This window comes from Sorex fumeus, unplaced genomic scaffold, assembly GCF_029834395.1.
Source record: "Sorex fumeus unplaced genomic scaffold, SorFum_2.1 ptg000026l, whole genome shotgun sequence".
Taxonomy (NCBI): domain Eukaryota; kingdom Metazoa; phylum Chordata; class Mammalia; order Eulipotyphla; family Soricidae; genus Sorex; species Sorex fumeus.
In genome coordinates, this window is record NW_026606083.1 from 7983005 (window position 1) to 8263193 (window position 280189).

Here is a 280189-nt window from a genome sequence, read left to right on the forward strand (position 1 = left end):
AGGAGCTTCTTGTCCAAGGCTGTGAGCAGGTCGAAGGTCATACTCTGTGAAGGTCAGATGTCATGCCTAATGTCGAGCCATGCAGGTTCAAGGTTGCTCTGTAGGTAACTTGCAGCTTGACAGTCACTGAGGTAGGCCAAAGTCCTGCTGTGCTTGGGTCAGAGGTAGGGCTGTGAGCACTGTTCCCGGAGTCTGGCAGCCCATGTCCAGGGGCGGGAGTCCGCTTGTGCATGGCACACACTCCTCTGGCTTTCATTTCAAACGTGGTCGCTGTTCCATGTGCTACAGGGAAGCTCTGGGGAGGCTAGGTGGCTCTCCCCCTCCTCCGAACCCCAGCCGCGCCTATCTGACCCAGGGTGGATGCAGCCAGCCAGCGGTAGCCATGGCGATGCTGTGTTGCCATAACATCCTCCCAAGCCGGCCACGCCAGCCTGCACGGAGATGAGCCTCAGGACCAAGCGTTGGGGGCTTGGCGGGGCTGGGAAGATGCAGGAGGCAGCAGAAGCAGGGGCGGGGGTGGACGTCAGACGATGGCCGCTGGGGGTCCAGGCTTGTGTCCTCCCTGCAGAGGAGCAGGAAGGGTGGGGCCCGCGTGTGAGCTGAGGGGCACAAACGGGGCGTGCATGGAGTCTTATACCCCATCAGGTTCAGTGCGGGGACCCCAGAGTGGGCAGGGGCTGGTCCTGTGACTGAGCCTCCCCCCCACTGGAGCCCTGTCCCGTCTGTGAGCACTTGGGCCCCTGCAGCCCACCCCAAGCCTCCACTCTCGTGTGAGCAGGGCAGAGGTGGGCAGGGGCCTGGCCCAGTCTGGGTTCTCTTCGGGGCACTCCTGGCTGATACTCTGTGCCCGCCAAGGGCTGCTGGTTCAAGGGCAGGGCTGTGGTGCCAGGGGTCCTCCTTGGGGTCCTCAGGGTGGGACGGAGCAGTGGCTCAAGCCCTAGCTCTGGGTCTGCCCTTGCAGCCAGTGGCCTTTAGCAAGAGTTTGACCCAGTTCTGAAGAAACGGAGGCTTTAGGCATTCTCATTCTTCCCAGACATGTACAATGATACCTGAGGATGGACCAAGGCTGACCCCCAGGAGTGCCCGCTGGCTCACAGATGGGCAGAGCTCCTGTTCCAGGCTTCTGATCACAACTGTGGATTTTTAAGGCCTGTTGGAGGTGCAGGGGGAGCGACCCTGCCAGGCTTCATTTCACGGGAGCCAGGAAGGGGATTGGAATCAGGATGGACGTCCAGGGCAGCATGCGAGTCCCGTGGTGTCCCTCAGGGCTGCCCTTCACAGCAGCAAAGTGCCGGCAATATGCTTCTGATCAACGCTCAGGGCAGGAGCTGCTGGAGGGTGCCACGTCCCGGCACCTGAGAATGAGCCAGAAGCCCAGAGACGCAGCCAGGACCGGGCACGCCACAGGGGCATGCAGGCACGAAGCCAGCCTGGTTCCACGAGCAGGGTCCTCACTTGCTCCAATGAGACAGTGGCCACGGGACACTCTCGCATGGACAGTGACCGCCCAGGCCCCAAGCTGCTGGGCTGGCTCAAGAGTGAGTGCCAAGGGGACCATCTGGGGGTGGCGGGTGGACCCGATGCTGTCGTGACCACGTGCTGTGGATGGAATCGGTAGGGCCAAGCCTCGGCCCTGTCGGGGGTCTCAAGAGAGTAAGTGGGAGTGAGGGTCAGGGAGGACGCAAGGGCGCAGCCCCAAGTTAGTGGGGAGAGGCTGGGAGCACTCATCACACTGCACTCTGCCCTCTGCCTCTCGCTGGGTCTCTCAGGGTCTCTGTGCCTCTGTGTCTCTCTGCCTCTCTCTGCCTCTGTGTCTCTCTCTCTGGGTTCTCTGTGTCTCTGTCTCTGACTCTGTCTCTGTCTCTCTGTGACTCTATCTCTCTGGGTCTCTGTCTCCCTGCCTCTCTCTGCCTGTGTCTCTCTATCTCTCCGGGTCTCTGTGTCTGTCTCTGTCTGTGTCTTTCTGTCTATTTGTGTCTCTGTCTCTCTGTGTCTCTGTGTCTCTGCCTCTCTCTGTGTCCCTCTGTTTCTCTCTGTCTCTCTGCGTCTCTCTCTGTCTCTGTGTCTGTCTGTCTCTAAGTCTCTCTGCCTCTCTGTGTCTCTCTGTCTCTGTCTCTGTGTCTTTCTGTTTCTCTGTGTCTCTCTGTCTCTGCCTCTCTGTCTCTCTCTCTCTCTCTCTTTCTGTCTCTATATTTCTGTCTCTGTCCCTCTCTCCCTGTGTATCTCTCTCTCTCTCTCTCTCTCTCTCCCCCCCCCCCCCATTGCTCAGTCCCAATCTTGGCCTTCCTACCTGAAACTCTAGCCGGGGTGGGGCGCAGGGGGACACCATCTTTCCCATGGATTCCCTGAGCTTGCCCGGGGGCCCCAGCACCCTGCAGAGAGTCCCCGCATGCCCATCTCCCGGAGACATCTCTGCTCCAGGAAGGCCCTGCAGACGCCCACAGACGTCAGACTGAAGGGAGTCTGTCCCCCTCCAGCCTCGCACCACTGCTGTTCAACACCGAATCTGTATCATGTTCCATCAGATAAAGCCCCAGAGCCTGGCCTGGGCGTGAGAGGGGGCGTCTTGTTTAGCAGCTGGGACACGGGCAAACTGGCCCACTTCCTCTCCTGATCTGCAGCTCCACTGGACATGGAACCAGTGGTCTTCAGGGTGATGTGCGTCCATGCGCGCGCGCGCGCACACACACACACACACACACGCAGCTCTCACGTCCGTGTGCACTCCATCCCGCCGGCCACTCATAGCAGCCCCTGCAGGAGTGGGCACAGAAGGTACCCACAGAAGGGGGGAAGGAAGGAAAGGAGCAGGAAATGCCTCCTGAGAGGGCAGCAGCTGGGGAATGACAGCACATTGGGGGGTGGGGGCGTTTGCTTTGCATGTGCCAGAACTGGGTTCGATCCCAGCATCCCATAGGGTCCCCCGAGCACCGCAAGAAGTGATTCCTGAGTGCAGGGCCAGGAGGAACCCCTGAGCATCGCAGGTGTGACCCAAAAAGCAAAACATAAATCAAAAAGAAGGGGCAGCTGCAGGCTGGGGATAGGTGTGTGTCTCCTCACACATGCCCGCACACAGGCATGCCGGCCGCCAGCCACTGTGGCCCTGGCACCAGTGTGCAAAGCCCTCTGACACGGCTTCCGCCTTGCTTCCCTTCTCTGGGCCCCAACTGAAGGTGCCGGGAGTCTGGGACCACTCCTGGCGGTGCTCTGGAGACTGCTGGGTGCCGGGGAGTGGACCCAGGTCACCCCAAGTGAGGTCTGCATCTCGTCATCCAGCTCTCGAGCCCCTCTTTGGCCAGTTATTAAAACAGTGTCCAAGGGGCAGCCTCTCTCCAAGATGCATCCTCTGCCCTCAGGCCTCTGGAGAGGTGACATCCTCTCTGGAACACTGCCTGCCCCGGTGTATTTCTCGGAATAAGACTCTTGACCCTTACACCTGCAGCCTCTCAGCAACACCCGTCCACCACCTTGGCCGCTCCTAGGGGCTCCACCCCACTTCCATCAGTGCCGGTTTCCTACAGGGGCTCAGCCCTAGGACTGCAGATGGCACCAGGCCTCCTGCTGGGAGCCAGGGCGCCCTCCTGGAGGACAGACATGAAGAAGCCACAGGGTCGAGAGAACACCTTGACTCTACCCAGCCCTGCAGGCACACACGAGCAGATGCAGACCCACGTGGAGACATGTTAGCAGGCTCAGATGCACGTGGGCATACACAAGCAGACACAGGCATGTGGGACCCACACACGTGAGCAGACAGACATGGGCACAAGGCAGCAGACACAGATATGTGTGAGTGCACGTGAGCAGACACAGACACATGTGGGCCACATGAGCAGAAGCAGATATGTGAGTAGGCGCACATAGGTCCCCTTGAGTAGAGGGGCCTTCACTGCCATGGCCCGTGTGGGAACACTACCAGCGTGGCATTGCAGTTTAGATGACGGTTTCGTTTCCTACAGGGACACACCTAGGCGGGACACTGCTGGGCCCAGTTATTTCTGCCCTCAGAGGGTTTCCAGGGCCTTGGGGACAGATCAAGGACTGAACCTCAGGCAAGGGAGGTGTCCTGGCCTTGGGGTGGGGCAGCGGGTCTGCAGAGAGGCAGGTGACCTCGGATCTTCCCTGCCTGCAGACCCAGCTCTCCCTGCCTTGCCCTCTAGTCCTGCTGAGCTGCCCCCCACCGAGTCTATGTGCTAGGTGAGGGGCCAGTGTCCTCTCTGTCCTCTCCAGCCCAGCCACCCCCCTCCCCCGCCCCGGGAAGCTCGGGTTTCCTGGCTGAGGTTTATCGGGGTCATCAGCTGCTCTGAGCAGGCGCCTCCCAGGGCCGCCGACAGACACTTGAATTTCAACCCTTCTCTGCTTGACACCTCGGGGCACGCTGCCCCCCACACACAAAGCACCCCATTCTCCTCCTGCTGCTCCTGCTTTCCAGAACCTGCCAGATGCTGCCCCCCCCCCCCACACACATATCCATCTGTAACCCGAGTTGGGCCCCCACAGTAGGCGCCTGGGCCCCCCTCGCAGTGGGCGCCTGGGCCACCCGCCCAGTGGGAGCTGGAACCAGCCAGGCCCCCTGCCTTGCGCGACCCCCTGCCGGGGCAGGGACAAATGAGGACAGGGGCACTTCCAGGCCTGCCCCCCTCCACCCCAAGAGTGATGGGCTTCAGGTGCCCGGGGCGGGGGCACCTTCGGGGCCTTGCTGGCAGTGGGTCCCAGATCACCAGAACATGCACAGATGGACCCTGGGCCCCGGGAGACGGCCTGGGCCTGAGCTGCACTCCTGGTGCTGGGAGTGGTGTGGGCACATGGGACACGGGCTGGGCTCCCTGAGGTGGGATGGCCTCAGGAAGGGTCCAGAGGGGGCGGGCCTAGGCTCTTGGCTGGGCCACTCGGGCTTCAGCACCCATGGCCCTCCACATGTGGCCCCTAGTGCCCCAGTGCCCCTTCTATGGGCTTCTACAGGCTTCTACGGCCTTCCTGCACCCACAGCCCTCCACGGCCCTCCACAAAATTCCTGCACCCATGGCCGCAGCATCTCACCTGGCAGGACTCAAGTCCTGATGGAGTCTGACGCGTGCCAGGTACCTAGCCTCAGTTGTGTGATCCTGATCAGGGAGATGGGGGGCACCTGTGGGGGGTGCAGGTGATCCTCATCAGACAGAAAGCAAAGGGCAGAGGCAGCTCTTCCCCAGGGACCCCTTCCCGGCCCTTAGCTGTGAGATGTGATTCTGGGATTTTGTGTAGAACTCAGTTAAAATTCCTTTAATTTGAGGGGGGGGGGCAGTGTAAACACACAGTGAGTCGGCCAGAGAGGCTCAGAAATGAAGCAGCAGTGAGACACGGGCCTTTGAGGGGACAAGACCCCACTGTCCCCAGGGGTGGGAGTGGCCCCGGCTTAAGCAGGTCAGGCCAGGCCAGGGGCTAGGTGCCAGGGGTCCCTGGAGCCACATGGGTGCGTGGTGCTGAGAGGGGCTGGCACATGCTTTCCCGGGGCTTCTGAGTACCTCGCCAGCCCTGGCCTGGGAGAGGGGCACCTCCCGCCTCTCCCCCGCTCTGCTGCAGCATGGCCAAGCTCGTCGTGTCCAAGCGCCCGAGGGACACACCCCAGCACGGGGCATATGCTGCTGCCCCCATTTCTGAGCATTGGTCAGGTGACGGGGTGCAACCCCCATCTCTCTAGCTGGTGCCCCCCCCCCCGAGCCCACCGAGGTGCCCTGCACCTGCCTGGACAAAGTGACCGCCCAACAAAGCAGGATGTTTCCTGGGATGTGGCTGGCAAGGAAGGAACATGGGGACATGGCACTGGGGGCCGCATGTGCACTATCATGGCCCCACAGTGCACGTGTGCATGCACGCATACGCAGCACACAATCCCCCCCATTGTGTGTATACACGTACACACATGCTGCACACATGCACAGACACGCACGCATCACACACATGTGCACATGCATGCACCACTTGAGTGCACAGATGAACACACGCAAACATGCATGCAAATACGCATGCATGCATCACATGAGTGCACACATGCAAACACGTGTGTGCAAACACATGTGTGCAAACACACGTATCCCTGCTCCTTTTCGGCCACATGTATGTGCTCTGAGTGAGGCTCTTCTGCTCACACTGACGCTCTTACAGTACACAGACGATGACACTGGGCATGGCCCCGCCCGCGAGGTGCCAGCAGGAGAACAGGGGCCGTTTCCCTCAGACACTGGGCTGGCACCTTTTCTCCTGTCCGACCCACATCAGGGTCAGCTTTATTCGAGCAGGTGTAGGGACCGTGGACCGTGGACAGTGGCTGTGCTAAGGGGTCTGCGGGAACCGTGGACAGGCCCACGTGGACCTGCTTCTCCGTCTTCCAGCCAACACCATGCTCGTCTCCCCACCCCAGAGTTGCATGTACAAGCACAGCTGTTGCTTGGAGGAAGCCTCGTGACTGACAGACACTGGGGAAGCACGTGGCCCAGGCACCTGCTGAGCCGACTCACGACTGACTCCGGCACGTCTGTGCACATGCGCACTCCCTGCTGTTTGTCTGTGGCCATCGGGCTGACAGGCCTCCGCTTAATCCCGACATTTTCCTCTTGGATGGAAAACCCAAATACGTGTACAGAAAGATGTGTGCCTTTCAAGGCCAGCTCTTACCAGGTCAGCGGTTCAGGCTGCCTGGCATACTTGGAGGACGGGCATGACCCGGGTTCTCAGCTCATGCTGCTGCTTGGGGATCCCCATTCCCAGGCTCCTCATGGTTCTGGAGGCAGCGAGTGTGTGGAGGGGGCGTGGCATGTGCTGTATGCTGAGAGCTGGGGCCCAGCTGGACATCGACCAGTGTCTGCTGACTGTCCCCCTCTCTTCATCAGGAGCTCCGCCCACATAGCCTGGACCCCTGGGTCAGCGCAGGTGTGTGTGTGGGAGAGGGGCGCAAGAGGGGCACCCTCTCCCTGCCCACCTGCCCTGTCCATCCCTAGTACCTGCAAGGATGGGGCGTCCATGCAGGCTTGGTCATGACTGAGAGGCTGGTGCAGGCCTCAGCAAGTGGTTCCCACAGCAGTGCCCAGAACTCTGTGGGGGCCCCAGGACAGGCCTCTCCCCACACCTCATCGGGAGGGAGCACGGCAGGAAGGTCCCTGGGGGATCTTCTCGGCCTTACATTTTCGGGGGGAGCTGGGGTGGGCGAGTATGAGGACCCTCCCTCTCCTCCTGCAGCTCAGCCCTCAGCCTCAGCCAGACTCAGGGTACCATGCTGCAGATGTGGGGTGATTCCGATGGCATTTGCTGCCTCTGGTGCCCATCTGAGCCCACCTGAGGCCCACCCCTCTCTTCAGTGCTCAGGAGCTTGCTCAGCGCAACACCTGCGGCCATGGGGCTACCGGGTTTTTACTCAAGTCCAGGGCCGGTGCCTGACCTGGGGGCAGGGGTGGAGGCAAGTGTTGGGGCTCAACCAACCAGCTCCGGCAAAACCCTGAAGTCTGCATGGGGTGAGGTGGGGGACCTACGGCAGTAAAGATGCCTCTGGACCAAAGGCGGAAGCAAAGACACCTCCTTTTGGGGCATAAAGCTGCTAAAAAATCCTTTAAAGTTAAACTTCCACACTGATGCTGGAAGTCACTTTATTTTGTTTGGAGGCTGCATCTGGAAGGGCTCAGGGGTTACTCCCTGCTGGGTGCATAAGGGGTCGCTCCTGGAGGTGCTGGGGTGGTGGGGGTCAGGCCTATCATAGCCCCCCACCCAGGCTGTGCTCCAGGCCCCAACATGGAAACATTTTGATGGGGGGAGGAGAATTTGCCTCCAAGGCAGCAGTAACTCGGAATTGGCTCCCTGTAGGGCCTCCCCACACCCCTTGCTGGGACAGATGGACAGTAGATGCTGGCCGATAAGCCGGCTCGGCTGCTGCCCTCGGAGCTCCAGACTCCAGACACTGCACGCAGCTGGGCCAGGGCAGAGGCAGCCGAGGACGGCGTGGGGAATGACCAGGGCTGGCCGCTGCAGGCTAGCCCTTCCCAGGGGACGCAGGAGAGATAAACAATCTTCCCTGTTCCATTTCTCCTCCTTCCACCCCTGGAAGCCTGCTGGGGACGCCGTCCACCACAGCCGGGACAGGAAGGACTCCCAGGGGCAGGGGAGGGGGCTCCCAACCATGCTTCCTCTGCTGAGGGCCTCTAGCTGCTGTGCATGTCCTGACTGTGGCCTCAACTCAAGAAGCCAATCTGAGGGCGAGGGGCTGGGCAGGAGGAGGAGGCGGCGCTTGTCCTGGGGAACATGGGGATCCACAGTCAGGATCCTGGCCCAGGGGGCGACACTCACTGACTTAGGAAGTGACCTTGGCTCTGACCCTTGACCTGGGGCCACCCAGCCCCTCCCCCACTCACACAGACGCAGCTGGGACTGGCCGTGGGAAGGTTCTAAGTAAGCGCCGAGAACACGGGCTGGGTTGAGCCGGGCCCTCCCCACACCCACCCATCCCCGCCTGCTGAGCCGGGTGCACTCCAGGCAGACTGAGGCCCCACGGCGCCAAGCGGCTGGGAAGCAGAGTGGGCAGGGCCCGTCTGTCCTTGAAAAGCACACAGCTGGCACCAACTTGGAGGACATCAGTGTCCTTGAAGCCCACCAGAACCACACGTGTGTCTGTACGTGAATTTTGTATTTTCCACCACATTCTGAGCATTGGCATGTCCCCTCAGCAGGGAACGTGACCTCCCTGCAGAGGCCAGGGCTGGGCAGGGGGTCCCAGGGCAGCCCCCACACGTGGGAACATGCAGCACCATCCATGTCCTTGGACAGCGAGGGGAGGAGGGGCAGGAGGCAGAGGCCCAGCAGGTACACGGGGGCCCACCCCCTCCACCTTCCTGCACCTGTTTCCCTGGGGAGGGGTGAGGCTTGGTGGTGCGTCTGAGGTTGTGCCCAGTGATGCGTGGGTGGGGGGACCTGGAAGGGCCACCTCTGGTCCCTGCCTGAGGTTCTATCAGACGAGGTCACACTGCTGACTTCACAGGGCTGCCCATCCCGGCCCATGGCCCTCTGCGCCTCCCGTCCCCCCATCCCCGGTGAGGAGGCGCTAATGTCCGTGTGCCCGGGATGGGCCCGGGACAAAGGCTGTGTCCACGTCAAAGGGGTGCGCGGCCAGATAGTCCTGGTACGCCCCATCCAGCAGTTGGGCCGCACTGCGGGCAAACCAGCAGTCAACCTGCTCCTCCCCATTGTAGATCTTCCTCTGCTTCCAGAACACTGGGGCGCTGTGTCCTCGGACTGTGAGCTTGGCTGCTGGGAGTGGAGGGTCCCCAGGGTGCTGGGGGGGCTCTGTAGGCTGTGGTGTGAGATTGGCGTCCTGGCCCAGGAACTGGCCTGAGGACAGAGAAAGCATTAGGCCAGGCCCTAGGCAGGGACCTCATGCATGGGTCCCCTCACACCCCCAACCCCTCTGGGCATCAGGGACCAGGAAAGGCACATGTGTGGCCTGGGAGGGGCCCATGGCCTAGGTGGCAGCTGGGTGTCCACTCGCCACAGCACCTAGTGGCTGGGGGATGCTCTGTCCACACGCTTCCACGTCCACTGCCCAATCACCCTGAGGCAGCCATGGGGTGGATGAACAGAGCTGGGCCAGGACTCTTCACTGTGGTCCCTCCTGTTTTCTTGACTCTCCCACCAGACTCCCCCCCAGGTCATGCACGTGCATACTCAGGCCCGATGTCTGGGGGTGGGGAGGGGTCAGCGGGGAGGAGTGCCCACCTAGGAGCCCGTGGCAGTGCCCTGAGAGGCCAGTGCTGTTGGCAATGTAGAAGCCCAGGTGGTCTCGCTGGAAGGGCGCTGGGTTCTTGTAGAGGTGGATGAGGATGACGAAGGCCACAGTGCCCTGGATGGTGACTGTGACATTGGCCCTGGCCGCCACGGCCACCTGCAGCCCCCAGCGGCTCACCACGGTGCTCTGGTTGCAGGGGAGGACCAGCCTGTCCTCGCCGTCCACGATGACGCGATGGGGCGAGATCTCCAGGTACGACCTCCGGGGCTTGTTGGCCAGGATGGTGAGCGTGCGGAAGTACGTGCGCTGCTTCTTGTGGCCGCCGGGAGGCGCGGGCGCCCCGATCAGCTCCCCGTTCACAGTCACACCTGGAAGGCAGGAGTGCAGTGCTCAGACAGGGCTGTGTCCATCCAAGACCATCAAAGGGCATTTCCTTCTTCCTCACCCTGATCTCTGCATCTGCAACTCCAGGGACCTCAACCCCAGATGGAGGCCACATGCCATCTGCCACGGGAGCAAATGAGTAAGTAGATGCGTGAGTGAATGTGCAGGGGATGCAAGAGTGTGAGGTGTGGGTGAGTGCAAGGAGAGGGGCAAGCATGAATGCATGAAAGGATGCACGAGTGAGTGCATGAATGAGTGCATGAGAGCATGAATAAATGCATGGGTGGGTATGTGAATGAATGCGTGAGTGCACAAGTGCAGGAATGAGTGCATGGGTGATTGTGTGGCTGACTTCATGGGTGAGTCTGTGATTGAGTGCATGGATGAATGTGTGGATGAGTGTGCGGTTGAGTGCATGCGCGTGTACACAGTGAATACATGAGTGGACATGGGCGGATGTGTGAGTGGGTGAATATGTGAGTGAGTGAACACATGGATAATGCACGCGTGGGTGCATGAGCACGTGGGTGATGCAGGAACAGACACACGAGAGGCTGAATGTGTGCATGAGTGAATACACGGGTGAACGCAGGTGGATGTATGAGTGGACACATGGGTGGACACGTGACAGTGTGTGAGTGGGCCAGGAGGGGACACTCAGCAGAGTGCATTTTCCCCTCTCTGACCAGTGTCCTGGGGCTAGGGGAGGACAATGGGTTTGGGATCGCTCAGTGGCTAAATGGCCTTGTCACAGGTTCGAGTCTGTAGCTCCTCCTGAGCACTGCCTGCAGGTGCTGAGCTCAGCCCTGAGAGCTCCACTGTGTAGGGGCACCAGTACCTCTGCAGTACGAGGCCCCCAGAGCGTGTCCTGTGTGTGAGCACAGCCACAGACACCGGAGAATGAATGAGCTGCGGACACAAACGAGGGCAGCCACAGACACGGAGACCACGAGTGAGTGAAACCATGGACATGGAGACCACAAGCAAGTGAAGCTATGAACACGGAGACCATGAGCGAGTGAAGCCACGAACAAGGAGACCATGAGCGAGTGAAGCCATGGACACAGAGACCACGAGTGAGCACAGCCACAGACACGGAGACCATGAGCAAGTGCAGCCAGGGACATGGAGAGCACGGGTGAGTAAAGTCACAGACATGGAGACCACGAATGAGCACAGCCACAGACATGGAGACCACGAGTGAGTGAAGCCACAGACTCTGTGGCCTTGTGCTTACCGGAGTGCGTGTGGTCGGACACCAGCCTCAGGATGTCCCCGGGCCGCCCATCGATGTTGAAGCACACAGCGAGCTTGTTGCGGGGGAAGTCCACCACAAAGTGGGGGTCTCCGTCCGCTGCAGCAGAACCAGCAGCAGTGAGGGGTGTCCTCCCCTCAGCCCGGCCCCGTGGTGGAGGCACCCATCTCCTGGGCTGGACCTGACAGATCTGCATCTTCCCGCCGCCTCTGGTGCCAACAAGCAGGGACCCAGCCCCTCCCCTCCGGCCCCCCTCTCAAAGCCCCCCTCCACACCCACCGCCTTCTTTACCTGAGGTTTTAGAGATCTTAATTCTGGGGTCAGATGCCTTCTGGGGTGCAGGTTCTAGAAAGGAAAAGCGAGAGAGTAAAGAGAAGCTGGTGGAGAGGCTACTGAGGTGCGGGCAGCATGGACAGAGGGCGGTGCTTGTGTTCTGTGGAGCTGGCTGGCGGCCACAGGACCTCTCAGGCATGTAGGGTTTCCCGCCTTCTGGGTACCACATAGGGGACCCCTGCCTTGGTTAGGAGGCGGTTCTGGGGTTGGGCTCAGGCTTCACTCAGGTTCAACCCTGGCACATGGTCTCCGGGCATAACCAGGAGTGACCCCTGAACACCGAGCTGGGAACAGCCCTTGAGCATCACCAGGTATGGCCCCCCCTAAAAGGTGAGTGGGTCTGAGGGAGGGGGAAGTGGGGCTGTTCAGTGGGAACCAAATTCCAGGTCTGTGGGGTAGAATCATGATGGTCCCTCCACTCCATGAATGGGCCTCCAGCTCCCAAGCTTCTGGAGCACAGGATGGTTAAGGCTTAGCCTTCAGCCCGTGCCCAGGTCTGAAAGGGGCTTTAACCCTCAGAGCCCCACGTGTGTGGCTTCCTGTGAGAACGTCATCAAGCCGCAAAGCCAAGGTGCACAAGGACCGAGCGGCCCCAAAACGATCCTTTCTGTCGGCAAAATGAGCATCTTTGGGGACCCAGCGCGTGGCCCAGTGGGGAAGGCACTGGCTTTGCATGCAGCGGGTCTCTGTTCAATCCTCAGCACCCTGTAAGATCCCCTGGGTGAGTCCTGAGTGCAGAGCCAGGAGTAAGCCCTGAGCACCGCCAGGGGTGGCCTGTTAACAATGCCAAAAACTCCCACGCCCACATCCAGGCCCTACATGGGAGGGCAGGGAGCCACACCTGAGTCCCGACCTGGGGCATATCGGGGACAGGGACCATCTCTGCATCTCCACTGCCCCCCAACCCCGGGCCCTGGAGCTGCAGGCCCCAGTGGGCACGAGGCACTGCTGCAGGGGGTAGGGGGCTCACGGGTGTGCACACCCTCGCTGGAGTCTGTACCTCGAGGGGGGCTGGAGCCATGCAGGGCCTGTACCACGGTCTCGGGACCCTCTACGGCAGCTGTGCCGGCCCCCGGCTCAGCCCGGGCGCTGAGAGGCTTCAGCCTCAAGGTGGTGACGGGCGAGAGGAAGTGGAGGTCCACAGCCAGCGCCTGGGCCGCGAGCCTCAGCCGCTCCCGCTCCTGTGCATCCCGGCTGTGCAGCCACGCGCGCAGCAGCTCCTGCACCGACAGGTAGCCCCAGAGGCGCTGTAGTGGGTTGGGGGCCCCCAGGCGGCCCTCACGCCCTGGCCCGGGCTCCACAGCCACGTCCGTCTTTAGGACAACAAACTTGTGGCTGTTGCTGGCCGTGACCTCCACGTGCAGCGGCCCCTCCCGCCCGCTGGCCAGCCTGCCAGCCACCACGATCTCGGAGCCATTGAAGTAGTTGGGGAACAAGGTTCTGGTGGCCTGCTCCACGGCGCCGGGTGGGTAGTCAATGCGGATGTCGGAGAGCAGGGGGGTTCGGATCTCGTCATAGAACCTGGACATGAGGTGGAAGGGAAGAAGGGGATCAGGGCCCCACCCCATGCCGGGCGCAGCTGAACCTTTGTGGACGGAGGTGTGTGGCTTGGTTGCCACCGGGGATGGGGAGCTCACTTCCTCACAGGGCTTCCTCCCTCTTTTCTTTCATTTTATTGGGGGGCGTCTCCTGAGCACCCGTTGGGTCTGGGGTGACTCTGGGATAGCTGGGCTGTGGGTGAGTGCAGGGGCCCAAGGAGGTGGTCCCGCTCAGCCCTGCGGCGCTGGGGCCTCCTGGAAGCCACAAGCCCTCCCCCGGCCCAGGAGGACGGTTGGGACAGGGAGGCCCCGCACCCGATGAGCTGTGCGCCTGCATCCTCCTCCTCCAGCACGCGCCGCGTGAGGCCACAGTTCTGCAGGGACAGCTGCTCCAGCAGTGCGAAGTCCACGTCGCTGCCGATGCCAATGGTGAAGATGCAGACACGGCCACGCGCTGCCTCCCGCGTATGATTCAGGATCCTGGGCGTGTGGGTCTCACCCACCGTGGGCTTCCCGTCCGTCAGGAAGACGACAAGGGACACGCTGCGGTCCTCGATGGCGTTGTGGGCCACATAGGTGGTGAGGAGCTCGATGGCCCGCTGCAGGGCGCCATGGATGTCCGTGCCTGCGGGCAGCACCATCACGCCACAGGGGCTGGGGAACCTCTAGCAGGGCGGCCCCTGCGCCACGTTCCGGCTGCCACCCTCCAGTGCAGAGCCCTGAGGCACTGAGCAGTGCCCGAGATCACAGCACCTTGGGTACTGGGAGGAGCCCCCAGTACCAGCCCCCAGGTACTGGTGGGAGCTGGCCTTGAGAGTGTCCAGAAGAAACAGCACAGGGCGGAGGACGCTGACCGTGCATGCAACTCACCCAGGCTCCACCTCACTCACCTCCCCCACCCCCAACCCATCCCATCCCTCCCCACCCCCCCAATTCCCCACCACTGGCTCTCCATCCTCCATCCCTCAGCTCTATATCTCTCCATCCCTCCATCCCCCACCTCTGCATTCCCCATCTCTGCATCCCCCATCTCTCCATTCCTCATCTCTCATCTATCCTCCTCCACCCTCCATACCTCCATCCCTCCATTTCTCCATCCCTCTATCTCTCTATCTCTCCATCTCTCCAGCACCATCTCTCCACTCCCATCGCTCCATCCCTCCATCTCTCCATCCCCCATCCCTCCATCCCTCTGTCTCCCATCTCCCCATTCTCCTCATCCCCCTTCCCCATCTCCCCATCTTCTCTGTTCCTCAGAACTCACCACCGCTGGGGGTCATGTGGTGGATGTAGACTTTGCCGTCTCGGACACTGTCGGGAGTGACGGGGACCAGGTGATCCTTCCACACTTTGACGCGGTTTGAGAAGCCGATGATGTTGAACCGGTCCTGCGGTCGGAGGTCGTGCAGGATGGTGAAGAGGGCGTCCTTGGTCTGGGCAGACACAGAGCACAGCAGTCACCTCCGTGGGCATGGAGGTGATCACCTGCTGTGCAAAGAGCTTGGGCAACGGTCGCCGAGTTGCAGACAACAGCAGAACACGTTCCGAGGCATCTGTGACTCAGAGGGCGTCCTACCCCCAGAGCTCTGCTCAGCTGCCCGCGCTCTCCAGAATCTTCTTCCGGTGCCCGTCTATGTTTTCCCAGACACGCTCCCACCTCCATCAAGCACGTCTGTTCCTGAAGAGAACCTCCTCTGCCTCCTTGGTCAGCACTACCCTCTGCCCCGGAGCCCTGTCCTCAGTGCCAGGAGACAAGGGAGGTCCCCCGAACACATCTGGGGTGGGGACGTGGCTCCCACACTCACCCCAGGGTCCCAGCAGGCAGGTGCCAGCCCCCATGTCACAGGGAAACCAGAGAATCCACATGCCTAGAACAGGGGACTGTTCTAGGCAGACCTAGCTATCGCCCAGAGATGAGGGGACAGCAACTACCCCAGAGCCCACTGTTGGGGACCACCACCCAAACCCACACATCAGAACGAAGTGGGAGTTTCAGGGCTGGAGCCATAGCACAGTTGGGAGAGCGCTTGCCTTGCATGCAGCCAGCCTGGGTTCGATTCCTAGCATCCCATATGCCCCCCCCCCCCCCCACGAGCACTGCCAGGAGTAATTCCTGAGTGCAGAACCAGGAGTAACCCCTGAGGATTGCCCAAAAAGAAAAAAAAATAAAAAGCAGGAGTTGCCCACACCCTCAGCTCTGGCATGGGTCCCCGCAAGAGGGACTGAGTGTCTCAAACAGCCGCATGGAGTTTGTTCTCTCCACGGACATCACCTTCACTTCCTTCCTTGGACAATGCTGGGCACATCCTGACAGCAGCCAGAAGTCAGGGTGCTACAGCTGCTTCCAGATGAGGGCTGTCAGGAGTGGGGTTCAGCCCACAGAAGATGCAGAGACCTCCCCCCAACACACACACACAAACACCCTCAGAGGCAGAGCGTAGGCACGGGGGTCCCAACGTTCCCCAGACACATCCCATGTGACCCAGATACTCAGGCCCACGAGGCAAGAGCACTGGGCTGGCCAGCAGGACGCCGGGGGCCACCTCCTGGTTCTGGACTGTGGAGCAGAGAGTTGGAAAATATTCCCTCTGAAAACAACGTCTTAGAAGTTCACGCCAACTGGGCCTGAGGGTTTGCGTCCAGGAATCGGCCGCAGTGGGCTGTGCTCCAAACTCCTCTGAGCCCAGGCTGGGGGCAGCAGGCATGGCAGAGCGGGGCTCCTGGAGCCACTGGCTGCCCTGGCGAGGGATGGGGACTGCCCGCTCCCTCCTCCTCTCCCCTGCAGAGCGGAGTCCCCACAGACTGCAGGTTCTCCAGGCCCCCCGAAAGGCGGGCGGGCATGCTGTGGAGCCTGCAGCTAGGAAACACTTCCCGAAGGGGAGAGAACAGCACAGAACCTGGCCCCGGGGAAAATCTGGCCAGGGGCCAGTGACCCGCCCAAGCCACCCCCGGCTTCCCGCAGCTGTTGTCAAACCCAGCCCTGTCCGCGCCAACCCAGCACAGAAGGCGTTTTGTGCCCGATCCCTGCCTGGGTATGGGCCTCACACTCAGTGAGTCCATGACGTCATAGGAAAAGATGCAAGGCACAGCGTCGCAGAAGAAACCCAGGGAGACCGCCGTCTGTGCGCCTGTTTCTGCAGCCCATGTGCCACTCTCTCCTCAGGGGTGACCGGGGCCGGAGAGGCAGACAGGGGTGAAGGTGCTGTTCTCGCACATGGCCAACCCTAGTATGATCCCTTACATCATATCGGGTCCCCGGAGCCGAGAGTGAGCCCTAAGCATAGAGTCAGGAGTAAGCCCTGAGCAATGCTGTTGTGCCCCAAGCCCACCGCTAAAACAAAACAAACAAACAAACAAAAAATAACCAAAATAAAATAAAGGGTTACCAAGCAGTGCCCCCGTCTCTTACACAGGCCTCCCGGGCCTTCTGATGAACAAAGCAGAAGTCATACAGGACACAGGGAATAAGGGACCCAACCACGGCGCCTAGAGCCACAAGTTCACCTGTGGCAGTTTAGTAAACCGAACAACTTCGTAGAAGCTAAACATCAACTTGCAATTTCACCCAGAAGCAGGTGTAGAAAGCACTGTCTCTGACCTTTACATTTCTAGAAAGAGTTGATTCTGCATTGAGTAAAATCACAAGGCTCCTTTGAAGACATTCCTATGAAAGGATCCACCTTTTATTTCCTTTGAACTTCTGTTTGAATTCCAACTCTGCAATGCTTTCTGAGGCCCTGCCAGGCTGACCCCCCGCCTCCTGCCTCTGGTGCCTCACCTCCATACATATTTGCAAGAAAAAAATAAAACTCCTCTTTCGTAAAAGCTAGGACCTAAGTCCCAGTACACTGCAGGACGGGATCTTCCAAACAAGGATGGAGAGAGGAAATTAGGCTGCCCTCTGACCGAGCTGGGCAGGGCCGCCTCTATAATGTGACAGCCGGAAGCTCAGTGCCTACGGGTCTGGGTGGCATCCAGCGCCCTCTGGGTCTGTGGCATTCTGACTGAGGGCGCCTGAGGGTGAACTCACACCCGGCTATGTCACAATGTGTTTCTCGTGTTTGAGAAATGCCTAACAATGCCCTTCTGCAACTTTTCCTAAGAAGCTTTTTGCACTAAGAGTCTTTGACTGTCCAGCCCGTGCTGGACGCAGGACTAGCTCCAGCCTGCAAGTGTCGTTTCTAAAATTTCTCACAGAAGGGCAGTCCTTGTTGGTGTTACACCGGTCTCTCTGCCCCAGTGCACGTGGGTCTGTGGCAGGGAGGGCCGACAATTCAGAGGCGACACAACCAAGACCAGGTCTGCGGTCCTGTCCCTGGTCCACAGCTCTCCCAGCTTGCAAATGCTTGAGTGTGTGTATGTATGTGTGTGTGTGTGCATGCATGTATTAGTATATGTGTGTATGTGTATATGTATGTGCGTGTATGTGTGTGTATGTGTGTATATATGTGTATGTGCGTATGTGTGTATATGGTGTAAGTGTGTATGTGTATGTGTGTATGTGTATGTGTGTGTGTGTGGGGGGGGGGGTCCCGTGGCAGGCTGCATTGGGAAGCCCTCCCATCAGCCCCTGGGTGAGGAGTCTGCTCAGAACACCTGGCCGGAATCCCATCCAGCCTCGCCATCCCTCTTGCCTGCCACCCAGACAGCAGCCTGAGGGCACTCCCCAGAGTTTTACCTCTATACAACCACAATAGCATGAAGAAACAGCGCAAATCTCCACTATGAGGAGAGGACGAAGAAAAGAGTCCCGAATTCTCAACAGGGATTACCCACAACTACGATCTCTCCGATAAAGAATTCCGAGATGAAATGCTGAAAATGTTCAAGGAACTACTCAAAGAATCAATGGAGCAGACATCCAGGAAATTAAAGGAAGCAATGAAAGAAACAGTGAAACGGATAGTTAAGAAAATTCAGAACACCTGGCTGGGAACCTGGGGGAGAGGGGGCGTCCTGCTGACAGGGAAACAGGCCAGGCTGCCTCTTTGCAGACGTCTCTCAGCTCGTCTCTCTGTCCTCGCACACTGCCAGTGGCCTCACCCCACCAGCCGCACTGGAACATCTCCTCCACAGGTGAGCGAGCGGCCACACAGCAGATGCTGGCCTTGCGGGTTTATATTTGCAGAGAGAACTGCAGGGCCAGCAGGGTGAGGGGAGCGTGCGTGCCCAGACTCACTTGCCGGAGCTTGGTCCCCACCATGGACGCGCTGCTGTCCAGCACAAACACGATGTTCTTGGGCAAGGGCGGCAGGTCCTTGGGAGCAAAGTAGTGGACGAAGTAGCCGTCGAGGACCTGGGGGAGGAGAAGGTGATGGGGAGCCCGGCCCCAGGGTTGACGCACAGCAGTAGATGGTCCAACTCAGATGCCAGCACCAGAGGAGCACTGTCCCGAGCTTACTTAACTGTAAACTTAAATCTGAATAAGAGCCACATCATCCCTGCAAGAGAGCGCCACTATTGAAAGCACTTTGCTCTGTGTCCAGGAGTCCTGATGAACAGCCCCTCATAGTCCCTTGAGCAGAGAGCAGCTCCTGACCATCCCTAGGTGTGGCCCCCAAACAAAACAATTGGTAACTAAGTCAACTGTCACATTCACAAAATGCTGTGGATTTTGTCACCTCCCCCTCCTGCCCCCCTCCCCTCACGCTTCCAGCCCTTGTCCCTCTGCCTTCCTCCCAAGCTTCACCTGCTGTCTTACAAGCTGAGAGGTCAGGATCAAGCATCCAGTGTGGAGGTGCTGTCACACATCTTCCTATTCACAGCCCATCTCTGCCAGAACCGAACCCCAGGACCCAAGAGCCACGGATCACTTGCTCTTCATTAAAACTGAAGATAAACTCACATTCTAACCAAGTCTAAGCCCCCATGGGGGAAATTATGTTATGGATTTCATTTGCTCTCCTGCCTACTGAAGTAGGAAGTAAGACACTCTCAGCCTCCATAGGCCCACCAGCCTCCTGGACACAGAGTCCAGTTCAAACAAAATGTCCTAAGGACCCCCAAATCTCTCTTCCTTGGGTGAGCACTGGAATTCCTAATTTTGAGTTAAAATGGAAAGGAATTCCTTTTGGTTAGCGAAAAGGATCAAGCAATGGGCAGAAAACAGCTAGTATGAACCCTGTTACCTGGATATTCCTGTAGCATGAGCCCCGTTACCTGAGCATTCTCATAGCATGAACCCTGTTACCTGGGCATTCCCGTAGCATGAACCCTGTTACCTGGCCATTCCCGTAGCGTGACAGCATGAACCCCATTACCTGGGCATTCCCGTAGCATGAACCCCGTTACCTGGATGTCCCCAATGTTTTCTTCCCGGTTGACATCGTAGCGAACAATGAAATCTCCCAGGATTCCATTCTGGGCAATCTTGGCCTGTTGAACCACACTCGGCTTAAACACAACTTTGGCAAACGTTTCATTCTGGCTGATGACTGTCGAAGGAGGTGGCCCGGAATCCACTGCAAGAAGAAGCGCATCAGCCTGAGACTTGGTGTAGACTTCTCTGAGCAGAGCCCCAGGCCTGTGGGGTGTGACCATAACTCAGCCACGGGGCTGACCTTCAGAGGAACATGCAAACCTGGTCACTGGCACTACATCACCACAGGAGAGACCCGCTGTTAGAGTCACCTCACAGACTTTACGCGTCTTCTCTGAATTCATTAGACATAATTATTAATCTTATTTTCTGTCATGGGGAGCTTGCCAGGCTCTGCCGTGCAGGCGAGATACTCTCGGTAGCTTGCCGGGCTCTCCGAGAGGGGTGGAGGACTCGAACTCGGGTCAGACACAGTAACAACAAAGTCTCCAATGGAGACGTTACTGGGCCCGCTCGAGCAAATCGATGATCAATGGGAGGGCCTTTACCTTTAGTTTTATTTTTCTGTAGCTATATATGTAATCATTAATCACTGTCAGTCACTGTCACTGTCCTCCCATTGTTCATCGATTTGCTCGAGTGGGCCCAGTAACGATTCCATTGTGACAACTGTTACTGTGTTTGGCATATCGAATTTGTCACAGGTAGCTTGCCAGGCTTTGCTGTGCGGGCAAGATACTCGTGATAGCTTGCCGGGCTCTCCAAGAGAGGCGGAGGAATCGAACTCGGGTCAGCCATGTTGGATGCTTGCAAGGCAAACGCCCTACCCACTATGCTATCACTCCAACCCTGTAATCATTAAAATTCTGTGTAATAGTTCTATTAACTTGGGGTGTTCTGGACCACTCCAGCACTAGGGGGCTAGTCCTGGTCCTGTGCTTGGGAGCAGCCCCGGGAGGAGCTGCCGTATCTAACACCCATACTCCAGCAACTGAATAACCCCCAACCCTACTGGGAATGCTAGACAGACAAGAGTAGAACAGTAAAATAAAGCCCCCAGGCCCATGGTCTGGGTGGGTCATGCCAGCACTGCACCATGGCCAGCACTGCACCAACCTTACATCACTGTGTTTGCATCTTGTTATTTTTCATATTTTATTCATAAATATTTTAAAATAAGTCTCTTAATCTTTTAGTATGACCACCAACTATTATCATAAATTAATGTCGACAGCTTATTGTCACATGACCAGTTTGCATTTTCGTTGCCCATATTGCTCAGAGGATATCTGGAAATGGTCAGTTTGTCCATCCAAACTTCCACATCACTTCTGTTTTAATCCCATTTTATCTACAACTGAATTTATGTCCTCCCTCTATCCCCACTTTCTTCTAATGCTGTGCGTGTGCCTGTATGTGTGTGTATGTCTGTGTGTGCATGTGTGCAGGTCTGTGTATGCGTGCATGGGGGGGGGGTGATATTCCCAGGAATTGTCTCTTTCTGGGCTTCATAAACAGCCTTTCTTTCTTTCTTTCTCTCTTTTTTTTTCTTTTTGGGCCACACCAGCAATGCTCAGGGGTTCCTCCTGGCTCTGCACTCACTCCTGGCAGTGCTTGGGGAACCTTCTGGGGTACTGGGGATCATGTGCAAGGCAAATGCCCTCCCCAGTGTGCAATAGCTCTGGCTCCTCAGCTACTTTTTTTGTTTGGGGCTCAGGTACTCCAGGGTCTAGTTCCAGCTATAATGGGGCCAGTGGTCAGTGTAAGCCCAAGGCTGCGGCTTCTCAGGCCCAGGGGGCCACCCCACACAGTGCTCACTCATGAAGAGCAGGGAAGTTCAATGGAGAATTCTTCACCACCAGCCCTGCGGAGACTTTTCCCCCAGATATTACTGAGTCAAAGCCAGAAAGGCATCTGAATACTTCTTTAAATCTATTTAAGTCGACCCCCTGACATGCTGACCAGCAGTTTCCCATCTTCAATTAGCAAACTAAGAAAGGAAACGAGATATACACTGGCCAAAGCAATTAACACTTCAGAATAAACTTCCTTCTGTGAAGGGTTTCATTCAACATTTCATTCAAAGTCGGCCTGGACATTTTCTTCAGTGAGGCACAAAGAGGAGATCTCAGGGTAGTTTTTAGGCCACAGACAGAAGTGGTCCCGCTGTTACCTACACTTAGCAAAGATAGTGGTTCTAGAAGTTTCCGGAGGGACGGCAAGCAGAAAAGTCCATCTTGTGGAAGACAGCTGGATGAAAGAAAGCATGCATGTAGTGTAGGGTCTCATCTGAGCACGGAGGGGAGGGGACCTCCGTGGTACTTCACCAAACTGCACTGACAAGGCCACACTCTTGTCCATCATGCTTGATGATGTCATTGAGTCAGCAGGAAGGGAGAGGCCAGACATAAGATGGTCCTTGCAAACAAAGGGGACTCTGTGTTCTGAGCTAGGCCCGCACAGCCGACAACTTGGAAAGCTCCAGGAGAGCAAGAAAGCTGCACGCTGGCCACAGTCACAAGAGCTCAGGTGATAAATGAGTGAGCGCACAGGCTCTGCATCCCATCACCACGTGTCTGGACAGGTCACTGGGTCTGGGTTTATTCACACACAAACTGGACTACTGGTCTACCCGCTCGCACTGGGGAGGGGCTGAGGTGATGCTGTGGGCTTAGCATCACTGCACACAGGAGGCAGTCGGGCTGGCGAAGGTCATTATCAACCCAAGCACACACCAAAGGAAGGGCCAGAGAGTGAAAAAGAACAACGACGAGAAAAGCAAAAATGACGTGTGAGGCTTGGGGCATGCCAGGACGAAGGAGTACTTGAGGGCTCTTCACAGCCCGGATGGACCGTGGCATTCTGTGGAAAAGTGTCAGCCATGAGCATAAATCTCGGGCTGGACAGCAGAGCAACTTATCCGTGGCCACTGACGTCCGAATGAGCTTCCCCCGGGTGGGAACTGCTGGGCAGAGAGGCCGGAAATCCTAAGCTGCTAACGCAGGCGCCTGTGTCAGAAGGGTCTCGCTGTGCTGGGGACCCACATCCCCCTGATGGAGACCCTCATTTTCAGAAGCTGAAGCCCATTGGGAGCTGGTGACCAGAACGGCTGCTCCCTGACTGGGGGCATCATGGTGCTCAGGGTCCTGCAGCCCTCAGCTGCCCTCCAGAGGACCCCTCCGTCAGCGGGCATTAGGGGAGCCGCACAGCTGAGGGTCCAGAGGAGCACCTTGCTCCAGAGCTGCCCTGTCCGGGTCCTCATGCCCATGCGGTGCAATGCCCATGCCCATGAGTGCACAAAGGGCCCCTGGGACCGAGTGTCTGGAACTTGCCCGAAGTGCAAATTCTTGATCTCCATCATCAGCCCCTCCGGCAACAGAGCCCAGATCTTTAGACCTGAACCAGCGTTCTAAAGGATTCTGGCTCCTCCATGGGGACCCAGTAAGAGGCCTCTGTGATGCGAGGGCTCCCCCTGGACTTCACCCTCAAGCTCTCCCTTCCAGACCATCCATCTCCCTTCCAGATGGCATTCCAGACCATCAACCCAACTCTCTGCATTCAAATCTCTCTTCCTGAAATGCTCTTCCTAGCTTTCTAAGTGACGGCCTTTTGCATGCATGAAAGCGCTGGGATAACCAAGTCTAATTTCCCTCATCACAATGCAGGCTCTCTGACATGCAGCGCGAGAGGGAGAGAATATCATTGTTTAGGGTTCCTAGTGTCCTTCGCCTTCGCCGGTTCATGATGAAAATTCATGAGCGGCCTCTAAATGGGCTTCTTTTACTCTCCCGCTGGGGACGTGGCCTCCAGACTAGAAGCTTCTGATCTGCTGGGCCGACGCCCGCCCAGCCAACCACCATTCACTGTGGCCCAGAGAGTTTTCCACTATCCATCCAACCCGCCCTCAAGAAATAGTTGCCGGGAGATGCCCAGAATCCTCTCTCTAGATCAAGTCCTCCATTATAGGAGGGGAAAATGACTGTACGGCTCATGCAGGCCACCCACAGCTGCTGACCTCAGCCCTCCAGCAGATGAACTAGCTCGCCCTTGGGGACAGAGGCTGGGGGGCACCCGGCAGAGCCCACCACGCAGAGAGGCTGTTGGTGGGCAGTACCGGAATGTGCTGACCGCATGGGAGAAACGGTCAGCAACAGGCCCACACCAGCAGACTCAGGCCTCACTCCCTCCTGAGACCCCCGCCAGCCCTCAGAGGCTTGATGTCCTCTGCAGGCCCCTGCTACAGCACACGAAGGCAATGGCGCTTCTGAGCAGGCCCCGGTGCCCCCAAGGGTCTGGCCACCACCCCACGTGACCCCAGTCTCAGCCCCCCCCAACCCCCCCCCCCCCCCCCCCGCAGACATGCTCTTGCCCCTGGAAGCCGCCGCAGCATCCACCCAGCCCGCAGGTCTGCGACTATCTCTGCATGTCCATCTGTCTGTCTGCCCGTCCATCCGTCTGTCCTGTTGGCCCACGGGAAATCCACTCCATGTAACGAGGTGGAATACGGGTGCAAGCACAGAGCAAGACTGAGAGGCCGCGGGGCACAAAGCAGAGGCCGTGAGGGTCAGCCTCCCGGGCACGGCCCTCCAGAAGCTGGGCCACATCTGCTTTATCTGGGCTGGGGGGCAACTTGTGGGAAACAGTGCTTGTGCTCAATCTCTCCAAGCACAGTGCTTCAGACCCCCGACCTCAGTGAAGACCACGGCCCAGGCTGGGATGCAGAGAACCCAGCAGAGGGACTGGGAAAAAAGGGAAGGGCTTGGGTGCTGCCTCACAAGCGGCGGACCCCAGCTGGATTCCCGGTCCCTGACCCCCACCCCCAGCACCGCCCGGGGTGACTCCTGAGCACAGAGCAGGGGGTGGCCCCCAGTACTTCCTGGCATGGCCCAAACCCACCCCAGCACACGTAGAGAAGACACGCCTGATCAAAGGAGTGTGGGAACAGAGATGTGTGCGTCCAGAACAGCCTACCGAGTATAATGGAGGGGGAAGGAGGAATCACATAGTGGGAGGGCACTTGCCTTGCACAACGGCCGACCCAGGTTTGATCCCTGCATTCCACAGGGTACCTTGAGCACCGCCAGGAGCGATTTCTGAGTACAGAGCCAAGAATAACCCCTGAGTATTCCCAGGTATGGCCCCAAAAACAAGCCAAAAAAAGTATAATGATGTTAGTAACTATCCGAGAACCTCCTGAAAATCACAGAGACTTGCGTGAAAATGCTCCCTGCTTGTTTATTTTCAAAGGAGAGGTCTGAGGCGTTCCCCAGACGCCGCCAGGAAGGCCGTGTAAGTGTGTGTGTATGTGTGTGTGTGTGTGTGTGTGTGTGTGTGTGTGTGTGACCACTGGGAAATGTCTGGCCAGGCTGTCTCTGGTGACTCACAGGCTGAAACCCCTCCGGTCCCACCACCGGGACAAAGGAAGCCACTTTCTGACGCACAGCCTAAAGGTGAGAGGTGAAAAGTCAGAGAGCAGAAGCCCCTAGCTCTGGTGGTGTTCCTGTTATGTTTCCCCATAGGCTTGGGGCTGGCTGGTAGCACTTAGCACCTGTGAGGCCCCGGTGGGAATTTCCCCCACAGACCCTGGAGCGCTTCCCCTTCTAGCCCCCCAGGGGAGAGGGGTGCATCCAGCAGAGGTAAAAACACTGTGATTAGCCAAGACAGAAGGCAAGCGACCCTGGGAGGAGGGGTTCTCCTCAGGAAGGGGACCCCATTATTAATGCTCTTGTTTTCCCATCCTGGATCTGAGCCAGCCATACCCAGCGCCTGTCCTGCTGGTGCAGTGCTGGGGCGCCCAGCGAGTACGCACATCCTTCAGCCATGACAGTTTGAAGTGTAGGTGGAGAGCCAGACAGGAAAACGGGCTCAGAGCCAACCCAGTCCAGTCCCAGGTACCACAATGGGTCCCCTGAGTACCACCAGGAGAGAATTTGGAGCACAGAGATGGGAGTCAGCCCTGAGTACCATCAATGTGGCTCAATTCTACACCCTACCCAAAGGGGGGGGGCGGGAGAAATCAAACTTAAGTAGAGTTTGCCCAGACTTCTCCTTCTCCTCCTCCTCCTTCTTTTTTTTTTTTTTTGCTATTTTTGGGCCATACTTGGTGATGCTCAGGGGTTACTCCTGGCTCTGCACTCAGGAATTACTCCTGGTGGTGCTCAGGGGACCATATGGGATGCCAGGGATAGAACCAGATTGGCCACATGTAAGGCAAATGCCCTCCCCACCATACTATTGCTCCAGCCCCTTGCCAGGATTTCTTAGCAAAATAGCTTCTTTCATGAGCTGCTCTTTCTGAAATGCCACAGGCTGAGCCCCTCCTTCCACATTTGAGACTTCCTGTGGGGGGTTTGGCCAAAGTGCCACTGCCTCCCAGGCATGAGAGGCAGGGGACCCCAAAGCAGGCGCCACCCTCCCCAAATTACTCTGTCCAAAGAAGATACTGGGAGCAGCCAACAGAAGGAATGTTCTGGAACCAAGAACAGCCAAGGGTGAGAGTGAGAACCCCATGGGGTCTCCAAGCCCAGGGGCCACAGCTGCTTGTGCAGAAACCCATGTGCCATGGACTCAACCTTGCGAAGAGCTTTCCCCTAGGACACCCCCAAATGGGCAGTGGTGGGTGGCCAGTGGTACAGGGACCGTGGAGAAACATAATGCTGTGGGGAAGCTGGCGGCTCCATAACTCCCGGGACGGAGAGCAGAACTAGATCCACGCCCCAGTGTCTGGCCGACAAGAGGGGAGGGGCCCCTTTGGCTTGTCCCCTTCCCGGTGGGTGGACACCAGGCCAGAGAGCTCCCTCTGCCCTGCAGGGTTGAGCTTCAGTCCCAGGCCAGACCATGGTGCCCAATGGAACAAGCAGCTCTTCAGAGGTCCACCTGCAAGATGCAGCCTAGAGGCTCCCCCTGCCCACCGCCTGCCCCCTTCACAGAGAACAAAATCCCCCCATGTCCTCCCCCCCCCGAAATCTATTTCCTTACTCAAACCTACAAGCAGCAGAAAGTGCCACCACTATGGGCTGTAGACCCTCAGTGCTGGTGGTGCCATCAGTTTTGGGAAACACTCAGGTTCTTTGACAGAATTGAAGGGCCCAGTGGTGGGGGGACATCTGGGAAGAGCTGTCGGCTAGAATTTCTGTCTGGGATAAGAGAACAAGCTGAGAGGTTGGTGGGCCAACTGGTCAACCCCACAGGCGGCAGCCTTACCCACAGTCGGATGGCCCATTGGCTGTCATGTCTTTACTGGCAAACTCCTAAAGGGTCTGGGGCCACTGGTGGGGCCTCAGTTCCAGGGTGGAGTGAGGACAGAGCACACCGGTCAGTGCTCAGCATGGAGACAATGCCATACGGCAAGCCCCCAGCGGGCTAAAGGACAGAGCTGTCCACTTAGTATTTCCTCTGGAAGGATGCTGGGAAGGACCATCCCCCTGCCTTCAGCCCCAGCTGCAGGAAGACCCAGAAATTCCCGTCACCTGCCAAAAGTGGATGCTAGGAAAAGGGCATCTCCCTGGGACAGTCCCCAGACTCCGTGGCTGCCCCCCAAAGTCAAGTGGGAGAGAGAAGCCCACCTGCTCAGGTGGCCTGAGACCCCTGCTCTTACACCTGGCCTCAGGGACTGTGACAGACTGGCCTGACCTGGGTTCTCACATACACATTCAAAACAAAGCCAAGCCTGGAGCCAAGTGACTCAGGACTCAGGAACGCAGCGGACACGGCTGGGAATCCTCACCCCAGTTTCCCGGCGAGCGGACAGAGGCCAAGCAGGGCCAGGCCTTCCAGCTGCGGGGACACAGGCTCAAGGACAAACACAGAGCTGCTGGCACGGGACCGGGGCCAGGCGCAACGCCGTGACCATGCAGCCTCCAGCATGGCTACAGGCTGTGGACAGCCCCGACAGAGAGGGGGATTTCCCAGGCGGCAGGTCTGTCTGGGCAGCGGGACAGACACACCAACGCTGGAATGGACTCCCTGCCTTCCAGGGCCTCTGACACTCAGCCTGGGCCCCAGGCAAAGGGAGAGATCCGCTTTACAGACTGTGTTCCAGCCCCCTCAGCCATCGGAATCCCCACCACGATGTGGAAACAAGCCAGTGAAACACACGGGCATGCACACACTGCGGGATTCTCAACACGGACAGTGCGTGGGGGACCGGTCACTCCACAGCAGGCAGTCCTTGAGATAACTGGGAAACAGCCAGCAGAGAACTCGACTCCACGGACAGCTGGGTGGGACACGGACGAAGCAGAGAAAACAGAAGACTCCAGGCCACGGGTCAGCCCAGAGCACCACTGGGCTTCACGTCACTGAGTGTGTCTTGAAATCGAGTTCTTTATCATTAATTATACTTATCTGTGTACATGCCCACTCTATGCCCACACACGGTGCACTGACGAACTCTCGGGCAAAAAGGGGTCTCAAGTGGCCACAGTTTGAGAAGTCCTGCTTCTGGACATCGCACTCTGAGGGCCTCGGGCTGGGGGGCCGCGGTCCTCAGGAGCACCAGGCTCGGCAACGGGAGGGGGTTCCTCACGGCTGCTGGGGGTCCCCAGCGGCTCTCTGCAGAAGCTGCGGGAGGGAGTCTGGGCTGATGAAGGCCCTGGGGGGCTTCCTGAGGAGACGCCATGGAGGGAGCAAGCCCCAGGTGGGGGTCTAACTGGTCCTTCCCTGGTCCAGGAAGAGGGCAGAGTGGACACAGCGGACAGTGCGGGGCACAGAGGCAGGGGGCGGGCAACTGCCGGAATGCACCCACGGGTTTGAGGAGCCGGGAGCCCCTCTCCTGCAGCAGGGGCTGCTCCTTCAGCCCCACCCTTACCTCCCCCCAACCCCCCCGCTGCGGGGCTGGACATGGGGAAGCAGAGAGAGGCAGGAGAGTTTCTTTCCCACCACGGTGAGTCACGCCCCATGGCCTGTTTCCAGGGGGAGATGTGGACGCGCATATTTTTAACTGGGATCAAAAGCCAGCGTGGGCTCCAGGCCCCCAGGGATCAAAGGAATCCGCTGATTTCCCTCCAGGGAGGTTCCTGGAGGTCACAGGACATGGTCAGCACCCCAGATCCTCCTAGGACCAGGGGCTCCTGGCCTGGCTGGCGCCCAGGGACCTCCTGGGACCTCCTTAAGCCACAGCTGGTGGGGCTGATCTCTGGCATCTGCAGGGGGTGGGTCAATGGGTGCCCAGGGCCAGGGTGGGGCGGGGGGCGGGGGGTACCGCCAGGGAGTCCAAGAAATCTCTGGTCCCTTCAGGGTGGCAGAAATGTTCTAAAGTGGAATTTTGATCAGTTGCACAAAACATAAATACACTACCAAAAAAAATTGCGTTAAATGAGTCCGTCTTCCATTCGGCCAAATAAACTTCAATAGGATTTCTTTTTTTTTTTTTTTAAACAAAGGATCAACGAGGGGGTAAACTGTAAAAATCACAGTCAAAACTGTTTGGGTAGAAGCAAGAACATCATTTCTCAAAGCTACAAATAAGCATGCTAAAAGCACTCGGGTATTTTCGGTTCCTTATGAAACTGGCCCAGGAATCCAGCTCTCCCTGGGTGTGGCAGGGGGTGGCGTCAGCCTTTTCTCGGGTCACTGCAGGCAGCTGTCCAGCAGCAGAGGGACTGGTGCAGAGTGACCAGGCCAAGGGCAGGTGCCCTACTCCTGGCTTGGCTGATGTCATTTTGCTTCCAGGCTCCAGGGAGCTCACCAGAAACAGAAATCTGCCACAGGGCTGCAGAAAGAGGGCAACACTTGCCTTGCGAGCTGTGGACCCTGGTCTGACCACCACGTTCGAGTAGGGCCCCCCAAGTCCTTCCAGGAGTGATCCCCGAACATGGGGACATCGGCCAAACCCCATGTTCCCATGTTTTCTTCTCCAATAAAACCCCAGAATTGTAGAAAGGGAATTAATTCTGGCGGTGAAGGTTTTAGAGAGAATGAGAGGGTTGGGAGTGTCCATCACCCCAAACCCAGGCGGAGGGAGAGCTTTCATCTTCTGCCTTCAGACAATCTCAGTGTTGGTCCAAAGAGCCTGAATTTCCATCAGAGCTGACATCCTGAAGTATAGGGGCTTGCACTTCGTGGTCCTGAGCCCCCAAGGGAGGCAGCTGAGTGAACCGCACAGATAGCAGAGCCCCCCCTTTCCAAGTGGAGACTGCCCTAACCTGGCCAGAAGCCACCCAGATGCTGCACCCACAGCAGCGAGTAAACTGAGGCAGATGTGGGGCTAAGCTCTTTTTTTCAGCTTCCTATATCACGAGGGAGAGACCCACGAAACCCACCCTGCCAATGCCATGCTCTCCTGTGGCAAAAGTGAATGGGAATCTGCTCGCTCTGTCCCACTCACTGCGCCTCGGCTGCCCTTGGCTCCTGAATTCAGGTGAGGGACAGCCTGGGGGGAGGCGCAGGCGGGGTCCTCACTGCTCCCAGCCTCCTTCCTTATCAGGATCTGCAGCTCCAGAACAGCCCCGGGGCCCAGAGACCGGCTTAGAGAGATTCCAGAGCTCTGATTTCTTACCCCAGCCAGATCTCTCCTGGAATGCTCTGGCTGGAGGCCAGACGCACAGCGCCAGCTCACAGAGCGGCAAACGGGCCAGCCGTCGGGGTTCTGCGGGAAACTCCCGGTCTTGGGCAAACACATGCATGCCCATGCTGAGGACAGAACGAAGCTGAGGTGGGGGCCGCTGCCCCCGGTTCCAGAAGATTCTTTCTCTGTGGCACCTCCATGCTCAGGGAGGCTGCTCTCTGATCTCCAGCAATGAACGAGCTTGGAGAACGATTTTTCTCGAGAGAAAACAAGAGTTCCCAAGAGATCAATGGCATGGCAACACTCCTCTGCGGGTCAGCCAAGCCCTGAATCTATGCACAGTAAAGAGCTCCCCCTGCCTCGCCTTGGGACTCACCACCCACCCACGTCCCCTCAAAACATCTCAGTCCAGAGAGCATCCGGGAGCTTCCGCACTCCCTTCCCCTGCCCATAACTCGCTCTGCCGCCCCCCACGACAGCCACGCATGAAACAATGCGAGCTCAGAGGCACTGCTGCTTTCCTAATTTGCAGACAACTAGCCACCAACCCTTCCCGAGGCGTGAGGCGTGACCTTGAAGGCAACACGCCAGAAGGAAGAACAGCAGGGACAGAATAAGGAAACATCCAGATGCATTTAAGAGTGCGGTCCTATGGAGCTGGAATAATAGCACAGTAGGTAGGGTGTTTGCCTTGCACGCGGCCGACCTGGGTTCGATTCCCAGAATCTCATATGGTCCCCTGAGCACCACCAGGAATGATTCCTGAGTACAGAGCCAGGAGTGACCCCTGAACATTGCCAGGTGTGACCGACCCCCCCCAAAAAAAGAGAGAGAGCGGCCCTATATTTGTTCGGACATGTTGAATGTGAAGAAGGGGTACAGGTGACAGAGAGGCACGAGGACCCCAGGGAGCAGGGAGCGTGGGATATCCAGGCTCCGGGACCCAGGCAAAGGGGGTTTGCTCATCATCTGGCTGAGCGGGAACACTAACTGCCCAGCACCTCACACCCCTGGACTTTGCTGCTTCTGGATCCAAGGTCAGACTCATCATTGGGCCACGTCAGCAGGGGGTGCAGACCCGAGTCCACACAGAAGCAACCCTGGCCTGCGAGAGACCAGGGGACCCTAGGGGACCTAGGGGACCTGCCAGGTGCCACCCTCGACAATCCGCCGTCTGTGACCACTGTCAGGCTATGGGAATTTCCAGCCTGACCTGTAGGCCCCTGGGTCACACCAACAAGACCCGGGAGCATCTCCATAAATGAGTTTTTACTTCTGCCCTCATGATGCATGACGCGGTTCTCCGACTACCGCCTGACACCGCACTCCACCTTTTGGAGATCAGCCTCCCGCTGCCCCAATTCCCAGAAGGTGCCATGACCACCCCCCCCAACCCCCCTCCCCGGCCCCACTCACTGTCCGTTCGCCCGCTGCCCTTCTGCCGGCTGTTTTGGAGCCCCAGCACCTCCAGCGCCACAAGGCCCGACTGTTCCAGAACGTTCACCTCCACCGTAAGCCGCCCCACTAGCTGCTGAGGCCGCACGCTGACCACGTGCTGGTACTTCCCCAGCCGCCGCTGCAGGAGCTCCTCGTAGCTGAGCTGCAGTGACACCTGGTCCTTGCTGGGCACCACCACGGACACTCGGAATGACTCGGTTCCCTTCTCCCTGGAGGAAGAGAGAAGAGAGACCGGGTGGGTGGGCGCGTGCGCCAGGGGGAGTCCCTTGGGCTGGTGATGCTCGCCAAGAGAGAGGCCGGGCATCCTAGGGATGGACTCTGGCAATGGGGAGAAGTGACCGAGCTAGAGGTGGCGTGAAGACCTGAGCACTCCCGGGAGTCGAGTCCTTTCCATCAGGACCCTGGGACGGGCTGAGCACGCAGGGCATCTCTAGGGCCTCAGGGAGACCCGGGGGGGGGGGGGGGGTGTCCTACAGAGCAACGGGGGAAGGAGCACCCATCCAGAGGGCGTCAGGCGGGGGGGGGCTCAGATGGGCGTGAGGAGGGTGGGGGACTACCACAGGGAGCAGGGAGAGGGGGCTGAGGTGTATGGGTCCGTGACATCGAGGGTGGACAGCGGGAGAGAGCACGAGGATTAACCAAGACCCACTGAGGGCACCCAGATCCACTGTGGTCAATTTCGAGATGGAAGGCAGAGAAAATAGGCAGAGGGAGGACGTCAGGCAACGTCCAGCACCATCACAGTCCTGGATGTAGGACAGCAGAGCATGTGTCTCCAAGAGTGGACGCTGCTGCAGCTCTTCTCCACACACTCATACCCTCACCAGGGAGTCAGGGAGTCTGCCTGCCACCGCCCACTCTCAGAAAGCCACTGCAGAGTATCCGGCAGCAAAGAGAAGGCCAGAGTCATGAGAGAGGAAGGTTCGGACTATAAAGAAGGTGTGGGCTCAGCCCTGGGAACACAGTGTCTCGGTGGGAACATCGTGCAGAGCCATGGAAGCGTCCCACTCTCCACAGGGACCACATGTCGGCCAGGATAGCTTTAATGACTCCTACCATGGCCTGTCATCAGTAGCTGTAGAAATGAGCACCCCATTGTCACCCGTTCAAGTGGGATCTGAGTCCCACGAAACGCAACAAGGACAAGAATCAGTGTTTACCTGGCAAGAAGTAAGCAGGACAACCACACCCTCCAGTGGGAACAGAATTTATATATCGTGATGCAACTAAACAAAGGCATGGCTTCAATGTGAACAAATTATGAAAGATTAGGAAAATAAAATCCAGGGGTAAAAAAAATCTATAAAGACTACTTGGGACCCACCAAGAAGCCCAATAAAATAATATTTTAGCCACCTATCGGTATAGGGTGTGATGTACCCCAGGTTCTTCACAACCAAAGACATGAGGGTCGGACAGGCTCAGGGGAGTGGCAAGTGGTGCTATGGATAGTGTTGGCCAGGCTGTGGACAGTACCTCCATCAGCCTTTCCTGAGAAGTCAACGAGGATCCGATGTCCTTAGAAATGAATCATTAGAATAAAGGTAGGCTTCTGCACCTCACAATTTTATACCTGAAGCATTATGATGTGACCCACCACCTGGCCCCTTGGCGCCGTGTAATCCCATCAGCGGCCAAGACTCAGAGACTATAATCCAGATCCCGGAACCGCGCGGCCGCATTTGCGGCCGCGCGACATCTTATCAGAACTTTTTTTTATGACATCTTATTGTCTCATTCCTATTTTGGACAAACTTGCAGGCTATCGAATGTAGCCTGCCCTCAGGGCAGAGTCTGGCAAACTCCCCGTGGCGTACCAAATATGCCAAATACCAGTAACAATGATGGGTCTCATTCTCCTAAATAGCCTTGAATATAATCTCAGGGCTAGGATGAAAGAGACGTTACTGGGGCCTGCTCGAGGCAATCGACTAATAACATTATGATGTAGGATTGGGGGGGGGCTTGGTTATTTTTTTGTATCAAATGAACCCACAGGGGCTGGACCCACAGGGGCTGGAGAAATCTTTTTTATTATTATTTTATTGAATCACCGTGAGAAAGTTACAAGCTTTCATGTTTGAGTTACAATCACACAATGATCAAACTTAGAGTGAGCAAGGCACTTGTCTTGCACATAGCGACCTGAGTTCAATCCCCAGCACTTCAGAGGGTCCCATGAGCACCACCAAGAATGATCCCTGTCACAAAATCAGTGATGGTTGGAGGGATCGCTCGGGATGGGAGATGTGTGCTGAAAGTAGATAAAAGACCAAATGTGATGGTCTCTCATTATCTGTATTGCAAACCTTAATGCCCAAAAGTAGAGAGAGTAGAGAGAGAGTAAGAAAGAAAGTGTGTCTGCCATAGAGGCAGGGGGAGGGATGGAATGGGGAGATACTAGGGATATATGTGGTGGAGAATGTGCACTGGTGGAGGGAGAGGTGTTTGATCATTGTATGACTGAAACTCAAACATGAAAGTTTTGTAACTGTATCTCACGGTGATTAAATTAAAAAAAAAAAGAAAAAAGAGTGATCCCTGAGCACAGAGCCCAGAGTAAGCCCTGAGCATAGCTAGAGGTGGTGCCCCCCCCCAATAAAAACCTAAGAAACAGGCAAAAACTAAAGTAAACCCACAGTTCACACCTTCCAAAGACAAATGTTCTACCCTCATTAATAGGATATCAAAAGCAAAGTTCCTAAGGGTCTATGCTTTTAGAGAATGAGTTTTCTCAAAACTACATAGTTTCAGGAAGAACCAAACCAGGGCACATTCGGGCATCCTCTCTGGACTTTCCCCCAAATAGGCTAGGGGAGAAGGAAAGAGAATCAATGTATCCTCTGCGCAGGCAAATGCAGGAGTCTGCAAAGTCAACACTATTTGTTGTTCTTCTGGGGTTAGAGTCATTTATAAGGGAAACAATGTAATATTATTACAGTTTTGTTACTAATTGACAGTGCAAAGGCTTATAGTTAGGTAAGAAAAGATGACAGCTGCAAATAGAAGCAGGAAGCTAGGTTGAAGTAACAGGAAGAAATATTATCATTTCAGACTGCTGGGCTAATCTGAGGTGATGCAACACGGCTTCGAATGGTAGGAAAAGAAGAAGATAAAAATCCAGAACACAGAAGGATAGTGGAAGTATTGCGAATATGCTGAATTCTCGGCACAGTGGAGAATCACCAGAGAAGACATTCTTAGAAAGCAGGGCTCTCGCTATTTAAAAAGAAAACTATGAAAATAATAACAGAAATATTTCAAGTGAAGCTTCTGGGGCATAAGGCCAGAAGAATGGGAAGGGCAAGGCTTATTTTTTTTTATCATAAACCCCTGTCTATTATATCCTTAACCCGAAACACAATTACATTTTGTCATAATAAAAATAGAATGGAGATAAACACTCGGGGAAAGCACATAAAATGGGTGCGAGGCAGCAGAAAGAACAGGACGCTTTGGTGAGGGGGTCTGCAGATGCTTCATTGACCTGCACTTACCCATTATCTTCTGTGGTTTTGTTCCTTTTCTCTTTGACCTCTGCATCACTTTTCTTCCCTTTCTCTTTAATTTCTCCCTGATACACCTTGTTTCCAAGGAGCCTGAAACACAAGGGGCAGGTGTGTCTCCAGTCTTCTGCACAGGGACAAAGGCAAGCATAGGGTCATAACAACTCCAGAAAACTCTGCAGGGGTTCCTGGCTGGGGCCAACGGACACATTCCAGCCCGGGTTCCCCTGTGGCAAGAGACCGCCCAGGGGAAGGAGAGGGGCAGTGCAGCCAGCAGGGGCTCTCCGGACCTCCCTCAAACCCACCCACCCACCTGCCACTCTGCATCACTTTGCTTCTCTTTCAGAAAAAGAAACACATTCTATCGTAACCAAGGTCATTCAGATCCCAGCTAACAGCTGACCCCTCTGACCCAGCCCTTTCAACTGAACAACCCCCTCTCCTTCCTGCTTGCCAGCCGCCCTGAGCTAAGCTGCCCCGTCTCCTTGGTGGACACATTTGTTCGCTCACTGTTTCTCGGCAGTGGAGTTACTGGGGCAGAGGGACACTGTCGTTTTCCTTGATGCATCCCTGTCACCTGCAAGATCCAGGGATGACCTACATGGTGAAGTTGGTGATGAAGGCAGTGGCAGGGATCTGCATCTGGAAGTTCATCTCCTGGTCCTCGGATGCCCTATTGAGGACTTTGCAGATGACCGTGGTGAAGGCATAGCGGGAAATGATGGTCGACTTGACGGAGAAGTCGGTCATCAAGGGCTTGGCCTTCTGTTGGGATCCAAACACAGGATGATCTCAGGAGGGGCTGCTCAGCCATGGGGAGAGTATGTGTGTCAGGAGGAGGGGTTCAGGGGTGTGTGTGTGTGTGTGTGTGTGTGTGTGTGTGCGCGCGCGCGCATGCACGTGTAGGAGGAGTTTGGGGTGTGTGTGCGTGTGTGCGTGTATGCGTGTGTGTGCGTGTATGCATGTGTGTGTGTGGAGTTCGGGGGTGTGTATATGGAGGACATGTTTGGGGAGAGGGATTTCTTGTGTGTGTGTGTGTGTGTGTGTGTGTGTGTGTGTGTATATATAGAAGGAGGAGTTCTAGGGTGTGTGTATATGTGTATGAAGGACATGTTCATGGAGGGGAGTTTTGGGATGTGTGTGTGTGTGTGTGTGTGTGTGTGTGTGTGTGTGTGTGTGTGTAGAGGCACTCTTTTTTCCCCCAAGAGACAGAATCCACCTCTGGTTTCAGACCCTTTGACCTGTGGCTCTTTTCTCCCCTTCATTTGTTCTCATTTGTTCTCCCCCATTTTCAGACCCTTCCTAGTTGAATAGGCAGCCCGTGATCCAGAGTAAAACTTCCAACGTTAGCAAGGGAATATGGGTAAAGTTCATCAGGCCTCTATGTGGCCAAGATCACGTAATAAGCCTTAGTACTTTAGAAGCAGCAGTCATTGCTACAAACAGCTCCTGCTGCACGGAGCACTGGGCCAACTACAACATCGGAACACGCCGAAAGAAACCCTGCTTGCCAGTAAACGCCAGCGTCCGCTCCGGAACTAGTCCATGTGGACCACCATCACCTGTTTGTAAAGTCAGGATCAATGCTGAGCTGCAGAAAGGATGGGGAGATGGAAACCCAAGAGTGGAGAGTCCCCAGGGTGCCCGTGGAGCCACTGGCCAGCACTGGCCAGTGTTTCTCCAGCCAATGACAACTGGGAGCAGAAGCTGAGGGCATCTGGGGACGCGAGTGAGAAAACCAGTGCCTGGGGTTACTCCTTTCGCTCCTGGCTATGGACAGAGGGGATGTGGTGCCAACGCTCGCCCCCAACACACACACACACACACACACACACACACACACACACACACATACACACACACGTTGGCATTTGGAGGGGGCCTCTGGGAAACGCTCAGGGTTAGATGAGTCATGAGGATGGGATTCTATGTAGGGATTCAGACCTGCTCCCACCCAAGCTTGTTTACCCCAAGAAAAGGTCATGTGAGCAAGAAGGTGGATGTGGCCCCCATGAAGAGACCCCTCACCAGAAAATCGCACTGAGACTTTATCCCCTCCACGTCCCAGTGCAGAGGAAATCCCTGCGCCATTAGCCTTCTTATCCAGAGCAACGGGGATTGTGGGGTGGATGTCCCTGACCCTGGTTCCATCCCAGGCATTACCTGGTTCCCCACACAGACATGGAGGAGCTCATGAGCACTACCAGGCATTGCCCCAAGGTCTTCCAGTAAGGGCATTTGTCACCAACATTCCAGGGTGACAAAGGCCTAATCTCCTTACAGTCTCAGACATGTGTGAAGCTGACAGACAGGCAGGGAAGGACAGACTGTCCAGGCCGGCATCCCAGGATATGAGCCTGCAGCTCTCAGGACTGATCTCTGGTCAGCGCCCTTCATCAGTGAGCCCTGAGCGCATGGTGAGTCCAACCCTGATCTACTTTCCAGTCTCTTTCCAGCCCTCGGCCGGCTCTTGAAGGAGAACATGGCATGCTGCCATTGAGACAGGCAGCTCCGGGACAGACACGGTGACCCCACAGGGCCTGGGCTGCAGGGAGCAGCCTCGGCCCACGACCGGGGCCAACAGAAGGACGTGAACGAGATGCAGGGAGCTCAGGGCCAGGCCTAGACCCAAAGGGTGAGGAGGAGCGGGAGCGGCTTAGGGGAAGCCGAGGGCCTTTAGCTTTCCCCGGGGCCGGCAGGGGAGGACCCACAGGGAGTCAGGGATAAGACCGAGGCGGGAAGCATCTTGGATGGGACTAGGGAATGTCCCGCTCATGGGCAACCGGGGGTGAGCAGGGCAGGAGCTGCTTCTCTGGCACAGTGCCCACACCCGGGCAGCCAGCCCGTCAGAAGGGAGAGTTTTGGAGTTTGACCCAGCAGAATTGCCTCAGCAGGGCGACTGCATGAGAGAAGCACACTACAGAGTGCAGCGCGGCCCTCAGTCCGTCCTTCACCAGAGGAAGTGCCCAGCGAAGCCTGTTACCTCAGCTCCCAGGGTCCAAGGCCTAAGGCAAAGTTCTAACTGGGAAATGGGGTCCTGGATTTCAGGAAATCACTCCTGAGTTCAGAAACAATCTTTATGAACTTTTGGGTCTTTTTAGAACAAAATCTCTCTCTCTCTCTCTCTCTCTCTCTCTCTCTCTCTCTCTCTCTCTCTCTCTCTCTCTCTCCCCCCTCCATCCCTTCATGCAAAAGCAGGTTGGACTAAAAAGAGATTCCAGATATAGCTGAATCAAATGCTTTGGTTAAAATAATCTCATTACATAAGGCACTTGCATCACACGTGGCTGACCCGGGTTGAATTTGCAGCATCCCATATGGTCCCCAAAGAACCCCCTGGAGCAAACCCTGAGCATTTCTGGGTGTCGCCCAACAAGCAAACAAAAAATGTTGAACAAGTTTCAGTGAAGACAATGAGGGTGAGCTGGGGACAATAATGTTAATGATCTTTTTAGTTTGTTTGTTTTTTGTGAAGCAAGGGAGTTATTTAAGAAAGATGTGAGGGTAGAGAAAGGGCAGTGTGTGTTGGAGAGAGAACACGGGCTTCTCCAGTGTAGAAAGAAGCCAGCAGAGACACAGAGACAAGCCAGGGAGATCTGTGTTTGAGGGAGAACATGGCTTGCTGGGAGACGGTGGTAGTGACCAGCAGCACAGCCCACGGGACTCGCTTTCCCATGAAAGCTTCCTCACCCTTCTAAGGGCTTTCCAGTCCTGTGCGGCTCTGCCTCCCGGTGACTCAATTCTATGACTCATCCCCAAGGCTGTTTCCTAAAGAGGGCGAGACCATTCCCTGGAAGTACTGGAATATCTGGGGGCGGGAGGGCTAGTAATTTTGGGTGTAAGTAGGGATGTTCCTTCTATTCATTCCCTTAAATAAGGTAGATTTTTCCAGGGCGCTCTTAGTTCCAGAGTAACTAAGCCAAATAAGTTTGGGGACTCTGGTCTACACCACTGGTAGCCGAGCTAGGGCACACTGTTTTGTCAATAGCTTTATCATAATATCACAGTTTTGTCAATAAAGTTTTATTGAAACTGCTTCACCTTCATTCATTTACATACTGCCAAAAGCATTTGGGCTTCTGTGACAAAGAAACCAATCGGCAGAAACGGTTCCCCTCTGCTCCTGTGGGGAACTGCCAACCCCCGCTCCTCTGCTCCCTGACTGTCACCCATGCACGTCACTCCTGGAAGGTGTGTCTGAGGGAGCAGTCCCACACGGCTGAGCATCAGGCATTGTGCTTGGGGTTACTCCCAGCACAGTGCTTAGGGGTGCTTCTGGAGGTGCTTGGGGACCCACCCCGAGCTGGGGACTGATCCCGGACCTCCTGAAAGCCATGTACAGGCCTTTGACCCTCCACCCCAGCCTTCCCACACATGCTCACTGGACTTACACACACTCTTGCAGCTGGTCAGGTTGAAGAGTCAGTGTTAGGAGCCCGGGCGAAGGACCCAAACCACTCTCTCCTCTCAAGGCACAAAGCCCAGCTGCTCGGGCCCACAGGACTGTGGCAGGAAGGCACCTGACCCTTTGCCTGGCCTCGTGACCACTTCCCAGTGGCCCTGCTGCCCCCACCCCAGCATCTCCATGACACACAGCGGGTGTCACTGGGCCGTTCGCTCATGTCTGCCCTCAATCCTCTTAGCTCAAAGAGCTTCCGCCTGACCCCATCTCCAAGGCGGCATCTACATTCTCCCAGAGTAGGAAGCAACTGAGTGTCCACCAGCAAGCGGTCACACAGAGTGTGGGGCACTGGAGCACAGACGCTACTGAGCCTTCAAGGGACTGTAATGTGACACACGTGGACAGATGCCCCCAGAGGGCATCTGACAGATGCCTGAGAGGACAAGCACGGCCTGGTGTGGGCAACACACACTCCTGGCCATCATCAGACCCTTCCCAGGGTGCTCCTGGCCATCAGGGACATTCCTGACCATCAGGCCCAGGGAAACTCCTGGCCATCAGACCCTTTCCAGGGACAGGCCACAGAGCCAGGCATCCCTTTCCAGGGCAGGGGAAGAGGGTCCAAGGCACAAAGGTGCCACGAAGGGTGGTTTCAGCTTTGCAGGACGAAGCCCTGCAGCCGGATGGGAGCGCAGCCCAGCCACAAGTGTGCATGGAAGGTGGGTCAGCGGCCAGTGTGGGGTCTGGGCTCAGAGGTCTCGCATGCAGGTGCGAGGTTGGGGGGGGGGGGGTGAGTCTAAGCCCTGGCCTCTGCCATGCAGGGTCCAGGCCCAGTGCCAGGGCAGAGGGTGGCATCAGGGTCCAGAACCCTCACATGAGCAAGGAAAGGAGAACTGGAACCTCGACTGTGTGCAGGGTCAAGGCCAGCTCCATGTCCCAGAGTCAGCCATGTGCAGGCACCGCCCCCCCCAGCCCCTGCAGCGCCCTTGTCCTCAGAGGGACCCTGGATACCCCACAGCGCCCCCCAGAGGCTCCTCCAGAAAGAACCCCTGAGCCCCACCCAGTCCCCACTCCAGAGGGAACCCCACGCTACTGCTTCGAGCCAGGGTCTGGGGGAAGGTTCTTTGCCAGCAGTTCCTGCCCTCATTCGGGAACCCCAGGCAGCTGAGTCTGCGCCTCTCTTGTCTGGACGCCCCCTCCCCCGAAACTGCAGCACCCCATCTTCCTGTCAGTCACTTGCACCACCTCCGCCTAGGGGGGCTCCCTCTCCCTCCTCCCTCCTCACCCAGCCCCACTTGCCGCTTTTCAAAAGCTCTCAGCATAAACTCAAAAACACACTTATGGAATTTTCTGAATCTTGAACTATTAAAAAAAATACATGTCCCTAAGAGGCCAATGGTAACAAACCAGTCCCCACTCACTCTTCCGCTGCCATATTTCACCGGGACCACACCCGGCCGTTATGGGACAGCGTCACTCACAACCCACTGGGCTGTGTGCCTGCTGGCACTGTCCCTGACACAGGGGGATCCTCCCAGCAGAGCTCAGGGGCCAAGCAGTGCCGGGAGCGAACCCAGGGCCTCGCACGAGACAGGAAGGCATTTCTCACTTGGGGGATGGTCCCAGGACCCCTATATCTATCTATTTATTATTGGCTAGAAGTCCTTCCAGAAGAGGCAGAGAGAGAGAGGGAGAGAGAGAGAGAGAGAGAGAGAGAGAGAGAGAGAGAGAGAGAGAGAGATGAAGAGATGGGGGGAGGGAGAGACACACAAAAACAGAGAGGGAGAGAGGGAGGGAGAGTCAGAAAGAGAGAGGGAGAGAGGGAGAGAGAGAGAGAGAGAAAGAGAGGGAGAGAGGGAGAGAGGGAGGAAGGAAGGGGGAGAGAGAGAGAAAGAGAGAGAGAGAGATCAGGGAAGTCCCTCAGGGAAAAGTTTCCCAACTGGGTGGACAGAAGACGCTGAGGGGCTGGAGCAGGGACAGCGGGGTGGGCACTGTCTTGCCTGCGGCCACCAAGGTTCAACCCCCATCACCCTATCTGTTCCCAAGTCCTACCAGCAGCAATCCCTGAGCACAGCTGGGTGAGCCCCCAAAACAAAAGTAAACCAGTAGAGGACGCTGGAGTCCCCAGGGACAGGCTGCAGCACTGCCCGGGGTGAGCTGGGCCCGAGGGGCTGACGCAGACACCCCTGCACACAGGCCGAGGCCGGGCACCCGTCCCAGGGGCCCTTCAGGGCCGGGGCTGGAATCCCCGACACACACTCCGCTGGCAGGGCCCTTCCCTGGGGGTGCCAAGAGGGGGCGAGAATCTCCTCCCAGTGACTTCATCCCCTCTTGCCTTTTCCTAGAGTCTACACAGACACAGGCGGAAAATCCACCAGAGGCAGCTCGTGGCTAACCCCGGGGGCCTGGGGAGCCCTGGGGAGTGTGAGCAAGATGGGGGGCTCCCTGAACACGTGTCCCTGTGCGCCCTGAGACTGCCTTGGACCCAGCCCCTGGCCTGGAATGGGGGCTCAGCACCCCCCTCAGCTAGTGCCCAGGATTTGCCCCCAGGGAGACAGCTCCGCCCTTCTGCAGCCCTGGGGAACCTCCGGCTCTGAGCTCCCCATGGCTGGGACCCTGCCACCCTCAGCCATGCACACACACACACACACACACACACACACACACACACACACATACACACACACAAAGAAGATTCTGGCAGGTATAGGATGGGTACACAGAGCTTCTTTTTGCTTGTGTGTTTTGATTTTTGGGCCTCCCTTGGCTGTGCTCAGGGCTTACTCCTGGCTCAGGGTTATTCCAGGCTCTGTGCTCAGAGTCACTCCTGGCTCTGTGTTCAGGGCTCACTCCTGGCTCTGTTCTCAGGGCTCACTCCCGGCTCTGTGCTCAGGGTCACTCCTGGCTCTGTGCTCAGGGTCACTCCCAGATCTGTGCTCAGGACTCACTCCTGACTCTGTGCTCAGGGATCACTCCTGGATCTGTGCTCAGGGCTCACTCCCGACTCAGTGCTCAGGGCTCATTCCTGGCTCTGTGCTCTGGGATTACTCCAGGCTCTGTACTCAGGGCTCACTCCTGCCTCTGTGCTCAGGGCTCACTCCTGGCTCTGTGCTCAGGCCTCCACGGCTCCAGCTTCTCATTTCTGTAGTTTTCCCTCCCTTTGTTTTGGGGGTCTTGGTTCTCAGGGGACTATGCAGTGCTGGGGATGAAGCCTTTGAGACTCTCCCATGTTCTTTGCGGGTCACTCTGACAGTACAGACTAACTCCTCACTCTGTTCTCAGGGGGCGATAAGGGGGTGTCAGGGATCATGCCCAGGTTAGCTGTGTGCCAGGCATGTGCCCTACCTACTGTACCATCACTCCGTCGCCGCCCCCCCCCCCTGCCCTGGCAGTTTATCTCACAGTATGTGGGGGGGTTATCACAAATACATGCACGAGTGTCCTACCATGCTCATCCAGGCACCAGCTGCGTAAATAAAGCTCAGCCCAAGAAATGAGTAACAAACAAACCTGAAAGTCGGACACAGAAATGAGTAGCGATTCCTATTGCGATCTGAGAAATGACAGAAGACAGAAACGGCCCACAACAAGACATCAAGAAAAGTCTTTTGACTGCGGATGAAAACTCAGGGGTGAAAAAGAAAGGTAAGTTGAGTCATCACCCAGACACTTTCGCTTTTCTTTCAGGAGCTGCAAAGCTCCTGAGTAGGTGTTGATGGAGATGGGGAGGGCCCTCAAGGAGCTGGGGCCCCCACGGGATGGGGTGCAGGGCACTCTGATCCCTAGGAGCAGTGGATGGAACACAGAACAATGGAGGCTGCGGAAGCAACACCCCCAGGCCCGAAAGCAACACCCCCAGGTCCAAGGCTGCAGAGAAGAGGCCAGACTCAGCAACAACAACACATCCAGCTAGACTGACACCAATGACGATGCCCATGGCTAGTGGGAAAGGAATTCACACAGAAGTGCTAGAAGGAATCGTGGGGGCAGAGAGGCAGTACAGGGAAGGGATCTGCCTTGTGTGGGCAACCCGCTCCAATCCCTAGTACTGCATATGGTCTCTGAGCACCACTAGGAATGACCTCTGAGCACAGAGCCAGGAGTAAGCCCTGAGCACAGGGGGCTATGATCCAAAAGAGGAATCAGACATAATCATCATAGAATACTTGTAAACATGAAGAATGCATGCATACTTGGGTCTGGAAATCTTCCTGCTGAAAATGTAGGCCAGACTGACCCAAATTTGATCCCTGGTGCCCCATATGGTCCCCTGAGTCCTGCCAGGAGTGATCCCTGGGAGCAGAACCAGGAATAAGCCCCGAGCATCACCGGGTGTGGTCCAAAGGAAACAAACAAAAAAAGAAAATCTAGGTCATGGAATTAAAAGCACTCAGATGATAGAATGAATGGAAAGTTCTTTGCAGTTCTGATTCTAGTGGGAGAAACAAACACGTCTGGACAAATGCAATTATCGTCCAGATGGGAGAGCTACTGTGAGGGGTTGGGTGTGGGGGGGCATGATGCGCATTTGGGGAATCTGCCCACCCTAAACACAGAGTGAGTAACCCTGAGAGTGGTCCCCAGCCTGGGCACTACTTGTCACCCCCAAAGAAGACGCTTTCACTGCTAGAACAGGTGTGGAAAACCCTTTTCTGCCAAGGCCCATTTGGGCACTTAGAAGGGGCCACGCAGGAGTCTCCCACTATGCATGAGGGCCGTGTCACAGGGTTTCACAGGCACTCCATGGCCACAGCTGGACATTTCTCATGTCTGCCCCAGAGGAATGGATAAAGCTAGAGAGGGACGGATAAAGCCAGGTTGGGTGAGGTGTTATTAAATGCAAATCAGACGCAGGAAGAGACGCAGGATGGAGAAGGCAGCTGATCAGTTAGAGGAAGGCCACAGAGGGATTCTGACCTCCTTCACCTTCCAGCCAGTGGAGGTCGGGGGCAAGCACCCCATCCCGCCCAACTTCCACTTCCCAGCAGGAAAATGCCTCCAGGGCACGTTGCCCGGGGCTACTGAGTTAGAGGAGAAACACTTAGAACAATGCCTGGCATCTAGTAAGTACTCAGCGAATCTCAGGAATCAAGAGACCATCTCCTAGTCTGAGAACACTGACCAGAACACACATCAAGTGTGTGCACTGTGACTCTGCTTCCTCTGCCCTGTTACTCCTCCCAGTGGTACATGTCAGCCTCTTTGATATCACCAAAACCCTTGGGTTGTGTTTCCGATCACAGCATGCCAAGAGCTCAGACTCTGAGAAAGATACCATCTCTTGTCTGTTTCAGGGTTTGTACTCTAAATGCCCAAGCAGTGCTAGGCAAATGAATGGATAGATGGAGAGATGATGGATGAATGTATGGATGGAGAGATGATGAATGAATGGGTAAATGGAGAGATGATGAATGGATGGATGGATGGAGAGATGATCAATGGATGGAGAGATGGAGAGATGATGGATGGATGGATGGATGGATGGATGGATGGGTGGGTAGAGAGATGATGGATGAGTGGATGGATGGAGAACAGATGAACGGCTAATGGATGGATGGGTGGATAATGGGTGGGTGGATAGATGAGTAGATGGGAGGGTGGATGAGTAAGTGGATTGAGGGGTGGATGGATAGATGATAAGTGGATGAGTAGATAATTATACTTAAATGTAAGATGAATGGACTGATAGATTGGGTGGGTGGATGGGAGAATGGAATGGATGGATGAATGGTGGGTCGGTTGGTGGATGGAGAGAGGGAGAGATGAATGCTTGGATGGATAGATGGTGGATGATGGAGAGAGGAATGGATAGATGATGGATGGATAGTAGGATGGATGGGAAGAGGGATGGATGATGGATGAATGATGGGTGGATGAAGGCTGGATAGTGGGTGGACAGGTATGTGTGCATATCTGGCTTGAGACTGCCCTGTGAGTTCCTGCTATTCCTGCACACTTTTTAGCAAAGGCACCAGCTCTGTGTGAGGCAGGATCTCTCCAAGGATGTGGGGTGTGGGAAGCTTAAAAGGATCAAGGGAGAAAGAGGCAAGACAAAAGTACCGAGTGGAAGGACAATAAAGGTAGTAAGTGTGATGACAAGTGAGAAGAAATCTAGAACTGACACAAACACGGTCCTCAGACAACTGCTTCCCCCCCCCCCCCCCCCCCGGGGACAGGAGCCAGAAGCCTGGGCCCCACACAGATATATCCCAACACATGGCCTAGGGCATGCGGAGAGCCCTCGGGTCCCTGAATACTCAAGTTCCCATCCGGAACACAGTCCAGCAGTGATCATTCTTGCTCTGATCAGCCCCAGTGGATTTTGGTGACTTTATCACCAAACGTCACAACAAAGCCTGCAGGTCTGGGATGAGAACATCACACAAAATAAAGGGGCTTTTCTTATTTAAGCAAGCCTGGGTTCAGTCCTTCTAGAATTGGGCTTGTTTCATGCTGGATTCCTTCAGTCCACAATTCGGCTCATGGAGGAGACACAGCCCCAGACACAGGAGGACCTGATGCACAGAGATGCCTGGGTTGTACGTACCAGTCTCTGCAGCAGCCGGGCTTGCCGCGGGACCCTGAGTCCAGCCTGTAAGAAGAGCAGAATAAAGAAATTACAATGGGGAAATCATCCTCAAACCTGTTGTTGGGCAGAGCAGTGGGTCATTAAATCAATTCAGATCCACGGGGGGGGGGAAGCTGAAAAAAGAAGTAAAGGGCAGTTCTGGCCTTTCATCGGGGAGCACACCCATCGGGGAGCACGTCTATCTGGGAGCACATCTATTGGGGAGCACATCTATCAAAGAGCACTTCCACCAAGGAGCACTTCCATCAGGGAGCACATCTATTGGGGAGCACTTTCATCGGGGAGCATTTCCATCTGGTTGCTTCCTCGCTCAAAGGAGAATTCGAGAATTCACTGGGAGATTCAGCTGACAGCTGAGCTCTGGAGATCAGGCTCCTGCTCATCTGCTTTCCTGCTTGCTCTCCTCTGTGCATGCTGGGGTGTGTAGACTCTCACCTGACAATGCTTAGGGGCTACACCCAGCACAGTGCTTGGGGGGCTCCCAGCAGAATGCATGGGACCAGGAAGCATGGGACCGTGGGCCTCCTATGTGCAAAGCCTACGCTCAGGCCTGGCCCTCCCTTGTGTCCCTGGAGCCTCACGTGTGTCCCTCCATGCACTCTGGGAGCTTGGGCAACTGACGGGAGCAGAGCCCGAGCAGAACCTGCGGCCGCTGCATTTTCTTCTTGCCTTCAAATCAAACTCTGTGCTCATGTCCTTGCAGTGCGTGACCTCTCCCCAGTGGGGCCTATTGACTCATCTGGAAACTCCAGGAACTCTGGGATGCAAAGGAGAACTTAGCCTGAGCTTCCTTCTGGCCCACGTGTGTATCCTGGACCCTGGCTGTCCCTCCTGACTGTGGGGCTGGCAGGTGAGATGCCGTCTTCAAAAAAGGGCATATTAATAACCAAGCATATCCTCTTGACTCATGAAAAAGTCCTGGCCAGTTGTTGAATTTGACCCAGGGCAAACTGTTGTTTACAGGAAAGGGTGTTAATTACTAGCAACTAATTTTCTCTTGAGCTTAATTTGACAAAGCAGTTAAAAAACTTAAGAGATAGCATGCCCGGTAAGGCCCTTGCACATGGCAAATCTGAATCTGATAATGCGGCATCACACATGGTCCCCACCCTGAGCCCACCTGGAGTGAGCCCTGAGCACAGAGCCAGGAGTCAGCCCTGAGCATAGAGCCAGGAGTGAGCACAGAGCCAGGAGTGAGCCCTGAGCACAGACCCAGGAGTGAGCCCTGAGCACAGAGTTGGGAGTGAGCCCTGAGCACTGCCAGATGCAACCCAACCCCCAACTACACCAAAAAAGAAAGAGAGAAAGGAAGAAAGAAAAAGAAAGAAAGGAAGGAAGGAAGGAAGGAAAGAAGGAAGGAAGGGAGGGAGGGAGGGAGGAAGGAAGCCCTTGCACATCACTGCTAGACTTCATGCAAAACTTTTTCAATATCTCTATGAGGCATAATTTACAAACACAAGCTATTTGGGGGTTTTGAGCCATGCCCGGGGGTGCTCAGGGATCAGTCCTGGTGGGCTCAGGGGACCCTCTGCACTGTGGGGCTCCAGCCCGCATTGGCCCACGCAGGCAAGCGCCTTCCTGCATGTCCTAGGCCACATAGTCTCCTTCACAGGGCATGGCCAGACCCCACCCAGATCCACAGCCCTGGATGCGGCCCCAAACCCAAAATAATCAGTCGCCACTAATGGGAAACAGTTTAAAAATATTCTTGAACACCGTCCTCCCTCTTCCCCGAAGTCCCCAAACCAACATGCCAGTGACAGGACAATCCCCAGCACTCGGGCCGAGGAAGCAAAGGAACCTTCTGGGGTTTGGCCAGCCGTGAGGACCAGCGGACAGGGGCGCTGTTCCTTCCCTTGCACTTTGCCCCATCCCCACTGACTTCTGAGGGTGTCAGACCCCCCAGACTCTCCATCTGGGGTGCAGTAGGGGGCGCGGGCCGCTGTCACACTTCCCTCTCAAGTCTCCACTTTGTAAAGTCCAGGAGACGCTGGCGCCGGGTTCCCAGATGCTTATCTGCCTCCCAGGGGGGCTTCCCTGGCCACGCTTCAGTCCAGCATTCCCTCGGAGTGACCCTGAGAGGGCCAGGCAGTGAGTCCTGAGTGCCCCGGAATTCCCGCTCCCATTGTTCCCGGCTTTCCTGCCAGTCGGGGGTTGCCTTGGGGGGAGCCGAGCTGCGTCAAGGGCCAGTGCGGGATCCACAGGACCAACTTGAGTGGCCCCCGGCAGGGCTCCAAATGTCCAGCCTCAGCGTTTCTGGAGTGTAGAAGCCCCTGCTCTACCCCTGAGGATCCCAGAATCGGGTCCCAGGTTGGAAAGAAACCAGAGGGGTGGCTGTAGGGGAGCAGGGAGCTGGGGGCGGCAGAGACAGGCTCTGTCCCAGAGACCCTTCTGTCACCCCTCCCTGGGAGGCCAGTGACAGCGGCTGCCCATGGCCCTGGCCTCAGCAGCGGGGGCTGTATTTGTGTATTTGTCCCACAGGCTCGGGTCAGGGTGGGGTCCTCACGGGAAGGGGAGACTCACAGAGCCCAGGAGCATGCTCCTGGAGTCCCCAGGCCTGACAAGGGGCATGAAGGTGAATGTCCAGAGGGTCAGAATTCCGGGCAGTGCCAACGCCCCACAACTCAAGGGAGACAAAAGACAGAAAGTGAGAATGCCCCGGGGAATCCACCCACAGGCCACTGTCGGGGTCCCTCGCTGAGAGAAGCTCACTCACCCCCACCCCACCCCCCTCATCCTGGGGCCCAGAACCCAGAGGGTTCTAGGGTTCTAGCAGCTGCCCCAACTTCTGTGCTGGCCGGAACCCTAGACCCACAGATCAGGGAGGTGAGGGAAAAGGACCCCAAAAGTGAGACAGGACCCAAGACCCCTGAGGTGTCTCTGGCGGGGTCACATCCACCCAGGCGGGGGGCAGCTTTCGGAAGGTGCTTGTTGGGATGGTCTTACCCCAGCCCACACACAAGTTCTCTTCCCTGGGGTCCAGCTTGATATTTGCATTTGGAACCCAGACAGGGGTGCACCCCTAGAAAAGGAAGAAGAAAACACATCTGGGGGCTCGAATTCCAAGCATTGTGGAGGTGGCTTGTTTTGGGGGAGTCTCCCAGCCACTGCTCGCTCAGGGGGTCTGCCCGGTGCCTGGACCATGCGCAGGTGGTACTAGGGGGACTCAGGTGGGGCATAAGGCGCCCCTCCCACTGCCTCCCTGCTGGGGCGCCCTAAAGGCAGTCCTGCTTGCTGAGACCAAGCCCCTCCTTTATCATGCTGGGAAACAGGCACCAGGCGAAGGCTCAGAACAGACAGGCCGGGCCCGCCCCTCTGCACAGGCTGTCCTGTCCAGCTGGAGTCCAGGCACCCCGCCACATAGAACTCTAACGCCAGCCCAGGACCCCCGCCCTTCCCCCCTCCCACTGGTTAGGAGTAACCCCGAGGGGCTGCGGTCCCTCCTCCCATGCAGGGAAAGGGGGTCACACCCAAGCGCCCGGGTGGGTGGATGGAGCTATGAGCAGTCCAGAGACATTGCTGCCTGGGAAGAGACAGAGGAAGAGAGGGAGAGAGGAGAAAGTGGGGGAGGGGAGAGAGAGGGAGAGAGAGAAAGGAGAGAGAGGAGAGAGAGAGGGAGAGAGAAGGGGGGAGAAAGAGGGAGAGAGAGGGAGATAGAGGAGAGAGGGAGGGTGAGAAGAGATAGGGAGGGAGAAGAGAGGGAGAGAGAGGGAGGGAGAGGGAGAGAGGGAGAGAGGAGAGAGGGAGAGAGAGGAAAGAGAATAGAGAGGAGAGACAGAGGAGAGAGGGGAGAGGAGACAGGAGAGAGAGAGGGAGGGAGAGGGAGAGAGAGGGAGAGAGACAGGGAGAGAGAGAGGGAGGGAGAGGGAGAGAGAGGAGAGGGAGAGAGAGAGGGAGAGAGAGGAGTGAGGGGAGAGCGAGGGAGAGAAAGGAAAGAGAGGAGAGAGGAGAGACAGGGAGAGGGGGAGAGAGAGAGAGGGAAGAGGAGACAGGAGAGAGGGAGGGAGGGAGGGGGAGAAAGAAGAGAGGGAGGGAGGAGAGAGAAAGCAAGGAGAGAGAGGAGAAAGGAGAGAAGAAAGAGGGAGAAAGAGGAAAGAGGACAGAGGAGAGACAGAGGAGAGTGGGGAGGGGGGAGAGGAGACAGGAGAGAAAGAAGGAGAGAGAGAAGGAGTGAGAGGAGAGAGGAGAGAAGAGAGAGGGGGAGAGAGAGAAGAGAGGGAGAGAGAAGGAGAGAAGGGGGAGAGAGAGAGGAGAGGAGAGAGAAGAGAGAAAGGAAAGGGAGAGAAGAGAGAGAGAAGAGAGAGGGAGAGAGAGGAGAGCAGAAAGGAGAGAGGGGGAGAGAGAGGAGAAAGAGAGGAGAAAGGAGAGAGAGGAGAAAGGAAGAGTCAAAGAGACAGACAGACAGACAGACAGACAGACGACTGCATTCCCCCAGTGATTTCGGAGCCCCACAGCTCTGGATTTAGGGCACTTGGGGCTATTTCTCAGCTCCTAATTTTGTGCCAGAGGCTCCTAATCCAAGTCAGTAAACAGCCGGGCGCTGGCATCATGGCTCTGGGTGGAGCCCAGGCATGCCCAGAGGGCACGGCCCCTCCCTGGCACCTCTCAGCCCCTTGTAAAGTCGGCAGCAGCTGGAGACTTTCCCAAGGCAGGAACGAGGGGAGCACTCTTGCGCCCTTGCCCGAACCCGCCGCGCTGGTCCTCTACACGGCCGGGGAACAAAGAGGGCAAGCCGGGCAGTTGGTGATGTGTCACCTGGCCAGGGCTGGCCCACCAACGGTGTCTGTGCACCTGCCACCAGGCGTTCATCAGTTCCGACTTGTCTGTGGCTCCCTTCAGCACTCTGCCTCACCAAGATGCGAGACGTTCTTTTTTTAAGGGCTCCTAACCCACCCTGGCACTCGAGGGCGGGGGGGCCGAGAAGCTTTCTACGTGGGGAGGAAGGGCAGGCTGGGAGGGCTCCTTCGGGCTCCCCACCAGGGTGCCCCTGATTCCTACTCCCTGCAGCCTCCTGGGACTCAGTGATGGTTCTTGGGGTTCCGCTCACTCAGAGTTGCACGAGTTAATAACCGAAATACCACCTTGTCTTTTCAGGGGATGGGCAGTGCTCAGGGGACCCTATGGGGTCCCAGGGACTTGAACCCGGTTCGGTCATGTACAAGGCAGGCGCCCTGCCCGCTGTGCTCTGGCTCCAGCGCGCACCCACTTGTCTCCAGTCGGGGAAACGGTGCCCCTGGAAGGTCCTAGAGCAGAGACCTGTAGAGTTTGTGTGGGCCCTGCCCTTCCCGGGACTCTTGTGAAGCCGCGTGCACCATGGACGGCGGTGACCCACCACGGCCCGCTCAGACCAGGCCCTGGAACCCAAGGGGTTAACAAGCTTCCAAGCGTGTTGTGCAGTGGGCGATGGAAAGTCACCGGTCACTACAGGAGGCTGGGTTGGAGGGGTCACTGGCAGAGTTCCGGGGAAGGGCGAGTGGGAATCGCGGGATGAGCTGATGGTCAGAGGAATCTGGCATTTCCACGGAGGAGGACATGGCCTCTAAGCCGTGACTGGGCTCACGCTGGCACCAGCTATGCGCGCGGCTACTCAGGCTTTCCAAGAGGGTGGTCTGACCCACAGTGCACCGACAACAGATCCTGTGCCCAGGGCAGAGGTCCCCAAACGGGCTCAGAGTTGTGGGGGCTCATCAGTGGGAGAGATGAGGGCTTGGGGCGTCTCAGAGTCTGCGCTGTTAATCCAATGGCACACACTCACACATACACACCCACACACATTGTACACACACACTCTCACCATACACAGTCACTCATCCCCACACATACACCCTCATACATAATCCATACACTCACACACACACTTACATATACACTTACACTCACCTATACCCATACAATATACTCATATGCACTCACACACTCACATACACTCAGACACATACACTATTACACTTACATTCACACATACACTTACACTCACACATATTCAAACACAATCACCATTACAGATACACTCACATACACTGGCACATACCCATTCCTCACATATGCTCTCTCATACACACATATGCTCTCACTCACACACACATTCACACGCATAAACTCATACTCATATATGCTCTCTCACACACTCACACACTCACACATATACACTCGCACACACACACATTCAGACACTCACATACGCCCACACTCTCACACACACATTCAGACACTCTCAAACACAAGCACACATTCAGACACTCTCACATACGCGCACACTCACACACGCATACATTCAGACACTCACATACATGTCCACACTCTCACACACTCACCACACGCACACAGACACTCTCACACACACACACATTCAGACACTCACATACACGCCCACACTCTCACACACTCTCAGATAGCCGGAGCAGATGTGAAGCTGCCCGTTGTGGACATGGGCACGTTGGTGCTGCTCTGGGTTCTGTCACCTCAGGGGCGGCACCGAGCTCTGGGTGAAGTCAAGGGTCCGAGTGGTTGCTCCCAGCAGGACCCTGCGGAGTTCCATGCCACCCCCTAGAACTGCACCCCCACCCCGCACAATCAGAACCTTTGTTCTCTTCTTCCCACACCCCCTGCCCTGCACCCGGCCAGCCTCAGCACTCTGCCCCACATTCCTTCCCTTGGCACTTGCGCTGGCCCAACCCAGCAGGAGCTGGCAGGACGTACCCGCGGGCAGCACCTGAGCACAGAGCCAGGAGTAGTCTGGACACCCCTGGGTGTGGCCCCCAAACAAAACAAGTACCAAAAGTAAGGGTTTCTCCAGCAGGGGCTATGGGAGTGGGAGGTGCAGACGGAGTGCGGGACACAACAGTAGGCGAGGCCCGGAGAGGCCACCTTCCTGGACCCTAAGGGCCCCCCCTCCAATCACCACCCCCTTTTGTTTTCCTTCAAACTGGTGCCTCCTGGGAACCCCTCAACCCCCTCCAAAAAGTGCTTTTCTCCCAGGTGCAGGGCGGCCGCGCGCGGCCTGGGAACAGTGGACAGTGTGACTGTCAGCAGCTCTGCAGGTGTCCGCGGCTGTCCCGAACCCCGTGCAGCGTCCCCGCAGGGATGGACCCCCCGACCCGCGAGGCCCTCTTCAGGGGATCCGGGCACTTTCCCGGGACTCGACGGCCCGCGTGCAACGGGGGGCGCGGAGAGGAGCCGTCGCGGGAGCGCCTGGGACTCGCCGGAGCGGGTGTCCCCACCCGGGCCCCAGCCGGACCCGAGCCCGCCGCTGCCCTGCAGCCCCGCGGCCCCGCAGCCCACTCACTTGCTCCTCAGCGCCGCCCCAGTTCCGCGCCTCTTCCAGCGACCCCGCGCCGAGCGGTAGCGCCAAACACAGCGCGAGCAGCAACAGCATGGCGAGACGAGCAAGGGGCGCTGGGCACCGGCGGACACGCTCACGGCCACAGCACTACGGGCTGCTCACCGCGCCAGCAGCTCCGCTGCCTGCTGCACGCACGGTCCGCCGCCCCGGCCACGCCCCGGCCACGCCCTCCCGCCCCGACCCCGGCCCGGACCAAGTTCAGCCTCCCCGACCTCCGCCTCGGCCACGCCCCGGCCACACACCCCCAGCCCCAGTCCCGACCAAGCTCCGCCGTCCCAGCTCCGCCCCGGCCACACCTCCAGCCACGCCCTTCCCTCCCTGTCCTGGGCCAAGCGCCACCGCCCCAAACTCCGCCCTGGAATCGCCCCTGCCACGCCCTCTCCCACTGGCCCTAGCCCAGACCAAGCTGTGCCGCCCCAAGCTCCGCCCCGGCCACGCCCCGGTCTCACCCTGAACTAGCCACGCCCCTAGACCCAGCCACGCCCCAAAATAGCCACGCCCCTAGAAACCAAACCCCGCCTTCTCGAGCCCTCAGGGCTCCCGCTCCAGCCCCACCGCGCCCTCAGCACAAGCCCCGCCTCCCTCCTCCTCCCCCAGAGCCAGGCCCACCTCTCTGGCCCCCTTCCTTCCACCAAGTCTGAGGCCTGCTCACTCACCCCTTCTCCCTGCACCCACCCTCCTCCCAGATTCCGCGCTTCCCCCCCCCCCCCCCCCCCCGCAGAACCTCAGACTGGCCACCTGGTCGGTGACACCCCTCAGGACCTACCTGTCCCCCCTCAAGTCTGCTGGTCACCCCAGCTCGCCCAGTCCCCAGCTTGCTCAGCTCATCCCAGGGACCCTCCTAGTCTCCCACCCCAAGAGGCTCCAGCAGACTTTACCCTGTTGGCCCCCTCCAGCTGCCCTTCCAACCAGCTGGAGAGAGGGCTGAGCCCCGGGCACTAGACCAGACTCCTTCTCTTCTTTTTTCACCCCCCCACACACCTGCAGCCCCCTCCTGCAGGGCACAGCTTGCTTCCTTGAGGACACCCCAGGTTCTTGTGCCAGGAGACCAGAAAAGAGGAGGATGCAATTGTCACAGGGAGAAGTGTCTAATTGCTTGGTGGGTAGCCACTGGGTGAGTGTCTCTGCACATCTAAGTGACAGCCTGTTGGTGACAGTGCCAACCTGCGGGAAGGAGAAATGCATCCACCCCCCACCCACACTCCAGTGTCAGCAGAACGCCATCTTTTCATCTGGTCGCTTGTTTACTTCATCTTCCCAAAGATGAACACCCCAAAGGCAAATCTTATGTCTTACTAACAGCTGCACTCCAATAGATGAGATGAATTTTAACAGTGAGAGGTTGGCGGCACCTGAGAACTGGACCATGGTGGGCATTTCCACAAACCGCCCCACATTCTCCTGTGGAATATTATACAGCCAGAATCATCTTCAGGGACATGGAAGATGTTTATTGTGTAATTGAAAAGAAAACCCAGATTATTTGAACGTAGAAAAAAATCTTTGTGATGATATAAAAAGTAAATATAGGGAGGAACAAAATAATTAGTTATTATGAGTTAAATGAGTTAAAAGTATGCAATTGTGACACTCTTTAAAATGTTTTATATACTGTGGTTGCAATGCTATTTGTTCAAGAAAATATTAGGGAAGGCAAAGACACCCAGATAACAGACATCCCGCCACTGGGCAATCAATCAAAGGAGCATCATCATCGTTATTAGAGTTACTGAGCCCATAGCCTGCCACTGTTAGCTGAAACATCAGGACAAGCAGCGGTCCCAGGACCGTGGATAATGATACCGCTGATGCGGTAATATAATGAGGTAATATAATATAATATAATGAGGAGCGATGAAGTAGGCCAGAGGAACTTAATTTTCAGTTGTGTTCCAATGGAAACAGGGATGTGAGCGAATGGAGCTCACCCCGGCAGAGGTGGAAACATTCCATCCCCGAACTTCGGCTGGCACCACCCTCACTTTTAAGGATAGTTCCAGATCTTCAGGAATCAAAGTTTCCCAATTCCCTCCGAAGAGAAAGTAGCTATTTATGAAAGTTGGATTTGGGGGCCGGAGTGACAAGACAGTGGGTTGGGCACTTGCCTTGCATCTGGCCAACATGGGTTCAATCCCTGGCATTCCATATGGTCCCCAAGTCCCACCCAGAGTGATCCCTGAGCGCGGAGTCAGGAGTTCTGGTGTGATACAAAAATAAAACATACAAAAAAAAAGTTGGATTTGGACAAAGCCAGTTATTGAAAGGGGGAAAGGGTGGGAACAATGGCTGTTAACTCTGATTCCCCCGCAGAACCTTTCCTGCCCTCGGCCTCTCCTGCTCTGTCTGTCTGGGAGCTGTTTGAGTCACACCCAGGGTGCTCTGGGCTTTCTCCTGGCTCTGCGCTCAGGAATCTCTGGCAGGACCCGGGAACCGAATGTGTTGCCAGGGGTTGAACCTGGCTGGCGTGTGCCAGGCAGGTACCCTTCCCGCTGTCCCATCTCTCCAGCCCAACTCTATTTGTCACCTGGTAACTGCCCTCTCCCCAAAGCCATAGTGACCAGCTCCTGCTGAGGTGAGAAGAGAAAGGAAAGTGGGGTTTCCCTGCTGCCCTCAAGGCTCTCTGGCTTTGCTCCTGGCGCTGCTGCTGGGCCCATCCCTGTTATCGTTTCTCTGACTGAGCCTGAACTTGCCCTCAGAAGAGCTTCTTTCACAATCCCTACCACTATGCTATTTGGCTAATCAGAGGGTGTCTGAGGACTCAGCAGACAGGAGGCCCGGGGCAGGGGGTCCTAGACCGGGCGGTGGGACCTGAGGGCTGAGCCGTAGTCTGATTTCACCTTGGCCACCACCTCTCGCCTTGCGTGTCCCAGAATTCCACTGCAGAATGTCGCCACATTCAAGGGTCGCATCTGGAAGCAGGCTCCTGTTGACAAGCATTTTCATGACTTTATAGCAATGGTCAGAGAGATATCACACTTGTCTTACATGCAGCCAACCCAGGTTCAATCCCCGGGACCCTTTATGTTCCCTCCAAGCCCCACCAGGAGTGATCCCTAAGCACAGAGCCAGAGGAAGTCACCTCTGAGTGTGGTCCCCAAGCCAATACCAGCAAACAAACAAACAAAAAAAATCGAATGGTCTTTGTATGCACCTGCACGTGTGTGCATGTGTGCATATGTGTGTGCACATGTATGCGTTGTGTTTGTGTGTGGGTGCCTTGGAGCTGACAGTGCTCATGGGATGCTCCCAGCTCTGTGCTCAGGGGACCACACAGTGCTGGGATGAAACCTGGCTCCCACGTGCAGAGCTCATGCTCAGCCCATTGGACTCTCCAGCCCCGCTGCTCTTCACTGCCCAGGTGAATCAGGCCAGAGAAACAGAGCGAGGCTATGGCGCCAGCCTGCTATAGCAGAGGTTGCCTCAGAACCACATGGCCCCCAAGCGTGCTGGGAACAGCCCCTGAGCACCATCAGGTTTGGCCCAACCAACACCCCCCAAAACAACCACCAAAATCCCAGGTGGGCGTAATCAAAATAAGACCGAAAGTTTTCACAGAAAGTCAGCCAATGAGCCTCAAAAGTTTGGTGAAAAGAGTCACTCCTCCTCCACTGTCACACACATGGAACATCATCTTGGTACCCACAGGAGCACAAAAGCCAGAGTCAAGCCAGTCCTCACGCCGGTGCTCAAGGCTGCAGTTTGAGGGCAGTGCCAGGATGGACAAGGAAGCGGCGTCAGGCCCCACCGTGCTGGGGGCGAGGCCTGGGCACCAGGTGCAGCTGCCCTGCCAGCCTGCCCTGCTCTGCTTCCCCCTCTTGGTTCCTGGCCATGGACACTTGGTTCCTGGTTCCAGCCTCCGCAGAGAAAGATGGGAGAACAGACACCCGTTCCTGACAAGCCATAACCTGAGTTTACTTTTTAAAAGAAATCCAATCGATGCAGTATAAACAGGCGACCCATTCGAGGAGTAGTGAACACCCCACTGCACGCCAAGGACCCACTCCAGACAGGCACGTCCCCGTTACGGCTCAGGTCAGTACCTAAGCCCTTCCACTGCTTCTCCCACCCCCCCTCAGCCTTGTCTAGACCCCGGTGCTGTGGCCTCGTGTCTCTGGGCCCCTCCCACTGAGAAGCCCCAGTACCCAACTGGTGAGCCCCTTCCTGTTCCAAAGATCAGCTCCAGCTGGGCTCCTCGGCTCAGCACTCCTGTGAAAGGAATTCCCTTCTGCCTCCTGCACACCCGCATGGCCCTGCTAGGCACACGGCCACTCGCCTTGCACGCGGACACCCACCTTGCACATAGCCACCCACCTTGTACATGGCCACCCACCTTGCACACAGCTACTCACCTTGCACACGACCACCCACCTTGCACATGGTCACTTACTTTGCACACGGCCACTCACCTTACACATGGCCACCTACCTTGCACACAGCCACCCACCTTGCATATGGCCACCTACTTTGCACACAGCAAAGGTCAGTCTTCCTGCATTTGCGTCCCATCCAAGCCCCGTGTGCAACCTCTGTAAGGCAGAGACCAGGTCCTATGTGGCGCCTGACACTTCCCTTCCCTCCCCGTTTCCCAGGTGGCGTCTGGGAGGCTTGAGAGGGACTCTTCCGTCGTCCTCAGGAGGGGCGTTACTGTGCCCATTTACAGAGCAGCTAAGTAGCCCTCCCAAAGTATGCCCTGCCACCCTGGAGCTGCCTTGCACCAGCCCTGTTCAGGCAGGTAAGTCCTGTGTCCACACACCCTTCCAGCCACCCCCTGGGCCCTTGGCTTCCTGGTGTCCTGCAGGCGGGCACTTTCTGCCCCCTAGTGGGCAGTGCGGGCTCTACAAGGCACAGACCTGGCCCGGACCCCCACTCCAGGCAGCCTCCTTTGGCCTCCAAGCAGGGGTCACCTCCTCCCCCTGCACTTGCACACTGGCCAGCTTCCCGGTCCTTCACTCATGCTCTGTCATCTTTCCTTTTTTTTTCATTTTAATTTCTGGTTTTTATTTTTTATATTGTTTTCACTTGTTTCATTAACAACAGTGGCCAGAGGCACCCTAGGGCCACCGTCTCCCCTTCCTCCCTGCCTCCCTCCCTCCCTCCCTCCCTCTCTACCTTCCTTCCTCCCTTCTTCCCTCCCTCCCCCCATCCCCACCACCACCATGATTTGGAATCAGTGTGCATTATTCCAGAGCACGTGTTCTTCCTTCCCTCTCTTGTTCGAAAGTCATCCGGAGAGACAGAGGTAGTCCTGGTTTCTTTGCTTTAGGAAGGAACCTCGGTTTTGTGTCTAGGCTGCTTCCCTTCCTCAGGCCCAGCAGGAAGCCACGGTGTTGAGAAGACCCCCTCCCCCCTCCCTCCGTCTCTCCCTCTCTCTCTCCCCCTCTCTCTCCCTCTCTCTCTTCCTCTCTCTTTCTCTCCTTCTCTCTCTCTGTCCTCTCTTCTGTCTCTCTGTCTCTATCTCCCCCTCCTTCTCTCTCTCTCCCTCTCTCTGTCTCTCTTTGTCTCTCTGTCTCTCCTTCTCTCTCCCTCTCTCTCTGTCTCTCCCTCTTTCTCTCTCCTTCTCTCTCTCCCTCTCCCTCCTTTTCTCTCTCTCCTTTTCTCTCTCTGTATCTCTCTTCTGTCTCTCTGTCTCTCTCTGACTCTATCTCCCTCTCTCTTCCTGACTCTCCCTCTCCCTCTCTCTTTGTCTCTCTCTCTCACTCTCCCTCTCCCTTTCTCTCTCTGTCTCTCTCTCTCTCACTCTCCCTCTCTCTCCCTCTCCCTCTCTCTGTCTCTCTGTCTCTCTGTCTCTCTCTCTCTCTCTCTCTCTCCCTCTCTCTCTCTCAGGCTGCTCTGCCTTCAGTAGGCATGGTATGATGGTGTGGCAAGTTCCCTGAGGCATTGCCTAAGGGGATTACCAGCCCTTCCACAGCCCAGACTCCCAGCAGGCCAGGACATTAAGCAGATGCCCCCCAGCTCACACTGGGCTCTGAGTTCCTGGCACATGGGCTGTACCGGCCGGGAAGCCCCCGCCCACCCCATGGCCTGGCCAGCAGCACCCTCCCAGCTGACACAGTATGTCCTGGGAGCCGCAACTGCCGGAGAAGCGCCCATGTGCTCGCTTACCTCCTCAGGTCCCAGCGGGGGGGGGGGGGGGCACCAGAGGGGCCCCTCTGTGCCTGGAGAACCCCCAGTGGCAGGAAAGGGGGATCCAGCCTAGAGTGAGCCTGGGTGAGGGAGCGGCCTGGCCGAGTTGGCTGCTAGGGAGATAACATTCTTCCCCAGGGTCCACTCGATAAACTGTCTCCATCAGTGAAACTCGGGAAGGGCGCCCTGCTAATCTCACGGAGGAGAGCGTGATAATGAGGCACCCAAGTCGGGGGGGGGGGGGGGGACTCAGAGCCATCAGAGCCATCGCCTCTTCCAAGAGGCAGTGAGCCGCAGGCTCCCCGTCAATCCCTGCTCACGCGCCCTCAGCCCATGTCACTGTATGAGAAAGACAACAGGCAATTTAGGATGAAAACAAGCTCCCTAAGCTCAGGCCTCTCCCACCTGAGCAATTTCTTTCCAGAAACCCATGGTTTCCTGCAGAAGGAAAGTGCTCGTGCTCCCTTGTTCCGGGTCTCCCTGTTCTCGGCCGCGCTGGGACCATTGCACTTTCGAAAAAGCTGAAAGCCACACTGATCCTGAGTGCTCCCCTGAGCCTGGAGCTGGCCTTAGATTTACAGCAAACATCAGCGAGGGTGCAAGCAGCCGGGGCCATGGGATGAAGGGTTTGGATGAGAGAGAGAGAGAGAGAGAGAGAGAGAGAGAGAGAGAGAGAGAGACTGCTAGGCTTGGGCCCAGCTCCACTGTGCTCCCCAGTGGGGAGTCCTCCCCACATGCTTGTGATGCAGTTTCCTTATTCTTTCTGTTTTCTGTAGGGCCTGAGAGAATATCCAGGCCCTTCTTCGATTCCCTCTTTTGTGGGGTGTCAGGCATTGAACCCCATGCCTCAGCAAGCCCCGTGGAGACCTTGAATTTTTCTAGCCCTCTGTGTCCTCCCGGACCCAACTTCCTCCAGCCCTGGGGAATGTCGCCTCCTGCCAGGGACGGCTAGGCTGGGAAGCTCTTCCCCCCACTGTCTGCAACCCAGGGAGTTGCTCTGGTCTGAATTCTTCCAGCTTTGTTTTGTGACTTTAGGTCCAGAATTTATTTTCTACCAACCTTTCAGAAAAGACCCGGGTCTTCACTCCGGGGTGGTCCCGCCAGCTCTCTCAGCCCCGTCTTGGCGGGGAGGACTAGACTCAGCCTCAACAAGGTGCCAGGCAGTGTCCAGCTCCCCTGGTTGTTTTGTGTGTGTGTGTGTGTGTGTGTGTGTGTGTGTGTGTGTGTGTGTGTTTGGTTTGGGGCCATACCTGGCATCAGTGTTCAGGGTTGACTCCTGCTTCTGTGCTCAGGGATCACTCCTGGCGGTTCTTGGGGGACCCTGTGTGGTACTGGGGACCGAACCTGGGTGGGTCAGCTGCATGCGAGGCAAACGCCTTCACCCCTGTGTGCTCTCCCACCCTCACTTGATTCTTCATGAATTCAAAAAGGGGAAGCTGGACACTGCCACCACACTTGGCTCCGGGAAGTAGGGGTGACACAGGTCAGGAGGATCCCTTCCCATAACACCTAGTTCTCTTGTCCACTCTGCTGACTGGGGCAGCCCAGAGCACAGGTGCAGACTGATCACGCCACTTCCCTAGAGATTGTGGGCCCAGTGCCCTGGTCGAGTCCCAAGTTCCCAGGAGCCCAAGCACCAGGGCAGGTGGCGAGAGGGCGCCCCCATCTCTTTCCTGCCTCCCCGCCGCTTCAGAATCAGAAGATCTCGTTGGCAGAAAGTGTCCCCTAGCCCCTCCCACTCTGCTCCCATTTTTCAGGCCTCCAGGGGAGGAGGCAGGTCAGGAGAGGCCCCTCCCGGAGGCTGCAGGGAAAGCTGCAAGAGCAGAGAAGTCGGAACGCGGGGCCATCCCGTGGGCACTCGCGGGATCCGGCGGGGCTGTTTGAGTAACCGCCAGTGGCCTGTCCACCCCCACAGCCCCGGCCTCCACAGCTGCAGAGCAAATATTTGTCCCGTTTCCGAACAAAGTTTGAGCGCTCCGCTCCCTGGCCTTCCTCTTTAAAGCCAGCTGACCCCGCATGCCGTGTGATCAAGGAGGGACTCACTCCGTGACATGGACGTGCTCGCATGCCTTCTCCTCTGGGGCCTCCTATCCCAAGCACTTGCCTCTGAGACCCCCCGCGACGAGCTTCCTGATGTAAGTACCCACTGGACCCCCCCCCCCCCACCCCACTGCTAGGTTCTCCAACATCAGCCTGGGCCTCCGGGACTCAGGATGGTGGGATTGGGGGAGGGAGGCAGGGCCTTTGGGGTCTGACTCTGCATCTGTGACCAGAGGCGTCCACTGCTAGAGTCGGGCCTGATGCTCTCCTGGCAGGGGCGGGAGCCACGTGAAGATGAATTGCATGGAGCTGAGGCCGTGTCTGTGTCCTCTCACGACTGGGCACGGACACCCGGACAGTTGTGGCTCTCACCTGCAAGGCTGTAATGAGAATTAAGACAAGCATGCTGTACCAAGCCAAGCAAGCAGCAGAGTTGGTGACGAGCTCGGAGGGAGGTGGGTGGATCCCACCATTCTCCCCCCTCCGTGGGGTATGGAGACCCCTAAACAGCCCCACTCAGTGGGCGGCAGGAGCTGGCCAAAGAGGGGGGGTCCTGTAAGGAAAGTCTTAGAGTGAGTCCTTTGAAAGTCATTCAACAGCTCTTCTAGGGGGCTGGGGATATGGCCCAGGGCTGAGCGGGGCCTGGCTTGCGGGGGTCTCACTTCAACACCCAGTATTGTCTGATGCCTCGGGCACCAGCCCCGAGCACTGAGCCTCCGGCCTGGAGAACTGGGGACCACGGAAGCGGTTCTGGGATTCCCTGAGCACTGCGTGGGAGACTCCAAATACTCCTGGCGGTGGAGTTGGCAGCAGGCGAAGATACTGCGCAGTGTCCTTGGGAATGCCCGCCATCCTGGGTGTCCTCTGTCCAAACACAGAAGGTGCAGGAGAGCTGAGGGCCAAGAGGAAGGGCAAGTGCAAGCTCGGTGGGTGGGAGCTAGGCTCAGTCTCCTGCATGACCTCTCCCTCTAGCTCCCCCACCCACAGCAGACCAGAAGCCAGAGTCCCAAAGCAGATGCGGGAATGAGACAGAAGGATTTGGCGGTCCCTTAGCTCTCCCCACGCCTTTGCGCTCAGGAACAAATACCCTTAACTCTTGTAAGTTCGCAGAGTATGGAGAGCCGGAAGAGCTGGCCCCTGGCGGCTTCCGTTTTGTGGCAGAGAAGCAGAGACAGCAGGTACGGAGCCTCTGGAGGGCAGGAGGGGGAGGGGACAGGTCTGAGCTCCAAGCAGGGCCCTGGCACAGGCTGACTCTGGAGAGATGCCGCCCTGCCTGACATCCAAGGGAGGCTTTGTTATGGCCAACCAGGGTGCCCTCAGTCTTTGTCTGGTAACCTGGGGTGAGGGGGAGGGACTCGGCCATAGCACTGAGTCTTCTGGCTTGTCCCTGCAGTGTGACCGGAGGAAGGGGAACCCTGAGTGACCAGGTTGGCCGCTGCTCCCCCTGCCGGCTGTCCGTGCCCAGGCTTTGGGTGCCCTGGTACAATCAGAACCCATGGGAGGGTCCAGTGTGTCCACGCCCGGCCACAAGAGAACTGTCCTGAGAACCGCCGGTCAGGCATCAAGGAGAGGGTAACCATTGACTCTGGGTGTCCCTAATACCCCTCCAAAGCCCTCCACCCAATGTGGCAAACTGGCTAGTCCCTGGGCCCATGTCGACAAGCCACAGGGCCGTGACTGTTTCCCCGGCACAGCCCACTGGACATGAGACCCCAGCTGCACGCTCTGTGCCAGGGAGGAGCTGGTGCTGAGGGTCCCGCGGGGACCAGGTAGGACATAGAGGGGGTCTAGAAGCTTCTATCCACATTGAGCAGGGAGAAGAGGTGGGCCAACCCAGGGTGCAGAGGCAGAGGGCCTGGCCAGAACCATGGGGTGAACTGAGCCCCAAATAACCACTCAACTAAAGCAAAGAGCAAGCGAGGTGCCATGCAGCATCCATCTGGTTCATTGTCTAAGGTGTCAAGTGCTAGAAATATTGCTTCTGGGGCCAAGAAGGCACTTGGCTTTCACACAGCTGGCTGACACCCCAGCCCCACCAGGAGAGGTCCCTCCCCATAGCAAGACATTCACAAAGTCTTTTTTTAAATAAAGGAAATATCTGTTTCAACATTGCATCCAAGAATGGTATGCGGGCTGCTGCCCAGTGCCAGGAAACATGCTGGTGGGAATAAACTCCCAGGGTGCTGGGTAACTGCACGGTGCCTACCTGGTAGGCACCAGGTAACTGCATGGCGCCCGCGTGGTGGGTGCCAGGTAACTGCATGGCGCCCACATGGTGGGTACCAGGTAACTGCATGACACCCTGCGTGGATCACACCGGGGTGGCAGGCACATGTCTGGGTGGGAGAAGGCCATGTTTGCTGTGCGGCTAATAAGTACCCGGGTGGTGCCTTCTTTCCCTTACAGAGAAGCGTTTCTGGGGAGCCTGAGGAGGCGGAGGTGAGTTGACTTTGAGTCCGTTCCCACAAAGCCTGAATGATTTCCCGTTACCCATTACCCAGCGATCAATCCCTGCTCCCATCTCCAGCGCTGAGCGCATTTGACCCGTTTGCGAAACAGCCCCTCGTTGCCCAACTCTGAAGTGTCTGAGCGGCATCAAAGAGGTGCCGGGCAAGGCCTCGCTCCCTGCTCACAAGGCCAACAGCACTGCATTCAGCAGCCCTCGACGTCTTTCTTTCTTTCTTTTTTAAACTGAATCACTGTCAGATACACAGGGACAAAGTTGTTCATGATTGGACTCAGTCATAACAGTATTCCAAAACCCATTGCTCCACCAGTGCACATTTTCCAGCACCAGAGCCCCCAGGTTCCTTCCTGCCACCCCCCTCCCCAGACTGCCTCTATGGCACTGCTCTCTGTCTCTGTCTCTCCTCTTTCTGTCTCTCTGTCTCTGTTGCTGTCTCTGACTATCGCTGTCTCTCTCTGACTCTGACTTTGTCGCTATCTCACTCTGTCTCTCTGTCTCTTTCTGTCTCCCTGTTTCTCTGTTTCTGTCTCTGTTGCTGTCTCTCGTTCTCTGTCACTATCTCTGTCTTCTATCACTATCTCTGTCTCTCTGTCTCTGTCTCTGTCACTGTCTCTGTCTCTCTCTGTTTCTCTGTTTCTGTCTCTTCTGTCTTTGTCTCTGTTGCCGTCTCACTGTCTCTCTCTCTCTTCCTTTTACGGCACTGTGCCTTGCAGTGCAGGCACTGATAGGTCACCCTGTATTTCCCTCTCCTTCCTCTCGGCACCCAGTTCTTGCCCCGCGTGATCATCTCCATCTTGCTGGCACTGTTGTCCCTTCTCTGTCCTGCTGCCCCCGCCCCGTGACAAGCCCCCATATGGCCCGTTCTCCTGGCCTCCTTTCTGCTGTCCTTGGGCCTTGGCCTCCTGCTATCCCGGGGCGTTAATACAGGCTAATCGCTGGGGTTCAAAACCCCACCCCAGAGGGCCTGACTGACAGCAGCTGCAGGCACGGGGCACTGGCCTCAGAGTACTGGAGGCCCCTGGAGTCCGCAGTGCTCCAGTGCCCGCTCTGCGGCTGTGTTTGCACACTTGGCTCGAAGCACAGGGACCCACTGGACTGTCCCCTCTTCCTGCTCCTTCCAGAGGGTGGGGCCCTGTAGACCCTTGGCCCCTCCCCCCGCTCCCTCCACAATGCTCACTGAGCTACTCGGGTGGGGAGGGGCTGGGGGGTAAGTGGGAAGAGGACAGAAGGCTCCTGGGGTCCTGGGACACTGTCCTCCCACCACCTCCCTATCTTCGGGAGCCCGCGGGCCCCTCTATCCCCTCACTGTGACCCTGGATTCACGTTATCACATGATTGCAGTTTCTGTGCCTGTGTCACTGGAGAGAGAGAACAGGGAGAAGGCGGCTGCCTGGGACAGTACCAACATATAGTCCCACCAAGAAGCCCTGTGAGGAGTAACCCTGAGCACAGAGCCAGGAGTCAGCCCTGAGCACAGAGCCCGAGTGACCCTGAGCACAGAGGTCATAGTGACCCTGAGCAGAGCCAGGAGTGACCCTGAGCACAGAGCCTGGAGTCAGCCCTGAGCACAGAGCCCGGAGTGACCCTGAGCACTGCCACTGTGGCCTCCAAACAAAAGTAAAGACACCAAAGCATGGAAGTCAACTCTATTGTCACCATTTCCCTCAATGACGACTTTGGCTTTTTTGCCTTTTGGGTCACACCTGACGATACTCAGGGGTTAATTGCTCCTGGCTCTGCACTCAGGAATCACTCCTGGTGGTGCTCAGGGGACCATATAGGATGCTGGGGATCCAACCTGGGTCAGTCACATGCAAGGCAAATGCTCTCCCCACTGTCCTATCGCGCTGACTCCAAAATTATGATTTTTTTAATGTTATATTTTGGTTGTTGTTTATTGGTTTGGTTGAGGCTACTCCCAGTGGTGCCCAGGGCTTACTTCTGGCTCTGTGCTCAGGGGCCACTCCTGGCAGGACTTGGGGGGCTTACGGGGTGCTGGAGGTGGAACTGGGGTCTGCCTCACCCAGGCAGGCGCCATCTCGCTGTCATGGTTTTGACGAGCGCTGTCAATGTATACCTTTACCACCTTCGGCCTTCTGTCCCTCTGCTGCTGTCCCTGCCTCCCTGACCGCCCCGTCTGTGGTGTGCCGAGGGCCTCAGAGCCATGCTTGGAGCCCTGCACTGTTGGCATCCGACTTGGCCTTGGGCATGGGGTGTGGGTGGGGATGCGAGCAGCTGTGCTTTCTCGTCCCTCCCAGGACGACGCTGACCCGCTCACGCTCTATAGCTACAAAGTGCAGTCCACCATCACGTCCCGGGTGGCACACACGGTCATCGAGGCCCGGCTGGTGAACAACGGCCCGCAGCCACAGGACGCCACATTTGAGGTGCAGATCCCCAGGGGCGCTTTCCTCTCCAACTTCTCCATGTGAGTGCCGAGGGCAGACCCTGGGACGGGGAGGGGGGCACTCTCCTCGCGGACCACCGCCTGGCTACTCCCCCTTGCCACTTCCTTCCCCAAACATCATGTGCACAGTCTTGGGGTCCATCCCTGTGCCCCATCTTCCTTCCCCCAGTACCATCATGTGAGGCCCCAGCGACCCCCACCATTGCCAGCTCAAGCACCCTGGGGAGTGACTCCCATAAACTAGGTTCTAGTCGTCTTTTCTAAAGAGCCGAAGGACAGAGGAGGGAAACTCTCGAGAACTGGAATCAGACAGCACGCCTGACAGTTCCAGCGATGGCCACTTCTCGGGTCCATCTTCATCTCTTTGGGCGATTGTGTGTAACACGTGCCTGGCTGTGTCTGGAGCGTGTGATGTGTGCTCTGCTCCCAGCCCTGGGACCCCAAAACTGAGCTATTCATTGTCACACCCAGTGGTGCTCGGGCTGTTCCCAGATCTGGGAATGGACCTTGGAGCACCCAACCTATGAGCCTTCAGCTCCGCCCACTGGGCTCTCTTCCTGCTCTCAGATCTTTGTTTTCACACCAAATAACCAGAATTTACTCTAGGGTTACTGTTATTATTTTTCTCATCATTCTTTTCATAATTTCCCTTCCCTAAGAAATCTGAGGGGATGAAACTGGAATTGTGAGGTAGGCATTCCTTTTGGTCTCTCTCTATTCAGAGGGAAATTATAAGACCAGAGAAGACAGCCAGTTACATCACTGCAATTTACTGAATTTAATAGCCAGTAAAAAATGTCTGGGGCCAGGAAGATGGCTCAGTGGTAAGCACACGTCTTCCTGGGTTCAGTCCCCAGCGCTGAAAATAAACGTCTTCTTGACTTTGTAGAGAAGTGATTTCCTTTAGACGTAAAGACATCTGGTAAACCAGAGATGCAGGAACTACCTCTAGTAAGCACCGATGCAAACAGAGTCCTGCTTCTATCCCTCTGCACCGCACCCGCAGCTGCCGATGAAACATGGGTGACTCTTCTGGCCCCTGGGTGGAGCAAATGCTTGAGGCCCGTTCAGGACACCCCTGGACTGATCTCTGGGGGGCCATGCTGAGCCTGCTCCTGGGACCACCTGAGCCCTTGTCACCTCTTCTAGGACTGTGGACGGCGTGACCTTCACCAGTTCTGTCAAGGAGAAGACAGTGGCCCGCGCCCTCTACTCACAGGCCAGGGCAAAGGGCAAAACTGCCGGCTTGGTGAGGTGAGAGCGGGGAGATGAGGGCATGCGGTCCTCACAGCCCCCAACCAGCCCCTCCCGTCCCACAAACCAGCCTCCAGCAGTCAGACGGCAGAGGCAAGGCAGATGGTGGTGGCTAGCTGGAATTTTATTGCCAAAAGCCTCTCCGTGTGGCAGGAGTGGTCACTGTGCTGGGTGACCGCATTCCGGAAATGGTCCCCACTGGTCTGGAAGGGCAGCTGGGGTGGCTGGAGATACTGGTGCAGTGGGCCCCAAACTTTTTTTTCCTTTTTGGGTCACACTGGCGATGCTCAGGTGTTAATCCTGGCTCTGCACTCAGGAATTACTCCTGGCGGTGATTGGAGAACTATGGTGCTTGGTGCGATGGGATGCTGGGAATCAAAACTGGGTCAGTCGCCTGTGCAAGGCAAACCCTCTACCCGCTCTGCTATTGCTCCAGCCCAGGTGGGCCCCAAATTCATCAACCAGGCAGAAACATCGAGCTGGCATTGGGTTTTGCTTTTTGGGTTTGGGGCCATGCCTGACTTTGCTCAGGGCTTGCTCCTGACTCTGCACTCAGGAGTCACTCCTGGCAGTGCTCGGGGACCGTCTGAGGAATGGGGGGTGGAACCTGGTCAGCTGCGTGTCAGCAGGGCCATGCCCACTGTGTCACCTTAGTTGTTTGCTTTAGTGACTCCCTTGGCCTCCTGCCGTGGGGTGGGGTTGGAGGGGTCTTTCCAGCACCGGCTCTGTGGCTCAAGTCCTGCTGCCTGTAAGCCCCCCACCCCTGAAAGAGGAAACTCCAAGACCTGCCACTCTCCCCCAGGTCATGACAGGGGCTGCTGGTCAATCAACCATCTCTGTCCCTTCGTTCCTGCCTGTGTCCCCGATCTGGCCTTTAGCCCACCTGCACCCACTCATGTTCATCCCAAGAGAGCAGCCTCAGAGCAACACCCCGACCAGTGCAGTCGGGCTTGTGTCGGGGATGGACAAGGAGTGGGGAGCACTGAGGCAGGGAGCAACGGGGGCTTTCCAGCTTTCCAGGCACTGATGGAAACCATCAGCAGCCAGGCTGACACCGCTTCTGCATCCCAGAATGGGGATGGGCCAGACACCCCTCTGCTTGCTGGCCCTGACTTCACTCTCAAACAGCACCTCATGTTCCTTTGCACGCTCAGGGCCCCTCACTGGGGAAGCAGCCGTGTGCCCCCTGCCCCACATACACACACTGGCTGGGAAGGCTGCAGATACAAGGGCAGTCTGACAGAGCCGCGGCCTCCCCGCAACTAGTGACTTCCAGGAGAGGAGGCTGGGGCGGGCTGGGGCTCCTGTCACTCAGGGCGGGCTGGGGATCGCATCAGCTCCAGGCCGGGCCATCTAAGCTCTAAGTTCAGGCGGCCCATGTTCTGGGCCTCCTCCCATGTCCTGGGCCTCCTCCCTCTCTCCTGCCTCCCCCATTCTTGCCTGGACTCGAGGGCAGGGCAGCTCATGCACCCTGCAGAGCTGTGGGGTCAGAAGTGGCAGCGTCCTCCTGGCACAGACGGGACCTGCGGTCGAAAGCTCGTTGGCAATGACAGAAAACTCAGTCAGCGAAAGGCGCCAGGGAGGGGCTGAAATGATAGCGCAGCGGGCACGGCATTTGCCTTGCATGCGACTGACTTGGGTTCGATCCCCAGCACCCCATATGGTCCCCCGAGCACCACCAGGAGTAATTCCTGAGTGCAGAACCAGGAGTCACCCCTGTGTATTGCCAGATGTGACCCAAAAAGCAAAAAAAAAAATAGGTTCCGGGAGGCGGCTGGCCACTGGCCGTGGACTCCCCTCCCACAATGCCACTGCTGTGTTTCTTGGGGACAGCAGGGCCTGTGTGACTTTCTTGGGGGGGGGGGGGTGTGCCATTTGCCTCAGTTCTGGGTCTCCTGGTCCCCGTGGGAGCAGGCAATGACCTCCCCGGGGCGGCCTGTCCCCAGGAGCCGGGCACTGGACATGGAGCACTTCAACACAGAGGTGACACTCGGACCCGGGGCCAAGGTGCAGTTTGAGCTTCAGTACCAGGAGGTGAAGTGGAGGAAGCTCAGCAACTACGAGCACCGGCTCCACCTGCAGCCCGGCCGGCTGGCCAAGCACATGCAGGTAGGCAGCAAGGGCTGTGGACGCGCGTGCCCGTGGGCTCACCTGCCCTCATTCAGGCAGTCAGTGCCTGCAGTGCCCCTGGATGTAGTGGCCAGGCCGCTTCCTGGCTCACCGAGGCCTGCCTGGCTGCCGGGGGTCGGCCTGTGAGCGAGTGGTTCCAAAGCCCCCAGATCCTGGAGCAGCGGCAGGGCAAGCCCGAGCTGAGGGTGCCGGGTGCGGCCGAGCCAAGCCATATCCTCCAGCTCTGCAGTCTCGGCCTGTGTTCTCAGGGTGTCCTGGGCGCCCAGTTCCCCCTACCCCTCAGATGTTGTTTGCCATTGAACAGGGGTATGAGACCTCCTCTCCACCAGCTCCCCGCACCCACAAAGGCCCTTTCCCGAATCAGTCAGTGTCAGTTCCTGGGAGTCCTGGAGGGGCTTCACCTGCCCCCACACGGACCCTGCGGCCGGCAACAGGAGCTGATCACAGCAGTGACGGCGGTCTTCCTTGTAGCCACCACGCCTCGGCCAGCAGCCCCTCAGGGCGGGACCCAGGACATTTGTGACCTCCCTTCCCCCGCCGTCTCTCCTCAGCCCTGGAGACTCTGTCTCTAGGACATCACAGAGACCCTGCAGAGAGAGTCAGGGGCCAGAGAGGGGTCGCAGCCGGCCCGGCCCTGCCCAGGAGAATAGTGTGGCAGGATGCAGATGATTTGAGTGGCGATGGCAGAGCTTCCATGCCACCAGCCGAGCTCCTCAGGCACTCAGAATCACTTCTGCAGCCCGTCAGTGGTCTCTGTTTGCTACATGACACCCCTGAGAACTTTCTGGGGCACTGGGACCAATACCAGGAGAGATTGTGCATGGCCATAGGGTGCAGGCTCAGCCCTGGCATGGGTAGCCTGGGTCCCTGGCATGGGTATGGCATGGGGCATGGCCCAAATTCTTTTTAAATCTTTAATTAAAAAATGAAATATTTGAGTCTAAGTCTGCCAGTATATAAAGCTGTGTGCAATGCTTCCAATTCAAGAAGTTGAACTTAGATCCTTGGTTATGATTATTTTTTTTTAGTCTTCCTAATTAAGAAAAAAGTTTTTTTCTGGTTTTCTGTTTGTTTTGTTTGGCATCCACCCCTCCAAAAAAAAAAATAGGGGATCTTCTATTTCTAAAATTTTTATTCTTCTCTGATTTTTTTTTCTTTTTGGGTCACACCTGGTGATGCTCAGGGGTTACTCCTGGCTCTAAGCACAGGAATTACTGCTGGTGATGCTTGGGGGATGATATAGCATGTTGGAGAGAGAAGCTGAGTCGGCCACATGCAGGGCAAATGCCCTCCCCACTGGGCTATTGCTCCGCCCTCTTTCCTGGATTTTATGTGTTCTCTGGGATCTCTTATTTGAGAAATGCACTGACTTCCAGAGAGGGTCATTCGCCAGAGAGAAGTCACAAGCATGCAATATCACAGGCTTCCTTCCATTTTGACACCATTGATAGCCACCAGATCGAGTGAGTCCCCTTCCCGCCCCCTGGCTGGTGGATTGGATCTGGGGAAATGTGGGGAGACCCCGGGAGGAGGTGACTGGCCAGGCTGAGCCTCTGCTGCCCCACAGGTAGATGTGTGGATCATCGAGCCTCAGGGCATCCAGTTTCTCCATGTTCCTGACACGTTCGACGGACATTTCGCAGGCATCCCCGTCATCTCCAAGGGCCAGCAGAAGGTACTGTGCATACGGGTGCGGTAGAAACGGGCACCCCCTCTTCTTGCCCACCCCAGACTCTGACGCTCCTGCCCCTCCCAGGCACACGTGGCCTTCAGGCCCACTGTGGCCCAGCAGAGGAAGTGCCCGAGCTGCGCAGAGACGGCCGTGGACGGGGAGCTGGTGGTGGTGTACGACGTGAGCAGAGAGGAGAAGGCCGGCGAGCTGCAGGTGTGGGAGGAGCACCCGGGCCTGCTTTTCCAGGCATCCTGAGAGGACAGTGAGGGGTGGGAGCGTGAGGGAGGCTGAGGGAGTACAGAGATGTGTGACTGAGGCGGTGGTAGTGTGAGTTAGGCTAAGGGAATGTAGGTGTGTGTGTGTGTGACTGAAGGTGTGGGAGTGTGAGGGAGGGAGGTGAGGAAGTGTAGTGGTGTGTGACTGGGGGTGGGAGTGTGAAGGATGCTGAGGGAGTGTAGGGGTGCATGACTGGAGGGTGGGAATGTGAGGGAGGTGAGGGAGTGTAGGGGTGCATGACTGGGGGGTGGGAGTGTGAGGGAGTCTGAGGGAGTGTAGGGGTGCATGAGGGAGTGTAGGGGTGTGTGACTGGGGGGTGGGAGTGTGAAGGAGGCTGAGGGAGGGTAGGGGTGTGTGACTGGAGGGTGGGAATGTGAGGGAGGTGAGGGAGTGTAGGGGTGAGTGACTGAGGTTGTAGGAGTGTGAGGGAGGTGAGGGAGTGTAGGGGTGCATGAGGGAGTGTAGGGGTGTGTGACTGGGGGGTGGGAGTGTGAAGGAGGCTGAGGGAGTGTAGGGGTGTGTGACTGAGGGGACAGTAGTGTGAGGAGTGTAGGGGTGAGTGACTGAGGGAACAGGAGCATGAGGGAGGCTGAGGAAGTGTAGGGGTGAGGGCAGCACTATTAGGCTGGAGGGTGAGGGGCACAGTTGCGAGGTGCTTGATGGTCCCCCTCCCCCCTCTCCTCTGCTTTCCCGGCCCCTTCCCAGGGTGCAGCCCTCAGAGAGTTTACTCACAACACGGTCTGCTTTTCAGGTCTTTAACGGCTATTTTGTGCACTTTTTTGCCCCGGAAAACATGGACCCCATTCCCAAGAACATCCTGTTTGTCATCGATGTTAGTGGCTCCATGTGGGGCATCAAAATGAAGCAAGTGAGTGCCTGCTTATCCCTCCCCACAGCGCCCCCTTCGCCACATGGGCCCCAGACCTGTGGCCCCAGACAGGGGCCCGGACCCTGGAGGACATGGACATCCTGGCCACTCGGACAGGCTGGTGGTTGGCTTGAGTCCTGCTGGGGAACTAAGCGGGAGATAAATAGTAAGGACTGTGGACTGTGGAGATGCGGGCAGGGAGTCAGGGTAGAGGGCCACGGGCAAGCACAGGGGTCAGCAGCTAGAAGTGGGGAGAAGAGGAGGGACCGTGCGATGAGGGGAGCACGGAGAGTGACTAAGGACAGAGGACCTGGGTTAGAGCCACAGCACAGCGGGGAGGGTGCCTGCCTGCACGTGGCCAACCCAGGTTGGATTCCGGCACTCCTGAGGGTTCCCTGAGCCCACCCGGAGTCATCCCTGAGCACAGAGCCAGGAGGAATCCCCAAGAACCGCCAGGTGTGGCCCCCCAACCAAACCGAACAGAGCAGGAGGAAGCCAGGCAGGGGAGGGCTCAGCTCACAGGCACTCAGGGTACAGCGGCGACAAGGAGGGACCGCGGGGAACAGCAAGGGGCAGACGGTGCAGAGAGCACAGGGCACCTCTGGTCTGGGAGCCTGGGCCAGGGCAGGTGCTGCCCGGGAGGTGGGACCAGCCACTGACCATGGGGGTCACAGGAGGCCGGCAGGAAGGGCAGCGGAGGCAGCTGGGGGCCCTCGGCCCTTCCCTTCCCTTCCGCCCAGACGGTGGAGGCCATGAAGACCATCCTGGACGATCTCCGTGCCGAGGACCGCTTCTCCGTGGTCGACTTTAACCACAATATCCGGACCTGGAGGAGCGACCTGGTCCCGGCCACCAAGATGCAGGTGGCAGATGCCAAGAAGTACATTGAGAAGATCCAGCCCAGTGGGGGTGAGCAGGTGGAACTTGAAGCTCAGGGAGCTTTCCCCGGGCGCCAGCCCCCGAACCTCAGCCCACAGCAAGGAGCATCCCCCTGAGCCCGGCACACCCACTTTCCGGGGAGGGCGGTCTTCATGGCTCTGCTGTACCTGCCAAGGTCTTAGGGGATGCCCAGGCTGGCATGAGTCCCTTAGGGGCTGAATCGTCCCCCAGGGACAATTTACCACCAAGGGCAGGTCTCCTCCACCCAGAGCCCTGCCCGAGAGTCCTGAGACGGGACAGTTCTCCCCTTGCCCTGCACCAGCCTCTCGCCCACACCAGCGACCCTGGGCCCTGGGAGATTGTCACCGGACCCCACGACCCCCTCTACAGGCACGAACATCAACGAGGCGCTGCTGCGAGCCATCTTCATCCTCAGCGAGGCCAGTAGCCTGGGGCTGCTGGAGCCCAGCTCTGTCTCGCTCATCATCCTGGTCTCAGACGGCGACCCCACTGTCGGTCAGTAGGCCCTTCCCTCTGCCCCCACCCAAACCCCCAGGCCTCTATTAGGTCTTTCTCACCCAACTAGGCTGTCCCCTAAGAGTTTTCGTGATGGCTCCGAGTGTCTTGGTTCTCTTGGCCCCCTATTTGAGGGCTCTGAGTGAGCAGAGAGGTCTGGTGGGGGGGGGGACGCCAGCTCAGCACGGACCCTCGACCCCTTCAGCAGAGGAGAGGGACAGGGAAGCTGATGGTGCGGGTGGCGTTGATGCTGTGGGTGCTGCAGAGCCCAGGGCCTCGCGGGCAGTGCCCCTGCTCCCTGCATCCCTCCCACCTCTCGTTGGGGCGGGAGGAGCCCCCACCCCCACATGGTGCTGCAGCATCTCCGGTGCAGGAGGCTCCCCTGGAAGGAGTCACACAGCCTCAAGCCTCCCACGGGCCCCTGGCACCAAGTATCCCAAACCCACCCAGCTGCCACACCCTCCCTGCTTCCCGGAAGCCCTGGCACCTATCCTTAGGAGTCCCCGTAAAAGCGAGTGGTCAGGGTTGCTGGTCAGTCTAGCCTGTCTCCCCCCACCCCACCCCCATGCCCACTCCTGAGCCTCCAAGACAAGCCTGAGATGGGGCAGCCCTTGTTCTGTCTGCTGTGGTGTCAGTGCCAGCCGCAGCCAGAGTCAGGCTAAGATTCCACATCAGGTGGGTCCGGAGTTGGTGCAGGGCCATGGCTCCGGGGTCAGCCCCCACCCCCACATGGTGCTGCAGCATCTCCGGTGCAGGAGGCCCCCCTGGAAGGAGTCACACAGCCTCAAGCCTCCCATGGGCCCAGAGTCACCAGGAGGCACCCAGGATCCACAGCACCATTCGGGAGGACTCCCTTACCCCGACACACACGCACGCACGCACGCACACACACACACACACATGCACACAAACACATACACACACATACACACATATACACACATACATATATATGCATATACATATACACACAACATAGACACACGTACAGATGCACACACACAAATACACACATACACATATACACATATACACACATATATACACACATACACACATACACACAGATGCACACACATGCACACATATACATACATACACACATACATGCACACACGCACACACACATACATACACAGAAGGAAAGGAAGTGCACCAGATGCTGCCCTGAGGGTCGCCCTGGGCCTGCAGTCTCTCAGGGTGTCCCCGCTACACAGGAGGTGACAGGCAGGCCTGTGCCGCGCCTGCCACTGGTCCCTTCCACATGTCCTGTCTCGGCCCTGGCCTCTCTGCCTGAGACCCCCACTTAGCCAGCACCGCCTGGGGTCTGAGCTGATTGCATGTGAACACTGCAGGGTCTCCTGTTCCTTAGTGCCCCGTGGTTTGAAAGTGCCCGAATCCCACAGTTACAGTGTGATGCGGCTCCTTGAATGCTTCCACTTGGGAGCTGGACGGAGACTTGGCACTTCTGCTCTTGGAGTCCCTGCCCTGAGCCCTGGCACTGCCCCCGCAAGCATCCCAACCCCCAACAAGCATCCCCAATAAAGGGAGCTGGAGGCTGACTGCAGGCCACGCTGTGTTATTGCCCACGCTGCACTCCTGTGGGTGCCCTCGTGAAAACGTCCCGCTTGCTGGCCGGTGGTGCCCTCACCGCGGACACATTTGCAGTCGCCCCCGGGCTCACTGAACCCACCTCAGCCTCCTTCCTCTCCCAGGCGAACTCAAGCTGTCCAAGATTCAGAGGAATGTGAAGCAGAACATCCCGGACAACGTCTCTCTGTTCAGCCTGGGCATCGGGTTTGACGTGGACTATGACTTCCTGAAGCGACTCTCCAACGAGAACCGCGGCATCGCCCAGCGGATCTATGGGAACCAGGAAACAGCATCGCAGCTCAAGGTGCCACCTCATCCCTGTTGTCCCCAACTCCCACCCCCTCCCACGGTCAGGTCCCCACCATCCCATATGGTCCCCCAAGCCCCAGCAGTGATCCCCGAGCACAGAGTGAGGATCAAGCCCCAAGTACCACAGGGTGCAGCCCAAACCCAAAATAAAGAAATAAATCTGACCACGCTTACAAGACTCCGTGAGTCCATATCTCAGGGCATGAGAACTTCTTCCCGTCCCAAGGTCTCCACAGGTCTGCTCTGATCATTGGGCGGCCAATCTGCTAAGCAATGGAGTCTTTGCAGAGAGAAACGTCATATATCCATAACACGGGAGGGAAAGGAATGACCTCTCACTTTTCTGATTTTATTCTATGATTCCTAGAAATTCTACAACCAGGTCTCTACCCCCTTGCTCCGGAACGTCCAGTTCAACTACCCACAGACGGCAGTGACTGATGTCACACAAAACAGCTTCCATAACTATTTCAGTGGTTCGGAGATCGTTGTGGCGGGGAAATTCGATCCAAACAAACTGGAGCAAATCCAAAGCTTTGTCACCGCCACTTCGGTAACTTCTGCTTTTGTGCTTGTTCTAAAAACACCCATTGGTTCCCCCAACACAGTCTTGTGCTTTGCGTTCTGAGAGGCTTGGAAGTTGGCAAAAGTGTTTGGAGAAGATGAGGTGTCAGCTCCCTGGACCTGGAATTGTCCCAGGCCTTTGTTTTCTCAGCCCAGGCTCCAAGGGCTCTGCCTTCTGCCTCCCGGGGGTCCTCGGTGCATCTTTTGCGTTCCCTCCCCCTGGCCCCAAGCCTCTCCCAGGAGCCGCAGGTGTGCAGGTTAATCCACCATGCTGCTTCTTGCCTGGGTTCTCCCACAGGCTAACACGGACTTGGTCCTGGAGACCCTGGGCCAGATGGAGGACCTGGAAGACTTTCTCTCCAAAGACAAGCACGCAGACCCTGACTTCACCAAGAAATTGTGGGCCTACCTGACCATCAACCAGCTGCTGGCCGAGCGGTGAGGCACAGGGCCCATGCTAGAGGGTCCTGAGCATGGAGCAAAGATGCAAGAAGCTAGGAAGGTCCCAGATACTACGGGCTTGGCACCTTCCTGCTGTGGCTCCTGGCCGGGTACTCCGTGTCCTTTCATGAGCTGGGACACACAGAGAACGCACTGTGTGCACGGTCTAGTGACTGTCACACGTGACGTCCAGGCAGCGGCCCCTTCCATCAGGCTCACCTGCTCCTCTCATCTCTGAAGGAGCTCCTGCCCCCAGCTGGGGGGTCCCTCCCGGCTTGAGGCATGGGCTCTGGCTGCTCCCTCTGTCATGGGCCACATCACTCCCTCCCCGTGTGCTGTGCTGCCGGCCATTCCCCATCCACTTGCGTTGGCTCCTGCAAACTGCTCAGGTCGTGCAAAGGGTGGGGGGCTGCTGCGGCGAGGCCCTCTGGGCAGTGTCTGGCCCTGGCGCCCAGCAGACCTGCGTCAAGAGCCCGTTTCTAAACCGAGGAAGGGGTCCTCGGACCCCGCATCTGGATCGCTCAGGGGGAGAAGGGATTGGAGAGGAGAAACCCATGGCTCCCTCCACAGATCTGGTCACAGGATGAAGCTGGCACCGGCCACAGGCTTAAGGCCATAGACCCCCCCCCCCCCACTTTCCTGAAACACCCCCGAGTTTGCATTTGACCCCAAAGACACAGGGAAATAGGAAGGCCCCAGACTCTGTGGGCCTTGGCACCTCTTGGCCTGTGGCTCTGAGTGCAGGGGTGGAGCCGGCAGTGGACAAGGCTGTCCAGGCTGTGACTGGAGAGAGAGTACAGGGGTGAGGTGCTGGCTGTGCAAAGTCCCTGACTTGGCTTGACTCCTGCACTGCAGTGCCCCCCATCACCGCCAGGGGTCACTCCTGAGCACAGGGACAGGGACAGCCCTTGAACACCCCTGGGTGTAATCAAAACTCTCTCCCTTCCCCCAGATAGTACAAAGGTTACCTTCTGCTGTGAAAGTTGAACATTAATTCTTTTTAAAATCCCGGTCAACACACCTATGGTCACTGGCAGGCCTGGAGATCAGGGCTACTGACGTCTGGGGTGCCTGAGGGGACGCAGGGCGTCCGTCCATCCTTGGAAGGCCCCACGCCAGGTGTGACCCTAATGGCCACCGTGGGCCTGGGGCTGATGTATGAAGCAGGTTTAAGCTGAGGGCACTGATAAAGGGTGTGGGGGTGAGGAGTGAGCAGTTCTCCACCTGCTGCCCAGTTTCGCCACGAACCTAAACAGTCTCTACTGAAAACACATGGTTTTGGCTAGAACGGGCGGTGCCCTGGAGAGGGTTCGTCCGCTGGGCCGCTGCCACCGTGTCCCTCCCGCACACAGGAGCCTGGCCCCAACGGCCGCCGCCAAGAGGGCCATCACCAGGCAGGCCCTGCAGATGTCACTGGAGCACCACATCGTGACCCCGCTGACTGCGCTGGTGATGGAGAGTGAGGCGGGGGATGAGCGCATGCTGGCTGACTCCCCGCCGCAGGACCCATCCTGCTGCTCAGGTACGGGACACCCACACGTGCTCGACCTGCACTCCTCACCCCTTCTATCTTGCCTCATAGCTCCTCGCAGTTAAGCATTCAGGGTCCTGGAAACCTAATGCACGGTCCAGGGCATCCACTTAGAAGCACAGCCAGGGCCAAGACAGTGCAGTGGGGAGGGTGCTTGCCTGGTTCACGGCTGACCTGAGCTCTGCCCCTGGCCAGGAGTGAGCCCTGAGCTCAGAGCTAAGTCCTAAGCACCTGCGTCCAAGCATGGCCCAACACCCCACCACCACCACCACCACCACCACCAAGTTAATTAATTTAAATCTCTATAAGCAAGCAAATGGCCATTTGAGGAAAAGGTGGCTAAGTGAACTTTTTCATGTAGTTACCGATATAACATATTAATAGAGGGACAGGAAAGATTCAGCATCAATTTTAAGGGAGACTATCATGGGCATAAGTCCTGGTTAGCCTGCAGGTAGAGAGAAGCAGGTAAGATGCAAAGAAATTAGAGCCGTGATTCTCTCTCTCTCTCTCTCTCTCTCTCTCTCTCTCTCTCTCTCTCTCTCTCTCTCTCTCTCTCTCTCTCTCTTTCTCTCTCTCTCTCTGTTTCTCTTTCTTCTCTTGCTCTCTCTCTGTCTCTGTTGGTCTGTCTCTCTCTCTCTCTCTGTGCCTTTCTCTTCTTGCTCTTTCTGTCTGTCTTTCCATCTGTCTCTCTCCCAGGTGCCCTGTATTATGGCAGCAAAGTTGCCCCCGGCTCCATCCCATCCTGGGCCAGCCCATCACCGACGCCGATGGTCCCAATGCCCGTGAAAAGTGCTCCTGTGGTCGAGATGACTCCTCCCCATGTGATGCGAGGTAAAGGGCTGAGGAGACCCTCACGTCCAGGCTCCATGGGTCATATGGGCAGGTAGCAGCACCCCAGAAGGGCCGACTTCATATGATGGGCATGTTGGCTCCTGAGCATTCCTGTAAGCTGACTTTCTCTTCCTTGAGGGGGGAATCCTTCGAGGAGCTCACCTCTTCTCATTCTTGAGGCTCTCATCTGCCTGAGAACCCACCTCCAAGATTCCTCATGGCAGCCAAGATTCCTTAAATCAACTTGGGAGATGCGGGAGGTGCTGGGAGAAGGGGAGAGAGGAGGACAACAGTCTGTAACACTCTGTTCCCAACTGTGGGAAGTGAATTTTCTGGAATGTGCTGGAAAGTTCTGGAATGTTCCTCAAATGCAAGGGGCACTGGCCTGTGAGTGGAAAGAGATTTCTCCTTGGAGTGCCCACATGGCTGGGGTGGAGTTTCTGGGCATCATCTCCTTCACCTGGAGGTGTGGGGGATCTTTGTGGAGGGCAGGGGTCAGAGCCACACTATGCTTAGGAGCTCTGAGGAGTGTCGTTAGCAGCGTAGCAAATATTTGTTCTGGTTTAATGAAAAGAGTGTGTGTGTGTGTGTGTGTGTGTGTGTGTGTGTGTGTAAGCTTCTTCATGTCTTCGATTTTGTTTTCAATCTTTGTTGTGCATTTTCCAGTGGAAAATGACCCACACTTCATCATTTACCTTCCAAAAAGCCAGAAGAACATTTGTTTCAATATTGACTCAGAACCTGGAAAGATCCTCAGCCTGGTGTCGGATCCAGAATCAGGTAAACCCGAGCAGCAGCGCCTGGACTCAGAGGCAGCAGCCTCCAGGCCCCCGCCCCAGTCAGTGTTCAGGCTAAGGGAGATGCTGCCCTTCAGAGCTGGTACCCTGCACCCCACAGTGCCTCCCTGGGGAATGCCCCCTTCAAGCCACTCTGATTCCAACCAGGCCAAAGCACACTGAGAGCACGGGAAGGATAAAGGGAAAGAAATGTAAATGCTAGACACGACAATCACAGCAGTTAGACACTTACTTGGATTTATTTTGAGGTGGGAGGTGCTCAAGGGGCCTCCCTGGTGACTTTGGCCAGCCAAGCTTTCTGTTCCCCGGCAGGTCGAGGGAGTAATGGTGCTTCTTGGGCAGAGCAGCTTTGCCGGGAGCCTGGGTCATGCCGGAGTTGCTGGGGGCTGGGGGGTGGGGCATGCTGGGCAGTGCCCAGGACTCTTTGCAGGCCCATGTTTCCGACATTTAAATTGATGGTGCGTACACATGCCCTCCCACCCACCAAAAACAGACAGAAGAGAGAAAGTGTCTGTGTTTTGTGTCTGCAGGGATTTCTGTCAATGGCCAGCTGGTGGGGGCCAAGAGACGCGAGAGGGAGAAGCTGAGCACCTATTTCGGGAAGCTGGGCTTCTACTTCCGGCACGAAGACACGAGGCTGGAGGTCAGCACGGAGGCCATCACCCTGAGCCGGGGCCCACGGACCAGCGTCCTGTCCTGGTCTGATACGGCACACATCAGCTTCCAGAGGCAAGTGCCACTGCCCGTTGTGCACCTGCCCTCTTCCACTGCCCATGGCCACCTGCTCAGCCCAGCCGGTAGCTGACAGGAAAGGACACCCCTGCTGTGTCCGCCCAGAAAGAGTCACAGGCCAGAGACGAACACGGGGCTGAGGATGGCGTTGCCTGGGGCAGGCCTGGAAATCAGCCCCGGTGCACCTTCTCCCCCAGCATCCTGGGACTGACCCCTGAACTCAGGGCTGGGGGCAGCTCCTGAGCACCAGCGGGTGTGGCCCTAAGTGGCAATAATGCAATGATGTCAAGTGCAGGCCCTGAAAAGGCTCAGGGAGGCAGTACAGCGGGTGGGCACTGCCTTGAATAGAGTAGGCTTGCCTCTCGCATCCTGTAGGGTCCCCTGGACCCCGCCAGGAGGGATCCTGGCAGAGCCTGAGCATGCCTGAGGGTGGGCCAAAAAGTAGAGGGGAAAATTTGGGATAGACCCACAACAGCTGCTCTGAAAATGACAGAGGGAAGCAGCAGCAGCTCCGGGGCTGCCAGGCAGGCTGGCTCAGTGCCCAGCACCAGCCGGCACATGAAGGTCAGCACATCCCTGACCCGCGCTTGAGGAGGACTCCAGAAGGCCAAGCTCCTTCTGTGACGATGTGAATGGTGACGCCCTGCAGGGTGCTGGTGACTGTGAAGCGGGAGAGCACTGTGACCATCTCGCTGGGCGGGGACATGTCCTTCTCTGTCCTGCTCCACCGCGTCTGGAAGAAGCATCCCATCAATGTTGACTTTCTGGGCATCTATATCCCCCCCACGGACAAGTTTTCACCCAAGGCACATGGACTTCTGGGTAAGCTGACCCAGCACTGCGCAGTGACCCCTCAGACAGAGATTGAGGCTGGAGATTCTGGGGAGCCTGGGACCTGCCTGGGGGAGGGCATGGTGGCACTCAGGACAGGCTGCAGGGAAGCTCCAGGGTCTGCCGGGGATGTGCCGCTAAGATGAGGCCACACAAGCCGGTTGGACTCCTTCCCACCCTGTGGATCTGCTTACATATACACTGATGGGGCTCAGAAACAAAAACACATACACACACACACACACACTCATATTCATATATGCACATTCACATGTATACACACATACACATACACACATACATATAGACATATTCACATGTACACACTCACACACATACACACATACTGTCACTGTCACTGTCCTCCCGTTGTTCATCGATTTGCTCGAGCGGGCCCAGGAACATCTCCTTTGTGAGACTTGTACACAAATATACAGTATGCACTCACACATATATGACAACTCACATACATACACACATTCACATGTGTATACTCACACACATATACACCATACACTCACATACATATACACACATTCACGTGTATATACGCACACACATACACACATACATGCACAAATATACATGTGTACACTCACACACACTCACATACATATACACACATTCACATGTATACACTCACACACATATGCACACATACAGATACTCCCATACATATACACACATTTATATATACTCATACACATATACACACATATATACACAAATATACACATATACACTCACACACTCACATACATACACATACATTCACATGTATACACTCACACACATGTATACACTCACACATATATACACACTCACACATATGCACATATACACACATTTATTCATACTCACACATATACATACACTCACATACACATGTATACACACATACATATACATACAAACACACATCTCTTTGCTGTCTCTTCACATGGGAGTTCTGAGGGAGGAGCAAAGGACACCAGGACAGGGGCCACTCACTGCCCAGGAGCCTGGTGGCAGCCACTGATCAGCAGCTCTGCCCACCAGGCCAGTTCATGCGGGAGCCTGCCATCCGAATCTTCAATGAACGACCCGGGAAGGACCCGGCCAAGCCAGAGGCCAGCATGGAGGTGAAGGGGCACAAGCTGAGTGTCACCAGGTATGTCTCGGGCCCACAGCTGTGGGGGCAATGCCTGTTAGAAGGGACCCGAGCAGCACAGCGAGGGGTATACTAGGGTAGGCGTCAGCTGTGTCACCCCACAGTCCACCAAACAGGCCCAAGGGCACCATAAATCGACAGTGACACTGCAGAAGGGCACGCTCTGCCCTCAGCCTCACTGCTCACACGCCAGAGCTGGGGTGGGGAGCACCACACAGAGTCCGTGCCAGAGAAGGAGCGTCTTCCTTCCTGTGCCAGGCACATCTGCCACAGGACTGTGGGGCGACTCTTACATCAACTGCAGCCCACTTCTATCTCTAACCAAGGACTCAGGAACCCAGCAGTCTCATGGAATTCTCCCTTCCTTCCACACAGTCCCCATCACTTTTTGGTATTTTTCTGTTTGTTTGGGGGCCACACCCAACGATACTCAGGGATTATTCCTGACTCCACACTCAGGAATCACTCCTGAAGTGCTTAGGGCACCATACTGGATGCCACGGATTGAATCCTGGTTGGTGAGCCACCCACCCTCTGTCCCCTCAGTCCCCATCTTTTACAGCCGACTCACCTGTGCCTAATTTGGGACAATTTTAGAGCGTGTGGAGTCATTCTCCAGTTTTCATGAAGCAGCTGAGTTTGTCCTTAAAACACCTTGTTGGGGCTAGAGCCAAAGCACAGAGGGCAGGGCACCTACCTGGCATGCAGCTGGCCTGGGTTCAATCCCCACAATCCCGTATGGTCCCCAAGGCCTGCTAGGGAATAAACCCCGAGCACTGCCAGGTGCGGCCCATGACCCACCCCCCCAAAAAGAAGTGGCTCTTTGCATGCAAATGCCATTGGCTTCCACCAACTTCAGTCACTAAACCACACAGTGATAATGACAAACCGCCACGCCCCAAATGGCCTTGGAGTGAGCACCCCGAGTCACTCACCTGGGGCTGCTTTGTTAGGGACCCCTGGGCTCCCAAGAAGCTCAGAGAAGTGAGGGGGGGTCCTTGCTTCTAGTCATATGGGTCTGAGGTGTGAGGCTAATGGGCACAGTGTTGCTGAACCCTAGAGAACAGGTGAATTGGGGGTCTCACACCCCCAAGGTCTGGGCCAGACTGTGTGTGGGGAAGGGGGGGCCGAGCCCTGACCCGCTGCTTTTCCTGCAGGGGCTGGCAGAAGGACTACCGCACAGACGTGGTGCTGGGCACAGATGTGCCCTGCTGGTTCGTGCACAACAGTGGCAAAGGCTTCATCGATGGCCAGTACAAGGACTACTTCGTGCCTCGTCTCTACAGCTTCCTCCAGAGACCCTGAAAGTCCAGCATACACACAGACGTGATGGACATGTGTCCCCCTCCCCTGCACAGATGCACACCACCATTCTAAGAGCTAATGGGGCCATGCAGGTTCCCCAGCTCCAGAAACATACACACACATACACAAATATACACACATATGCACATACATATACATACTCACACATACACACATATATACACATACATACACTTATTACACATATAACACATACACACTCACAATATACATGCACATATATACTCATATATACACACATATACACACGTATACTAACACATATACACACATTTACACTCATACATAATCACATACAAATATGTACATACATATACACACATTTATGCATACCCACATACACACATACACACATATATACACATGCCCACATGCTCACACACACACACACACACACACACACACACACACACACACACCCCAAATGGCCCAATCCCCGCCCAAATATAATACTACGCTCTGTTGTGCTCTTACTCCAACCTCAAAACACCAACCTCAAAAGTGGCCGCTGGCAAGGGTTTCTTCTAAGAATTTTGACTACGAAACAATTACCTTAGGCACCCGAGCTTACTTTGCGCCTGCATTTTCTATGTTCTGCAGTTCTGAAAATGATGACCACCTTGGAGTCAGGGTTACAAGCAAGATTTGAACGAGTCCTATCCAAAGAAACTAGATTTAAAATAAAAATCACTATTTCAATTGTCAAACTTTGGACAGCTGATATTTTAAAATTCATCGCCAGTAAAAATACTATTAACTGTTCATGTATGTCACAAGACCAAAAATATGTCTCATGTCTATAATTTTTCATTTCAAATGAATTGCTGATTTTTAATTTCAAATGAAGGAACAAAATGAATGGGAATGGTTAGAAGGGAACAATTTCCCCCCTTGATTAGTTCTGGAAAGCCTTATGTGCAGGGATGAAGGAAAACAACTTGACAATTAACCTATATTTTCCTTATTCTTTGGAGTAACTTGCAAGTCACTAGTAATTATTTTTAATTTGACACATGGCAGTGGGTTTCATGAACTCTCAGCTGGGCTATGACAGAGCTAGAAACCTGTTGAGCTAATCTTTAGAATTTGTGTGCCCTATCTTCAAATCTTTCTCTAAGTATCAGTCTAAACAGCTGTCATTAATTTTAAGAAGTACATGTATTATCTTGTCAGATAATAGGCTCTACATTTGAGAAAAACCAGACTATTGACAGAGTTCAGGGTTGTTAAATTATTGAAGTTCGTGTTTTCAAATGATTGAAAATTAAACCAGTTTTGAGTTGAAAAATTGGCGACCGTAAGAAAAAAATACGAAAGAAGTGTGTGGGGGTGTGGGTTCAGGGTTTGGGTTAGAGGCTGAGAGTGAACAGCTTACGCTGCTTGCCTTGCATGGGCTTGACCTGGCCTTCATCCCTGGCACCATGCACGGTCCCCCACAACACCAAGTTTGCTGAGCACAGAGCTAGGAACAAGCCCTGAGCACTGCTGGGGGAGGTCCAAAGTCTTGATGCATATTTAAAATGAACCTGAACCAGGTACTGGTTGTCTTAGTACCTCACAACACCAGGTCTTAGGCGAGGCCGCCCGCAGCAGCTCTTCTGCCCACCTGACCCAGGTCTCATGGTAACGCTCCTCAGCAAGCACCACAACCCCCCTCCTAACTCTGTCTGGCTTTGGAGTCAGACTCTGCAGTGCTGACATGTGACCTGGATGGACCTCCCTTTTGTAAAGCAAGCCCTTGGCCTAGTGGGCTAGCCTCTGCCTGTGCTTCAATTTCCTGTTTTAAATTCCTTTTACAAGACTTTACTGGTAGCATTTTTTAAAATACATTTCCACACTGGCTCTCTATTGGTGTTTTTTCCCCCTTAACTAGCCATAGGGAACAGATTAATCAAGGTGCTTCCTTCTTTTGAAAGAGTAAGATTCCCCTTCCTTTGACAGTATTAGCCGACATTTCTGGGACTCCTTTGGCCAATCTACTGACTCCCAATCAAGGCTGGTCCATGTTCTGACCCTGTGGTCCCAAATGGGAACTGAGGCAGATACTGTTATCAGTATGAGGCCAGGGGATATCGGGGATTTTGATTAGTTGCTCCAAATTCATTTCTCTAAGCTGGGCTTTCACTCCATTTGATCCCTAGTTCACTGACCATCGCCAATCCCCACATGACATACATGTCCGGTCTGTACCCACTTCTCACTCTCCTCTCTCCAGACACAGTGACATTCTGATCCCTTTCTCTGGCGAACCATGCCCAGGTGTGGCCCAAGTCTCAATTCCAGGTGTTTGGCTGCACCAAACTAGAAGATGGAGGGCTAGTGGCTGTCACTGTTGTGAAAAGCCTGGGAACACAGTGACAGTGGCTGAGAAGCTGAGCGCTGGCCTGAGAATGTAGTGACAGAGGCCCAGATGCCGAGTGCTGGCCCTCATTAGTGTCTACTCTGATTCCCACTGCTCGGGAACCAGCTCTGCTCCCATGCTGATAAGCCAACCACACCCTTCCTTTATGTTTTGCAAGGGGGAAACCGGAGGTGGGTTCCCTGTCTTCTGCACCCTAGAATATGATGCTATTCATTGCTTGAGGCAGCAGACCCTGGTGCCAGCCCCTCTGACTGAAAGTGTGACAGAAAGCACAGACCAGCCTGGGTTGTACTGAACACAGCATGAAGAGTGTGGTTCCACAGAACCTTAGACACCAGAGGCCAAAGCACTAGGGTTCCAGAGCCCATGAGTGCAAACAAACACGGCCCTCAGCTGTCAGGGGTTGAGCACTGCTGGCAGGAACAACAGTGGCTTGGTGGGACGGGGGGCTCCAAAGCACAGGGCTCACGGTTCTGTGGAGGGTCAGCTGCAGGGGTGGGCAGGCCGGAAACCTCTGTGCTGGTCTGGGGCGGTGACTCCCTGGGGGCCGCTGTTCTACATGAAAAAGTCCATCGAAGTAGCCGGCAGCCAGTTCATGGGATTCCCTCGGGGAGATGTTCAGGAAAACCTATAGAGCCCAAGGGCAGCGCAGGCAGGGAAGGGGACAGACAGAGAGGGAACCATGGAGCTGTCCGTTCTTAATGGGGACCGGGGCAAGGACACAATCTCAACAGGCTTTTCCACCAAGCACAGTGGCACCAGCCCAGCACAGCTGTACCATCATGCCTCGGCAAGCATCGCTGATGCTTTAGGATTTTAATGTGCTGCTGAAAAATTTTCAAACTTTGGCAAGTTTAGAAAGACCTTCATGTATTTTCAAAATATAAATATTCATTTTCAATACAACTTGACAACGGGAAGTATAAATTTTGAGTATATGGAGAATTCCCTCTAATTTTCTACTCCAAAACGTCTTATGTAAAACTTTACAATAACATTCTTTTAATGAAGATAAAAAAAAATCATCAATATTACAGAACAAAAAAAATAATGAGGACAAAATAACACATCTGGATACTTGTAACATAATTAAGACATTTTGCTAGCTTAGCTAAACAACTATACAGTTTGATTTAAATAAATTCATTTGCTTTATACAGAAGAAACACCCTAACACAGTAGAGTCTAAATGCCTCGGCGAACACCAATTTGATGCTTTAGGATTTTAATGTGTTGTTAACAAATTTTCAAACTTAGGCAAGTTTAGAAATATCTTCATACTGAATTCCTTCAACTCTGCGTCCTTTTAAAGGGCCCTAGAAACGAGAATATTTTAAGAAAAGGTTAAAACATACATGTCTTCAAAGGTAAGAAAAGGATACCACATTTAAGGCTACAAATCCTCCTCTTGCATGCCCTGAAAGTACCCAAGGGGCCAATACTTGGTCTGTGAATTCCGAGCAGAGGCTCTGAACTTATTCCCGGAAACACAATACTCAGCTCCCCTGGAAATGTGCCTTTGGGAAACCAACGATTTGGCCCCCGCACCCCACCCCATCTCCACCCCAACTCTACTGATACTGGGGAGGAGCTCACCTGACATACAGCTGACCTGGCTGGATCCCAGGCACCCCATACGGTCCCCCAAGCCCTAGGAGTGATCCCCGAAACAGAGCCAGGAGTAAGCCCCAAGCACTGCGGGCCAAGACCCAAGTACAAGAAACAAACAACCAAAACCCAGTGAGAAGGCCGGAGCACGCATGGTGTTACCCCAGCCTTTGTGCAGGCACACCTTCACACAGCCCTGACTTCTGCGGCTCCTCCACAAACAAGCCACCTGAGTTATGCCAGGCCGAGAGAGTTCACAATTAGGCGTGAGGGGGAGAGCCAGGATGTCGAGCTGGACATGTCCTATATAGTTTTATGAACTAAAGGGACTAGAGCTGCTGGAGGCAGTCATCTGGCGGGAGGCTGGCAACTATGTGGGCGGGATGATCAGTGCTTCCTCCCGATCTCCCTCTGCTGTACCTGACCTCGGGGCTAGGGCCAAGAGACAATGCCTTCAGGAAGAGCGAGCTCCTGAAGATCCCTGTTCCTCCCGTCACCCTGAGCGTGCATGAAGCAGTCCTCAGAGGCCAGAGACCGGGACTGGGCACCCGCGAGCAGGGGTCCAGGGGTCCCCTACCAGTCTCCAGCCCAGACTGAGCTCAATACGCTTCTTCCACAATCAGAAAGTACACCAGGATCGACAGCATTCAATCCAAAGAACGATCCAGCAAAAAAGCTGTCTGGTGCATTTTGCTATTTGCAGTGGGATCTCACCGTTTCGATGACGATGGTAGCTGAAAACGTCTTCTCATTGATGGATTCCAGAGTGCCTTCATTCCCTCTGTAGCCACCGTTCAAAACCAGGATTCTCTTCCCTACGAAGAGAAAAAACAGTGAGGGCAAAGAAAACGTGTACTTTGTTTTTAATCTTGCTACAGCAAAAGAATAAAAGCCAAATCCTCTGAGAGTTGCCAGCTCTTGAGATCGGCAAGTATCCAGTGCACATGGGGTACACTCTGCGCCCGCTGTACCTGGGGCAGGAATGACGGTTTCCAGGTGCGTCTGGTCCAGTTTCAGCTTGTCTCCGGAGTCCATCATCTTCACCACAGCCGTGTACCGGTCAATAACTTCCTGCCACGAGACCGAACCGTCCAGACAGGAGAGCGGTGAGCAAAGGACAAAAGGACAACAAAGGTCAGCCAGCTGCATGCACAGCTGACAGCCACTAAGAGCCGGGATCCCCAAGGACCAGATGCTGTCTTCCGGTCTCTAAGGCTTTTAGTTGGCTGGCTCTGGTCAGCCCTGGCAGTGCTCGGGAATGGTGCTGAAACCCGGGCTCCCTGCTCTGACCCGGAGAGCATTCAGTTCAAACTCTAGTGAGGGTCCCCTGTGGAAAGCAGACAAGCTGGGGGTCCAAGTAAGATGGAGTGACACAGCGTGAGGGCGGGCTGGACTCATTCCTGGGCGCAGCTGTACGGAACATGCATGCGGCTGGTGCGGAAGGGACACTCGTGGCAAAGAGAGAAGAGGACAGGGGCGGATTTCCAATTTGATTTATCGATTTTTATTTGTTGGTGTGTGGACCACACCCGGTGGGCCCTGCCTGGCTGGGATTGGACCCAGGACCCCTGCAGGCAAACCAGCACTCAGGCCACCACACCCCCTCTCGGCCCAGAGGATGCGACTCCTAGCAACACTACGGGCCTGTGGGAGAGAGGACGGAAGCAGGGACTGCAGGGAGAGGATGAGGCTTCCCCTGTCACCTGACCTGGCCCTGAGGAGCTGAGCCCGGCCTTCCCTCCCTCCAGGGCCACCCACCTGCCCTCACCTTCACAACACCCTTTTTCTTGTGATATTTATCACCAAGCTTTTTGGTCATAATTTTCACGACAATTTCCTAAAAACAAAACAGAAAGAGAACAAGCATAAATCATCTTTTTCATTTTAAGTCAAGTTTACCAAGAATCCCTGTAACATAAATGTACCAGCTCCTTTAAAGAGAGGAAATCTGGGAGTTCTAAGCTTTGTAGTGACCAAGTACTTCCTTAGCAATCTCTTTTTCCCTCTCTTCTTATTCAAAACTGATTAGCAATCAGGGGTTAACGGCTACTTCCACAGCAAAGGATTCCTGCAACCAAGGGCTTTCATCTGGACCTCAGCCAGGTGACTCCACATTGCTCACAGCCAGATCTGCAGCTCCTGGAAGTGGGGAGGGCCAAGGGCCCAGCTCCTCAGGGATTTAGCCTTACTATTCTACAAGCATTCCTTCCTGCCATGCAGCTTTGAAGTTTCAAATCAGATGGGATTTCTCCCGATTGGCCCAGTTAGAAGCACCACTGCTCTGGGCATCTGTCTGACAGGAGGGAAGCCTCCTTTCCACAAACGCACTGAGCCTGCAACTCTCCCATGCTGCTCTGACTGTGAGCAGAAGCCTGAGGCTAATAATGAAAATTAAAAGGCTAACTCAGCTATAGGTCATGAAGAGCCTGCGCCCGTGACTAACTGAGCCATGCAGAAACTATATTAGGGAAATATATAGTTTGTGGAGTTTGAGGGAGGGAGATCTGATGGCAGGAAAACACACTGAGAGGGTTTGAAGATGAGGAGACAGCTCAGGGGGCAGTGTGCAAACTCTGGCAGCCGGAGCCCAGGTCTCCTTCACTGCACTGCATGGTCAGGAGCGACCCCCGCCTAGTCTGACACAGCGGGAGCACTGCCTGCTCTGACACAGCGGTAGTACTTCTAGGCAGACCATTTCAGGGTCTCATGGGGCTCTCACTGCCCCTTGAGCCTGCTCAGGACACCCCCTCAGTCTAGAAGAGGGTGCCTCAATCCCTGCGGCTTGCTGCCATTTCCACTCCAGAGATGCTCAGCAGCGCTGCGTTGAGGCTGAGGCCTGAGCCCCGAGAAACAACGTGATGGACAAACTGACAGCATCACCATCAGGGAGAGCAGGGCTGGAACAACTGCAGGCAGAAAGGGTCAGCTGTTTTGACTTTTCATTTCTCTTAAAACCAATGGCCTTGCAGCCGGACAGAGAGCACAGTGCGTGGACGCTGGCTGGTACATGCCAACCCTGATCTGCTCCCCCCGCACCGCCTCACCTGCCAGGAGCGAGCGCGTAATGGCCAGAGCACCATGAGGTGCAGCTCATGCCCCCCGCACCCACACAGCACCCACGGGTATGTACCGGCTGCAGCCAGTAGTCTGTCCGCGAAGTCCTCTTCTTCTCCTCTTCAATCTGCAGGAGATCCAAGACAACATCAGAAACGGGTCCCTTTATGGTTCTCAATTTCAAATGCCATCTCAGAAAACACACACGTCAGAAGACCCAGGATCAAATACGCAAGTTCTGATAAATACAAGTAAACATTTTTTTTGCAATTAGGTTCTCAATGTAAAAAGAAACTTAGATTATAACAACTATGCAACAAAGCAAGTCACCTGTGGTGGAAAATGAATGACCAGTAGGACCAGGAAATAGAGTTGGTCCACAGCTGGCCAAGAGCTGCTCGGGGCCCAGGCCACCCTGGCCAGTCTCACCCACAGGCACTCGGTTCACGGCAGATACCTGAGGGCATGGCGCTGCTGGGGTCACCTGGGTTTCGGGTGCTGGGATAAAACCTGGGCTGGCCCTCAAAACTGGCATCAATGGGCCCCTACAGTGAGCCTCTCCCAGTCCTGCCAGCCTCCTCAGAGGGACAGAACCCTAACTTCAGCGTGTTTCATTCAAGGCAATAAACTCAGAACCTGGATGGCCGGTCTGGCCAACCTCTCACCCCCAAAACTCCCCCCACCATTGCTCTGGCCTGTGGCTCATTCCCCCTTTGCCAGCCCATCTGCCTCAGTGCTACAGCCAATGGACAGCGCCGTCCCTGTGCTGAGACCCCCGTGCACTCCGGGCTTGCCACTTGTTCATGTGACTACACCGGAACAACTCCTGGCACACGGCTGCTCCCCCTACTGCCCGGGCCAGCACTGGTTGAGGAGCAGCCCCACCTACAGTCACCGAGACAGGCCTGGGACCATCTGCTGCTCCCTCCCAAAGGCAAAGGGGACAAGCCGGCTCTGGCAGTGCCCACCAGACAGCACCAACTTCTCTTCCTTCCCCTCTAGTGTCACCACCACTGATGCCCCTGAACTGAACTCGCTGGCTGCATGCAGCTCCAGGGCACCTTGAGGGGGCACCCCAGTGAGAAACTGGCCCTGCAGGGGGACTCTGCCGGGAACTGGGCTGGGCTCCCTTCCCTGGCACGGGCGCATTCCCTACCTCCATGATTTCGTCGAGCGCGGACTTCTTCTTCTTTTTCTCCTTGGACAGGGCCGAACTCTGGGAAGACTCTTTCCGCTTGACCGGTGCCACAGGCCCGAGAGTGGCCAAGGCGCTTGGCCCCAGAGAGCTGTGAAGGGAAGCCGGGCGTGAGTGGGGCCGTACCCCTTGCCAGTCGGCAGCTTCCCGGACAGGCAGGGCTGAAGCCGCGAGCCCACGCCACCTTCCTCTCGAGTGCTGCTAGTGCCATGCCAGCTAGGGACAGGACAGGCAGGGCCTGACCCTGCTTCCGCCTGGTCCTGGAGCAGCAAAGTGCCCCAGGCCCCAGCTCCCCAGTGGTGACTGGTGGCCGTCAGGGGACCTAATTCCCGGCCCCCTGCCAGGGCTAATCTGGACTTCCGTGAAATCCAGCAGTTACCCTAAACTCCACAGCCCCGCACCAAGCCATAGTCCAGCTGGCTGAGAACAACCAGGAGCGGCCTGTGTCTCCTGAGCACTGGCTGGGGAGCCCCAACACTGCTCACGCGGTCACCTTCTTCCCCTCCTTCCAGGGCTGCCAAGGGGACGTGGGGAGTCAGTCAATGGGCCCCGTTTCACTTAGGGATGAGAAAACCGTTCTGAACAGGATGGAAGGGATAATCATCCCTTCCATACACAGGGCGAGTTCAATTCTACACTTATATGGACAAAAATGGTCAACTTTATTTACATTTCCCAGACACACAAAGAATAAAACAAAACCACATTCCTACCAAGAAACATTCTTGGGGTGGGAAAATCTGGGATGAAGGGAGGGAACGGGCTGCGAGCCATGTGGGGCCTGCACCCACCCGGCAAGGTGCTGCCACCATAGCGTCCACAGTGGGGCAGTGCAGGGCGCCAACAGATGCCACCCATCTTCAGGGAGCCGAGTCAAGTGGCACAGACCCTCTTGTCTCCCCCTCCCACCCACCTGGGAGCTCACCTGGATTTGGAGGTGGTGGCCGCTGAGCTGCAGGCTCCTTTGTTCAAATTGAAGGTGACTGTAAGGAGAGTTGGGTGGTGACTGCAGTGGAGGCCAGGCTGGGCTGGGACCACCCGCTCCTCCCGCCACTGCCTGGGCTCTGTGGAGTAGCCCATGAGCCTGGGACTGGGTGAGCTGATCTGGCCTGTCACTGCTGGGACCTCGGGAAAGGGTCTGGAGCACAGAGGGAGAGGCACCCCAGCACGGGAATTTCCCGTGACACACAATGGGGACAGAGGCTGCTCCGCCCCCACCCCACCTGGCAGGGCTCCAGTTGTGTCAGGGCCTGGTCTTGGTGACAGTAGCACGCCAAAGATTCACTGTCATTGCTTCTCATTCATCAGGGGGAAAAGGTGCCCCCCCATAGAGGGCTGTCCTGCCCCTACCATGGAGCACTCTACTGGCCTTCAGGGTTAAAGCATTCACAGTAGGAAACAGGGAACGGAGGGCTACCTTTTTCTTCATCATTTTCTCGGCTTAACTCCGTAAAAACAGGGACCTCCTTAAACAAACAAACAAAAATAGGGATGTTGCAAGGCAGTTCACAGACCCACAACACTCCTAACTACAAAGTTACTTTCGTTGTAAATATTGTCCTCAGGGTAGTATCCTAAGACTGGAAGTAGATTTTTTGTATCTATCTAGGGCCTCTTACCCATTTTCAGCTGGTTACAAAGTCAACAATGTTAAAGACCAACTTAGAGCTCCACTGCTCACTGCCAGACACTTAGAAACCCCCACCCTCCTCTAAGGAGCAATAATGCCGCATCCTGGGGGATCAGCTTCGCAGTGCCCAGACCACTGGGGGTCCCACCAGGGACAGATGTGGGGTGAGTCACTGGCAAGGCCTGCATCTTATCAGCCCCATTGTCTCTCCCACCCCGTGAGTAGGAAAATGTTAAGGAGGCTCTTGGTGGGCATGAATGCTGTCTGCTACCAGCACCTATAGGTGCTCGCCAGCAAGCAAAGATAGACTTTCCACAGGTAACCCCCTGGAGTTTCACGAAGGAAGGTGAAAGAACTCCATCTTACTTGAAAAACTTCAAAAGCAAACAGGCAAGCAAGACAGCCCGGAAGCAGGGCCAGCTGATGCCACTATGAGTGGTCCTGAGGGTGAGGCTGTGCTTAGACCCGGGGCCGAATCACTCGCTGTCCCCGAGTCGTGGCAGCACCCTGACAGCCCCATGGCTGACAGTTGCCGGCGTGCAGCCCTGCCGAGCGAACTCTCAACCAGGAGCACAGCGGCAGGCAGGCAGGCTGGGCGCGACCCCAGGGGTGACGCTACGCACCTGCTCTTTGCCTTCCAAGCCTCTCCTCACTTGCTCCTCAATGAATTTGGCCGTTTTTTCCTCATCGTCAAGGTCCTGCTTCTTCTTTTTCTCCAGTTCCAGCTGCCTGCGGATGGTTTCTGGGTCCCGGTCTATGTACTGAATGTACCAGCCCTTTGGGGTCTCATCCACCTTGCAGAGCCCTGGCAGACAGACAGACAGACATCACAGAATGCGTGGTTACACGAAAGAGCATGGTAGCAACGCTCCACAGGAAAGTGTATCCACCAGTCCATAACCCGCCCAGCTCTCAGGCAGCCCAGGACTTTTCCATGTTTATAGCAAAAGGGAGGCTTTTGCTCAGGGGAGTGTTTTAACAGAAAAAAATCATTATTCTGACTCGAAACAACCTAAGCTGAAGCAGGACATGTAAGTAAAGGAAACCCATTGATGATTTCTTTCACATGCATCGAAGTACTCAGTACCAGTGAGTGCTCTGTGGCCAAGGGATCACTTTTTGGGGGGGGGGGGGGGTGACAAACTTCCTTGAGTGAAATGGTATGGGGGGAGGAGGGAGGGCCTTCATGAGAAGGGACAGTGACCCTGCTGCTATTGCGGAGTCTGGTAAAGCCAGGCCTGTCCAGTGTGCTCGACTGCGAGTATCCAAGGATGCCTGAGGCTCAGCTTCCCCCTCCTGTAGCCCGGCGCTGGGGGTCCTGACCTTTTCTGCCCAGCCACTTGGTGAAGTCGGTCAGCGTCTCCCACTGTGTGGCATTCATGTGGATGTGCTCGCGGTGGCTGATATACTCGTTGTAGACAATGTTGTTGTGGACACGCTTGGTGCCTGGGGACGAAACAGACCCACATGTGCCGGCGCAGGGCCATGAGCAAGCAGAATCCGGGGAGCGCAGAGTGCCCGCCACTTACCAAAGCGCCTTCGAAGCAGCTCCAGGAAGTCATTTCGGAACTCCCTGTTGAGGAGAAAAGACACCAATGCCATCTCCCACATAGAAATGGCTCCTGGGACTCAGCCCTGGCTGCCTGGATGCCCCCGATATGTGACCATTGTCTTAGCCACCAGGGAAGGGAAGGTTCTGAAAAGCTGGTTTTCAAATGGAAGTCTGCCAGGCTGAGGGGATGGCTTCACATGGCAGACCCTGACCGGGGGCCCATTGTGTCTCCCTAGTACCACTCAGGCCAGACATTCCAGTGGGTGGGCAGCGGATATGGAGACAGCTCGGCTGGATGCGGAGGCCAGGGTGGCTTCTGGAAGGCTCACAGCCTCCTTTCTTTCTTGCAGTTTTGTGAAAACGAGATGAGAAAGAAAACGCCAGCGGCCAGAACAGAAGGCAGGAACACCTCGTGGGGTTAGAGTAAGGTGGCCGCAGCCCTGCCCTCTGCAGCTGCCTCTGCAAACCACAGGTGGAAAGCAGCCCTCCAGGGGTAGTCTAGGGGGCACTCCCAAGGCCCTGAGCCCTCCAGGAGGAGGCTAGGGGGTACTCTCAAGGCCCTGAACACTCCAGGGGGAGTCTAGAGGACACGGAGCCCTTGGCCACCGGGGATGGCAGTGGAGAGGCCCAAGCTGGCTCAGGGAGAGCCTTCAGCAACACAGGGCAGAACTGCCCCAAACAAGAGCACAAAGCTCAGGACAGAGGCTGAGTCAGTCTCGGCGTCCCCCACATAGCAGGGAAGCTACGGGGCCTGCACAGGGGGCGGAAGCCAGGCACCAAGGGGAAGAGGATGCTACACTGAGCTAGTGGCGGCTTCAGGTAGAGAGCAAGGTACAGGGGTCGCCCCAGTCACAGCTGAGCGGAGACCTGGGGGTCGGTGACAGGCAGGCCTGAAGCTACAGTTTCACCGGGCTGGCTCTGTGACAGACTGAAGCGGAAGGAGGGAAAGAGCAATGTTCGCACGAGACCTCTGTCACAGTTTCATACTCTGATACACAGCAAAAGAAGACCAAACTGGACACAGAGGTAATAAAGTTATCAAGCAGGTTAATAAGAAAGAAACAGGGTGCCAACATGTCAGTGATCAAATATCTCTGAAATGTCTGGCTGAATAAAGCTGATGAGATCGACGCAGATTACTTACTCTGAAAAATAATCCATGAACTGCTGAGGATTTTCTGAAGCCAGCAATAGCTGTCTTTGATGCGATTCGGACATGCAGTGACACTTGAAGCCATTCTATGAGAGAAAAGGTAGCAGTCAAAGTCTGTGGGGAGGCAAGTGGCCTCTGGCGCCTTATAAGCTCATGAATGGTATGATCCGGAGACTGACTAACCAATCTCAGAGGTGAGCCACAAGTTGCAAAGCTGCCACCAGACCCCAAAGTCACCATTCAGTTAAAAATTTAAGTCCAGCTCTATCATGCTATTTAAAATTGTAGAATTCCTGGAGCACCTGACATTTCATTCCTAAGCCACTGATGTATCAGGAGCAGCACACCACATTTGATGGGGTGTAAAGTAGATGTCAATCAAAACAATTTTAAATATTAGCATATAATATTTGTGTTGGGTTGGAGTGATAGCACAGCGGGTAGGGAGTTCGCCTTACAAGCGGCCAACATGGCCGACCCGAGTTCGATTCCTCCGCCCCTCTCGGAGAGCCCGGCAAGCTACCGAGAGTATTCGATATGCCAGACACAGTAACAACAAAGTCTCCAATGGAGATGTTACTGGGCCCGCTCGAGCAAATCGACGATCAACGGGAGGGCCTTTACCTTTACCTTTTAATATTTGTGCTAATGTAACAACATGTTAGTAATCTCTTATACAAAAGCTTTTAATGCCTTTAGGGTAAGATACAACAATCTTCATATACTTTTTCTAAGGAAACTTTCCTGGGTCATTTTTAGTGGGTTATTCATAACAAGCAATGCAAAATAAATTATTTAGGATCTGCTTTTGGGGCAGGCTTGAGTGGTGATGGGAAAATTTGAAATAATGGTGATGAGGTGTAACAGTGGTGCAATTAGTGTAGGAAATTGAATGTAATAAATTACTATGAACAACTCAAAAAATAAAAATAAACAGGGGTCCAGCTGACTTAAAAAAAAATCTGTGGTTATGGCCCTATTGATCAAAATGGCCTTAAGAAGTTATTTCAACTGTTCAACTCTTTTAAATGATCACTCGCTGTAAGCACTTTAAGCCGCTTTGCGAGATTAATTCTGCAACTCTGCCAATTGCAGATAAATCCCAGAGGGTGAATGCAGGAATCAGGGTCTTGGGAAACAGATACTCATCAGATATCCCTGGGCTTTACTGGAGGCTCGTCCTAGTGAGCACTGACTTCACACAAACTGTCATGCTGGCTCAGGGACATAAGGTGGCTGGAGTGGACTTCCATTTAGGAAAGCATATTCGCTCGCAAACCCACTGTTAGAGACTGCGAGAACCTGTGACCCATACTAAAGGATATCCCTTTGCAGACGATTGTGAGAAGCAGAGAGGACAGCAGGGGGCACCTGCCGCTGAGGTCACTGGGTCAGCTCATGGGATGCCCTGAACCCCTCCAGGAGGGACCCCTGAGCACGAAGCCCTGAGCAGGCCTGAGCACAACTTGGTGTGGCCCCAAACCAAAATAAAACTAAAGCAAAGTTTTTTCTCTGGTCCCACAAGTATTGGCTGCACCTCTTCCCTCGGAAGCAGGCACAGAGTGAGCCCATCCTTCTGGGGCCACAGCCCTCAGGCCGACTACAGGTCCCTCTCCCTCTGCCTGCTGCCCATACCGGTCCCCTCGGCTCCCCTCACAGTCACTGCCACCCTGAGAGGCCAGGGGCGCGTATCCTTGTCCACCCAATCCCACCAGGCTTTTTCCCCATCTGCTACTGCCGTAAGGAGCACGGGGTCAGTCTCCTAGATGAAACCACTCTCTCTCATAACTGAAAACTGCCCTTCATGATGAAGATCAGAAACGGTGCAAAATGTTACTAGATTCTAGCCCCCGACTGGGTGGCTGAGCAGAGAGGCAATAAACACCGCTTCGGTCCTGCCCCCTCAATTTTCCAGACTCAGAGGCAGGGGCAGGGGGCCCCACAGGCCCCTTCTCCCAAGAATGCCCCTCAGCAGGAGCCGAGCTCCTCCAAGAGCCTTCTTCTGCAAACTGGTCACTGTCGGAATGGAGAGCACAGTAAGCCCACGATAGGGCACCTTTCAGGACACCTGAGCAGCCCATGCGGTGAGAAGAATTCATTTGTACAAAAGAAATGGAAAATTTAAAAAAACATGTTGCAGCTCCTAACAAAACAGTGACATGGGCTGCAGTGACAGTACAGCAGGGAAGACATTTGTCCTGCACAAGGCTGACCAGGGGTTGATCCCTGGAACCCCATATGGTCTCCTAAGACTGGCCTAGAGTGATCCCTGAGTGCAGTGCCAGGAGAAAGCCCTGAGGACTACTGGGCGTGATTCCCCACCCCAAACCCAAACCAAACAACAAAGTACCCAAACAAGGATGCTAAAACTATGCAATAAAGCTGACAGCACCAAGACACATGGGTGTGGGTCAAAGTATCACCCTACAATTTGGTCTTTGAAAAGGGCACAGTGTGAATTCTGACCAGTGACTTCGCTGCCTCCAGCCTCCCTGACCTGGGTGGGCACTAGGGGGCATTTTGGAGGCAACATGAAAGATACTGATTCTGACAGAGGCCCTCCCCAGATATCCACTCTGAACTCACTGTCCAGTGTGTGTGTGTGTGGGTGTGTGTGTGTGTTTGGGGAGGGGTGCTGGGTGGGCCTGCACTACCCACCAGGCCCCTGCAGTATGTGTGTATGGGTTTATGTGTGTATGTGTCCGGGCAGAGAGTAATGGCCCCTGCAGTTTTAACCGCTACTGGCCGGGCCCTTCCATAACCCGAGGGTCCGAGCCTACATACTACACTCAGGGGAGTGGGGGGAGCTTCACGGATGAGTGGCCATTCCCTGCTCCTGGTCACAACGGCTGGCTCTGGGTATCTCCATGTTTCTGGCAGGAGCTGGACCCGCTCCCTGCTCTGCTTGGCAGCAGGGCGCAGTGGGGTGTCCTGGTCCCACGGTGACAGAGGAGCCCATGGCGGCGGGACACGCAGCCAGACAGCCCACGGGCCACCGGGCCCACTGACCCTGTCCCTGCCCCCCCCTCCCCTGCTAGTCACGTCTCCCAGCAGGCACCCGGTCACTATCCCAGGCCGGTCCTCCTCCCGGTGGGAACCTGGGCCAGTCACTACCCAGAGCCAATCACTCCTCCCAAGCAGGCACCCCGGCCGGTCACTGCCCCGGGGCCGGTCACAACTCTCGGCGGGCATCCCAGCCAGTCACTACCCCAGGCCGGTCACTCTTCCCGGCGGGAACCCCGGCCAGTCACAACCCAGGGCCTCCCGGCGGCCACCCCGGCCGGTCACTCCCCCGGGCCGTGCACTCCTCCCGGCGGGCACCCGGCTGGTCACTACTACCCCGGGTCGGTCACTCCTCCCGGCGGGCACCCGCCTGGTCACTACTACCCCGGGTCGGTCACTCCTCCCGGCGGGCACCCGGCCCGCTCACCTCGTCCCGGCACTGCTTCTGGCACATCTGGCAGTACCAGCGTAGCTTCTGCAGCCCCTTGGATTTGATCCTGTTGGCGATGGCCTTTGGGGTCAGGAAATCAGACTTGCCCATCGCGACAGACGCGGCGACAGCCCTGAGGCCTGCTAACCGGAAGCGGAAGTCCGCCGGCGTGGGGGGGCGGGACCGAGGCCGCGGCGGGTCGGAAGGAGGCGGGGCTGCAGGGGGCCGGAAGGCTCGCGAGACTTCCGGGGCGGGCGGGGCCGCGCGACCGCGGGGGGCGGAGCCGCGCCTGCGCGCCGCGGTGCGAGTGTCCGACCTTCAGCAGCACCGCTCCGCCATCATGTTCTCCCGGGCCGGCGTCGCGGGGCTCTCGGCCTGCGCCGTGCAGCCGCAATGGTACGGGCGGGCTGCGGCTGCGGGGAGGCTGCGGGGGGCGGCGGGAGGCGGGCGGCGGGGGGCGGCGGCCGCGCGCGCGGGCTGGCGGGCGGGCGGGGCCCTGGCCGGGGGGTCCCGCGGGGCCCGGCTGGAGCGTGCCAAGGGCCGCGTCTCTCGGGACCTGCCGACGCTGCCCAGCCCTGCCCAGACGCGCGCTCCGGGCCCGGGCGGTGGGTGCTCCGGGGACCTTGGCTCTGCCCTTGGAGCCGCGAGGGGCAGGCGGCTCGCGCCCTCTGGAACCCGAACTCGGTGGCGGTGACCCTGCAAGGTCACGCCTGGCCCCGGGGTCCCCCTGGGAGGGCTTACGGGGACACATCGACGTCCGCCCGGGCTCAGCCCTCCTGCCGGCTGTCTGAAACGCCGATTTCCCGGAAGAAGTAAAAAAAAAAAAGTGCAATTTTTCATTTTCCAGAGGAAATTAAAAATGCTGTTTTTTCCTTTTTAATTTCCTCGGGTAAATTGCGTACTGAATATATTTTTGTTTCCTCCCCCGCTGCAAGGCGTCGGGAGCGGACAGCTGGGAGCCGGCGGCGCCCAGCAGGTCACGGGCCGGGGGTGCTGAGCTCTTGCAGCTCTCGGCTGGGGTCTCGGGGGTCCCGGTGTCCGTGGGAGGCTGTCTGGCTGGGCCGTGCCGGCTAAACGGGGCTGAGGGTGGGAAGGCAGTTCCCTCCTACCCGAATGTGGGGAGTGGGGGGAGCCCCCGAGTGAGTTCTTCAGCCGCGTGGGCCGGGGCCTGCTGCGGGGCGCCTTCCTTGCAGAGTGGCGACCCTTGCCGCCAAGTCGGCAGGCAGGGCCCTCTGGTGCTGTCTGTGCTACCCAAGGAGACTTCCAGAGCCCCGAGAGTTCGCATGCGCCTTGGGTTTCCCAAACGAGGACAAAGGCTTGTATAAAATACTCGGGATAAAAGATCTAAAGCTTGTAAGACTTATTTGAAGGTCCTTCAATGGAAAATTCAGTTTTAAACACCACCTCTGGGTCTCAGGGGCCAAAGCTACAACCTCAGTCTGCAAATAGAGGTCACGGTCCTGACCTTAGTCTCTGGGATGTTGGGGAAGGGGTTGCTCTTGAGATGCCTGGTGGTGGATTTCCAGCAAACCCTGCCAGCTTTGCTGTCACACTGGCAGTCGCGCCCGGGCCTGATGTCTTCTCTGCTCCTCTGCCCTTGGACTTTCCCTCATGGCGTTTATTTTAAAGTCTGTCAAGAGCTGGGCTGTAGAGAGATAAGCAGGTTGCTTTCTGAAACTGAGCTAGTAGGTATTGACTTAGTAGCTGTAAACTTCAGGAGGCTGGAGGGGGCCAGGGAGAGACCCACCACAATGCTGTAGCTGGCCGGCTCCTGTCTGGGTCATAGACCTGGGCAGTGGGTCAGAGTTCAGCCATGGAACTGGGAAAGGGCTCTGGAAATTAGCCTCCACTGAAAATGGGATTTACTCTGGAGACTGGATTGGGACCCGGGAAGGGAGCAGGGCAGGAAGCAGGGTGCTACAGCTGTTGGTGTGCGCTAGTTTCGGACAGGCTTTGACTTGCTATTTACTTTAGAGTTAGACTCTTGGCGTTTTTCTGTCCTCAATTTTCTAAGAGTTTGCTATTCCTGAATTTTTGCATTTTTGTATTAGGTATGGTGATCCACTCTAAAATCCTTTCAAACTGCCTTTGATTTCTTAAGATCAATCATTGACTTAGATCATTGGGGGAGGGGGCATTGTCTGCTTCAGACCCCCTAACAATGATACATAGATACAGTGATCCACAAGTTTTGATTTTCCTCTTTCTGGATATGATACAGTTTCACATTGCAAGGCATGATGTGGATTTTTAGATCATGTAACTGATTTTGACTGGCTTTATCCTCTCCTTTGCAAGCTTAGTAAGTTGCACAAACTGTCCTCAGAAAGGCAAGATGTTATTTTGTACTCAGGTTAAAAATACAGGGGTTGGAGAGATAGAGCAGGGGCAAGACTCTGGCCTTACATGTGACCCACCTGGATTCTATCCCCACACCACCGCAATGGGTGCTCAGTGAGCACTGCTGGTCATAGCTCCCAAACCAAAAATTTCCAGTAAAGCTGTAACATAGACATGGTTAGAGGAGAAAGTTGGGCAGTGAGAGCTACCTGTGACAGATCTTATTCTTCCTGCTGCTCAGCTCCCATGGAGGATGCTGTGGGAACCTCAGGGTCTGTGTGATTGGCTCTGGCTGTGCACTTACGTCAGGTAAATGCAAGCGTCTCCCTGAAAACCCATGATTTTCAAAGGTTACTTTGTCATCTATGCATTAGGAGTTTATTTCAGAATGGAAAAGTTCCTACATTTAAAAAAAAAAAACCCTGGACAAGAATGGGAAGGAGGTAAAGTGGTAGGCTTGATTCCTGTCAGTAACAGGATTGTAGACCAGAGTGCCTCAGAGGAAAAACTCAGAAAGAAAAGTGTCTGCCACTGAGGCAGGCTGGGGGTGCCACGGGAAAACTGGGGAGGTGGTGGAGAGAGATGTGGACATGGGTGGAAGAATGGGTGCTCACACATTGCAAAATGAAAGCAGCATGAAAATCTGGAAATTTGTATATTGCATTGATTTAATAGAAAATCAGGATGTTACTTTCCAAGCACAATTATGAAAAATGTTAATGGCTGGTTGAAGTGGCAGGTAAATCTATTCTGAAACAGCAGGGCTTGCCAATGATTCACAGATTTTGTCTTCTTTAGTCATCCATCCTTTTGTGGTGCTGGGGGCTTGGTCACTGTCACTGTCACTGCCCTCCCATTGTTTGTTCATCGATTTGCTCAAGCGGGCCCAGTAACATTGTGAGACTTGTTTCTGTGTTTGGCATATCGAACACGTCACGGGTCAGTAGTTTGCTGGGCTTTCTGCGAGGGGCGGAGGAATCGAATGGTGGGGCGTGCAAGGCAAATGCCCTACCAGAGATCAAATCCAGCCTGCTCGAGGGGCCCCCCCCCCACACACACACACATACGCACATACTTGCCAAGCCTGTGCTTAAGCCTTTGAGCCATCTCCCTGGCCTTAGCTGATCATTTCATACAACAAATACTAGTACTTTATTTTATCTATGTCTGAGTAATACTAGTGGATTTACAAGTCAAAAGATTTTTAAGTGTAACTTTGGGTTATAACCACTAGGATTCTTTTATGCACGTAGAAAAAAAAGTAACATTGCATAACTTGCATTTTTACAGTTTTCTTTCTTTTTTTTTTTTTAAGTTTGGTTTGGTTTGGGCCCATACTCAGCTGTGTGGAGGGCTTATTCCCCACACTGAACCCATGAGTCAGTCTTGGTGGAACTCGGGGCGGCTCCATATGTGGTGCCAGGGATGGAGCCTGGGTCAGCCACCTGCAAGGTCTGCACCATCCTTGGACCCCAGTAATTATTGTTGTTTTTATAAGTCTAACACTAGAAATATTGGACATACACTACAGAGTTTCTTCCAAATACTGAGTCGCCAGTATTCATTAACACACGGATCTAGTGCAGTGTGTGTTGTGTTAGCATTTTGGAGCCACTGTGCTTATGCTGTTCACTTAGGTATAGGCTTCTCTCCATTGAAGGCTATTGTGTGTCTTGACAGGTGACTCTGCTGGTACAGTAGTTTTCATTGCCCCCTCAATCTTCCAACCACTGGGCTTTTTGCTTCTTGTGTAGTCTCGAATGTCATATAGTTGGAATCATTTTGCCTTTCCAAATTGTCTTTGGAAGTTTAACAGTTTCCTGCCAAGTTTCCCTGTGTCTCGTGGAATTCTGGTGGGAACGTTGAGCGCTCTGTGGTATGTCTACGTACACTGGAGCTGGCTGACGCATTCGTGAGCGAAAGGCATGTTGGTTGTACACGGTCTGTTGCAGCGGTGAGTGAGGCTGCAAGATCTTGGTAGATAGATCAATTGGGTAAATACAGAGAAGCATTATTTTAGGTGTTTCGTTTGTTTTCTGGCCACCTGCTATGCTCAGATTGCACTTCTGGCTCTGTACTCAAGGATTGCTCCTGGCAAGCTTCGGACCGTATAGTGCTGGGGTCAAACCCACATAAGCTCATGCAAGGCAAGCTCCCTACTCACTTAGCCCCGAGATCATTGGTTTCTTTGAGCAGATCTTTGTCATTTTCTCATGTCTTACATATATTTTAATAGTTTTACACATCAATTTTGTGTTTATTAAGATAAAATACTTTAAAAATTGGCCATCTAACCCATTCTAAGTGTAAGCACCCGGCGACAGTGTGTGTGGCAGTGGGGACCCTCTGTTGCTGGGATGGTCTCAGTTTCCTTTGAGCAGCTCCCCAGCTCTCCACAGCACGTTAGAACCAAGAACTGCAGCGCCCCTGAGCACCACGGCAGGAGGAACCTCTGAGCACCCCTGTTGGAAACCCCAGCACATCGCTGGTATGAAGTGCTGCCATTTGCTGGTTCATCTTGGATCCTTACTCAGGAGGGTTTTGGGGGCTTGGGTTTTGTTTTTGCTGATCCCTTGGGATTTTGTAAGTAGACTTTGATAACACCTGTGACTGAAACAGCTTTATTTCTCCCTTCCCAATCTGTTTGCCTTCAGTTACTTTTTCTTCCTGTTTCAGCGAGACTTGGTGCTGTGTGGAGTGGGAGGGGCGGAATGAGGACAGACCTCCTGTCTGGGTACAGTCCTAGGAGCAAAGCGAGTTCTGCAGTGGGAATGCCCTGGTGTTGGGTGCCTGGCTGAGGATGGGCAGCTCTCAGCCTTGTTTACTGAGAGGCTTATCCTCAGTGACAGTTTGAGTCTGCTCCATTCAGTGGGGTTTTCCTTTAACTCGTTACTGTAATGGTGATGCTCTGTCATGTTGATTTATATTGAGTGTATTGTTTTTCAAGTGATGAGCATACTTTACAAAACTGGTATATAGAATTCTTAACTTTTTCTTCTTATAATGCCTTTATCCAGTTTGATATTTGAACGAGGCTTCCTAAACTTTTTCCACTCACAACCCCCTTCCCCAGAGAAATGTTTATGAACCCTGGGTACACAGGAATAGAAATGGATTTACAAGCCAAACATTTACCATTGTTAGTGAATCATAAAAACTTACTTTAAAACAGTCTTTTTAAAAAAACAAAAAGTCACACTACCCACATGTGGTCATGCCCCTGTTTAAGAAGCTAAATGTTAGAGGGCAGGCTCGTGGAGGGGCGCCGGGACTTCATTGATGGTGAGGGTGGCAACAAACACTTAGAAGAGGTATGAATGGTACCCCTAAAACATCACATGGTATTACTAACATGTTATCTCAGTTTTTAAAGAGAAGAAATACTAGCGGAAAAGTTAGAATTGGTTTGTTCATATTTTCAGCTTGTGTGCTAATGGGACATGTGTGAGAGATGGCAGATGTGACCTACAGGGCTTTGTTGCACGAGGGAAACGAGCTTTTCCGAGGAGGCTGCCCCAGGCCTGTCTGGCCTGGGAATGGTGTGGGGAGGTGTGGGTGGGACTGGAGCTGGTGCATGCCCCATGTGCTGATGAGGTGGCTGGCGCCTTGCAACAGGCTCGTTAACTCTGGAAGCTTTGTTTCAATGTAGGGCTGCTTTCCAGAAACTAGTGAGTAGTAATATTTCAAACATGTTTATTTTCAGGATCCAAGTTCGAAATATGGCAACTTTGAAAGATAGTAAGTATTTCATTTCAATATATGAATTAAGAACTAAATTAGGGGGGCTGGAGGTAGAGTAAAGCAGGAAGGGCTTTTTCCTTGCCCATGGCTCACCAGGTTTGGTCTCTAGCACTCCATGTGGTCCCTTTAGCCCTGACCACTGACAGGTTTTGGGCCCCAAACAAGCAAATCAAAAAAAAAAGATCATTTAAAATTCTGCAGTGGAAGTGACTGGTGTCCTGTCTGACTTCCATTACCCTCATTTTAGGTCTCACCTACACTTATAGTAGCTCAGTTCGGACCTGAAACCCTGTGCTGTTATTGGTGGGCCAGGTACTAATATTCTACCCTGCGGTTTCAGAAAAAGAATTGTGTGACTCTACAAATGAGTTCAGGCATAGTATGATTCCTTGATCTTAATGCACTTCCATTTTCCAGTTACCAGGAGACTGAAGTCCATCAAAAACATTCAGAAAATCACCAAGTCCATGAAAATGGTGGCAGCTGCCAAATACGCCCGAGCTGAGAGGGAGCTGAAGCCAGCGCGTGTGTACGGGACAGGGTCTTTGGGTAAGAGCGTTGGTGTGTGCCCTCAGCGTCCGTCCTTCCCCGTTCTGTCCGCAGGGAAGAGCACCTACGGCTAGGAGATGGCCCAGTGATTCAGGTGCTTCCTGTGACCACTGACCAAGGACCACACTCTTTCTTCCACACCCTGTTACTCTTTAGTCTGTTTATGTGAGAAAGGGAGAGTCAGTTTTTTAACCTTCTTGGAAAAAAAGTGTCACGTGTTTGGTTATAATTTACATATAATACATAATACGAATACAGTAATGCAAATAATTGGTTCTATAATCTGATTCCGGGACCAGAGCAATAGTACAGGGGGTGGGGCATTTCCTTTGTACGTAGCTGACCCAGGTTTGATCCCCGGCATCCCATATGGTCCCCCAAGCAACACCAGGAGTAATTCCTGAGTGCAGAGCCAGGAGTGAACCCTGAGCATCACTGGGTGTGACCCCAAAAAAGAATCTGAATACCTCTGAAAGTTTATAGTCACAAAATTATTGTTCTTTGTTAAGAATAAACTGATTAAGATAGCTAATTTGAGTATTTGTAGCAAGATACTGAAAATTCAGGAGAGGGCTGGGGGCTCTGGCCCTGTGGAGAGCCGGTCTAATGTGGGGGTCTGTGGGGGTCTATCCCCAGGACCACAAAAAGGTCTCTTTATTAAGTCAGTGGCTTCTAAGTGCTTTAAACAAAAATCCCTGACTGCTGGATATTAAGTGGCTAATCGTTTGAAGATTTAAAATAGGCATGTTAATCTGCACACTATAAAGCATTAAAAAAAGCCAAAATAACTCCTTGAAGTTTGGAGTTCTTCACTTCTCCTAGGGGTCCTCAGACATTGCTAGTTGGACTCTCCGCTGTATTCAACAATAGCAGGTGTTAGTCAGAGTGAGGCGGCTAGGGTCAGAGTGTCCTCCCTGGGGCAGGCGGCTTTCTGTGCTACAGCAACGAGCTCGGCTCACTAAGGCTGGTGCAGTTTGGGGGCATTGGCACCTACATCCTGGACTGGCCCTGGGCAGTGCTGTGTTCCAGGAGCTGCCAGCCCCCGCCTGCCTTCACCCGAATCTCAGGGCAGCTCCCAGCTAGTCCTTGGATTCCTGTCAGTCATCCCCGTGGGGGCTTTGCTGCTTGACAGAACAGAACCATGAAGTGAAGTTGCTAGTGTAGTAGTCCAAACAAAGTGGCACCCTTGATTGCCAGCTACTTGATTGCCAGCGCTCTTCTGAGAGCTTGGTAGACAGGTCTTAATGCCAACATGTGTTTGCTTCCTGCTTTTCTTGGTTGTTTAACTAAGGCTTAAATTCTTAGCAGTCTGATCATTTGATACATACTTACCTCTGTTATGTGTGTCTTTTTATGTTTTTTTTTTTATTTAGATCAGCTTATCTTTCGTTCAGATAAATTGACCTTAGGAGCCTTTGTCACAGGAGATTGACCTCTTTCTGGCTGTCAGCCTGACTGTAAATTGAGAAGTAGAGAGACACCATCCATCAGGGCCTAATCACACCTGCCCGAAGCGCTCATGTCAGTCAGCCAGGGCCCATCGCTGTGTTTACATGAGCTCCCTGAAAAAACCTTGCTTTTTTTAAAATTTTTAAATTTTTTTATTTTTAAGCTCTCTATGAAAAAGCTGACATCAAAGCCCCTGAGAACAAGAAGAAGCACCTTCTCATTGGTGTGTCCTCGGACCGAGGACTGTGCGGGGCTATTCACTCTTCGGTGGCTAAGCAAATGAAGAATGAGGTGGCCAACCTGACGGCAGCTGGGAAAGAAGTTATGATCGTTGGCATCGGTGACAAAATCAGAGGGATACTTCACAGGTAATTCAGATATTTGGTGGCTTCTTTCCCTGCGGGTGTTGCAAACACAAGTGAATGCAGGTTTCTTTGAGCAGGGTGTCAGCTTACCTATTTTCTACTCTAGGGGTTGCTATTACTTTTCTAGACTATTAGGCTTTATAGATTTATTAGGATTTATAGGCTCTATAGAAATCTATAGCCTATAGATTTCCCCCGTTTCCTCCCTTGCTTTTGCTTCTTTTTCCTAACCAGTGAAGTGAAATCAGCTGTTCCATTTTTAAAATTAAGGAGTCAAAGCCACCTTTGAATTGAACAGCTGATAATCAGGATTGGAAGGAGAGAAGTAAAAGCAAAGAGAAGCAGAAAATAAGAAGGGCTGGTTTCTTGGTCCTTAGCAAGTGCTGCTGGAGTAGTCCCAATAAATGTGGGAAAGACCCAATTCCATGAACAGCTCCTCTCCCTAGTGTCATCCCCGGTGGCAGCACTGTCTTTGCTGCCCATGTGCTTTCGCTGAATCTCCTGTTCAACTGTGGCTTCTCCACCTTACAGGACTCACTCTGACCAGTTTCTAGTGACCTTCAAGGAAGTGGGGAGAAAGCCCCCAACCTTCGGAGATGCATCGGTCATCGCCCTTGAATTACTGAATTCTGGATATGAATTTGATGAAGGGTCTATCATCTTTAATCGATTCAGGCAAGAACCATCTAGAAAGCAAACCTTTGTATTCGTTTATATATGAAGATGTGTAAATATCTGAAGTGGTAAAAACATACTTTTAAATTTGCGTGTATGTTTTTTCTAGATCTGTCATTTCATACAAAACAGAAGAAAAGCCTATCTTTTCGTTTGATACCATTGCAAATGCTGGTAAGTATTTTCGTGGAACAAGTATTTTTCCATGTAGAAAGGAGAGACTTGCACATTCAGGGAAATAGTGTTTGTCAGGACCCTGTTCCACTGGGCCAGCGTTCTGTCCACTCTGCATGCAGCTTCTGGTTTGTCCCCAGATGGTGAACGCCACAGCTGTGAGCTCCAAGCCAGGCATGCAAGCTCTTGCGCCAGTAGCAGCTAAGGAGAGAGGGCACCCCTTTCCCAGCTTCAGACAGACCCCACAGTTCTCGGGTTTCACTGTTGGAATCGGGACTGGACCCTGTTCACCTAAAGCCTGTTCTCTTCATCTGTCAGCCAATTCTGACATGTGCATTTCCTTTCTTGAGAAGCTTCTGGGAAGCTTCTTGAGGCTGAGGCATGTGATATTGTCTCTGACTTTCCTTGTGGTCCTTTAAACATGGGTTTGACCCGTGGTGTCTCTTGCTTTGATGGAATTCGGCATCATGTTCACCTGTTTGACCACTCGCGAATGTATTGAAGCATTGCTAAATTGCACCATAGTTACTAAAATCTTCATTAGTCTTTAATTCTTTTTAAAAAACGAACCATTTTGTTGTTTTGGGGCCACATGTGGTGGCATGATCAGGGATCAGTCCTGGCTCTGATCAGGGGTCACTCCTTGAGGACTTGGGTACCGAGCCTGGGTCAGCCACATACAAGGCAAGGGCTCTCCTGCTGTGCTCTCTCTTCAGCTCCCCCAGTGAGCTGTTTCAAACTTGGATCTGGAAACAAACATCTTTGAAGTGCTACCCAAATTTTTCAAGTGGGTTTCTGAAAACCAGCTGTGTGTAAATGCAAAGCTTTCTGAGTTAAGGAGCATGCATGTTGGAGGAAATCTCCAGCCAGGAGGCAGGCACTTTGGTGTTCACTGCATTTGTTATTCATTTTTCCCTTAATTTCTTCAGTCTCTGTCTCTTGCTTGGTGCACACTGGAGGGCTTTTCAGGTTATGGCATGCTGTTCTTTCAATGGCGTCTTTGCTTTATGAAAGTTCACCTCACATTTCGTCCCAGCATCATATTTTGCTGGGCACATAGCAGAAACCTATTGTGTGTTCCTGTGGGTTCCCTTCCCTTGTGTTCGTGTGACTCCAGGATTCTGACACGCATGTGCCAGTTTGGTTGATTCTATCTCTGTACTATATTTCCTCACGTTTCTTTATTTCAACAGAGAACATGAGTATCTATGACGACATTGATGCTGATGTGCTGCAGAACTACCAGGAATATAATCTGGCCAACATCATCTACTACTCCCTGAAGGAGTCGACCACGAGCGAGCAGAGTGCCAGGATGACGGCCATGGACAACGCTAGCAAGAATGCTTGTACGAATACACAGGGGTTGGGTGGGGGGTTGGGCACAGGACCAGGCACTGAGGATCAGCCTCCTCAGCACAGGCAGGGGTGGGAGAGGGGCCTGAAGGAACGGGGCGAAGTGTTTCCTCAGTAGTCACATTGTTCTTTGTGGAGTCTCATGTCTGTATCACAGAATGCTTGCCTTCCCTGTGTGTGGGAGACCCGGGGCATGGTCTCCAGCAGCATAAGAAGACCATTCCCTGCAGGAGGCGTGGCATGAGTGTCAAATGTTTCGAGTGTGGTGGCTAAATTTGCTTTTGTCTGTAGCGGAGATGATCGACAAGCTCACTCTGACCTTCAACCGCACCCGCCAGGCCGTCATCACCAAGGAGCTGATCGAGATCATCTCGGGCGCTGCTGCTCTGTGAGTCCTGGGGGTGGGTTGTGCCTGTTGTCCCGGACACAAGCTGCTTCAGTAACACCCTTAGGATTTGCAGATGGAGAGAGAGGCCGCTGTCGTTCATTTTCATTCTTGCAGCTGACACTAAGGCAGGCTTCCTTTCCTCTTTCTAGAAATTGGTGTATTGCTGGCTTTCATGCTTCTGAAGAGTTCAGAAAACAGATATCTTGGCATCATTTGGCAAATCTTACAGGCCTGGTTTTGGTCTGAACAGAAATCTATAAATTGATTTGGTGCTGGAGTTACTTTGCATATTCTAATACGTTGCTTTTCTCCAGAAAGTCTCAGGGTTCCCTAGAAACAGTAGTGTCTGTGAAACCAGGTTAAAGAGAATGTGAGTCCTTCACTGAAGCCCCTGATGAAACAGGTACAGACTGCAATGGCAGGCAGTGACATAGGCTAAAGCCTTCACTGACACACATGCTCCATTCATTGAGTCATGGTGCTTTGCCTTAAGAAATTGAGGCTCAGGTGAGAATGATAGTATGGCAGTGCTTGGCCGTGCACGCTGTCACCCCAGGTTCAGTCCCCGACACCCCTTATGGTCCCCTGAGCTCAAGTCAGAAGTAACCCCGTAGCACAGCCAGGTATATCCCCAAAACAAAAAGGCGAAGGGAAGCTCAGAAAAGGAGGCACACCATTAGGTGTGTGGTAAGTGGGTGCATGCTTGAGACTTGGCAAGAGGTCTCACTCCGGAGAAATGAAGCTGGTCCTTACATACCTCTCAGAATGTGAGACCAGTGTCTAGCCTCTGGAGACCCTTCAGTGGGTCACAGAGCACAGAGCAGTGACCAGTGCCTGTGCCACCTGAGTGCGCTGCTGAACTTTGGCTTCGACATGCCTGTCATCTGTGTCAAGTCTGGTCGGGGATCAAGAGACTAGATTGTTGGTCCTCAAACTTTCTTCCTGCTGCTACAATGAGACGGTCTGGGGAAACAGGCTCTGGGGGAGGTTCTGGGGAAGATACCTAGGGCTTGGGTGAAGCAGGGACATTCCTGCAGAAATGAGGCCCATGCTCACGCTGGATTAGGATCGTGGGAAATTGGACTCAGAATGAGCAAGAGCCAGAGAAATGAGAGGGAGACAGAATTATGAAACTGGAATTGAATAGGAATTTTCATGCTCTAGAAGGGAAATCTGGATCCTGTGTAACCCCCAAGCTGGGGATTTTCTGTGACTGACTCGTGCTCGTTGGTTAAAGATTGAGTGCGTTTAGTAATATTTAAGATTTTGAGCAGATTCCTTTGGATATTTCATTAAAAGGAAAAAAAAAGATAGGGCCATGGAAATGGTCAGTGGTCATGGGGTCCCCAAGTACTGCTGGGTGTAACTCTGGTTCTAAAAACCTTGAATTTCAAAAGCATAAATAAACCAGTGTTTGTGATGTTAAGTATTGTCAGTCAAAAAATGTTTGAAATGATGCAGTGTGCTATTTACAAAAAAAGTTTTAAAATATGTTTTTGGTGTTGTCTACTTGCAACTTGCATGAACATGGGTTTATTGCACATGGTTTTATCAAAGCCTCTAACCAGTGTGAACTGAGTAACTTATAATAGTCATAAACCTGTTGTAACAGAATGTTTTGAAACATATTCATACTGCTGCACTCAAGGTAACAAGAAATGGACTAGTGAATCGGAAGATACAAACTTAACTAGCATGATGGCTTCTTAACCACTTGTTCTGTGTTTGTCTTTTTTCTCTAATACAATAACCAGGGATTAATGAAAACCAAGCTGCATCCTCAGACAAGAGGTAAAGTCTGACATTTCACTCACTCTCTCCCAAGCCCCTTCAGAAAAGAAACCTAGCTAGATTGGAAGCAATTTGCAAACACGGAGTGGGTCCTGAGCAGTACTGTCTGGGTGGTGCCAGGGGGTGTGGGATATTTTTTTCTTAATGTATTAAATAATATATGAGAACATCGGCAACAGTTCAAGGTTAAATAAGGATTGTTGAAGATAGAGGTTCTGAGTTCATGCCTGAAGACAGCTGGATTTTCACTCCTCTATCCTTCCCTTCTCTCTGAGCTCCTGGGAAGCATCACTACATGTGCCCACAGATGCAGGTGGACACGATGGCGCAGGCAGTCTTTCTTGCCCATTTGGACCCCACAAAGGGGTCTCAGATCACATTTGGCAGCCACTAGTGCAGTCACCTATTACTCTGCTCAATTAGTTCCCCAGGCTCCATCGCACTAAGCTTTATTATTTGACATCATTATTCCCCCAAATAGCTTGATTTTCACTTGAGTCCTTTGTTTTTCAGGTAAAGGAAGAAAATTCAGCACACTGATTATGGATTGAACATATTGCTGTCCTCTTCAAAAGAAATGTTTGGGCTGTTGAGTTATAAGGACAGCAGATCTTTGTAAATTATCTTACAATAAACGACTTCCAATAAGAAAATCACTGTGCTTTTTAAGAACATGGTCTGCTTTTCATTTGAGATACTATTAAGATTCAGAAATGCTAATGTGCTACTCCAAAAATTTTTTGATGAGCTGTTTATGAAGAGACTCTTGGAGCAAGTCCCACTCAGCCTCTTGGGAGGGTTCTGCTGGAGGGAATGGTGGCTTCCCACTCTCTGGTTGCCTCATCGGACCGCTGGCCACCCCTGCTCTGTGGACCATCAGCTTAGCACTCCAGACACCGAGGGCTTTTGGGAAGTGGCATTTCCACTGTCCTGTGCCCCACAGTCACATCTCCCAGACTGCGTGCTTGGCAGGGCCACCAGCCACTGGCTGACAGTGCCAGGCTCCCTGTTCATTGCAACAGGGATTTTGTGTTTCTGGCACAAACGTTCATTGCCGTCAGAATCCTGCAATATGTGAGATGTCTTCAACTCTCACTTAAATCGCTGTCATTCTTGAACTCTCCATTTTAACTTCAGCTGGTTCTAGGGGTCCCTCTTGGTGCGACAGCTGGGAAGACAGAATGTGGGTCTCGGGGGTGCATATGTGCGTTCCAGCTCTGCTCTGGCATTTTAAAGGCCAATAGAAGAATGTATTTCTAATTCTTAAAGCACTGTATTTACTGCCCTCAGAGAGATGGGTGACCGGTGGTTCAGGGAGCAGTTTGATGCACTTCTGCGGTGGCTGCTAGGGAGAGATGAGCACTGCAGGGGCAAGAGGCAGCGGGACCCACAGGCATAGGGAACAGTGGCCCTCCTGCTTGTACCTGGCCGAGTCCATGCCTTGCATGCAGCCAACCCCCCATTGGATCCCCGTACCATATAGTGTCTGGGCACCTCGGGTGCACGGTACTTTTCTCTACTTCCTGGGGGGCTCCCTGGGCCTAACCAGAAGCAGCAACTGGATGTCGGGTGCTTTTTCTGGTTTGGGGTCACCCCCATTGGTGCTCAGAGTTTCATCCTAGCTGAACACTTGGGAATTGCTCCTGGTGGGCTCTGGTAACCATATGTGATGTAGTGGTTTGAACCCATGGCCTCATGCTAAGCAAGCACTGTTAGTGTTTTGTGTTCTTGTCTCAATGTCTTCACTGCCTTCCACCCCAGTCAGAGGACACATCGCTGGGATCCCTGGAAATCTGTCTCCTTTAAGCAAATAAGTTGAGTCCCTCCACTGCTGGGAGTGACCCCCCCAAGCAAAGCCACCTTGCTCTGTACCTCTTCCCCCTACAGCCCCTCAGCCCTTGGTCATGCAGAATGTTACTGTCCCTAAAGGGTCTTTACAGGAGGTTAAGGTAAGGCAGGGTGTGGTCTGGGCTGAGTCCACTGAGAGCAGAGCTGGGGGTGCAAGTGTGTGTGTGAACATACACATAGATATGAACAAGGAGCAGCCTCCGGGAAGCACACTTGCTGCAGGTCAGTGGCCTCCCGCCCAAGTGCTCATCCACTCTCTTCCTGGACCAGCCAGCCTACTGGCCACATGGAACCCCCACCCTGGGACAGCGGCCACCGGCTTTGATGACAGCACCACAGTCTCTTTCCATTTTTTTTTTTTAACTTCAAAAATCTTGTACATCCATGATGCTGAGTTCTGGAGTGGTCCTCACGGGAGGAACATAGAGTGGTCGTAAGCTCCCAAGTCACTGTTCCCGGACACGTTCGGGGCGGCGCTCTCCCCTCTGCCCTCGCTCTCGGGGGGGGGGGGGGGGTCTCGGGGCTTTTCGTTCAGGGGGCCACAGCCTGCGGTGTGGCGCGCTCAGGGCTCGCCCTGCAAGGACCGTGTCCCAGGCCCGTCCGGGCTTTTCCCGCCTTGGCTGCCTCAGAAGAGCGCCGCGGCGCACTGCAGGCCTGTTTCCTAAGGAAACTTCCTCGGACTTCCTGCGGGGTGAGGAACGAGCGCGGAGGAGGGTTTTGCCTTCCAGTCCGCCCAAAGCGGCCGCCTCACCGGCCCCGTCGCGAGGAGCCGAGCTCGCGCTCGCCGCGTCAAGACAGCCGGAGCGCTGCTTCCGGTCTTCCGCGGGCGCGCGAGTCCAGCCCCGCCGCGTCGCCCGGGGCGGAGCGCTGGCTCGGGCCTATGCTGCCTCAGGCCGACTGAGACCGGAGGAGGCGGGGCCCGGGAGCGCGCGCGGCGTCCCGCGGGGGGCGGGGCTCGGGGGCGGGAGGCGGGGCTCGGGAGCGCGCGCGGAGTCCCGCGGGAGGCCGAGTCGTGCTCGCGCGCTCGGCGCTCGGCTGGCGCTGCCTCAGGCCCGCGGGAGGCGGAGTCGCACTCGGCGCTCGGCTGGCGCTGCCTCAGGCCGGCGGGAGGCGGAGCGAGCCCAAAATGGCGGCTCTCAGGCGGGCGCGCTCGGCGCTGCCGCGGCTCTGAGGGGTCGCCGGGGGCCGCGGCGCCGAGGGCGCGTCTCCCCGCGGGGGCCCTGAGGATGCGGCGGCGGCTGTGCTGAGGCGAGCGGCGGACCCGGCGCGTAGGCCCGGCGCGGCGGCGGGGGCGCCGTCGGAGCGGGATGTGCGAGAGCTACTCGCGGTCGCTGCTGAGGGTCTCGGTGGCGCAGATCTGCCAGGCGCTGGGCTGGGACTCGGTGCAGCTCAGCGCCTGCCACCTCCTCACCGACGTGCTGCAGCGGTACCTGCAGCAGCTGGGCCGCGGCTGCCACCGCTACTCCGAGCTCTGTGAGTACCGGCCGGCCCGGCGCCCCCCGCCCGGCCCCGCGCGACCCTCCCTGGGCCCCGCGCTGCCCGCGCCTCAGCCGCTGTCCGCCCGTGCGCGTCGTCGGCGGGACGGGTCGTGGGTGGGAGTGAGGCCGTGCGAGTGTCCGGACGAGCGAGCCCGTGCCTCGGTGCGTTTGTGAGCGAGTGTTCGCACGGGTGAGTGTCCGGTGAGCTTGTGTGGGAGTGGGAGTGTTTGCCCGAGTGAGCGTGTGAGGGGGGTGTGTGTGCACACCCGTGAGCTTGTGTATGAGTGTGTTTGCCGAATGAGTGTTTGTGAGAGGGTGTGTGTGCACACCAGTAAGCTTGTGTATGAGTGTGTTTGCCCAGTGAGTGAGTGTGTGTGAGGTGGTGTGTGTGCACACCAGTAAGCTTGTGTGTGAGTGTGTTTGCCGAGTGAGTGTGTGTGAGGTGGTGTGTGTGCACACCAGTAAGCTTGTGTATGAGTGTTTGCTGAGTGAGTGTGAGGGGGTGTGTACACCAGTGAGCTTGTGTTTGAGTGTGTTTGCCGAGTGTGTGTAAGGGGGTGTGTGTGCACACCAGTAAGCTTGTGTATGAGTATGTGTGAGGCATTATGCACACTAATGAGCTTGTGTTTGAGTGTGTTTGCACGAGTAGCGTGCATGTGTGTGAATGTGTGCACGGGTGAGCATGAGTGTATGTATGAGTGTATGTGTGTGTAATTGAGCTTGTGTATGAGTGTGTGAATATTTGCATGAGCAAGTGTGTGTGTGCACCAGTTATTTTGTGTGTGTGAGCGTGAATGTGTGCACAAGTGAGCGTGTATGAGTGTGAGTGTGTATCTGTGCACGAGTGAGCTTGTGTGTGATTCATTGTGCATGAGTGAGCATAGGTATGTGTATGAGTGTATGTGAATGTGCATGAATGTGTGCACAAGTGAACATGGGTGTGAGTGTGTATGAGTGTATGCGGGTATGTATGCACTAGTGAGCTTGGGTGTGAATCATTGTGCATAAGTGAACATGGATATGTGTATGCGTGTACGTGAATGTGTGCACAAGTAAGCATGGGTGTATGAGTGTGAGTGTATGTGTGCACGAGTGAGCTTGGGTGTGTGAGTCATTGTGCATGAGTGAACATGGGTATGTGTATGTGAATGTGTGTGAATGTGTACATGAGTGGACTTGCATGTGTGCATGAGTGAGCTTGTGTACGAGTGTGACTGAAGGTGCATGAGTGAGTATGAATGTGTGTGAATGTGTGCACAAGTGAGCTTGTGTGTGTGCGTGCATGAGCTTTTCTGTGTATGTGTGTGAGTGAATGTGTGTGCATAAGTGAGCATGTGTGTGCGCGAAGTGCAAGTGTGTGTGTGTGAAGTGCAAATGTGTGTGTGCGCGCGTGCGCGCGCTTGAGAGTGCAGATGAGTGCATGCATGAATGTCCGTGTGTGCACATGAGTGTGTGTGTACGTGTGTGAGTGTGATTGTGAGCATGCTAGGGAACAGCCATACATTTCAATTTCAAGTCCTGGGTGGGAGAGTTGGTGCAGGGATTACAGCACTAGCCCTGCATGCTGCAGTGTACCTGGGTTTGAAACCCCACCCACGCCCTGGCACCCCATATGCTTCTCCCAGTTCAGAGTCGGGAGTGAGCTCTGAGTTCTTCAGGGTGTAGCTCCAAAACTAGTAATGATAAAAAATTGCAGGTCATTTTTCCTTTTCTCGTTGACTTTGTCCTCGGGCCAGAGAGCACTTCTGACGGGGCTTCGGGAGCCTGTGGGAGCTAGAGCGGGTCAGCTGCGTATAAGGCGAGTGCCCTGGCACTTCAGCCCTTCAGGTCATTCTTCTCGGTAGTCAGCTGGAGGAGGGGCTGTCTGGTGCAAGGGTCTCCTTGCCAGATGCCCTGGACTTATCGAGACCTGGTGCTGTGAGAGTGGTGTGTCCTAGCGTCAAGCTGGCCTTGTCATCGGCATTGGTTAGGCTGGCACCGAGGCCCCATTGTGTGCTGGCTTCTGCTTGCTTTTTCCTCTCACCTGCCGTACTCTGCACCTGCCCTTTCCTGTCCGAGTTCAGCCCCCTGTGTCTGCACGTGCTCTGTGACGGCCGTGTGCCTGAGCACTGCCGGGGCCAAGACAGTCACTTTGCACTGGCTTTCAGTCATTGCCCATATTTGTGTCACCTCTCCCTTCTCCTCAGGAGACAAATGTACTCCGAGTGTTTGTATTCCGTCACCTTGTCCGGGGCCATAGTACTGTCAGCACCCAGGAAATACCGGCTGCATAAATGAATAAACTGATAAATCTCCACCCTACCAGCTCTTTAATCACTTCACTTTCTTTTTCCAACATAGTTTTCCCAAACCAGCCTCCTGTTCTCACTCTGACCAGCCTGGTGACCCTGTGGCCGCTAATGTCCTCTACCAGGAGCCCAGAATTTTGCTTCTTTTCCTCATTCCCACTTTCTGGCCCTTGTGTATTAAGGATTGTGTTTTTGCTACCAAGTTCCCTAAATAAGGATTAGATCATCCCAGACTCCCCCATTACATACTTTTCTGCAGGAATCCAGCAGGGAATTAGGTACAGGCTCTCAGGAGCAGTCTCCATATGACCCTCTTTCCTAACCACCCAATTTCTGTTAGTGAGAATGCACTCATGAGAATGGTACTTATTCTGCAATCTGACGTGGTGGGTTTTTATTGGGGGGGGGGGGGGGGGGTGAGTTGGCTTGGGGGGCGGAGTCTTACAAAAAAACAGGTTACTTTATCCCAGCCAAAAGGAGCGTAAGTCTGAATGAAAGAACTAGAATCGTCTGGGAGAGTAACAGATGGGCTTTTCCAAGACTTGGTGACTTTTATCATCTGTATCACCTGTGTCGCCTGTTGTCCCGTTGTTCATCGTTTTGCTTGAGCAGGTGCCAGTAACCTCTGCATTCATCCCAGACCTGAGATTTTAGCAGCCTGTCCTTACTCATCCTTCCCAACGTTGCTGTATTGGAGGTTCTTTCAGGGTCAGGGGAATGAGGTCTGTTATTGTTACTGATTTTGGCCTATCGAATATGCACAGGGAGCTTGCCAGGCTCTGTCGTGCGGGTGGGATACCCTCAGTAGCTTGCCGGGCTCTCCGAGAGGGACAGAGCCAGTATGTGTCCCAGTGTGGGTTCATATTTTGTTGCACCAATGTTTGGAACCTTGAATGACTCGTGTGGACAATGAGGTTGGGTATAGGATTTGCCTTGCACGCAGCCAACATGGCCGACCCGAGTTCGATTCCTCCGCCCCTCTCGGAGAGCCCGGCAAGCTACCGAGAGTATCTCGCCCCCACGGCAGAGCCTGGCAAGCTCCCCGTGACGTATTCGATATGCCAAACACAGTAACAACAAAGTCTCCAATGGAGACGTTACTGGGCCCGCTCGAGCAAATCGATGATCAACGGGAGGGCCTTTGCCTTTGCCTTTGCCTTTGCCTTAAAATACCACTGGTAGATTGTAGACCCTAGGGCAAATTTCCAGATGCTCAGCAGTGGAATTCCTGGGACCTCAGCTCCTGCCCAGTATGGTCCTCTGGGAAAGAGTAGGTCCTGCTTCAGAATGTGCAGGCTATTGTTTCCAACAGGTTCTGCTTTCAGGCAGTTTCCTGTAGTATCCATTGCTTGCCTCCAAGCTTCGAGGGTCCTTGCTTCCTGGTGACTTTTATGAAAACAAAACAAAACAAAACTAATTATTGTTATACTTATGCCAAACACAGTAACACGTCTCATGATGTAGACGTTACAGGGCTTGCTTGAGCAAATCGATGAACAATGGGAGGACTGTGCTACCGTGCTATTATAAAGATGTTTAAAGATTTTCTCCTGTACTATCCTTATTTTATTTCCTTTTCCATAACAGTGGTGCTCAGAGATCACACCTGGCAGTACTCAGGGGACCATATGTGGTGCCAGAGACCAATACAGGGTCAGCCGCATGCAAGGCAACAACCTTCCTTCTCTACTATCTCTCCAACCCACCTTTTTGTTTGTTTGGGGGCCACCCTGGTGATGCTCAGGGGTTACTCTGTGCTCAGGTATCATTGCTGGCAGTGCTCTGGTGACTGAAGGGGATGCCGGGGATCAAACTTGTGTCAGCTTTGTGCAAGACCCCTCTCCAGCCCTTTTAAATGTTTTTTCCCAGTGCTTTCCTGACTTGAAACTCATTCATACTCTCACTTGCGACTATGCAATGTTTTGTGCTGCTTCTTTCAGTCCATTCTGTCTTTTCGCATTTCTTAACACTGCTTTTGAATTGAGCACTTGGTTAGATATGAGCCACAACAGTACCAAGGCACATTCCCAGGCCAAAGACTGTATACATGGGTGTCAAAATGTACACGACAGCCACCAAGTGGTATTTGTCCCTATGTTAAATTTGTTTTGGGGTGAAAGTAGTAATGTCAGTTTCTGTTCATTCGCCCCACAATGCCTTTGCAGATTTCCCTACAGCGATGGCTTGTCAGAGCACTGGGGCAGGCCCCGGATTCTGTGTTTCCGGGGTGGGAGGGCTAAAAGCACTGAGACTCTTCAGCTGCCATCACGTGCTTGAGGTAGTAAGCACAGGAGCAAGGTGAGGGCTTTGGTTGTGGACGAGAGGAGGGGGGGTGGCGGGTGGGCTTGGGGCCAGGGATCTGTCTCAGAAAAGCTGGGATTTGAGTCAAGCTATGTGGATAGTTGTCTAAAGATGGAGAGCCAGGGCTGGAGCCATGTGTACAGCTGGTAAAACATTTGCCTTGCATGCAGCTGACTCGGGTTTGATCCCTGACACCCCATTCAGTCCCCCAGCACTACTAGGAGTGATCTCTAAGCACAGAGCCAGGAGTAAGCCCTTGAGCACGGCCAGGTGTGGCCCCAAATAAAGAATGTAGTAAAAGTGGAGAGCCTTTCAGAGCTGAGAAAGCTGTCTCAGGTATCTGAATGGAATCAAGACTGAGAAGGCTGAGGCCCAGAGCTGTGTTACTGCGGGGAGGGCTGTATCATATGTGGCCGACCCAGGGTCAATCCTCAGAACCCTATGGTCCCTCTAGTCACACCAGGAGTAACTCCTGAGCATTGCCAGGTATGACCCAAAAAACTGCCTCCCCCTAAAAAAAAAGTGATACTGCAAGAAAGTTGGAAAAACAAAACAAAACAACAACAACAAGAAAAAATTTTTTAATTGATAAAAAATGTTGGCTGTTGTACAGGGCAAGAGATCACAGTGGGTGGAATTGGATCTAGACTGAGGTAGTAGGGAATAGAGAGAAAAAAACACAAAGGAAGTACCAGGTTTAAGGTTGAACTTGCAAATCATAGCAAGAGATCCATCAAAGTGATGATTATGTTACACTGAGAGAATAGTAATGATTTTAGAGGGCAGAGCAATAGTACACTGGGTAGGGTATTGGTCTTACACGCAGCCAACCCTGGTTTGACCCCTACAGCAGGAGTAATTTCTGAGTATAGAGTCAGGAATAAGCCCTGAACATCGCCGGGTGTGGCCCACCCTCCCCCTCATAACATTTTTAATGAAAAGAGTTGAAATGGAATATGAATTTTCTGTCTCTTATACATTCTAGAAATAACCACGATCACTATCATCCTGTTGTTCGTTGATTGCCTCGAGCAGGCACCAGTAACGTCTCCTTCGCCCTAGCCCTGAGATTTTAAAAAGTGCCATATTTAAGGCTCTTTCAAGGTTAGGAGAATGAGACCCATCATTGTTACTGGTATTTGGCATATTGGGTATGCCACGGGGAGTTTGCCAGACTCTGCCGTGTGGGCAGGTTACATTCGGTAGCAGCCAGGTTGTCCAAAGAAATAACCCATACTTGTAAAATATTTCAGTTTGCAGAATTGTTTGGAGTTACAAGTGAGAGTAGCCATCACCCCCTTACTGCGTAAAGTTGGTTGTTTATCCTTCCAGAACCTTCCTAGGTGCATGTGAACAGACATATGTATTGTTTTTGTTGGTCAGTTGGGTTTTGGTTTGGGGGCCACACTTGATGGTATTCCTAGGCTACTCCTGGCTCCATGCTTGGGTTAGTCGCGATGCTGGGAGTGGAACTGGCCTCCTGCATGCAAAGGATGATTGAGCTGGAATTTTCTAGATGTTTCCAAACCTGTGAAGACCAGAAATTCAGCAAAGGGGAGACTCTGAAGAAGCTTCCTTGTGTGAAGGAAATCTCATTCTACCTAGCTGCAATCTCACTCATTGTATCTGACTCAGCCTACCCCATTGGTGTCGTACCTTCCTGTTCTATTTAAACTTTCATGTTAGTTGCCCTCATGATCCAAGACCTTTCTCTAAATTTCTGACATGTCAAAAACTAAGGCATGGTAGAATTAATTCAGCAAGTGTTTATTGAGTGCCAACTATGTGTTAGCCCCTTCTCTAGTTCCCAAGATGTATTTATCATTGATCATTAGAGACAGTATCATGGGTCCTTCCTAAACCCCTCATACAAGTCACTTGTTGAAAAATAATCATAATAGTATTATTGGGCATTTTCTTTTTGTGTCTATTTGTTCTCTACTAGCTGATAATGTGGCTATCTGTGGTGTTCTGGTTGTCAGGTCATGTTTCAGCTGAGCCCTGGAAAGAGAGCACTCTTGTCCTGCATGTGGCTAACCCCTGGCATCATACAGTTCCCTGAGTACCCCACGCAGAAGTGACCACTGAGTACAGAAAACCAGAACTAACCCCTCAGTACTGCGGGGTGGCCTCAAATTGTACCCCACAAGAAATAATTGACTCCATGGGCCAGGGGGATGGCACAAAGCATTTAGCATGGTTTTCATACAGGAGGCCAGGGTTCAATTTCTGGCACCTCATGGTTCCTCGGGCACAAACAGGTAGTAGCCCGTGAGTCCCAGTGAACCCCAGATCAAAATAAATAAGTTAACATGACTTTATGAGTCTTCTTTCTGCTATCTAAATAGTAAGGTGTTCTACTTAAAAACATTCACGTTCTTGGAGCTGGAGAGATAGTACAATGGGTAGGGTGCTTCCTTATAAGTAGCCAACCTGGGTTCGATCCCTGGCACCCCATATGGTCCCCAGAGCACTGCCAGGAGTGATTCCTGAGCTCAGAGCCAGAAATAATCTCTGAACATTGCCAAACCACAAACCAAAACAAACCAAAAAATAAAATCTGTTCACATTCTTTCCCATGATGAGGTTGTAAGTAGACAGTGGTTTGAGTTGGACAGTGAGTGCTTGCTTCTTCAAATTTTTCCTTAATACTTGGGCAAATATCAGTGGGCATCTTGAAAGTAACGCGCTCTGCCTTTGACTGTGTTTCAGATGGCCGGACTGACCCGATTCTGGATGATGTCAGTGAAGCGTTCCAGCTGATGGGGGTCAGCCTCCATGAACTCGAGGACTATATTCACAACCTCGAGCCCGTCACCTTCCCGCACCAGATCCCCTCGTTCCCCGTCAGTAAGAACAATGTGCTGCAGTTCCCTCCGCCCGGAAGCAAGGATGCTGAGGAGAGGAAGGAGTACATCCCTGAGTACCTGCCACCCATCGTGTCTTCCCAGGAAGGTGAGTGGCCTTGGTGTGTGGCTCCCCCTGGGCTGGTGATACTTTGAACTGTCTCTCCCAGCTGAACCCCGTGTGGTCCGCTGCCAGCCTGCACGTTCCCTCAGCGCCGCACAGACTGTCCCATGTTACTCACAGCCTGCAGTGCTGTAGCTCTGTTGCTGGTAGCACCAGGCTGCTGTGTGGTGAGACATTCACCCCCTGGGGAAACTGTCAGTGGGAAGAAAGGAAAGTGGGCCTGAGCGACTTCCAGTAGCAGTGTAATGTGCTGCGTGTGATATGTGTGACAATAAAGAAACTCGACCATCTGAAAACCAAGACAAATGGGGGTGGTTCTTTGCCTCCTGCCTCACTATTTTGTTGTCGCTGTTGTTGTTTGTTTGTTTCTGGTGAAGCAAGATAGTTTTTATTGAAGAAAATTTGCTTTGATGTGAGGGGAGAGAGAGAGCAAGTATGTGTTCAAGGTAGAACACGGGCTCGAAGTCAAGTCTCCTGCCTCACTTAATGTGGTTCAGTGGTGCCAGAAAGAGTGAGTTATCTCCTTGCTTCTGTTGATCTGGGGTGGCGGCCAGTTTGGGCCCACACCTGGCTGCCCTCAGCAATTAGTCCTGGCAGGCTCAGGGAACCAGATGGGGTGTCAGGTTTGGAACCTAAGGCAGGCGTCCTCCCTGACATTCTTGTTTGTATGGAGAGTGGCAGTGTGGATTGTTCATTAGAAAACACCAGCACGGTGGGACGAGGTGTGGCTGCCTGTCATTGTGGAGTGGTTTTTTTCCTGCCTAGCTTCCTGTATAGATCATTCAGACCTACTAAGATTCCAAAGTGACATTAAGTATCCTGGGGACTTCTTGCTGGGTAACAGGAATTTTTTCATGTTAACAAAAGGGAAAGTTTAAAAGAGAAAGAAAGAAATGGGAGAGTAAATAGCTGGCTTCATTTTGAGGGCCGGGAGGGGGCCCGGGGTAAAACCACCTGTGAAATGTGGACTGTCTCCCTTTGGGTGCCCCCAGCCCTCTCTGTAAGATTCTGAAACACGAAGGTTCTTCAGGAAAATGCATATCTTGGTGTGATTGTGACGACAGATACCGAGCCCAGAGCCAACCCTCTCAACTGTGCAGGTGGGCGGTTGGGCACAGCAGTTGTCCTGCCGTCACCTCCTGCATCTCTCGATGCCCACTCCCTGGTAACCCCCACATTCCCCAGGGCTTGGCCACCCGCTCTGCTCCCTGTGACCGGTGGACACGATCCCTCCTGTCCTTGTCTCCTCCTTGTTCTGATGGGCTCTCTCCACTGTGTTTATCTGTGAGGCTCCCCCACCTTGAAGCCTGTATCTGAATTTCCACCCTTGGTGAAGCTGAAGGCTGTGTGCGTGGAAATCACCGCACAGCTCCCCTTCCACCGCCAAGGGATACTTGGGTGCTTCTGATCTTTGCATCCTGAACATGCTGCTACTGGGACCCTGGGTGTGCACAGAGCTGTTGGAGCCCCCATTTTAAGGGGTATGAGGCCAGAGGGGGCATGACTGGACTGTGCAGTAGTTCTGTTGGATTCCCTTCCCTGCATGGATGCCGGTGATCTAGTTCTTTGCGTTTCCTTCCTGTCTGCTCTTCTGGTGTGGAAGCATTTGCATGTGAACCCAGTTGTCTCCTGAACTACCTTTAAGTGGGGTGAGTTTTATAGATCTGCGCCTCACTGTGGCTTCATCTGAGAACCATTGGCCGGAAGTTGCTAAGGAGAGAGAGAGAGAGAGAGAGAGAGAGAGAGAGAGAGAGAGAGAGGAGTAGAGCTCAGTGTGTGTGTGTGTGTGTGTGCGCGCGTGCGCGCTTGCGCAGGCTGGGCAATACTCCGGGTTCGGGTGAGCGGCTGCCCTCAAGCCTGTGCCTCTCTGAACATGGAGTGGAACCTGGAATCCATGCTGGCTTTGTGCTGAAGGCACAACCCGTGATACCGGTTTTTGTACAGATCACGCCATGAGAAAGTGCTCACGAACTGAGTCTAGCACCGATGGCCAGGTCTTCCCTCCAGAAGACGCTGCTTTGTCTTCCTTTCATGGTGTGTTGGTAGCAGCGGGACTGGGAAATCTCTAGGTGACTCAGTCACCCTGGCTTTGCTTGGTAACTGTTTCAAATTCATTTCCCCATATTTGTGCTTCTTTTTATGAAGATGCTGATCCATAATTCCTGAGCCGACAGTGAGCCTCAAAGAGCACGAGAAGGACCAAGTGAAGGGCTTATGCCACATGCTGGGGTGGCCAAGTCACAGCTGAGACTTCCTGTGGGGAGAGTTCAGGGGACCATATGTGGCACTCAGGTTGGCCACTTACAGTGCAAGTGCCCTGCCTGCTGTATGTCTCTCTGGCCCCTGTAAACATTTTATGGTAATCCTTGGATACTTCTTTTGGCGTGTACTTAGCAACTTGCTACTAAACAGATTCTCACTGACTTATGATAGAGACATATGCATAGTTCCTAAGAGTGCAGTGATGGCTGGAGTGAGTGCAGGGGGTAGGACACCTGCCACTGACCATTGCCGTTCTCAGATGGACCCTCTTAAATCATTAACAGTCTGACCTCTTCATTTTCATGGGACAGATTGTTGGAAGCTCCCGGGATTCTGCTTGGCGGTGCAGAGTTGGCATCTGTTCATACGTTGTGAATAACTGATAATTGCAAACACCTGGCCACCAGGTTCTTCATTGCCCTTTGGCTTCCTTATGAGCCACATCGGGGCCAAACCTCGGTCATGAAATATCATGATGAAGTGCCGTTAGGGGCTGGCCCTTTGGTCAGTACTTCAACTTGATTCTCAAAGAAGCATTGGAGAACTGGGGAAGTAATATAGAGGTTAAGGCTCTTGCCTTGCATTAAAGAACAAAAAAACCTTCGAATGTCTTCCCCATAGTCGTTGCTAAGAACTGCATCCTGAGTAGCAGTGGCGAGCAGCAGCTGGCAGTGCACAAAAGGCCCAGGCTTTGCGGAGACTTGAAGGCAGAGCACATGCTTATAGGGCCGTTTCCCCAGCCACCTCACCTAAGCCCGTGCCATCATCTGCAAAACGTGTACTGTGATGCCTGGCACCACACCGGGGTACGAGATACTTTATAGAACCAGCTAAGCACACAGAACACCAGACGGAATATTCTTCTCCTTCCTGCACCTCTCTTGCTCGTCAGGAATTTGCTTTTGCATTGAGGAGGAGGGCGAATCTTTGCTAACACCCATCCTGCATCTGGGAGCTAGGTGGGTGCAGGCTGGGCGGGTGTTACATTGCGGAGCTGAGGGAGCTGGCAGAGACGGGGGTTCTTGCCCAGCTGCTGGTGTTTAAGAATCAGACCAGGGGCTCTTCCAGGCTCTGGGCTCAGGAGTGACCCAGCTGGTACCTGGGGAACCATGTGTGGCATCTGGGGTCCGACTGGGGACGGCCAAACGCAAGGCAAGTGCTTTAACCTCTGTACTATACTCCAGCCTAATTCTGTTAGCTTCACCCTTCCTTTATCCTTGTCACAACCCCCTTCATCCACGTTCCAGGACCCTCTCATCACCAGAAGCACCATTGCTTTCTCTCCTCCCACTGTCTCCCTTCCCCTCCATGACTGGCATTGTCACTGATCTATGGGTGAGTTTTGTTTCTTCTTCCTAGTTCCTCTTCTTGGATTAATGGTATTCCTCATATAAGTGAAAGCATCCTGTGAGCATCTTTTAGTTCCTCACGTACTCAGCGTGAGCTGCTCGAGCTCTGTGGCGCTCACTGCTCCATCAGAGAAGGGTTCAAGTAAATGGGTGACAGTCAGCTGTTGATGGACATCTCGCCTGCTGTGAATAATGCTGCCGGATATAGGTGTACAAATATCTTTTCTAAGTAGTGCTTTTATGACCTGTGAAGAAATGCCTGAGTGGTACTGCTGGAGCATAGGGTGTTTCCAGTTTTTTCTTTTGGGTTTTGGGGTGCCATCTGTGGTGCTCAGAGCTCCCTCCTGCTTCTGTGCTCAGGAATCAGACCTATGCGTGCATGCAGGACCATATAGGGTGCTGGGGATCTGACAGGTGTGGGCCATGTGCATGGCATGCACCTTAACCCCTGTGTTATCTCTCCACCCAGTATTTTTTAGTTTTATGTATTCATTTCTAGTTTGGGGGTTCTACCCAAAAATGCTGGGATATGGGGCTGTTGTTGACTGTGTGGAGATTCTCCTGGTGGTGCTCAGAAATTGTGTGGTACTGACATTGGACCCAGGCCTGCCACCTGCAGGAGATGCACTCAGCGCTTGAGCTCTCTCCTGCAGTCCCGGTGTATTAAGGAGCCCCCAGTTCATACAGTTTGTCCATAGCTTTGCACCCGCTTATCTTCCTATCCCCAGTGCTGCAGGGGTCCTTTCCCTCCACCTTCTGGCCAGCACTAATTGTTTCCAGACTTGTGGATGTAGGCTATTGTCACTGGTGGGAGGTGGACACACACTGCAGTTTACACTTGGATGACCCCAATACCAAGCAATGTTGAACATTTTCCTTGGGTCTGTGGGATATCTGTCTTCTTTGGAGGAGTCTGTTCAGATCTTCAAACCATTTTTTTAAACAATGATTTAATAGACTTTTATCACGTGGGCTGGAGCGATAGCACAGTGGTAGGGCGTTCGCCTTATAAGCGGCCAACATGGCCGACCCGAGTTCGATTCCTCCGCCCCTCTCGGAGAGCCCGGCAAGCTACCGAGAGTATTCGATATGCCAGACACAGTAACAACAAAGTCTCCAATGGAGACGTTACTGGGCCTGCTCGAGCAAATCGACGATCAACGGGAGGGCCTTTACCTTTACCTTTACCTTAATAGTATAGAATTTTATTAATGTCTGTGTTTATACTACTCTTCACTCCCACTGTCAGAATTCCAGCGCCACCGCTTCACCAGAAGAAGCCCATTCCCTGCCTTTCACCCCTCACTCCCCTTTCTCTCCTTTTCCCCTGGTATCCATAATAATTTTCATGATTCTAGATGTTTTCCTGGGTGGATTATTGTTCTGCCCATTTTTTAATTAGGTTGCCTGCTTATTGGGTTGTTGGCCTGCCATTCTTCCTCCTTCCCTCCCTCCCTCCTCTTTTTCCTCCCTCTCAGGCTATCATATGTGGTGCTGGGGATCGAACCCAGGTCATCCTTGTGCAGGGTAAGTGCCCTACCTACTGTACTATCTCTCCAGCCCCTGGAATTGAGTTTTGTGATGTTAAACAGTGGTCAAATTTCATCTTTGCATGTGACTATACAGTTTTCCAGCACCATTTACTAAAGGAGTTTTCTCTTTATTGTGTGGATTGACTCATTTGTTATAGTTTAGATGTCCAGAAATATGTGGGTTTATTGTGGGTTGTCTGTTCTGTTCCACTGATCTGTGCATGTTTTCCTTCCAACTGCACTTCCATTGATCATTGCTTCATAGTCTGGTTTGAGGTCAGGGAGTGCGATGCCTCCATTTATCCTTGCTCTTAGAGTGCCTTTGGCTATTGGGACCCATCTGCTTTCCTATAAAGTTTAGAATTGCTCTATTTCCATGAATGTGTCATTGCTGGGGCTGGAGCGATAGCACAGCGGGTAAGGTGTTTGCCTTGCACACGGCGAACCCAGGTTTGATTCCCAGCATCCCATATAGTCCCCCAAGCACCGCCAGGGATAATTTCTGAGTGCAGAGCCAGGAGTAACCCCTGAACATCTCCAGGCGTAACCCAAAAAAGCAAAAAAAAAAAAGGGGGTTATTGTTTATTTAGCAGTTTGCTTTAGGAAAGAGGGCCTGTTTAATAATGTTTATTTTTCAAGTTGAAGCAATAGTACAGCGGGTAGGGCATTTACCTTACATGCAGCCAACCCAGGTTCGATCTCTGGCATCCCATATGGTCCCCAGACCACCACCAGGAGTGATTCCTGAGCATTGTTGGGTATGACCAAAAAACAAACCAAAAGAAATGTGTATTTTTCTAATCTGTGAGCCTGGGATATCTTTTAATTTCTTTATGTCTTCTATATAAATAATGCTGGGAAGTTTTCAGTGGATAGCTTTTCACCTTCATTAAAGATTTTCTCTTTTGATGCCATAGCGAATGGGATTATTTTCTTAATTTTCATTTTCTTCTAATTCATTCTGATTGAGTTTTGTGTTGCATTTCTCTGTGCTGATTTTTGGGTCTGCCACTTTATTGAGCTCTTTATTTGTAGTTGTTGATATGATTTCTAATACCGTCTGCAAATAGCAGCAATTTAATTTTTTTCCAGTTTGTTGGTGGTAGTTGGTTTGGAGACTATATCTGGCAATGCTCAGGGATTGACCTGGGGCACCCACCTGCACGTATGTGCTCCAGTCTTTGACATCTCTCTCCTATCCTGCTCTGACTCTTATGTCTTTATTCCTGATTGCTCTGACTCCTGAAACTTGGTGCTATTAGTGTCTTTGGGGCCTAGAGAGACAGTACAGTGGGAAGGGTGCATTCCTTGTGCTCAGCCAACCTAAATTTCATCCCCAGCACCCCATATGATCCCTCAAGCCCTTCCAGGAAGGATCCCTGAGCGCAGAGCCAGGAGTAAGACCTGAGTATCAACAGTTGTGCCCCCTCCCCCCACAAAAAAGGATTAGTATCCTTGTCTAGTTTCAGATCTTCATGGAAAAGCTGTCAGGTTTTCATCATTCAGTGTGATCTCAGCTGAAGGTTTGTCATATATGGCCTTTGATATGCAGAGCTACGTTACTTCTATTATCCTTATTGAACACTTTCATCATAAATGGATGTTTGCTCTCCTCAGTCATTTTCAACATCTGTTGATACTTCATGTGATTTTTATATTTTTTGTTGATAGGAGCATGTAGTACACAAATTGATTTGTGTCTCTGGGATGAATTCCACTGGATCATCATGAATGAGTCTCTGTTTCTCTTTCTCTTTCTTCCTCTCTCCCTCACTCTCTTTCTCCCCACACCTGGCTGTGCTTAGGACTTACTCTGGGCTCTGCACTCAGGGATCACTCCTGGTGGAGCTTGGACATAAAGAGTCAAACCCTGGTAGGCTACATACAAGGCAAATGCCTTACCTGCTGTACTATCTCTCCAGCCCGTAAGTGAGTCTTGGGATGTGGTTGGGTACAGTTTTCCAAGATTTCATGGAAGAACTTTGCCTCTACTTTCATTAGAGATAACATGCTGTGGCTTTTCTCTTTTTTGTGTGCTGCCCTTTCTGGCTTGGCAATTCATAATGATACTGGCACGAGAATGAGTCAGGTGTTTCCCTGCCTGAGTTTTCTGAAAAGTTTGAGCAGGATAAGTGTTGGTTCTTTGGAAGCTGTATAGAATTCATCGTTGAAGTTGGCTGTTTCTTAGCTTTTGTTCTGAGAAACACCTCTGATTCCTGTTTGCATTAATGCATTTGTGGTTAGGTTTTTCATCACCCCTTTTTTGGTTGTTGGTTTTGGGGCCACAGCTGGTGCTGCTCAGGGGTTACTCCTGGCTCTGCACTCAGATCATTTTTGGCAGTGCACAGGGGACCGTATGGGGTGCCAGGGATCTGACCCAGGGCCACCACATGCAAGGCATGCGCCTTCCCTGCTGTACTGTCACTCCAGTCATTTCGTTTTGTTTTGGTTTTTGTTTTTTGGATCACACTCAGCATTGCACAGGGGTTGTTACTCCTAGCTCATGCACTCAGGAATTACTCCTGGTGGTGCTCAGGGGACCATATGGGATGCTGGGAATCGAACCTGGGTCAGTCGCGTGCAAGGCAAACGCCCTACCCGCTGTGCTATCGCTCCAGCCCCAATTTTGTTTTTTGGCAGTGCTCAAGGGACCATATGTGATCCCCTACCCACTGTGCTATCTCTTCGGCTCCCCACTTTTCCTTCTTCTTGGAAAGTTGTATGATCCTTTTTTTTTTATTCTGGGTTGCACTGGGAATGAACCCAGGTCTTCCACATGCAAAGCCTTATCTCTTGTCACCAAAAGTTATAGATACTTAAAATTGTCTGTTTCTTTAAAAAGAATATATTCTTTAGGTTGTCTAGTTTTTTGCATTTGAATGTTAATAGTATTTTTTTAATACTTTTGTTGCAAGGCTTATAACTTCTTTCATTTCTTAGATATTTTCAGTCAGAATTTCCTCCTTTTTTTCTTGGTAAGCTGGAGCGATAGCACAGCAGTAGGGCGTTTGCCTTGCGCGCAGCCAGCCTGGCCGAGCCGGGTTCAATTCCTCCGCCCCTCTCAGAGAGCCTGGCAAGCTACCGAGAGTATCTCGCCGACACGGCAAAGCCTGGCAAGCTACCCGTGACATATTCAATATGCCAAACACGGTAACAATACGTCTCAAAATGGAGATGTTACTGGGCCTGCTCTAGCAAATCGATGAACAATGGGAGGACAGTGTTTGTTTTTTGTTTGTTTTCTTGGTGAGACTAGCAAAAATCCTTTCAAAGAATCCTGTCGATCCTTTCAAAGAATAGTTCTTGGTTTCGTTGATCTTAGTTGTTGGTTTTGGTGGTTTGGGGCCATACCTGTTCCTGCCTTTGGGGTTCACGAAGCCTAGGGTATCCTGGGCTCCTTGACAGTTACAAAGGATACGGGTCGGGCATGGATTGGGGGTCCTATGAAATCAGTGATGTTGCTCATGATTAGACTGGGGTTCGAGCTTGGGGAGGGGAGCCCTCCCCACATACACACACATACACACACACACAACACCCGGTAGCCACTGCCTCTGGGGATGGCATAGTGCCTGGCCTGGTATCCTGGAGGGGCTGTGGTCAGGAGCTCCTGCACCGGCCAGGCTTTGGGAAGGCTGTGTGCCCCCTGCTGGTAGGAGGCATATTTGCATCTAGATTTGAGGCCCTGAAGGGCCGAAATTGGACCCCTTTGGACTGGCCTCATCTTCCCCCAAGGGTTCTGTGTTTGTTTTTTTGTATTGTTTTGTTTCGTTTTATTGAATCACCAAGAGAACAGTTACAAAGCCTTCAGGTTTAAGTCTCTGTCATACAATGATCAACTACCCATCCCTTCACCAATGTACATGTTCCACCACCAAGAACCCCAGTATACCCCCCATCCCATCCCTCTCCCTGCCTGTGTGGCAGATGATTTCTGCTTTACTCTCTCTCTACTTTGATTACATTCAATTTTTCGACAGAAGACCCACCATTATTATTTGGAATTTTCCCCCAACAATCAGACCTGCCGAAAAGGCATCATTAGATAATTTGTTTTCTATTGCTGATAGGGCTGGAGCGATAGCGCAGCGGGTAGGGCGTTTGCCTTGCACGGAGCCAACATGGCCAACCCGAGTTCGATTCCTCTGCTCCTCTCGGAGAGCCCGGCAAGCTACCGAGAGTATCTCGCCCGCGCGGCAAAGCCTGGCAAGCTACCTGTGACTTATTGGATATGCCAAACACAGTAACAAGTCTCACAATGTTACTGGGCCTGCTCGAGCAAATCGATGAAAAACAGAAGGACAGTGAAAAGTGAAAGTGAAAAGTATTGCTGATAATGAAGAGCATATGATGATTTTGGGTTTCTGATATTTTAGTAATTAAGTTTGGAGGGATTTCTGTCAAAAGCCACTGGGTTTCAAGATTGGTTTGTGTGCCTCTGGGATCATGGCTGTTCAGGAGCCAGAGGAGCTGTTTGTGAGTGTCAACTCGCGATCTTGTCGGAGTGGAGAGGAGGGCCGGTTCCACCCCCCATCCTGTGAGGCCCCGCATCTCTTATCACTGCAGGCTCGTACTTCTCTGTCCAATAGGCTCTGAAAGATACTGGTCACCATGCCGCCGCCGAGGGGAAAAGGCGGAAGGGACAACTCCCTTTCCCACCTGGGGTGGCACGGAGCCATAGCTTAATTCACAGTCCAGAAGCATTTCTGCCAGAAGCCGCTGGGTTCTGAGATTGGGTTGTGTGCCTTGGGAATCGTGGCCTTTCAGGAGCCAGAGGAGCCATTTGTGGGTGGCAACCTCTGTTTATTCTTGAGGGCTTAAGAAACTTTTTTTAAATACAGGTTTTAGATAACTATCAAAAGTGACCCAGACATACTGAGAAACCCAAAATGTTGCTCAAATGTCTTGAGTAAGTGTAAGGTGGTGGCTCCCCCAGCCGCAGTCCCCCACCCCCAAGAATACGCCTGTGTAGGGCGTGACCCTCCAAGGACAGGCAGCCCAGACTTCCCACCTGCCAGGCATGTGCTCCAGCCCCATGAGCTGGCTTCCTGCCCCATGGATAAACGTTTGAAGCTCCTGGATTCACACAATAATGATCTTGGCGGGGGTGGGGGGGGTGATTGAGAATGGCAGAAAGGCAAAGTGTTTTAGTCGGGCTGGTGGCAGTCTTCCGGAGAGAGATAGCGGGGACCTGATTCTGCCGATGTGGGGCGGGGGGGGGGGGGGGTGTAGGGGCAAAGGACCAGATGTGCAGGATTGAGTTGGCAAGATCTGCCCATGGATAGGGAGCTGGGGTTTCCAGCTTGAAGGACTACACAGTATCTAAACAGATAGATAAATATCTCAGAATCTTCAGCAGACTGGCCTGATCCAGAGCTAACATTTTTTTTTTTCCTTTTGGGTCACACCTGGCAATGCACAGGGATTACTCCTGGCTCTGCACTCAGAAATTACTCCCGGTGGTGCTCGGGGGACCATATGGGATGCTGGGACTTGAACCCGGGTCAGCTGCGTGTAAGGCAAATGCCCTACCCACTGTACTGTTGCTCCAGCTCCAAGAGAGCTAACGTTTTTAACTGTACCTCTTCACGGATTGCAGCAGTACCTGGTCTAACTTTTTATTTATTTAATGGTTTTGCTTTAGGGGCCATACCCAGTGGTACTCAGGGCTTACTCCTGGCTCTGTGCTCAGGGATCACTCTTGATGGGGATTGTGAGACTCTGGGTTTCTGGCGATGGACCCTGTCTGACTCCATACAAAGTAAGCACCCTACCTGCTATCCTGTCATTCCAGCTGAAACAGGTCCAGGTATAGATCTTAATAATCTGGCAAGAATCCAGGCCAGGGGCTGGAGCAATAGCACAGCAGGTAAGGCGTTTGCCTTGCACGCAGCCAACATGGCCCACACAGGTTCGATTCCCAGCATCCCATATGGTCCCCTGAGCACCACCAGGAGCAATTCCTGAGTGCATGAGCCAGGAGAAACCCCTGAGCATCGCCGGGTGTGACCCAAAAAGCAAAAAAAAAAAAAAAAGAATCCGGGCCAGGGAGAGCAGATGCACCTGCTTGCCTCAGACCGGGGACAGGGGACCGTTGGAGAGTATAGCCACAGGACAAGGCCAAGTTTGTGTCGCGCTGTTCTTGTTCTTGGGCTGGAGCGATAGCACAGCGGGTATTCCTCCACCCCTCTCGGAGAGCCCGGCAAACTACCAAGAGTATTCGATATGCCAGACACAGTAACAACAAAGTCTCCAATGGAGACGTTACTGGGCCCGCTCGAGCAAATCGACGATCAACGGGAGGGCCTTTACCTTTACCTTTACCTTATTCTTGTTCTTGCTTAGTGCTAGGCACTGTGCGGAGGTGGAGGTGGTGTATAGGGCTACGTGTAGGGCACTTGAGTCAGTGATCCCAGAGTTTTCTGAAGCTGCTGGGAAGCACCACCTAGTTGTATCACCAGCAGTCAAGTGTATTCATGCAGGGTTTGGGTCATGGGCAGCTTCCGGCAGGGAGGTCATGCTCCGTGTTTAGAGGCTGGCCTTTTGTGGGTGGCCAGGGCTGGTCTTTTCTTCTTGGCTTTCTTTTTCTCTTGCTGTAGTGTGCCTGTTCTTTTCTCCAGCCCTGTTTTCTTGCTGAGCAGCAGCTGTAATCAAATGAGGTGTCGTCCACTAGTCCGAGACTAGTGTCGTTCACAAGTCCAAGAGCTACCCTCCCTCACTAAAGGGTGCAGTGTCTGAGTCTCAGCCCAGCCCCAGGGGTCCTCCCCTTAGGAGCGAGCAGACCCATCTGACCTCTTTGCTTCTCTCTCAGGTGGAAATGTGGATGACGGGTGAGATCGTGTGGGCACACAGTGGCCTCATCCCCACTGAGGGAGCCAGTCTTCCCTCCCCTTCAGAGCTGCCTGCCAGCAGGCGCTGCACGGCCCTGCACCCCATGGTCCCCCAGAGATTGCCAAGTGTGACCCAGTGACCACTTAGTAAGGAGGGAAGAGGTGTGACTGCAGGGCCAGTGCCGTGTGTCTCTCTGACTCTCTGGGCCGTGATCACCTGCAGCGTATGGCAGTCAACCTTTCCATCCCCTGCACCCACAGAAGGATTCTTGCTTTAGGTAGTACTTAGGGCCTTTGACTGTACCAAGGGAAGTGGCGTTGTGCCTTGCTGGTGCACCTGAGGTTGTTATTATTCGTTGTTGGGGCTTCACCTTAATACACAAACTTGGGTCACAGGAAACTCATTATCCCCCCCTCCCCCAGAGTCAAGATGAGTTTAACTGCATAAACCATTAATATCAAAGCATCTTGAAGTTACAAATGTAACATTTAAGTGTTTCCTGCTTGTTAGTAATACTTAATCAGGCAGCTCCTTCCTGCTTGCAGGAGTCTTCCACCCTTTCTGGCGTGTGCGGGCGGGTCACAACTCGGTAGATGGCGCTCTTGCCTTTTCTCTCGCAAATGTTAATGAATGTTCAATTTAATGCCAAAAACGTTTCTCAGAGAGTTCAGGAAAAGCTTGCTAGTGACTCGTCTTAGAGTAGTACTGAAGAGCTCTGTGTGGGCTTTGCTCGAGCAGACATGCTCACGTATTCCCCAAAGTAAACTCCTGTCTTTGGATCAGAATTCCTTTTGACATCTAGCTAAAGCTTTATGTTACTCTTTCTGAAGCTAGATTTTTTTTCAAAATATTTGAAATTATTATTCATTTATCTGATTTTTCTCCAATGTCTTTTAAAGCATTGTCTTTAAAGTCTCATTAGAGGGACCGGAGAAATCACAGGGAGCTGAAGCTCTGACTTGCCTCCCACTGAGCTTGGTTTGCTCCCCACACCACATCCGGTCCCTGAGCACTGCCGGGGTCACTCCTGATCCCCTGATCGCAGAGCTGGTCACAGCCCCTGAGTGCTACCTGGAGCAGACACAAAACAAAAGTCTTGTTAGAATTAAAAATGAACTTTCTCCCCCCCCATTAAAAAAATTTTTTTTCAGTGTACTTTCCTGTTATTTATGAAGAGACTATTTGGTTTGTTGAAATAGCTAATACAATTTCTCTTCTCTTTTTATTCACATTATTTATATTCTGCTTTTTTAACTTAACATTTTTGTTATGTGTTTTCCTTGTTCCTGTGTATTTTATATTTACTGTTTTTAAGGACATACCATAATTTACTTAGCCATTCTCTTAATTTTAGACACTTTAATGTTTTAGAATATTACCAGGTTATATCAAGTATCTGTGCATATTTTTCTTTCATATTATTTCCTGATGATGAATTCCCAGAGTAGGAGTTTTTAGGTCAAAGGTATAAACACATTTATGGCTTTTGACATGTAGTCCACATTGCTTTCCAAAAGAATTGTATCATTTTACGATGCCACAATGAATGTATGATTATACCAATATTCTAGCAGTCTTATTGGAATTGAAATTCAAAGCATTATCTCTTTTTTTCCTTTACTTGCAAACTTAGATTAAACACTTTTTATTAAGCATATTTTTAAGGACGGGGCTCTTTTTTAAAACTCTTTAGTTGAAATTTGGAAGCAAAAATAAAAGTTCCCTCTAGAATCTAGTCACAGTTGGTACAGATGCAGACTTCCAAGTCTTTGTGTGTGGTGCATATACTCATTTTAATGAACTTTAGTTTTATTTAGTTATGTAATGGGGGGGGTGCCAGGCCCACTTGTGCGTAGGGTTACTCCCCAACTCTCCTCCCAGATCACTCTTGATGAGTCTCAGGTGACTGTATGGGGCGCTGAGGATCAAACCCAGGCTAGCTGCGTGCAAAGCAAATGCCTTTCCTGCTGTACAGTCTCTCCAACCCACTTTTATAACTTGTTCTATTTTTATTTATTTATTTATTTTTTGCTATAACTTGTTTTAAATTTAAAATTCTTCGGGGTGATCTAGTACTGACTTGGAATGTGTTCAGGAATTGCGAGTTTGCTTGCACGTTTGTTCCCCGGGAACAACAAAAAGTAATAATGAAAAGACTTAGCACAGTAGTAATGATAGCACAGTAGGTAGGGCTCTTGCAGGTGCTTGGCCCCAGTTTGATCTGTAGCACCTGATATGGTCCCCTGAGCCCTGCCAAGAAAGATCCCTGAGCACTGCTGGATGTGGCTCAGAACAAACAAATACATTGAATTGAGATACAGCCCAGTTGGGCCCCAAGTACCTGTAGGGCGGGTATCCCCAAAGAAATGTAAAGAGACAGCAAAGTATTAGCCTCTGGTGATTATATTGGTTGAGGATGATGAACAAAGTGATCGCGTAAATGAATTTTATGTGCTGTGTCTTCAGGTGACACATCTGAGGTTAGTTTTCCACAAATCAAAATTGACAGCTGAGCGGTATTTCTCAGAACAAATGAGTAGCTAGCCACCTAGCTGCTTACAGAAGGGTTTCCTTAATGCATGGGCACTTCTGGGGCAAGAACACGCTCATTCCCACCTGTGCCTGCAGTAAGCAGACTTTACACGGATACAAAGGCTTTGCTGTGTCTCACTCTTCTTTACAATTCCTGGGGAGGTTGTTTCCACTCTCCTTTTATTCACGCTACATAAATTATTGATACAATGACTTAAAAATACCCGGTTTGGGTAGACAGCCATGGAGGTCTTTCCTGTTCTCCTGAGAGTAGAAGTAAAATCCTTTTGTCAGACTGAGTACTCGCGTCTCGCCCTCCTCTCCTGTGCCACATTCGGGAACAGGAGGAGGCTCTGGGCCTGGGTCTCCCCTTGGCTTCTTCCAGGCCCTGAAGGGAGAGTGAGGGAGACTGGGGGCGCTCAGCAGTGACACCCTTCACCCCCTGGCTTACTTTGGGGCTGCTCTCTGGCTTTAAGGGACCGTGTGTCCTGCTTTGCCCAGACCTCCTGTCACCGGGGTGGGTGTTCTGGCCTGGCTCAGACCCCAGGTGGCTTCGGGGAAGGTGATGGTTCCAGCCACTCTCTGGCGCCAGGCACACTCGATATATGCCTGCCCCTTCGGGTCTTGTCTTGATCTTTCTGCTGGATCTTTGTTTCCCAGAGTGGGCACTACTGCCCCTAGGGCACTGAGACCCACCTAGCAGGGGCTTTCTTTTGGCTTCAGGAGGGTCAGTTTCCAGGAATTTTTCCTGGCCTTTTCAGAGGGCAGATAAGTTTGGAACCCTCTGGCATGATGCTCACAGAACTGTTCCCCCTCTTTCCTCACAGTGTGGCTTTGACCGAAGGGCTTACCCAGCAGTGCCGTGTGGGTGCCGGCCCCGCGTGGATGTCCCCTGGGCAATAGGGTCCCGTTCCTGACTCCCGTCTTTGCTTTTTGGTGGTGGTGGTGTGTAGTTTGGCGGCCACACCTGACGTTGCTCAGGGATCACTCCTGGCACTGCTTTGGGGACCAACCAGATGTGGGACTGAAGCAGATTGGCCGTGTGCCAGGCCACCACCTTCCCCCTGTCCTGACCGATTTTTTCGAGCTCTGCTTTCCCCAGCCCCGGGGAGGCTTTCCCCTTCCTTCTTCCCAGTGTTGCATGCTGCTGTGGCCCCACTTCCCAGCAGGGACTGGGGAAGAGCAGACTGGAGATTTAGTGCAGGCAGGAGATGTGCCAGACTGGGAGCAATGCCGGGGGCTGCCCCGCAGCATCTCCCCCTGCATAGGGCGTAGGGTGGGCTTGTCACAGAACATCCGAGCCAGTCCGTGCCCTAGAGCCACCGAGAGGAGAAATTAAATCGGAGAGCAATAGTGGTATGCAGCTTAAGTTTCAAATGGAGCCAGGCGAGTTTTGAAAGCTGTGATTTCCGATGTGCCTCTAGAAAGGGTTTTCTGTTTCAGGTGAGGAACTGGCATTTAGTCACTCACTTCTGGATTCTGCAATTAGTTGGCCGATGCCTCCAGAAACCCAGTGATTGCTTGGGAGTTTGGGCCAGTCGCTCTCGGACTCAGAGTCGTGTCCCCCCCCCCCCCCCCAAGTACTCATTTCCCCAAGATGTGTCGGGTGGGTGGGAGCTTGGGCGTCCCTCTGCCACTGTGAATGACTTCGGAGAGACGAGACTGGACAGGACCATGGAGACCCGCCCTCAGTGCTATTGGGGCTGAAGAGACATCAAGGCACTTCCTTATGGGGGACGCTGGCTCAGTCCTGGGCACCGCATGTCCATCTGAGATGGGAGTGACTCCAAGCACTGTCAAGAGTAGCCCCTGAGCGCCACCAGGTGTGGCCCCAGAGCAAACAAAATTAGCAGATTTCTTTATGATTTATTGTCATAAATGATCTTTATGTTGTGTCTTATACCTATAGACTGTAGAAAGGGGCTGGGAGTAGAGAAAGCTGTAAGAAGCCCTGCTCAATAAAAAGTTCTTCCAAGGGTCAAGGAAGGATGTAGTTCAGTGATTAGTGCTCAGGCCTCATCTGCCTGAGGTCCTGAGTTGGATCTCTCTCTCTCTCTCTCTCTCTCTCTCTCTCTCTCTCTCTCTCTCTCTCTCTCTCTCACACACACACACACACACACGGAAAAAAAAGCCATCCAAAATAACAAGCCAGAAAAAAATCTGAACATTTTTCAGAAATAAAGCTACAGTTATCATTTTGTTGTTTCACCCATTATCCACATGTAGGTAATTACAGCCGGGTTAGATCAACACTGTCTTCATCAAAACTAGATCCTTCCGGCTCGGAGTGACGGACTCCGAGCTTAGAGAGCAAAGTGCCATTGAGGAACAGCCTCCTGCTCTGTTTCTCGCTACAGAGCCGAGGCCTCCTCCTGCTTTCAAAGCCACTGTGCAGCCTGAGAAAGAAATTCAAAAAACGTGTGCAGCTAAAGACATCAAAACATCATTCACAGTCCCACCACGGAACCAGGAAGCTTCCTCCATGCACGCCTATGTGTGCGCGCGTGTGTGTATGCTTGGTCAGTTTGCTTTTTCCAGAATGAGAGCTCACCAGACACTCGCAGCCATCGCCCTCCCCCATCCTGTCATGAACGTCTCCTTGTACTGTCGTTGTTTCCCACCCCTGTTGCATCCTGGTTCCATCCACCCTGCCTTTATGGAGGTGTGCAGAAAACTATTCACCCATTTCCTTGGTGCAGTGCTTACGTTGTAGGGTTTCCACTGTCCTGCCACATTAGGATTCACGTCCTTGGTCATGTGCTTGGACTTGAATTCCCTCAGTATAGAGCTGCTTCAGGGCTTAACAGGCATCTATCTGAAGGCCTTTGGTACCTGCTCCACAGGGACCTCTGGGATGCGCTGCCCAGCGCCCTGCCATGGCTGCCAGAGCCTCCCGTGCCACCCTTACCTGAGGAGCGGGAGTTGCTTACTTGCTTTCTGCTTTTTGGCTTTTTTGAGGGGTTACCTGGCAGTGCTCAGGGTTTACTCCTGGCTCTGTGCTCAGAAATTACTCCTGGCAGTGATGGGGGACCAGATGGTATCAAACCAGGGGGTTGAACCCGGTTCCGGCTGCATTCAAGGCAAATGCCCCTCCCCACTGTACTCTGGCCCCCAGATTCTTTTTGTGGGTATTGCTAGTCAATTTGCTGGGGACTCTATAAAATTATTCATGATGCAGATCTCATTTTTCTATTGATTTGCATGATAGCATTGGAGATTAAGTGCTGGTGTGAAGTGGGGTCTTTGGAGGAAGGGTTAGGCTGCTGAAAGTCGCTAAGCTGTTCACAGAACTCAGAACTCTCCCCACTTCAAAGTGTTTGCTCCTAACTAGTAGTGGGAACTTTGCGTTCTTTCTGCTTTCTTTCTTTTCTTGCTTTCCTTTGTTGCTTACTTTTTTTCATTTCTGCTTCCTTCTGTTTTCCTTCTGTTTTAAGTCTCTTCTTAAGCCTCTTAACAACTCTCCCCTCCACCCCTGCCACCCGCACTTGACACGCTCGCCCTAAGTTTCCTGCTGGTGCCTGCTTTGTTCTGAAGTGCCGCGGGGTGGGGGTGGGGGGGCATGCACTCCATGGACCATGGAATCAGGCTCATTGCCCTTTTGCAGAGACAAATGCTGTGAGGCAAATGGTTTCCTTTACAGCTGTGAAGTTCTTGCAAGCTTTATTTATTTTCTTGGGTTTTTATTATTTATTTTGTTTGTTTTTGATCATATTCGGCTGTATTCAGGGCTTACTTTTGGGTCTGTGCTCAGGGATCATTTCTGGCAGGCTTGTGGGACCCAATGGGATGCTGGGGATCGAACCTGGGTCAGCATGGGTTTTACAAATGCATTTTCCAAGGACTGGAAAGACAGTGCAGCGTGGAGGGAGTTTACCTTGTATATGGCAGGCCTGGGTTTGGTCCCCAGCATCCCATAGGGTCCCCCACGCCCTGCCAGGAATGATCCCTGAATGCAAAGCTTAGGAGTAAGCCCTGAGAACTGTAGGATGTGGCCCCCAAACAAAAAAGGCAGTTTTTGTAAGTTAGGTGGGTAGAGGCTAGTATCCAGTACAGAAATGATGTTTGTGCCTAAAGACAGCAGTTTTCTTCAGTTCCTGTCAGAAAGGAGAGTTTATTTTTGTCAGAGTTAAAGGGGCAATGTAGGGGTTGGAGAGATAGTACAGTGGTAGGTAGGTCTGTGGGATCTTACAGTGGAAGAGTGACTGGATAGCCGTGGTTTTCCAGCACTGACCGGAAGCCACGATCCACATAAGTCAAAGGTTAAAACCATCCCTTTAAAGCTCAAGGAGCATGGAGACTCTCATTGTGATATGTTACAAACAAGATTGTGGTATTTGGTAACACTTTCTAATGTTAACAAGCTATATATAATAGTGGTAGTTAAGTTTGTTATTGAAATCCAGGTGCTAAATAAGTGTGCTAAATCATCCTGGCAAGGCAAGCGTCCTATGTGCTGGTCTCTCTCTAAATTGTATCAAGAAGCGCTTCAAACAAAAAGTTAGATATGAACTTGAGTTTGACATTTACACAGCTGAATTTCATTACTTCTATCGAAGAAGGGGCAGCAACATTTCCATCTAGTTCTTCCTGACTTGCGTGATGTAGCTTCATTTCCTCTGCAAGGTGCTACACTTGCCAGTAGAGGGCAGTATTGTAACATGGTAGAAGTTTGGTTCTGCATCTCCCTACGTCTTTGGCAATTTGGAAAGTGTTTTTAAAAGCAATGTTCCCTGTGTAATTAAAATCAGTTCCCTGTATAATTAGCAATGGAGCCTTATTTTTTGTGGCAGAGTTTGTGGATGGTGTTATTTATTTTTTGAGTCTGTTCTCTTCTGTAGCTAATGCCAAAACTGTCGCCTATTAAAATAGAGAAAGCTGTATTGCGGTTTATCAGCATGAGGCAATATTGTAGATGGGAATATATAAAATTACAGCATGTTTCATTTAGGTGTTCTGAGCAAATTATTCGATAGGGAATGTTTAAAATTCCCAGTTCCATCTTGAGAAATGGCAAAGTTAATGTACCGTAGTAATACTATCTGTGTTCAGGTGGCCTGAATAATAATGGGGGACGAAGAATCCTTGCAGGGTTTAAAATGTGTCAGCATTAGCCTGCAACTTAGAGGAGACAAGTAGATCATACTTAGCAAATGCTCTGTGTAATTTCTTTTTCATGCTTCTTTGAAATCATACATTAGTGATATAGATATCTTAACTACGAAAACAGTGAATATTAAAAGCCAGTTGAAGTTATACCTCTTAAGGCGGCATAAATGTTCCATAAAGTAACAGTAAATGCACACTCATTGCCGGGCGGCCCTGGCAAATGTTTCAGGAACATGACTGCTTTCTATACTGCCCAGGTAATTCATAAAGTAATAATCTATCTGTGAATCCTCAGATAATCATAAGTAGTTAAAAAAATTTTTTTTCCAAAGCAAGGTATACATTATTAGACATAATAATTGTCAAGAACTTAAATGTTTTTCAAGAATAATTTAATGTATTTGTAGTTTAGGCTTTAATATTTGTAAAAGTGGTGAAGTATTTGAGGATTGAGTAATCTTTTATGGGGGACTATATGGGACACCAGGGATTGAACCCAGGCCTGTGCATGCAATGCAGATGCCCTGCCTACTGTGCTATTGCTCTAGCCCCAAGAATTAGGAATTTTAATGGTTGCACTTTTAATCCTTAATGGTAACCATGTGGAATTAGGAAATTAGCATTTTTGAGAAGGGTTTTGTTGTTTGTTTTTAATTTTGCATAAGACTTTAGTTAAGGGTTTGAACACAGGTTGAAATTTTATTACCTCAAATCAGACCTTGATTTAAAAGCCGGGAAATCAGGAGAGACCATTTAATGTTGATTTGTTTTCAGCAGCAGGAGAGATAATTTTATTGTTGCTCTGAAGACAAAAATGTAGGGCAAAATTTGATGGAGGAGTAAATTGTGGAGAGAAGCCGCTATGTAATTTAAAAAAAAAACTTAGAAATACTTGTAAAGTTTTTATATTTCAGTGAGATTAGGTTCAAACAGGAGCTGAAAATATCAAAGAGCTTGGTGGTTTTCCCTGGGATTCTCCGATGAGACAGATGCCCCCAGCCCTCTCCCTACCTCCCCTCCCCCAAGTGGTAACCCCCTCTGCGAGGGCCCTGGGGTGAGGGGTCTGAAGCTGAGGGACACTGTAGGAGCTGCTGTTTCTTGCTCAAACCTGCAGTATTCAGGTGCTCACCCTCCATAAGCAGAAGCTGGCCTTTCTCACTTCTTACCTTCAGGTGAGCGGAAAGCAAGTTTCTTTTCTGTCCTGTGTTGTGAGAGAATTTCTAGTTTCCTGTGTATATGCAGGTTAATGATAGTCGTGGTCCTCCTCCAGAAAGGCCAATGCAGGATTCTGGCTGGGCTATTTGTATTCAGTAAGGTCAAGATAAGTTTTATCTCTGCAGATAAGTCAAGTGCTTAGGATCCATAGCTAAAATGCCCGGAGAATATTACTGCCCAGCCTTGAATGAATTTTTTAAAACGTGAACCTGTCATAAAAACATGGCTTTTATTATTTTTTTAATCAATTTGTATGGCACTTGGATGTGTAATTAATTTTATTTTTTGTGTGTAATTAATTTTAAAGACACATTTAAGGAAAAGAAACTACAGGTTGGAATAATGTTTTGGGGAAATCCTTAATTGCTGTAGGTTTAAGTTATGCTTATGAGATTTTAGAGACATACATTTTGGGTTTTTTTTTTTAAGGCATTAGAATAAATATTGCAGGTATTTGTAAATCACAAATATAACTTAATGTGTCCTTTTTATCCTGGATTTTCCTACGGAAATAAGATTTCCACTTTCTTGGTTGGGATGGGGGGTGGGAGGGCAGGGGAAGAAGACCTCTTAAATTTATCAAGAGATAATGTGTTTTGTTCTTTCAGAATTTAAAAATAAGGATTTTCATATTATTTCATTTTCTTTTGTGACTTATACTATGAGCATATTAGAAAATATATATGCCAACATTATTTGTTTTGTCTTAAATTTGGGGGGGGGCATGACCACAATAATGGAAGTGCTGATTGAAGTAATTTTCTCTCAGGGTGCAGATTGCATGGGAAAGTTTTCCACAGATGACTTACCTGCAGATATTCCCTAACCTGGGGATATTTTGCATAGATCAACAAAGTCATCAATAACTCTGGAACCAGCAGCCTCTCTGGCTGGGGGCCTGTGTCCCGCTCCCCCGCCCCCTTTCCTGGGCCACGGGGATCCATCCTCACCTACCTCGCAGTTGCTCTTGGGGGAAGAATGAGGCATGTCCACCTCCGGCCGCCCAGGCCCGGCCAGTTGAGGGTTGGGGGCCATGACCGTTGGTCTCGGTGCAGGACACAGGTTAGGATCCTGGGGCTGTAACAAAGGGAGAATCCTGCGCCCTGCCCGGCTGGCAGGGGCAGCCCGGAGAAGGACGTCTCAGGCTGGTGCCGCTGGACCAGAGGAACCCGCTGGCCGGCAGACAGCCGCTCCTTTGAAAAGGCACCAAGTTTGCTGAGTCTGCCGCTGCCCCCTAGGCGCTAATCACTTGGGGGAAGAAAGACAAAGAGAAGCCCTTACCTGCAAACAAAAGAACCCCCGCGGAAGTGAGATCCCCTGCTTCCAGACTGTGGCTGACCCTTCTGGGGGACAGCGGCCGGGCTGCCGGGCTGCAGCCAGCAGCGCCTTGTGAAATACTCCCCTCTCCTCACCCGCGGACTGATTTTACCAATGGAATGATCCAGCCACAACCCGGCGATAGTGATCGCCAAGAATTATTAAACTTGAATGTTTCTGTTTACCAAATCTGTTTTCCCTCCTTTGGATCAGCTGTTCAGTGACAAAGGAGAGCCCCGGTGACCCAGAGAGAAGGGCTTCCTGGACAAGACAAGTTTGCACGGGACTTTGTTTGCTTATCTGAAGTCACAGAATGGAAAATTCGAATAAGGGGGAAATGAGATGGTGTTTAGGGGCAATTCCCTAGAATAGTCGCACTGTGCCTGTGTATTCTTTTAAACTTAAGAAGACAGTTCCCGGAAAGCGGCACTTTTGCAGTCTGTTAAGGGTCTGTACTTCTGTCCGTGGACTTGGTCTTTGAATGCCTGTATTTTATTTAGAATTAAAGGGGCCATGCCTCGGAATTTTTTCAGTCTGTCATTTTCTGAAAGTTTTCTTGTTTGTTTGTTAAGAATCGCTTTTGGAAGGACCACTTATTTGCTGTGGAAATACTGCAGCTAGAGATGAGACCCAAGAGGTAGTTCAGCAGTGAGGCCTACATGCTCCTGACCCGAGTTCCAACTCCAGTAGCCTCTAAGCACCTCCAGGACTGATTCCTGAGTGCAGAGCCAGGAGTGACCCCTGAGCAGGGTGGGTGGGACACTGAAACCAAACAGAACCAAGTGTACCATGTGCCCTGGAGAAAGCAAACAGCACCCGGTGTTTAGGTATGGGGAAGCTGCCCTACCCCCCTCACATGAATTAGGTCACGCTGGATATTATTTTTAATCCATTTATTTTAAACAGAAAGAGGATGCCAACAGTTTCTCTTGGTTATTTGGTCTTGGAAGAGTAGCCAGAATCTCATGTCTTGCTGGGCCTTCCACATTTCTCCTTGACTCTAAATCTCTCTTCCTCCGGGCCCCGCTCAGAAACTCCTGCGCTCTTTCCAGTGAGGGACGCAGGACACGCTCAACCTATCACTGACACTGGGATTTGCTTCCTTTATCGGACAAATCTAAATAAAACTGTCATTCTGATTTTCAAATCTCTCTTTGCACTTCCTCTACCCAAATTGCTCACTTTCCTATCTGCTCACTACTTTTTTTTTTTTTTAGAGATTCCACATTTGACATTTATTTTTTACCCTGTTACTGTCATTTTTTTCAAATTAAAAATAAAATATTTTTGCTTTACAGCTTATTACTTGTCACTCCCCTTTTCTAGTCACAAATCTAGTTAAGTTTGGAATCTTATAGAATACAGGGACAGTGTCAGTGTTAATTAATACTGATTTCATAACTATTTATTTCCAGTTTTGGGGCCACACTTGGCAATGCTCAGAGCTTACTCATGGCTCTGCACTCAGGAATTACTCCAGGCAGTGCTAGCAGGACCCTATGGGATGCTAGGGATCAAACCCAGTTTCCACTGTGTACAGATGCCCTACCCTCTGTAGTATTGCTCTGGCCCCTGGTTTCATAACTTTTAGAAAACACACCTAGATTTGTCAATTTGGCAGTCACTTGTGAATTGAGGTGGTTGCTCAGTTCCCAGCAAGGGTATCAATTCCTAGGAATTTGCATTCTTCCCACACCCTTGGTGATATTTTATATAATGTCTCAGTATTTTAGAAACCTTGAGTAAAATTTAAAGACACAGTACTTAGTTTGGAATTCTCAACAAATGTTTAAATTGTAATTTCTTGCTCAGTTCTGTAAGCACTGTAGCACTGTCATCGATTTGCCCAAACGGGCACCAGTAACGTCTCTATTATGAGAATTGTTACTGTTTTTGGCATATCAAATATGCCACAGGGAGCTTGCCAGGCTCTGCTGTGCGGGCGGGATACTCCCAGTAGCTTGTTGAGCTCTCCGAGAGGGACGGAGGAATCGAACTTGGGTCAGCAAACGCCCTACCTGCTGTGCTGTCCTGCTCGTGCTTGCTTCAGCAGCACATGACACAGGCCCTTGCACTGTTATAAAAGATATATATAAAAGTGATTTTTTTGTTTTAACTTTGTTTTGGGGCCACACCTCACCTCACACCTCAGGGCTTACTTACTCCTGGTTTTGTGCTCAGGGATCACTTTTGTCGAGCTGGGAGGACCATGTGGGTTGCTGGAGATTAAATCTGGGTACCTGCTTGCAAGGCCAAGTGCTCTACCCACTGTACTATTGCTCTGCCCCCTCCATTACAATCAAAGCTGACCAATTTACTGTAAGGTCTGGGTGCTGGATTTCATTACTGTAATCTCAGTGAAGTGAAAAATTTAAACAAATGACATTTTAGGAACCGTTTAATATGTGCATGTTTGGATCTGTTTAAAGTTCTTTTTAAAATAAAATAAATTTTTATTTTTTGAGTTTTTTTTTTTTTGGGCCACATCTGCCTGTGCTCTAGGATTATTCCTGGTTATGCATTTGCGGATCACTATATGTGGGGTTTATGGGACCATCTGGGGTGCTGGGTTTTGAACCTGAGTCGATTGTGTGCATGATAAATTCTCCTACCCCGAATTAGTGTTTTATTTTCTATTTTTTAAAACTTTTTATTTTAAGAGATTTAGCCCTAGGTGTAATTTACCTTCTCTAATACTGTGTGGTAGATCACTAATTGTAAACTTACCTATGAGAGCTTTGTTTTTTTTTTTTTTCGTTTTGTATTTTAATGAAGGCAGTTTTGTATCTCAGTTGGTAATGTGAGTTCACATTTGAATATATACTGTATCCTACGTGGTTTTGAGTCAGAACTACTTCCAGTGTATGTAAGATGAAATAACCATACTTATTTACTCTTATTAAAATGGGCAGCAGCAATGAGAAAATGTTTTATTTAGGAAGTGGTACAGGGTTATTCTAGATGATATTTACAAATTTATTATTTATATTACCCCCAAAGTATATTCCTAAAAGAAAAATGAAGTGCAGCCCCCCCCAAAAAAACCCTACTTTTTGCAGAAATGTGATGCATTAGGAGCTAGGTTATCAGGGTGTTTGCAGGAAACCCCCTTTTCTATTTGTAGGGAGACTGACTTTGTCCATCAGGTGGACCACGAGAACTTGCTTTGCTGGCCTTTGGTATGGCCTGGCTTCAGTTTTGGCATTGTCAGTTTTGGTATTGTCACTTTGTCTGATTTTTCACTAATTTTTATGCATATTTAGATTCAAAATGTTCATTTCCTGGAACTTGGGGGAGTGGACTAGAACCTCATTTAGAAAAGGGTGTCTTTGTGGAACATTTTTGCGGAACATTTTTGCACACGTGAAAGAAAAAACAACCTATTTCCGAACTAATGTGATGGTCATGAGATTTAATATGGCAAGAAGCTGGAGCAATAGTACAGCAGGGAGGGCATTTGCCTTGCATGTGGCCAGCCCCAGGTTCAGTCCTGCATCTCATAGGATCCCCCAAGCACTGGCAGGATTAATTCCTGAGTGCAGAGCCAGGAGTAACCCCTGAGCATCACCAGGTGTAACCCAAAAAGCAAAAAATAAATAATTAATTGACAGCTGATAGGTGGGAGGAAATTGGAGACCTGAGTGACGAGACCACAGGGTTCTGCTCACCCCCCACCCCAGCACACACACACTCCCAGCACCAAATCTCCAGACCCCTCAGCGTACTTTGCCCCGTGTTGTCTCCCTGTGGGAGCAATTCCTTTGCCCACTTCTGTAACTGCAGTCTGCACCTTGGAAGATGCACCTTTCTCCCCTTCCCTCTGAACATGGTTCCCTGATGTGACCTGCATTGTTTTGAATGAGGATTATAGAGTCTAACTCTGAAACCCCGTGGCCTCCTCATCTAAGAATTTACCTGCTGTCTACAACTTTGGTTTAGGAATGTTCTTAGGGACACACTGAGAAGTCATGCACCTCACATCAGGCTTCCCTTAAGAATAACTGTTTCCCTGCCCTGTATGCCAGGTATAGTTTTAGTATTCTTGTTGGTTTGGGGGCCTTGCCCGGAGAGGCTCTGCACCCAGGAGCTATTTCTGGTGGTTTTCAGGGGACTGTATGTGATGCCAGGGATCGAACAGCAGTTGGCCAATAAGCACTCTGCCCATTCTGCTGTTGCTCTGCCCCCAGTGGTGTATTCCTAAAGCTCCAGTTAGGTTTTGGGATCCTCAGTCCCTTATTTTGAAGAGCTACTTTTGAATACTCCACATCAAGAGTGTATTACAATCATGGAATTCTCTTTACAAGGACCATGTGCCATAAAATGGCCTGAGCTAATTAAGTTAGGAAGAAACCAAAGACTCATCTCTCAAACACAAAATGGACAGTGGGGTTAGTCCAAACTCTCGCCATGAAGCATTGACTTAACTACTTTTTCTAAGATCAGATACCTGCAGGTACATGTTAACAGAGTAAGACACCAACAGTTTCTGAAATGTTACTCAAAATGGGGAAAGTAACAAGTGTGCACTTAAATGTAACGAAAAAAATCATCCCAGAGGAAGTGCTTTGGGGTCAGCTTGCTGCAGGATATACTAGAAAGAGCGCATATGAGGGACTCTGAGGTCTGAAGTGGACTCCCGTGAAATCTAGTCACTTCCTCACTCTGGATAGGTCACTTCCCATCTCTGCCCTTGTTTTGGGGGGGGAAATAGACAATGAGTGAAGCAGAAGTAGAAATGATCTCTGGTGACTGTTTATGTTACCATGCTTGGCTTTGAGAGAGGCCGATGCCCCATGCAGGGCTGTGTCATGGGACAGCTTCTGTAGAGACGCAGTCCACAGCCAGATAGAGGGTGACCAGGCCCCTGGGCCCCAAATTCCAAGTCCAGCCAGTTCAGTGGATCTACAAATACATTTTTTTTCAACTTTTTCAGACTCTGGGGAAGCAACTTGGAATGTAAAGGTGTTTTCTCATGCCATTTCTGGAAACTTTCTGTGTAATCTGTAGCAGAGTACAGAGGTCTGTATGTTAGAGAAGCTCCAAGAAGCAGTGACCACAGTGGGCTGGTCAGCAGAAACTTGGTGGACTACCACAGCTCTCCCCTTCCTAGGGTTATTGGGGCCTCAGGCCTTGAGTCAGGCCACTTCATTTCACAGAAGGAAATAATAGCAAAAGTTTAGATAGGACAGAGCTTCAGGGGGCAAGAGAGGGAGGTATTAGGCCATTAATGCCTCTGTTAATAAAGAGAACTCATCAATGGGGTTGGAGCAATAGTATAGCTGGTAGGGCATTTGCTTTGCAAGCAGCTGACCCAGATTTGATTCCTGGCATTCCATATAGTCCCCCAAGCATCACCAGGAGTAATTCTTGAGAGCAGAGCCAGGAGTAGCCCCTGAGTATCGCTGGGTGTGACCCAAAAAAGAAAAAAGCCTCATCACAATGAAATCTCAAGACGGCAAATAGCTTTTGAGTGCATCTAGGGAAGTGCATCGTCACGGTGCCCTGGGGAGGCATATAGGTTTGGGGGATTAAACATGCACAGCAACAGACTGACTGAATGGCAGGAATCAGGCTCAGTAACAACCGCTGGGGACCCGGGAGGGGAGGCCCTGCTGGGGGCATCACTTGATTTTCTTGCCCAGAATCACCCTCAGTAACTCATGCAACACAAGGGCCCAGTCTCTGTTCAGACTCTGAGACCCCTTCTGGCTTGCAGGGACGTTGAAAGGCTCTGCTCGACTCCCTGCCTCGGCGCCAGCGCCTTACCTTTGCTGCCATGTCGTTCGGTTGCTCCTCCCCATGACTGCTTGATCTGCAGTCGGCCTGAATGTCTCTTTCCCTTGGAATACTTCAGGGTGTGTTTTCATTAGAAGCAAGAGTTTTCCATGAGTAGCACAGTGCTGGAGGTCAGGAAATGTTCATGGGTGTGCTTCTATTGTCTAGTGTGCAGACCGTTAAAATCAGACTACTGTTCCAGTGCTCTCCTTGCTATGAAGAGGGAAGAATCCCAGGCTGGCTGGGGTCCCCAGGGGATCACCTGCTGCGTGGTGGGTCAGGCAGAGATTTGTCGGGTGTCCCTAGACTCAGGACTGGGTGCAAGTCTGCCTCGTCTTCATCACCCACAGATTCCGTACACCTGGGCCTTGTGAGGGCTGCCCGATGATCATTTGTCTTTGCACCCCTGTAGGCCTCCCTCCAGCTTCTTAGCCACGGATCCAGCCATACTGTGTGTCTCGGGGCACCCCAGGGGTCCACACTGCCCGGCAGTCTGGGGAGCTCCAGATGAGCCTGCCTGTCACTGTACCAGCGGGTGCTCATGGGCTCTCATTTGCGTCCCTCGTCATCTGGTTGGACTTAAGTTGCCCCAGAGGTGGCCAAAGAGATCCCCTCTAGCCTCTCCCATGTCCTTCCACTTGTCTGGCCTGTGTCTGCTTGTTCTTCCCAGCCCGTGTGCCCCCATCCCCCACCTTTCCCCGCTGTTTTTCAGAGGACTGCGTTTTGATTCCACTTCCTGGCTCCAGCTCTTTGGTGGCTCCGTGCTCCCGTTGCAGGCCCTGCTTTGCGTGCCCCCACTGGCTGGGTACAGCCATCCTGGCCAGGCACAGCCTGCAGAGTCCGAGTCGCTACTCTCCCACATGTGCTCCTTGCGGGGAGCAGTTTCTGTCCTGCGGCTCAGACGGCCCCTTCTGCTCAGAGACTGTTCTGGGGAGCTCGTTGCCAGGCCCCTTCCCCACAGAGTGTCTGGCACCCGCGCCCACGGGTCCTAGTGGAGAGCCTGGGTCCCCTTGGCAGGCTGCGCGGGGGAGGGTTGAGTGCAGAGTGGGGCCCCCAGCACCTGTGCAGGGCCAGAGGAGCCCCGTGTCTGCTCTCCCTGGCCTGCACAGAGCAGCTCCGAGCTGCTGGCCCATTGTCCTGTGAGGAGGAAACCTGCTTCTTGACCTGGGTTCTGTGTCTGCATCTCTGAGGGTGGCCTGTCCATGTGGGGTCTGAAGGTATTCGGAAGACCTGAGGTCATAAAGGTTGCCAGCTAGAGGCTGGGATAGGGAAGGTTTGAGAATGCGGCTGCATGGCAATTAGACAGCACAATGACATTGATTGTTGTGTCCTCAAGCTGCTTGCCTGGTTTCCTCACCAGCCACAGGAGGGTAATGCTCTCGCCATAGAGGCCAACGGCCATGGTACAGCGCTGAGCAGGTCCATGGTCTGGCCTGTTGGTCTCCTGCCGTGCTCTGGCTTCATGCTGACACTCACCTGGCTTGTAGCACCCCAACTTGGTCACCCTTTCTGGCAACTTCCTATCTGTCTTACTGTTTACTGGAATCATCATCTTCCCCCTACACCCCCCCCCCCCCCATCTTGGTTTCTGGGCCACACTTGGCATTGCTCAGGGGTTACTACTGGCTCTGTGCTCAGGCTTTACTTTTGCGGTGCTGAGGATCGAACTCAAGTCTGCCACGTATATGTGAGGCATGCGCCCTTCTTCAGTGCTATCTCTCCAGCCCCCTGCTGGAACATTGTTCAATCCTTTAATGCTATCTTCAGATTTTGTTTTCCGTGTTCGTGAATGGATACAAATATCCTTATACGCAGCAGTGATTGGGAACCATGAATCTCTGTGAAAGGGGTCTCTGAGGACCAAGACGTCCCCCAGGACTTGCCACTTCAGGGGGAACAGTCACTCGAAACCCAGTTTGAAGTTGTCCTTTAAATTACTGCATGAACTTGCTGCGATCCCCAGGTTGAGACAGTTTTCTCTTCAGAGTCAAGTCTCAGGCCAGCTCGCGCTCCCGTGCTCCCTGTGCTTCCCTTTCTCTCTCCACTTCTGATGCTTCTCTGGGAAGGAGGTGGGTGGAAATGCATCCTTGCTGGCCGGTGGTCACTGTGAAGGGAGCAGTCATAGGTGGGGCCGTTGGTGCTGAATCCGAAGCAACACCAAAAGTCCAGAAGGGCGTCTCAGTCAGAGCTAAATGGGGCGATAAAGGGAAGGTTCAGGACTAGAGGGGAAGATACCTGATCGGACCTTTAGCTTATTAAAATTCTTTCTCATTCTAATTGACCATTTAGACAGAACACCGAAGGAAGTTAAGTCATGTTGAAAGAAGGAAGTGTTTTAAATTTGTTTCTCCCGAATCCCTTTATTTGAGCAAAGGTTGGCACAGGGTACTACCGTCACCCGGAAAGCTGGGTATCCGTATGCGTGTGTGTGCCTATGCGTGTGTATGTGTGCATGCGTGTGCATGCATGTGGGTGTGTGAAGTCTGTTAACTGTATGTGTGTAAGCTGTATGTGTGTAAGCTGTCTGTGTGAGGCTGGGTGTGTGTGTGTGTGTGTGAAGCTGGGGTTTGTATGTGTGTGTATGGCTGGGTCTGTATATGGAAGCTGGGTGTTCTGTGTAGCTGGATGTGTGTGCGCATGCATGCGCACATGTGTGTTTGAGGGGCTTTTTGGGTGCTTGAATCTGAATTTTGAAGAGCTTGTCATTCTGGTGGCTTGGCCACTGTTCAGTCTGGCAGTTTATACTTGAAGTTGCAAGTTACTATTATTATTTTGCTTGGGAATGGGCACACTCCCAGCACAGTGCTCAGGGGTCACCTTCTCAAGACCATGTGATATGGGGGTGGGAGCCGGGGCCCCCTGCAGAGCCTGCAGCCAGCCTTGCCAGCAGCCCAGGGTTCCTGACTGGGGATGGGATATGGCCCCCCTGCAGAGCCTGTGGCCAGTCTTTCCAGCGGCCCCAGGTCCCTTAATGCATTTCACTGCTGTCGAGCTGCCATGGTCACAGTAATGTGTTAAGTGCACAGCAGCTCCGTTGGGCAGTGCCAGAAGGATGCAGGTCCATGCACACACGTCATGTGCTTCAGCATTGAGCCCCAGCCCTCGCCCTTTGCTCCCTTTGTGGTGCTTACTCAGTAAGCTTTGTTGTTATGGGGGCGGGGGGGGGGCAACCCAGCAGTGCTCTGTGCTCAGGAGAAACCCTTGGTGGTGCTTGTGGGGCCAGACAGGGTTCCCGAGATGCAAACCAGGTGTCCTGGATCTGAACTATCATGGGCAAGGTGCGAGGCAAGCTCCTTCACCCCTGTATCATCCCTCCCGCCCCGTCAGGAGGAGTCAGAAATGACAGATTTCCCCCCTCTTGGTGCTCTCCTGTTCCCTTGGTTCATGTTGCAGTAAGTGACATAACTACAAAATTACTGTAGTAACATGACGGACACACTGGAGCTTGAGAACAGCACTCTGGGTTCGGCTGGGTTTGGCTCTGCCAGTGCGTGCCATGTTCCCGCCACTCTGGGCTGCTTGGGGAGAGGCGGCTCACGCTCCTCCCAGTCGCCAGGCCCGAGTCTGAGGAGATGGAGGGCAAGGGCGGGCCTGAGAGAAGGCGCAGCTTCTGGGGGCCTCTCCCTCAGTCTGGCTGCTGGTTGACAAGTTCTTCACTGACTTTCTCTCTTCCCCTTTTGAGATAGAGGACTCATTTCATGAGTCATTATTAATTTATCGTCTCCTATAGATTTCTTATTTGTGCCACAAGTTACTTTCAGACAGGACCTGAAGATGTTTACAGGAAAGGATCAACTTTCTGTGCAACTATTTTTTTTTATAATTGCAACCATTTTAAAGACCCTTATAAATTATAATATCCATTTCAGAAGACTTAATTTAAAAACTTCAGTTATTTTTTAACTGTTCGTTTGCTAACCGGTGCAAACTAGCCAGTGTATTGAAAGGCAGGTTGATTTAGATGGCATGGCTTAAATAAAGGAAGCTCTAAAAGTTATTTTCCTAAAAATATCAGAAAGCTTTTAAAATGTTTATTTCCCCCTTTTCTCTTCATCCTCTTCTCATATTTTTGTTAGAGACTTTTTTTTCTTAAGATATTTGATTACAGTATAAGGCAGTTAATTTAAGCATCTGTTTATCACTGTCTGGCTAGACTGAATGTAAAATTTCAATTGAATTACCTCCCTAGAGAGCTTTGAGCTCTTAGGGTAAAACACATCATTTTCTTTCCTATCCCCTGGGATTGTAAGCAGAAAGAATTCATCTAAATAGTTTACATGCATTTGAAAGTGTTGTATCTACTGGACTTGGCTTTGTTGGTGGTGGAACGCTGCCAGTATAAATGGAGGATCTGCTTGGCTTGTTCACACAACATAGCATGTTCTGTGGCGTTGCGATGCTGTGGAAGTTAGAACGGCCAATGATTTTCACTGATAGTTTACAGTTCATGACTTTCATTCAGAGCAACAAATACATTTTCCTCCTTTGAAAATGTTTTATCATTCACTCCTTCATTCGTTATTGAACAGTTGTAGATCATATGCCAGACACAGTAACAACAGTCTCCAATGGAGACGTTACTGGGCCCGCTCGAGCAAATCGACGATCAACGGGAGGGCCTTTACCTTTATACATCAGAGAATTCACAGACCCATTTTCAATACCTATCATGCTCCTCTGCCATGGGCGGGCTTGGGGGTTCTTGGGGGTTCTATGCTCTTGTACCATCTTCTGAGGACATGGACAGGACAGCTGAGCTCAGTCATTAGTGACCAGATTTCAGGCTGGGAAGGCAGAGGGGTGAGCACTGGCAGCTGGGAGCCACAGAATACCTTCCATCAGAGAGTTGGGGCCACCTCTTTGTTCTGCTAGATCAGGTAAAGTACAGGGTCTTCCACTGTCCAGGGTCTGAGAAGGTCATCTCTGCTGCCCATCATGGAATCTGGTGGGCTTCTCTAAGTGGCCGCCACCATCTTCCTTCCAGCAGTTCTGAGCTCAGATTTCTTTGTCACCACTGCCAAGGTAACTCTCACGTAGGGGGTGGCAGAGAGGGGCCTTGGAGCATTTGATCAAGGTAGATAACTGTCTCCTTAAGGACTGTCCCAACGTGCTCGCAGAAGCTTAGGTGGACAGTGAAGGTCGGTCTTGGAGAGCAGAGGAGAAAGTGAGGGGCTGGGGTTGTTGCTTTGAGGTCCTGACTCGACAACAACAGTAACAAACACCTATTTTTCTAAAAGGTATCACTCCTAACGTTTTAGTGCATTCAGGGGAGACCTCGAAGCTCTGTCGTCTGCGCACTGGGTGTTACTTCTGAGAGGCTGTGTTTTAGCATTTGTACCATACAATTCAGATTTTGATTCAAGGTCTGTAATGTAAGTTAGCAAGGTAAAACTTTTCAATCTCATAGGAAGATTTATCACAATTCACATTTTGTGTACCAGATTCATCACTAAAATTATTTTTGAAGTCATTTCATGGTGTTTATAATTTCTTTCAGTATACTTATGGAAACTTTCCCGAGGTTGAGTCTTTTTTTAAGAAAAATCCTAAGCTGATTGTCCCCAATCTAACTTTTAAGTTATGCATTTCTAGTGTTAGTTTGAATATAATTTAAGATTGCTGCCACTGTGAACCTATTTTAAATAGAGATTTATTTGACAGTCACTCAGATTTTCTTAAAGTTACTTGTGATGGAGTTGAATACTATAGCATATAATGTTTTTCCTTACGAGAAAGGGGAAAAAAATGACTAGAAGTAAAACTTGCAACCAGATGAAAAGATTCTTGGAGTGTTTGCAAAGCTAAGCGTAGCCTGTGGCTAGGAGTCAGAAGTCTTTCTTGAATGAAGTTAATTACCCGCGGGGCGCATGTTGGTCACTCTTTAAAATTCTTATAAAAACAAAGAAATTAATTACCCAGTCTACAAACGAGCCCTGCTCTCTCTGGCAAACACTCAATTACCTCAGGAGTGCTTGCTCGCTCATGCTGTTTTTGACCAGCCAACCATTGAAAACTGCTTTCCTTTGAAAGGGGCTGGGGTGGAACCCCTACCGAGTGTCCCTTGGCCGCGGCTGTTCCACTTGACCGTCTGCCATTCCTGGCACTGTGTGTGCAGCGGCTCACTGGATTGGAGCCCCCGTCCGGTGGGCTCTGGGACACTGTCTTTGAGGCAGTGTGTGTGGCACAGACAGACGGCCACCAGGAGCACATGGGAGTTGGCAGAAGAGTCTTAAATCAGTGTTTCCAGAATGTAGTGGGATTCGGGCATTTTCCCCATCAACTAAGACCCATGGCAGTTGCACTGCGTGTTTGCCTAGAGAACAAATCTTCACCTTGTCTTTACCTGACAAACTGCCTTTTCTGTTTGGGAAAATCTATTGCAAATTTGATTTGCACACATACACTTCTGAAGGTTTGAGAGGAGTCATGGCATTTCTCCTCACGTTTCCTCAGAATCAGGATACTACAGCATCCCCCGTGGGGCCAGACAATACTGCGTGGGGTTGGCCATTGCCACACCGTTCTGGAGCAGGCTACTGCATCCCATTTCCCTGGGGTCCTTGGTGGCTTGGTTTTCCAGCCGTTACCTTTTCCATCCTATGAGCTCCACGTGCTTCCCTGTCCCTACCGCAGTGCTGTCAGAGAGCTTAGGCCAGCGTGGACTGTGCTTGTTCCCTCGCGAAGACATTCAGGGGATGAGGTGTCACAGTGCTTCAAAGGCTCCATGGACAGATGTGCCCAGTTTGGCCAGTTCTAATTTGGGGTGATGGTCATTTCGTCAAGATGGTGTCTCAGCTCCTTCCTTCGTTTGGCACCAGGACACACAGGGCCGTTGGTGCAGTTCTGAAGACCCTAGCCCTGGCTGTCATTCTTGCTTTCTTTTCCTCTGCACTGGAAACCTTACATCCTCCCAGTTACTAGACCCGATTTTGGATTCCTTTTGTATTTATTATATTCCTGTTGCTAAATTTTTGTTTCTCTGGCTCTTCAGGTTACCTCTGATTAGACCAGGGAAGCCCCTTCAAGCTCTCCTTTGACACAAGCTCATCATCAGCTCTAAACAACATGTATCTGGGCCAGAGAGCACAGAGGGTAGGGCATGCATCCAGCAGAGGGGCCCAGACACTGCTGGATGTGGCCCCCAACCTTAAATCAGTAAAAAGAAATATGCCTCTCTGTGTTTTCCGGCTCTATCCCGTCCTGTTCCCTCCCCTTCCCTTGGGGACCATCATTGTTGATGTGGGGGTCGCAGTGATGGGGGTCACGCACTCCCCTGGCTGTGCTTGCCCTGGCTCACACGTAAGTCGCACATGTGGCAGTGCTCCCCGAGGACTGCACTGTGTTAGTGCTCATGCTCACCTCTTTGTCGGGGTGAGCTGCTGGTGTGCCCAGGTCACCAGGAATCGGACCCTTGACCCTGTGCTTGCGTGGTCACGGAGCCATTCCTCCAGTCCCCGCTCTAGAGGCTGCTGACGGCAGGCCCTGGACCAGAGGGCTAGAGCTCATGTTCAGCCGAGGGGGACCTGGCTCCATCTCCATCACCACGAGGTCCCCGGAGCACAGAGCCAGAACCACACCCCCGGATCATCACTGGCTGTGGCCCCCAAAGGATGAAAAAGCACATATTTATTTCAGTCAATAAAGGGAAGGCCCTGATTCTAATAGAAGTTTCTCTTGGCCTTCCCTGTGCTGGTTTCATTGGCTATCGGCTGTGTTTGTCAACACCTGAATCTCCAAACTAGCTCAAGTTTTTGAAAATCAGAAGATGGGCTGACAAGCCGTTATCCAGAGCTCAGGACTGTGGCCTGGTGACGTGAGCGTTAGTAGTGGAGCTGCCCCATTCCCATGTCAGAGGGGAAGGGGAATCTGCCCACCCTGTTCCTCCAAGGCCCCAGAGTTGGCAGCCTGGGCCCGCCCACCTGGGAAGATTTGGTGGCATCATGTTCTTTTGGAGGTTAGTGGGGAGTTGGGACCTTCTCTGCCTTCAAGATTGTGTGACTTGTCAATTCTAAGCATGATTTTATTCTAGGGTCAAATTAAAACAATTTTTCAGGACATCAACCTAATTGTTGATCAAAAATTAGAATTGTGAGCCTGGATGTGATTCTCAGTACTCTCTTCTATGTGAAAGGAATTAGGACCTAAGTCAGAGCCCTTTGACCATAATACATGAGCAGGTTCAAGCCAGAAATAGGGCGATTTATTTATTTATCTTCTGGTGTGGGGGCCACACACAGTGGTGCTCAGGACTTCTTCTGACGGGGCCCCGAGTACCGCAGGATATCCCTGGGAATGAACCCACGTCTGCAGTGTTTGAGGCGAGTGCCCTCCCTGCTGCAGGGTCCCTCTGTTGAGTAAGAGCACTGGTTTCAGGGATGTCAGGAGTCTGGGTGCCTGTGGTAGCGGACGCCAACTTCGGCCCAATGGTTGACCCCCGAGCTTTGCTTGTCTGTTACTTGCTGCCCTCACTGGAAGGCAGCGATGTCTTCCACTGTGGTCATTAGGCAACGTGATGACTCAGGTACGTTTGTCGGTGTGTTGGCAGATTATGTTTGAGCAGAAAGACTTATTTTGGAAGTTTAGCTTTCCTCTTTGAGTCTTTCTAAGGTGGTGCTTTGAGATGAAAAAATGTATATTCGTGGAGTTGATGTGATCAGAACTTTTCTTTGAAAAATCCAAATGCTGACAAGGATGGGGAAAGGCTTAAAGAACAAATTGAATAAATGGGTGAGTGGACTCCGGCCTGCTTTGGAATGGTTACCGCTGTCGCTGAGGAAAATAGACCATAGGGGAAATAGTTCACGAAATTATTTGTACACAGAAGTGAACACTTGGGGACACGGGCCGCAGGACTCTGCCCCCAGTCGACACCAAGTGGCCGAATCTCAACTTTCCACAGGTTACTGTGTCCTGCTCGTGTGAGGGATGGACTGGTGCTGGCTGCGAGAATACCTCAGTGGTATTTCCCTGTGTCCTGGAGAGTGAGGATTAGGTGCTTGGGGGGTGGGAAGGATAGGAGAGGGGAGGGGAAAGAGAGGTTGCCCTGCTGGGGAGCCGGCTGGCAGGGAGGGTTGTTGGGGACGGGGGCCTCAGGGTCTCCCTGGGGTGATGTGTGGGCCGAACGTGGGGAGGAGCACTCAGCTCAGTGGTGCCCCGTTTTTGATGGGCTCAAGGCATGCAGTGGGTAGGCAGCATGCTCACTAGCCAGGCGAGGCCAGGGGACAGGGGACTGAGAGGGACTGGTGCAAGTCGCATAGGAGTCTGAGGGACATGAGCATTCCCCGCAGTGGTGTTTTCTCCCCAGGGCCACCCAGGCCTCCTGTCGCCACCAGGAAAGGGGTGACAGGTGGCGTGTCTGTGGCACCCACAGCCACTGTGCCCCCCCACACCCCCCACTCAGGTATTGGTGGTCCTGTGACGCCCCTTCTCCCATGCATGCCTGGTGAATCGGCGATCCCAATCTTTGTTTATAATGTTGAGCTGCTCGTGCTGTTCATTTTGTTCTGAGATATAAATGATAAAATGTATTTCTAGCCGTCTTATCCCAAATAAAGTCATATTGATTTTTGTGTAGCATATAATGAAATAGAAAATAATCTCCCGGCGTCTATTCTGTATTCTTCACCGAAACAATTTCTAAAGAACAAGTCTGCATTTGTACAATATAAATGCCGTGTTTACGTGATATAAACTGACACTTTTAAGGTCAGAATGGAGATAAAAACCATAGTTAATTGTTTTCCTTCTTTAACATAATATGGCTAAAATGGAAAAGCTTTTTGATTTACAGGTAAAACATTTTTTAAATAAAGCTTATCTTCTTACCACATATTTTAAGGAAATCTGGTAGCATTGAAATGAGTGAGGGTAATAATTTTTGTAGCAGTGATTTATACAGTAGCTGAGGAGCTCTTGCTCGTTCCCCCACTGCTTAAACCCTGACCTTGCAGAACCCTCCTGGAATGTGAACATTCTCCTGAACTGGTCGAGGCCAGGCGCCGGTCTGGAGTACATTAATGGGGCTCGGGTGCAGGGATGCGGGGCCCTTCGATTATATTCAGGAGCTCTTTTTGATCAGAAGAGGCCTTAGACATTGTACATTTCTTAATTCCTCCTTGGTTTTCTTAGGAACACACACTATTTCTCTTGGTAATCTAATTAGTAAAAGACATAATTAACTTTCCTTTGAAGTAGAGAATAGTTTTATTTGGTAGTTTTTCTATTCTTTCCACTCTATTTAGTTGCTCAAATATGTGGTGTAGTATTCAAGCCACCCGTTGTAGGTCATCACTCCCTGCCTGTTTCAGTCTCGCTTCTGGGCCAGGGACAGGTCGAAGCACACACTCTCCAGGGGGCTGGTGGGGGGTGGGAGGCAGGTTCTGTCCCCCCATACCGCCTCCTGAACTCTTGCTCCCAGCCACCGACCACCGCCTGGTGTGGCGCAAAACAAACAAACCATGCTTCTTAGTATTCTGTTACTTGCCTAAAACATTTTGTTCACAGCTAAACTAGGGACTATATCAGTTCCCTTTGAAGACCCTTTAGTGACATTGGATGCGTACAGAGCAGTGGTCTTGAAAGTCAGGGCCCCACCTGTGCTTGTGAGACCAGCCTTTAGAAAAGCATCTTCCTTTGACGTTTTTGTATTTAGATACACATGTATTGTGTCTCTTTATATACATGGTAGTAACAATGTAAAAAAAATTTTTTTTATGGAAAGTTACTGTCAAAATTTAAACACTATTACTATAGACACTGTTTCAGGTAAAAATTATATCATTCTTTTTTCAAGTTCACATTTTTAAATCCTTGGTCTTTTTTCTCTATGTGGTTAATATGGGAGTTAGTGGAATATCTTAGAACAAAGTTAAGAGACAGAGAAGTTTTTTTGAACCTCCAAAGTAGCTCAGAAGGTGGGTGGGCAGGTGAGGGACTCCTGTGATTTTCCGCCGCCTGAGAGTACAGTGCAGCTGGGATCCAGGGGGCGCAACTCCAGGGCCAGCCACCTGTGAGGCATGTGCCCGAAAGGTTGTACCTTCACAGACCCAAGAGATTAAAGTTCATGTTTGTTTCCTCTTTTAAAAATGGTGACTCAAGGGCCAGGGAGAAAGTACGAAGTTAAGGCACTTGCCTTGCATGCGTCTGACCATACACCGTCTCCTGAGCACTTTCAGATGTAGCCCCAAAGCCCCCCTCACCCACCTCCATGGTGGGGGGGAGGTAAAACTCAGTTGGAATTAAATTTATTTCAACCATCTATCGCTTTAGGAAAAACAAAGGCAGATTGCAGTGCTTAATTGTGGCAGTGATTAGACTGTATCAGTGGTAAGTTGATTATGAAGCTTGGCTTTCTCTTCATGTGTCTAATCATCTATAAAAGTTCCCTCTCCTCCTCCATGTGTCCCAAGTTTTCTCTTTCCCAGTGAGCCATGGTGACTGGCCACCAGCATCCCCCAGCTGCGGCAGCAGTGGGGATCATCGCCAGTTCCTGTTGTCTATCCCGGGTTGGAGCTGCTGCTGGTCTTGATTCCTGTCAAAGGCCATCCTGTTTTGGGGGGGGGGGGGGGCAGGGGGGACACACAGGTGTGCTCAGGCCTTGACTCCTGGCCCTGCACTGTGGAAGGACTCCTGGCAGGGTTTGGGGACCATCTGAAGTGCTGAGGATTGAACCCAGGTTGACTGAGTGCAAGGCAGGTGCCCCACCCACGTGCTCTCCAGCCCTACAGAAAGGCGCCCGAGAGGCAGAGTATCTGCAGGAGCTTCGGGTTCCTGTGTTGGCGTGCACATCAGGCCTGTGTGTCTCCCCAGAGGGCTCCTGTGGAGTGGCAGGCCTGCTTTGCCCAGGCGTCTGTCTGGACACTTGCAGGACCGTCAGTGCTTTCTCTGACCCCCGCCCTTTATTTCAACACCCTGCCTTACAGATGATGATTTGTTATGAGTGATCAGTATTCCAGCCCCAATTCCACCACCACTGTCCCCTTCCCTCCGCCATTGTCCCCATTCTCCCAGCCACCCCTCAAGCCTGTCCCCGTAGCAGCCTCACAGTAATTCACTTTATATTGCTTGTTACACTAAATGGCTCAGTGATCAAAAAACATTTCTGTAGAAGAAAATTTGTGAAAACCGTTGTATCTCACATTAAGCTCTTGTTTGAGGGTTTACCAGGCTGTTGCTTAGTTAATGTTTCTGTCAGTGAGATCAGGTGACTTCTACATTACGTTCCTGTGATAGCCCTGGGGTGCTCCTGCTGGGGTGATGCCCAACACTGACTGAAAGCGCCTCGTAGGCCATCGCTCTGCCAGACACACTGTGGGGAAGCCCCCTCGCCCCACCCCTCCACCCCACCCCACCCCCACCCCCGCCGCTCAGGGATATGTAGGTGAGGCACTCCTGGGCTCAGCTCTGATTCAGTGCCACCCAGGGCCCTGGAGGAGCTGGAGGCAGGGTCAGCCCCCTGCATTGGACCAAGCAGCTCTTGAGCGTGTTGGCCTCCTCATCCTGTCATCTCTGTTAGCATAGGCAGTTACCAGTTGGTGTCATTGATTTCCTTTGCTTAGAGGAAAAGTCGTTTTTCAAAAAGCATTAACCCTTGGAAACCTGTGCTTATAAGGTTCTTTTTACTTTGAAGATGGGGTGGCTTTCCTTGATCTGTGTGCAAGTGACTTTTTCATTTGTTTTTAGAGACACACCTGACAGAGCTTACTCTGGGCTCTGTGCTCAGGGGTCACTACCAGTGGGGCTTAGGGAACCACATGGGGTACAGGAGATCAAACTTGGGTCAGCCACATGCAAGGCAAGTGATTTATTTACTGTTTCCTCTTTCTTTGGCCCCCAGGGTGGTATTTATAAGGGAAGAACAGAAAACTGATTCTGTTCCTGAAATCTACTTTGAAATTATTCTCTTTATTTCTATGAGAGAGAGAGAGAGAGAGAGAGACACTAGTTTAGGCAGGACTGTCAATTTTCTTTTATTTTCTTTCTACTTATTGCTTTGGATAAACATGCGGGACTACTGCCAAAAATTCAGGTGGCTGAATACTAATTTTGCTGAAATTAGATGAAACAGCCATCCCCTGCCAATTTCTGTCTAAATTATGCAGAAATTTGACTCTTGTAAGACATAAGTCTGGTCAAATATAGAGCCCTAATTTTCTAGTTAGGCAGGAAGACCTTCAATAGACTAACATTCTTGTTTCAGCTTTTACTTTTTTATATAAGAATCAAAGAGAAAGAAGTGTGGTAAAAGTTACTGGTCCTTTTTCTCCTGTGACCCAGATGTCGTAAGGGTTTGGCGTGCCCGCTGGAGGGCCTCGGAAAACAATTAGTGCATCTTTCAGATGTCCCTCCTTATTGAATTGTTACTCGGATAATGGTCGGTAATGGAATACAAAGGGTTATCTCCACTAATCCGCAGGTAATGGAATTGGTGTATCTCTGACTTTCCCTGAGCCTTCCAGGGTTTAGAAGAACGAGACAAAAGTGATTATGGGGACCTGAGGGTGCCACGGGGAGGCAGCTAGGAGGAGGAGGAGGCTTTATCTGAAGCAATTAATCAAGAAGCTCATATTGTGGGGCAGTTCTTCAGAGCTCTCGCCAAAGTAGCTTTGGAGCCCCAGGTCTTGAGCTCTGCTGTCCAGAGTTTCGTCAAGGTCGTTGAGTGCTGGGCCAGTCTCTGGGGTGATGGGTTGGGTTGCGTGGGTCCCCCATCCCCTTGGTTCCCAGCGCCTTGCAGCATTGTGGGGGTGTTGGGTGTGGACCCAGCCACACATTCCTAGTGCTGGGCTCGCCTCGCCTCTGTGCCGCCCTTGGAGTGGCCCTCCCAGAGGAGCTGGCTTTCTGCTGGCTCTGAGTTTCTGGCCTACCTGCCTCGTCCCTCCTTGCTTTTGCATCCTTTTTCCATTGGTGAACAATCTCTGCAGTTCTGTTTGACTTTGTTTATCTGCACAGAGGACTTGGAGTTGTTTCCGTCACTTTCCTTAGGTGCCTCCCTCAGGCTGTCCTTTTCTCCTCATCGTTGGAGTCATCTTTTGTATTTGTCAGTGAAATGTAAAATCCATGAGGAGATCTCGTCTCTTTTCATTTACATCTGTCCTGCCTGTTGTACATGGGGGATGATAAATATTTTTAAACGAAGGATGATGGGCAAGTGGAGGGTCAATAGATGAAGGGTGGATGGATGGAGGCTAGATGGCAGGTGGCGAGAGGGGAGAGGATGAATGGGTGGTTGGCACTTGGCTGCTTGGGGGAGGGTAGATAGATGGGTGGCAGAGGGAAGGGATGGAACACTCTTTAATTGTGATTTGCCCCCTTCCCCTTGCTCCCCTCCACCACCAGCTGGAAGCCATTGACTCAGGTCCCCAGTAACCTATCTGGTATTCTTCACTCAGATCCTAGAGTAATCTCTTTCTGAACCAGATGAAACTTTTTTTGAATTATTGGTGATTCTTCATTAGCCTTAACTAAAATCCCAGCTGTACTGGTTCAACGTGGCCTGTCATCCTACCAGAGAAGGATCGGGTCAGGGCCTTGGCCCAATGCTGGACAGCTCAGGCCTGCAGCAGGGGCCTCTAGGGCCGTGTCCAGGGGTGCGCGGTGGACTGTGCAGTGCTAGGACCCCCTTGCCTGTAGCCCTTGCCTCTGCCCGTGTACTCTTCACTGCAGGGCGTGGACTAGGTGCCACTGTCTGGAAATATGGACGGGACTTGAGCTCCTCCTGTGGGATATGCTTGCGAGTCTCCTGGGAGCAGAAGAGAAGCCCAGGTTGCACGTGACTCCCACCTACCTTGACCCGTTGCCCAGAAATACCCGCTTTCTTTCTCCGTGGGCCCTGGAGAGAGCTCACGGGGCCCTGAGAGGATTTCTGGCCACTCTGCGCTGGGTTCTCCAGCCCTGCCTCACTTCTGCTTGGAAGCTCGAGGCCGAGAGAACTGGGGCTCAGAGGGCAGAGCACACACCATGTCTCCCTCTTCCTTGGCTGTCATCAGAGATGAGTGGTTTATTCGCCTAATTTGTCTAGTCCAAAGGAGGACAATCATAAGTTATTTCATAGAATCAGGAAAGAAACAAGTGCCCTGAGTGTGTGAGCACCACTGTCTGATGTGCCCCAGTGAGCACTGTCTGATGTGTTCCCAGCAAGCACTGTCTGATGTGTCCCCAGCGAGCACTGTCTGATGTGCCACCAGCGAACATTGAGGGAAGAGAGTGGGTAGGAGGAAAACAAAAGGGAAAGCACAACGGCAGAAGCGCTGAGGCCTGTGTGCATACTCACCTGTGAGAGCACCGTGTGTGGACACATGTGAGCCCTCTGTGTATACCCATGTAAGAGCCCTGTATGGACTCATGTGAGCTTGATGTGTACATCTGAGATCCCCGTGTAGACACATCTGAGTCTTGTGTATACACCTGCACGTGTACACCCGCATGTGTGAGCCACATGTCTGGACACGTATGAGCCCCATGTGTGGGCACATGTGAAACACACGTGTATACCTGTGTGTGGACACATGTGGACCCTGGGTGTCCTGTGTGAGAACCCTGTGAGTATGTCCATGTGAGATCCCTGTGTGGACACATGTGAGCCTCTTTTGTGTATCCCCATATGTGGGCACGTGTTAGCCCTGTGTGTATGGCTGCATGTGTGTTTCACAGTCTGGACACGTGTATGCCCTGTGTGTGGGCACATATGAGCCTTGTGTGTATACACCTGCACATGTGTGAACCCCATGTATGGACACATGTGAGCCCCGTGTGTAGGAGCCCTGAGTGTGTCTACCTGAACAGCACATGGACCAACTTGGTCTAGTGAGCCACATGGGGATACTGACGTGCAGCCGGTCTTCAGCAGCTTTCATCTGGACATGGAGCCTTCATTGTTAACAGCAGTGATGGCGAGTGCTCAGAGGGGTCATTAAAATCTGGCGGGACTGACATTGTCCGCAGGGATCCCTTGTATGTTTGGTTTTTTGAAAACCCACAGTACTGCCATAACTCGGCCCTTTTATGCTATTGTGATCAGAGCTGAACCAAGAAGGTGATTAACGATAGCAATTTATTGTATCTGGGGGGAGAGAAAATGGGAGATGTTGTCATTATCATAAATCATATCATAAATAACCAAAAAGAAGCACTCAGGAAGCTCGTGAGGTGTCGGCTGCCAGCCTTTCCGGCAGGGGCGCCCAGAATGTAGCCATAGAAACCCCAAAGTCATATTGTTATCTTGGTCTTGCTGCAGTTATGTGATACACCAGTATTAACATATAGATTAGGCCATTTATAATACAAGGTGTCATTTCAGGTTGGTTGCTTATATGGCGTTTTAGAGTTTTTGTGTAGACTGTTGGTGAAATGGTGCCTTTTTACAGACCCCTGTGTATATAGACAGGAATTCTTAACAGTGTCTTCACTCTGCTATTAATTTGTCATGCGTTCGGTTGGTTTCGCCATACAAATTGTCATTACCTAATTGTCTTGTTTTTGCAAGTCAGTTCATTAAAAGAAATAAACAGGTTTACTTAAAAAACAAAACGTATGCATTGAGTCTTGTTTTAAAGATTTCTGTCACATTATAGCAGGGATGGTCTACAGAGGGAGGAAGATCGCCTGGCATGGCGCTGCGTTCTGTTCTCCCAGTCCCTCAGCGTGCCTGCCCCCTTGTGCATCTCCTCACCTGAGCGCCCTGGGTGTCGTCTGGCTCTGCGCTCTATGACCTGATGCTCAGGGACAGCATCCTCTGCAAGTGCCCCTGGGCCAGCTCCTTGGTGTGGCCATTTCTTTCCTCACATCCCCAGCCTGGCTTCCCCCGCAACGTGGTGCCAAGGCAGGAACTTGGGCCCATTGGGTCTGTTCCTCAGCGCCATCAGGAAGCTCGACAGACGGGGTGGGCGAGCGAGTAGTGGCAGTAGCATGTCACTGAAAGGTGAGAAGGGCCAGAGGGATGATGCAAGGGTGAGGCACTGTCCTCCCTCCAGCTGACCCTACCTCGATCCCCTCTGCCTCATACAGACCCTGAGAACAGAGCCAGGAGCCAGCCCTGAGCACTGCCAGTATGGCCCAAAACCCAGACCCTTTTCCCCCTCAAAAGAGATTATAATCCATGCACCAAATTTCTGGCAGACTTTTTATTTTTAACAAATAGGCATTTTAAATTAATTTTTCATACTTGATAATGAAAAGACTATCACAGAAACAATGGGACTCAGAAAATTGGAACATTTGTGTCATTGTTGTGAGAAATTAATTTTAAAATGTATATTTTTTAAAATTCCAGTAAATCTAGTTTTAGTTATACCTAATTTTGGTAAAATATCTGCATTTGTAATATTTTATTGTCTTTATATAAAGATTTAGAAACACAAGCATATTTTCTGCTTAGTTTGAGATCGTGCCACTGAATTTTAAAGTTGTGTGCATCTGTGTATTTAATGAGATAAAAAGCTTTCATGCCATATGCAAACAATTTCCTTTTTTCCCCTAATGTCCATGAGCATTTTAGATTATAGTGTTTCTTTAAAGTCATTTACTATTCTAGTTAAAAAGATATTTTGTTCTAAGTCAATATTATTTATAGTAGCTTAGAATTAACCTCTGAAAAATCCTTTTGGTGTGTTCAGTATTACGGCCTTATTTTGTTTCTGCTGGAGGAGTTTTGTGAAGACGCATGTTTTTCTCATTACTCCTCGGGGCCTGGGTGGAGCGCGGCTCATTTATTTGTGTCTTGATGAAGGAAAATTGGGATGGCGTTTGGAGTGTCTCCCCGCTCCCTTCAACATTCGTGAGGGCCACCATCATGCATCTGCGGGAGAGGCCTTAGCGCCATCGGTCCCACAGACACCCTGAGGGACAGTCAACAGTTGTGGTTGGTGCATTTTATGTGTGACGCACATGCACTCCCCACCATCCTGTCCTCCACCCTGACTCCACAGTGAACAGTTGGTGGCTCCTGTGTGGGACCTTCAAGTGTTCTTTTTTTTTTTTTTTAATCTTTAAATTAACTTATTTCTTGAATCACCATGAGAAAAGTGACAAAAGTTACTTTCAGGTTTAAGTCTCTGTCATACAATGATCAAACACCCATCCCTTCACCAGTTCATATTTTCCACCACCAGGAACCTCAATATACCTCCCATCCCACCTCTCCTGATGTCTGTGAGGCAGATGATTTCCACTTAACTCTCTCTTTACTTTGATTACATTCATTATTTCAACAAAAGATGCACCATTATTATTTGGAATTTTTCCCCAACAATCAGACCTGCTGAAAAGGCATTATGAAATAATTTGTTTTCTATTGCTGGTTATGAAGGTCACATGATGTCGCACGGCCATGATTTTGTATTTCTGATATTTTACTAATTAAGGCTGGAGGGATTTCTGCCAAAAGCCGCATAGTTACGAGACTGGTTTGTGTGCCTCTGGGGCCATGACTGTGCTGGAGAGCCGCTCGTGGGGGGCAACTCTCAGCCTTGGTGGGGTGGGAAGGACATGCTGGTTCCACCCCCCCATCCCATGAGGCTGCAGTTGCCCCATCACCGCCGACTCATACCTGGCTGTCCAATAAGCTGAGGCGGTAGCCACCACGCTGCAGGTGGGGGAGCGGAAGAGACACACACCCTTTCCCTCCTGGAGGGGAGGGGGGGCACAATGCTATAGTTCAATGCATAGTCCATTCACATTTCTGCCGAAAGCTGCTGGACTCCAAATTAGGTCCATGTGCCTCTGGGGCCATGGCTGTGCCAGAGAGCCACTCGTGGGGGGCAACTCTCGGCCTCGGAGGGGCGGGCGGGACCTTCTCTTGTTTCTGTTCTCTTGTTTCTGTTTTTGTTCTTGTACTACACCTGGCAGGGCTTAGGCTTCCTCCTGGGTCCACTCAGGAATTACCCCTGACGGGCTCTGGAGACCATATGAAGTGCCAAGGGTGGAACCCAGGTCGGTCATGTGCAAGGCAAGCGCCCTCCCTGCTGCCCAATGGCTCCAGCCTCAGGGGCCTTCAAATATTCTTGCAGGGTTTTTGGAAGTTTGAAATGATTCTGCATTCGAAGTTGGGAGAACAGCGTCCAGCCCCACAGTGACTTGGCCTCCTTGGAGGAGGGAGGACTGATCTTCCTGAGGGTGAGCCCCTCACTGCTCCTCCGGGCCGTGGTCTGTGGCTGTGGCTCCCGTTGCTCCTTTTCTGGCCGATGGTGGGCAGAGTGGAAATGATTCCTCATTGACTTCTCGTGTGGCAGCTTTCCCCTTTGACTGGATCTCCAGCTGATCCTGGTGAGATTATTTGAAGGAGGGAACTAGTGGTGGACCTGAACCGTTCCCAATAAGTCAGCATTTGGGGAAAGTAGAAGTCCCCCACTGGCTTACGTTTGGTTCTTTTTCTTCTTTTCCTGGAAGTAGAGACTATATCTTCATATATGTGATGTTCTTAGTGGAACGAGCATGTTACAGCCAGTGTAAGAAAATCACAATTTGCAATAAAGTCTCTCACAGGTGATCACTGTGAACAGTGACTAAATTTTAACAGAAGCAGGAAAGGAAACACCCACGTGGCTAGTAATTCTTCACTTCCCCTCAGCCGAGTGTCCACCTGCCCCAGCCTCCCGTGGCCCAAAGCCCTCTGAGTTAGGCTCACCTATGACTTGAGTTGCTCTTAGATGGTTCTAGATTGTGGTGAGGAGGGGGTTCTAATCTCCAAAGGATTGCAAAATTGACTTGACAACATTTGTCTCTGTATTCATCTCTAGTAGTGATCTGGATCGCATAGTAGTTGGAAATGCTTCCTGAACCCCAATTAGTGGTTCACTGTATTTGGCCAATAAGGTAAAGGTAAAGGCCCTCCCGTTGATCGTCGATTTGCTCGAGTGGGCCCAGTAACGTCTCCATTGGAGACTTTGTTGTTACTGTGTCTGGCATATCAAATACTCTCGGTAGCTTGCCGGGCTCTCCAAGAGGGGCGGAGGAATCGAACTCGGGTCGGCCATGTTGGCCGCTTGTAAGGCAAACGCCCTACCCGCTGTGCTATCGCTCCAGCCATTTGGCCAATAAAGAATGCTAATGGCCCCATCCACTAGATCACGGAGGTTGAGAAAGGATCAGTAGGTTAAGAGACTCCCTTAACATCTCCCAGCTGACTGGCTCCTATGGACATTATACCACCAGCACTCATCTATCCCCATTGCACAGACAGCCCTTTCGGTGTCTGTTTGAAACAACAGAGAATAAGAGTATTCTGGAGACTTCTTGTCACGACCATTGTGGAACCAAGCTTTTATTTTCATGCCCGTCTTCATGGTAAATAAGGTCTCATCATCAGAATTGGGAGGCTGGGCTGGTGGGTGGCCAGGGCTCCCAGGCAATGCTTGAGGTCTCGGGTCATTCCCAGTGGCACTCAGCCCTCCGTGCTTGAGGGTTGATGCTTGAGCCTGGCCGCACCTGGCGGTCCGAAAACTGCCAATAGAATTCAGGTCGTGTTTGTTTCCTGAAGTCTGTGGGCTCTAGAATCAACTCTGTTACTGAGTCGTTTCTTGATTATTCCCTGCCTCATAGCCAACTTTCCAGACACTTCCTCCATGGTCCTCTTGCACTTCCTGTGTCCCATGGGTGTCTCTGTAATCTGTTCCTTCATCCTGGACCTCAGCAGCCTGCGTGTCCCCAGAGTGCCGCTCTCTGGGTTCTCGCGGGTCAGTCCTGTCACTTGCTCGGTAGAGCTCCCTGATTTTTGCAGGCTCCATGTGTGTGTGTGTGTGTGTGTGTGTGTGTGTGTGTTGTGCCCCCCACTAAGTTGTCAGCTCTTTCAGGTCAGGATTGAATTCTCGTTTTTTCCATCAGTTTCTCAGACATTATTGGATGCATTATTCCTGGCATATGTTTAGTTAATGGAAAGAAGTGATCTGACCTCCCAGCAACTCGGTCAAGTAGGCAGAGCCAGTAACACAAACCCCCTTTGAAAGAGCCGGAAACAGAGGTCAAGAGGTTGCCCGAGGCCAGCAAATCTCAGTGTCCGCTTGTCAGCAGGACCACTGTCCCCCTGCTGCCCAAGCCCATCACTGCCTGGCCAAGCATAGGCAAGCACAGCACGGGACCATGGAAGGACAAGAATCACAATTCCTGGCATGGAGGTGTGCATTCTCCAGCTCTAAGAATTAAAGTGGGTCGCGCGGCTCCCATTGTGTGTAAGCTTTTTATGGCATCTAAGAGTGTAGTCAGAGGTATCCCATGTCTTCAGTTTCAGAGGGGGGGGTGTATATGAGCAGAAGATTCACTCCATCACTAGTAAGAATCGAAAGGAAAGTGGTCTGAGGCACAAATCTGGACCACCGCAGCCTCTCAGTCCTACTTTCGTTTGGGGGCCACATCTGGCGGTGCTCTGGACTTACTCCTGACTCTGTGCTCCGGAACCACTCATGGCAGTGCTCAGAGGACTGTCTGGGTGGCCGGGGATCAAACTTGGGTTAGCTGTGTGCAAGGCAAGTGACTTAATAGTCTCTCCTCTCTCTCCTGACCCCATTCCTACACTTAAAAGAATGATGCGTTGGAGAGGCCCTTGACACCTCACCACTGCAGTGTGCAGGCACAGTCCTATGATGGGTTCGACCTTTGCTTGCTGTACCTTTCTGCTGAGATACCGTCGGTGTGCAGAGGGTAGCTGTCTCTGCTGTGGGGGCACAGTGGTCCCATGCTCACCACCGGCGTGCCCAGCGCACCTCAGCCCGAGTGCCCTGTTGTGGTGAGCACCAACCGTGCTCTGTGGTCAGAGTTGGAGGTTGATTCTCTTTGCCTGGTCCTTGCTGTTGTCTAGTAGAGTTCTCTCCTGTGAACCTTTTCTTTTCTTCCTTTGCAGAGGAAGAAGAGGAACAGGTACCCACTGATGGGGGCACATCGGCAGAGCCTATGCAGGTTCCCCTGGAAGAAGATGAGGACTTGGAGGAGGAGGAGGTTATTAATGATGAGAATTTCTTGGGTAAAAGACCACTGGACAGTCCCGAGGCAGAAGAAATGCCTGCCGTGAAGCGGCCACGCCTTCTGAGCACCAAAGGGGACGCCTTAGATTTGGTCATGGTGGAAGCACGGGAGCCCCTCAGCTCCATCAATGCCCAAAAGATCCCCCCAATGCTTTCCCCTGTGCATGTACAAGACAGCGCAGACCTCGCCCCACCATCGCCAGAGCCACCCATGTTGGCACCAGTGGCAAAGTCACAGATGCCAACCGCAAAGCCACTGGACACAAAGGCCTTTACTCCAAAAGCAAAGACTAAAACGGGCTCTCCGGGGCAGAAGACGAAGTCGCCCAAAACTACCCAATCACCAGCAGTGGTCGGAAGTCCGATTCGGTCACCCAAGCCTGTGCCCAAAGAGAAGAAGTCTCCTGGGCGTTCCAAGAGCCCCAAAAGTCCCAAGAGCCCCAAGGTCGTGTCTCACCCACCTCCAGCACCCGTCCGGCCCGAAACCCCCAACAGGACTCCTGTGGCCCCGGTGAGCGACAGGGTGAGCAAGGAGACCAGCGTACAGGTCAGACAGACACCCGCCATGCCCGATGCAGGCAGGCCCAGCAGCGAGAACCAGCCACGCAAGGCACCCGTGGCCGACAAGACCATCGACGACTCCATTGACGCTGTTATTGCCCGCGCTTGCGCTGAGCGCGAGCCTGACCCCTTCGAGTTTTCCTCAGGCTCGGAGTCGGAGGGAGATATCTTTACCAGCCCGAAGAGGATTTCTGGGCCGGAGTGCACCACCCCCAAGGGCCCCCCGCCCTCCAACAACTTTGCGCGGTCTGGACCCACTCAGCTGCCCCTCTCGGGGGGCACCTCCAGCTCTGACAACTCATGGACTATGGACGCCTCCATCGACGAGGTGGTCCGCAAGGCCAAGCTGGGCACCCCGCCCGCACTGCCCCCCAACTTCCCCTACCTCTCCTCCCCCTCCGTGTCCCCCCCGACTCCTGAGCCGCTTCCCAAGGTGTATGAGGAGAAGGCCAAGCTGCCCCCGTCAGCAGAAGTGAAAAAGAAGCTGAAGAAGGAACTTAAGACAAAGATGAAGAAGAAGGAGAAGCAGCGGGAGAAGGAGCGGGACAGGGACAGAAGCAAGGACAAGAGCAAGGAACGGGAGCGCCTGAAGGAACGGGAGCGGGAGCCGGGCAAGGAGAGCAGGTGCCCCTGGAAGGAGCTCCTCAAGGACGAGGATGCCGACCCCTACCGCTTCAGGCTCAGAGAATTCGAAGAGGGGGACCCCAAAGTGAGGTTGAAAGACGGCCTCGTGAGGAAGGAGCGGGAGAAGCACAAGGAGAAGAAGAGAGATCGCGAAAGGGGCAAGAAGGAGAAGGAGAAGCGAGACAAGGAGAAAGGGCGAGACCGCAGCCGGGAAGAGAAGCTGCGCCTGGCAGCCGGGCCACTGGCACTGCCCCCCAAGGACGTGGCCTTGGCCTTGGCGGGCCCCGCCGGTCCCAGCCGCGCCCCAGCCCTGTTCCCCTCGCTCTCGCCCATGCTCCCTGAAAAACTGTTTGAGGAGAAGGAGAAACCAAAGGAGAAAGAAAGGAAAAAAGACAGAAAAGAGAAGAAGAAGAAGAAAGAGAAGGAGAAGGAGAAGCGGGAGAAGGAGCGGGAAAAGGAGAAGCGTGAACGCGAGAGGCGCGAGCGGGAAAAGGAGAAGCACCGGCACGAGAAGGTCAGTGTGACCACGCTGGGAGGGGCACAACCGACAGCACTTGGGGTTCTCTCCTGGTGGTATTTCCGGGACCCTGTTGCAAGGCAAGCGCCCTCCCCGCTGTCTGTGGCCCCGGCCCCACCTCTGCTGTCTGAGGCACACCCGGAGCTTCCCAGGAATGTGTGCCATGAGCCACAAAACTCCCCCTCATACAGCCCAGGGCTTCTAAGCTGGCCCCTGATGCTCGGGAAATGGCAGACAGCATCTCCGGGAGGGTTCCTGTGCTAGGCTGTGTTCCTGCCCAGCAGGGTTAGTGTGTGCCTGCTGGTTTGTACAGATCAGACCCACAGCCTCCTCGTCCATCCCCAGCTCCTGGGTACTGGAAGATGCCAGGCACCCCTTTTCCTAGGGTGCATACACACACCCCCCCCAGCAGGAGTTCAGGGTCTCCACACCCCTGGGACCCTCCTCCCTCACTCTCTGCCCTTTAGGGTAAGCTTTTTTTGCCAGTTTTATTGGCTTCTGGCCATCAGCACTTCTGCTGCCTCTCTTTCCTTCAAGGTTCTGCCTCTGTAAGGTGAGGACGTGTTTCTGAGGCATTGGCTGAGCCAGCAGCCAGGGCAGAGTAATCGCTGTTTCTGTCCAACTCAGAAAATGCAGTTTTCCCAGCACACGGCCAGAGGAGCTGTGACTGGCCACAGATCTGCAGGGTTTGGGGTGTGTCCCCGGGCCTTTAGATTCCACAGTGGCTGACTGCTTGGGTTTAAACTTGTCTCAAATCCTCGTGGGGCCATTCAGAGAGATCCTTCTTGTGCCTGGCTAGCGAGTAATACCTGCTGAGGGTTCTCACAGAATTAAGATGCGGCACGCTGGACAGCCAGCAGAGTGTTAGCAATACCTTTGCAGGATTTTTTATCTAGAAAAGTTCCTTCTGCCAAGAAGCAAAGGTGGCAGCTTCCATGTTTTTCTGCCTGACTATTCTTCCTCTGTCCCTGTGGCCATAAAGAAGCAGAGAGGAAATGCTCTCAATGACCAGGCCTCAGAACTCAACAAGACTCTGACCCCTGCTTCCATTTCTAAATGCCTCTCAGCATTGTCTTTCTATGGGCCCTGCAGGGCATAGTAAGAGTTTGTGTGTGTCTTTCCCGGACACCACTCTAGCTCGGGCCCAACAGGGAGTGTTACCCTCACAGACATGAGACGCTAGTCATTGGCATGCAGAGTCCCGTCTCCACATGCGTTCCCTAGAGCTTGCTGGACCAGCAGCCCCTCGGACAGACTCTGTTCTGCACACCACCTGGGGAGCTGAGAATTGCTCCGACCTGTCCCCCCACTACCTGGCTGGGGGCAAAACGGGCCCTGCCGCATCTGAGTTGATGACTGAGAGAGGCTGAGCCGTGTGTCCAGCTCTGGTGTCTAGAGAGAGAGGTGGTGCAGTTAGGAAAGCCCATAGCCCTGAGTTCCAGTCCTGATGTTCTTAGGGGTAGCCCCAGGCACAACCAGGGGGGAGGGCAGCTGATGCTGTGAAAGTGCCCACTACACTTGGTGACCACGTGGGTTCAGGCTGGCCCGGAAGCCAGGGTGTTAGTTTCCTTTTTCGGGGAGCACCAGGCCTCAGTCAGAGGTCAGGTGTGCTCCATGGACCCAGGGCCTGGGGCGCAGGAAGCCTGAGCCTCCGCCCCCACCCACCCCAGGCTGGCCACTAAGGTGCAGGACACGCTTCGAGCAGTTGAAGGTGTTTTAGGCAAATGTTCACATGTGTGATGGATGTTGTTCTGGCATGATGTCGTTCATATGAAACAGGACTGTCATGGGACTCCTGTCCAAAACTTCTTCCTAAGGTTTCTCTCAGAACCTTCCACGCTTTGTGGAAGGACAAGTGAGATGTAAGTGAGGAGAAAGTGAGATGTAAGTGAGGAGAAAGTGAGATGTAAGTGAGGAGACTTCTTTCTTGCGGCACAACTGACAGGGGTGCATGTAAGCTGCAGGAGAGGGACCAGAACCCACCTGCTGACTAGGAAAGTTTCCTGCTCTCACCCAGTGGTGGCCTGGCAGTGAGCACAGCCTGTCCTGGCCTGCCTCTCCAGGCGTCTGGCCGCAGCTCAGCGCTCTTGCACCTCTGCCTCCCTGCCCCTCAGTGCCAGGCTCAGGGTGGTGGCATCCTGGGCGCTGCCTTCCCGCCTTCTCTTCAGGCCCTGGGGCAGCCCTGAGTAAAGGCCCCGCTCCAGGCCAGGGGAGGCCCCGGCAACTCGGCGTCGGCCTGCCCACACACCTACATGGGGCTGTGATTTGTTGGTGAGGAAAGAATCGCTGCCCGGGACCCATCCAGTTCGCACGTTCCAGAGCCACAAGCTGCCTCTCAGCACCTGCCCAAGGTGGGCACTGCAGGCCTGACCTAGCTACCCACCATGCCCCGCTGCCCTGAGCTCTTTGTGGAGACCATGGCCCAGAGGCGGCGAGGCCCTGAGAGCCACCCTCACCCACGGGCCTGTCCGAGTGACCGTGTTTGCTTTCTCGTGCTGAGGGCTCCTCAGTTGACTAGGCCAGTCACGTGGGAATGACCACTGAGAGCCCACAGCCCCTCAGGCTCCTGTCGCGGGCACAGGCGGGCCTGGAGCATGCAGTGTTGATGTGCCCCAGCCCCTCACATCGCCTCTCTCCGTCTTCCAGCCACTAGAAACCTTTTCTTCTCCAGAGAATGAGAGCGAGTTCTCCCGCTCCTGATCAGTGCCTCTGACAAAAGATGGTCATCATTTTCCTGGTTTTTTTTTTTTTTAATTTTGGGGCCACACCTGGCAGTGCTTAGGGCTAACTCCTGGCTCTGTGTTCAGGGATCACCTGGTATTGGCCAGGGGACCAAACCTGGCTGTGCTGCACGGGAGGCCAGTGCCCTAGCCACTGTACTGTGGCTCTAGCCCCTCGTTCTCCTTTTTCATTTAGCACCATATTGTTTCCAGCCTTTTCTCATTAGCTCTCGTAATTAAGTGGAGAAATGAAGGGCTCCTGGTCAACAATGGACCAGTTAAAGGGGGCCTCTCCCTTGCCTTACCTGCTCCCGAGGAAAGCAGGAATGCAGGATTCCAGGTCCACCCCACTTCCTCGCCTGCAACCTCCTTACGCTGCTGGTTTTATAGATCTTCTCCCTCTGCCTTTTTGATTTTCCCAAAGCTTCTGGGACTATGCGTCTGCAGGACCTTAATTGCTAAGAAAGCCCAAGGAAGCCAGTTGACCTAGTTCAGCTTCCTAAATGTTAGTCTATTAAATTCAGCTTTTCATCAATAGTTCGGGGGCTTCTTCTCCCACATTAGCATAGATGAGAATCTGAATGGCTTGGCACACATGTGTGTGTTGGGTATTTTGGGGTGTGTGTGTGTGTGTGTGTGTGTGTGATGAAAGAAGTTTAACATTAAAAAATAAAAACTTGGCCAGATTATATTGACAAAGCTGCCCATTACCTTTGCAGAAAGTCCGTGTCAGAAGATAAACTTTAAAGCTGGAATGCATGAAAGAGTTCCAAGATAGAATTTAAATTTAAACTGATTCTTTAGAGATAAGCTTTTTAAAAATCCACCTCTTTGCTTCAAGTCAGGATTTTAAAAATAAATTTCTCCTTTAAATCTCTTGAGCGATTTTCATTTTTTGCAAGGCCGCACTGCTGGTGTCCTGGAAAAATGGAGAGTGAGAGCTTTATCAGTTGGTGCCCTGAGGTATGTGGCAAAGAAGCTAAATCCTTGAAGATTAGCAAAAAAAATGCAGCACATGGCAATAAGGGGCTTAGATGAGTACTAGTATTAGTTCAGGTGAAAGAAGTATTGCTTATACATAAAACTGGACAAATCCACTGACAATGTATTTTTAGTTAGCTACAAAGGAGCCTTCTATTACTGGACTTTGCTTCTTTGGTGAATCGGGAAGCTTAGTAATCCACTGTAAATGCTCTTCTGCGTGGCCCAGCCCTCAGCCTCCTCCAAAAGTGTGCTGTTCTTTTATTTTAACCCCTGGAAGCTCGAGGTGGCCCCAGAGTGTGACTGCGTTGGTCCTACCATTGACGAAACCAAGTTGCTCTTGTGTCTCCTACAAGCAGGAAGGAGAGCTGAGGAGTGATGCTCAAGTGTGGGACAGGCTGTGTGTTAGCAGGTCCAGGGAGAGCGACTCGAGGCAGGAGGCTGGTGAGACACCCGTATCTAGAAGTTGTCTTTTCTCTCGCTGTGCACTTCACATCCTGATAGATTCTTTTTCTCTGCTGGCCTTACTTTGTATCTGTCGGATCAATCTGATGTCGCACCTGGAAAAACGAGGCTAAGGTTGTTAAGTATTTACAGGCAGGGTTACCACATGCCCGTTTCCTGGGACAGTACTAGCCTGTACCTGCGCCTGGTAGAATTCACGCCCCACCTCTCACAGATGTTGTCATCTAAAGTCAGTCCTAGTCAGACTCGAGCTCAGGGAGCACTTTGGATTGTTCATGGTCCAGAGATAGCTCAACGGGCTGAGTGCAGGCTTTGCATGTGAGAGGCCTGACCTCTGAACCCGGCATTTCTGGGATGATCTTCCCCCCGGAAAGGGTGCCTTCAAAAAAAACAAAAACAAAAATACAACATACCCTATTACCTTTGTTTGTAGTGAGGCCCAGCTAAACCATGTCTCGATTCTTTGGCCATGCCAGGCCATTTAAGACAGTGTCAAAAATCTAATGCATTTAGTTGAATAGAAGTGAGGCCAAAGTTTATCTCTGTTTCCATATAAACCAGTTAACCTTCCGCAGAGCAGAATATATTTTGCAGCCGACCCGAGCCATCACAAGCATGTGGCACTCATAAATGACATTGGCAAAGCACGACCAGCTCCCTGCAGGCATCTGCATTAGTGGAGCGAAGCGTTCGGGGTGTGGCACAGGGCAGGGGGCCTAGTGTCCGTGGTCTAACTGAGCGCTTGAGCAGCTCTCTGAGCCCTAACTGTGATGGCCTAAGACCTCCTGCCATAGCAGCAAGAGCCATGGCGGTCACCTGAGGAATGGCCGTGGAACACTGTGTGTGCATGATGGTTTGTGTGGTGCAGATTGAAGCAGGACAGCCGTCAGGGGAAAGCATCATGTAAAAAGGAGCATCCAGAGATAGAGCAGATGGTTTGAGTTTGGGCGTTGGGTTTTTTTTGGGGGGGGTTGTTTGTTTTGTTTTAGGGCCGTACTCAGCGATGCTCAGAGGTTACTCCTGGCTCTGTACTCAGGAATTGCTCCTGGCAGTGCTTGGGGGACCTTATGGGAAGCCGGGCATTGAACCCGTGTTGGCTGTGTGCAAGGCAAATGCACTACCTGCTGCACTATCACTCCGACCCCAGACAGCTTTAATTTTGAAGGAGGAATTTTCCTCTCAATACCTTTTCATTTACAAATATGTCATCCTAACCTTTCTCAGAGCTGAGGATATACAGAACTTCATGTACTCTTGCATTCTTCTGAATCAAAAAAGAAATAAGGAACCTACTGGGTGTGGGTCTGGCTGTTCGTGTGGCCTTAGAGCAGAGAAGGGAAAGGACACTGGAAAGAAAGGAAGGTGCTGCTCCAAATAGGACCCGGTGCCCATCAAGCAGAAGCCGTGCCAACTGCCCTACATGTTTATTAGCGAACCCCACGGAGAGTGTGTGCAGAAGAGCCATCACAAAGCCTGGCGGGAAGCACGTGCCTGGGAATGTTTATTTGCCTTGGATACGCGTGTTAATCCACCCACGGACAACACAGGTGGGGAGAGGGTGGCTGACGTCATGGACGCCCCACGGGGTTTGGAGATTGTTTAGACGTGGAGCTCTGTTCATCAGAGAGGGGAGACTGAACCTCTCCCCCACAGTGAGGGACTCTAGGTCTTGCTCTATTCCTGCTCCAGGGACCATGAGGGAAGCCCCTAGCCTATTGGAACCAAAGAACTGAGCCAAGAACGGTGGCATCTGCCGAGAGGGAGTGAGCCAGGGGGGCCGGCAGGGCAGTGGATAGCTGAGCACTTTCATAGCTGCTCAGGAGCTCCTGAGTTGGAGAGGCTGGAGGGAAGTAAGCAGACTGATGGGGGAACTTCTGAGCCGAGTGTGTAGGGAGGGATCCAGTCTAGTACCTGGCCACCACGCCATTCGCTCAGTGGGGTTTGACAGGCACTGGAGGAGAGGAAATTGTGGGTGTGGCCTGGGAGTGTCGAAGCTTGAAATCATTAATTCTGCTTAATGCCTTGAAGTGATCTTAGATGCTTGTATGTGTCAGACCCAGTGTTAGGCATGAGAAATAGCAGTCAGCAATCAGATACGGCACCGCCCACAGCTCCCTTGGTTGCTTACCCACCGGACCGCTGGCAGTGAAGGTGTGGGTGCTGTTGGAGTTTCAGCTGGAAGACGTTGACAGAATTCTTTCATTCTCCTTTTGGGTGCCTTTCCGTGCTGTGGAGAATAATTAAGTACTGGACAAATGATGGGACCATGTGAGGCAGGAGAGGCTGTTAATCAAATAAACCTTTATTGAGTATCTAGTTGTGTTTCAAGAGATTGGTTGGAACCATACTGCTTGATAGGAGATTTGATTGAAAAAGAAAACTCTGAGGGCCAGAAATACAGTCCAGCGGGTAGGCACTTGCCTCGCATGGGGATGACCCGGGTTCAAGCCCGAGTGATCCCTGAGCATAGCCATGTGCAGCTTCCAAAACAAAACTCTAGAAGGGAATGTTTGAAAACAGTAGATTGGATCACTGTGCAGTCTGTGATCATAGGGTAATACATACTGAGCTTTCTGTCCGCTCCCCGTTAGAACCACCATGTGTTCTATCATCACTGACTTCTTGAGCTAGAAATACATTAAGTCCATAGCTGGCAACTAGCTGGAGAGCAGAGTTGTCTCGAGCAGGTGAGCGGGGTATCCTGCGATACTTGGGATGTTCCAGCAGGGCTAGTCACCAACAGAGCCAGCAAGAATCCTGCTGTCAGGCTCCGGGCTAGATGTTTGGAGCCCGGCTTTTAGTAGGGCTCTTTGTTCACAAGACAATACTGTAGCATCTGAAAAAATAAGGACTGTGAGGATGGAGGCCCTCTAGCGACCTGCCTAATTCGCCTATTCCCTTTCTGACGGCTCAGGAGCTCCAATATTTGTGAGCGCTTCCATTTCGCCAGCAGCCATTACTTCACCATTGTCTCTTGTAGTATTTCAGATGTTTACATTCTCCACCCCAGAGCTCCCCAAGTGAGCAGCTTGACGCTGCACTTGTCTCTGGCATTTTGTTGTCTTATGTAGTACTGCAAATATAAGATGATCTCTGTCTCCAAGTCCCCTAAGAAGGTGTGTTTGTCTTGTAGCGTAAAGTCACTGCATTTCCCCCCTGTTTCTGTTAAGTCGATCAGAAACATTTGTTTGGTAAACATTTAAACCAATGATCTAGACGTTTTATTGGAAAATTTGAGCAATGAAAACCTAAGGTGTGAATTCAAAGTACGAAAAACTGTAGCAATCTCTGTTCTGTTCAAATCAAGGGGTCCAAGTTAACCCCGGGGCCCTTCAGGGCCTGGCTTCTGGTGTATTAACCACATCTGAGGCTTAAACTTGTTTATCAAGTCTGTGGAGATGGCCAAGTGGGAGAAGGGGTAGGAAGAACCTCTGTTGCAAAGAAAAGTTGTTAACTGTGCTGTGCCGATTCTGACAGATCAAAGTGGAGCCGGTTGCCCCCGCCCCGAGCCCTGTCATCCCCAGACTGACTCTCCGCGTCGGAGGCCAGGACAAGATGTAAGTACAAACATTTCTTAGTCGGGGGAGGCTGTCCCCTTTCCCCAGGAACGTAGGAGGAACCTGCCGTTAGCAGGACAGAGCATTTAGGACCCTGCTTCCGTTTGAGAGTTCTGCTGTGTGTTGGCTTCTTCCTCGGAGTATGGAATACTTTGCCTGCTTTTTCTCCTTTTCAAAGACCAGCCCTGGACAGTTACCTGGAAGTAAGAAACTCTGTGCTAGACGGATTCCCTGCATGTTCCCCGGTGCTATAAGTGTGCTTAGGCATCTGTCCTCTGTCACATGCCTGAGAAAGAACGGCTTCTCTTGACTCAGGAAGCCGTTTCATTCTCTGCCTCTAAATCGAGCCACTGCCGGGTGCAGGAGTGTGCGATCATCACATGGGCGCTCATTGCCTGCTTTGTGCTGAGGGTGGGTTGGACATGGACACCCACATTTGCTGTGGTTTTGTCCCAACTGCCGTGGGACCTTTCCGGCGGTCAGGCCTCTGTGCTCTTCTGTGATCCCAGGAAAATGATAAAACATAGTTTTGTTTTTGGATTACACTGAAAAGCCTTTCTTCCTACTCTGAAAACATGCCCTGTGTCTGTGGATGACTCTTACAGCCGAGGGACAGGCTCACGGCCTTTTGTGTGAGTTTGTTCCTTCTGATGGCCTAGAAAATGGAGAGGTCTGCATTGCAGAGACTCAGGGTGGGAACATGGTTGGCACAGGGCTGAGCCCTCCCATCACCCCACTGGACTGGGCGGCTGAGAGTCACCAGGAGTGTCCCCAGACCTCTGGCGCCATTTGGGCAGCCCCAGAACAACAAAGTAGATAGAAAATAACGAGTGTCCAATGTTAGAGAAATCATGCCACGTAGATGTTTCCAAAAGTGTAGTATTTTATAGCATAGACATTTTCAGATATTTTAGGTAAAGGACCCTCACATATGACAGCTCATTTTTGGACCAAACCCAAATGCAAGAAAATACTTTAAATGGGATTAATTATAGTTAAAGAGGAGTAAAGTAAGTGAGCTATTTTACATTTTAAGTTAGGATGAACGAGAAAAAAAGAATCCACATTAGTGGTCGTGGGGATTTGGAGAAACTGTAGCTCAGCCAAGGGCCAGTTCTGAGGTAAGCACACGGCGCACTGCTGTTTGTGGCTCCCAAGTGGAACGGGTGAGAAAGTGGATGCATAGCCACGCGTTTGTGAGAAACGGCCATCCTACCTGAGTGAGAGCAGCCTCAGGAGCAGCATCCAGAACCCTGGTTCCTCGAGGGGCGGCAGGCAGGGCAGAGGCCGGGACTGCCTTTGCCCCCCATCCCCTGTGAGCATGTGGGGTCCCGCTGGTCAGGGCGCATAACCTGGAGGGGGGCTTTTTTACTGCTGGAGAACAGGCAGAGAAGAATCTTTTGAAATTAGGGGCAAAGAAAAGGCTTTTCCGGGTTTCTTCCTCTCGTGGAAGGCTCTGGCTCCAAAGCTGGGAGCCTCCGCTGTTCTTTACTCTTGCTCCTGGCAGCAGAGGGCCTTGTTCCTGCCTCCATTTACCACGGCTGAGAGCAGAGGGAGTTGTCCCCTGTCCCCTGGAGCCGGCCAGCGATGCGGCCTCTCAGGGGCCACAGGACAGTGCTCTCCATCTGTTCTTTCTCAGTTTAAGATTTGGTTTCTATGTCCAGCCAGATGATGAAAGCAGTGTGTCCCCCCCCCACCCTCTCCAGCCAGCCTGACAGTGTTTACGAAGCACTTCACTTCTGAGAGAGAGAGAAAGAGAGAGAGAGAGAGAGAGAGAGAGAGAGAGAGAGAGAGAGAAGGGAGGGAGCGGGGGGGGGCAGAGAGAGGGGACAGAAGTGGAGAAGGAGGAGGGAGAGGTGAGAAGGGGGAGAGAGGGAGAGGTGGGGTCTGCAGGGCTGCACATCCTCAGGACTCGGCCACTCTTGTCCCGTCTGCCCTCTGCTGTGGCCCCAATGGGCCTCAGTGGTGGCTGGTTCTTTATGCTCAGAAGCCTGGCAGGGCCCATCCTTGGCATCTACCCTCTGCCTCCATCAGGCCCCCAGGTTGATTTTGTTCCTCAGTGGCCAGGGTCTTATTAGTTCACTTGGGTGGCCAGGTGACCTTATGGTCAAAGAAGTGGGTGCTGCCTGACTTGGGCACATGCCCAGTCCAGGAGGGACTTTCTCACAGACTAGGGGCTGTCAGGGTTTGTGTTTCTGGAACAGGCTTCAGGACAGAGCTGAGAAACCTGCAGGTGAGAAGTCCCTGCTGAGCTCCGGAGCACTGTCCTCTGGTCTGAGAGAGCTGAGCATTTCTTCTTCCTCTGTTCCCCGCTGGGGACCGAAACCTTGCACGGGCCTCACCTTCCCGGGAAGCTGGGGACCAGGAGCCATGGCCACAGGCCTTGAGGATGGCTGTGGAGGCTGCTGGGAGACCTCTCTGTGCTGCAGTGACAGGTGGCTTCCCCGGCAGCTGGTGTCCCTGTGGGGGTCCTTGACCTCCCTGCTTCGCCCAGAGACTCCCCTTCCACCTCCCCTTGACACGCTCCATCCTGCATGGATGAAGGTGTTATTTCGCACTCACCCACCTCTTTAGTGCCGGAGATGGTGCATCTCAGAGGAAGGCACATAGCGTCAGAAGTACTAGCGTTAGGGTTTGGGAGCTGCTTTCAGTACACAGTGAAGCAAGTGGAAAGATTATAATCAAAGCATTTCCATCTTACTTGTAAACAATTACAGCAGTTCCTACACGGACCAACATTAGAAGACTTGGGGAAATTTACTGGATTCCATTCTAATGCAATTAGAGCTAATTTTGTTCTTTAAATGAATAAAAGGTCAGCTAGTAAATCTAGCTTATCTTGAGTCCAGGCTTCAATAAATTGTTTTATTTAATTTGTTGTAAAAGATCTTATCCTTAATGGGCCTAGGTCTTATTAGTTCACTTAGGTTTTAAAATATTTATGACCACCTTTGTAGATATGATTTGAATGATAGTTGGGAAGTTTCTCTCCGCAGTGTTATCAGAGGCCCAGCTTGCCAGTCGAGTGACTCAGAAGGTCCCTGGGTCGCTCTCGCAAAGGCTGAGGCCAGCTTCTGGGGTGGGAGTGTCCGGCAGCTTTGGGACCCCTTCAGGATCAAAACGCTCCCACTCTGGGTGCTTAAAAAGAACATTTCCATCCTGCTGATGGAAGCACCAGGCCCTGTTGTGGGGCTGGCCTGAAGAAAAGTGCAGTTCTTCCCTGGCCAGGCCCGAGCCGCCTGGGAGCACTGGCCACAGCACAAGGACGCTCCCCGGGTCAGACTGGCCCCCTGCCTCTCTGCGGGCTGGCTGCTCCACACAGGGGGGACATGCGGTGAGCAGCTGGCCCTGCCCCTCAGGTCTCCTTCCAGCACCCACACTGCTTCCAGACTCCCGGTTAACCCAGGACTCCAGGGCATCGTTCCTTACCCTGGGGACCAGCTCTACCCAAACACCACCCATTTCCTTCCTTCCTTTTCTCTGCCCCTTCCAGGTTCCCTGGCTTCCACTGACCTTCTGTCCCCACCCACCTCCTCCCACCCCCAGACCTTCCTGCCTCCCTGGAGCAGAGAAAGGCCAGTGACGCCTTCCCATCCCCACTCAGCCCCTGTCCACTCACCGCTGTCCCCTTCCCAGCCCTCCCCTGGAGCTCTGGGCAGGGGCTCTGGGAAGGTGTCAGAGGGCTGCAGTCTTCCTGCTGCCCCTTGTCCCCTCTCCGCACTCATGGCCCTCCCTGACCTCGCCCTCTGCTCTTCTGTTCTTGCCTCGGGCCCACTTTCTTCCTCTCTCCCCTGCACTGTGCTCCCCACGTGCTGGTCTTCATGGCCAGCCTCCATCCGTAGGTGTGGCCCATGTACCCAGTGGCTTCAGAGCCAGCCTGCTCCCGGGTCCCCTCTGCTCCCGACCACCTTCCGGGAGACACCCCAGACTGCCCTGCCGCCTTTCAGTGGGTTGCTTGGGTTCGGGCCAGCCAGAGCATGCACCTGCCACCCGCTGCCTCAGCCCCAAGCTGGGTTTCTCCGTGAAAAGGAAGTCACCTTCCATCCTCATGTGTAGGCTCTTTATTCATTCAGATGTTGCCAGGTGAGAAACAGGACCGTTTAAAGCTTTGTAATGATGAGTTTGCCGAGTATTCATCCAGAAGATTCCATCAGTCCCGGCCTCCATGACAGTTGTAGAGAAGGAAGCAGCTGTGGGGGAGGAATCGCCGAGTCAGGGGCTGTGAAACACTCGGACTCGGCCCGAGTGAAACTGTTCTGAGTGGGCCCTGGGCACTTCTCCCATGGGCCCGGGGCTGGACTTCTGCAGGCCCTTCAGTCCACACTTGAGCGATCCACTGGGTTCCACTTCTACCCTCTGGCCTGGAAGTTACCGTTGCCTCCCCCCCCCCCATTTGCTCTTAGTGATTGTTTTTAATACGTCTTTTTGCAGAGACGAAGAACTGTTGGTCATTTGCTCTTGGTCTAGGTGTTCAGGCCCTTTGGGGCTCGCATGCTGACACACCGAGCATGATTGTCTGGGCCTCTCCTTGGAAGGGCCGTCCTACAGCTGCTGGATTTCCCTCTGGTTACTTCATGTCTTTGGTTTCCTTCTTTACGTAGGTCATGCCTGATTTAAGAGAAAATGTTTGCTACTTTATGTGTACTGGGACCCTGACAAGATAAAATGCTCCTCTTACGAGATGGTGTGGAATAGTCGAGAGGCATGAGCCCTGAGCTTGAAGAAATAAATCTGTTGCCAGCTGCGTGATGATTATACAAAAGCAGAGAGTTGGCCAGGGCGGGTCAGAGGACAGGGGAGTAACGATGGAGCATTAACCTGGAAGCGCTGCTCACGGTTGTCCGGACTGGAGACTGTCCCAGTGGGACTTTCAGACCCGATCCTCTCACACCTCATGTCTCCCCTGGGTGAATTCACCAATAGAGCCTGGTGGGAGCAGCCTGGACTGGTTTCCCAGCGTCCACCCGCATGCAGAGCTGTACCAGCCCACACTGGGGCCCACTGCCGGCCTCTGTGTCTTCAGTGGTGTGGCCAGCCTGGGGTTGACACTGGGGGCGCTGCTTCCAGGGAAAGCTCACAGGAATCCATCGTTTAGTTCGGTAACCATCAGATTAGGCTAAGTGACAAGAGTTGATCTCTTGATCCCTCCTCCCTCCCTCCCTCCCTCTCCCTCCCTCTCTCTCTCTCTCTCTCTCTCTCTCTCTCCCCCTCCCTCCCTCCCTCTCTCTTTTCCTCCCTTTTTCTCCCTCTCTTTCTCCCTTTCCCTCCCTCTCTCCTCCTCCCTCTTCCCTCTCTCTCCCTTTCTTTCTTCCTCCCTCTCTCCCCTCTCCCCCTCATTCTCTCTCTCTCTCTCTCTCTCTCTCTCTCTCTCTCTCTCTCTCCCATCTCTCTCCTTTTCTCCCTTTCTCTCATTCTCGCTGGGGATCCCATTGGCCACAAAAGATGGAGTGTGCTGTGGTGTCCGTGGTTGATACTCAGGAGCTAGTGGAGGGACAACACTGGGGTGGCTGCTGGGGCAGGCTGAGTGTCCTGTACGCTGTATGATGGTGCTGCCTCTGTAGGCTGTTTGCTGTGTTCTGAGTGATCCGTGCGCCGTCTCACTGAGCTGACTTTCGGCATTGCTTTCTTTGCTCTGAGTGAGGGGCCCATCTTTTATCAAAGAAAGAACCGGTCAGAAAGGGCAAACTTGGCATCAGACCCGAGTTCTGAAGTGCCGCCCGCTGACCTGATTCCTTTGCTCTGGCGTCACATAGAAGCCGCCTGAGGCCCAGGCAGTGGAAACATGTGAGGACGCGTCTGTGGGCCTGTCCCTTCAGATGCTCGCCTGGGGAGGGGCCGGACCCGAACTCAGGCCAGCATGGAGTGTGGCTAAGTCAAGAGCGGGCGGGAGTGAGTCTGGGGGCTCTTGAACCTGCCACCTCTGAGAGCTACCTCAGCTGAGTGTGGCTGGCCCATGGCCGCTGCAAGTCGGGGTGAGCCTGTGAGCTGTGGCGCGGGAGCTGTCTGCACGCGAGCAGGGGCCTGACCCGGTGCCATCCCTATTCCCCCATGTGGTCCCCTGAGCACAGCTCGCTGCGAGCCCTGAAGCCAGGGACTAGCAGAATGTGACTGTGCCCACCCCGCTAACTCTCCTCTCCTCTTGCCCACAGCGTCATCAGCAAAGTGGTTCCTGCACCCGAGGCTAAGGCGGCGCCCGCCCTGAACAGACCCAAGACGCCCCCACCGGCTCCCACGCCTACGCCCGCCCCGCTGCCCCTGCCCCTCCTGGCCCCAGCCGCTTCTCCTGCCTTGTTGCCGGCGCCGGCCCCCACCGTCTCAGGAGCTGCCCGAGCCCCAGTCCGGAGCGTGGTCACCGAGACGGTCAGCACCTACGTGGTACGTGTGCATGTCCTCAGAGGGTTAGCAGGGGTGAGCGTCCCAGGGCTCCTGAGGGATTCTCAGCGCCGGGGGCTCTTAGGGGGCTCCTGACCAGGAGTCAGTGTCAGGCTTTCAGACTAAAACAGGATTTTCATTGCTTCGGATTAAAAAGTACAGTCACATTATTTCTTTAGCCTCCTTAAATGACGTCACAGTCAGGCTCTTGTCTCATGCTCGGCCAACCCTGCTTTCATGCCTGATGCCCCATTTGATTCCCCTGAGCCCTGCTAGGAGTGCTCCATGAGCACAGATCCAGGAGTCAGCCCCAAGTGCACCACGGGGGTGTGACCCGAAAACGAAGAAAGGGAAGGTCAGAGCATTGTCTTGGTTTACACTGTTTGGGATTGTGACCGCACACTTCCCACACCGTCTCAGTGACAGCCTGAGAGGGGCCAGCCCCTGACTCTGCTGGCACAAGACTTGGGGTGGCGGATGATGAGACAGGCAGTCAGGCTCCTGGCCCTAGGCCTCTTCTCAGGGTGCCCACCCTCAGTGCACCAGCCGCCCTGAATCCTTGAGGTGGACCAGAGATGTACAGGGGTGCTGCAGGGTGGGCCCCATCTGGCCCGTGTGGGTGTTCACGGATGGAGCCCTCTTGGGCTGGAGTTTCCACGGATCACCTGACACTACTGGGATGCAGAGGAGGCAGGAGGCGAGACTGGAGCTGAGGAGCAGAGAGCTGTGGGTGGCTGCTAACATAGATGTGAAGCTGGTGGTGTGGACGCAGCAGCAGCTGACGGGATCCTGTGAGTGGGCCGGAGCGCACCAGGGGCTAAGCGTGCTGGCCGGGTTCAGTCCCCGCTCCACGTGGTCCCCTGAGCACTGCAGAAGTGACTGTCGAGCACCGCCAGGTGTGACCCCTGAACAGACCAGAAGGTCCACACACCTCGCAGTGGCCCATGGGCTTCAGGTGAGATCACCCTCACTGACAGGGAGGATCACACCAGCTCCAGGAGCTCATGTCCTGCCACTCCAGCGTGGCAAAGCCCTTTCTGTTGACCGGACTGCGTGTGGCCTTCGTGTCTGCCTCTGCATGGGCACAGCAGAGATCACCCACCCGCTGCCACAACTCAGCTCTGAGCCGTGTTTGGAAGCAAATGTTTTATGACTTAGGAACCCTTCCAGGAGCCCTAATTACGGCTGTCTTGGGCTCAGCCCAGAGCCTTGCTCTGCCCCCAGCTGTCCTGGCGTGGCCGCCCAGGCCCTCGTTTGCACAGGGCTACAGACGAGCGCAGCGCCCAGGTTTGTGGCCGACTCACGGCCCAATGCTCGGCCCCTTCACCTCCCGGTCCCTCCTGCATTCGCCCTTTACTGCTTGTACTTGCCTGAAAATGCCACTGAGGCAATGGAAAGTTACTTAGTAACAACTCTTTTATATCCTTGATCTTATCGCGGGGTCAGGAGCAGGGCTTGGCTAATCAGTAATGAGGGGACGCCTGCACGGTGGCCATGTGCATGTCCGGCTATGGTGGAGAGGGGAAGCAAGACAGAGCTTAGCTCAGCTTTCACGGGGATCCACCGGGCTCGCCCCAGCCCCTGGTCCCAGAGAGCTGACATGCCCACTGCAGTGCCCGGCACAGGTGCTCAGAAGCGCCGGTGACAACACACTAGGAGTTGACAGATTCATCGGGAAAGTCTTCCCTAGGAAGGCGGCCATGCTGCCCTTCACATGGTCCCGGGATAGTCAGAAACAGGTCAGAACGCCAAAAAAAAGCCAGGGGTCTACACATCCACCTTTAGCTGAGTTTGCTGGTTTTAAGGTCACAACATAAAATAAGCTTTTGGGAAGGGGGACACACACCTGACTACGAGCTCAAGGCTGACTCCTTGCTCAGTGCTCAGGGATGATTCCTGGCTCTGTGCTCAGGGACCCCTCCTGACTGTGCTCAGGCTCACTCCTGACTCTACCCAGGGCTCCGTTCTGGCTCTGTGCTCAGGGGTCCCTCCTGACCAGGCTGGGGGGGAATCCTATGGTTTGCCGGGGATCGAACCCAGTGCACGCAAGGCCAGCCCCCTGCCTGCTGGAGTCCCTCCCCATAGGATAAGTGTGTTTATCCTGCTCTCATTCTGCTCCTTTCCCCATGTGCCTTCCGCTCTCCTGACCCCTCACAAATGCAGATCCGAGACGAGTGGGGGAACCAGATCTGGATCTGCCCTGGGTGTAACAAGCCTGATGACGGGAGCCCCATGATCGGCTGCGACGACTGTGACGACTGGTACCACTGGTGAGTGCCTGCCCCAGGCTCTGGCCTGCCTGTCTTGCATGTTCCATAGTTTTCTGGTCGAAGTACCACGCTTAGCAGTGACCCAGAGAAGCATGTTGGGGGCTGCGTACTCCCAAGACTGAGGGCGACCGCTCTGCCGGGAGAGGCCCACCCAGTGCTTTGCCATCCCGATCAGGCTGGGAAAGCCTCGTGCTGTGCCTCTGGGAAGGGGGACGGGCCGGCATGCGGTAGACCTGAGAGCAGCTGCTGGCAGTCAGTGCACAAGTGTGTTCAGGGCTAACATATGTGGGACCGGTGCGTGCGTGTCTGGGGCTGACACCATCTCTCTGCCTCCAGGCCCTGTGTTGGGATCACGGCGGCGCCCCCAGAAGAAATGCAGTGGTTCTGCCCCAAGTGTGCCAACAAGAAGAAGGACAAAAAGCACAAGAAGAGGAAACATCGGGCTCACTGACAGCCATGGCATCCACCGTTCTCTGCTGAGCGCCCCTGGGATACTGGGACAAGCATTGTAATAAGACCCCAGCCCGCCCGCCCAGCGCCCTTACTCTCCAGGGCCTTTTCAGGAAGGTGCTAGAGAGAGAGAGAGAGAGAGAGGGCATGGGAGCTGCTGGGACTGGAATCCAAGGATGAGCTTGTTAGTCTGTAGACAGTTTCCAGCCTCTCTTCCTTGGTAGTGAGATAGCGACAGAACAGAAAGCTCCAGTTGGAGGGTCAGTGAATATTTTTGTGATGAAAATATATGAAACTCCCCCCGCCCCCAGCCCCTCTTTTTAGTACTAACCTGTAAAATGTTCAAGCTTTTGTGAGATACCTTCTATTTTTTAAGAAAAAGGTTTCTATCATGTCCCGTGTGCTTCTGTGCAGGTCATTTTGTTGGCCCTATGTGTTTCCTGTCTCTGTTGCGTTCTGGCTCTGCCCCCTCTGTGCTGGGGCACTCCCATTCAGACATTTCATCAACATGTATAAAACCTTCCAACTAGGCTCGTCCTCCCTATGTAAATAATAAATATTTATGAAATAGCTATTTTTAAATTTTTTATCGTGTTTAATTCTGGCAGTCTCTGAAATCCACGGTGATTTCGGCCATGTCTGTAATTACTACTGTAACAAGAGCAAAGAGGCCAGAAAACAAGGCAGAGTGGAGAGCAGTGGGCTGCCCAGGCCCGGCCCGCCCATCACTGACCTCTTGGGGGACAGAGCCCAGCAGTTAGAAGGAGAACAGGCAGTTTAGTCCCAGAGTTTATGATTTGAAATTGTTTCTGTTACCTGTTTGTTTCTGTAAATTTCTTTGACTTTCTTCTTGTTAAAAGGACATGTAGATTCCCCAAAAGTAAGAACAAAAAAAAAATATGCTGTAGCATTTTGTGTTTATATTGTTTTATTTCTGCAAACCTGTTGTTCATTGATATTGTGGTTTAAGGCTGAAATGAAGTATATTATGAATTTTTTTAAGAAAACTCATCAAATTTCAGGGTATCACAAACTTTATTATATTACTATACTGCCCACTATTTATTAATATGTTATAGATGTCTGAGAGATAAACCAAATATTTTATTTTTAATGTAAAACATCAAATTTAATTTTATTAGCATATTTTAGCAACTTTGGAATAAATATGGACTTTTACTTGATTCTGAAATAACCCCAGTTTGGGCCCGTGTAATAGATAATCTTGAATACCAGAATATGGGCTTCGACCCTCATACACATATATTAATAGAAATTGTGATTTTTTAATGCCAAGTAAATTGATATTAGTATATGAATTAGTCCTATTTTAAAACATTATTTGGTTAGAGAAATGAGGTCTTCTGCCATGAATGTCAAATTGCCGATCGGTGGGCCGGGCGGCCTTCCCCATGCGGGTTTCCTCAGCGCCCTCCTGCTTCTAGAAGCCAAAAGTTTTCTATCCCCACAAAGAAACAGAGCATCTGTGTTGAGATACTGTGGTTTGTTTTCTTCATTCGAGATCATTCTAATACTTTATACAATATTTCCACATGCACAGGTATGCCCATCAGTGCTTTTTGGAGAGGAATGCAGGGTGGGGGAAGGTACGAAATAAAGATCATTGGCTATGTCGTCGTGGCTTTTCCATTTTCTTTCTTTAGGGTTTAGCTCCCTGAGGCATGGCCGATGGGTCTAAGTGGTCACGTCCAGGCGCCGGCCCTGCCGCTCCTTCCCGGCCGGACTGGGCACGTCCCAGGGCCTGTGCCCCCAGCCTGCCGTCTGAGGGAATTTCAATCAGTTTGTTGTCCCTGCTATTTCATGGTTGCTTTCCTAAATCCAGTTCATGGATTTATAAATGGCCTTTGCAATAATAAAACCAAAGAATCATTTTCAGGGGGCCGGAGAGCTTGGGGATTAGTAACGGGATACAGAGTCTCACCTCAGCTTGGGCAGAGGCCGCAGGGGACCCTGGCGCCCCTGCCCTCGCCAGCGGTCTCAGCCCTGCACGGCCCACACAGGGTCGGGAAACTGTCCCCTGGTGCAGACAGGAGACTTGAACCCCCGAGAAGCACAGAAGGTGTAGAGCTGGGAGGGTCCCCTGCAGAGGCCCCCACGCCCCAAAAGGAAGGGACAGCCTTGAGGAAGTGCCACCAAGCAAAGGGTGAAGCCTGGCTGGACCCAGAGCAGCCGGCAAGGGGGAGGGCTGAGTTGGGGAACACTGTGGTTCTTGGGAGATGCCAGGGCGCAGGGGCATTGCCCCCCGTGGACAGACAGTGGCCCTGCATGCCCGTGGCGTCCTCCGAAGTTGCGTGCCCAGAGCAGTAGTGTCTGAAGGAATCTGTGGAGCCTCCGCCCGTGTGTCCCAAACAACCAGGAGTCTCCTGGCCCTGGGCAGGCAGCAGAACCCGGAGCCCTCGCTCTCCCACCACCCCTAGGTGCATCTCCGTGGGCTGTCCCTATAACGATACAAAGTAACCCCTCACCATTGTCGCTCCAGCAGCTCAGGCCAAGAGGCCCTCCACAGGGAGAACACTCAGCTCCCTGCGGGGCACAGGGTGGGAGAGCTGGGACAGTTTCTCGACTGCCGTCCCCACGCCCCCTTCAATCCACTTGTGTTGGACTCTAGGGAACTGGCAAAGCTAGGTTTCCATCTTCCTGCCCCGCCCGGCTGTCCATTATGCTTTATGGCCCTGCCTTGGGCCCCTGCCCCCCACCCAGTGCTGCAGGATGAAATATTCCCATCACAGCCCCAGCGGCCTGTAGGCCCCCTGCCCCTCTGCTGGCTCTCTGCCTCTAACAAGGCGTCTCCACCATGGGGAGCTTAGCAACAGCTGTGACAGCCTACACACTAGCAGCGTCCACTTCCTTTCATCATATGAACAGCTGTGTGTGCGCGTGCATGTGCACTTGTATGTGTGGTGTGTGCATGCATGTGTGCACACGTGTGTGCGTATATCTGCATGGGTGTGTGCATGTGTGTGCATGCCACAGTATTGCAGGTGCTCAGCCCTTAGCAGCCATTCCAGTTTGATGTTTGGCTTTTGTTAGCCTTTTGAAGTCAGGGGTTGTGTTTGGTTATTGAAACCTGAGAATGTCCACAGCCCTGTGAAATGGTTTGACAGGGATGTTGGCTGCTTTGCATAACTCGGGTCAGTGGGAGTAGGACTGTCAGCCCACATTGTCTGGCGGGATCCGGGCCTTCCCACTTCTTACATGCCTCTCGAACATCCACTGAAGCTGGTAGAAAGTGGCTCTTCATGATCGGATTCAACAGCCTCTTCTTTCTTCTTTCTTCTGACTTATGATCCCCTCCCAAAACAGCTCACCCCAGCTTTTGCGCTTGGTGATCACCTCTGGCGAGGCTCTGGGGACCCTGAGTACTGCTGTGCTCTCTCTCTGGCCCATCACCCCAACATTTTACAGGTGGGAGTTTGTTTTCTTAAACACAGGGTTCAAGTAAAACAGTGAGTCAAACCAGGGCACCAAAGTTGACTCAGGAAGCAGCCTGCTGAAAGGACTAGTTAGCCAGAGGAAGGAGCTTCCACATGGCAGGGCAGGGGTGGGGGGTGCGGGTGCAGGAGAAGGGGACCCCCTTTCGGCAGGCGTCGGGCTGGGTCCAAACAGGACACTGTGGCCAGTCCTCAGGGCAAGCTGCGCTCGCTAGTCACCCTGCCATGTCCACGCACGCCCAGACGTTTCTGTGACGAGTGTCCGTGCCCCGTGTGGAAGTGCCACAGAGTGGCATCTCAGAGTGGGCACCAGCACCCCTGGGCCAGGCACCAGAAGCTTTTGAACAACTGCTTCATTGTTTGGCCAGAGAGGGGGGTTTTCTCATTGTCAGGAACTTTGTTTCCAATCACTGAAAACAATAGAGAGGGCTACTTCTTGGTCACTAAATCGCAAAGCTATTGGAGGGCTTCAAATTACAGGCTGCCCACTGGGGCTGGCTGTCTAGAGGCTGGCGCCACAATAGGCACAGAGACTCAGAAGGGGCCCTTGTCTAAAATGCCGGTGCGGGTGGGAAGTGGCTCAGATGCCCAGCACGTGCCTACCTGCATGAGCCCTGGACTGTCCAGCCCCACCAAAATAAATGGGAAAAACCAAACCCTGCGAGGCAGCACCTCTGCCCGGCCACACAGATGCGGGCCGGTGTCCTAGGAAGCAGGATGGGGTGAGAACAGCATTCAAGCTCCTTGTCCTACCATGTCCTTGATCGTGTTTCCTGGGGGTTCAAAGACCAGGAGAGAAAGTTTGGAGGGGGCAGGCAGCTGGGGCGCCCCCCAACCCCAGTCCCCTAACCAAGACCAACCCCATAGCTCACCCACCCGGCCTGCTGCACTTTTCCACCAGAAAAGCGAGTCTTTGGATTCAGTGGGGAAGTAGCAGGCACGGGCAGATGTGCAGGGCCCCGGCTGAGGAGAGGCAGCAGGTTAAAGCCTGTGGGGGCCAGAAAGCAGCTGGTACATCACCTTGCACAATCTCCTACACCCCCTACGGTCCCCCTGAGCCCTGCCATAAGTAGTGATCCCTGAGCACAGAACCAGGAGTAAGTCCTGAGCACAGCTGGGTGTGGCCCAAAAACTAAGGAAGGAAGGGAGGGAGGGAGAAAGAGACAGGGAAGGCAAAAGGAAGGAAGGAGGGAGGGAGAGAGGGAAAGGGAGGGCGGAAAGGGAGGGAGGATGGGAGGGAAGGAGGATGGGAGGGAAGGAGGGAGAGAGGGAGGGAGGGAGGGAGGAAGGGAGGGAGGGAGGGAAAAGGGAAGGACGGAAGGAAAAAAGGAAGGAAAGAAGGAAGAAAGGGAGGGAAGAAGGAAGGAGGGAAGGGGAAAAGGAAGGGAGGAAGGGAGGTAAGAAAGGAAGAGAAGAAGGAAGGGAAGGAAGGAGCAAGCGAGGAAGGAAGGGAGGGAGGAAGGGAGGAAGGAAGGGGGAGGGGGGAGGGAAGGAGCAACCTTGTCCTTCTGTGGTCTTAGAGCCAAAGTACCCATCAGCTCTGCGAGCATGAGGCCTGAGGACAAGACAGGTGAGAGAGAGAGAAGCTCCCGGACCCTTACCTGAAGGAGAACATTTCAGAGTCCCTGCCTGTCTCCTGCATATCGGATGGAACCGCTCGCTGGCGTCCAGAGGTAAGCAGAGAAGGCCCTCCATGGACCTGCCCGCCTTTCAAGGACTCTATGGAACCCCAGGGCCGGGCCCTCCTGGGAGCCCCATGGCTTTTAGCTGCAAACTGGCCCCAGTGGTGGGGTCCTTGAGGGAAGCCCCTGGGACGTGGTGGGCACCCGCCTCTGTTTTCAAGGTCTTCCCTGAGAGCCAACCACAGAGATAAACAGCTTCCGTGTGACTTGTGCCCAGCCTGCTCAGCCCGCGGTTCCAGAGAGTCTGGGGAACCTAATCTCAGGGTTTCGGGCTCTGTGGCCTGGCTGGAGCCGCCCCAGGGGGAGCCAGTCACAAAGACTCTTTCTTGTCAGAGGCACCTCGCTTCCAACAAGCCCTTCCTGGCCCTTCAGATGCGGCTTTACCTGTGACTTCTGCTCAGTTCCGTTGGGGACGACCCTTTGCATACTCTGCAGGAACAGACTTCCTTTCAGCCGCGCCTCGGCCTGCTGGCAGTCAGGCCAGGGCACTGCTAGATGCACCCTGGACGGTCTCGGTTGGGGACGCTTAGGTGGCCAGGTCAAGCTCCCCGCTCTGAGTGAAAGTCACATTCAAATGTCTTCCATGAAAATGACTGACTTCTTGTGAAACACTGCAGCCACAGTCAACCCTGCCCTGAGAAGCACCACCGGGGGCCCTCACTGGGGGCTGCAGGGCTGCATGGAGAAACACCCCCCCACACACACACACACACACACCCTCGGCCCCAGCCCATGGCCGATTAATCCTTTCTTGAGCAGGGACGGCCCTGACGTCATGAGGCCACAGTGGTCTCGGCCCAGGGTCAATCCCCAGAGCTGCATCTGAGCACTGCTGGGAGTCATTCCTGAGCATGGGACCAGGAGTAGCCCCTGAGCGCTGCCAGCTGTGGCCCTTCATAACAGCACCCTCCATGCAGAAAGACCATCTGTTCAGGAGGGCACCTGCACTGGCACCACCTCCACACACTGCAGCACAGGTTGGAGCTTGTGAAGATGCCTGCACCTGCTGTCTGCACCCCGCCCTGCCTGGGGCCTTACCAGCAGAGAAAGAGAGAGAGACAGAGACAGAGAGAGAGAGACAGAGAGGCAGAGAGAGGGAGAGGGAGAGGGAGAGGGAGAAGGAAAGTGCCTGCCGGGAGATTGGTGGTGGGAAAGATACACTAGTGAAGGGACGGGTGTTGGAACATTATATGACTGAAACACAATCATGGAGATCTTTATAAATGTGTATATCACTGTGATTCAAAAAAGTAATTAAAAAAAAAAACTCAACTGAGCTGTGAGGTGTCTAGGGCTGACTGACCGGGAAGGAAACAAGTGCCGAGCCCTGCCTTGGTGTGTGTGTGTGTGTGTGTGTGTGTGTGTGTGTGTGTGTACATGCATGTGTGTGTTCACGCATGTGTGTGTGCATGTGTGTGCATACATGTACCTGTCTTATGCATGTATGTGCATGTGTGTATGTGCATTGCTTGGTTGTGCTTATTTTGCACATATGCGCAGGTGTGGGTGTGAGCATCTGCACACACTTGCATGGTGTATGTGTGGGCATATGTTTGCATGTGTGTGCATGTGTGGGTTTGTGTGAACGTGTGCATGGCAACACGCGGGAGACTCATCCCAGCCCCCACGCTGTCACTCCCAGTCCCACTCCAGGGTTATTTATCGTGGCTAACCGTGCCCATCACTCATGGAAAGTTCGGGACACCTGTTGGGTTTATCTCCCGGTGGCTAAGCAAACACATCTTGCTCCCCATTATCTTCTTGTTAACCAAGTCCTAAGGGGGGGGCTGTCCTGTGTGAAGAGGACACCCATTAGAAACATTCAAAGATTCCCACCCACCGCACAGTCTCCGCTGCCCACTCTGGCTTCCTCTCCTGGCAGCGGCCTGGGGCGGTAGTTAGGGGGTTACACAGGAAGGCTCGGGAACAAACCAGTGGACAAGGCCACCCCCACTTCCAGGAGTGGGAGCCCCAGGCAGCAGTACTGAGACACCCCCGACAGCACTTGGAGCCCCCTGCCCGAGAACTTGGGGGTGCACATCATCACTCTGACTTAGGCAGCTGGTGGGGCGCGGGAACAGTCGCTCACTCCACTCGCCTCTCACATCCTGGGGTGCCTGCCGGGTACTGCCCCGAGCTTGACTTTCCAGCACCCTCTCCAGCTTCCCAGGGCTTCGGGACCCCGCATGGCCCCAGCCGAGCCGCAGACCGAGAGTCTCCAATGGACCCTGAGTACCACCAGAGCCTCTGGAGCATTGAAGGGGTCGACTCCTCCTCCCACACACACACTGAAAGATTGCAAACTGGGACTGTCTCCAAATGCTCCACAGCCTACCTGGGCCCCCCAACCCCCAGGCCGGCGCTCAGCCAAGGGGACTTCCTGATCCCAAGTCTTTCAAACCCAGGCAAGAGCTCTATCAATGAACCACCACTCCACCCCAACTTTGAAGGGAGTTTTAAGGGAGTTTATTCTGTGGATTTGTAGGTTGTATTGTTGGCTTGCCCTCAAACCCTCTGGAGGTGCATCTCAAGGACAGAAGTCATCTGGTCTCAGACCTCAGCAGGTGCTCAGGAGTGGGGCGGGATAGGAAGAAAGAAAGGAAGGAAGTCAGGGAGGGAAGAATGGAGGAGGGAGGGAAGGATGGAAGGGAGGTAGGAGGAGGAGGAAGTGGGAGATAAGGAGGGAAGGAAGGAAGGAAGGAAGGAAGGAAGGAAGGAAGGAAAGAAGGAAGGAAGGGGACAGGGGAGGGAGGAAGGGGGAGGAATACCCTCTTGGATAACCTTCAGCCGAAGGAAAGTGGGGCAGAGCTCAGAGCTCCCGCAGCCCCTGGCCTGAGAGATGGCCATATGGGCGGCCACCACCACTGTCACAGGCAGCTCTGGCTCAGGTGCCTGTTCTTATTGGGAATTTCTGTTCCTCAGTTTCCTCAGGAGGCAGCAGGAGGAGCCTGGTAACAGCCACACCTGGGCAGGGACAAGGTGATCAGCCTCTCCCCACCCCCCCCCTCCCCGCAAGCTGTGGACTTCCTCCTGCCCGGCTCCAGCCCCTGCAACCTCTACCCAGCACTACCCAGAAGCAAAACCCTTCTCAGGGTCTCCACTGGGGCCCTGTGTCCCCTCAGCACTGGCACACGCTGAGATGTGGGCCCTGCTGGAGTTGCCTTCTTGGGGGACACTTGCCAGTGTGAAGAAGAGGGAACCCAATGTGGGAAGGATGAGAGCCCCTGCTCCTGGCACTGTACCCCTGCTAGGCAGCTCTCCCCTGCTCTCTGGAGGGGACAAGTTTGGGGGTGACAACCCAAAGGGCTGGCACCCCTGAGTCCCAGAGTTCCTGAAAGGAGGATGAAGACAGGACAGGGCAGGAAAGCGGGGTGGTCAGGGCAGGGCCTCTGGGACCTACAGTGCTGGGAGAAGGGGGCTCTGAGAGCCACGCCTCCAGAGGGGGAGGGCTTGGGGTCCCCTGGGACCCCATTGAAAGCACAGAGGGAGGAGGAGAGAGAAAAGAAGGACTTTTGAGCCACCAGAAGGGACCCCTGAGTTTCACAGGGGAGAGAGCATAACTGGAAAGAAAGGAAAAAAGCGGAAAGCAGAGACCAGGAAACGCCAGCTCAGCTGAGGGGGGGGGTGAGAGGTCTGTCCAGAGGCCCTTTGCCCACCGTGCAGGCCCAGAGACCCCTTTCCTGCTGCCTGGAAGAACCCAAGTTCATAGCTGGAGGTGTCCTAACAGCTCCCACCACACCCAGTGAAGTGCCAGGCCCCGATGGGGGAGGGGCAAAGGGGGCCCAGGAGGCGGGTCCGGGGCAGGGGCGGTCTCAGGCTCCCGGTGCTGGGGGAGTCCGCCTGGGCGGGTGGAGCCGGCCCATGGCCGTGACTTTGGGCCGACCTCTGCGCCGCCGGAGCGCAGAGTAACGGCCTCGGCGGAGCGGGATGCGCGGGGTTGCCCGGCAACCATCAGGGTCCCCATCTCGCGCGAGAGAAATGAGTTATGAAAAGGCTCGAGTGGAGAAGGGATTAACACATGATCCGGGGACAGCGCGTCAATCAAAGCTGCCGGCCGGCCGGGTCTGAGCGGGGGTCTGGGGCGGGGGTAGTGGGGGGGGGGGGGACTTAAGGCGGCCCTTCTCCCGCCGCCGGGCTGAGAACACAGTCCCGGGTCTGGGTGCGCCCCCCGCTGCGCAGTGCACCCCAAGGAGGTCTCAGATGCCGGAAGAGGGACAGGGGTGGGAGGAAGGCTCAATGAGGAGTAGACCCCCGCCCCCGCAGGGTAACAGGCCCCAGGGAGGGAGGGGGAGGTGAGCTGGACAGTGAACCCCAACTGCCCAGTGTCCCCTGTGGTCACAGCTCGCAGATCTCGCTGGGGCGTTGAGGGGTTGCTCGGGAGCAGCCGGGGGTCTGCAGAGGCGACCCCAGCATGTGCCCTGCCTCATGGAAGGCCTGCCCACCGGCTCACTGGCCCCTCAGAAGCAGAGGGGACATTCAGGCCTGGGGCAACGCCCGCCCTGCTCCTTGCCCTCACAGCCCTCGAAGGGGTCTAACACCACCTCTCACTTCCTTTAGGAAATTGGCGGTATTAAAAAAGTTACAAGCTAACTTTTCCCAAACTGAGTTGAGCTTGGGGGAGCAAGAGGCAAAGGGGGAGCTACCCCCAATGCATTCATTCATTCATTCATTCATTCACTCACTCACTCACTCATTCAGGCATGCATGTATTCATCCATCCATTCAGACACGCATTCACTCATGCATTCACTTATTTATTTGTGCGTTCATGCACTCATGCATCATCATCAACGACTGCATGCATTCGTGGATATGCTCATTCATTCACGCATGCATTCATTCACTCATGCATTCATTCGTTCACTCAACTACGCATCCATTCACGTATTCACGCATATAGTCTTCCGCACCTGCCTGCGGTTATGGATTCGCTCTTTCACTCACACACTCATTCATTCATTCATCCATGCATTCATTCATGCATTCACTCATTTATTCGCGTGTTCATGAATTCACGCATCGCATACAGTCATCCAGGCTTGCATGCGTTTGAGTTTGCTTTGCTCATTCATCCACACACGCATTCATCCACGCATGCATTCATTCACGCATGCATTCATTCACGCATGCATTCATTTACTCACCCACGCATCCATTCACACATTCACGGAGAGTCATCCACGCCTGCATCTATTTGTGGATTCACTCATGCATTCACACACGCATTCATTCAAGCATTCACTCATTCATCCACAATGCATTCATTCATGCACACTTTTATTTATCCACGTATTCATTCATTCATTCATGCATTCACTCATTCATTCGCGTGTACATGAATTCACGCATAGTCACCCGCGCCTGCATGCATTCACGGATTCGCTCATTCATTCATGCACGCATGCATTCATGCACACATGCATTCATGCACGCATGCATTCATGCACGCGTGCATTCATTCACTCATCCACGCATCCATTCACTCATTCGCGAGAGTCATCCGCGCCTGCATGTGTTCACGGATTCGCTCATGCATTCACGCACGCATTTATTCACGCACTCATTCATTCATCCGCGGGTGCATTCATTCATTCATCCATGCGTGCATTCATTCCCGCATTCAGTCGTTCCCTCAGGCTTCCCTCCTCCAGGAGTGCATTCATTGATTCGCCCTCTGTTCATTCACCGCCCTTCGGTGCCCGGCGCCCGACCCGCGCCCCCTCGCACCCCGACCGCCGCGACCCCGGCGCTACCCGATCCGGCGCAGCCCAGGGCCGCCGCCGGGCGCTGGGCTGAAACCCAAGCCCGGGGCAGGGGCCGGCGGCGCGAACGTGATAGCCGCGGCTCGCTTTCCGCAGGGGCGCGCGGCGTGAGCGCTAAGCGGGCGCGTTTGTTCCCGTGATTGGCAGGAAAGCCGAGCCGCGCCGGGCGGCTTGTTTTCCTCCGGCCCCGCTCTCCTTCCCTCTCCCTCCGACCCCTCCGATTCCCACCAATGCTCATCCCGCCGCCGGTTGGCCCCGCTAATCCGCCTTTTCTCCCACCCCGCCGGACCCCAATTAGAAACTCCCCGGAGGAGAACATACCCCTCAAAAAAATCCTCGGGGGATGTGTGTGGGTGCGGGGCGGAGTGGGGCACCCCACTCTCCCTCTGGGCCTGGGTCATTTCTGCTTATGTTGTCCCTTCTCTCTACTGACCCTTTTCCCCCTACCCCTGAATCTTATGGGGGAGGGGGGTGAGAGCGCAAAGAAGCAGTTTTTTAAAAAAAAATTAGACAGTGCTGGAGGGAGCAGAGAGTGTCAGTGGCTGTACTGGACATCCACAGAGGCTGCCCTCTCTGTTAGAGACGGACAGATGAGCCGATAATGGGCTGGCCTGATGGCCTAAGTTCCACTTTCTGCTTGAGGAAAGCCAGTCCCAGCCGCAGCTCCCAGCGCAGTGCCCTAACACTAACCCTGTGCCAGACCGTGAGGACCAGGCGTGGGGGGCACACCCACAGGTGCCCCAGATCTCATCCTCATCTCCTTGCCCCATTCCTGAGTTCATGTATTTATGCCAGACGACCCCCCACCCCTAGCCATTCCTCCCCACCCGTCTCCATTTATCTGATTCGTCTGTCACAACCTATACCTTCTTCCAATATAACCTTTGCAGACTGGCTAGAGCTGCTGCATTCTCCTCTTCGCCCACGGTTTACCCCAAGCCAGCCCCTCCTTCCACCCCTCCCTCCTCTAAGATCTGGGAGCTGGTAAGATAAGATAGGCAATCGTCTGTCGGGACTCCTGTAATATTAAAGATCAAACGTGGCCTCAGTGGAGGACCAAATGCACAGAGAAACAAAAGGGGGAGCCTGGGAGATGCTCATCAGCTAATTACAGCTGCAAATATTATGCAAATTTATCTTGGCACCGAAATGGAGAAAGCGAGTTTAAGTGCGAAGATAATGCCGGAAAATTGAATGTTCAGCTGGGCATGGGAAGCGGCCCAGTGGGGTCCACTGGTCTGCTTCATCTAGGGAAGCCCCGTTTTTCTGCTCCTATCAAGATCAGCCACACTTCACTGGTCAGGGCTGAGAAATTAATATTACTTATAATTGATACTTGAAACTCTTGGAGCGATAGGTCCTAAAGAGGGAAGAGAACGCAGGGGCTGGGGCGGGGAGAGGCGACTAGGGAGGAGCAAGGGAGGGGGAGACAGTGGTGGGGAGGCTCCACAACCCTCAACACACAATCTGAAGGAGAAATCGGAAGTCTATCAGGGCCATGGGGAAGGGCAGAGGAAGGGAGGAAATAGCCCCAGAAAACAGAACTTTCCTCCACCACTGCCTGAATCCTGCTGATCTGCCAGATCAAGAGTCGGGCTGTTTCCATCTCTAATTATTGGGATGACTGGCTTTGGGCTAGGAGAGAGGCACAGGAACTGAGACCCAAACTCCAGGGAGCTGGTTCCTAGGGGCACCGTGGGAAGGGCAAAGTGAGGGGTGCGGAGGAGGGGGAGGAGGGAGTGCCAGCCAAGGCAGGGGGGAGGCGGTGGGGGCTGCCTCTACTGTTCCTCCATCTCTACACACCTGGGTCAGTGTTTCAACCCACGCTGGAACAGAACAAGAATTATTTTTTAGAAAAATCATTGGGAAGGATCAGAGAGGGAACACGGAGGAATGCCCTCACACTGGCCCGATTATTGGCAACGACCGTTTAATCTGAGCCAGCAGCAAGTAACCAATAGGCACAGCAAGGGGAAGCACCGAGCGGGCACTTCTGTCCCTTCTGCTTGCCTTAGCCCTGAGGTTTGCTGGAGCCACCTGGGGATGCGACATGCCCAGGAAAGAAACTCCAAGCAAGAGACTTCACAAGTAAATGCTGTTTTTTTTTTTCTTTTTGGTTGCTGTCAGTGGTATTTGGGGGCCACACTGGACACTGGGTGTCCCTCCAGGTGTGCTCAGGAGACCCTGTAGTTTGGAGAGTGAACCCAGACCTCCTGCATGCAAATCCTGTACCCAGCCCCAGGAGTATCTGGGGGTGGGGGGGGGCGGGAAGTCAGTGTTTTTAAATGCAGGGGAAGGGAGGGAGAACACAGAGCGATGAACAGAACAAGAATTATTAAAAAAAAAATTAAGTCCCAGTACAAAATCTCCTGCAACCCAGAGAAAGGTAGAAAATTCCAGATGTGCTTTATTCTGATGCAAACCATCCAATTACCAAGAAATTATAATCTGACGTCAATGGGAAGGATCGGGAGAGTGAACACGTAGGAATGCCCTCACACTGGTCTGCATATTTGCAAGGACTGTTTAATCTGAGCCAGCAGAAAGTAATCAAGGCACAGTGAGCGGGAAGCGCCAAGTCCAGGCACTTCTGCCCCTTCTCCTTACCGTAGCCCTGAGGTTTGCAAGAGCCGTGCAGAGTTGGGGGTGGGGACAGGAATCAGGGCCCAGCCTTAGATCCAGAAATCAGAGGAGGAAAAGGCAGAGAGGAAGCCTGTTGCTTTAGATGGCTTTTGTTTCCTGGGCGTGAGGGCAAAAGACTAAAGAAACAAAAATGCCAATTATTGTAACTAATTAAGCATTAAATGAGATGTGTCTGTGCTCTCTAGTTCCAAAACCAGAGCGTGGGAAGAGGAGAGGGGTAGGGGAGGACAGCTGGGAGAACAGAAGGACCCACCCAGCCCTGGATTCTGGGGTCCCATACCTGCTCCCAAGCGGAATGCGTTAGCAGACAAAGCCAGAGATGAGTCATATGTAGACATTCCTTTTAAAAAGAGAGCAATGGATAAGGAGAAGAGCCTAGAATTGATCCCCCCCTTTTATTTGGAATAGGACTGGAGATGGGGAGTAGCCAGGAGGGGCGTTGGAGGGGGGCAGAAGAGGAAATCTCAGAAAAATTAACATTATCGGTATCTTTCTATATAAAGTTGCAAATGGCATTTTATTTTAACTTGGCTCTGTGCTACAGTGTTTATGATTAATTATCTCCTTTTTCATAAAAATAAATCATGTTAAAAATTAGGGTCTTGGTGCTCGGGAGGAACAGCGCAGGGTTCGGGTCGATCTTGTTAATTTCAGCCTGAAATTGACACACTAATTAAAGACCTGCGTGGTGAGGCCCGAGCAGGCAAGATTATACCCAGCCCTTTTTTTCCTTTTTTTTTTTTTTATCAGATCTACCTTATATTTTCCCAATTAAAAACTGCAAAAAGCAGTTTCATTGCCCCGGGATAAAAAATAAGGGCCCCTTTTCAGAACGTTAGCCATCACTTTCTACCATCAGATTCATTGTGATGTATTAGATGCAATAAATTATCCCATGTAACAAAACATTGGAAGCTGAAAGGCAGATAATCTGGAAAGCAGAGATAAGGATTCATTATTCCAAATCATTATGAATCCAACGTTGCCTCTGACTTCTTTCTTAATCAGCTTCTCTGATCCTGGATATGTGAGCAGTACAGATAAGGAAAGAGTCGTTTATAATTCTCCACCTCGTCTAATATTTTAAAATAAAGTCAGAGGCAAGAAAACGCCATAAAACACTGGTGAGCAGGCAAGCGCCGAATGAAAAATCACTGCCATGTTATTATATCCACAGTAAGATTTAATTAAAATTCTCCATGTCCACGTGCTTTATTTTCAGATAGGATTTTTTCCCATCACGTAATAATTGATAGGAATTTGCAAACAGGGCTATTTATTTAGGGCGACTGGGTGGAATAGGTCTGATTTTTTTTTTAATTTCCAGTCATGGCTTTGTGAAACTTTCATTTGAGATGTCCACGGCGACAAAAATCTCCCGCTGCGGGGCTACCCACCTGCCCGCCTCCAACTTGCCCACACTGCTGGACTGGGGAGATGCCAGGTCTGAAGGCTGAGTGAGATCAGAAGAGTTCTCTTAGGAGAGGGGGAAAGAAGAAGGAAAAGGCAAGATCTGGCTTGTACCCACCCAGACTCCCTTCTCAACCCCCACCACCCCCACCCTACACGTTTATAATGAACTCTATCTCCACTGGCCGGATCGAAAGGTTGAACTCTTAAAGCAAGGCGGCTATTGAGTGCTGTTCTCATGTGGTCCAGACTGGAGTAAAGACGGTAGCGGGGGACTATCCTGGAAGGAGGGTGCTGATAAGGGAGGCCCAGGCTGATGGCTGCTGAGCAGAAAGAAAAATATTACCTGTGTGAGGGGAGCAGTGAGAGATGGCAGCCCGGACGGAGGCTGTTCCCCAGCCCCGCACAGGGCCCTCGGTGCCCACCCGCTGGCAGGCCGGAGATGCTGCCCGCGATCATTTCTCCTTCTACCAGCTCCTTTTTCTTTCTCCAACTTGAACGTGGCCGAGACTGGCTGCGGCGCCCACGCTCTAGTGCTCCGCCGCGGATCTATCTCCATGCACAGGACTTGCCTGTATACGAAAAATCCAGCCACATTTCTTAGTTCGCAGTCGCGGGGCCTGGGAAAACTTGCCCCTTGCACCCGGGATTTGCAGCGTGGCCTTCTGTTTGGCTGCAGGAAGAATTCCAACCCGAGCTCTGTCCCCAGAAACAAGCTCCCCTCCCCCAGGGCAAGGGCACAGGCCTAGCGGGGTGTGAAGGCGGATGGTCTCGGGCCAGGGGCAAAGGGGTGAAAGGCAGGGAGTAGGTGTTCGCCAGGGGCAGGGGCCGGGGTGCGGGGGCGAGGGGTGCAGGGCAGAGGTGCCGGCGGTGTCCAGGCAGGCAGGTCGCGCTTTGGGGGCCCCAGCAAGGAAGGTCCCTGGGAAGGGTGAAATGCAAGGGTCCTGATAGTCCTGGGCGCGCACGCTCACAGGGGAAGCGGGCGTCTGGGGGAGAGGGAGAAAAAAAAAAAGAAAGAAAACCAAGCAGTTCTTTTTCTTTTCTCTTCTCTACTGAACTCTCGCTCAGGCTCTGGTTTACACACCCACACGGAGCATCCCCCACCCCACCCCCACCCCCTCCAGACCCGGCCAGTGAGCAGGAGGGGGAGCCTTGGAGATGTCAAAAGCAACTAGTGGCTTCAGGGGAGCCTCGACTTTGCAGCTGAAGGGCTGAGGCCGGGGCGGCGCACAACACTCCTGGAGAGATTCGCTCTGGTCTCCCTAATGGGCCGCAGGTCCCGCCCAAAGCCCACCATGAGATGGCATCCCCACCCCCCTTTCCCCTCCCTGTTCTGGTCCACCGATCCGCGCAAAACTCGTCTTTGAACGAGGCCCTTTAGATTCCGGTCTTGTGTTTTCACGGTCTGGGACCCCCCAGACGCCGGGACAGCGCCTTTCCTTCCCCGAAGCCCCCAGTGCGGGCGCTGCGCCCGCGGTGGGGTCGCCCAGGCCCGGCGCGCATCCTGCAGAGGAGAACCCGCCAGCGCCCGCGCGGGCTGAGACGACCGGGGGACGGCGTGCCAGGCCGGGGTAGAGCGGACGGACCCCCCAGAGGAGCGAGAGGGCGCCTGAGGAGTCCCCAACTAAGGGTGTATCCGGCGGGGACCTGCGGAGGGACGAGGTGGGGCGGGAGCGCGCTCGGAGCCAACGCCGGCCCCTGCCCGGAGGCTCATTGCACGGAGAGCTAGGGGCAGGCGCCAGGGGGTCCCGGCACCCGCCCCGTTCCCCCACCCCCCGGAACGCGCCCGTTCAACAGGTTGGATGAAGGTCGCCCACGGTGGCCGTGTCCGCGTCCTGGGAAGGCGCAGTCCCGGCGCCAATAACTTGGCCAGACCCTGGCGGCGGAGGGGCGGGGGAGGGGGCAGAGTGGGGGAGGGGCTGCTTCTCGAGAGCCAGGTGAGCTAGGGGACTCTTGCGGGGCCTGGAAACCCCCCAACTCTCCGCGTCATCCCGAAACCCCGCGAAGGGGGCCGCGCAGTGTGTGTGTGTGGGGGGGTGCACTCGTTCAGCGGGCTGAGGGTGGGGTCCTCCAGCTCAGCTCCCAGGGGTGCCGGTGTGTGGGCGGGCGCTCTCCAGACCCCCCAGCTCCAGGCAGCTGGACTCCTGTAGCCCAACTTTCTCTGTGACCTGGCCACTCCCTAGCCTGGTGGCCCCCACGCTCTGGAACCTCACCCTTCTGCGCAGGAACCCTCCAACTTCCTGCTCCCACCGCAGGCCGATTTTGTTTTATTTCTCCCCAAAGATGTATTTATTTTTAAAGTCACTCTCCATATTCTCTTTGTATAAATATTGTGAAGGGAAAACTCTACCTGTCAAAACAAACGGCCCTGACCCTTCTACCCCAGCGTTTAGGGAGTTGCATTTCACCCTTGCAGAGACCCATGCTGGGCACCCCCTAGGGGCTGATTTCCTCCCCCCAGACTCTGGGAGAGGGGAGCCTGGGGTGGTGGGAGTTGCTAGGGAGTTCTGGCTTAGGGGTGCAGACTAAGGGACTGAGTGTTCCCCCAGCCCCCCTGACAGCTGGTCTACCTGCCCCCTCTCACTCTCACTCATTACTTTCTTAGAAGGCGGCTTTCCCCTAGAAGTCTGGAAAAGACTCCGATCCTCCACATCATCCCTCCTCCCCAGTAGCCACTGAGCCCATGCAAGCACTGGTCCTGCCTCACAGCCCCTCAATGCCATCCTGGGGTCCTGTCCCCCTAAGTCAGCTGTCCCCTAACTTTCCTGGCTAGTGCTGGCCCCAGATGGATGGATGGACTTCTTGAGCATCAGCGTAACCAGAAGCTGGAGTAGCAGGCGAGGGCCAGGCAATGCGGGACCTGCTTGTGGCCCTCCCAGGTTATACCCTCCAGCTGCTCCCAGCAGAGTCCTCGGAGCCTCCCGAAACCCCGAGGAAAACTGCGCTGAAGCTTGTCAATGAGGCAACGGCCCACTCGGCAGCCTGGTGACATCTACAGTGTTAATTCCAGCCTGCCCAGAGACGGGTTTGGTAGGCATCAGAGCTGGTCACATTTCAGGCCATCTTGCGCCCCCCCCCCCACACACACACGCTGCCCATTTCACATCCTCCCTATGTGGAGTGTGTTTGCAAAAGGGGTGAAATTCATCCCCTCCCCCATCTTCTCCTCCCACCCTTTCCCCCTCGGCAACCCGGAAGAGCTCTGCTGGGTCCGCGGGGCGGAGGGAGGGAGGGAGGAACCCTCAGAAGGATGCGGGCACCCAGCCTTCACTTCTCCGGGCAGCTCTGGAGATGCGGTGGGGCCGTGAACACCCGCAGACTCAGGGTGGCCGCAGTGGTCTGAGCCTGCCTGTCATTTCTGCCTTCAGATCTGCGACAAACCAGGAAAAAAAAATAAGAACCAGCTGGTCGTCCACAGAAGCGAGCTCCCCAGGTCAGTAAACGGCTCTCTTCTAAGGCTGCGTCCTGGCTCCCACGTGGTGAGAATTAAGAGCAGGGTCTTTGCTCCGAGGGGACAGCCTCCCAGGAAGCAAGTGAGCTAGACCCCCCCCGCCCCCCCCCCCCCCCCCGCTCTCTCCCCTACCCCCTTCCCCTGTCCTTATTGTTCTTTGCGGGTCACTGGCAATCGTTGGCTTTTTTCATGACCTTGGGCAGGCGTGGCGTAGGTAAGGCTCTGGGTCCTTGTTGGGTGGAAAGAGCTGGTGGAACAAGGCGCACAAAAACTAAGAAAAGCGCGAGGTGGTGGGGAGGCTGGGAAGGCTGGACGCTCACCATGGGGAAGCTGGGAGCTTGGGGGAGAGAACCGTGACCAGCCTTGTCCTCGACTACCTCAGGGTGCCAATTTCGGGGTTACTTCTCTCTGCTTGCCAGTGTGTGTTTATGCTCCTTGTCTCTGCATGCAATTAAAGAAACAGCTGGTGGCTGGGTGAGAAAGTTGGAGCCCAGATGTGCGGGCATCTGGGAACTGGAGGTGGGGAGGTGCCTTTGCTCCCCAAAGCTCCCAGCAGGGTGAGAAAACTGTAGTCTCTGAGAGAAGGTGTGTGTGTGGGGGGGGGGACAGTGGGCGCAGAGCGGAGAGAAGGCAACCCTCTTCTGGGAATTCTGAACCACAGACTTCCAAGAGGTCTGCCCAGGAACAGTTCTCAAGAAGAGGGGAAGTGTTAGAATGCAAGGGAAGTCCAGTGAGCTGAGCAGAATGGTTCAAAGGCTCTCTCTCTCTCTCTCTCTCTCTCTCTCTCTCTGTCTCTCTGTCTGTCTGTCTGTCTCTCTCTCTCTCTCTCTCTCTCTGACACAGCGGGGTGTTCGTGGAAGCTGACCTGGGCAATTCTGTGTGAGTGCAGCCAGCCGCCCAGGGTTCTCCCTGATTTGGTGGTCACTCCCTCCGTGCTCCCCTAGTTGCCCACAATCTCCAAGGCTGGCATAGTGGGTGGGAGACAGAACTTTCCATAAAGGGACTGAGTCTGTCCCTCCCCTGGTACATGTGGTGGGGATATTTATCTGTGATAGGAGTCAGCCTGGTGGACAGCAGGGCCAAACCCGGGTCTCTGCCTGCAGACGCTCGCCTGCCTGCAGGCTTGAGGCATCTGGGGAAAGCATCTGGCTATGGACCATGCACGCCTGTGCCCGACTCAGAGAGAGGGATGCTGGGACCCTTCCTGGTGTCCAGGTCCCCCAAATGAAGACCAGTGGAGCTGGGAGCCCCGGCTTCATTCCTGGAGGAATAGAGTAAAGGCAGTTCTGGGCTGAGAAGTGGGTTTCAACCAACTCGCGGCTGCATGCGCCCTGCCACAGGCCTGCCGCTGCCTTCTGTGACCGGCAAACCCTGTCAGCTTCAGGGCCAGGGCTGCCCAGCCCGAAGCACAGACAACAGCCTTGTCCCTCCTTTATTCTCTATTTCTCTCTGCACTTGGGCATTGGACAGGGGTGAGAGAAGCGATGGTGGGGGTTCCCTTTTCAGGCATTTAGTGATGGGACAGCCAGCAGCCAGGGCCACATAGCCAGCTTGCAGGCGCAAAACCCCTCTTCTGCAGGAAGGTAACCAGTGGGCGCCAAGGGCATCGCCGGGGATTCTGACTCCCGCCGTGCGTGCGCGAGGCTCGGCCAGCAGGGCCTGCTCTTCTGCTGCTCTCAGAGCTTCTGATCGTTGGGGCCACCTTGCTGGTGGTGCCACAGAAGCGGGCATCCCTTCACTTGCACCTCTTTGTGTGGGAACGAAGCGAGCACTTCTATTTGCTTCCTTTCTCCTCCACTGGAGTCATGAAGAGGTTTGGCTGGGCGTTGGGTCAGGGAGCACCCATGCTGGAGTCTCGAGGTCCCCTTTGCTTTTGGCTGGCTGGCTGGCGGTGGGCAGGAGTGGGAAGAACCACTGCCCCGGGCGCTGCTGGCTCCCCGGGCGGCCCAGGAGCCCGCCTGCAGGCACACGTGTGTGGCCGCTGTTTTGTTTTATATAACAAATTGCCTTGGGTCCATGAAGTGGCAGGTGGCCGAGAGTCGGGCGCGGGGAGGCTTCTTAGGGAGGAGCGAGCTTGTGGATCGCCAGCTTTTCCCGCTGAGCTCTGCGGGTCCAGGACAGAACGCTCCAATTCGTTTCCAGAGACCCTCTCTGCAGTCTCCTGCGTGAAGAAAATGACCCTCCGTTTGGCTCACTGCCTGCCCAGCTTCCCCATGCCTTGGAGTGCAGCCGGGCTGGTGCAGCCACAGATTCGTGGCTTTGTGGTTGGCCCTAAAAATCACCACGGCAGCTCTGGAGAGAGCCCTCCTGCTCCTGCTCCGACTTGCCGAAGCTAAATCGCTAAATCGGAGCGGCTGAGGGTGGATGCTGAGTCTAGGGGCTCAGGAAACTGAAGAGAGAGGACCTGGGCAGGTGTCGCCGGTGCTCACGCTGCTTACACCTTTTCTGGGGGTCCTGAGGCTCCTGCAGGAGAGATGCAGGTGCCATCTCTGAGCCTGGCCACGAGGACTCGCACCCTTCCTGCAGCTCCCACCTCCCACCCAATGCAAGGCCTGGGAGAGGGCAGGGAGAGCCTGCACCCAGCCCGGGGCTGCGTGGGGGATACGGGGACATTTTTCTCACACACAGAGAAACCCCAGCGGTGTCTCTCATCCCTTCCACGTGTTGTGGGACCCGAAAGCAGAAATCCCCGCCTTGCTCCTCTGTTCCTCTCAGGCCTGCCCTGCCTCACTTAGCTTCTGCAGCAGTTAGGGGTTTTCTGGCTGGGGAGAGAGGGGTGGCAGCAAGGCCCCCTCCAGGATCCCCCAAACTGCAGGGCAACTGGCGGTGGGGCAAAGTGAAGCTTTTCTCCCCGCATTTCCTGACACGGAGCTGAGAGAGGAACTCGCATTGCCCCCAAACCGAAGCTTATTTCCTAAGGGGAAGGCAGACAGGTGGCCGGTCTGGGAGCAGGTAGGCCTGGGATCCCGAGAGGTTCGGCTTCCAACACTCCCTCGCCCCAACTCCCCTTCCAGTATCCGTCCTGGGGTGGTGCGTTTTGGGGTCCACAGGGGCGCAGCCACCACGGCCGCTCCCGCCTCTGCATTTCTGCTCACACGGGAATCCGCACGCGGCTGCGCTGCGGCTGGCGTGGGGTGCGGGGCTGGCAGTTTGGGGAGGCCCCGCGGAAGCCGGCACCCGGGAGGCTCAGTTGGCGCCTGGGGCCCCGTCCCAGGCGCGCCCCGCTCCCGCCGGGCGGCCGGCCGGCCGAGCTGTGGCTACAGCGTTACCTGCCCTTTTCTCGGCTCCGGCACAAATCCGCGCCTAGCCCGGTAACCCGATCCCCGGCCCCGACCAGAGGAGGGGGCGGTGGGAACGCCGCAAAAGGGGCTCCCTGCTCCCCAGCCGCGGAAGGGAGTTGGGATGCGGTTCAGGTGATCGAGGTGCGCCACTCCAGGCGCAGGAAGCCGTTTCCACGCCGCTGCCGTCGCCGCTCTGTACCGAGCGGATCTTGAGGGCTCGCGCGCGACCGCAGCTCGGAGGGCGTGTGGCCGGCTGGCGGGGCAGTGGCGAGGGATGCTCCAAGGGGTCCCCACAGTGCCGGGACCCGGGACCTGGTGGGTCCCGCCTCCCTGGACCCCAGCCCCGAGGCGGCCCGGGGGCCCGGTCTTGGCGCCCCTGACCGCTCCCCGCCGCGCGCCCGGGTGCCCGCCGCTCTGCCGGCTCTGGGAATCGAATTTAACGCCTCTCGGCGGTGATTGTCAGCGCTAATTGCCCCAACAATGGGCAGCGGGAAAGGGGAGACACCCTACGCGGGGCCCCGCCGGGCCGCGGACCAAGCTGGAGCGGCGCCGGCCCCGTCCCCTCTGGCCTGCGCCGCCTCCCCCGACGCGCGGCTGCCCCGGGCCTACGGGTGCAGCGGGAGCCGCACGCGGCTGGGGCTTCTCCGCCTCCCGCCCCCAGCTCCCGGCCCTCGGGGTCGTCCGCGCCGTCCCCGCCCCGCGGGTTCCCGGCTGCAGGTCTGCGGCTCGGCGCGGCCGGGTCCGCCCAGGCCGGCGCCGAGGCTGCGGGGGGAGGGCGGCGGCTGCGCGGCCCGGCTCCGCGTTCTGCTCCCGCCGGCCACTACCTGCCGCCCCCCGCGCCCGGCCGCCGACTCCGCGCTCCGCCCGCCAGGTCTCGAAGCAAACGCGCTGGGATGCCCGGCCCGAGGCTGGCACCGGGTCGCCGAGACCCCTCCGGCCGCGGCCGCGCGCCGTCCCCTGCTCGGGCGGCGCGGGCGCCCGGGATGCTCGGCTCGGCATCTCGGCCCCGCGGAGCTCGCCTGCAGCGGGAGGTCGCCAGGCTCGGGTGGGTGAAGCTGGCCGCGTTAACGTGCGTGCTCTGGGCCCCGCGACCCCAGGGGTGAGCCGGGGTGTGGAGGTGGCTCGCTTCTGGCGCACAAGGCTCCCGCGAGGCCGGTGTCTCTGTGGGGCGCCCAGGAGGGACCTGCCGTGGGCATGTGTGTGTGTGTGTGTGTGTGTGTGTGTGTGTGTGTGTGTGGGGGTGGGGAGGGGTGGCCGTGCGGGTCCCGGCTTATCCCCGACCCGGGGAGCGAGAGCGGCTCCATTTCTTACCCTTTCCCCAAGAGGGCACACACGCCCCGCTCAACTTGACGCCTGAACGCAGTCGCCCCGAGCCTCGCGCCCCGGGCCCCACGCTCCGACCCTGCGCTTCTAGGGGTCGCTGGAGGCGTCATCGCCTGCTCGGTCTCGGGGTCCCAGACTCGCCCGCCCCTTACCCGGCAGAGCGAGGCCGCGCGCCCTAGCGGAGCCCGGGGCCGGCGGCGGCAGCATCCTCGGCCTCGGGCTTCCCAGCGGCCCGGCCGCGCCGGCGGCTCCCGGGTAGGGGAGGTGGGGAGGGGGCGCTGGCTGGGCCGCGGGCCGGGGCGCCGGGGAGGGGCCGTCGGTCCTGGCTGCAGGAGGCCAGGAACATTTTTTTTTTTTTTTGCGCGGGGATCCGGAGGGGGTCAGGCCCACCTTCCACCCCCTTTCCCAACCCCCTCCTCTCCCCTCCCCGCCGCCCCGCGAAGAGGAAGCCAGGCCTGCTCGTGCCGGCGAGGCGGGTCTGGCCGGCGCCGGGCCCGACCCAGACCCCCGCGGCCCAGCTCTGCGCCTCGGGCCAAGTGCCGCAGCCGCGCCCCCGTCGCACTCCCGGCCCCCTTCTGGGCCGCGGGTCCCGGGCCGACCCCGGCCCTCCCCTCGCCCGCAGCCCCCTCCCCTCCGGGGCCCTCCCCCCCGGCTGCGAGCTCCGAGCTCTGGGGCTGGGCCCGTGACGTCAAGCCCGGAGTGGCGTCGGCGAGACTGGCCGGCGCGGGCCATCAAAAGAGCAACGTCCTCTTTCCCAATTACCCACTGTCAGTCCGGGAACCGGGGCGGTCCGGCTGGGAATTAAATGTTAAATACCCCCTACAGGCTGGCTCCACTACCCGCGGCACCCAGCCGCAGGCCCCGCACCCCTCTCCGCGCGCGCCAAGCCCCCGCGCCCAGAGGGGGCCTTCCCCATCTTTTATTTTTCCAAGGGAGGAGGGATGCTGTGTGTGGCCTCTTCCCAGCAGGCCGACCCTCTGCTCGGCGTTTCATGAAATCCACTCCCCCTAACCCCGAGTTGCGTGCGTTTTCAGATAAGTCTTCAGCACCAGAAGGCCTCCCGCGCACAAACGTTTTCTCTTTGTCTGGATAAACGGCGCTGGGCCCCACCAGTTGACGTGTGCAGGTCTGGAGGCCTGCAGCCAGGCCTGGTTCGGGCGCCCGGGCTCCCAGCTCCAGCGCGCCGAGGGCTGAGCAAGCAGCGGTCTGTCCGCGTGGCGCCGGCCAGCTCTGGGTCCCCATGCACGGCTCTGTCCTTTCTCTGCCGCCCACCATTCACCTTTATCTCGGGGCTCGGAGAAAGGAAAAAAAAAGTGTGTGCGTGCATCTTCTTGTTTGGGGAGCAGTTTCCGGTGAATGTTAGAAACTAAATAATTAAAAGAGCTCGAGAGCGCGGAGCGCAGCAGCGGCTGCCAGCGGCCCAGGCCCTGGAGAGCCGTGGTTAGAGTGGACGGAAAATCGATGCTCTTTACTGGGCCAGTGGGCTCCGGAGGAACACGGAGGGGTGTTTAATTCAGGCGTTTTCCTTGCTGCTCGGGAGGTGAAAACTCAACCCCGCTCTGGAGCAAATCTGATTTAAGGGGAGGTGGAGTTTAGATCGGGGACCCTGGCTTTGCGCTTTTCCTGCCGAGTAAGTCCTGGCTCTGCCTGCAAGGGTTGGGTGGAATCTCCCACTCCGTCCAGCCCGAGCGAGCCAAGGCCCGGCAGGGGTACAGGCGGGCAGGGGGAGCCTTCAGAACTTACTTGCCGGGACGGAGTCTTGTAGCTCGTGCTTTGGGTACCTGGAGGGGACTTTGGGGGGGAGGCAGAGAGGGCCCGAGGGAATAGGGTCTTCGATTCAAAGCATCCCCTCTACCCAGCCCGCAGGAGAAGCCCCGGCTCCTCGCGCCCGGCGTGCAGTGGGGGCGCGGAGAGTGGAGCCGGGGCCTCCTTTCCCGCCTGGCCCCCGCCAGTCGGGGCTCAGGAGCGCGAGCACCGCTAGGGGGATGCCGTGGCTCGGAGGACCAGTGGCTCCGGGGAGGTTGAGCCCCAGGCCCGGGCCAATCGCCGCCCGGCCGCAGCTCGCCCGCTAATTGGCCCGGTCCGAGGCCCCGCCCCTCCGCGCCCCGCCCCCTCCCCGGCACGGCCCGCGGCCGAGCTCCCCGGGCCGGGGGCTGTACGGCGCCCGGGACCTTCCAGCGGCCGCCGAGGTGGCGCGGGAGGGTCCGGCGGGCGGCCTGGTGAGGGGCGTGGGGGCTGTTTTCCTGGGCTGGGAAAACGCCGGGAGCCGGAGTAAGTAGGATCCGGGCCGGGGAGGGCTGGGCAGGGCAAGTTGGGGCGCCGGAGCGCAGCCCCGAGCTGGTTCCCTGCTCCCGGGCTCGGGGGTCCAGCGAGCCCCCCCAAAGCACGTCCTGGTCACACACACGATCCCTTCAGAGGACAGCTGCAGAAACAGGCCCAGGGGAGGCCGAGAGGCTGGGGAAGGTCGTCCACGAGCCCCCCAGGCTCCCCCGATCCCGGGAACACGCGCCCCGCGGCCCCCCACCGCCCCTGCGCCCCCCGCCCGCGTCTTCCAGAACGTCGGCTCCAGGCTCTCAGAGAGAATCGCACTTTATTCTTAATTTTGTTGTTGTTGTTTCGTATCTGTGTTGACATCACCCCAAATCAATGAACTCCCCGATTTCCTGGATCGGCTTATAAATTTTTCTTTTTTTGGGTAAAAGACAAAAAAGAGAACTCAAAAGCCCCAGCCCCCACAAGTCCGTCCACTTTACAAAGTCGGCCGTCGACAGGCGCTTGCTGAACGGGCCGCCGGCGGCCCCCGCTCGGGGCGGCCCCGAGCCCCCCAGTGCATCTGCGGGAGCCCCACGCGCCTTTAAAGCACCCGCGCTCGCACCCCCGCCCCCGGCCGGCCCCTGCGCCCCGCGCGGCGCCCCTTTCCGGTCAGCGAGGGGCGGGGGTGCGCGAGGGTGGGGGCGCGGGCCCGGCGCGGGTTTGGGTCGCCGTTTCCTGGTGCCGCGATCCCGTCCCCTCCTCGCCCGCGCCTGGCTCCTCCCTCTCGGCGCGGATGACACTAGAACCTCCTTAAGTTGCGTCGCGCCACAGCTGTCTGCGAGCACTGAGCTGCCTGGCGCCGTCTTGATACTCGGAGAAAGAATGCATTCCCTGTAAAAAAACGCCCCGGCCCGCCAGCCAGCCCCCGCCGCCCGCCGCCCGCCGGCCCGCGCCGCTCCGGGCTGCCCAGGTGGGTGCCGTGCCGGCCACCGCCCGCCCCTGCCCCGGCGCCTCCCGGCCCTGCGCGCCCGGGGGAGACGTGCTGGGAAGGGCTTAGGACGGGGGTCCCGGACAGAGCGTCCGTGTGGCCTCGGTGTTGGGCTCCGGGGGGAGCCGCAGGGGCGCGGGAGGCGCGCGCGCGTGTCCCCCGCCCCCCGTGCGGCCGGAGGGAGGAGGTGGTGCCACTCGGGGGAACTCAGGTGCGCGGGTACTTAGGCGCTCACCGGCGTCTCGCCTTCTCTCCTTTGCAGGTGAGCCGGCTCCCCAAGCCTGCATCCCGCTCCTGGCGGCCGGGACCCCCTTTTGATTCGTCAGTGCCTCTCTATGTTTTGGGAATTTATTTCTTCTTCTTCTTTTTCTTCTTCTTCTTTTTTATTTTTCTTTTTTTGCTAGACGACCTTTCCTTCAAAAGTTAATTTTTTTGGCTTTTTTAAAATAACAACCTCACTTGCTCACCCGCCCGTCCGCCCGCACGCCCCGCGCCCCGCGGCCGGCGGCAGCACCTGCAGCGCCCCGGAGACCCCCGCGCCCCCCAGGGCCATGGAGGTGACGGCGGACCAGCCTCGCTGGGTGAGCCACCACCACCCGGCCGTGCTCAATGGGCAGCACCCGGACTCGCACCACCCCGGCCTCGGCCACTCCTACATGGACCCGGCGCAGTACCCGCTGCCCGAAGAGGTGGACGTGCTCTTCAACATCGACGGCCAAGGCAACCACGTCCCGTCCTACTACGGGAACTCAGTGCGCGCCACGGTGCAGCGCTACCCGCCGGCCCACCACGGTGAGTGCGGGGACCCCGCGCGGGGACGCGGGAGGGAGGCCCGGGGGCCGGTGCTGGTTCATTTAAAAAAAAAAAGAAGAAGACGAAGAAAAAGAAAAACTGGGGCCCGGAAGTGGGCGAGGGAGCTTTCGTCGGTCGGGTCGGGAGTGTTTTTTTTTTCTTTTTCTGCAAACAGCCTCCGCAGGCACCTCTGGGCTGCGGGGGCCACCCCGCTCCAGCGGGCACGCACCTGGCGGCCAGGTCCCAGCTCGGACTCAGTTCCTCCAAAGGGCCCCGCTGATCCCCGAACCTCTTGCAGGGAGACCCAGCTACCTCCGTGGGTGTCTCCTGCCCGCTTCCAGAAAGGCCCCCGAGAGGCGCATTTTTTTGAGGATTGTTATTTATTAGTATTTTTGGCTCCTCTGTCTCCGAACCTCCGGCCGGAGCTTATGTGTTTGGGGACCAGGTCTGCTCCCCCTCAACTTTGCCTTTGCCGAGTGGGGTCCTGCCAAGCGAGGGCTCCGCGGTGAGGGCCAGGGCTGCGGGGCTCGCCAGCCCGGCTGCACAGAATTTCCCGGCCGTGGCCCGCAGGCCTCCTTGGGCGCCTCTGCTCGGCCTAGCCCAGGCATCCGGAGGAATCGCTAGCGGGTGCCTAGGAGCCTTTCCCAGTGGTCTTTCTGTTGTTGTCTTCTTTTTCTTTCTTTCTCTTTCACCTTGAGGAGTTTCGAGAGTTTAGAAATGTTAAAAAGAAAGTTTGCCCGGAGGTAATGTGGGGTGGTGGAGGCAGAATCAATCCCGCTGGAATCTGGAGCCTCTGAAGAAACGGCAACGACTGTTTCTGGGACTGGAGCCGCAGGAGACAGTCTCAGTGACCCTGTCCTCAGCTGAGGACAGACCCTCGGCCGCTGTCGCTGCGTGGAGACAATTGTTTCTGCTCGCTGCCCGAGTTCTCTGCAGATGCAGAGCCGAATGGAAGGCGGTGGATGCAGGCTTCATATTATTTACTAAACTACTTCCTGCATACTGCGAATCTTGACCCAGGCTTCAGAGAGCTCTCCTTCCCCCCTCTGCCCTCCCCTTCCTCTCTCTCTCCCTCTCTCTCTTTCTCTCAATTTTGGTTTCAGTATTGTTTTTAATGGTTAAATGAACTGGCAAAGGCAGGGCAGCCCGAGAGCAGATCAATAAGGCGAGGATCTGCCCGGCAGTTTGAGCTGTGCGGCTCCCAGGACCCCAGGGCCTGAGCCGGGCCGAGCTCATTCCTGAAAATGAATGGCCGTGTAGCGTGTGGCGCAGGCAGGGGAGAGCCGGCACCCCGGTGCCCCCCGTTCAGGTGAAAATTTACCTTTTGTTGTTGCTTTACCACTGGTGGAATCACAACTCAGTGGCATTTGGGACTGATTTCAATTTCTTCTCATGGAGAACGTGGTTAGGCCAAAAAAGGCGGAAAACCCCCACAACCTAACGAGGAAAATTCCCTTAGCAAATGCCACCGCAGGCCTTGGAAAGGGATGGGGCAGAGCACTGACATCTCCTCTCCCGGGCAGGGCCCCGCTGAAGCCGGGGTCTTCCCAGCGGGGAGCAGCCTCGCAGCAGCCATATCCCCACTTCGGACCCCATCATTCACGGCCTGGGCTCTTATCAGCTGGGATGAAGTCTGGGACCGGGAAGCTGGGTCACTGAAGGAAGCCAATAAATCAAGCTCATTTGGGACAGGGGAGGGTGTGATTCAGAAAGTGCGTCTGGAGAGTCTGAATAGGCCCCTAAGGCCTTACCCAGGCACTGGCCCCTGTGGAGGGGATGGGGTGGCAAGAGGGAGGTGAAGAGTGCCCTGGGCTAGGATTCAACGATCTTGTCTGCACGGGAGGTGAGGCGCGGGAGGTGAGGCGCGGGAGGTGAGGCTCGGAGGAGACGGAGGAGACGCCTGGTCCTGGTCCCGCTCACCTGCCCGCCCCTCTCCTGCCCGCAGGAAGCCAGGTCTGCCGCCCCCCGCTGCTGCATGGATCCCTGCCCTGGCTGGACGGGGGCAAGGCCCTGGGCAGCCACCACAGCGCCTCGCCCTGGAACCTCAGTCCCTTCTCCAAGACGTCCATCCACCACGGCTCCCCAGGGCCCCTATCCGTGTACCCGCCGGCCTCATCCTCCTCGCTGTCTGCCGGCCACTCCAGCCCTCACCTCTTCACCTTCCCGCCCACCCCACCCAAGGACGTGTCCCCGGACCCCGCGCTGTCGACGCCGGGTGCGGGCGGTGCGGGCCGGCCGGAGGAGAAGGAGTGCATCAAGTACCAGGTGCCGCTGCCCGACAGCATGAAGCTGGAGTCCTCGCACCCGCGGGCAGCGGGCATGGCCGCCCTGGGGGGCGCCGCCACCTCGGCCCACCACCCCATCACCTCCTACCCACCCTATGTGCCGGAGTACAGCTCGGGACTGTTCCCCCCCAGCAGCCTGCTCGGGGGCTCCCCCACTGGCTTCGGCTGCAAGTCCAGGCCCAAGGCGCGATCCAGCACAGGTAAGCGCAGCTGGACCCTGGGGGTTCTGAGCGCCCACCTCCTCCCCCGCTTCTGAGCAGCACAGTAAAGCCATGACAGTTATCCCTGCTGGATGGGCAGGGAAATGGGCAGAGGAGCCCATCCAGGCTCTCCTGCCCACCCCCAGGGCTGCCTCCCCCCCCCCCCGCCCCCCCCCGCCCCGGGATGCAGGAGTGAGGGAGGGCATCGGTCTGAAACGAAACCTGGGCCGAGACTACTGCGGGCCTCCACTCTTGGGCCTTGGGATGTTCTCTGGGCTCTGCTCACCAGAGGTGCCCACCTTTGTCAGCTGTCCAGCCATCAAGGGCAGGGTTTGGGCATATGTTTTCGGGGCACGGGAGGTTGGCCAAAGCTGACTCCTATTTCTGGGCTGTAGAGGGGGGCTCTCGACTGCCTCCTGGGGAGGGGCTGTGCGGAGGGAAGGTAACAATTGGAAAAGGAGCAGGTGGCCCCTGGCCGCAGGAGCTACCCCCTGGCTTTCGGGCTCTTCCAGGCCAGGCGGGGGTCCTGGCTGGGGCCTGGCCTGGGCCTGGCCCTGCACCCGCGGAGCTGGAGGGGTAACATAAAGGCCTGCAGAGATTTTCCGTTTCAGGGGTGTGTCTCTTCTCTGGGCTTCTCCGCTCAGCCTGTTGTCCAAGAAAGAAAGAGAAAAGGGCTCTGAGCAGAGTACGCGCGCGCCCACGCCCACACCTGGCTTCTGGCTCTCAGAGCAGAGGTGCTGTTTCTAACGGAAGCAGGGGCGAGAGGGGGTGGGAGTCCCCAGGGACCGGCGAGAGCGAGAGCGACCCTCGGCCCTGAAAGCTCCGTTCCTCGCTGGAGCCGGAGCCGGACTGGCCCTGCCCGCTTTGGGCGCCGCCCGTGGAGGGAGGCCCGGCCGGCTGACCGGCCATGAGATCAGTTTTCAGGTTTTTCCCCGTGACATTCACCCCGCTGCCTGTGCAGGACTGTCTCTATTTAGCTGATATGTTTTAGCTAATCCAATTATTTTCAGACTGCCGCACGCGACAGTCGCATTGTTTATCCCGGGCCAGGAACTCTAATAGAGTCCGGATGCGGTTAGGCTCAGAGCTGCCCTGAGCTACAGCAGCAGCGGGAGAGGGGGCGGCTCTGGGGAGGAGGGGGCAGCCGCCCCTGCCCTGGGGCAGAGCCGGGGGTGTAGGTCACCTCGGGATGGCTGGTGTTTTTTTTTTTTTAAGTTCTTCCTTCTGGGTGTTTGATTCAGGCTGGGGGCAGGTCTCCTTGCTGAGGCCAGCCTGGTGGTTTGGGGGTGTGCAGAGGGGGACAGCCCTTCGGGGCTGCAGCTCTCTCCTCCGGGCTCCCCTGGGGCCTGATCTCCATGTGGTGGGGCAGGGGCTGTGGTTTCCTGAACCCCTAGGGAGTAATTTCATTTCAGGTTTTATTGGGGTGGGGTAGAGGGGAGAGAGGAGAGAGGATTTAAAGTGGGATTTTAACTTCCTCCTTTTACGTTTCTCACAGGGGCCCCTCACCCCGCAGAGTAAACCTATCAGCCCCCCCCACCCCTCTCCGGGCACTGGGGCCCTGGGACCCTAAGAACTTTCCAGAAGCCTCTGTCTGAGCGGGATGGGGGGGGAAGGGTTCTCTGGGCTTGAGCGGGTGTTTTTAACCTCTCTGCAAAGGTCTTGGTGAGAAGAGAGGCTGGGGCCCAGAGACAGTTGCAGCTGTGGTTCAGCCTCCTCTGCCAGCCTCATTCAGGGCGCTAATGCTGGTGCTGGGTGCTGGGTGCTGGGTGCTGGTGCTGGGTGCTAACCCAGAGCCAGGTCCGCAACAGACATCAGAGCCCTATTCCAAGGGGCCTTTGTGTGGCCTCACCTCCTCTGGGCTTCCTCTGGGTCAGGGCATCTGCACAGCCCCTGGCTCCCTCCCCTTGTGCACTGGGCACTGCTAGGTGCCCGGGTCCTGCGGCCTGGGAGAGGCAGGAGGGAGAGGCAGGACTCACTCCCTGCGCCTCTGAAGGTTGGCGAGAGGCCAGGGAAGAAAATGCCAAAGCGCAGAAAGCCCCCACCCCCACTCACCCCACCACCCACCCTCCCCCTCCCTGGCACCTGGGCAGCCCCAGCCTCCACCAGGGGACGTCCTGGGGAGCTTTCTGTCCCTTTGAAACGGAAGCTGTGACCTCCCCCGCTGCCAGGCGGCCAGGAGAGGAAATCAGACTCAGCGTCAGACTGGGGCATCCCCCAGCTCCGAGGCCCCTTCCTCCCCCTTCCGCCCCTTCCTCCCGGGAGCTGCCACCTACCTCCCCCGCTGGGCTCCTGCCTGGGGCCACGCTCTCCCGCATCCCCAAGGGCAGGTGACCTCCCCCATGGGCTCCTGCCTGGGGCCATTCTCTCCTGCATCCCCCAGGGCAGGTGTCCTGGTTCCCAGAGGGCCGTGGGTGACAGTGGCCAGTGCCCTCCCCGGCCAGCCCAGCTCTCCTGGTGCTTTTCGGTTGGTGGAGGGGACTCCTGGGGACACACAGACCCTCAAGCTCTGCCTTATGCCCCCCAGCCTGTATGGTGACCCCTTGGGGTCCCTCCCTCAGTGCCCCCGTACTGTAGGGTCCCCAAGTCCCCCCCCCCCCCGCCCGCCCCAGCTGCCCTGCCTCCTGGCCTCTGGGCTGAGCTGGTTCCTGGTTGAGCATTTTGCCTCTGAAACAAAGTGCCCTCACTGGGGTGCGAGGGGCGCCTCTCACCCCTCCTCCAGATGCTGCCGCAAACTGGGGGGCTCACCCCATTCTCCTCTTCCTCCTCCTCCTCCTCCTCCTCCTCCTCCTCCTCCCTCCAAGGCAGGAGTCGCATATGTTCTGAACCTTCTTTCCAGAAGCTGCTGGCCTGGCCTACGCGGCTCCAACCTGGCCTGGCCGGTTTGCTGTTTGTTTTGTTTGTTTGTTTTTTGGAAAAAGAGAGAAGGCAGTCTGGCTGTCTGGCTGTGGCCCCCTCCCTTGTCCTGGGCCCTTAGGGGGCCCTTCTCTCTGGAACCCCCCCACTCCAGGACCCTCCAGGGCCATCTCATACTCATAGATCTCCTGGTTTCTGCCTTGAAAAGTCAAGGAAACTGGTTGTGGGGGCAGCGAGGCTCTGCCAGGCCCCGAACGCTGCCAGCCTGGAACATGTACAATTTTATTGGAAGTAAAATCCAGAGTCCTCGATGCCAGAGTCAATCAGCCAATCGATCAATGCCTTTGGCTACTGGGTATCTGTGATTGGGGCAATCACCCCGCTTCCTCCCCTCCTCAGCTCTCAGACTCCCCTTTGTCTTCCTTTGTGGGGGAAATGGATGCAGGGCTGGGATATGCCTCAGGGCGGCCAACCTGCTAGGTGTCATTTCAAGTCCCCCAAAATTCTCTTCTTCCCTGGCCAGCGCCTCTCCTCTGCCCTGTCAGAATCTTGGCGGGGAACAGGCTCTCCACCTCCCTGCCCCTACCCCCTCCCACCACAGGGTCTGGAGGGGACAACTGGTGGCCTCGGAGGTCCCTGCAAGGAGCAGCCATGCCTTCCCTCCGCTCTTCCTCACCGAGTTTCGTCTTGTTTCTAGAAGGCCGGGAGTGCGTGAACTGTGGGGCCACGTCCACCCCGCTCTGGCGGCGAGACGGAACCGGCCACTACCTGTGCAATGCCTGCGGCCTCTACCACAAGATGAACGGGCAGAACCGGCCCCTCATCAAACCCAAGCGGAGACTGGTGAGTCCTGGGACAGGGCTGGGGGACTTGGCGCTCGCGGGCAGGCCATGAGGGACATGCTTCCTCTCCCTCTATCTACTCCCCAGTTGGCCAGATAGAAACACACAGACACACATGCACACTCACACACGCAGACGCGCACGCGCGCACACACACACAGGCACACACACTCTTCTCTCTGTTGCTCTCTGTCTCTGTCTCTGTCTCTCTGTGTCTCTGTCTTTCTCCCCCTCCTCTCTCTCCCTTCCTGAGTGCTTTGGTCCCTCAGTGCCTGTAAGAATGGAACCTGGGTCTGGAAGGGGATTTGAGACCGGGACAAGAGATGCATTGATCTTTCCTGTGGGTGGAGGAGGGAATGTTCCAGACACATCCAGAACCTGCACATTTCCAGTTGCCTGGTGCTGGCCTGCAGCTGGACGGGGCCCAGGAGGGATTTTCTCTGTGCCTGGTTCACTGGCCCCTTCTCAGACTCCTAGCTCGCAGATGTATCTGGCCAGCCCCGGGTCTTGCTTTCCTTGTGAGCCACTCGGAAGCTTTCACCAACCCCTCCTCTTTCTTCTGGAAACACCCGGAGCCTGTGCACCACAGGGCAATTCCCTCCTCCCCCCATGTCCTAGCCTTGGGAGCTGGGGGCAGCTGAATTGCAAGTGTAAGTGGCCAGGACAAGTCAAAGCAGCCTTGGCCGATACAGCCCTAGTTCAGTGAGATCAAAAACACCCTCTTTTCTGGTGATGATGAACAATCCTGGAACCCGCCCCCAGCATCCATGGGGACTCAGTGCCCTCCAGCCCCGGGGGCGGCAGTAAGACAGATCCTCCAGGCTCTCAGCAGAGAATTCCCTCAGCAGAGCCCTTTCCTTGCTGGGATGCCAGGGTCGCATGGCTCGGCTGCCTCTTTCTGATCTTCGCCCCTTCTCCAACTTTCTCCACCGCCCCCCGCCAGCCTCTTGCAGCTTGGCATTCCCCCCCCCCCCCACACACACACACCACACACACACACACACACACCCTTTTCTCTCATGTGCGAAGCTGACTTCCTAGGAAAAAGCTGCCGGATATCTGAGCCCTGGAGATAACTCATAAACAGCGACTCGGCTTTCCCAACCTAAACATCGAGATGTTTGAACGTATCAGAACAAGAAGTGTTAAAAAAAAATGGCTGGAGGTGTTAGCACAGAATGAGTATGATTGCACCACAAAAGAATGTTCTGAATCATTCAGAACCTGGCCTTCGTGAGGGGGAAGAAGGAGAAAAGAAAAGGGGGGGGGGTGGAATGGAAGAAAATTAGGAACCCAAAGCCTCTTGCTGGAGTAAGATACGATGCCCCTGGCCTTGGTCTCTTAGTGTCTGTTTGGGTTTGGGGCCACGCTTGGTGGTGCTCAGGGGTGACTCCCGGCTCTGTGCTCAAGGTCACTCCTGGGGGAACCGATGGGGAGCAGTAAGGCCAGCGCCTCAGTCGCTGCACTACGGCTGGTCTCTCAGGCAAAGACAAGGACGCGGGCAGGTGGGAGGAGGCGAGGCTTGGCTTGACTGGGGGCTGCGCCACCCGCTGGCCTCATGCCCCTCTCCTTCCTTGGGCTGCGCATTCTCTGCTCTTCTCCTTCTGACTCCTCTGTCTCTGGAGCAGGGTTTTATGTCCGGTTGCCGAGAACTGTTAGCTCCCCTGGCCTCCAGGAGCTCATGCAATAGCTGAGGTTTTCAGCCCTAAGGGGCCTCTGAGTCTGGCGGGGGTGGAGTTGGGTGGTTGGACATGGTTCCTTGTGGGGGCGCCCAGCACTCTCCTCTGGCCCAGGGGGGATCCCGCTCTGATGTGGCCAGGGCTGGGGGTGTCTGGCGGTGGGCAGAGGGAGCTTCCTGAGCTCTGCGGGTGGATGTTCCTGAGGTGACTATGAGAGGGGGCCACCTATCTGCAGGTGCAGAGCTGCTGGGCTGGGAGGGGTCCCAGTGGCCAGGTCACAGGATGCGAGGGTCCCTGAGCCTGCAGAGAGGGGCTCCCCACTCTGGAACTGGGCTGAGGCCCAGGACTTGTCAACAAGGGGAGGTCAAGGCTGGCTTTCATTTCTGTCCCCTCAAGACTCAGAGCATCCCGGGTTTCTGAGGAAACCCACAGTTCGAGCAGGAGGCAGGTGTGGCCTGTCTGGGGAGCGCTTGGGAACTGGGGGGTCTTTTCCAGCCAGAGCTCCATTTCTTCCGGGCCTGGCAGCTTTGGTTTTTACCTGTGTGTTAAGTTTTGGTTTGGGGGTCACACCCAGGGATACTCTGGGTTCACTCGTGGCGGTGCTGGGGGGACCCTATGGGATGCTGGGGATGGAACCCAGGTTGGCCACATGCCAGGCAGACGCCCTTCCCGCTGTGCTATCACCCTGGCCTGTCTCTGGCAGCTTTGGGGGCCCAGACCAACTGTGTGTGCCCCCCAGCAGGCCGGGAGAGCCCTGGGGAGCCGCAGTGAGCACTGAGCACAGCTCCAGGATCTCTCTGATGCCAGAGCAAACCTTGAGGTCTCTTCCTCAATCCCAGGCCTTGGGGGAGTCACCCGGGAATGTTTTAGCTGTTAAGTGTTTTTTTTTTTCTTCTCCTTAATTCCATTTTCTTTCAACAAGTTTAGTTCAACAACTAAAAGGGTCCCATTTAGTCAGGATGCTGTAGAATGAGGCTGACCTTTGACCCGCCTCAGCCAGCTCAGTGAATAGCCAATAAGGAGACCTTGAGGGGCAGGGAGGGGGGAGGGGCGGAGGACGAGGGGCTTGTTCATCTTCAGTTTGACTCATGAGCTGGGAGCCTCATCCCGGGACTGGGACCCCAGGTTGCTGAGCCGGGGCACCCTGGAAAATTATTTTCCTTCCCTTCTGTCCCTCCCTCCCCCTTCCTCTTCTTCTTCCTCCTCTTCCTCTTCTCCCAGGGAATCCCTGGGGGCCTCTGAGCCTCCCCCTGGAGGTACTTAGGGGGGACTGTCTGATGCCGGGGATCAAACCCGGAGTTGCTGCCATGTGCGGCTGCACACCGCCTTGGGACCAGCTGCCCACCTGGGACACTGATCGCCTTGCCTGCTGCATTGTGAAAGGGCTGGGGCAGGTCTGCAGCAGGGGTTGCGCCCCTCAGATCAGTCTGGCCTGTCAGCGGGATTTTTCACGAGGGCGGGCAGGTGGGCGGGCTGGCAGCTTCTGCTGGGACAGGGGCTGGGTCCTCAGCCACCCCCCCCACCACCCCCGCCAGGCACTTACTCTCATTTCCCTCTGGGGGCTCTGAGCGGCTGCCCCTTCCCACCCGTAGTTCATTTGCTTTGTAAAATGGTTTAGACTTGTCTCTCAGCACGAGAAACACTGCTAACAAGGGCCCGGGCCCCCCTCTCTCCCGCAGTCTGCAGCCAGAAGGGCGGGTACGTCCTGCGCCAACTGCCAGACCACCACCACCACGCTCTGGAGGAGGAACGCCAACGGGGACCCGGTGTGTAACGCTTGCGGCCTCTACTACAAGCTGCACAATGTAAGTGTCGCGCCTGTCCCCGAGCAGGGGCTCTGTGGAGCCGGGGCACCCCATACCGCCCCGTTGGTGCAGCTGGCCTGGCCCGTGAGGACGGGACTCGGACCTGTGCCAGCGACCTACAGCCTCTTTCCACTAGTGGGCGAGGGGGAGGAGAGAAGGGGCTTCTTCACGGACTCCTGCAGGTGCGGAGCTGGTGGGGCCAGAGCCCGGGACTGTCCAGGGAGTCCGGGAGCCAGAACCTGAGGTGGGGCGTCCATGGGCCCCTGGGGCACTGCGGGGCACCTCTGTCTTTCCTGCAGCCAAGGCCGCCCGCGGCACTGTCCACTCGGGCTGGAGTGAGCGGTGTCGCTTCACATCTGTTTACTTGGGGTCCACCTGCTTTCTGAGGCCCACTCTGGCTGACCGGCCACTCCCCCAGCCAGGCCCTCGGTGTGGGCCTGACCAGACATCTGTGCGCCCCTGACCTGGCAACAGTAGTGTTTCCAGAACCTGGCTCGGGCCTATTCTGGCCTCACTCCTGCCTTTCCTGGGGGTACGTGGGGGCAGGGGGAGTGTGTGCCTGGAGGTCTGGGGTCACCTCCTCTCTCCTGCAGGGTCACCCAGTATAGGGAGCCCCGGCCCCCAGTCTGCGGGGTGGACCCTCTTCCCCACTCCCTCAAGGTGCCCAGTGCCAGCAGGCCCGGCTGCTGGGTCCACCTCTTCCCAGCAGAACCCCCCCGCCCTGTGTCCAGCTCTCGCTTGTCCATGGTAGCGGAGATGAACCGGTTTGGGCTTTGAAGCTGGCTGTGAGAGGCCGCCGGAGTCTGAGCTGCCCCGTTGCGGGCTGGATGGTCCTCAGGCCTGTGCTTCCCAGGGAGGCCCTGGTGGCCGGCGTGAGGCCCAGAAGCCGGTGTCTGTGTTTCCAGCTCCTGTGAAAAAACAAGGGCTCCTAGAAGAGGGTCATGGCACCCTGTGGCAGGGAGAAGCCGGGGACTGTCCAGTGGCCAGTGGACACGGAGGGGACGGGAGCGCTGGTGTTTCAGAACAGGCCCGGGGAATGTTCTCTTGGGCGTCGTGTGGGCTGGGCTCTGGCTGCTCCTACAGGGGATGGGCTGGAGGGGCAGTGCCAGCTGTCGACTTTGGGGTGATTCAACCCCAGTGACAGAGAAGCTCCATTCTGTCTGATTGAAACAACAACAACAACAACAACAACCCTCCAAAGACAATGAATTTCTCATTGATCCCGGAGATGCCACGGGCCCCTGCGACCTCCTCAGCCCCAGCTTCCTCACCCACCGGCTCTGTGTTTGTGGCTGGCTCCAGTAGGGAAGCAGTCGTTCCTCTCCACAGTGGGGACCCTGGGCAGGGGAGAACCCTGATGCAGGCCCTGGGGCACTTCCTTCCTGTCTCAGTCCCAGTCACCCCCCTTTGGGTGGGGGGCCGGGCGGTGCGGGGACAGTGGCCAGAGAGTCTCGGCAGACCTCTGCGGCTCAGCCTGAGGGGCGGCTGTCCAGATGGCCGGGCTTGGTGTGGGCTCGGTCCCTGTCGCCTCCCTTTGCCGGACATGGTGGTGGCTTGGCGGTGACCCTGGGGCGTCTGTCTCGAAGCCTGCCTGGGGTCTGGCTCCTGTTGGGCGCCCCTGCCTCAGGCAGCCGCCCCCTTGCTGTGGGCTCCCAGTTTTTAACTCTCGCAGTGAGTGAGCCAGATGGTGGTGGCACCTCCCCTGCCTGTGTCTCCCCTGAGGGTTAGGATGGTGGACCCGACTTTCCCTTTTGGGAGATGTTTCCCTGCAGCCGGCCTGCCCAGGTGGTGCCTGCCCCCCATGCACCTGGGCAGTGGGGTCTGCTCCGAGGTGGCAGCCCCCTCTTTGCTCCCAGGCCCCGACTCAGCTGCATTTTTGCAATAAGATGAAGAAGAGTGGGCTGGCGGGCGCGGGCTCCCAAGCTGAGGCTGGTGCCCCTGACTGTTTCATTTCCGGGTCATTTGCAGGGTGGGCACCTTCTTCCTACCCAGGCTTTGCCCAGACCCCCTTACCAGCGACTGGACCTGGAGTTGTGGTTCTGGTTAGAGCTGGAGAACAGAACTGGGAGGACTTGGCCCCCGCAACTCCAGCCACCCTGGGACATGGGCCGGAGTTTTCCTGCAGTTTTCCCCTGCGAGCCCCCCTCCTTGGGACCCCGAGTCCCGGCCCGGCTGTGTGTGTGTCTCTCAGTGCTCAAGCACTTGCCTTGCACGCAGGAACCAGTGTTTGACCGATCCTGCACCCCTCGCTCCCCGAAAAGCCAAAGCAGCCCAATACTGACCTCGAAACACAGATTAAAGGGGGACATTTTCCAACAGCTTTCACAGCACCCACGTCTGGGCGAGGGAACTAGATTGACCTGGGCCAGGGATGGGCCTTTTGCAGACAGACAGACAGACAGACAGACAGACGCCAACATTTCCAGTTGCCTGGAAAGTGTCTGCCTATGTGTCAGAGGAATAGTGACCCCCTGCCTGCCTCTGTTCAGGGTCCCTCAGCACCTTGTGCTCATGAAATGTACAGGGGAAACTCTCAAGAAGAGGCGCTCTTGGGTGCCCGCCCCCTGACATTCTTTCTGGGGGACTCCAGAATATGCCTCGTGCCCCGCGCCCGCCCTCCCTCCCTCCCTCCCTTCCTTCCTTCCTTCCTTCCTTCCTTCCTTCCTTCCTTCCTTCCTTTGTTCCTTTCTCCCTCTCTCTTTCTTTCTCTCTCTCTTTTTTTCTTTCTGCATTCAACCACTTCATTTTATTTTATTTGGCTTTCTGGCGATGCTCAGGGCTTCCTCCTGTCTCTGCACTCAGGAATGACAATCCTGGTGGTGCTTGGGGGACTCTATGGAATGCTCGGATTCAAACCTGGGTTGGTTGCGTATAAGGGAAATGCTCTCCCCGCTGTGCGATCTCTCCGGCCTCTGGGCTCTTGGCTTCTGAATCTGATTGGGTGGGCAGAAGCCCACCGAAGCCAGAGCCCTGACAGGACTGAGGGTCCTGGGAGGGAGAGCAGCCGAGGTGGGGGCACGTGTGGCCTTGGAAAGCAGACGTCTGCCCAGGATGGAGGCGCGGCAGCTCAGAGCCGGCCAACAAAAGTAAAAAAAAAAAAAATTGATCTTTGTTTAGATTAACAGACCCCTGACCATGAAGAAGGAAGGCATCCAGACCCGGAACCGGAAGATGTCTAGCAAGTCGAAAAAGTGCAAGAAGGTCCACGAGACGCTGGACGAGTTCCCCAAGAGCAGCTCCTTCAACCCCGCCGCCCTGTCGAGACACATGTCCTCTCTCAGCCACATCTCCCCCTTCAGCCACTCCAGCCACATGCTGACCACGCCCACGCCCATGCACCCCCCGGCCAGCCTCTCCTTCGCGCCTCACCACCCTTCCAGCATGGTGACCGCCATGGGCTAGGGCCCGGCCCCGCCAGCCCCCGCCCGCGTGTGCGTCTGCAGGAGCAAGAATCATGAAGCCGAGAAGGACAGGGCTGTGGCAGGGCAGAGGCAGAGGAGGCTCGCAGCGTGGGGGTCCGCTCTCGCTCGCCATCCTGGATTCCATTGTGAATAAGCCATTCAGACTCACTCCCTACCAAACAGGGTTCTAGTGCTGTGAAAGTAAACCTGAGCGTCGCATAGAACTTACACTGTAAGGAACACTGTACATTTGAACAGGACTTCGTTGCATCTGGGTAGCTGGGAAGAAAGGCGTGAAGGACTGCTGAGAATTTTATGAATTCTGGGGGGAAATGAAGTGGGGGGAAACAAGAAACAAGGTCTGATAGCCAAATGGACAAACTGCCAGTTGGGCTTTCTTACACTGGTCATGATGGTTTGATGCATTAAAGGCAAAAAGTACAAACAAACGTAAAAAAAAAAAAAAACAAAAAAGACAGAAAAAAAGCCAACAAAAAAAAAGCAAGAAAAAAAAGCAAAAAAACAAAAAAAATTAAAATAAAAAAGAAGAGTTATAGGCAAATCATTTGTTCTGAGCTGGGGGGGGGAATTCTCAGTTCTGGGGTTCTGGGCAATTGGCTTTCCAGGACCCCCCCAACCCTGCCCCCCGCTCTGTGAACAGAACCCTGTAATTGTTTGTATGTATAATTCAAAACTCCCAGATAAGCAGAGATGTAGATTTATTTCATCATATTATACAGACTGAATTGTTGTACAAATTTATTTACTGCTAGTGTTAAGAGCGGCTTTTTTTGGTTTTGTTTTGTTTTTGTTTTAATATTTTCTTTCTCTCTCAAGTTTGGGTTAAATAAAACTAGAAGGCATTCCTCGACTGAAGATGGCTGTGCTCCTGAGGGATTCTGTTCTACTTTGTTTTCGGATGATATTTATTAAATAGCTTCTAAGGGAACGCAGTGTCTGTGTGTCTCTCTCGCGCGCCCGGCCCACCCGGCTGCTGCATGATGGTGCTCTACAGCCGGCAGAGAGATGCGTCCATGCGGAGAGGGAACCCGTCCTTCTAGGTAACCCAAGAAAAAGGTATTTCCTGGCTTCAGCAGTTCCCCGCCGTGGGCTTGGGGAACAGGGCATCTTCCGATGGATCTCCTTGGAAGCCCCAGGAGCCAGTAGGAATAGCCAGTGGGCTGCTGGGAGGAGAGGGACAGGTTTGGGTCGAGCCACAGGTGAGGCGGCTGAGGGTGGGGTGGGCCAGGGCGCCAATGGCAGTTGGGTGCTGCCCCTTTTCACCTTTGCTCACACTAGTGCTGAATGAACCCACAGCCCAGGCACCATTCACTGGAGCGTTTGCGAACAAAGAAGTGCTTGGGTTCTAACTAAGCCTGTCCCAGTTTCCCAGTTCCTTCCTTGCTGTTGTCATTGTGTCGCCCGGTCATTTATCCATTGTGGCCTTGTGGCCTCGGCCTCCTGAGCAAAGGTGTTTTTTTTTTTTCGGCTGTTGTTTTTTTTGTTTGTTTTTATTTGGGAGGTGGGGATACCTGGTGGTGTTCAGGGGACCATATGGGATCCCGGGGATTGAACCCATGTCGGCCTCTGGCATGCAAGTGCCCCTCCCTGCTGTGCTGTCGCTCTGGGCGTCCCCCACCCCCCAGCAAACAGCTTAACTCTCACACTCCACACTGAAATAAGGGAGCAGAGAATGAGCGAGCTGCAGCAGGCATCTTCCTGGCTCGAGTTTGCCCTCTGCCCTGAGTCCCAGCTCAGTTGCCCCTCGCCCCCTGACTGGAGCTCCCCACGGCCACGTTCACCCCAGGACGTTTGACTAGTCTCAGCCTCTCAGCGTGGACTGGTTCTCTGTTCGCCCACAGGTTGAGTGACGCCCTTTCACCTCCAGACCAGGGAGTTCACATTCTTGACATTCTCGGGGTGGGAGGCCAGAGAAAACTCCCCAAGTCAGTCCTGAAACTGTGGGGCGTCTAAGGGCTCGCGGCTCGTGTGTCCCTGCTGAGTCCCGGGCAAACATCATCTCATCACTCAGGTCGAGTGAAGCGCCGGCATTTCTAGAAGACCTTGTGGGAGGTTTAAACTGCAGACGGCAGGTGGGCTGGAGCAATAGCACAGCAGGTAGGGCATTTGCCTTGCACACAGCCAACCCGGGTTTGATTCCCAAAATCCCATATGGTCCCCGAGCACCGCCAGGGGTAATTCCTGAGTGCAGAGCTAGGAGTAACCCCTGTGCATCGCCAGGTGTGACCCAAAAAAGCAAAATAATAATAATAATAAAAATAAAATAAAAATAAACTGCAGACGGCAATACTGACAATTCCATTTCTTCAGGGTGCTCTAGGTTTACATGGTTTGTTCTTTCTTTTGCTGTCGTGGGAAAGCGGGGCACACAGAAGACAAAGAAGGCTTTTAGGGGAAACAGCGCCCGAGTGTAGTGTCACTCAGCTCCCCCTTTAAAAAATTTTTTTTTAATTGAATCACCATGAGATAGACCCTTACAAAGTTGTTCATAGTCGGGTTTCTGTCATACAGTGTTCCAACACCGGTCCCTCCCGCAGTGTACATTTCCCAGCACCAGTGTCCCCAGGTTCCCTCCCATCACCCCTCACCCCACCCCCTCCTGCCTCTATGGCAGGTGCTTTCTCTCTCTCTCTCTCTCTCTCTCTCTCTCTCTCTCTCTCTCTCTCTCCTTCCTTTCGGAAACAAGTTTGCTGGGTCACCCATGAGACATCCCTTGGGAGAGATACGTGCAAGACGAGTGATGAAAGACATTTTATTTTTTTTTTTTATTTGGAAATAGGCTTACTGAAAAGTAGAAGAGAAGGAAACTCCCCAGCTGGAAAAGAGCTTAGCTTCGGACTCAGTTCTCAGACATCTGAACAGCTGATGGTTCAGAGACTCAGTGATGCAGTTTTCGGCGGTTTGTTCCGCTCTTTGCCAGTGCTCCTTCCAGCGGGTGTGCTCGAGTCAGACCTGAGATTTAGAAGCACGACCAGAAAGAGAGAGACTGAGATGCGATGTCTCTTTCCTCCTTACTTGCTCGGTGGCATTTGCCTGGTACTTCCCTCGAGAGAGCTCCGGGCTGTGCTCCCTAGGGGGCCTCTGGGGTGGGTGACCCCGGCCTGTGTTCTGTCATCAGCCTTCACGTTCTCAGCCTTTCTGAGGTTTGATGGCTTGATTGGTTGGTTTGGGGTCACACCTGGTGCTGTTCAGGGTTGACTCCTTGTCCCTGTGCTTGGGCAGAGCTCAGGAGACCACGGGGTGCTGGGGATCAGTCCTAGGGGGTCTCCCGTGCAAGGCAAGTGTTTTGTGGACTGTGAAATGATCTCCAAGCTTGGTCATATGGGCTTTACTTCAGAACATCCTCTCTGGACCCCTGAAGGACCCACTTACTCCCCCTCCTGCCAACACTAACAGACCCACAACAGGGAACAGGGAACAGATGGTTTCCACTGTGTGCCCAGCCTGACCCGGGGACCCGCCTGCAGCTCTGCCCCTGTGCGTCCGGGTGCCCCCCTCCTCACCCCAAGGCCCGCATCTTCTCCCCTCTGTGGACGCACGCCCTTGGAGCTGGGGGAAGTGGCACCTTCTCTCAGACAGACACCAGGAGGAAGAGGTCCCTTTGAAGCTGCGCCTCAAGTCCTCGTCCTCCCACCCTCCTGGCCGGGTCTAACCGTCAGCCTCACAGCTGAGCCCTGCCTGCACCCTCTCCTGTCAGGGTCCTCCCAGCCTGAGCGTCTGGGAGCCGTGTCACCTTGTGCCGGGACGAGGCCTGGGTTGCAGGGGTGGCACCCTGAGGAAGTGCCTCTGGAATGGGTCCAGAGTAGGCACTGGAGGGGCCCGTGAACATCCCCGGGACTGAAGGCAGACGGCGGGAGGCGAGTCTCTGCTGGGTTTCTTCGGGGCATGATCAGCAGAGAGGAGGTCTAAGCCCACAGAGAGGACGGAGATCCAGATTCTGTTCTTGGTTTTGCTTTTCATCAGCTTGGGACAGTGCTCGGTCTTAATCCTGCTCTGGCCTCTTCTTTTCTTTTTGGGTCACACCCAGCGATGTTCAGGAGTTATTCCTGGCTCTGCACTGAGGAATTACTCCTGGCGGTGCTCAGGGAACCGTATGGGATGCTGGGAATTGAACCCGGGTCAGCTGCGTGCAAAGCAAACAACCTCCCCGCTGTACTATTGCTCCAGCCCTTGGGGTGGGGAGTTTTGACCTCATGCCTTCTGCAGACTCCCTTTGACAAGGCTCCAGGCGGATGCCCCCAGCCCGACTTCACGGGACCCCCCACGTCTCTGCCTGGTGGGTGAAGAAGGAGCCCCTTGGTACTCTGCTCCCGGGGCAAACCAGGGCCGTGTGTGGGCTAGCCTGGGGCCTCCCTGGGTTGGGGGTGAGTGCCCCTGCCACGTTCTGCACCCGCCCACCTCCCAATCTCCCTGCCAGCAAACAAACAGGGCCGAGCTGCTTGCCGGCAGCTGAGGGGGCCCATGGACACGGGGAAGCGAAGAACATGAAACCAGTTAAGGACGTGAAGGTCATTTTGTTGGGGCAGAAGCTTGTGCCTGCAGCTGACAGTTTGCCCTCTGGGTGTTTTCAGAGCTTAAGGGATCAAGTCTGTCCGCATGAAATATGGAATGTCGAATCCAGAAGCCTGCGTGCCCCATCCACCCAACCTCCTGGCCCCTAATTAACACGGCCCCCCGCTTCCTGCCGGGTCCCCCCTGGCACAGCCCTGGAGCAGGCACAGCAAACCGCAAAGTCTGCCAAGATGCGCAGAAACTGGGTTCCGGCCCCGCAAAATATAAAAGAAAATAAGATAATAAAATGACTATCCCCAAGCAAAAACATATTCACAGATGCTAGCAGGGCCCGGGGTGGGGTGCGGGTGGGGGAGATGCCGTGAGAGCCACAGTGGGGGAAAAAACAGGGTCTCAGGGCCAGCGCAGGGGTGACCCCTTGCTCTGGACACAGCCACATGGGCCCAGTCCCTGCCACCTCACAGGGTCCCCCAGTACCACCAGGAGGGATTGTTGAGCAGAGTCACGAGTAAGCCCTGAGCACCGTGTGGCCCAAATGCACCTCCTCAAGAAAGACAGAAAAAAACCCAGAATCCCCCCAACTCCGAGTATGGGGAGGAGCCCCAACAAGGGCCCTCGTCACTGACACCAGCTCCCAGGGCTCTCAACTGAGATTCTGCTCCTGAGTTTCCCACTGGCCCTCCACAGCAAGGCAACTCCGGGGCAGAGGGCTCGTGGGGGCTCGCGGGGGCTCGCGGGGGCACGCGGTGAGAGACCCCCCACTCACTACCACCCTTGAAACCTGCCTCAGGGAGGCCTGTGGGGGTCCAGGCTCCGCCTGATACAGTTTGGGGACAAAAATTTTGTCAAGAGGGTCCTTCAGGATTGTCTGGTGGCACTGCAGGTGATGTTGATGACCCGGTGACACTGTGTCTGGGAGGAGGTGATTGTTGTGTGGGGTAGCCCATCGCAACAATCCAGGGTGTGACTCCCGGATTATGGGCCTGGTAGCCCCCAGGATACTGAGGACTTGACGTGGACGCGTCTCCTGCTCGATCACCTCCCTGACCCCTGGTGTTTGCACTCACCTCCCCCAACTGAGGCTGGAGTGCAGAAACTTCTAGAAGAAAGGAGCACCCCTGTGTACTCGGGCTTGGGTTTTTTTCCTGGAGCACAGCTTCCCAGGGTCCTTTGGTTGGTTTGTTTCTTCAGGGGCATACCCGCTGGGACTCGGGGAGACTCCTGGCTCTGGGCTGAGGGTCGCTCCTGGCAGGGCTCCACAGTCCATCCTGGCACCAGGGGCAGAACAGGGCCTCTCTGGGTCAGGCCAGCACCCAGGTCTGCAGGCTGGACACTTGTCTCAGAGCAGCCTCACTGTGGGACAGCTCCACAGGTCCCCCAGGGTGCGACCACCACCCTCGGGGTCGGGGGCCCCCGGCATGAGGGTCTCCCATGGCACACAGTTCTCCTCGGGGACAGCGGGAGGACGGGGGTCCCCTGGGCAGCCCACTCGCCCTCATGCCCCACAGCTAACGCAGCTCCCAGCACCCCAGACTTGCCGCCTTTACCAGAAGGGCTTGTGAGATCCACTCAGTTCGTTCCCAACGCACGGCCTAGCAAAAGCACCCACTTGTTGGTGTTGTTGTTTTCAAGTTTCACATTTATTTTCTGTGTTGTGTCTGATCAGATAGTCACCTGGTTAGTGTTACTAGTTAATGTTGCTAGCTAACGTTTCCCAATAGAGTTAAAGAGTCCCCTCACACAATGCTCGCTAGAGTAATCGTGAGAGAGCAACACGGGGATTGCGCTCTTCTGGGAGCACCCACTCTTTATACTGGAGAAGTCGGCGCCTGCAGTGCTGCAGAGAGACGAGGAAACAGCTGGAAACACAATTACTGCCCTCAGCCCTGTCTGGGCGGTGGGCACCTTTGCTGTCTCTCGCTCCATGGGCCGTGGCTTTGGACTGTAGCGTGGTGTCTCTTCCCTGGGCAAACACCCATGAAGGGGTAAGCAAGGCTGGGGCTTCCCACAGAGGCCCCGAAGGACACTCCAAGGTCATCCAGCTGCTGAGACGTGCTGAGGGTCGGGGAAGTGTGACCCCCCTCCCCCCGCCCCGAGTTGAAGTGCTTGCCTGGGCTTCAGCAAGGATCAAGGATTGCTCCAAGGAAGACAGCCCTAGCAAGCCTGTTTTCTGGCATGGACCCGGTCCTAGGCCTCTGGCTGTTCTTGGTTTCTAGCCTCAGGCTCCCTGGCAGGGCCAAGGAGCAGGTTTGTCAGGTGGTTGGAATGAGGCTGCAGCTGGGGGCTATTGCATGTCTCTCTGCTGAGGGCTGAAAGGGTGGTGACACCCTGGGGGACCCTCTCTTCAAAGTCCCCATCAATGGGGGATGGGGTGGAGATAAGGACCCAGACCCAGGCGGCTTTCTTTACCCTCCCTTTGAGGAGGGGGTTGGGCTCTGCCTGTGTCCTATGTGCTTGGGGCTTCCTGGTGGCTTTACACCTGGCATCCTGGCAGTGCTCAGGAGGCCACATGCTGTGGCCAGGGACTGACCTAGGGGCAGCTGCGTGCAAGGCAAGTGCCTTAACGCCCTGTACCATCTCTCCGACCTCAGACAGGTTTCTTTCTTTTTTCTTCTTCTTCTTTTTTTTTTTTTTTTGGCTTTTTGGGTCATACCCGGCAATACTCAGGGGTAATTCCTCCTGGCTCTGCACTCAAGAATTACTCCTGGCGGTGCTGGGGGGACCCTATGGGATGCCAGGGATTGAACCTGGGTCGACCACATGCATGGCAAATGCCTTCCCTGCTGCTCTATCTCTCCAGCCCTCAGACAAGTTTCTTGAGCTACAAATGCCAAAGTCGGGCCCAGCACTGGAGCGGGGAGCATCCTGTACCCTCACTCAGCATCTAGCTTAGCACTATGGGGAAGAGCCCAGTCCCCGAGGCGGCACAGTCCCCGAGGCCGGCTGACTGCAGCTGATTTCCGGTTCTGTTCCGAACAGCTGGTGACTGAAACCCTCTCAGTGCAACCAGTCAGGAATCTTCTTGTCTGTGTTTGTGGGGACAGGGGAATTCTCTGCCCACTGCCCTTCCAGCTGCCTGGGGTGGTGGCGGAGGGTGCTGAGTGGTTGGGAACACCTTTCATGGCCTCGGTGTCTGCGGTTTCGTTCCTGAGGGATGACCTGGCTGGTGGTGAGGGGAGATGGGCCGGGGGACTCCCCTGGATGGGAAGAGCTGGCTGACCCCAAGCGCGTATCCTCTGAGGAGGAGCCGGTTGGAGGCTCTGGGCCATGACGAGCTGCGTGCCCGTGAGTAGAGGGGAGAGGGCTGCCCGAGCTGGCCCCTGGCCCGCAGCGGGATGTTTGGATAGTGACCCCATGCAGCCTAACAGGCCAGGCGTGACTGGCCAGGGGGCTTCTCCGGTCAACGTGGAAGAAGAAACCCTGTACAGGGGTTCAATTTGGGAGGACTGAGGAGGGGCAGCGTTGGCACGTCTGGGGACGCTGGCTTGCCGCGGGCTATTCCTTGGCCTGTGTGAGGGGCTGGGCCTGTTGGCCCCTGACCTCTCAGATCAGGCCTGGCCACATCACGTGAACACCTGTAATGTCCACCCAGGACAGTAGAGCAGGTTGAAGCCTGTGAGACAAAGCCTCTCTGTGGAAACCAAATGACTTGTCACCAGGCTTTCCAAAGGCGGCTGGTGACCTTGGGAAGGGTCCCCTGGCCCAAGGCCACAGGCAGAACAGAGGATGAGGCTCCTGGGAGCTCTGGGCATACGTGGCATTTCCAGAGGCTGGTCTGAGAGCCACCCTCAGGAAGCCCCCCAGAGCTCTCGGCACGGGACAGCAAGGGGGGCTGTGATTCGGGGTCTCCGCACTTTTCTCTGAGTCAGCAGGAAAGGCGGGAAACGGATCCTTCCCCCAGGCCTGCCTCCAACCCGCTGCCGCTCCCCAAGGCCTCTAAGAACCACGAGGTTTATGACAGATGCGGTGAAAACTACCCAGAGCCTCGGGGACTCTTGGCCAGGCTCCTGATGGCCACTGGGGCCACTGGTTACGTGACACCAGGCCAGGGGCTGGCTTTCGTCACGCTTCAAGTCTCCTTGGTTCCAGGCCGCGGGGTCTCGAGGCCATCCCCTGGGCAGAGGGCGGAGCTGCAGACGTTGCAGGAGCACACTGGGCCTATTCTGTTACCTCCAGGGTGGCCAGTCCAGCCAAGGGTGAGGTCAGGTAGTTGGATAATACTGGAAAACGCTCTAAACTCAGTGTGCCACCAGGCTTGATGGAGAAAAGACTCTTGGCAGAAACATTCAGCTTTTGGCAGCATGACTAGAGACCTGGACGCCAGCCTGCCACGTCCAGGGATCCTCGGAAAACGGGAAAAGTCAACGCTAGGTTAGATGTGGGTCTCCCGAGTGCCACGGAGCAGCCACGGGTACTCAGGGCCGCAGGCAGAGTGCAGGGCTGAGGCAGGTGGCACGGGCCTCCAGGGGTCGGGCCCCCAGAACAGGATATGGTCCTCGAGATGGCAAGAGGGTCCCTGAGTAGAATGCCAGGACTAAGCCTTGAGCACTGCTGGGTGTGACCACCAACAAGCAAATTTAAAAACAAGTGAAGGGACAAAACCAGTGAGGACACAGAGCGCCGTGCCTCCATGTCCATGACCTCCCGAGGCTCTGAGGGTGACTCCGAGGACAAGTAAGCGGTAAGGGCAGGCTTGGCACATGGCCGGGGTCAGGCGGCTGAGAGGCCGAAGGGTCCGGGGAGATGTGTGGCGAGGTCGAAGTGAAGGTGTGGCTGGGATGGTGCTGACGTGCTTTGCAGCCTGGTGCCTTTTGGGGCCCTCGACGGCAGTAAGGGCCAAGGAGTTCTAGAAGAGGGAGCTTTTGGTCACCCCCTCCCTCTGGCCAGACCTTGGCAGCTCATGCTGAACTCACCCACCCCGACGGTCACTCTGCTCCTCTCATGAGGGGGCATGAAGAACCCCTCACTCTACAGGTGCCAGTCCCTCCTGGGCTGCTGGGGGACAGGTGCGGAGGCATGACGCCTCTTTGTGCCTCGGTTTCCCTGACTTGCCGCCGTGCCCTGGGAAGTTCTCCTCTTGATGTGGGCAGACAAGTGGGAGCGTGCCAGCTCCACGCGGAGCCCCGGAGCAGCTGGTCAGGCGCTGGGCGCAGTTCTCGGGCCCCACAGCCCCGCGGGGAGGGCCAGAGTGCCAGAGGCTTCCTGCTGCTCTCGCGGGGTTCCCTCAGTCACCGTCGCTGACCCTCCAGAGCAGGACAGAACAGCGTCCCCGGCCCTCTGCAGCCGCCGCCCTCCCTGACCTGGGTCCTCTCTTCCCCCTTCCTCCCCGCCATAGGCTCAGTTTTGCTCCAACAAAGCCAAGGGGAGAAAAGCAACTGTCCAGGGGTGATATCAGCTCTGGGGGCAAGAAGGGTCCTGGCTCTCCTTTATTAGTCATTTGCCCAGCTGGACTGGCCACACCTGGTGGTGCTCAGGGGCTACTTCTGGCTCTGTGTTCTGAAAGTTGTCCTGGGGTGTTTGGGGATGGAACCAAGGTCAGCCATGTGCAAGGCAAGCCCACCCTGCTCCCCAGTAACCCCCAGTCAGCCTCCCCTCCTGGATGGCCTTTGTAGCACTTCAGATCTGGTGTCCCCCATCACCTTAGAAGCCCCCTTACTTTCTTCCTAAAAAGCTCTTCCTGGGGCCCCTGCCTTTCCCGGGTGTCCTGCTGTAGGGGCCTTCCAGGGCCACTCTGGGTTGACGGGGCTGGAGGGAGGGGCCTCCTCCAGGCAGCCTGGGGGCACCCAGCCTGAGCCCCCTTGCAGAGAAGGGCTCAGGAGGAGCCGCCCTGGGGCTGCACCCTGGCCATCCTCTCCTGACCCCTCCTGCAGAAGAGGGGGGCCGTGTTTGTGCTGCCCAGGTTTGGGGGTGTCAGGGGGCCCAGGTGGGAATGTGCACCCCTGGGGCTGCGCACTGCCCCCAACCCAGCTGCAGAGCAGTGCGATGGTGGAGCGTGGGGAAGGAGCCGTGGGTGGGGCTGTGGTCAGGCAGAGACTGACGGGCCTCCCCTCTGGGAGTCTCTGAGGAGGGGAGGCACCTACATGGGCCTCTGGCCTGGGGAGAAAGGTGAGGCCCAGACACCTGTGGGCTGCAGCCCCCCTCCCTGGGAAGGGAGCAGGAGCCTCGCCCTGGCTCGCTTTCACTGCCGCCCACAGCAGGGCAGGTGCTGCGGCCTGCAGGCCCCGGGCTCAGGGTTCAGTGTGGGGCCCAGGGCTCAGTGCTCAGTGCGGGGCTCAGGGTTCAGTGTGGGCTCAGGAATCAGTGCTCAGTGCTCAGTGTGGGGTTCAGGGCTCAGGGCTCAGTGCTAAGGATTCGGTGCAGGGCTCAGGGCGGGGGCTCGCCTGCTGGTCTCCACCATTGACTGTCCTGGTCATGGACATGCCTGGTCCAGATGGTCCTGACACTGCGGGGCCCTGCCCCGTCACGTTCCCCTCCCTGTGCCCTGGGCCCCTGTGCCCGCCGCCCCTTCCTGCTGCTGGACTGCTTCCCCTAGTATCTGGCTCCAGTGCTGCCTGTGCCCGGCATGTCTTTGGACGAGAACGTCTGGGCTTCTGGGTGGGCACAGGGAGCTGCAGCCGGTTCCAGCCTCCGGTTGGGCGTGAGGGTCCTCCCCCTCCCTGTTCCCCGCCTTGCTGCGTGAGGGTGTATGTTAGGAGGTGAGCGTACATGTATAGCATGTGTGCAGTATATTGAGGTGTAGCATAAATGCATGTCTAGCACATGTATGTAGATATAGTATTGAGGCATTAAGTGTGTAATATGGATGTAGCATATATGTATGGTATTGCATGTAGTGTGTATAGGATGAGTGTGGTGTGTGAGAATGTGTGTAGCATGCATGTGGACTATATGAGTCGTGTACATAGCATGTGTGTATCATATGTGTGCAATGCACGTGCACATGCATGTGTAGTATATCATGCACAGTCATGTGTAGTATGTGTGTATGTATTATGCATGTAGTAGGTGTGTAGTTCATGCATGTGCATAGCATGAGTATGTCTGTACTATGCATAGCACACATAGTGGATGTATGTTGTGTGCTGTGCTCAGTATCACAACATGTGTGTGATGTGTAGCATGCGTATAGTGGGTATGTGGTGCACATATACTGTCCATATGTAGCATGCATTTAGCATGTCTGTGGCGTGTCTATGCTTGTGTATGTCTATTGACATGGTATGCCTGTGTATGTAGCAACCTAGCACAGCACATGTGTGTAGCTTGTGTACACAGCACACACCAGCATGTCTTATGTATCCTACATTTACACGTGTGTGAGCGTGCACGGCGCCTCTGACCACCTGGGGATGGTTTTCTGGTGCAACGTGAGGTCCCGGGAGAAGCCCCTCAGCCTGGCTGCTTCGATGCCCGCGGGGGACACGGACTGGCCCGTCCTGGGGTTGGCTTCCTCCTCGTTGTCCCCGGGGTTCTCAGTGACTCACCTGGCTGTGTCCTCCTCCCCCAGGCAGGCCCCAGGCTCTGCTGCCACCCAGAACCTTCGGTGGTGGGGGGGAGGATGGTGTGAGACACGCACGCATGCCACGCCACGCCATCCTGGGGTCTCTTCCAGCCCTCCCTACAGCCTCCGCCTGTGGGTCATGGGTCGCGCCCTCCAGGTGCTGGAGGAGCCTGGGACTTTCGATGCCCATCACCCGAGTGAACTTCCTCCTGCCTCGGGGGCACTGCAGGAGGGGTGGGGGTGGTCTTGCAGGAAAGTAGTGGGTGCAGCCCCATTCCCAGAGAATCTCTGACATCAAAGAGAAATAGCCTTGAGGCGCGACTCCCTGGAAGCCTGGAGCCTCCCCCGAGGGCCAGGCCACCTGCACAGTGGGTGAAATGGCCCCCCCGCTGCCCAGCCCCCCTCTCCCTGCTGGGCCCCTCCCCTGATGGTTGACTGCCTGACACCCCCACGCCCAGAGCCGGTGACAATGGGGAGGCACCAACACCGAGAAGGTGATGGTTGGAACCGTGTACGGTGTGTTTGCGGCTGAAGACACAGAGCAGCTCCTGGGCAGTGCTCGGCGACTTCCCGTCCTCCAGCAGCCGAGAGACTGGCGGTGAGAGTGGCCCCTATGCTCTCCTCCTGGGCTGGGGGAAGCCCTGAACCAAGCCCCGAGTTAGGATACTGCCCTTGAAGGTGAGCTCCATGGAGGGCAATCATCCAGAGCTCCAGCATCGCCTGCTGGCCACACCCCAGGAGATCAGCTCTCGTCGGGGTCCCTGCAAGTCCCAGCGCCTGCTGGCTGGGTGCTCCCTGGACAGTGCCCTGACCCTGGCGAACCCCATTCCTCTTCAGGAGGGGCCATACAGGCCAGCAGGCAGCCCAGCTCTGCCGAAAGGCTGGCAGTTTGCGGTTCGGGAAGCACGTCCTGTCTGTGGGCCCAGTGTCAGGACACAGAAGGTGCCAGATCAAAACTAGGGGTTCCTGCAGAAGAAAGCGGGCTCCGGCCCTGCGGGCTATCTTCTGGTTCTGTAACAAGATTCCTTTGCCGTTTGACAGCTGGATTTAAAAATCACTGATCATTTTATTTTTTTAAATAAAAATTTCATTTTTGCCCAAGTTCCATATGCACGCAGAGTGGACAGGCTCCCACCACAGTTCCACCATTTGGTTCCGCTCCCTCCACCAGGTCTTGCATTGTCTCTGCCACGTGTGCGTGGACCCTGATGTTGCCGTTGCACTGCCATGGGCCAAGAATGTCCAGTGGGATGAGTGGCTGTGAAAGACTCACAGAAATTCACGGTTCAGCTTGAAAATCCAATAATCGTAGCGGGAGCACCTACTGTGTGCTGGGGCTACCCTGGGGATGGTTGTGTCCTTGCTCGAGATGCACCTGTAAGGTGCTGTGTCCTGCCTGCAGGTGGGCCTTGGGGGTGCAGGGGTCAGTGCCGTGGCCACCAGCACTCCCTGAGGGGCCTGGAAACATGAGCCTCTTGTCTGCCTTGCTCCTGTTACATCTTCTCCACTTTCTGCTCCCAACCCCCTTGTCTCTCTCTCTCTCTCATTTTGGGGGAGAGGGCCATACCCGGCGATGCTCAGGGGTTCCTCTGGCTCTGCAATCAGGAATCACTCCTGGTGGTGCTCAGGGGACTATATGGGATGCCGGAAATTGAACCTGGGTCGGCCGTGTGCAAAGCAAGCACCCTCCCTGCTATATTATCACTCCAGTACCCCTTTGTCTCTCCTGGGGGCTATGGGCAGACAGGTACTATGTGAGTGTGTGTGTGTGCGCACGTGCATATGTGTGTTTTGTCTATGTGTGTGCATGTATATGTATGTGCACATGTGTGTGAGTGGTGTATGTATGCATGTGTATGTGTGTGTGCGCATGTGTGCACGTGTGTATGCATGTGTGTGCATGTGTGTTTGTGTATATATGCATGCTTGTGTGTATGCATGTGTGTTTTATGTATGTGTGTGCCCGTGTGTGCACATGTGTGTTTGTGTGTGTGCTCGTGTGTGTGCATGTGTGTGTGCGTGCATGTGAAGCCACTTTCGGTGCCCCTTTCCCACCCTCCCCATCCATATTTATGTTTTAGCTTCTGTTAGCTCCGCAAGAAACGAAACGGAGCTCAAGGCCAAATAAATGTGGGATCGCAATCCACCTTGAGCCAACCTGATTCAAGCCCGGGCTATTCCCCTAATCAAGGACTGTTAAGCTAATAGCATTTAATGACTTTAATTCCAATAGTTAATCCCATAAAAACAAAACAAACAACACCCCCCTTCAATCCCTTATTCTGCGTGAACACCTCTCGTTGGTGCCTCGGGAAATTTGTGGCTGAAATAGTTTTGATTCTATTTTCCCTGGCCGTGGCTTTGGGAACCGGGTCCTCCTGTCCCCCGAACTGGCAGCGCCTCCTCTGGCCTGGGAATAGGGGAACAGGCCTCTCTCTTGCACTTCCATCCTGTTCAGACATTCGCTTTCATGTCCCGGGGAGCTGGAGGCGCAGGTATTGATAAACCTCGAATGCTCAGTACTCAGAGTTTACTTTAAAAAGAGTTTCTGCTCCCAGCTACACTAGTCTTGGGCCTGAAAACTCTGGGGTCTTCTCGGAGTGGGGGTCTTCTCGGACTGCCGGAATCCCCAGAAGCCATGCCCACATCTCACGGCAGGCAGCTAATCTCCGAAGAGACGCCAAGCCCAGCCCTTGGGGCTCATGGGGACACAGGTCTGCAGGCTGAAAATTCTGGGGTCCCCTGCTGGGGTGGGTCAAGAATCATTCCAGTTCTACAGATCTTGACGCTGCTGGAGCAACACGTCCAAAATTCCACATTACTGAGGGCCCTGAGGAGCACAGTGGCTCAGATGGGAAAGTGGCATGGATGCCGCCAAGCTCAGCCAGCAAAGCCAGGCCAGGACGCCCGGCAGCACACAGGGTCGTGAGCCAGGACACTGACTCCAGCAACCCTTTCTGGGGATACAGCAATTTCCACAAACTTTCCTTTACTGAGTTCTGTAAGATACATTTTGATAATTCCATTTGCTATTTTTTTGGTAACTGGTAATATAAAATAAATGATTTTGTGCAGCCGAGGGGGCAGGCTGGGGGTGGGAGGGGAGTCACACTGCAGGGGGGGGAACTGGGGATGGAACTCTGAGGGCCTGAAGTGACTATATGAACAACTTTGTAAACCGCGGAGTTAAATAAAGTTGAAAATAAAATGGGTTTCTGGGGCTGGGGGAGAGTTCAAAGGGCTGGAGCTCTGGGTTTAAACTTCAGCACCACAGGGCGATGGAACACCACCTGGTGTGTGCACCCACATTCTATCGCACAAAATGAACTATTCTTTAGAGACTCCGGATCTCAATTGTAGTTGCCTGTTTTCTTAGATGATCTTGGATCTCCTCACTCTTCCCAGAAATCTCAGCATGGAATTGCTGTGATAAAGAACATCTTATTGAATAAAATACTGTTTCTCAATTCCTCCTTCCTTCCTTCCTTCCTTCCTTCCTTCCTTCCTTCCTTCCTTCCTTCCTTCCCTCTCTTTCTTCCTTTCTCTCCTTTCTTTCTCTCTTTCTTTCTTTCTTTCTTTCTTTCTTTCTTTCTCTCTCTCTCTCTCTCTTTCTCTCTCTTTCTTTCTTTCTTTCTTTCTTTCTTTCTCTTCTTCTTTCTTTCTTTCTTTCTTTCTTTCTTTCTTTCTTTCTTTCTTTCTTTCTCTCTCTCTCTCTCTCTTTCTTTCTTTCTCTCTTTATTTATTTTTTTTTGCTTTTTGGGTCACACCTGGCAATGAACAGGAGTTACTCCTGGCTCTGTACTTAGGAATTACCCCTGGCGGTGCTCAGGGGACCATATGGTATGCTGGGAATCAAACCTGGGTTGGTTGCATGCAAGGCAAACGCCCTACCTGCTGTGCTATAGCTCCAGCCCCCTCTTCTTGTTTTCTTTCTTTCTTTCTTTCTTTCTTTCTTTCTTTCTTTCTTCTTTTCCTTCTTTCTTTCCTTTTTTTCTTCTCACACCCAGCTTGGTGTTTAGGGGTCACTCCTGGGGTACTTGGGGCACCGTATGGTACTGGGGATGGATCCCAGGGTCCCTCAAGTAAAGTGCAGAGTGCTTGACTGCTGAAGTACATCTGCAGCCCTTACCTTGGAGTCTTGATATATGGTGTGTCCTTGCTTCCTCTTCCCAGTGATCCCAGACCTGTGCATCTCCAGACTTTAAGAGGTCAGTGCTGTCCACCCCCCACCCCAGACCACCTCCTCTCACCCTCCCTGCCTATCTTAGGCTCTGGGTCTACCCAGGACTTTGCTAGCGTATCTATTTGGTTGTTGGGTTTTTAGGTCACACCTGGTAGTGCTCAGGGCTCACCCCCAGCCTGAGCAGTGCTGGGGCGCAGCTGGTGTGAGCTGTGCACAAGGCAACTTTCTCTGGGGTCTGTGTGTCTGTTTCTTAGACCAAAAAGTGACTTGCTTTCATGAGAATCTCAGATATTTGTTTCCAATCCTGATACTTAAGAGTCAGCTATGCTATCAGCTGCTAACTGGTGCCCGTAGCTGGAGTCAGACTTCAGTGTTGATTTTTCTTTTTTTTTTTTTTTTTTTGGCTTTTTGGATCACACTGGGCAATGCTCGGAGTTCCTCCTGGGTTACTTAGGAATCAGTCCTGACAGTGCTCGGGGAGCTCATAAGGGATGCCGGGATGGAACCCGGGTTAGCTGCATACAAGGCAAGTGCCCTCCCTGCTGTGCTCTTGTTCTGGCCCCTGGGTTTGGGATTTAAGTCTCGTGTATCCCTTTTAGCCCAGCAAATGGACTTCAGCTGCTGCCCCACACCTGGACCTCAGGGCCACACTCTGGCGTTTGGTCTGTGTGACTGGTTGTTGCTAGAACCCCACACCCACTTGAGTGGTCTCAGAGACGCTTTCCACGTTGGATCTTCTCTCTCCACCTTCACTGAGTGGGGGCAGAAATCTATTCACCCCGTGCCCCTGTGGCAGAGGGTGGGGCTGGGGGAAGGGGATGCCGGGAAACATAGCCAGGGCCACTTAGTTGTCTAGGGGAGGCGGTGCTGACTTGGCCTGAGGTGGACGAATGTGTCCCCCACGCTTACCCCTGTAGCTGTGTGCCCAGCTCAGGGCGTGGTGGCCTGGGCGCCTCCCGCACACCTGCCTCAGTTTCCCTGGCAAGTGGGGCTCCTGCTGCCTCAGTGGGCAGGGCGGAGACCTAAGGAGCTGACAATCAGGCACTTGCAGACAGGCCTGAGCACTGTTATTACGGTGACTTACCTAGGGGACAGGCTGACCCGGGCAAGGCTGTGGGGGACGTGGGGCACACGGTAAGCCCTGGGGTAGAGGGGGGAGCACTCAGGTCCTGCTGGCCACCTGCTGGGCTTCAGGTGCATGGGTCTGAGGGCCTGGGACCTGCTGCCCACACGCTCCACCTGGGTACTTGGAGTACCCAGGTGGAGCCCATGTGTCCAAGAGGCCACAGTCAGGCGGGGACCCACAGGGTTAAGGGGGGTGGGGCGCTCAGGGGAGTTTTCCTGCAGGAAATTCCTGGAAAACCTGGGCACGTGCGCATGGGGCCTGCGGGCACTGTGGGCTGTGCCCTCCCCTCTGCAGTGGGGACCAGAGCAAGGGCAGGCAGACACGGGCAACTGGCTCTCCCCAACCCGGGGCCTTATCCGTGCTTCTCCGTAGGCTGCCAAGTTCCGGGAGTTCACCCAGTTCCCTTCCACATCCAGGACTCACTGTCCCCCCTCTGTTGCTGCCTCTGGAACCCCCCAGAGCATGGATGGAGGGTACAAGCAGACCACATTGTGGGCCTACAACTGAAGCACCGACAGAGTCACTTTTTTGAGCACAGTTTGATGAGCTCACATGTGTGTGGGAGAGCTCACCCCTCTCCCAGCACCCTCCAAACCCTGCGCTTTCCTTGGGGTGACGCCGTCCCTTCACTGAGATGCTCTGGGCTCCATCTCCCTCCACGTGGCGCTCCCAGTCTCTGCTTCTCTCTGCAGAGCCAGGAGCCCCGAGGCATGACCAGAGCGGCCCCCTGGCCCTCATTCCTACATGCCCATGTGCCCCACAACTCTATTCTTCAGGGCCTCCGGGGGCCAGGAGTGCTGGCGCCTGGGTGGTGCCTCTCACATGCCACGCTGGGCTCTGCCCATTGGGCCATCTTTTCGGCCCTCTCCTCCTTTTTACTGCCCCCCTCCTCATCCCCCAGCCTCATCTGTTCAAGGAGATGCCGCCTGAGCTTGGCCCTCCAACCCTTTCTGTCTCAGGGAAGTCTCGATTAGGTCCCAATACCTCAGAACCCCAAAGGTGGGTTGGACCCACTTTTTTTTTAAATTATTGAATCACTGTGAGATACAGTTACAAAGCTTTCATGTTTGAGTTTCAGTCATACAATGATCGAACACCCATCCCTCCACCAGTGCACATTCTCCACCACCAATGTCCCCAGTATCCGCCCCCCTTTCCAACCCTCCCCGTGCCTCATAGCAGACAATTTCCCCCATACTCTCTCTCTCTCTACTTTTGGGCATTATGGTTTGCAGTACAGATACCAAGAGGCTATCATGTTTTGGACCCACTCTTTAAAGACTCACCACATTCACATACTTGCAGAAAGCCAGGAAGGTGATTTGGACTGCCGGGCAACACCCAGGGAAGGGTGGGTGTGTATTTGCTATGGGAACATCTTCTTCTTCTTCTTCTTCTTCTTCTTCTTCTTCTTCTTCTTCTTCTTCTTCTTCTTCTTCTTCTTCTTCTTCTTCTTCTTCTTCTTTTCGAAAGCAATTTGTTTAAAACAAGAGTAATAAGGAAATAAATAAAAAGCATTCATTAAAAACTTGGAAATACCAAAATCAGAAACAACTTAAGTCCAAATTGCCGTTAACTTTGATTTCGGCTCTATCGTCTGTGTGATCTTTATTTTCTTCTTCTTTTTTTTAAATTTTTATTTTATTATTTATTAAAATTTTTATTAGTGAAACATCATGAGGTACAGTTGTAGACTTACACTTTTTTGTGCTTGGGTTTCAGTTATACATTGATCAAGTACTCATCCCTCCACCAGTGCCCACCCTCCACCACCACGGGTCCCAGTATCCCTCCCACCCCCCATTCCCCCCCATCCCCCCCTGCCTCTGTGGCAGGGCATTCCCTTTTGTTCTCTCTCTCTTTTTGGTGTTGTGGTTTGCAAAAGAGTCATTGAGTGGCAATCATGTTTGGTCTATAGTCTACTTTCAGCATGCTTCTCCCATCCTGGGAGGATCCTCCCAACACCCTTTATTTGGTGCTTCCTTCTCTATCTGAGCTCCCTTTTCCCCTAGCATGTGTGGCTGGCCTCCAAGCCATGGAGCAAAATTCCTGGTACTAATCTCTGCCACTCTTGGTTACTAGTCTCCTATTTTGTTACTTTATGTTCCCCAGATGAATGCAATCTTTCTATGTCTATCAATGGGAAATTCTTTATCATAATCATCTTCTCATCATCATCATCATCATCATAATCTTCTCCTCCTCCTCCTCCTCCTCCTCCTCCTCCTCCTCCTCCTCCTCCTCCTCCTCCTCCTCCTCCTCCTCCTCCTTCTTCTTCTTCTTCTTCTTCTTCTTCTTCTTCTTCTTCTTCTTCTTCTTCTTCTTTTTATGGATGGGCACACATGGCCATGCTTAGGGGTTGCTCCTGGCTCTATACTCAGAAGTTACTCCTGGCGGTGCTCGGAGACTACATGGAATGCCAGAAATTGAACCTGCGTCGGCCACCTGCAAGGCAAAGGTTCTCCCCGCCATGCTCTTGCTCTGGCCTCATCTATGGAAACTTCTCTAACCCCGTTCTTGGGACCTAACCAAGCTGTGTGGTGGGAGGGGCAACGCTGTGACTTTGGCCATCACCCACTGTTGATGGAGCCACTTAACCCCCACTTGTCATAGCTCAGGTGTGACCTTGGATGCCGAGAAGCGGGGGTCCTTTGCGAGTTTCATGTGGCTCCCGCCTCATGGCGGGGAGCGGGGCTGCCCCTCAGTCCGTGCCTTCTGGGGACGGGCCGGTCTGTTGGTCTCTTCTCGGGGCAGGAGTTGCGGTCACTCGCTGGTGAGATGGAGCTGGAATAAGGGGGAAGGTTCCGTAATGACGGACCCTGAGGTGCCACCCTGAAGACCGCAGTCTCAGATGGAGCTGGCACCGAGCAGACTCGCCATCCCCACCCCAAAGACAACGGCATTGAAAGCCTTCATTTTGTTCTGTTTGGGGTCACACTGCGGTGCTCAGGGCTGACTCCTGGTGGGCTCAGGGGATTGAGCCTGGGTCAGCTGCCTGCTGACTAGGACTACCCACTGTCCTGTCTTTCCACCCCACTAAAGTCACTGAGAGCCTCGAGGGAGGCGTCCTACCCCTGATCTGGGGTGTGTCTGCCTGGGACAGGGAGTGATTCCCTCCCGCGTCCCCTGGGTTCAGGTAGGGAGGGGGCAGTGGACATGTCAGCCCTATGGTGCTGAGGGTCATGGCCACAGGCTCTGTCATGGGGTGAGGGAGAGGCAGCTGCAGAGCTGAGCAGGGAGGCAGGCCCCCCTTCCTGACCAGTGTCCAGCTCTCACAAGTCTCCATCCTTACCTGAGCCCCAGAGCCCTAGAGTTCCAGCACTTCCTCCCAGAATTCCCTCACATTCCCACACATTCCGGAACATTCCTGCGCATTCCCGCACATTCCCCGCATTTCCTCCCTGCAGCTAGAGTGTGAGTCAGCTCAGCAGCACTTTGGAAGGAAAGGAAGAGGGGTGGGGAGACACACACACACACACACACACACACACACACACACACACACACACTCTTTCTCTCTCTCTCTCTCACACACACACACACACACACACATGAGAGAGACACACAGACAGACAGACAGTGACAGAGAGAGACAGACAGACAGACAGATAGAAAGATAGAGAGACTCTGGGAAGATGTGCTCTTGGGTCTGTGGTCCCTCATGTCCTCCAGAGCCTTGAGTCCGAGGGTGGTGAGGTGATCCCCGCCCATCTTACATGCCGTGGGCTGTTCAGGAGGAGAGATGTAAACCATCCGAGAAGGTTTTGGATTTGGGGCCAGGTCCATGTCGGTGTCCAGGCCTGTCCTTGCGCCGAATGGGTGACCCCTGGTCAGTATCTTGTTGCTGAGTCGGTGCCTGGGAGGATTTGACTGAACCGATTTGGTTCTCCTGTGAGCCCCTGGATTATCAAAACAACGGACTGAAAGATCGCGTCAAGCCCGACTGACCGTGAGACATCCCGACATTCAATCACGTGTTTATTTTCAGGTACAAGAGAAAGCAAATGATTTCGACGGGGCACTCAGGGAGATGGGAAAAGAAATCACGGAGTTCTCTAATGCCCGGGGGCTGATTTATCTATGCATTTAATTTTCTTTCCAAGAATGGGGTGGCCTGGCTGTGCTGGCTCAAGACAGATCAGCTGGGTGACACCACTGATGGGAACCTGTCCTGCTTGGCTGTTGGAGACAGACGCATTGGGAGAAGACCAACATGGTCTTTTTAGCCCTGAGCCCTCCACAAAGCTCCCGGCCCAGGCTTTGCTTCTACGGAGAAAAGTCCTTTCTTGAAATATTCAAAATAACAAACATCAATTAGACAGGGTGCTCAGAGAATGTCTTTCATCTTCAGACGGGGAGTGTTCTGCAAACACTCACTAATCCTCCCCAACGCCGTTGCCAGAGAGGCCTTAGCCTCTCTCTGCCGAGGAGGAAGCAAGGGGGCCGGAAACAGCTCTTCCCGCTGAGGGGCATGGACGTCAGGTCAGACCGTGCTCCCCACACCTGACCCATAGGTGCCCCTGGCATTTGAGCCAGGTGGGTGCAGATGGAGTCAGGAGGTGTCCTGGGCGTGTCGCCAAGGGAGCGTTCTGGCCCGTGGCATGAGCCCTTGACGGGTCCTAGGGAGCGTCTTTGGGGGCGCAGGTTCCGTGGGGCTCGCCGCTCATGTGGCTGCTTGCTGGGTCTCCGAGTCTCTCTGGCTGTTCGCCTGGGACCAGGCTCAACCTCTGCCTCATGGCTGCAAGAGCCTGGCAGGACCAGCCCGCGCAGACACCCGCCTGCCTTAGGGGACCCTCTGCTGAGGACGCTGGACCAGTGTGTGGAATTCCTCCTTCTGTTATGGCCTCTCCCTGTCCGAAGAGTCTTGGCTCCCCTGTCTGGGAGAAGGGATGCAGGTGACCTTGCCTGAAGGGTGTGGCCGTGCGGGCCTGGGGGCTGGGGGTCTCGCGGGAGCCCCAGCGGGAATGAGGGTGTGGGGCCCTGGGCGCTCCTGCTCTCTGAGCTGGAAGTCTCGCTGTGGCCTTGCCCTCTTCTCTCACCTCTGCTTGTCCGTAGGTCTTGGCTGCAGGCCCCTCAGCTGTTTCTCCAAACCCCTTTCATCCACTACCTTTCCCCGGCTCACATCCATGTCCCTTGCCACCTGTTTTAGACCACCTCTGGTGCCAGATGCTGACTTTGCTCCCATCTGATGCCAGGGGCACCCTGACCTCTGGTGTCCCCCAGGAAGCCTCCCCCTGGCCTTGGGTGGGCGCGGTCATCCCTGCCGGGTCCCTGACATCTGGGTTGGCCCAGAACTCACTCTTCTCCCTGGTGCTTGTCATGAACGACGGTTCCTGAGACACTCATGCTCTGGGGCAGGAACCGGCTCAGTCACGTGTGCAGAAAACTGGCTTCTATGGGTTTTGTCTTCCCAGCTTGGCCATGGTCAGTGGGTAGCTTTGCTCCAGACTTCCTGCCTGCAGAGAATCCGTGGAGAAAGATAGGGGCGGAACTGCAGACAGCTCAGGAGTGAGGGCCACGAGCCTGGCGTGCAGCCCACCTGGTTCTATGCCCCCAGCACAGGGATCTCGCGGCTGCTGATGGAGATTACCAGGGGGACCCCCAGTCCTGGCTTCCTGAGCAGCAGGGTCACTAGGAGGCAGAGAGCCCGGGCCCCAAGGAGGGTCCAGGAGCCCTTGTGCTCTCAGGCATTTCCTTATTCTTCAGTGCCCATCTCAGAGAAGAGGAGAGAAAATGTTACTGGTGCTGCTCCCAGGGTCCCCTAACCTTGGCAGAAGCGGATGGAGGAGGCTTTGGAGGGCACCCGTGGGTCCCAGAGCTCTGTCTTGACACCACGCGGGCACTGGGTGTGAGTCCAGGCAGGTTCTCCAGACTGTATTTCCGTTAGTTGTCTTGGTGGTGGAATTAAAGGTTGAACAGAGGACGTGTCTGAGTGTTGGGCAGGCTGGATGCTGTCCACTGGCCGGGAGCTGAGGAGATGCGCAGATATTTCCAGGAACCATGGGCAGAGCAGAGCCATGCGGAGACCCTGGCCCCGCAGATGAGCTCTGTGACATAGGATATTCACAGGAACCCTCAAGGTACACTCTAGGGCAATTATGGAAAATGTGCTTTTTTATTTTTTTATTTTTTTGCTTTTTTGGGTCACACCCGGCGATGCTCAGGGGTTACTCCTGGCTCATGCACTCAGGAATTGCTCCTGGCGGTGCTCAGGGGACCATATGGGGTGCTGGGAATCGAACCTGTGTTGGTCATGTTGGCTGTGTGCAAGGCAAACGCCCTACTCGCTGTGCTATCACTCCAGCCCCAGAAAATGTGCTTTAAAATGAACCTAGAACCAAACACAGATGCTGACTCGCTTCCCAGTGCCAGCTCCTGTCTGTAGCAAACCCAAGAGGGGCTGGGGGCTTTCCGCAGGCAGCAAAGCCGCCCCCGTGTGCCAGTGTTGGCTCAGTCACCTAACTGGATGCTCCAAGCTCCTGCTCTCCATCGCAGGACTTTTCCTCTAGTTTTCATTTCTTTGGGGTGGGGTGGCACAGTGTGCATACCTGGCTTTGCTCAGGGCTGACTCCTGGCTCAAGGGTCTGAGTTCCAGTGATGGAGCTGGGGTTGGCCACGTGACAGGCAAGTGCTGTACCTGCTGTCTTTTCTCTCCTGCCCTTGGGTTTGAATTTTGACTCTGGGTAAGTTCATTGTTACATGCCTCAGTTTCTCCCGTTTTATTTCATTTGTTTTCTTATGTTTGATTTTGGGGCCATAGCTGGTGGTGCTCAGGGGCTGCTCCTGGTGGTGCTTGGAGGCAGGACCAACCCCTACTGAAAAGCAGAGATTAAAAAAAAAGGGTGGGGGGAAGGGATGCCAGGGCCTTATTTAGTAGTGTACAACTCTTTGTTGGGGAAACCGAATAGGCACATTCTTGGGGGAGGGAGGAAATGACGGCTTTCCAATCCTAACCTTGCGACTCCTCTTAGCTTCTCTCTTCAAATGGCGCAGCAGGGAAACTCTCCCGGGACCCTCAGCACCCAAGGGAGAGAAAATGCACCCTTAGGGAACCCCCAAACTTGCTCACACCAGTGGGCTTGGGAGAAAGAAGAGGACCCAGGGAGAAAAGTGGCCGCTCAGCCTCTGTGTGGCAGGAGAGTTGGCGGGAGACCCCGAGAACCCGGCCCCTTACTGGGTCCCAAGTCCCTTCATCACCGTCCGACAGGCCCCCCTCTGTGGCAGGTCTCCTGGGGGTCCAGGTGTAGAGAGGCTTCCCCAGAAGGGTCTGAGATCATCTTTCATGTTTTTCTCTCCTTTTTTTTTTTTTAATTTTCCTTTTTGGAGCACCAAGAGGTGCTCAGGAGCCTGGGGGACGCCCCGCCCCTGTGATTCCAGCCAACTCCTCTGGGTGTTCAATGCAAGCGCCCCAGGATACAGGGTTGGGTGGAGTCAGGGTCACCGCCCCTGGCGATGCTTGGGCCCGAGAGGGAAGCAGGGTTGGCCTCAGGTGGAGCATGTGCCTTCACCCTGAGCTCCATCTCTTGCTTTGGTTCTTTAATACTTTGGGTGACTTAAATTATTCTAAAATTGGGGAAGGGGCAGAGAGGGTCGAGCTGAGATGACCCGGAGATGGCCAAGATGCCCATCTGGAGACACAAGAGCTGTGTGAGGCCACACGACTTTGTGTGGACCTGGTCTTGCCAAGTCTGAAATGTTAGGAGAGGCGAGGACACCGGAACGAGGAACAACAGAGAAAGGCAAGTGGGTCGTGGTACAGGTACGATCGTCCTGAAGGAAAGCAACGGAAAACATCGGTAAAATGCACTCATGTGCGCTCCCAGCCGGAAAGAGGCAGCTGGGTGGGGTGGGCTCCGGAAGAGGATGCTCTTGCCCGCTACGGCCCCTCACGCACCCGGGGTCTGTCAGGGCTTCCTGAAGAAATAGCCGCTCCCGTTGGTTTTGATTCCCGACGGCTTCCCGGGGTGGGTCTGCCTGTCCTGCCGCTGTCCGTCCTCCTCGGGTCACCAGGTCACAGGTCTCTTCCGTTCTTCTGGGAGACCATCTGCAGCCCCTCCTCGCCCTGCACTGCCTGCCGCTCTCCTGCGGGAGGGGGCCCAGCCTTTGGGTGGGGGCCCTGGCTGGCCAGTGGCTAGGGTGGTTTCTTGTGTGCTGAAATGTGGTCATCACAGCCCGAACTCTGCGTAGGGCCTGCCTGGGGGACGCCTGCTGACAGACAGTCCCTGCCTCATCTCTGGACATGGGGCATGCGGTCAAGTGAACAGGACTGGGGGATCATTGCCGCTGTCCTGCTCTCTGGTGGTGGGGGGTGGGGGGGGGAGGGTGTCAGAAATCAAGGGGCTTAAGGGCTCGGCCGGGCCCGGAGTCCTGCACTTCCTGGGCTAGCTCTTGGGCCCTTTGACCCTTGGGTGGACAGTCCTGGGGAAGCCTGTGCCCAGGAGGCGAGACTGCAGAGCTGTTTGGCCTTTCTCTCCCGCTGTCTTAGAGGAGTGTCTTGCGGCCTCTGGCCGGTCGCCCTGGAGGTGTTTATTTTTCAGTAGAGTTGTTTATAGTGCAGCCTTGGGACGTGGCCTGTGAGACTTGAGTGAGTTTTAATCAGAAGGCAGCTGGAGCGAAGGCCCCTTCTGGAGCTGAGCAGAGCGTCCCAATGCAGGGCATGATTCAGCTGCTGTGGGGGCTCCTGACAGTGCTTTGATCCCGGAAGGAGAGATTCCAGCGTGGAAGCCCCAGAAGGCCGAGGTTTTGATTGGAAAGCTGTGTTCCTGGGGTTTGTGTGGGAGCCCCTGGCTCATTGGCGAAAGCTGATCCATGGCATTTGGAGGGGGGACATTCAAAGGCTACTTTGCCTGGGGACTTTTAAAACAGTGCTCAGCATGGAAGGAACTTTATCTTGAGACTCTTTATTGGCCCTTCTGAAAGACGCTTATGCAAGAAGGATGAAGGCCAGGTATGCGCCACGAAGGTGTGGCCTTCCCACAATTGCCAAGTGAGACTGGCTTTTTTTTTTTTTTTAGTTTTGCTGAGACTTGGGCAATCATGATCGGGCCCTTTCCAGCCCCATCTACAACGTGCTCCCGAACTAACGTTGGGCCGAGTTGCTTCACTTGGGCATAGAGCCGAGAAGACTGGGACTTTTCCTTGTTGCCGCCATGACCCGCACCAGCCTGGGGTCTGGCACCCGCCCCTCATGCTCCTGGGGCCAGGGCTGGGGGTCTGAAGTTTGGCTCACGGGACTGACGGCCCAGTTGCACAGCAGACAGGAAGGCGAGCTGGCGAGGGCGAGGCTGGGTACACTCGGAGGAGCTCATGGGATCTTCCCAAGTCCCTGTGTCCGTGGCGCGCTGCTGCTTCCATTAGAGGGTTGGGGGGGGGGGTCCTCTCCCCTGCGGGGTGGCAGGGGATAGAGACAGTGGAATCTGTGCTGTGGAAACTGGCGCCCTGTCAAATGGGGAGAAAGACCCTCCTGTGCAGGGCCCTTCCGCTTGGAAGGCTCCTAGCGGTCACTTGGCCAGTGGCCACTGGGCACATGGGGCTGCCCTCCCCACAGCCCTGTCTTCCTTCCACCCGGCACTCAGACCAACCTCTCTCCCCCTTCCCCCTCCCGCCTTCTAGAACAACCCTTCCCAGCCCTCTCTTACCAGAGGCTCACTCCCGGCCTTGTTTCCCCACCATGCCCCCAGTCTCAATGGGTAAACCCCTGATCTCGTCCTGTGGGCCCCATTTACGTTATTTTTACCTCTGGACCCCTTGGAATGTCCTGGTGGGGGGTGGTCAGAGTGAATGAGTCAATGACCAAGCGCCTAAAATGTCAACAATGCCATGTTCTTTTAAGACGAAACTTTCTAGAATTCTCCGCCCCAACCTGCTAGAGACAGCTTTTCAGCCTTGCCGTTCATTCTTCGGTGGCTAGGTTAGTGACCTGTGCCAGCGGCTCTCAGGCCAAGGAAGGGCGTCTGTGGGTCTGTGAGAGAAACTGTACATTGCCCCTGGTGCGTGTCCTAGGTACTCGCAGAGGCAGTTGACCGATCCACGGAGTTTTCCATGTGTGAGGTGGTTGCTGTCATCCCAGAGCCGGGGATGTCGGACCCCGACATCAGCCACACAGGGGAGCGGCCGGCAGCTCTGCAGGGTGGCCTGAGGTGGGTTGCGCAAATCTCTGCCAGGTATTTCCGGAAACCAGAAAGGGAAGTGGTGGATGGATCCGAGGGTGATTCTGAGAATCCGGGCCCTACCGGGGCGAGCGTGTACCCTCTGGCACTCTGTGGGCCGTGGACGGAGCCAAGAGCTCCCTGGTCCTTCTTCTGTGCCCGTCCCTCCCTCCAGGGGCTGGCCCCGGAGACTCCCCAGTGCATGGAGAATAAACTTCCTTGGGGAGACTGTTTGCTGGGCTTATGCCTATATTTAGGCCACGTACGGCAGCAGAGCCTTTCTGTGAATGCTTTTGTTTCCAAGCTCGTCACCATTACACGTCGGCAAGCACCAGGAGAGGAGCAGGTGAGGGAAGTGGTCACAGCGGGCCAAGAGAGACACTGTTTGGAGCATTCTGGGGTTTGTTTAGGGGTCAGTGTTCATGGCTGCTGGCCCTTCGGATGCCAACAGGGTTGGCAGTGCAGGTCAAGGAAGCAGGAAGGAAGACAGGCAGAGCTGGGGACGAGCAACACCCGATGCTGTGGGGCCGGACGCGCCGAGCTTCCGCTTCTGAGAAGTCCCGGCCGTCCAGCCGCGCCTCGTCCACCTCATGGCTCCCGACTCCCACCTTGGGTGCTCCTTGGCCTCAGCGTCTACCTACATGGGCTAATTGGAGGGGGAGGATGTGGTCGCAGTTGATGAGGTGGGAACTGGCCCAGTTCCCCTTTTCCTCCACCTCAAACCCTCAGCAGCTGTGCAGCCCTGTCGGATCATCACAGCCCAGACCGCGAAGGGAAACTCCTGAGGCCTGAGGCCCCCGCCCCCCCCACCCCCCACCCCACAACGGGGCACAAAGACACGGCCAGGCTCCTTGCAATGAGGAGGACGTTGCGGGATCCCTGTGGGCTTCTGGCAGGTGTGGGACAGCACCTGGACTGGTCTGCAAAGACTGGAATCGACCCTCCTGGCCCTTCCCATGAAGCATCCATGGCCCTCAGGGGCTCCTGGCCTGGGATAGCTCCTGGGCTGTCACTGTGAAGAAAAGGATGCTCTGGGTCCCTGACTGCGATTCTACTTCCAGCCCAAGGCAGGGGGACGCAAGGATGACGCGCTTGCCTGCCTGCCTTCCTTCCCTCCCTCCCTCCCTCCCTCCCTCTCTTCCTCCCTTCCTCCCTCTCCCCTCCTCCCTCCCTTCCTTCCCTGACCCAGGACTCAGGACTTACTCCTGGTTCTGAGCTCAGGGGTCACTCCTGGGGGTGCCCAAGTGACTCTCTGAGGTGCCAGAAGTGAAGCTGGGTTGGCCAGGAGCGAGTAAGTGCTTCCACACTGTTCTGCATCTCTGCCCTGGAGACTTCCTCTCAAGACCACTCGGAAGCCCATAAAGGAGACCCCCTCCCAGACTCAGAGGTCTTCTGAAGAAGAGTGCTCTGTGAAGAAGAATCTGGGTGTCGGAACCAGGTGCCACCCCAGCCCTGCCAGGGGATGAGCCTTGCTCCTGCTTCCAGCCTGCTGAGTCGCCTTTCTGGGTTCTCCGCTGATGCCATCTGAGCTTGGCCGCTTCCTGTTGGAGGGTTAATTGCTTCTTTTCATGGCTCAGTGTAAGATGCTGAAATCTGTGATTCACTCCCTCTAATTAGCCAGCGCTCAGCACGGATCCCGCGTCTCACACTGACCTTTTCCCTCAGAGGGCCACTATTTCCTGCCCGCACCATCCGGATGCAGAGACCACGTGGCGCTCGGGGGTAAAGTGGGGCAGGAGGGTAGGAAGAAGTGGGGGGCCTGGTGGCTTGCACTTGCCTTTGCCATGGTTTGGGGTCAGGGGCTGCCCCTCTGTACCACACCTCCTGTGGACTCATGCCCAATGCTCTAGCAGGAACCTGAGGGCCACAAATTAAGCCCTGGCTCTTCTCTACTGCAGTCCCCCAGAGAAGTGGCCAGACTGAGCACCCAGGGGCAGGTGGCAGTTGGAAGTGCCTTTGGCGGAGCAGCCCAGCGCTGTGCCCTCATAGCAGCCTTAGCTGATGTCAGAGTCAAGCTCGTTCAGCATGTCTCTGTCCAGAGACAGAGCTAAGGGCCGGGAAGATGGCTCAAGGGTTAGGGATGCTGCCTTCTTGTGAAACGGCCCAAGTTCCGCCCTGCAGGGCCACCCCCAAGCACCCTAGACCCCAGCAGCCCTTGATCATTGAGCCCTCCCACTCAATGGGCTGAGTACAGCAAGGCGTGGCCCGAGCCCCTGAATACTGCTGGGAAGACACCCCTCCCCCAAGGACACAAAAACAAGAGCTGAATGAAATCGAGAAGCCCTGAGACCCCTCCCTGCAGGAGACGGGGTCCCCACTTGCAGGAGTCAGGGGGCCTTCGCCCACAGGCCACAGGGGTCCCTCATCTGCAGTGGGAACAAGTGGGCTTCTTCGTCCTCAGCAGCCCCATTGTCCGGATTTCCCCTCTGCAGATGCTTCGAGAGGCACAAGCACATGGTTCATTGAGGAGACGCCCAGCTTCCTGCCTTTGCTGGGCTCCACAGGGGAGGTGGAGAGAGTGCCTGTCCTCGGGAAAACACAGGTGCTCACACCTACGCTCACACACGTACACACACTCAGACTCTTACACTCACATTTAGACTCTTACACACACTCTCACACAACTCACTCTCTCACACTCACACTCTTACACTCACACACTCTCACTCATACACACTCACACACACTCATACTCAGACTCTCTCATACACATTGATAACTCGCATACTTTCTCACACACTTATAATCACATACACAATCATACTCACACATACTCATACTCATACTATCACACACTCAACTCACACACTCATACAAACTTATACTCGCACACTTTTTCACACACTGATACCCACACACTCTCTCACACACACTCATACTCACACTCATACTCACACACTTTGTCTCACACTCACACACACTGTTACACACATACTAACACTCATGCATACATGTGTTCACACATATGTTTATTCATATTCACTCACACACATGCTCACACACACTCATGATCACTCACATTCACAGATATCCACATACTCATACATATTCACATTCAAACACACATCCACACTCACACATCCATACTTATATATGCTCACACTTGTATACTCACACTCACACTCACATATACACATTCATGCACACTCACACACATGCTCACACACATACAACTATTCCTTATGCTCACACACTCACACACTCATGCTACATACACATGCTCACCCTCATTCACATAGTCACACACACTTACACGTACATATTTACAGACACACACTCAGTTTACACACTCACATACTCACACATACATTCATGAACTTCCCATATTCATACACTTGTGCACACACGCTTGTGCACATTTATTCTCATACTCAAATACTCACATCATGTCACACTTCACACACACTCGCACATAACACCCTGTATATGTGTCTCATTAAGCCTTTCTCCTGCCCCGTCCCCAATCTCTGCAATCCCATTTTCTAGGTGATTCTAGAAGCATCTCCCCACAATTCTGTCTTCTAGAAGCAGAGAGTTTCTAACAGGGCTTTTCTTTGGGGCAATAGACTTAGAAATTCAGGTCATGGAGCAGGCAGACAGATGTGCCCAAGCCCAGAGCTGGACTGAGTCCCCAGGCTTCACCACACTTCCTTCGGTGTCTTCCCTTTATCTGTGCCCTCCCCCTCACATGTCGCTTGAGCCTCATGCTGTCCTGGCACTGCCTCGTCTCATGCGTGTTCTTCACCGGTGCTACTCCCTTTTGACCGTGACACATGGTGGCTGTGGCCAGGGCCTGGTCTCCTGCATGGGTTCCGGCAGGAGTTCTGACCCCTGCCCACCACACACCCTGGCCCCCCTTCTTGTTCCCGGCCCCTGCTCTCTGGCACCCATCTGAGAACTGCCTCGTGTGACTGAATCTGCTGGGGGGGGAATTCCGCGTGTCCTGTGAATGGACATGGACGTGGCCTCTCCGGCTTTCCGTGGAGCACGAAGAGGCTGTGACCCTGGGCTTCCCCTTTCTCAGCCCCCGAGTCCACAGCCCAGCATCTCTGTCTGTTTGCCTGTGTGGGCCCCTGCCCGCTGTGGGTCTTTCCTGTTGTAGCAGACCCCGGGGGTGCGGGCGGGCTGTGTTTTGGCGGCTGCTCTTCTCCCTCATCTCTTACTGGAGACCCTGGCCTGGGTCTGGTGTGTCCTCAGGACCGAATGGACATGGCCACTTGGCTGGGTGGAAGCGTCAGCATCACGCCAACCAGTGGGCCACGGCCCCAACCTGCCAGATCCCTTGCCACTGCCCAGGCCTGGGTGCCCGCCGGTGCCCCCGAATCAGAGCTACACCTCCACCCTGCTCATCGTCAGGGCCTCAGGTACGAGTGACAGGGGCGCTATGGCAGGAGAGTCTCTTCTTTCCCTTTTCCTTTGGCTTTTCGCCGTACATGGCGATGCTCAGGAATCACTCCTGGTCATGCAGGGGACCCTATGTGGCGCCAGAGATTGGATCTGGGTCAGTCCGACCTGCTGTCCTATTGCTGCTGCCCAGGAGAGATGCTTCTCTGTCGCCTCTGAGTCCCCTGTGCGCTCGGCCCAGACGTCAGCCTAGAGGGAGGGCAGCATTCAGCCAGGCTGCAGGACCCCCGTGTCCACTCATGGCTGCCTGGCGTGGCCCATGGCCCAGGGCCTGGCCACCCAGCCCAGTAGCTCCCTCTCTCTCCCCCCAGAAGCATCTCTGGGAAGCAGCCCGGGTTGGCTCAGAGACTCAGTCGATGTGCACGAGGCCCCCTGGAAGTTTCTCTAGGATGAGCGGTGCCCCAGCCCTCCACCAAATGGGTTTTACTGGGTTTTTTATTTTGCAGGGGAGGGGGATTGTGCTCCCAAGCAGTGCTCAGGGGTCTGGGGCCACTCCTGGTGCTTGAAGCTGACTGAGCCAATGGCTCCAGGCCAGGGTCTGAGGATATTGGCAGTACTCCGCTCTCATGATGCTGAGGGCTCCAGTCCACACCCAGAGGTGCTGGGGGAGCCATAAGATGCTGAGTTCAAAGTTGGATCTCAGGGCTGTCTCCAGCGAGTACGGCCTTGTATGGGCTCACCCAGGTGTGATTCTAGCTACCCCAGATGGTCCTCGGTCCCTGGACTGAACCCTGAATGTGAAGCCAGGAGTAAGCCCTGAGTACCTGTGGTCCCAAAACCAAAAAGCACACAACCCCCGACCTGGGTTCCCTGGACATGCCAAACATGCAGCCCTGACCACTGAGCCATCTTCCCGGCCCACCCCTGGCTCTGAAGCCAGAACTGTAGGGGAGGTCCTGGAGTGGCGGGGCTCTGCTGTGAAGCCAGTGAGTGAGGAAGCCTGCTCACCTTTCTAGCGCCCCCGGGGGCCCAGAGCTGGGGGAGCGGCTGTTGAGGCAAGGCCAGGAAGGGAGGGCCCGACCTTCCTCCCACTCCCCAAGCCTGTGCTCCACACGCGTTGCTCTAACTTGCTGGATTCCATTTCGATGGTGAAGAATGAAATAATTCTGGCGTGACTCACGTGTTGTCTGTCTTGAGGCCTGATTGCTCGGCAGCGGAGGGGATTTTTGGGGTGATTCTGCCACTGGGGGCGGGGGTGGGCAGAGGAGGGTGGGACGGAGGTGGTGAGGGACCCAGCCTTGGGCTCTCTTGTGGGACCCTGGGAAGAGTTTTCCTCGAGTCCTGCCAGCTGACCCTCTCCCTGCTGGCATGATGGCCAGAGGAAGGGGGTCCCTAGGGGAGAGGGCATGGAACACCAGGGTCTGCGAGCGGCAGGCAGCCCTGGATGCATTTCCTTTTTTTTTCTTTTTCTTTTTGGGTCACACCCGGCGGTGCACAAGAGTTGCTACTGGCTCTGCACTCAGGAGTTACTCCTGGCAGTGCTTGGGGGACCCTATGGGATGCTGGGAATCGAAGCGGGGTTGGCCGTGTGCAGGGCAAATGCCCTACCCACTGTGCTATGGCTCCAGCCCCTCTGGCTGCGTGCTTGCCCTGCAGCTGGCAAGGGAAGAAAGCGGGTTGGGGTTGGCCAGGGTGGTGGAAGCCTGGGTGTGGTCAGAGGCAGGATGCTGGGGGAGCATGTCCACCCCAGGACGAGTGCACAGCCACCCCTGGGCCCAGGCTGGGGCAGAAAAGAGGCTGGAGGAGAAGAATCCAGAAGTATCTCCTGCCACAGCTCCAGGGCTGGAGGTGGAGTGTGGAGCTGTGGGCCTGCGGGGTCTGGCTGTGGGGCCCACGGGTGGGGTCCAAGTGTCTCCTTCCTGCTCAGCGCCCCCAGAGGGGACCCCCGCCTGGGATAGGCCAGGCTGGAGGGGACCCCACCGGAGGTAGCAGAGCCTCTGTGGGGTGAGGATGGGGGTGAGGATGGAGTGAGCATGGGGAGGAGATGTTTTCTGGGACAGGGAGTGGGTGGGGCGGGGCGGGCTGGGGGTCCTGGCCCCTCCCTCCTGCCCCACTTTCCCACCTCCTCTCAGGATGCGCCTCTCAGCCAAGAACCCTTTCTTAAAGGCATAGGCACAAACTAGGTCAGTTTCAGGGATGGGGTGTTGCCAGGCCTCAGGGAGAAGCAGAGGGTGTTGTAACTAGGGATGGGCAAACGAGTTCTGAAAAAAATTCCCCCCTGCCCCACCCTGTCCTTCCCCCCCACCCCCCGCACTTTCTCCTGCTCCCCTGCAGGCAGGCCAGGTTCTGGGCTCCCTGCGGGACAGGCCTATGCCCCCTTCCACAGTTCCCAGCATGGCATGGGATGTAGAGGCAGCGGCCTCAGAGTTGCAGCCCCCTGCCTTCCAGTGCCCTTGGGGTTGGGGGTGGGGGGTCTGCCTGCCTTCTGGAACATTCTGGATGCAAGGGACCTCTGAGGCTGCCCTTAATGGATGGGGGGGCTTGATGGGTCGGGGGTCAAACTTTAGGCCTTGCTGGCCAGTCACTGCGGAAAACTTGCTGCAGACACAGAGCATCCTCTCAGGGGCGGGTACACTATCAGCCTCACGGGCGAGGCTGGGCTGGACTGGGTTGTGTGCTGTGAGGGAATGAAGTGGGTTCCCCCTATTCCCACCACCAAGAAGATACCTCCCCATCCCTCCCTCTTGTCAGCCTCAGTTTCCCCCTCGTCTAGGAGTCTTGGGGTTGGTCTGTCCCTTTGCTTTGCTCATTCACGTTCCACAGGTATGAAACCATCTATGCTTTTGGCTTCTCGGGCTCTGTATGACCGCCCCCGGGACCAGTTCACCCCTGGTAGGCCCAGAGCTGCCTGTGTGCTCTGTGGCTGGTTCCACCTCCTGCCCACGTAGATTTTATTTCTATCCAGTTGCCCTTGGAACTAGTGTGGAGAGTCAGGTGTCGGTCCCTCCTGTCCCCCTGCTATGACCTGTGGTTTGCACCCCTCTTTCCCAGGGGTGCCCCACTGCATGGCGTCAGGAGGAGGGTCTGTGGAAGAAGAGGTATCCTCCCAGGGGGATCAGTATTTTTAAAAATTTTGTTCTGGGGTCTCAGAGCCCCTGGGGCTGCGCCCTGAGGTGCTGGCAGTCCACTTGCTACTGTAGACAAACCTGTGGGCTGGGTTTCTGGGTACCGAGTGCTTGCAATGGAAAGTGCCTTCTCCAAGGGCAGCACAAGAAACCTTGGACCCAAGGCTTGTGTGACTGCGGCCGAACTGGGTGAGAGCCTGCCCCCCCCCCCCCCCCCCCCAGGAAATGTGGGCCTTGCTAAGGCCTCCTCAGGCTGGGGCCTGAACACCCAGATGTCCCCTGCATGCTCCAGGTTCCAGCTGCTGCTGGTCCCTTTGTATGCCAACCTCCATCACCTCCGATCAAGACTTATCTAGAAAAACAAGCCCTTTCCCTGACTTTGTTCTCTGCTTTCTCCCCACTCTGTTGCCGGATGGTTCCTTCTCCAGCCCTGCCCCCTCCTCTCCCGTCCTTCCAGCCCGTCCTCCCGGGTCCATGGTGCAGTCACTGGTCATCTCTCAGTGCTGGTCGTGGGGGGGCCCACTTCCTTAGGGTCTCCTGGATTTCTTGTAACGCTTTTTGATCTCTTTGGAGTCAGTGATGGTCTTGGTTTCACTTACCCTTTATTTTTGCTTACAACAAAAGATCCCTAGTTCCTAAACTTTCTTTCATTGGTTTTATTTTGTAATTTATTCATTTATTTATTTGTAACATCTGGTATTGCTCAAGGTTACTGCTGGCAGTGCTCAGGGATCCCCACATTTGGTGTGTGTGGGGCCATATGGGGTGCTGGAGATCGAACCAGAGTCAGTCGCATGCAAGGCAAGTGCCCAGCCCTGTATCCAACCTTTCCTCTCATAGGCTTCAATCTCCTTTTAGTCCATGTGGGCCCATTAGGGGTGTGATTAGTTCATTCTGGATCAAGTTTCTCCCGCGTTGGCCAGGCGGCTGGCAGCTCTCTCGCCCGGGGGTCCCCCTGCCCTGCTCTGGGGTCCCTTGGAAACTCACCCCTCTCTGAACTGCTCCTCTAAACTGCTCGGAAGGGAAAGTTCTGGAATCTCACGCTTACCCTCCCAACTTGACACCTGGTGTGACATGCCCAATGGCAGGTGATGCTTCCCAAGCATGTCCGAGGCGTGACCCCACGGCCTGCTAAGCTCTCAGTGCTGATGCGGAGATGTCCCATCTGTTCTGAGTGCTCATTCTCTGCAGGTGAGATAGCTTCCTGTCTCCTCTCCCTTAGGACCTTTCCTTTCCGGCGATGAAAGCAGCACCGGGCTGGGCCTGGCTGTGGTCTTTGCATCTGCTCTGAGGAGAACTGACTCCAGGTCTTCAGCCTAGAAGCTCCTGTTGTGAGCGGTTGGGGCATTTTCCTGAAACCTTGGTGTGAAAGGGTTCTTCTCGCCCTCAGCTTCCGTTACTCTTTTTGCGTTCTGTGCTCAGTGCATGGATTTTCCTATCTTCCCTATTTTCACCTTCAGGCTTGCTATCGGGGGACATTTCCCATCCTTGCCTTAGAAGCTTTAATTGAGGGCTTCTGTGCTAACTGCCGATTTGTAGATTTGTAATTCTCAAGAGTTCTTGGTTTGCTCGACTTTTTCCTTTTGGAAAAGAACACTCCTCTCTGTGTCCCTCCTGTGGTGTTGGGAAGTGGCCCTCTCCCAGTGCTCCTTCCTGTTTGCTCTGGCCCCTGCTGCTTCTGCGACTGTTTCTCCCTGCCAGAGTCTGCTGTCCGTCCCTTGCTCTGAGGTTAGCGAGCCCTCATGGTTTCTCTGTAGGGGAGGAGACGGTGTGGATTGTAGCTCTGTGGATATGCACTGGAAACCCTCGCATTGATTTGGAAGGTATTTTCTTGGTGCTTGTGTCAACATCCCTGGGAGGGCACTGTCCTGAGTTGAGATTCTGCGGCTGTTCCCATAGCTGCTGTACCCATTTCCACTCCCAGTAGCGATGCACAAGCTTCCTTTATGGCCACCCAACCCTTGCCTTGCTTTTGTGCCAGTGTCAGGAACAGGTGCGGGGTCCACTTGTTCTCTGTGGGGTTCCTATGTAAGCAGTCTCTGTGGGGCGACACTTCTCAAGAGATGAGCCTGCAGGATGCAGGTGATGGAGACCTGGCCCTCTTGTCGCCTGGCCCAACTGAGCCTTCAACTTTCTGTGCATTCAGGAAGTCCTGGTGTCCCTGGGCCATCCTTGGAAGCGCTGCTTTTGACGGCATCTGTATGGACCAGACCTCCTACCCTACAGGAGATCACACTGAAACCACCTTCCCACGTCGAATCTCAGCTCTGGACATGTTTGTAGACTTGATACAATTCTCATCCATGGGTGAAATGTCACAGGACCAAGTTGTTAGCAGGCTTACATGCCAAAGACATTGATACCGGTTGCAAAACGAGAGGAACAGTTTGCTTTATTTTTTAGGTCATTTTATCTTAGAGTTGATGGTTCAAAAAAAAATCTGGGCAGGTTGAACCACATTTGTTGGTCTGCGATGTCTCCTGCAGTTACCAGGATGGAGCCTTTTGCAAAGTGCATGCTTGATCCTCGAGCCATTACCACAGCCCCATTGTTCACAATCTTTCTAAGTAAAGGGGCAGTTTCTTATCTTTCTCTTTTTCTGGAAAATGAGTCAGAAAATAATTTATGTGTTTATTTTTCATTCTAAGAGAGAGGGAGGCAAATATGGGAACAGAGCACAAAATTTTATGGCAAATGGAACCCAAACTATAAAATAAAAAAAATGTGGAAAAATGACATGAGAAATAAATTGTGTGTGTGTGTGAGAGAGAGAGAGAGAGTGAGAGAGAGAGAGAAAGAGAAAGAGAGGGAGAGAGAGAGAGAGCGCCCAGCTTGCCTCTGTGCTCAGGGATCACTCCTGGCAGGGCTGGGGTACTGGTGGTGGTTCTAGGTACTGGGCTGAGTTCTGAATGTACAAGGCAAACACCTTACCCAGACCATTATCTCTTTGGCCTGGAAATTTTAATTTTTATCTTTTTATTTCCCACTTTATTTAAACACCGTGGTTTACAATGTTGTTTGTACATGATAGTTTTTCCCAGCATCCAATATTCCAACCCCAATTCCCCCCACCCACCCTACAGTCGCCTTCCCTCCACCATTGTCTGCGTTTTCCCAAGCACCCCTCAAGCCAGTCCCTGTAGTGGGCCCACAGTCATTTATTTAAAAAAATATTTTACTTATTGGTTTTTTGGGGTCACATCTGACTAAGCTCAGGGGTCCCTCCTGGCTCTGCACTCAGGAATTACTTCTGGCAGTGCTCAGGGAACCATATGGGATGCCAGGCGTGCAAGGCAAACACTCTATCCAATGTACTATTGCTCTGACCCAATAATTTATTATGGTTAATTTATATATTCTATTTAAAGTAAAAAAGTAAAGGCCCTCCCGTTGCTCATCGATTTGCTCGAGCGGGCCCAGTAACGTCTCCTTTGGAGACTTTGTTGTTACTGTGTCTGGCATATCGAATACTCTCGGTAGCTTGCCGTGCTCTCCGAGAGGGGCGGAGGAATCAAACTCGGGTCGGCCATGTTGGCTGCGTGCAAGGCAGACGCCCTACCCGCTGTGCTATCGCTCCAGCCCATATTCTATTTAATTTAATAAGTTGCTTGTTACCCCTAAATGACTGACAGAATGATAAAAAAATGGGAATCATACTTTTTCAATGAGCTCATTCCCATGGCTCTATCCCTGCTCTCTGGCAGGACGGGGTCCTACCCCTCTCTCCCTGGGCCGTTGAGCAAAGGTGGCTCTGTCCGTGCTGGGGCTGAGGACTTGCTTTCTTCCTGGGAGCCCAGAGAACATTAGCAGGCCACAGCCGGGTTGGCGCGACCGTGGAGCCGTCCACCACCTCCCCACCGGGGCCAACATGCAAATCTGCTGGATGCCTGCAGCAGGTGGATGCGCCATTGGCAGGGCCGGATGGACCTGGACACTTAGCAGCCCTAGCTTCTCTGTCCCCCCGAATCTCTTGCCGACCTCGTGGCAGGGCTGGCGTTAATTTGCATATTGTACCAAAGACGGGGCTCTCCGTCCAAGCCATGCTGGGCCTGGAGCCCCCTCACCAATTAGCACCGGGGAAGCCTTTGCAAAGGAGAGATTAAATTTCCTTGTTTGTGTTGGAAATCTCCCTTGGCCGCCGTCAGCGAATGTGCAGTAACATTCTTTCCGCGTTGGGCTGCCTTTCAGTCGGGCTGTTATTTTTATTTCCTTTGTTCCTGCTAGGGGCCTTCTGAGTAACCATCTCTCTCGGGTCCAACTCCTGGGCCACCTGCTGGGGGAGGGGTGGGAACAGAGATGAGGGAGGGGCTGCCCTGGGGGAATAGGATGTTGGTCCCTTCCATGTGTGTCTCGGACCACGCACAGTAATTCATGTTGTAAAGTATCAGTGGTCCAGGCCACACTCACACTAAAAGGCGGTTCCTTGTTGGTTTGAAATTCACCTTGAACTGGGCATCCAGGTTTATTGGTGAAGCCGGGGCGGCTGGGTGGGAAGAAGAGGGTGTAGGTGCAGAGGCTCCCGGGCAGGAAGGGATGGAGGACAGGTCCCCTCTTCCGGGCCTCTCCTGGGGAGGCGACAGACAAGATTGAATTCGTCTCGGACACTGGGCTTTTCCTCCAGTGCTGGGGCCAGGGTGAGGAACGCGGACCCTCAGGCTTCTGCCATGGATCCGGGAGGAGAGATCAAGGCAATTTTCATTCACTATGTTCAAAATGAAAAGAATGCATGGCTCTGTCTTTGCGAAAATGCTTCCTGTTTTATTCTTGGTGCATTTTTGGCAAAAAAAAAAATTGTGCGCAAAAATTGTCTTGTGGGGCAGGAATGATAGTACAGCGGGAAGGGCGTTTTCCTTGCATGTGGCCGACCTGGGTTCAATCCCCAGCATCCCATACGGTCCCCCAAGCACCACCAGGAGTGGTTCCTGAGAGCAGAGTCAGAAGCAACCCCTGAGTATCTATGTGTGTAACCCAAAAAGAAAAAAAAACTTATCTTGATAGGTGAAATTTTCTGGAATTGGCAGTGGTGTGTCACGGCTGGGGCTGACATTCGAACTTGACTTCCTGTAGAGCAGTGCCTATGCTAACACTGGCCTGAAAAGGGGAGGCCCCCACTTGGCTGGACTTGGGTTTCCACAGTGATCTGATGGTGTGGTGGAGCGCTTTCATCAGTTTCAACGCTGTGAGCTGAGCGACTTTTCCTACTGCACGTCTCATCCATCCTGGGTCTTGGACGATTCTTTCAATGTGAACTTACCTTCTCTCATTGCTTTAGAATTGCGGGAGGAGAGCTGGCTTAGTCCAGGGGCAGAGTCTTGCCGGCAGGCTTGGGTGTCTGGGGCTGGGCAGTGGGATTACGACTGGACTTTAATGACATTGTATCATGATATTTGTTTGTGTGTAATCACAAATGTCTCCACATCCTATTCAGTTGATTATTCTGCAGGTGAGAAGTAAATGTTACATAGCAATGCAGGTTCTTGGTGTCCTAGCTGGAGCTTTGTTTATATTAGCAGTCCTTATGTCTGGAAATCCTGGCTAGCCAGGGGTTATCCTGACGAACAAACCTTTATGCTTATTTTAGGTATTTTAAACTTGCCACAAAAGATGAATGCCGTCAAACATCAGTAAATCCACTCGCCCAGGAAAGGCATGCAACTTTCACAGCATTGTGTGTGTGTGTGTGTGTGTGTGTGCGTGCGCGCGCAGGTGCATGACAATCTCTTTCTCTCCAAGTCATAAAAACATAAAAGAGACTATCGGAATATGCAAAATATAAAATAGAAATTCTGAGGGGCAGAACTGATGTGATATTTTGGAATAAATGTGAGAACAAGGGTGCAGACATTTCCGATGTGACAAAATTTCAAAAGGTTAAGAATTCTGTTGCCCTTTTATATCTATCCCACAATACATAGGTATTTTTTGAAATCAGAAAATGAGGTACCATAAAAGAAAACTAGAAGTGACGATGAAAAAAATATATTTAAACCATCTTTTTCTCATCTCTTTTCTTGTAAAACTCTTGGGTCGACACTTTTATGTGAGGCTGTCTCTAGAAGGCCACCTTTACTGCTGCTGGTTCTAATCCCAGGCTTCTCCTCAGAGACAGCGGCTCACCAACATTCCTGGAAGTTCACAGTGAAGACCATGGAGAGTACGGATCAGGGGTGATCCAGAGCCTCATCAGGAGCCTGGGACTTCCTGTTAGAGTTGAAGCGAAGTCTGTCTTTGCTGACTTCCGGCCTCCCCATTCTCTTCTCTTCCTCCAGACACCAGGAGATTCCTTTGTTCATCATCAACTCTGTGTCGGCCACCAGGGAGGTGCTGAAAGATGTTGTTTGTTCTGGTTTAACTTGACAGCTCAGCCCGCTCATTTATGCCCTCTGATGACTCACCACCGTTTTCTCTCAGCTGGATTCTTTCTGGGGTGGGGGTACTTCGCCCCACGTTGCTCTTGTACCCTTCTCATCTTTCTATTCCAACCCAAGATGTCACCTGCAACTTGCGGTTGGAATTTTGAGTAGTTCCTCATCGCTGTGTTTCTTCCAGACTCTCCACACACACACCTTTTACTAGGACTACTCGGATTTTGTGTGTGTGAGAGCTTTGCGGGTGGCATGAGGTCATGAGGGGTGGAGGTGGGGCAAGCCTCCTAGAAGATGGACATAGAAGACTCTCTGGTGGGCTGATGGCAAAAGTAATCATTTCTTTGATGTATTTTTAGCTTTCGTATACAATCTGAACTTGAAACCTCTAAATCCCATCTAAAGAAAAATGAATTAAAAACTACGATGCCCTGTGCATCCCAAGATTTCACGATGTCTTCGAAGGGGATGACTGAATGAAGTTCTCAGAATGAAAACCTGGCCCCCATCTCTGATGTTTATACTCTTAGTATTGTACTTTCTGAGTGTCTGAGTAAGGGGTAGCAACCCCAGTCCCTCAGAACAACACCACCCATGCAGTTTTGCTCTTGGAAACTCCTTTGTGCAACCTGTCTCTCCCACTCCTCTTGTTTCCGCCGAACACAGGTCTGTTGGCTGTCCCTGAGGTTCTGCTTCTCTACATGGTCGTAGGGTTGGAGTCACGAGCCGGTGATCTCCCAGCCGGTTCTCTTTCACTCAGCTGTTAACACTCAAGCTTCCTTCATGCTTCTCCGGCTCAACAACTCTTTCAGCTTTTTAGCCTCAAACAGATGATGAAACCATTTCGTGGGGATAACTTGGTTTTGCGCTGAAAGTCCCTATTGTGTGCGAGCTCCTCGTATGTTTGCAGTTTGTTTGGGGCAATACTGGGAGCAGAGCATGGTTCTTGGCGCCTATGAAGAAAAGATCATGGTTCACTTTATGAGAAGCTCCCCCTTCCCTGCAAGCTGCCCCCCAGAGTGGGGTGTCCCATTCTGTACCCCTGCCAGCAGTGGGCAAAAGCTCCTGCTATTCCGTGGGCCTGACAGCCAGCATTGGGTGTAGAGGGGCTGTCGCCTGCAGCTGCTCCAGGTGGGACAACATGTTCCAAGTTGGTGCTCTCTGCTCTCCCGTGCCGGTGGACTTTCCCCTGGGCTTATTTCCCCTTTGGCCGTCTCTGATGGGGTCACTTTCCTTATTTTCAGTGGGGCTGTTTGTGTTCTGATTGATTCAAGAGCCACATTAGTGGATCTGGAAGGTTCCGGAAGGGCTGGAGTGTGGAACTCCCAGTGCCACAGGCTCCTCCATCTGTCCCTGTAGTCCCATGGTGCTGGGCCACCAGGCTGCTCCACCGAGCCCCCTGAATACCCAGGAGACGCCCCCACCCCCCACATTCTGATGTGCCATGTGCGACGAGAAATGGGTCTGAGCTCCATCCCTGCTGCCGAACAATAACTCCCATCCTGATGGACACAGGTGACCCAGCCAGCCTGGAGTTGCTGAAAATGACAAATTCTTGTCATATGTGTTTTGGAGAAGGATTGAAGCCCACTCTTGCTTGGATTTTGACTGTGAGCTTTACTTTTCCCTTTCTGTCCTCAGTGACTCTGTAGCGAGTAGAAATGCAGAGGCCAGCAATGACCCAACAACTCAAGGAGAGACACATGGGGCACTTGGCCCAGGCCCTGGGCTGGTGTCCAGCACGTGAAAGGGACATTCTGGGGGTTGGTCCCATTGCAGTGCTCTGGGGTCTGAGTCTCTGTTCTTCCAGAAGCTTCTGTAGATGACCTGACTGCCTTTACTGAGTTTCCTGTGCAGGCCAGTTAGAGGATATTTGTGGCTTGGACTGAGGGGTCAGGCAGAGGCTGACTGGCCTCTGCTCCTCCCTCCGCATAGCATTTAACAAGACCCCTAGGGCCAGAGTGACTTCACCCCACCTTGGCCCCTGCCAGGCGGCCGGCACCCCACGGGAAAGAGACCTTCCAGTCCCCGAGAGTCATTGCTGCGGGAGGAAGGGTGCTTAGACTTTGGGCCGAAATCCAAACTTTTATGTCTATAATTATGCCGAAATTCAGGTCAAGCTCTGGGATGCGTTGGCTCAGATGCCAGGAGATACAGGGAGGGAAGAAGCTGGTGCCTCTGTGGCATGTCTCCCTGTACTCTGAATCGTCATTTAATTATTTGTACTCTTCTATCTAGCTGCAAATTACTCAGCTCTTCTAAGAACCGTCCCTTACCTGCTTGAAAAATAAATACCCCAAATGACTAGGAGTCAAGACTGTAATTAACTCACAAAATGCTGTAATGGCCACTTTGAAAATGGTGTGAGTTGGTGCTTTTCCAAAAGCAGCTCAAAAGCCAAACCTCGTAGAAGGTTTGGGGTGGCCAAATTTGCCTACAGTGCCTCGTGGAACAAGAGTGTCGCCTCATTTCTGCCAGGAGAGCAGGTGTCTTCAGACCTCTGTGCTCCTATGCTCTTTCTGCCCACCCCCCTCTCTGTCCTTGGAGTTCCTGACATGGTCCGCGATATGGGACGTTTCGATTAACTTAGCTCTGGTGAGTTGCCTCATGAAACACTTGTGGAGTTAAAGTCAGTAGAGAATCAAGGAACGGCACCTAGGAACTGAAAGTCCCCCGCCAGCCAACTTTCCCCGTTCTTAGTGGCTCTTTGGCTCATGGTGGTTGAAGGGGCAGGAAGCATGTTGGGTTGACTCTGATGTGGGGTCACATTTCTGAGTCTTGCTGCCCTGAGAGCTGACCTCGGCTGTTCTTCTTGTGCCTCTTCCTGTCCCTCCTTTCTTCTCTGGCATACCTGCAGTTGTGCCCGGGCTCCCCCCAGAGCTGTAAAATGCTGCCCCTTTCCCCACAGACAGAGAAAAGAGGGAGAAGCACAGGCTTCATTTTCCAGGTGTCCACACCCACTTCTGGGGTCACCTGTGCCTTCCCCCTTAGAGAGTTAGTCTCCCCGTCAGTCAAACAAGCTCCCCAGATGGCACCTGTGGTGTCGCCTGGAATTCCTGACCTGGATGAGTGAGGGCGAAATTGTCACCTTGCTAATTACAGCAGCGCCCGGTGATGACCGAGCTGCTTAGTCAGCCAGGGCGCTGGGTCAGGAGGGTGCTGGCTGTCCTTCGCAAGGGGCCACCTTCACAAGTTGTCGTTTGAGGGATCAGGAGTTCCCTGTGAGGGTCAGACTGGCAAAAGCTGAGCTTTTCCGTCTTGAGTGGCTGAGGCTGCAGTGATGTGGTTGCCATTGAGAAGCCCACGGGTCAGTTCTGGTGCTGTCCATCTTGCGGCTGGAATAAACGCACCATGACAGCGGCCATGAGACTGGCTCATTCAGCATCGTCCTGCTGCCCTGAGATTCCACACGTCTCCTTTTCATCTCTTCCCATCCTGGATCTGGCCAGCACGGGGCTGTTTAGAGCCTTCTTCAGCTTTGTCTTTTCCAGGGGGATTCCTACAGCCTGGTGTTTCCCCCACTGGCTTCTTTCCCTCTGACAGGTGTTGAAGGGTCCTCCGTGCTGTTTCTTGGCTTGATGACACACTTCTTTTGAGCACTGAATAGAACCCCATTGTCTTGCTATACCTTGGTGAAGTATCCAAGTTTTGGTGATGAGGAATAAACCCGCGATAATGCTGAGATGCAGGCTTTGTGCCAAGTCTGGATTGGGGGGTGGGGGTGGGTGGGTGCAGGGGTAAGTGTTTGGTTTTGTAAGAAACCCCCTCTGTTCTCCAGAGTGGGGCCACCACTTTGACCCCCCAGAGTGGATGGGGTGCCCTTTGCTCCTGTCCTCACAGCTACACCCCACCAGGGCATGGGTTTGGCCATTTCCCAGATGGCCGGGAGTGTCCTGGCTGCTTTAATTTGCTTTTCTCTGGGGGCCTCCACCAGAGCATTTTCCTGTGAGCTGTCCCGGGATGTGTCGGCTAGTGGCTTTGCTCCTACTTAATTTCTGTTGTTGAGTTCTAAGAGCTTTGCATGGGTTTTGGATCTCTGTCCTTTATGAGGTGTGGCCTTCGCAAACATTTTCTCTCCCATCCTTTTCACTCTCAAAGACTTTTTTGCACTGGAGACATGCCTCAGAGCGCTGAGCATGAGCTCTGCATGCAAGAGCCCAGGTTTGACTCTCGGCATGGCAAGGTGCCCCGAGCTCTGGCGGGAGTGACCCCCGCACCCAGAGTCAGCCCCCAAGAATAGTTCCAGAGCACCACCAGGTGTGCCTCAAAGCAAACAAAAAGAGAAATCTAGTGTTATTTTTTTTGGGTGATATCTGCGGGCTCGGTTGGATTGATTAGATGCTCTAAGTTTCTCTGTTTCATACAAAATAAAAAATTGGGTCATTTTTCCTGGGGGTGCTGTTGGACCTTTAGCCAGTGAAAAGCCAAAGGCAAATCCAGTTAATCAGGAGCTCGGTGTCTTGCTCTGCCAGCGGCTCTCAAGTCTAGCCAGGAGCCAGGCTGCAGTGGACAAGTAGAGCCCCTGTGGCATCACGTTTTCCGAGTGCCCTCCGGCCGCCCATCTAGCCTGTGGTCAGCTGTGCTCCCTTTCTCCCTGCCTGACCACAGGCCTGTTGTCTGAGTCATTGGGCTTCTCAAAGGCAAATGGGAATTGATGATCAGTTAATCACAGTCGTAAAAACTATTGTGCCTGCTGTAAAATAGATTAGATCATGAACCCAGCGTAGGAACAGTGACACACAGGGCTCTTCCCTCTGGGCCTGGGGTCGTGCTCCTTGCTCTGTGTGTGTGTGTGTGTGTGCGCACATGTGTGTGTGTCTGTGTGCATCTGTGTGTGCATGTAAATCTGTGTGTATGTGTATGTGTGTGCGCGTGTGTGCATGTGTGTCTGTGTGCACGTGTGTGTCTGTGTGTGGGCGCGTATGTGTGCTTGTGAGTGTGTGTGTGTATGCATATATGTCTGTGTGTGTCTGTTTATGTGTGTGTGTCTGTGTGTGTCTATGTGTGCATATGTCTGTGCATGTGTGTCTGTGTGTGTGCGTGTGTGTCTCTGTATGTATCTGTGTGTATGTCTACGTGTGTGTGTGTCCGTGTGTTTCTATATGTGTGTGTCTATGTCTGTGCATATGTCTGTGCATGTGTGTGTGTGCATATGTATCTGTGTGTATGTCTATGTGTTTGTGTATGTGTATGTATGTGTGTGTGTGCATGAGTGTCTGTGTCTATGTGTGTGCATATGTGCGTGTATGTGTGTGTGTGTGTGTATGCGTGTGTGTTTGTGTCAGGGGTGTTCTTTCTCTTCCTTCATCTTCTTCCACTGGACAAGACAGAGCCAAAAGTGGGAGTGAGCTCGGGAGAGAGGGAGAGAGGAGCGTTCTCCCTGTGGGAGGCTCATGCACAAAGGAAATCAGACTCCCACGACCATTCAAAAGACAATTTCACGCTGGTTTGCGGTGGAAGGCGCTGTGTCAGAGCTGGGGTGGAGGCAGTGCCGTGCTGATCAGAGGCCACCTCTCCCCAATCTCGCTTCCCCTCTCCTCCTAAGCGGGGCCGAATGGTCAGCGTGAGCCACATGGACTGGCTCCTGTCCCCTCTAGAGGTCAGGCGGTCCGGTTTTGGGTTTGGATGTTTTCATGGAAGCCACGGGGGGCTTGCTGCATAGAGACACAGACACACCTCTGTCCACCGTCTGCGGGGCTCCTCAGGGTCTTGGAAATCCTTTGGGAAACGAGTGTCGGAACGGAGTGTTCCTAGGGGCTGGGGTGCGTGCCACGTTGCGCGCCCCTCTCTGCACCCTCAGTTAGGGCACCCCCTTTTCTTCCACATCCCAGCCTCTCCCTGCCTGGATCTGCCTGTTCCACCTTTGAAACTGCAGCATGGGGTTAACCAAAGGTCTCCTTTGCTACCTTCTTGTTTGTTTGTTTGTTTTGAGAGGACTATCTTCACCATCGACTCACCCACCAAGCTGACCCAATGGGGCCTCAGGGCCAGGCGGGACAGAAAGCAGGAGCTGGACATTCCGAGGCTGTGGGGGCCCTCTGTCTGCTGGCCAGTGGTGGCCAGCACGGGCTGCAGCTTCTTTGTTTGCCGGCCGTGCAGGGCCCTGTCCCCACCACAGCCGTGGGGAGTGTGCCTGAGAGGATTTTAAGTAAATACCATCACGAGGCCCGTGTGTGCGAACTGTCAATTTGTATTTATATGATGTGTGACTGGGCTGAAACAGGCCTCATGAATCACTCAGGATTACTCTCGTGGAGAGCCTCTAATTCTGCCTGAAGGATTAGGGAAACAGGGTTCAAATGCTATTCATCAGCCTTGTCTTTCAAGGAGCACCAGCAAAGGTGGCCAGCGTCTGACCTATCACTGGAACCTTCCATTTCCAAGGCACGGGAAAAGGTCACCCAAAGGTAATGGAATATTTTTGTTGAGGTAGCCGAGCTCTGCTCCCTAAGCTGGTCTGGGAAAATAGCTTTCCGGGGACTCGAGAGTGGGGGAGGAACTCACAGGAACGCAGGGGCTGCCTCCGTGCCCTGGGCACTTGGGAGAAGTCTTTCTGAGTGA

At 54.3% G+C, this 280189-nt stretch overlaps 6 protein-coding genes across 9 annotated transcripts; 4 read left to right on the forward strand and 2 right to left on the reverse strand.

Moving 5' to 3' along the window:
- Positions 1 to 9051: 9051 nt before the first annotated feature.
- Positions 9052 to 53411, reverse strand: ITIH5 (inter-alpha-trypsin inhibitor heavy chain 5). The gene is made up of 14 exons (XM_056114580.1): positions 53322 to 53411; positions 45995 to 46039; positions 35647 to 35810; positions 35037 to 35138; positions 31498 to 31748; positions 19547 to 19716; positions 18435 to 18551; positions 14520 to 14688; positions 13571 to 13880; positions 12718 to 13238; positions 11676 to 11729; positions 11367 to 11483; positions 9736 to 10113; positions 9052 to 9351 (listed from the first exon to the last, which is right to left on the reverse strand). The coding sequence occupies exons 1-14, from the start codon at positions 53409 to 53411 to the stop codon at positions 9065 to 9067; spliced, it is 2775 nt and encodes a 924-aa protein (XP_055970555.1). The 3' UTR covers positions 9052 to 9064.
- A 7974-nt stretch (positions 53412 to 61385) lies between these two features.
- On the forward strand, positions 61386 to 84825 carry ITIH2 (inter-alpha-trypsin inhibitor heavy chain 2). The gene is made up of 21 exons (XM_056114620.1): positions 61386 to 61636; positions 62645 to 62719; positions 63948 to 63980; positions 66267 to 66436; positions 67565 to 67669; positions 69616 to 69778; positions 71367 to 71474; positions 71556 to 71684; positions 72499 to 72615; positions 73356 to 73524; positions 73885 to 74010; positions 75726 to 75907; positions 76280 to 76465; positions 76775 to 76914; positions 78270 to 78439; positions 79148 to 79282; positions 79949 to 80062; positions 80610 to 80808; positions 81461 to 81633; positions 82681 to 82792; positions 83950 to 84825. Exons 1-21 carry the CDS (start codon positions 61553 to 61555, stop codon positions 84095 to 84097), a joined length of 2838 nt encoding a protein of 945 aa, XP_055970595.1. The 5' UTR covers positions 61386 to 61552; the 3' UTR covers positions 84098 to 84825.
- Positions 84826 to 87367: 2542 nt separating this feature from the next.
- On the reverse strand, positions 87368 to 100237 carry KIN (Kin17 DNA and RNA binding protein). Its single transcript, XM_056114628.1, has 13 exons — positions 100103 to 100237; positions 96664 to 96758; positions 95497 to 95540; positions 95291 to 95413; positions 94591 to 94772; positions 93755 to 93803; positions 93263 to 93320; positions 92299 to 92428; positions 91219 to 91269; positions 89857 to 89925; positions 89060 to 89159; positions 88803 to 88903; positions 87368 to 87796 (listed from the first exon to the last, which is right to left on the reverse strand). The coding sequence occupies exons 1-13, from the start codon at positions 100214 to 100216 to the stop codon at positions 87734 to 87736; spliced, it is 1179 nt and encodes a 392-aa protein (XP_055970603.1). The 5' UTR covers positions 100217 to 100237; the 3' UTR covers positions 87368 to 87733.
- A 122-nt stretch (positions 100238 to 100359) lies between these two features.
- On the forward strand, positions 100360 to 113605 carry ATP5F1C (ATP synthase F1 subunit gamma). Of its 3 annotated transcripts, none has more exons than XM_056114606.1 (9): positions 100360 to 100501; positions 106149 to 106183; positions 106604 to 106735; positions 108348 to 108552; positions 109081 to 109224; positions 109334 to 109398; positions 110592 to 110747; positions 111046 to 111142; positions 113447 to 113605. In XM_056114606.1, exons 1-9 carry the CDS (start codon positions 100446 to 100448, stop codon positions 113448 to 113450), a joined length of 894 nt encoding a protein of 297 aa, XP_055970581.1. In that variant the 5' UTR covers positions 100360 to 100445; the 3' UTR covers positions 113451 to 113605. The 3 variants fall into 3 exon arrangements, with proteins under 3 accessions (XP_055970581.1, XP_055970580.1, XP_055970582.1); XM_056114605.1 differs by lacking the exon at positions 113447 to 113605 and adding an exon at positions 112897 to 112960; XM_056114607.1 differs by lacking the exon at positions 113447 to 113605 and having other exon boundaries at positions 111046 to 111146.
- Positions 113606 to 115868: 2263 nt separating this feature from the next.
- Positions 115869 to 193836, forward strand: TAF3 (TATA-box binding protein associated factor 3). Its single transcript, XM_056114600.1, has 7 exons — positions 115869 to 116254; positions 123561 to 123803; positions 173564 to 175383; positions 183030 to 183109; positions 189259 to 189484; positions 191645 to 191751; positions 192088 to 193836. The coding sequence occupies exons 1-7, from the start codon at positions 116089 to 116091 to the stop codon at positions 192200 to 192202; spliced, it is 2757 nt and encodes a 918-aa protein (XP_055970575.1). The 5' UTR covers positions 115869 to 116088; the 3' UTR covers positions 192203 to 193836.
- A 24758-nt stretch (positions 193837 to 218594) lies between these two features.
- Positions 218595 to 232307, forward strand: GATA3 (GATA binding protein 3). 2 transcript variants are annotated; one of them, XM_056114648.1, is made up of 5 exons: positions 218595 to 219238; positions 221184 to 221723; positions 225277 to 225419; positions 228777 to 228902; positions 232020 to 232307. In XM_056114648.1, exons 1-5 carry the CDS (start codon positions 218998 to 219000, stop codon positions 232302 to 232304), a joined length of 1335 nt encoding a protein of 444 aa, XP_055970623.1. In that variant the 5' UTR covers positions 218595 to 218997; the 3' UTR covers positions 232305 to 232307. The 2 variants fall into 2 exon arrangements, with proteins under 2 accessions (XP_055970623.1, XP_055970622.1); XM_056114647.1 differs by having other exon boundaries at positions 218610 to 219238; positions 225274 to 225419.
- Positions 232308 to 280189: the final 47882 nt, after the last annotated feature.

Bases quoted from the DNA above. Each gene is read 5' to 3' on its own strand.
- TAF3 (XM_056114600.1), top strand. From the start codon at position 116,089: ATGTGCGAGAGCTACTCGCGGTCGCTGCTGAGGGTCTCGGTGGCGCAG. The intron at 116,255-123,560 runs GTGAGTACCGGC...ACTGTGTTTCAG, and splicing joins CCACCGCTACTCCGAGCTCT to ATGGCCGGACTGACCCGATT. The intron at 191,752-192,087 runs GTGAGTGCCTGC...CTCTGCCTCCAG, and splicing joins TGTGACGACTGGTACCACTG to GCCCTGTGTTGGGATCACGG.
- ATP5F1C (XM_056114605.1), top strand. From the start codon at position 100,446: ATGTTCTCCCGGGCCGGCGTCGCGGGGCTCTCGGCCTGCGCCGTGCAG. The intron at 106,736-108,347 runs GTAAGAGCGTTG...TTTATTTTTAAG, and splicing joins GTACGGGACAGGGTCTTTGG to CTCTCTATGAAAAAGCTGAC. The intron at 108,553-109,080 runs GTAATTCAGATA...TCCACCTTACAG, and splicing joins ATCAGAGGGATACTTCACAG to GACTCACTCTGACCAGTTTC.
- ITIH5 (XM_056114580.1), bottom strand. From the start codon at position 53,411: ATGCTGTTGCTGCTCGCGCTGTGTTTGGCGCTACCGCTCGGCGCGGGG. The intron at 35,139-35,646 runs GTAGGTCATCCC...CTTGTGTTTCAG, and splicing joins TTCATCACCAACTTCACCAT to GCTCCTTGGAAACAAGGTGT. The intron at 13,239-13,570 runs GTGCGGGGCCTC...CCTCATGTCCAG, and splicing joins GCAGGCGCACAGCTCATCGG to GTTCTATGACGAGATCCGAA.
- GATA3 (XM_056114647.1), top strand. From the start codon at position 218,998: ATGGAGGTGACGGCGGACCAGCCTCGCTGGGTGAGCCACCACCACCCG. The intron at 219,239-221,183 runs GTGAGTGCGGGG...TCCTGCCCGCAG, and splicing joins CTACCCGCCGGCCCACCACG to GAAGCCAGGTCTGCCGCCCC. The intron at 225,420-228,776 runs GTGAGTCCTGGG...TCTCTCCCGCAG, and splicing joins TCAAACCCAAGCGGAGACTG to TCTGCAGCCAGAAGGGCGGG.
- KIN (XM_056114628.1), bottom strand. From the start codon at position 100,216: ATGGGCAAGTCTGATTTCCTGACCCCAAAGGCCATCGCCAACAGGATC. The intron at 96,759-100,102 runs GTGAGCGGGCCG...TTTCTCTCATAG, and splicing joins AGAAGCAGTGCCGGGACGAG to AATGGCTTCAAGTGTCACTG. The intron at 95,541-96,663 runs GTAAGTAATCTG...TCTCCTCAACAG, and splicing joins TTCATGGATTATTTTTCAGA to GGAGTTCCGAAATGACTTCC.
- ITIH2 (XM_056114620.1), top strand. From the start codon at position 61,553: ATGGACGTGCTCGCATGCCTTCTCCTCTGGGGCCTCCTATCCCAAGCA. The intron at 78,440-79,147 runs GTACGGGACACC...TCTCTCTCCCAG, and splicing joins GGACCCATCCTGCTGCTCAG to GTGCCCTGTATTATGGCAGC. The intron at 81,634-82,680 runs GTAAGCTGACCC...TCTGCCCACCAG, and splicing joins CAAGGCACATGGACTTCTGG to GCCAGTTCATGCGGGAGCCT.